A 288358-nucleotide genomic window follows, 5' to 3' on the forward strand; every position below is an offset into this window, starting at 1 on the left:
TGTGGTGTGTCTCCTGTGAAGCTGGAAATAGGTAGTAGTAGGAAGACACTGTGTTCAATAGTAAGGTCATGGGAACCTCACTGGAAGCTCTGCGCCAAAAAACAAACAGTGAGCCTTGATGTTTACTCTGAGTGAAGTGTTCCACAGGGTATTATTATGGCTGTGTTCTCTCTGCTTACTGAGCTCCTGATCCAGCTTAGAGGAGAATGTTCTCTCTGCGCTGCACCTATTATCAAAGTCAACGTTGTCAGCATTGTGGTCAAGAGTTGCTTGTCACAAACTGCAGGGACACAGTCAGGTTTAAGAGATGTGCTCTGAAACTTTGCTTTGAGTTTTGTGATTGGTTTCTTGTTCCTGGAGCAATGTATTGTCGCCCCCTTGTGTGTAAAATATGTTATTGCGATTAAAATATATAATTTTTTATATTTTTTTACCTTTATTTATTTTATTTATTTAACCTTTATTAACTAGGCAAGTCAGTTGAGAACACATTCTTATTTGCAATGATGGCCTACCACAAGGAAAAAGACCTCCTGCAGGGGCGGGGGCTGGGATAATTTTTTATATATATAGGATCATTTATATATATATATATACATAAATATAGGACAAAACACACATCACAACAAGAGAGACAACACAACACTACATAAAGAGAGACCTAAGACAACAACATAGCAAGGCAGCAACACAACATAACAACAACATGGTAGCAAAACAACATGGTACAAACATTATTGGGAACAGAGAACAGCACAAAGGGCAAGAAGATAGAGACAACAATACATCACAGAAAGCAGCCACAACTGTCAGTAAGAGTGTCCATGATTGAGTCTTTGAATGAAGAGATTGAGATAAAACTGTCCAGTTTGAGTGTTTGTTGCAGCTCGTTCCAGTCGCTAGCTGCATCGAACTGAAAACACGAGAGACCCAGGGATGTGTGTGCTTGGGGACCTTTAACAGAATGTGACTGGCAGAACGGGTGTTGTATGTGGAGGATGAGGGCTGCAGTAGATATCTCAGATGGGGGGAGTGAGGCATAAGAGGGTTTTATAAATAAGCATCAACCAGTGGGTCTTGCGACGGGTATACAGAGATGACCAGTTTACAGAGGAGTATAGAGTGCTTTGATGTGTCCTATAAGGAGCATTGGTGGCAAATCTGATGGCCGAATGGTAAAGAACATCCAAACGCTCGAGAGCACCCTTCCCTGACGATCTATAAATTATTTATCTGTAATCTAGCATGGGTGGGATGGTCATCTGAATCAGGGTTAGTTTGGCAGGTGGGGTGAAAGAGGAGTGATTACAATACAGGAAACCAAGTCTAGATTTAACTTTAGCCTGCAACTTTGATATATGCTGAGAGAAGGACAGTGTACTGTCTAGCCATACTCCCAAGTACTTGTTTGAGGTGACTACCTCAAGCTCTAAACCCTCAGAGGTAGTCATCACACCTGTGGGGAGAGGGGCATGCTTCTTACCAAAACACATGACCTTTGTTTTGGAGGTGTTCAGACCAAGGTTAAGGGAAGAGAAAGCTTGTTGGACACTAAGAATGCTTTGTTGTAGAGCATTTAACACAAAATCCGGGGAGGCAAGTTAGTTAAGAACAAATTCTTAGTGAACAGGGACAATGAGAAATGCTCTTTGATAAGCAACAAATCCTTAATCCTTGTGGCTACAGGATTTCAGATTTTTAAGGAAATATATGTATATGTGCCACAAATCAACATACCCGATTCATTTAGAATAGGGAGAACTGTGCAACTTAAAGAGAAAAGAGTCTCAACGTCAACAGTGAAGAGGCGACTCCGGGATGCTGGCCTTCTAGGCAGAGTTCCAAAGACAAAGACATATCTCAGACTGGCCAATAAAAATAAAAGATTAAGATGGGCAAAAGAACACAGACACTGGACAGAGGAACTCTGCCTAGAAGGCCAGCATCCTGGAGTTTCTTCACTGTTGACGTTCAGACGGGTGTTTTGCGGGTACTGTTTAATGAAGCTGCCAGTTGAGGACTTGTGAAGCGCCTGTTTGTCAAACTAGACACTCTAATGTACTTGTCCTCTTGCTCAGTTGTGCACCGGGGCCTCCCACTCTTCTTTCCATTCTGGGTAGAGCCAGTTTGTGCTGTTCTGTGAAGGGAGTAGTACACAGCGTTGTACGAGATCTTCAGTTTCTTGGCAATTTCTCGCATAGCCTTCATTTCTCAGAACAATAGAATAGAATAGACTGAGAAAGTTCTTTGTTTTTGGCCATTTTGAGCCTGTAATCAAACCCACAAATGCTGATACTCCAGATACTCAGCTAGTCTAAAGAGGGCCAGTTTTATTGCTTCTTTAATCAGAACAACAGTTTTCAGCTGTGCTAATATAATTTCAAAAGGGTTCTAATGATCAATTAGCCTTTTAAAATTATAAACTTGGATTAGCTAACACAACGTGCCATTGGAACACAGGAGTGATGGTTGCTGATAATGGGCCTCTGTACGCATATGTAGATATTCCATTAAAAAAATCAGCCGTTTCCAGCTACTGTCACGTTCTGACCATAGTTCTTTTGTGTTTTCTTTGTTTTAGTGTTGGTCAGGACGTGAGCTGAGTGGGCATTCTATGTTGTGTGTCTAGTTTTCCCGTTTCTATGTTTGGCCTGATATGGTTCTCAATCAGAGGCAGGTGTTAGTCATTGTCTCTGATTGGGAACCATATTTAGGTAGCCTGTTTTGTGTTGGGTTTTTGTGGGTGGTTGTCTTCTGTCTTCATGTGTCTGCACCAGACAGAACTGTTTCGGTTTTTTCACATTTGTTGTTTTGTATTTTGTAGTGTTCACGTTTATCGTCTTTATTAAACATGATGAAGACTAACCACGCTGCGCTTTGGTCCTCTCCTTCATCCACAGTAGAATGCCGTTACAGCCACAATAGTCATTTACGACATTAACAATGTCAACACTGTATTTCTGATCAATTTGATGTTATTTTAATGGACAGAAAATGTTATTTTCTTTCAAAAACAAGGACATTTCTAAGTTACCCAAACTTTTGAACGATAGTGTATATAGCAACATTACAGAACAGATGTTGGCTATAGATGACCATAACACATGTATAGGCTAGAAAAAGTGAGGAATGCAGCATGTTTTGGAGAAATAGCTTCATATGGACTGAACAGGAATTTATCAGATTATATGAGCTGAATACAGATTTACACCCATTGTATACCGTACCAAAGCTAGGTTTAAAGGACAATTCCACCCAAAGACTGTATTTTGGTATTTGTTTCATTTGTCTATTGTTGACATAGTCCTGAAATGTTTTGCTTGCCAGAAATCAAGTTATTAAACTTTAATATTAAAAATATTAAACTTTCAAAATACAGAAATCATACCTATTTGATGCATTTTGCATCATATGAAGCAAAACACAGCATCATATGATGGAAAATGCATCATGCAGGGATGATCTCTGTATTTTCAAAGTTACATATCTTTAAAACTTGATTGCTGACAAGCAAAACATTTTGTGACTATGTCAACAATGGACTAATAAAATAAATACCAAAATATCATTTTTGGGTGGAGTTTTCCTTTAAGGGACAATATGGACTGCAAACATTGAGGGTCAGGCTTCAGGTCTGGCAAGATGCCTGAAGACTTGCATCTGTTTAACACAAAATGTCTCTGCGGGGTAGAAAACCACGTCATCACAGTTTGCAGCTGAGTTTACTTGTGATTACACACACACACACTGCTGATCATAACTGCAGCTTGCAGTGGTAATGGGTTAGGGTTAGGGTTAGGGTTAGTCTCTGTGGCCTTCATGGGAAGGTCAGCCTCTTTCTACAAATCTTTAAATCAAGGCCCAGTCTTTTTATGGAATGTATCTAACACTTGCCTTATTTTAGTAGTTTTATTTACCCAGAGTGTAAGTTCAAGTCTTGAAGTCATTCAACTTCGGTATAAATTCAACTCTCTCAGCAACTTGGTGCATCTATTTTCAATAGGCATAAGCGACCTCCTCTCCCATGTGTCCTTTCCAATATCTGAAAGAAAATATCCGGTAGGTTTCCACCATACTGTTCAACTATTTGGAGTTGCCAGATCAGTGCAAATAAAGGAAAGGACTCTGGTAGAGTAAAGTATTGAGATGGTCGATGGATGCCTAGAGTCAGCAGAGGCTGGGGGGGGGGGGGGGGGGGGGGGCGCATAGGAGGCTCGTTGTAATGGCTGGAATAGAATAAATGGAATGGTTGCAAAGGCATCAAACACATAGAAACCACGTTTGATTCTGTTCCATTCATTCTATTCCAGTCATTACAGTGAGGCTGTCCTCCTATAGCTCCTCCCACCAACCTCATAACACATCAGCTTTCTCTGTAGGGGTCATAGGTGGAAATTTGTATTTATTAAGGATCCCCATTAGAGATCCTGGGTTCCAGCAACATTAAGGCAGTTATATACAATTTAAAATATTACATGACATTACATTTCACAACACTTTTCACAACACATTAAGTGTGTTCCCTCAGCCCATTACTCTGTGTCTTATCATGTGTATATGTAGATGTGTGTCTGTGCCTGTGTGTGTCTCTTCACAGTCCCCACTGTTCCATAAGGTGTATTTTGATCAGTTAAAAAAAAATCTGATCCTACTGCTTGCGTCAGTTACCTGATGTGGAATAGAGGTCCATGTACTGTATTCATGGCTCTGTGTAGTACTGTGTGCCTCCCATAGTCTGTTCTTGACTTGGAGATCGTGAAGAGACCTCTAGTGGCATGTCTTGTGGGGTATGCATGGCTGTCCAAGCTGTCTGCTAATAGTTTAAACAGACACCTCGGTGCATTCATCATGTCACCTCTTCTTACAAAACAAGTAGTGATGAAGTCAATCTCTCCTCCACTTTGAGCCATAAGAGATTTACATGCATATTATTAATGTTAGCTGTCCGTCTACATTAAAGGGCCAGCCGTGCTGCCCTGTTCTGAGCCAGTTGTAATTTTCAAGGTCCCTCTTTGTGGCACCTGACCACACGACTGAACAGTAGTCCAGGTGCGACAGAACCATGTTGATAGTGTTGTTAAAAAGACAGAGCAGCGCTTTATTATGGACAGACTTTTCCCCGTCTTAGCTACTGTTGTATCAACATGTTTTGACCATAACAGTTTACAATCCAGGGTTACTCCAAGCAGTTTAGTTACCTCAACTTGCTTACTTTCCACATTATTTATTACAAGATTTAGTGGAGGTTTAGGGTTTAGTGAATGATTTGTCCCAAATACAATGCTTTTAGATTTTTTTGTTATATTTAGGACTAATTTATTCCTTTCCAGCCATTCTGAAACTAACTGCAGCTCTTTGTTAAGTGTTGCAGTGATTTCACTCACTGTATTAGCTGGCTTGTATAATGTTGAGTCATCCGAATACATAGACACACTGGCTTTACTGAAAGCAAGTGGCATGTCATTAGTAAAGATTGAAAAAATTAAGGGGCCTAGACAGCTGCCCAGGGGAATTCCTGATTCTACCTGGATTATGTTGGAAAGGCTTCCATTAAAGAACACCCTCTGTGTTCTGTTAGACAGGTAACTATTTTTCCACAATATAGCAGGGGGTGTAAAGCCATAACACATACAGTTTTCCTAACACATAATGTTTTCCTAAATTTTAGTAAGGGTTGGTAACAGGCTTATTGGTCAGCTATTTGAGCTAGTAGGCTTAGATTGAAGTTATGACAAATAGGGGTGGCAAAATCATCGGCTATTATCCTCAGTAATTTTCCATTCAAGGTGTCAGACCCCGGTGGCTTGTCATTGTAGACAACAACAAAAAAATGTACCACTTCCACACTCACTTTACGGATTTCAAAATTACAATGCTTGTCTTTCATAATTTGATCAGTTATACTTGGATGTGTAGTGTTAGCGTTTGTTGCTGGCATGTCATGCCTAAATTTTCTAATCTTGCCAATGAAAAAATCATTCATGTCACGCCTGCATCCGCTTTCCCTCTCTAGGACTCGAGAGTGCCAGGCTGCCCTGGACTCACCTGGACTCCTTCACTTTGTTGATTGCCTTCACTATTTCTGTCTGTTCCTCCGTTGGTTCCCTGTGTCAGCATTAATGTCATTAGGTGTTCATGTCCAGATGCTGTCCTGTCCTGTTCCATGTCTGTTGCTAATTAAATGTTCACTCACTGTCCTTGCTTCTTGTCTACCAGCGTCGATCCTTACAATTAAAGTAATTGGCAATTTCAGTGGTGAATTAGCCATCTGATTCAATGAATGATGGAGTTGAGTTTGCCTTTTTGCCCAAAATGTCATTTAAAGTGCTCCAAAGCGTTTTACTATCATTCTTTATATAATTTATCTTTGTTTCATAGTATAGTTTCTTCTTGTTTTTATTCAGTTTAGTCACGTGATTTCCCAATATGCAATATGTTTGTCAATCAGTTGTGTAGCCTGACTTATTTGCCAGCCCTTTTGCCTCAACCGTACCATTTTTTAATTCCTCATCAATCGATGGGGATTTAACAGTTTTTACAGTTATTTTCTTAATGGGTGCATGCTTATTAGTAACTGTAATAAGCAATTTCACAAATGTGTCAAGTGCAGCATCTGGTTGTTCCTCAATACACATCACAGACCAGCAAATCTTTTTTGGGGGGGGCAGCTTGATGAAAGCTGGTCAATATTTAAATCACCCAGAACATATTCCTCTATGTTGATATCACATACATTTTCAAGCATTTCACACATGCTATCCAGATATTGACTGGTCTATAGCAGCTTCCCACAATAATGGGCTTTATGTGAGGCAGATTAACCTGTAGCCATAATACTTCAACAGTATTTAACATGAGATCTTCTCTAAGCTTTACATGAATGTGGTTCTTTATATAAACAGCAACATCTCCACCATTGGCATTTCTGTATTTTCTGTAGATGTTATAACCATGTAGGGCATCATGATACAGTAAGTCCCTTAGACTTAAAAATGGCAATGTGTGGGACACTCTGTGGGTGACAGGTACAGTAGAGGAACGGAGATATCCAAGATAACAATATCCTCTCAAGATTTGTGTTAACAGGTTTTGTCAGAGCAAATTTATTGAAGGCTGAATGGAAAAGCACCTGATTTAAATGAAAATTAGGGGTTCGCTCCCTTTCTCCTTCTAGTTTCAATTCTAATATTGCCATCCCATATCCACTCCCTAAACGACTGCTATCACCTCATTTTCAAATTAAAATACAAGAGGCTGCAGAGGAGAAACTAGGTTTTGAAAAACTAATTCTGAAATCAAATGAAGTGTACGTACCATGCATGTCATCAGTTTGCTTGGAAACATTGTTATTTAGATCGCTGTGGGAGCAGCCAATCTGATTTGAAAGAATCTCATCTGGGTAGTCACCAGTCAGATAGGAAGATTACTCAGCCATATCTGAGTGGAAGGCTGCTGATGAGCAGCAAGGTAATTTATTGTGTTGCTGTTCCTTCCATTAGGACAAAGAGACAGCTAATTAAAGTGAGATGTGTACAGTACGTCGCCCTGGCGATGGGAGAGGCCTATTTCTCTGATGGTGTTCTGGGCTCAGCTTTTTCTGCTTTTGCCTCACCAATCTCTGGATTTTTAATATGAGATGCCAAAGATGATTTTACTCATCACTTAGGTCAGGGGTGCTCATTTTGCACGCTCCTGTCCCCCGATCTCTGGAGCCTACCTGACGCCCTGCCTAGTACTGGGCCATCTCTGGAGCCTGCCTTACACCCTGTCTAGTACTGGGCCATCTCTGGAGCCTGCCTCACACCTTGCCTAGTACTGGGCCATCTCTGGAGCCTACCTGACACCCTGCCTAGTACTGAGCCATCTCTGGAGACTGCCTTACACCCTGTCTAGTACTGGGCCATCTCTGGAGCCTGCCTCACATCTTGCTTAGTACTGGGCCATCTCTGGAGCCTACCTGACACCCTGCCTAGTACTGGGCCATCTCTGGAGCCTGCCTTACACCCTGTCTAGTACTGGGCCATCTCTGGAGCCTGCCTTACACCCTGCCTAGTACTGGGCCATCTCTGGAGCCTGTCTTACACCCTGCCTAGTACTGGGCTATCTCTGGAGCCTGCCTCATAGGTTGTCTAGTACTGGGCCTTCTCTGGAGCCTACCTCAGACCTTGTCTAGTACTGGGCCATCTCTGGAGCCTGCCTTATACGTTGCCTCGTACTCAACAATCTCTGGAGCCTGCCTTACACCCTGTCTAGTACTGGGCCATCTCTGGAGCCTGCCTCACACCTTGCCTAGTACTGGACCATCTCTGGAGCCTACCTGACACCCTGATTAGTACTGAGCCATCTCTGGAGACTGCCTTACACCCTGTCTAGTACTGGGCCATCTCTGGAGCCTGCCTCACACCTTGCTTAGTACTGGGCCATCTCTGGAGCCTACCTGACACCCTGCCTAGTACTGGGCCATCTCTGGAGCCTGCCTTACACCCTGTCTAGTACTGGGCCATCTCTGGAGCCTGCCTTACACCCTGCCTAGTACTGGGCCATCTCTGGAGCCTGTCTTACACCCTGCCTAGTACTGGGCCATCTCTGGAGCCTACCTGACACCCTGCCTAGTACTGGGCCATCTCTGGAGCCTGCCTTACACCTTGCCTAGTACTGGGCCATCTCTGGAGCCTACCTGACACCCTGCTTAGTACTGAGCCATCTCTGGAGACTGCCTTACACCCTGTCTAGTACTGGGCCATCTCTGGAGCCTGCCTCACACCTTGCTTAGTACTGGGCCATCTCTGGAGCCTACCTGACACCCTGCCTAGTACTGGGCCATCTCTGGAGCCTGCCTTACACCCTGTCTAGTACTGGGCCATCTCTGGAGCCTGCCTTACACCCTGCCTAGTACTGGGCCATCTCTGGAGCCTGTCTTACACCCTGCCTAGTACTGGGCTATCTCTGGAGCCTGCCTCATAGGTTGTCTAGTACTGGGCCTTCTCTGGAGCCTACCTCAGACCTTGTCTAGTACTGGGCCATCTCTGGAGCCTGCCTTATACGTTGCCTCGTACTCAACAATCTCTGGAGTCTGTCTTACACCCTGTCTAGTACTGGGCCATCTCTGGAGCCTGCCTAACACCCTGTCTAGTACTGGGCCATCTCTGGACCCTGTCTTGCACCCTGCGTAGTACTGAGCCATCTCTGGAGCCTGCCTCATATGTTGCCTAGTACTGGGCCATCTCTGGAGCCTGCCTAACACCCTGTTTAGTACTGGGCCATCTCTGGAGCCTGCCTTACACCCTGTCTAGTACTGGGCCATCTCTGGAGCCTGCCTCACACCCTGTCTAGTACTGGGCCATCTCTGGAGCCTGTCTCACATCCTGCCAAGTACTGGGTCATCTCTGGAGCCTGCCTTACACCCTGTCTAGTACTGGGCCTTGTCTGGAGCCTGCCTCACACCTTGCCTAGTACTGAGCCATCTCTGGAGCCTGCCTTATACGTTGCCTCGAACTCAACCATCTCTGGAGCCTGTCTTACACCCTGTCTAGTACTGGGCCATCTCTGGAGCCTGTCTTACACCCTGTTTAGTACTGGGCCATCTCTGGAGCCTGCCTCACACCTTGCCTAGTACTGGGCCATCTATGGAGCCTACCTGACACCCTGCCTAGTACTGGGCCATCTCTGGAGCCTGCCTTACACCCTGTCTAGTACTGGGCCATCTCTGGAGCCTGCCTTACACCCTGTTTAGTACTGGGCTATCTCTGGAGCCTGTCTTACACCCTGTTTAGTACTGGGCCATCTCTGGAGCCTGTCTTACAACCTGCCTAGTACTGGGCTATCTTTGGAGCCTGCCTCATATGTTGTCTAGTACTGGGCCATCTCTGGAGCCTGCCTCACACTTTGCCTAGTACTTGACCATCTCTGGAGTCTGCCTAACACCCTGTCTAGTACTGGGCCATCACATGAGCCTGTCTTGCACCCTGCCTAGTACTGGGCCAACTCTGGAGCCAGCCTAACACCCTGTTTAGTACTGAGCCATCTCTGGAGCCTGACTTACACCCTGCCTAGTACTGGGCCATCTCTGGAACCTGCCTTACACCCTGTCTAGTACTGGGCCAATCTCTGGAGCCTGCCTCACACCCTGTCTAGTACTGGGCCATCTCTGGAGCCTGTCTCGCACCCTGCCAAGTACTGGGTCATCTCTGGAGCCTGCCTTACACCCTGCCTAGTACTGGGCCATCTCTGGAGCCTGCCTTACACCCTGTCTAGTACTGGGCCATCTCTGGAACCTGCCTCACACCCTGTCTAGTACTGGGCCATCTCTGGAGCCTGCCTCACACCCTGTCTAGTACTGGGCTATCTCTCGAGCCTGCCTCATATGTTGTCTAGTAGTGGGCCATCTCTGGAGCCTACCTGATATGTTGCCTCATACTCAACCATCTCTGGAGCCTGTCTTACACCCTGTCTAGTACTGGGCCATCGCTGGAGCCTGCCTTACACCCTGACTAGTACTGGGCCATCTCTGGAGCCTGCCTCACACCTTGCCTAGTACTGGGCCATCTATGGAGCCTACCTGACACCCTGCCTAGTACTGGGCCATCTCTGGAGCCTGCCTTACACCCTGTCTAGTACTGGGCCATCTCTGGAGCCTGCCTTACACCCTGTTTAGTACTGGGCTATCTCTGGAGCCTGTCTTACACCCTGTTTAGTACTGGGCCATCTCTGGAGCCTGTCTTACAACCTGCCTAGTACTGGGCTATCTTTGGAGCCTGCCTCATATGTTGTCTAGTACTGGGCCATCTCTGGAGCCTGCCTCACACTTTGCCTAGTACTTGACCATCTCTGGAGTCTGCCTAACACCCTGTCTAGTACTGGGCCATCACATGAGCCTGTCTTGCACCCTGCCTAGTACTGGGCCAACTCTGGAGCCAGCCTAACACCCTGTTTAGTACTGGGTCATCTCTGGAGCCTGCCTTACACCCTGCCTAGTACTGGGCCATCTCTGGAGCCTGCCTTACACCCTGTCTAGTACTGGGCCATCTCTGGAACCTGCCTCACACCCTGTCTAGTACTGGGCCATCTCTGGAGCCTGCCTCACACCCTGTCTAGTACTGGGCTATCTCTCGAGCCTGCCTCATATGTTGTCTAGTAGTGGGCCATCTCTGGAGCCTACCTTATATGTTGCCTCATACTCAACCATCTCTGGAGCCTGTCTTACACCCTGTCTAGTACTGGGCCATCGCTGGAGCCTGCCTTACACCCTGACTAGTACTGGGCCATCTCTGGAGCCTGCCTCACACCCTGTATAGTACTGGGCCATCTCTGGAGCCTGTCTTACCCCCTGCCTAGTACTGGGCCTTGTCTGGAGCCTGCCTCACACCTTGCCTAGTACTGGGCTATCTCTGGAGCCTGCCTCATACGTTGCCTCGTACTCAACCATCTCTGGAGCCTGTCTTACACCCTGTCTAGTACTGGGCCATCTCTGGAGCCTGTCTTACACCCTGTTTAGTACTGGGCCATCTCTGGAGCCTGCCTCACACCTTGCCTAGTACTGGGCCATCTATGGAGCCTACCTGACACCCTGCCTAGTACTGGGCCATCTCTGGAGCCTGCCTTACACCCTGTCTAGTACTGGGCCATCTCTGGAGCCTGCCTTACACCCTGTTTAGTACTGGGCTATCTCTGGAGCCTGTCTTACACCCTGTTTAGTACTGGGCCATCTCTGGAGCCTGTCTTACAACCTGCCTAGTACTGGGCTATCTTTGGAGCCTGCCTCATATGTTGTCTAGTACTGGGCCATCTCTGGAGCCTGCCTCACACTTTGCCTAGTACTTGACCATCTCTGGAGTCTGCCTAACACCCTGTCTAGTACTGGGCCATCACATGAGCCTGTCTTGCACCCTGCCTAGTACTGGGCCAACTCTGGAGCCAGCCTAACACCCTGTTTAGTACTGAGCCATCTCTGGAGCCTGACTTACACCCTGCCTAGTACTGGGCCATCTCTGGAGCCTGCCTTAAACCCTGTCTAGTACTGGGCCATCTCTGGAGCCTGCCTTACACCCTGCCTAGTACTGGGCCATCTCTGGAGCATGTCTTACACCCTGCCTAGTACTGGGCTATCTCTGGAGCCTACCTCATAGGTTGTCTAGTACTGGGCCTTCTCTGGAGCCTGCCTCAGACCTTGCCTAGTACTGGGCCATCTCTGGAGCCTGCCTTATACGTTGCCTCGTACTCAACAATCTCTGGAGTCTGTCGTACACCCTCTCTAGTACTGGGCCATCTCTGGAGCCTGCCTAACACCCTGTCTAGTACTGGGACATCTCTGGACCCTGTCTTGCACCCTGCGTAGTACTGAGCCATCTCTGGAGCCTGCCTCATATGTTGCCTAGTACTGGGCCATCTCTGGAGCCTGCCTAACACCCTGTCTAGTACTGGCCCATCTCTGGAGCCTGTCTCGCACCCTGCCTAGTACTTGGTCATCTCTGGAGCCTGCCTTACACCCTGTCTAGTACTGGGCCTTGTCTGGAGCCTGCCTCACACCTTGTCTAGTACTGGACCATATCTGGAGCCTGTCTTACACCCTGTCTAGTACTGGGCCATCTCTGGATCCTGCCTCACACCTTGCCTAGTACTGGGCCATCTCTGGATCCTACCTGACACCCTGCCAAGTACCTGGCCATCTCTGGAGCCTGCCGTACACCCTGTCTAGTACTGGGCTGTCTCTGGAGCCTGTCTTACACCCTGTTTAGTACTGGGCTATCTTTGGAGCCTGCCTCATATGTTGTCTAGTACTGGGCCATCTCTGGAGCCTGCCTTACACCCTGTCTAGTACTGGGCCATCTCTGGACCCTGTATTGCACCCTGCGTAGTACTGAGCCATCTCTGGAGCCTGCCTCATATGTTGCCTAGTACTGGGCCATATCTGGAGCCTGTCTAACACCCTGTTTAGTACTGGGCCATCTCTGGAGCCTGCCTCACACCCTGTCTAGTACTGGGCCATCTCTGGAGCCTGTCTCGCACCCTGCCAAGTACTGGGTCATCTCTGGAGCCTGTCTTACCCCCTGCCTAGTACTGGGCCTTGTCTGGAGCCTGCCTCACACCTTGCCTAGTACTGGGCTATCTCTGGAGCCTGCCTCATACGTTGCCTCGTACTCAACCATCTCTGGAGCCTGTCTTACACCCTGTCTAGTACTGGGCCATCTCTGGAGCCTGTCTTACACCCTGTTTAGTACTGGGCCATCTCTGGAGCCTGCCTCACACCTTGCCTAGTACTGGGCCATCTATGGAGCCTACCTGACACCCTGCCTAGTACTGGGCCATCTCTGGAGCCTGCCTTACACCCTGTCTAGTACTGGGCCATCTCTGGAGCCTGCCTTACACCCTGTTTAGTACTGGGCTATCTCTGGAGCCTGTCTTACACCCTGTTTAGTACTGGGCCATCTCTGGAGCCTGTCTTACAACCTGCCTAGTACTGGGCTATCTTTGGAGCCTGCCTCATATGTTGTCTAGTACTGGGCCATCTCTGGAGCCTGCCTCACACTTTGCCTAGTACTTGACCATCTCTGGAGTCTGCCTAACACCCTGTCTAGTACTGGGCCATCACATGAGCCTGTCTTGCACCCTGCCTAGTACTGGGCCAACTCTGGAGCCAGCCTAACACCCTGTTTAGTACTGAGCCATCTCTGGAGCCTGACTTACACCCTGCCTAGTACTGGGCCATCTCTGGAGCCTGCCTTAAACCCTGTCTAGTACTGGGCCATCTCTGGAGCCTGCCTTACACCCTGCCTAGTACTGGGCCATCTCTGGAGCATGTCTTACACCCTGCCTAGTACTGGGCTATCTCTGGAGCCTACCTCATAGGTTGTCTAGTACTGGGCCTTCTCTGGAGCCTGCCTCAGACCTTGCCTAGTACTGGGCCATCTCTGGAGCCTGCCTTATACGTTGCCTCGTACTCAACAATCTCTGGAGTCTGTCGTACACCCTCTCTAGTACTGGGCCATCTCTGGAGCCTGCCTAACACCCTGTCTAGTACTGGGACATCTCTGGACCCTGTCTTGCACCCTGCGTAGTACTGAGCCATCTCTGGAGCCTGCCTCATATGTTGCCTAGTACTGGGCCATCTCTGGAGCCTGCCTAACACCCTGTCTAGTACTGGCCCATCTCTGGAGCCTGTCTCGCACCCTGCCTAGTACTTGGTCATCTCTGGAGCCTGCCTTACACCCTGTCTAGTACTGGGCCTTGTCTGGAGCCTGCCTCACACCTTGTCTAGTACTGGACCATATCTGGAGCCTGTCTTACACCCTGTCTAGTACTGGGCCATCTCTGGATCCTGCCTCACACCTTGCCTAGTACTGGGCCATCTCTGGATCCTACCTGACACCCTGCCAAGTACCTGGCCATCTCTGGAGCCTGCCGTACACCCTGTCTAGTACTGGGCTGTCTCTGGAGCCTGTCTTACACCCTGTTTAGTACTGGGCTATCTTTGGAGCCTGCCTCATATGTTGTCTAGTACTGGGCCATCTCTGGAGCCTGCCTTACACCCTGTCTAGTACTGGGCCATCTCTGGACCCTGTATTGCACCCTGCGTAGTACTGAGCCATCTCTGGAGCCTGCCTCATATGTTGCCTAGTACTGGGCCATATCTGGAGCCTGTCTAACACCCTGTTTAGTACTGGGCCATCTCTGGAGCCTGCCTCACACCCTGTCTAGTACTGGGCCATCTCTGGAGCCTGTCTCGCACCCTGCCAAGTACTGGGTCATCTCTGGAGCCTGTCTTACACCCTGTCTAGTACTGGGCCTTGTCTGGAGCCTGCCTCACACCTTGCCTAGTACTGAGCCATCTCTGGAGCCTGCCTTATATGTTGCCTCGAACTCAACCATCTCTGGAGCCTGTCTTACACCCTGTCTAGTACTGGGCCATCTCTGGAGCCTGCCTTACACCCTGTATAGTACTGGGCCATCTCTGGAGCCTGTCTCGCACCCTGCCAAGTACTTGGTCATCTCTGGAGCCTGCCTTACACCCTGTCTAGTACTGGGCCTTGTCTGGAGCCTGCCTCACACCTTGTCTAGTACTGGACCATATCTGGAGCCTGTCTTACACCCTGTCTAGTACTGGGCCATCTCTGGAGCCTGCCTCACACCTTGCCTAGTACTGGGCCATCTCTGGATCCTACCTGACACCCTGCCAAGTACCTGGCCATCTCTGGAGCCTGCCTTACACCCTGTCTAGTACTGGGCCATCTCTGGAGCCTGCCTTACACCCTGTTTAGTACTGGGCTGTCTCTGGAGCCTGTCGTACACCCTGTTTAGTACTGGGCTATCTTTGGAGCCTGCCTCATATGTTGTCTAGTACTGGGCCATCTCTGGAGCCTGCCTCACACTTTGCCTAGTACTTGGCCATCTCTGGAGTCTGCCTAACACCCTGCCTAGTACTGGGCCATCTCTGGAGCCTGTCTCGCACCCTGCCAAGTACTGGGTCATCTCTGGAGCCTGTCTTACACCCTGTCTAGTACTGGGCCTTGTCTGGAGCCTGCCTCACACCTTGCCTAGTACTGAGCCATCTCTGGAGCCTGCCTTATATGTTGCCTCGAACTCAACCATCTCTGGAGCCTGTCTTACACCCTGTCTAGTACTGGGCCATCTCTGGAGCCTGTCTTACACCTGTCTAGTACTGGGCCATCTCTGGAGCCTGCCTCACACCTTGCCTAGTACTGGGCCATCTCTGGAGCCTACCTGACACCCTGCCTAGTACTGGGCCATCTCTGGAGCCTGCCTTACACCCTGTCTAGTACTGGGCCATCTCTGGAGCCTGCCTTACACCCTGTTTAGTACTGGGCTATCTCTGGAGCCTGTCTTACACCCTGCCTAGTACTGGGCTATCTTTGGAACCTGCCTCATATGTTGTCTAGTACTGGGCCATCTCTGGAGCCTGCCTCACACTTTGCCTAGTACTTGACCATCTCTGGAGTCTGCCTAACACCCTGTCTAGTACTGGGCCATCACAGGAGCCTGTCTTGCACCCTGCCTAGTACTGGGCCAACTCTGGAGCCTGCCTTACACCCTGTTTAGTACTGGGCTATCTCTGGAGCCTGTCTTACACCCTGCCTAGTACTGGGCTATCTTTGGAACCTGCCTCATATGTTGTCTAGTACTGGGCCATCTCTGGAGCCTGCCTTATATGTTGCCTCGAACTCAACCATCTCTGGAGCCTGTCTTACACCCTGTCTAGTACTGGGCCATCTCTGGAGCCTGTCTTACACCTGTCTAGTACTGGGCCATCTCTGGAGCCTGCCTCACACCTTGCCTAGTACTGGGCCATCTCTGGAGCCTACCTGACACCCTGCCTAGTACTGGGCCATCTCTGGAGCCTGCCTTACACCCTGTCTAGTACTGGGCCATCTCTGGAGCCTGCCTTACACCCTGTTTAGTACTGGGCTATCTCTGGAGCCTGTCTTACACCCTGCCTAGTACTGGGCTATCTTTGGAACCTGCCTCATATGTTGTCTAGTACTGGGCCATCTCTGGAGCCTGCCTCACACTTTGCCTAGTACTTGACCATCTCTGGAGTCTGCCTAACACCCTGTCTAGTACTGGGCCATCACAGGAGCCTGTCTTGCACCCTGCCTAGTACTGGGCCAACTCTGGAGCCAGCCTTACACCCTGTTTAGTACTGAGCCATCTCTGGAGCCTGTCTTACACCCTGCCTAGTACTGGGCCATCTCAGGAGCCTGCCTTACACCCTGTCTAGTACTGTGCCATCTCTGGAGCCTGCCTCACTCCCTGTCTAGTACTGGGCCATCTCTGGAGCCTGCCTCACACCCTGTCTAGTACTGGGCTATCTCTCGAGCCTGCCTCATATGTTGTCTAGTAGTGGGCCATCTCTGGAGCCTACCTTATATGTTGCCTCATACTCAACTATCTCTGGAGCCTGTCTTACACCCTGTCTAGTACTGGGCCATCGCTGGAGCCTGTCTTACACCCTGTCTAGTACTGGGCCATCTCTGGAGCCTGCCTCACACCCTGTCTAGTACTGGGCCATCTCTGGAGCCTGCCTCACACCCTGTCTAGTACTGGGCCATCTCTGGAGCCTGTCTTACCCCCTGCCTAGTACTGGGACATCTCTGGAGCCTGCCTCACACCTTGCCTAGTACTGGGCTATCTCTGGAGCCTGCCTCATACGTTGCCTCGTACTCAACCATCTCTGGAGCCTGTCTTACACCCTGCCTAGTACTGGGCTATCTCTGGAGACTGCCTTACACCCTGTCTAGTACTGGGCCATCTCTGGAGACTGCCTTACACCCTGTTTAGTACTTGGCCATCTCTGAAGCCTGTTATACACCCTGCCTAGTACTGGGCTATCTCTTGAGCCTGCCTCATATGTTGTCTAGTACTGGGCCATCTCAGGAGCCTGCCTCACACCTTGCCTAGTACTGGGCCATCTCTGGAGCCTGCCTTATACTTTCCATAGTATCTCAACCTTCACTGGAGCCTGCCTTACACCCTGCCTAGTACTGGGCTATCTCTGGAGACTGCCTTACACCCTGTCTAGTACTGGGCCATCTCTGGAGACTGCCTTACACCCTGTCTAGTACTGGGCCATCTCTGGAGCCTGCCTCACACCTTGCCTAGTACTGGGCCATCTCTCGAGCCTACCTGACACCCTGCCTAGTACTGGGCCATCTCTGGAGACTGTCTTACACCATGTCTAGTACTGGGACATCACAGGAGCCTGTCTTGCACCCTGCCTAGTACTGGGCCAACTCTGGAGCCAGCCTAACACCCTGTTTAGTACTGAGCCATCTCTGGAGCCTGTCTTACACCCTGCCTAGTACTGGGCCATCTCTGGAGCCTGCCTTACACCCTGTCTAGTACTGGGCCATCTCTGGAGCCTGCCTCACACCCTGTCTAGTACTGGGCCATCTCTGGAGCCTGCCTCACACCATGTCTAGTACTGGGCTATCTCTCGAGCCTGCCTCATATGTTGTCTAGTAGTGGGCCATCTCTGGAGCCTACCTTATATGTTGCCTCATACTCAACTATCTCTGGAGCCTGTCTTACACCCTGTCTAGTACTGGGCCATCTCTGGAGCCTGTCTTACACCGTGCCTAGTACTGGGCCATCTCTCGAGCCTACCTGACACCCTGCCTAGTACTGGGCCATCTCTGGAGACTGTCTTACACCATGTCTAGTACTGGGACATCACAGGAGCCTGTCTTGCACCCTGCCTAGTACTGGGCCAACTCTGGAGCCAGCCTAACACCCTGTTTAGTACTGAGCCATCTCTGGAGCCTGTCTTACACCCTGCCTAGTACTGGGCCATCTCTGGAGCCTGCCTTACACCCTGTCTAGTACTGGGCCATCTCTGGAGCCTGCCTCACACCCTGTCTAGTACTGGGCCATCTCTGGAGCCTGCCTCACACCATGTCTTGTACTGGGCTATCTCTCGAGCCTGCCTCATATGTTGTCTAGTAGTGGGCCATCTCTGGAGCCTACCTTATATGTTGCCTCATACTCAACTATCTCTGGAGCCTGTCTTACACCCTGTCTAGTACTGGGCCATCTCTGGAGCCTGTCTTACACCGTGCCTAGTACTGGGCCATCTCTGGAGCCTGCCTTACACCCTGTCTAGTACTGGGCCATCTCTGGAGCCTGCCTCAAACCCTGTCTAGTACTGGGCCATCTCTGGAGCCTGCCTCACACCCTGTCTAGTACTGGGCCATCTCTGGAGCCTGTCTTACCCCCTGCCTAGTACTGGGACATCTCTGGAGCCTGCCTCACACCTTGCCTAGTACTGGGCTATCTCTGGAGCCTGCCTCATACGTTGCCTCGTACTCAACCATCTCTGGAGCCTGTCTTACACCCTGTTTAGTACTGGGCCATCTCTGGAGCCTGTCTTACACCCTGTTTAGTACTGGGCCATCTCTGAAGCCTGTTATACACCCTGCCTAGTACTGGGCTATCTCTTGAGCCTGCCTCATATGTTGTCTAGTACTGGGCCATCTCAGGAACCTGCCTCACACCTTGCCTAGTACTGGGCCATCTCTGGAGCCTGCCTTATACTTTCCATAGTACTCAACCATCACTGGAGCCTGCCTTACACCCTGCCTAGTACTGGGCTATCTCTGGAGACTGCCTTACACCCTGTCTAGTACTGGGCCATCTCTGGAGACTGCCTTACACCCTGTCTAGTACTGGGCCATCTCTGGAGCCTGCCTCACACCTTGCCTAGTACTGGGCCATCTCTCGAGCCTACCTGACACCCTGCCTAGTACTGGGCCATCTCTGGAGACTGTCTTACACCATGTCTAGTACTGGGACATCACAGGAGCCTGTCTTGCACCCTGCCTAGTACTGGGCCAACTCTGGAGCCAGCCTAACACCCTGTTTAGTACTGAGCCATCTATGGAGCCTGTCTTACACCCTGCCTAGTACTGGGCCATCTCTGGAGCCTGCCTTACACCCTGTCTAGTACTGGGCCATCTCTGGAGCCTGCCTCACACCCTGTCTAGTACTGGGCCATCTCTGGAGCCTGCCTCACACCATGTCTAGTACTGGGCTATCTCTCGAGCCTGCCTCATATGTTGTCTAGTAGTGGGCCATCTCTGGAGCCTACCTTATATGTTGCCTCATACTCAACTATCTCTGGAGCCTGTCTTACACCCTGTCTAGTACTGGGCCATCTTTGGAGCCTGTCTTACACCGTGCCTAGTACTGGGCCATCTCTCGAGCCTACCTGACACCCTGCCTAGTACTGGGCCATCTCTGGAGACTGTCTTACACCATGTCTAGTACTGGGACATCACAGGAGCCTGTCTTGCACCCTGCCTAGTACTGGGCCAACTCTGGAGCCAGCCTAACACCCTGTTTAGTACTGAGCCATCTCTGGAGCCTGTCTTACACCCTGCCTAGTACTGGGCCATCTCTGGAGCCTGCCTTACACCCTGTCTAGTACTGGGCCATCTCTGGAGCCTGCCTCACACCCTGTCTAGTACTGGGCCATCTCTGGAGCCTACCTCACACCATGTCTAGTACTGGGCTATCTCTCGAGCCTGCCTCATATGTTGTCTAGTAATGGGCCATCTCTGGAGCCTACCTTATATGTTGCCTCATACTCAACTATCTCTGGAGCCTGTCTTACACCCTGTCTAGTACTGGGAGCCTGCCTCATAGGTTGTCTAGTACTGGGCCATCTCTGGAGCCTGCCTTATACTTTGCCTAGTACTCAACCATCACTGGAGCCTGCATTACAGCCTGCCTAGTACTGGGCTATCTCTGGAGACTGCCTTACACCCTGTCTAGTACTGGGCCATCTCTGGAGCCTGCCTCACACCTTGCCTAGTACTGGGCCATCTCTGGAGCCTACCTGACACCCTGCCTAGTACTGGGCCATCTCTGGAGCCTGCCTTAAACCCTGTCTAGTACTGGGCCATCTCTGGAGCCTGCCTTACACCCTGCCTAGTACTGGGCCATCTCTGGAGCCTGTCTTACACCCTGCCTAGTACTGGGCTATCTCTGGAGCCTGCCTCATAGGTTGTCTAGTACTGGGCCTTCTCTGGAGCCTGCCTCAGACCTTGCCTAGTACTGGGCCATCTCTGGAGCCTGCATAATACTTTCCATAGTACTCAACCATCACTGGAGCCTGCCTTACACCCTGCCTAGTACTGGGCTATCTCTGGAGACTGCCTTACACCCTGTCTAGTACTGGGCCATCTCTGGAGACTGCCTTACACCCTGTCTAGTACTGGGCCAACTCTGGAGCCAGCCTAACACCCTGTTTAGTACTGGGCCATCTCTCGAGCCTACCTGACACCCTGCCTAGTACTGGGCCATCTCTGGAGACTGTCTTACACCATGTCTAGTACTGGGCCATCTCTGGAGCCTGCCTCACACCCTGTCTAGTACTGGGCCATCTCTGGAGCCTGCCTCACACCATGTCTAGTACTGGGCTATCTCTCGAGCCTGCCTCATATGTTGTCTAGTAGTGGGCCATCTCTGGAGCCTACCTTATATGTTGCCTCATACTCAACTATCTCTGGAGCCTGTCTTACACCCTGTCTAGTACTGGGCCATCTCTGGAGCCTGTCTTACACCGTGCCTAGTACTGGGCCATCTCTCGAGCCTACCTGACACCCTGCCTAGTACTGGGCCATCTCTGGAGACTGTCTTACACCATGTCTAGTACTGGGACATCACAGGAGCCTGTCTTGCACCCTGCCTAGTACTGGGCCAACTCTGGAGCCAGCCTAACACCCTGTTTAGTACTGAGCCATCTCTGGAGCCTGTCTTACACCCTGCCTAGTACTGGGCCATCTCTGGAGCCTGCCTTACACCCTGTCTAGTACTGGGCCATCTCTGGAGCCTGCCTCACACCCTGTCTAGTACTGGGCCATCTCTGGAGCCTGCCTCACACCATGTCTAGTACTGGGCTATCTCTCGAGCCTGCCTCATATGTTGTCTAGTAATGGGCCATCTCTGGAGCCTACCTTATATGTTGCCTCATACTCAACTATCTCTGGAGCCTGTCTTACACCCTGTCTAGTACTGGGAGCCTGCCTCATAGGTTGTCTAGTACTGGGCCATCTCTGGAGCCTGCCTTATACTTTGCCTAGTACTCAACCATCACTGGAGCCTGCATTACACCCTGCCTAGTACTGGGCTATCTCTGGAGACTGCCTTACACCCTGTCTAGTACTGGGCCATCTCTGGAGCCTGCCTCACACCTTGCCTAGTACTGGGCCATCTCTGGAGCCTACCTGACACCCTGCCTAGTACTGGGCCATCTCTGGAGCCTGCCTTAAACCCTGTCTAGTACTGGGCCATCTCTGGAGCCTGCCTTACACCCTGCCTAGTACTGGGCCATCTCTGGAGCCTGTCTTACACCCTGCCTAGTACTGGGCTATCTCTGGAGCCTGCCTCATAGGTTGTCTAGTACTGGGCCTTCTCTGGAGCCTGCCTCAGACCTTGCCTAGTACTGGGCCATCTCTGGAGCCTGCCTTATACTTTCCATAGTACTCAACCATCACTGGAGCCTGCCTTACACCCTGCCTAGTACTGGGCTATCTCTGGAGACTGCCTTACACCCTGTCTAGTACTGGGCCATCTCTGGAGACTGCCTTACACCCTGTCTAGTACTGGGCCAACTCTGGAGCCAGCCTAACACCCTGTTTAGTACTGAGCCATCTCTGGAGCCTGTCTTACACCCTGCCTAGTACTGGGCCATCTCTGGAGCCTGCCTTACACCCTGTCTAGTACTGGGCCATCTCTGGAGCCTGCCTCACACCCTGTCTAGTACTGGGCCATCTCTGGAGCCTGCCTCACACCATGTCTAGTACTGGGCTATCTCTCGAGCCTGCCTCATATGTTGTCTAGTAGTGGGCCATCTCTGGAGCCTACCTTATATGTTGCCTCATACTCAACTATCTCTGGAGCCTGTCTTACACCCTGTCTAGTACTGGGCCATCTCTGGAGCCTGTCTTACACCGTGCCTAGTACTGGGCCATCTCTCGAGCCTACCTGACACCCTGCCTAGTACTGGGCCATCTCTGGAGACTGTCTTACACCATGTCTAGTACTGGGACATCACAGGAGCCTGTCTTGCACCCTGCCTAGTACTGGGCCAACTCTGGAGCCAGCCTAACACCCTGTATAGTACTGAGCCATCTCTGGAGCCTGTCTTACACCCTGCCTAGTACTGGGCCATCTCTGGAGCCTGCCTTACACCCTGTCTAGTACTGGGCCATCTCTGGAGCCTGCCTCACACCCTGTCTAGTACTGGGCCATCTCTGGAGCCTGCCTCACACCATGTCTAGTACTGGGCTATCTCTCGAGCCTGCCTCATATGTTGTCTAGTAATGGGCCATCTCTGGAGCCTACCTTATATGTTGCCTCATACTCAACTATCTCTGGAGCCTGTCTTACACCCTGTCTAGTACTGGGAGCCTGCCTCATAGGTTGTCTAGTACTGGGCCATCTCTGGAGCCTGCCTAACACCCTGTCTAGTACTGGGCCATCTCTGGACCCTGTCTTGCACCCTGCATAGTACTGAGCCATCTCTGGATTCTGCCTCATATGTTGCCTAGTACTGGGCCATCTCTGGAGCCTGCTTAACACCCTGTTTAGTACTGGGCCATCTCTGGAGCCTGTCTTACACCGTGCCTAGTACTGGGCCATCTCTGGAGCCTGCCTTACACCCTGTCTTGTACTGGGCCATCTCTGGAGCCTGCCTCACACCCTGTCTAGGACTGGGCCATCTCTGGAGCCTGTCTCGCACCCTGCCAAGTACTGGGCCATCTCTGGAGCCTGCCTAACACCCTGTTTAGTACTGGGCCATCTCTGGAGCCTGTCTTACACCGTGCCTAGTACTGGGCCATCTCTGGAGCCTTCCTCACACCTTGTCTAGTACTGGACCATCTCTGGAGCCTGTCTTACACCCTGTCTAGTACTGGGCCATCTCTGGAGCCTGCCTTACACCCTGTTTAGTACTGGGCTGTCTCTGGAGCCTGTCTTACACCCTGTTTAGTACTGGGCTATCTTTGGAGCCTGCCTCATATGTTGTCTAGTACTGGGCCATCTCTGGAGCCTGCCTCACACTTTGCCTAGTACTTGGCCATCTCTGGAGTCTGCCTAACACCCTGCCTAGTACTGGGCCATCTCTGGAGCCTGCCTCACACCCTGTCTAGTACTGGGCCATCTCTGGAGCCTGCCTCACACCCTGTCTAGTACTGGGCCATCTCTGGAGCCTGTCTTACCCCCTGCCTAGTACTGGGCCATCTCTGGAGCCTGCCTCACACCTTGCCTAATACTGGGCTATCTCTGGAGCCTTCCTCATACGTTGCCTCGTACTCAACCATCTCTGGAGCCTGTCTTACACCCTGTTTAGTACTGGGCCATCTCTGGAGCCTGTCTTACACCCTGTTTAGTACTGGGCCATCTCTGGAGCCTGTTATACACCCTGCCTAGTACTGGGCTATCTCTTGAGCCTGCCTCATATGTTGTCTAGTACTGGGCCATCTCTGGAGCCTGCCTTATATGTTGCCTCGAACTCAACCATCTCTGGAGCCTGTCTTACACCCTGTCTAGTACTGGGCCATCTCTGGAGCCTGTCTTACACCTGTCTAGTACTGGGCCATCTCTGGAGCCTGCCTCACACCTTGCATAGTACTGGGCCATCTCTGGAGCCTACCTGACACCCTGCCTAGTACTGGGCCATCTCTGGAGCCTGCCTTACACCCTGTCTAGTACTGGGCCATCTCCGGAGCCTGCTTTACACCCTGTTTAGTACTGGGCTATCTCTGGAGCCTGTCTTACACCCTGTTTAGTTTTGGGCCATCTCTGGAGCCTGTCTGACACCCTGCCTAATACTGGGCTATCTTTGGAAACTGCCTCATATGTTGTCTAGTACTGGGCCATCTCTGGAGCCTGCCTCACACTTTGCCTAGTACTTGACCATGTCTGGAGTCTGCCTAACACCCTGTCTAGTACTGGGCCATCACAGGAGCCTGTCTTGCACCCTGCCTAGTACTGGGCCAACTCTGGAGCCAGCCTAACACCCTGTTTAGTACTGAGCCATCTCTGGAGCCTGCCTTACACCCTGTCTAGTACTGGGCCATCTCTGGAGCCTGCCTCACACCCTGTCTAGTACTGGACCATCTCTGGAGCCTGCCTCACACCCTGTCTAGAACTGGGCTATCTCTCGAGCCTGCCTCATATGTTGTCTAGTAGTGGGCCATCTCTGGAGCCTACCTTATATGTTGCCTCATACTCAACTATCTCTGGAGCCTGTCTTACCCCCTGCCTAGTACTGGGCCATCTCTGGAGCCTGCCTCAGACCTTGCCTAGTACTGGGCCATCTCTGGAGCCTGCCTTATACGTTGCCTCGTACTCAACAATCTCTGGAGTCTGTCGTACACCCTGTCTAGTACTGGGCAATCTCTGGAGCCTGCCTAACACCCTGTCTAGTACTGGGCCATCTCTGGACCCTGTCTTGCACCCTGCATAGTACTGAGCCATCTCTGGAGCCTGCCTCATATGTTGCCTAGTACTGGGCCATCTCTGGAGCCTGCCTAACACCCTGTTTAGTACTGGGCCATCTCTGGAGCCTGTCTTACACCGTGCCTAGTACTGGGCCATCTCTGGAGCCTGCCTTACACCCTGTCTTGTACTGGGCCATCTCTGGAGCCTGCCTCACACGCTGTCTAGGACTGGGCCATCTCTGGAGCCTGTCTCGCACCCTGCCAAGTACTGGGCCATCTCTGGAGCCTGCCTAACACCCTGTTTAGTACTGGGCCATCTCTGGAGCCTGTCTTACACCGTGCCTAGTACTGGGCCATCTCTGGAGCCTTCCTCACACCTTGTCTAGTACTGGACCATCTCTGGAGCCTGTCTTACACCCTGTCTAGTACTGGGCCATCTCTGGAGCCTGCCTTACACCCTGTTTAGTACTGGGCTGTCTCTGGAGCCTGTCTTACACCCTGTTTAGTACTGGGCTATCTTTGGAGCCTGCCTCATATGTTGTCTAGTACTGGGCCATCTCTGGAGCCTGCCTCACACTTTGCCTAGTACTTGGCCATCTCTGGAGTCTGCCTAACACCCTGCCTAGTACTGGGCCATCTCTGGAGCCTGCCTTACACCCTGTTTAGTACTGGGCCATCTCTGGAGCCTGCCTCACACCCTGTCTAGTACTGGGCCATCTCTGGAGCCTGCCTCACACCCTGTCTAGTACTGGGCTATCTCTCGAGCCTGCCTCATATGTTGTCTAGTAGTGGGCCATCTCTGGAGCCTACCTTATATGTTGCCTCATACTCAACCATCTCTGGAGCCTGTCTTACACCCTGTCTAGTACTGGGCCATCGCTGGAGCCTGCCTTACACCCTGTCTAGTACTGGGCCATCTCTGGAGTCTACCTCACACCCTGTCTAGTACTGGGCCATCTCTGGAGCCTGCCTCACACCCTGTCTAGTACTGGGCCATCTCTGGAGCCTGCCTCACACCCTGTCTAGTACTGGGCTATCTCTCGAGCCTGCCTCATATGTTGTCTAGTAGTGGGCCATCTCTGGAGCCTACCTTATATGTTGCCTCGAACTCAACCATCTCTGGAGCCTGTCTTACACCCTGTCTAGTACTGGGCCATCTCTGGAGCCTGTCTTACACCTGTCTAGTACTGGGCCATCTCTGGAGCCTGCCTCACACCTTGCATAGTACTGGGCCATCTCTGGAGCCTACCTGACACCCTGCCTAGTACTGGGCCATCTCTGGAGCCTGCCTTACACCCTGTCTAGTACTGGGCCATCTCCGGAGCCTGCTTTACACCCTGTTTAGTACTGGGCTATCTCTGGAGCCTGTCTTACACCCTGTTTAGTTTTGGGCCATCTCTGGAGCCTGTCTGACACCCTGCCTAATACTGGGCTATCTTTGGAAACTGCCTCATATGTTGTCTAGTACTGGGCCATCTCTGGAGCCTGCCTCACACTTTGCCTAGTACTTGACCATGTCTGGAGTCTGCCTAACACCCTGTCTAGTACTGGGCCATCACAGGAGCCTGTCTTGCACCCTGCCTAGTACTGGGCCAACTCTGGAGCCAGCCTAACACCCTGTTTAGTACTGAGCCATCTCTGGAGCCTGCCTTACACCCTGTCTAGTACTGGGCCATCTCTGGAGCCTGCCTCACACCCTGTCTAGTACTGGACCATCTCTGGAGCCTGCCTCACACCCTGTCTAGAACTGGGCTATCTCTCGAGCCTGCCTCATATGTTGTCTAGTAGTGGGCCATCTCTGGAGCCTACCTTATATGTTGCCTCATACTCAACTATCTCTGGAGCCTGTCTTACCCCCTGCCTAGTACTGGGCCATCTCTGGAGCCTGCCTCAGACCTTGCCTAGTACTGGGCCATCTCTGGAGCCTGCCTTATACGTTGCCTCGTACTCAACAATCTCTGGAGTCTGTCGTACACCCTGTCTAGTACTGGGCAATCTCTGGAGCCTGCCTAACACCCTGTCTAGTACTGGGCCATCTCTGGACCCTGTCTTGCACCCTGCATAGTACTGAGCCATCTCTGGAGCCTGCCTCATATGTTGCCTAGTACTGGGCCATCTCTGGAGCCTGCCTAACACCCTGTTTAGTACTGGGCCATCTCTGGAGCCTGTCTTACACCGTGCCTAGTACTGGGCCATCTCTGGAGCCTGCCTTACACCCTGTCTTGTACTGGGCCATCTCTGGAGCCTGCCTCACACCCTGTCTAGGACTGGGCCATCTCTGGAGCCTGTCTCGCACCCTGCCAAGTACTGGGCCATCTCTGGAGCCTGCCTAACACCCTGTTTAGTACTGGGCCATCTCTGGAGCCTGTCTTACACCGTGCCTAGTACTGGGCCATCTCTGGAGCCTTCCTCACACCTTGTCTAGTACTGGACCATCTCTGGAGCCTGTCTTACACCCTGTCTAGTACTGGGCCATCTCTGGAGCCTGCCTTACACCCTGTTTAGTACTGGGCTGTCTCTGGAGCCTGTCTTACACCCTGTTTAGTACTGGGCTATCTTTGGAGCCTGCCTCATATGTTGTCTAGTACTGGGCCATCTCTGGAGCCTGCCTCACACTTTGCCTAGTACTTGGCCATCTCTGGAGTCTGCCTAACACCCTGCCTAGTACTGGGCCATCTCTGGAGCCTGCCTTACACCCTGTTTAGTACTGGGCCATCTCTGGAGCCTGCCTCACACCCTGTCTAGTACTGGGCCATCTCTGGAGCCTGCCTCACACCCTGTCTAGTACTGGGCTATCTCTCGAGCCTGCCTCATATGTTGTCTAGTAGTGGGCCATCTCTGGAGCCTACCTTATATGTTGCCTCATACTCAACCATCTCTGGAGCCTGTCTTACACCCTGTCTAGTACTGGGCCATCGCTGGAGCCTGCCTTACACCCTGTCTAGTACTGGGCCATCTCTGGAGTCTACCTCACACCCTGTCTAGTACTGGGCCATCTCTGGAGCCTGCCTCACACCCTGTCTAGTACTGGGCCATCTCTGGAGCCTGCCTCACACCCTGTCTAGTACTGGGCTATCTCTCGAGCCTGCCTCATATGTTGTCTAGTAGTGGGCCATCTCTGGAGCCTACCTTATATGTTGCCTCATACTCAACTATCTCTGGAGCCTGTCTTACCCCCTGCCTAGTACTGGGCCATCTCTGGAGCCTGCCTCACACCTTGCCTAGTACTGGGCTATCTCTGGAGCCTGCCTCATACGTTGCCTCGTACTCAACCATCTCTGGAGCCTGTCTTACACCCTGTTTAGTACTGGGCCATCTCTGGAGCCTGTCTTACACCCTGTCTAGTACTGGGCCATCTCTGGAGCCTGTCTTACACCTGTCTAGTACTGGGCCATCTCTGGAGCCTGCCTCACACCTTGCCTAGTACTGGGCCATCTTTGGAGCCTGCCTTACACCCTGTCTAGTACTGGGCCATCTCTGGAGCCTGCCTTACACCCTGTTTAGTACTGGGCCATCTCTGGAGCCTGTCTGACACCCTGCCTAGTACTGGGCTATCTTTGGAACCTGTCTCATATGTTGTCTAGTACTGGGCCATCTCTGGAGCCTGCCTCACACTTTGCCTAGTACTGGGCCATCTTTGGAGCCTGCCTTACACCCTGTCTAGTACTGGGCCATCTCTGGAGCCTGCCTTACACCCTGTTTAGTACTGGGCTATCTCTGGAGCCTGTCTTACACCCTGTTTAGTTTTGGGCCATCTCTGGAGCCTGTCTGACACCCTGCCTAGTACTGGGCTATCTTTGGAACCTGTCTCATATGTTGTCTAGTACTGGGCCATCTCTGGAGCCTGCCTCACACTTTGCCTAGTACTTGACCATCTCTGGAGTCTGCCTAACACCCTGCCTAGTACTGGGCCAACTCTGGAGTCTGCCTAACACCCTGCCTAGTACTGGGCCAACTCTGGAGCCAGCCTAACACCCTGTTTAGTACTGAGCCATCTCTGGAGCCTGCCTTACACCCTGTCTAGTACTGGGCCATCTCTGGAGCCTGCCTCACACCCTGTCTAGTACTGGACCATCTCTGGAGCCTGCCTCACAGCCTGTCTAGTACTGGGCTATCTCTCGAGCCTGCCTCATATGTTGTCTAGTAGTGGGCCATCTCTGGAGCCTACCTTATATGTTGCCTCATACTCAACTATCTCTGGAGCCTGTCTTACCCCCTGCCTAGTACTGGGCCATCTCTGGAGCCTGCCTCACACCTTGCCTAGTACTGGGCCATCTCTGGAGCCTGTTATACACCCTGCCTAGTACTGGGCTATCTCTTGAGCCTGCCTCATATGTTGTCTAGTACTGGGCCATCTCAGGAGCCTGCCTCACACCTTGCCTAGTACTGGGCCATCTCTGGAGCCTGCCTTATACTTTGCCTAGTACTCAACCATCACTGGAGCCTGCCTTACACCCTGCCTAGTACTGGGCTATCTCTGGAGACTGCCTTACAGCCTGTCTAGTACTGGGCCATCTCTGGAGCCTGCCTCACACCTTGCCTAGTACTGGGCCATCTCTGGAGCCTACCTGACACCCTGCCTAGTACTGGGCCATCTCTGGAGCCTGCCTTAAACCCTGTCTAGTACTGGGCCATCTCTGGAGCCTGCCTTACACCCTGCCTAGTACTGGGCCATCTCTGGAGCCTGTCTTACACCCTGCCTAGTACTGGGCTATCTCTGGAGCCTGCCTCATAGGTTGTCTAGTACTGGGCCTTCTCTGGAGCCTGCCTCAGACCTTGCCTAGTACTGGGCCATCTCTGGAGCCTGCCTTATACGTTGCCTCGTACTCAACAATCTCTGGAGTCTGTCGTACTCCCTGTCTAGTACTGGGCAATCTCTGGAGCCTGCCTAACACCCTGTCTAGTACTGGGCCATCTCTGGACCCTGTCTTGCACCCTGCATAGTACTGAGCCATCTCTGGAGCCTGCCTCATATGTTGCCTAGTACTGGGCCATCTCTGGAGCCTGCCTAACACCCTGTTTAGTACTGGGCCATCTCTGGAGCCTGTCTTACACCCTGCCTAGTACTGGGCCATCTCTGGAGCCTGCCTTACACCCTGTCTAGTACTGGGCCATCTCTGGAGCCTGCCTCACACCCTGTCTAGGACTGGGCCATCTCTGGAGCCTGTCTCGCACCCTGCCAAGTACTTGGTCATCTCTGGAGCCTGCCTTACACCCTGTCTAGTCCTGGGCCTTGTCTGGAGCCTTCCTCACACCTTGTCTAGTACTGGACCATCTCTGGAGCCTGCCTTACACCCTGTCTAGTACTGGGCCATCTCTGGAGCCTGCCTCACACTTTGCCTAGTACTTGGCCATCTCTGGAGTCTGCCTAACACCCTGCCTAGTACTGGGCCATCTCTGGAGCCTGCCTTACACCCTGTCTAGTACTGGGCCATCTCTGGAGCCTGCCTTATACGTTGCCTCGTACTTAACAATCTCTGGAGTCTGTCGTACTCCCTGTCTAGTACTGGGCAATCTCTGGAGCCTGCCTAACACCCTGTCTAGTACTGGGCCATCTCTGGACCCTGTCTTGCACCCTGCATAGTACTGAGCCATCTCTGGAGCCTGCCTCATATGTTGCCTAGTACTGGGCCATCTCTGGAGCCTGCCTAACACCCTGTTTAGTACTGGGCCATCTCTGGAGCCTGTCTTCCACCCTGCCTAGTACTGGGCCATCTCTGGAGCCTGCCTTACACCCTGCCTAGTACTGGGCCATCTCTGGAGCCTGCCTTACACCCTGTCTAGTACTGGGCCATCTCTGGAGCCTGCCTCACACCCTGTCTAGGACTGGGCCATCTCTGGAGCCTGTCTCGCACCCTGCCAAGTACTTGGTCATCTCTGGAGCCTGCCTTACACCCTGTCTAGTACTGGGCCTTGTCTGGAGCCTTCCTCACACCTTGTCTAGTACTGGACCATCTCTGGAGCCTGCCTTACACCCTGTCTAGTACTAGGCCATCTCTGGAGCCTGCCTTACACCCTGTTTAGTACTGGGCTGTCTCTGGAGCCTGTCTTACACCCTGTTTAGTACTGGGCTATCTTTGGAGCCTGCCTCATATGTTGTCTAGTACTGGGCCATCTCTGGAGCCTGCCTCACACTTTGCCTTGTACTTGGCCATCTCTGGAGTCTGCCTAACACCCTGCCTAGTACTGGGCCATCTCTGGAGCCTGCCTCACACCCTGTCTAGTACTGGGTTATCTCTCGAGCCTACCTCATATGTTGTCTAGTAGTGGGCCATCTCTGGAGCCTACCTTATATGTTGCCTCATACTCAACCATCTCTGGAGCCTGTCTTACACCCTGTCTAGTACTGGGCCATCGCTGGAGCCTGCCTTACACCCTGTCTAGTACTGGGCCATCTCTGGAGTCTGCCTCACACCCTGTCTAGTACTGGGCCATCTCTGGAGCCTGCCTCACACCCTGTCTAGTACTGGACCATCTCTGGAGCCTGCCTCACAGCCTGTCTAGTACTGGGCTATCTCTCGAGCCTGCCTCATATGTTGTCTAGTAGTGGGCCATCTCTGGAGCCTACCTTATATGTTGCCTCATACTCAACTATCTCTGGAGCCTGTCTTACCCCCTGCCTAGTACTGGGCCATCTCTGGAGCCTGCCTCACACCTTGCCTAGTACTGGGCCATCTCTGGAGCCTGTTATACACCCTGCCTAGTACTGGGCTATCTCTTGAGCCTGCCTCATATGTTGTCTAGTACTGGGCCATCTCTGGAGCCTGCCTTATACTTTGCCTAGTACTCAACCATCACTGGAGCCTGCCTTACACCCTGCCTAGTACTGGGCTATCTCTGGAGACTGCCTTACAGCCTGTCTAGTACTGGGCCATCTCTGGAGCCTGCCTCACACCTTGCCTAGTACTGGGCCATCTCTGGAGCCTACCTGACACCCTGCCTAGTACTGGGCCATCTCTGGAGCCTGCCTTAAACCCTGTCTAGTACTGGGCCATCTCTGGAGCCTGCCTTACACCCTGCCTAGTACTGGGCCATCTCTGGAGCCTGTCTTACACCCTGCCTAGTACTGGGCTATCTCTGGAGCCTGCCTCATAGGTTGTCTAGTACTGGGCCTTCTCTGGAGCCTGCCTCAGACCTTGCCTAGTACTGGGCCATCTCTGGAGCCTGCCTTATACGTTGCCTCGTACTCAACAATCTCTGGAGTCTGTCGTACTCCCTGTCTAGTACTGGGCAATCTCTGGAGCCTGCCTAACACCCTGTCTAGTACTGGGCCATCTCTGGACCCTGTCTTGCACCCTGCATAGTACTGAGCCATCTCTGGAGCCTGCCTCATATGTTGCCTAGTACTGGGCCATCTCTGGAGCCTGCCTAACACCCTGTTTAGTACTGGGCCATCTCTGGAGCCTGTCTTACACCCTGCCTAGTACTGGGCCATCTCTGGAGCCTGCCTTACACCCTGTCTAGTACTGGGCCATCTCTGGAGCCTGCCTCACACCCTGTCTAGGACTGGGCCATCTCTGGAGCCTGTCTCGCACCCTGCCAAGTACTTGGTCATCTCTGGAGCCTGCCTTACACCCTGTCTAGTCCTGGGCCTTGTCTGGAGCCTTCCTCACACCTTGTCTAGTACTGGACCATCTCTGGAGCCTGCCTTACACCCTGTCTAGTACTGGGCCATCTCTGGAGCCTGCCTCACACTTTGCCTAGTACTTGGCCATCTCTGGAGTCTGCCTAACACCCTGCCTAGTACTGGGCCATCTCTGGAGCCTGCCTTACACCCTGTCTAGTACTGGGCCATCTCTGGAGCCTGCCTTATACGTTGCCTCGTACTTAACAATCTCTGGAGTCTGTCGTACTCCCTGTCTAGTACTGGGCAATCTCTGGAGCCTGCCTAACACCCTGTCTAGTACTGGGCCATCTCTGGACCCTGTCTTGCACCCTGCATAGTACTGAGCCATCTCTGGAGCCTGCCTCATATGTTGCCTAGTACTGGGCCATCTCTGGAGCCTGCCTAACACCCTGTTTAGTACTGGGCCATCTCTGGAGCCTGTCTTACACCCTGCCTAGTACTGGGCCATCTCTGGAGCCTGCCTTACACCCTGTCTAGTACTGGGCCATCTCTGGAGCCTGCCTCACACCCTGTCTAGGACTGGGCCATCTCTGGAGCTTGTCTCGCACCCTGCCAAGTACTTGGTCATCTCTGGAGCCTGCCTTACACCCTGTCTAGTACTGGGCCTTGTCTGGAGCCTTCCTCACACCTTGTCTAGTACTGGACCATCTCTGGAGCCTGCCTTACACCCTGTCTAGTACTGGGCCATCTCTGGAGCCTGCCTTACACCCTGTTTAGTACTGGGCTGTCTCTGGAGCCTGTCTTACACCCTGTTTAGTACTGGGCTATCTTTGGAGCCTGCCTCATATGTTGTCTAGTACTGGGCCATCTCTGGAGCCTGCCTCACACTTTGCCTTGTACTTGGCCATCTCTGGAGTCTGCCTAACACCCTGCCTAGTACTGGGCCATCTCTGGAGCCTGCCTCACACCCTGTCTAGTACTGGGTTATCTCTCGAGCCTACCTCATATGTTGTCTAGTAGTGGGCCATCTCTGGAGCCTACCTTATATGTTGCCTCATACTCAACCATCTCTGGAGCCTGTCTTACACCCTGTCTAGTACTGGGCCATCGCTGGAGCCTGCCTTACACCCTGTCTAGTACTGGGCCATCTCTGGAGTCTGCCTCACACCCTGTCTAGTACTGGGCCATCTCTGGAGCCTGCCTCACACCCTGTCTAGTACTGGGCCAACTCTGGAGCCTGTCTTACACCCTGCCTAGTACTGGGCCTTGTCTGGAATATGCCTCACTCCTTGCCTAGTACTGGGCTATCTCTGGAGCCTGCCTCATACGTTGCCTCGTACTCAACCATCTCTGGAGCCTGTCTTACACCCTGTCTAGTACTGGGCTATCTCTGGGGCCTGCCTTACACCCTGTCTAGTACTGGGCTATCTCTGGGGCCTGCCTTACACCCTGTTTAGTACTGGGCCATTTCTGGAGCCTGTCTTACACCCTGTTTAGTACTGGGCCATCTCTGGAGTCTGCCTCACACCCTGTCTAGTACTGGGCCATCTCTGGAGCCTGCCTCACACCCTGTCTAGTACTGGACCATCTCTGGAGCCTGCCTCACAGCCTGTCTAGTACTGGGCTATCTCTCGAGCCTGCCTCATATGTTGTCTAGTAGTGGGCCATCTCTGGAGCCTACCTTATATGTTGCCTCATACTCAACTATCTCTGGAGCCTGTCTTACCCCCTGCCTAGTACTGGGCCATCTCTGGAGCCTGCCTCACACCTTGCCTAGTACTGGGCCATCTCTGGAGCCTGTTATACACCCTGCCTAGTACTGGGCTATCTCTTGAGCCTGCCTCATATGTTGTCTAGTACTGGGCCATCTCTGGAGCCTGTCTTACACCCTGCCTAGTACTGGGCCTTGTCTGGAATATGCCTCACTCCTTGCCTAGTACTGGGCTATCTCTGGAGCCTGCCTCATACGTTGCCTCGTACTCAACCATCTCTGGAGCCTGTCTTACACCCTGTCTAGTACTGGGCTATCTCTGGGGCCTGCCTTACACCCTGTCTAGTACTGGGCTATCTCTGGGGCCTGCCTTACACCCTGTTTAGTACTGGGCCATTTCTGGAGCCTGTCTTACACCCTGTTTAGTACTGGGCCATCTCTGGAGTCTGCCTCACACCCTGTCTAGTACTGGGCCATCTCTGGAGCCTGCCTCACACCCTGTCTAGTACTGGACCATCTCTGGAGCCTGCCTCACAGCCTGTCTAGTACTGGGCTATCTCTCGAGCCTGCCTCATATGTTGTCTAGTAGTGGGCCATCTCTGGAGCCTACCTTATATGTTACCTCATACTCAACTATCTCTGGAGCCTGTCTTACCCCCTGCCTAGTACTGGGCCATCTCTGGAGCCTGCCTCACACCTTGCCTAGTACTGGGCCATCTCTGGAGCCTGCCTTATACTTTGCCTAGTACTCAACCATCACTGGAGCCTGCCTTACACCCTGCCTAGTACTGGGCTATCTCTGGAGACTGCCTTACAGCCTGTCTAGTACTGGGCCATCTCTGGAGCCTGCCTCACACCTTGCCTAGTACTGGGCCATCTCTGGAGCCTACCTGACACCCTGCCTAGTACTGGGCCATCTCTGGAGCCTGCCTTAAACCCTGTCTAGTACTGGGCCATCTCTGGAGCCTGCCTTACACCCTGCCTAGTACTGGGCCATCTCTGGAGCCTGTCTTACACCCTGCCTAGTACTGGGCTATCTCTGGAGCCTGCCTCATAGGTTGTCTAGTACTGGGCCTTCTCTGGAGCCTGCCTCAGACCTTGCCTAGTACTGGGCCATCTCTGGAGCCTGCCTTATACGTTGCCTCGTACTCAACAATCTCTGGAGTCTGTCGTACTCCCTGTCTAGTACTGGGCAATCTCTGGAGCCTGCCTAACACCCTGTCTAGTACTGGGCCATCTCTGGACCCTGTCTTGCACCCTGCATAGTACTGAGCCATCTCTGGAGCCTGCCTCATATGTTGCCTAGTACTGGGCCATCTCTGGAGCCTGCCTAACACCCTGTTTAGTACTGGGCCATCTCTGGAGCCTGTCTTACACCCTGCCTAGTACTGGGCCATCTCTGGAGCCTGCCTTACACCCTGTCTAGTACTGGGCCATCTCTGGAGCCTGCCTCACACCCTGTCTAGGACTGGGCCATCTCTGGAGCCTGTCTCGCACCCTGCCAAGTACTTGGTCATCTCTGGAGCCTGCCTTACACCCTGTCTAGTCCTGGGCCTTGTCTGGAGCCTTCCTCACACCTTGTCTAGTACTGGACCATCTCTGGAGCCTGCCTTACACCCTGTCTAGTACTGGGCCATCTCTGGAGCCTGCCTCACACTTTGCCTAGTACTTGGCCATCTCTGGAGTCTGCCTAACACCCTGCCTAGTACTGGGCCATCTCTGGAGCCTGCCTTACACCCTGTCTAGTACTGGGCCATCTCTGGAGCCTGCCTTATTCGTTGCCTCGTACTTAACAATCTCTGGAGTCTGTCGTACTCCCTGTCTAATACTGGGCAATCTCTGGAGCCTGCCTAACACCCTGTCTAGTACTGGGCCATCTCTGGACCCTGTCTTGCACCCTGCATAGTACTGAGCCATCTCTGGAGCCTGCCTCATATGTTGCCTAGTACTGGGCCATCTCTGGAGCCTGCCTAACACCCTGTTTAGTACTGGGCCATCTCTGGAGCCTGTCTTACACCCTGCCTAGTACTGGGCCATCTCTGGAGCCTGCCTTACACCCTGTCTAGTACTGGGCCATCTCTGGAGCCTGCCTCACACCCTGTCTAGGACTGGGCCATCTCTGGAGCTTGTCTCGCACCCTGCCAAGTACTTGGTCATCTCTGGAGCCTGCCTTACACCCTGTCTAGTACTGGGCCTTGTCTGGAGCCTTCCTCACACCTTGTCTAGTACTGGACCATCTCTGGAGCCTGCCTTACACCCTGTCTAGTACTGGGCCATCTCTGGAGCCTGCCTTACACCCTGTTTAGTACTGGGCTGTCTCTGGAGCCTGTCTTACACCCTGTTTAGTACTGGGCTATCTTTGGAGCCTGCCTCATATGTTGTCTAGTACTGGGCCATCTCTGGAGCCTGCCTAACACCCTGCCTAGTACTGGGCCATCTCTGGAGCCTGCCTCACACCCTGTCTAGTACTGGGTTATCTCTCGAGCCTACCTCATATGTTGTCTAGTAGTGGGCCATCTCTGGAGCCTACCTTATATGTTGCCTCATACTCAACCATCTCTGGAGCCTGTCTTACACCCTGTCTAGTACTGGGCCATCGCTGGAGCCTGCCTTACACCCTGTCTAGTACTGGGCCATCTCTGGAGTCTGCCTCACACCCTGTCTAGTACTGGGCCATCTCTGGAGCCTGCCTCACACCCTGTCTAGTACTGGGCCATCTCTGGAGCCTGTCTTACACCCTGCCTAGTACTGGGCCTTGTCTGGAATATGCCTCACTCCTTGCCTAGTACTGGGCTATCTCTGGAGCCTGCCTCATACGTTGCCTCGTACTCAACCATCTCTGGAGCCTGTCTTACACCCTGTCTAGTACTGGGCTATCTCTGGGGCCTGCCTTACACCCTGTCTAGTACTGGGCTATCTCTGGGGCCTGCCTTACACCCTGTTTAGTACTGGGCCATTTCTGGAGCCTGTCTTACACCCTGTTTAGTACTGGGCCATCTCTGGAGTCTGCCTCACACCCTGTCTAGTACTGGGCTATCTCTCGAGCCTGCCTCATATGTTGTCTAGTAGTGGGCCATCTCTGGAGCCTACCTTATATGTTGCCTCATACTCAACTATCTCTGGAGCCTGTCTTACCCCCTGCCTAGTACTGGGCCATCTCTGGAGCCTGCCTCACACCTTGCCTAGTACTGGGCCATCTCTGGAGCCTGCCTTATACTTTGCCTAGTACTCAACCATCACTGGAGCCTGCCTTACACCCTGCCTAGTACTGGGCTATCTCTGGAGACTGCCTTACAGCCTGTCTAGTACTGGGCCATCTCTGGAGCCTGCCTCACACCTTGCCTAGTACTGGGCCATCTCTGGAGCCTGCCTTATACGTTGCCTCGTACTCAACAATCTCTGGAGTCTGTCGTACTCCCTGTCTAGTACTGGGCCATCTCTGGAGCCTGCCTCACACCTTGCCTAGTACTGGGCCATCTCTGGAGCCTGCCTTATACTTTGCCTAGTACTCAACCATCACTGGAGCCTGCCTTACACCCTGCCTAGTACTGGGCTATCTCTGGAGACTGCCTTACAGCCTGTCTAGTACTGGGCCATCTCTGGAGCCTGCCTCACACCTTGCCTAGTACTGGGCCATCTCTGGAGCCTACCTGACACCCTGCCTAGTACTGGGCCATCTCTGGAGCCTGCCTTAAACCCTGTCTAGTACTGGGCCATCTCTGGAGCCTGCCTTACACCCTGCCTAGTACTGGGCCATCTCTGGAGCCTGTCTTACACCCTGCCTAGTACTGGGCTATCTCTGGAGCCTGCCTCATAGGTTGTCTAGTACTGGGCCTTCTCTGGAGCCTGCCTCAGACCTTGCCTAGTACTGGGCCATCTCTGGAGCCTGCCTTATACGTTGCCTCGTACTCAACAATCTCTGGAGTCTGTCGTACTCCCTGTCTAGTACTGGGCAATCTCTGGAGCCTGCCTAACACCCTGTCTAGTACTGGGCCATCTCTGGACCCTGTCTTGCACCCTGCATAGTACTGAGCCATCTCTGGAGCCTGCCTCATATGTTGCCTAGTACTGGGCCATCTCTGGAGCCTGCCTAACACCCTGTTTAGTACTGGGCCATCTCTGGAGCCTGTCTTACACCCTGCCTAGTACTGGGCCATCTCTGGAGCCTGCCTTACACCCTGTCTAGTACTGGGCCATCTCTGGAGCCTGCCTCACACCCTGTCTAGGACTGGGCCATCTCTGGAGCCTGTCTCGCACCCTGCCAAGTACTTGGTCATCTCTGGAGCCTGCCTTACACCCTGTCTAGTCCTGGGCCTTGTCTGGAGCCTTCCTCACACCTTGTCTAGTACTGGACCATCTCTGGAGCCTGCCTTACACCCTGTCTAGTACTGGGCCATCTCTGGAGCCTGCCTCACACTTTGCCTAGTACTTGGCCATCTCTGGAGTCTGCCTAACACCCTGCCTAGTACTGGGCCATCTCTGGAGCCTGCCTTACACCCTGTCTAGTACTGGGCCATCTCTGGAGCCTGCCTTATACGTTGCCTCGTACTTAACAATCTCTGGAGTCTGTCGTACTCCCTGTCTAATACTGGGCAATCTCTGGAGCCTGCCTAACACCCTGTCTAGTACTGGGCCATCTCTGGACCCTGTCTTGCACCCTGCATAGTACTGAGCCATCTCTGGAGCCTGCCTCATATGTTGCCTAGTACTGGGCCATCTCTGGAGCCTGCCTAACACCCTGTTTAGTACTGGGCCATCTCTGGAGCCTGTCTTACACCCTGCCTAGTACTGGGCCATCTCTGGAGCCTGCCTTACACCCTGTCTAGTACTGGGCCATCTCTGGAGCCTGCCTTACACCCTGCCTAGTACTGGGCCATCTCTGGAGCCTGTCTTACACCCTGCCTAGTACTGGGCTATCTCTGGAGCCTGCCTCATAGGTTGTCTAGTACTGGGCCTTCTCTGGAGCCTGCCTCAGACCTTGCCTAGTACTGGGCCATCTCTGGAGCCTGCCTTATACGTTGCCTCGTACTCAACAATCTCTGGAGTCTGTCGTACTCCCTGTCTAGTACTGGGCAATCTCTGGAGCCTGCCTAACACCCTGTCTAGTACTGGGCCATCTCTGGACCCTGTCTTGCACCCTGCATAGTACTGAGCCATCTCTGGAGCCTGCCTCATATGTTGCCTAGTACTGGGCCATCTCTGGAGCCTGCCTAACACCCTGTTTAGTACTGGGCCATCTCTGGAGCCTGTCTTACACCCTGCCTAGTACTGGGCCATCTCTGGAGCCTGCCTTACACCCTGTCTAGTACTGGGCCATCTCTGGAGCCTGCCTCACACCCTGTCTAGGACTGGGCCATCTCTGGAGCCTGTCTCGCACCCTGCCAAGTACTTGGTCATCTCTGGAGCCTGCCTTACACCCTGTCTAGTCCTGGGCCTTGTCTGGAGCCTTCCTCACACCTTGTCTAGTACTGGACCATCTCTGGAGCCTGCCTTACACCCTGTCTAGTACTGGGCCATCTCTGGAGCCTGCCTCACACTTTGCCTAGTACTTGGCCATCTCTGGAGTCTGCCTAACACCCTGCCTAGTACTGGGCCATCTCTGGAGCCTGCCTTACACCCTGTCTAGTACTGGGCCATCTCTGGAGCCTGCCTTATACGTTGCCTCGTACTTAACAATCTCTGGAGTCTGTCGTACTCCCTGTCTAGTACTGGGCAATCTCTGGAGCCTGCCTAACACCCTGTCTAGTACTGGGCCATCTCTGGACCCTGTCTTGCACCCTGCATAGTACTGAGCCATCTCTGGAGCCTGCCTCATATGTTGCCTAGTACTGGGCCATCTCTGGAGCCTGCCTAACACCCTGTTTAGTACTGGGCCATCTCTGGAGCCTGTCTTCCACCCTGCCTAGTACTGGGCCATCTCTGGAGCCTGCCTTACACCCTGCCTAGTACTGGGCCATCTCTGGAGCCTGCCTTACACCCTGTCTAGTACTGGGCCATCTCTGGAGCCTGCCTCACACCCTGTCTAGGACTGGGCCATCTCTGGAGCCTGTCTCGCACCCTGCCAAGTACTTGGTCATCTCTGGAGCCTGCCTTACACCCTGTCTAGTACTGGGCCTTGTCTGGAGCCTTCCTCACACCTTGTCTAGTACTGGACCATCTCTGGAGCCTGCCTTACACCCTGTCTAGTACTAGGCCATCTCTGGAGCCTGCCTTACACCCTGTTTAGTACTGGGCTGTCTCTGGAGCCTGTCTTACACCCTGTTTAGTACTGGGCTATCTTTGGAGCCTGCCTCATATGTTGTCTAGTACTGGGCCATCTCTGGAGCCTGCCTCACACTTTGCCTTGTACTTGGCCATCTCTGGAGTCTGCCTAACACCCTGCCTAGTACTGGGCCATCTCTGGAGCCTGCCTCACACCCTGTCTAGTACTGGGTTATCTCTCGAGCCTACCTCATATGTTGTCTAGTAGTGGGCCATCTCTGGAGCCTACCTTATATGTTGCCTCATACTCAACCATCTCTGGAGCCTGTCTTACACCCTGTCTAGTACTGGGCCATCGCTGGAGCCTGCCTTACACCCTGTCTAGTTCTGGGCCATCTCTGGAGTCTGCCTCACACCCTGTCTAGTACTGGGCCATCTCTGGAGCCTGCCTCACACCCTGTCTAGTACTGGACCATCTCTGGAGCCTGCCTCACAGCCTGTCTAGTACTGGGCTATCTCTCGAGCCTGCCTCATATGTTGTCTAGTAGTGGGCCATCTCTGGAGCCTACCTTATATGTTGCCTCATACTCAACTATCTCTGGAGCCTGTCTTACCCCCTGCCTAGTACTGGGCCATCTCTGGAGCCTGCCTCACACCTTGCCTAGTACTGGGCCATCTCTGGAGCCTGTTATACACCCTGCCTAGTACTGGGCTATCTCTTGAGCCTGCCTCATATGTTGTCTAGTACTGGGCCATCTCTGGAGCCTGCCTTATACTTTGCCTAGTACTCAACCATCACTGGAGCCTGCCTTACACCCTGCCTAGTACTGGGCTATCTCTGGAGACTGCCTTACAGCCTGTCTAGTACTGGGCCATCTCTGGAGCCTGCCTCACACCTTGCCTAGTACTGGGCCATCTCTGGAGCCTACCTGACACCCTGCCTAGTACTGGGCCATCTCTGGAGCCTGCCTTAAACCCTGTCTAGTACTGGGCCATCTCTGGAGCCTGCCTTACACCCTGCCTAGTACTGGGCCATCTCTGGAGCCTGTCTTACACCCTGCCTAGTACTGGGCTATCTCTGGAGCCTGCCTCATAGGTTGTCTAGTACTGGGCCTTCTCTGGAGCCTGCCTCAGACCTTGCCTAGTACTGGGCCATCTCTGGAGCCTGCCTTATACGTTGCCTCGTACTCAACAATCTCTGGAGTCTGTCGTACTCCCTGTCTAGTACTGGGCAATCTCTGGAGCCTGCCTAACACCCTGTCTAGTACTGGGCCATCTCTGGACCCTGTCTTGCACCCTGCATAGTACTGAGCCATCTCTGGAGCCTGCCTCATATGTTGCCTAGTACTGGGCCATCTCTGGAGCCTGCCTAACACCCTGTTTAGTACTGGGCCATCTCTGGAGCCTGTCTTACACCCTGCCTAGTACTGGGCCATCTCTGGAGCCTGCCTTACACCCTGTCTAGTACTGGGCCATCTCTGGAGCCTGCCTCACACCCTGTCTAGGACTGGGCCATCTCTGGAGCCTGTCTCGCACCCTGCCAAGTACTTGGTCATCTCTGGAGCCTGCCTTACACCCTGTCTAGTCCTGGGCCTTGTCTGGAGCCTTCCTCACACCTTGTCTAGTACTGGACCATCTCTGGAGCCTGCCTTACACCCTGTCTAGTACTGGGCCATCTCTGGAGCCTGCCTCACACTTTGCCTAGTACTTGGCCATCTCTGGAGTCTGCCTAACACCCTGCCTAGTACTGGGCCATCTCTGGAGCCTGCCTTACACCCTGTCTAGTACTGGGCCATCTCTGGAGCCTGCCTTATACGTTGCCTCGTACTTAACAATCTCTGGAGTCTGTCGTACTCCCTGTCTAGTACTGGGCAATCTCTGGAGCCTGCCTAACACCCTGTCTAGTACTGGGCCATCTCTGGACCCTGTCTTGCACCCTGCATAGTACTGAGCCATCTCTGGAGCCTGCCTCATATGTTGCCTAGTACTGGGCCATCTCTGGAGCCTGCCTAACACCCTGTTTAGTACTGGGCCATCTCTGGAGCCTGTCTTACACCCTGCCTAGTACTGGGCCATCTCTGGAGCCTGCCTTACACCCTGTCTAGTACTGGGCCATCTCTGGAGCCTGCCTCACACCCTGTCTAGGACTGGGCCATCTCTGGAGCTTGTCTCGCACCCTGCCAAGTACTTGGTCATCTCTGGAGCCTGCCTTACACCCTGTCTAGTACTGGGCCTTGTCTGGAGCCTTCCTCACACCTTGTCTAGTACTGGACCATCTCTGGAGCCTGCCTTACACCCTGTCTAGTACTGGGCCATCTCTGGAGCCTGCCTTACACCCTGTTTAGTACTGGGCTGTCTCTGGAGCCTGTCTTACACCCTGTTTAGTACTGGGCTATCTTTGGAGCCTGCCTCATATGTTGTCTAGTACTGGGCCATCTCTGGAGCCTGCCTCACACTTTGCCTTGTACTTGGCCATCTCTGGAGTCTGCCTAACACCCTGCCTAGTACTGGGCCATCTCTGGAGCCTGCCTCACACCCTGTCTAGTACTGGGTTATCTCTCGAGCCTACCTCATATGTTGTCTAGTAGTGGGCCATCTCTGGAGCCTACCTTATATGTTGCCTCATACTCAACCATCTCTGGAGCCTGTCTTACACCCTGTCTAGTACTGGGCCATCGCTGGAGCCTGCCTTACACCCTGTCTAGTACTGGGCCATCTCTGGAGTCTGCCTCACACCCTGTCTAGTACTGGGCCATCTCTGGAGCCTGCCTCACACCCTGTCTAGTACTGGGCCATCTCTGGAGCCTGTCTTACACCCTGCCTAGTACTGGGCCTTGTCTGGAATATGCCTCACTCCTTGCCTAGTACTGGGCTATCTCTGGAGCCTGCCTCATACGTTGCCTCGTACTCAACCATCTCTGGAGCCTGTCTTACACCCTGTCTAGTACTGGGCTATCTCTGGGGCCTGCCTTACACCCTGTCTAGTACTGGGCTATCTCTGGGGCCTGCCTTACACCCTGTTTAGTACTGGGCCATTTCTGGAGCCTGTCTTACACCCTGTTTAGTACTGGGCCATCTCTGGAGTCTGCCTCACACCCTGTCTAGTACTGGGCCATCTCTGGAGCCTGCCTCACACCCTGTCTAGTACTGGACCATCTCTGGAGCCTGCCTCACAGCCTGTCTAGTACTGGGCTATCTCTCGAGCCTGCCTCATATGTTGTCTAGTAGTGGGCCATCTCTGGAGCCTACCTTATATGTTACCTCATACTCAACTATCTCTGGAGCCTGTCTTACCCCCTGCCTAGTACTGGGCCATCTCTGGAGCCTGCCTCACACCTTGCCTAGTACTGGGCCATCTCTGGAGCCTGCCTTATACTTTGCCTAGTACTCAACCATCACTGGAGCCTGCCTTACACCCTGCCTAGTACTGGGCTATCTCTGGAGACTGCCTTACAGCCTGTCTAGTACTGGGCCATCTCTGGAGCCTGCCTCACACCTTGCCTAGTACTGGGCCATCTCTGGAGCCTACCTGACACCCTGCCTAGTACTGGGCCATCTCTGGAGCCTGCCTTAAACCCTGTCTAGTACTGGGCCATCTCTGGAGCCTGCCTTACACCCTGCCTAGTACTGGGCCATCTCTGGAGCCTGTCTTACACCCTGCCTAGTACTGGGCTATCTCTGGAGCCTGCCTCATAGGTTGTCTAGTATTGGGCCTTCTCTGGAGCCTGCCTCAGACCTTGCCTAGTACTGGGCCATCTCTGGAGCCTGCCTTATACGTTGCCTCGTACTCAACAATCTCTGGAGTCTGTCGTACTCCCTGTCTAGTACTGGGCAATCTCTGGAGCCTGCCTAACACCCTGTCTAGTACTGGGCCATCTCTGGACCCTGTCTTGCACCCTGCATAGTACTGAGCCATCTCTGGAGCCTGCCTCATATGTTGCCTAGTACTGGGCCATCTCTGGAGCCTGCCTAACACCCTGTTTAGTACTGGGCCATCTCTGGAGCCTGTCTTACACCCTGCCTAGTACTGGGCCATCTCTGGAGCCTGCCTTACACCCTGTCTAGTACTGGGCCATCTCTGGAGCCTGCCTCACACCCTGTCTAGGACTGGGCCATCTCTGGAGCCTGTCTCGCACCCTGCCAAGTACTTGGTCATCTCTGGAGCCTGCCTTACACCCTGTCTAGTCCTGGGCCTTGTCTGGAGCCTTCCTCACACCTTGTCTAGTACTGGACCATCTCTGGAGCCTGCCTTACACCCTGTCTAGTACTGGGCCATCTCTGGAGCCTGCCTCACACTTTGCCTAGTACTTGGCCATCTCTGGAGTCTGCCTAACACCCTGCCTAGTACTGGGCCATCTCTGGAGCCTGCCTTACACCCTGTCTAGTACTGGGCCATCTCTGGAGCCTGCCTTATACGTTGCCTCGTACTTAACAATCTCTGGAGTCTGTCGTACTCCCTGTCTAATACTGGGCAATCTCTGGAGCCTGCCTAACACCCTGTCTAGTACTGGGCCATCTCTGGACCCTGTCTTGCACCCTGCATAGTACTGAGCCATCTCTGGAGCCTGCCTCATATGTTGCCTAGTACTGGGCCATCTCTGGAGCCTGCCTAACACCCTGTTTAGTACTGGGCCATCTCTGGAGCCTGTCTTACACCCTGCCTAGTACTGGGCCATCTCTGGAGCCTGCCTTACACCCTGTCTAGTACTGGGCCATCTCTGGAGCCTGCCTCACACCCTGTCTAGGACTGGGCCATCTCTGGAGCTTGTCTCGCACCCTGCCAAGTACTTGGTCATCTCTGGAGCCTGCCTTACACCCTGTCTAGTACTGGGCCTTGTCTGGAGCCTTCCTCACACCTTGTCTAGTACTGGGCTATCTCTGGAGACTGCCTTACAGCCTGTCTAGTACTGGGCCATCTCTGGAGCCTGCCTCACACCTTGCCTAGTACTGGGCCATCTCTGGAGCCTACCTGACACCCTGCCTAGTACTGGGCCATCTCTGGAGCCTGCCTTAAACCCTGTCTAGTACTGGGCCATCTCTGGAGCCTGCCTTACACCCTGCCTAGTACTGGGCCATCTCTGGAGCCTGTCTTACACCCTGCCTAGTACTGGGCTATCTCTGGAGCCTGCCTCATAGGTTGTCTAGTATTGGGCCTTCTCTGGAGCCTGCCTCAGACCTTGCCTAGTACTGGGCCATCTCTGGAGCCTGCCTTATACGTTGCCTCGTACTCAACAATCTCTGGAGTCTGTCGTACTCCCTGTCTAGTACTGGGCAATCTCTGGAGCCTGCCTAACACCCTGTCTAGTACTGGGCCATCTCTGGACCCTGTCTTGCACCCTGCATAGTACTGAGCCATCTCTGGAGCCTGCCTCATATGTTGCCTAGTACTGGGCCATCTCTGGAGCCTGCCTAACACCCTGTTTAGTACTGGGCCATCTCTGGAGCCTGTCTTACACCCTGCCTAGTACTGGGCCATCTCTGGAGCCTGCCTTACACCCTGTCTAGTACTGGGCCATCTCTGGAGCCTGCCTCACACCCTGTCTAGGACTGGGCCATCTCTGGAGCCTGTCTCGCACCCTGCCAAGTACTTGGTCATCTCTGGAGCCTGCCTTACACCCTGTCTAGTCCTGGGCCTTGTCTGGAGCCTTCCTCACACCTTGTCTAGTACTGGACCATCTCTGGAGCCTGCCTTACACCCTGTCTAGTACTGGGCCATCTCTGGAGCCTGCCTCACACTTTGCCTAGTACTTGGCCATCTCTGGAGTCTGCCTAACACCCTGCCTAGTACTGGGCCATCTCTGGAGCCTGCCTTACACCCTGTCTAGTACTGGGCCATCTCTGGAGCCTGCCTTATACGTTGCCTCGTACTTAACAATCTCTGGAGTCTGTCGTACTCCCTGTCTAATACTGGGCAATCTCTGGAGCCTGCCTAACACCCTGTCTAGTACTGGGCCATCTCTGGACCCTGTCTTGCACCCTGCATAGTACTGAGCCATCTCTGGAGCCTGCCTCATATGTTGCCTAGTACTGGGCCATCTCTGGAGCCTGCCTAACACCCTGTTTAGTACTGGGCCATCTCTGGAGCCTGTCTTACACCCTGCCTAGTACTGGGCCATCTCTGGAGCCTGCCTTACACCCTGTCTAGTACTGGGCCATCTCTGGAGCCTGCCTCACACCCTGTCTAGGACTGGGCCATCTCTGGAGCTTGTCTCGCACCCTGCCAAGTACTTGGTCATCTCTGGAGCCTGCCTTACACCCTGTCTAGTACTGGGCCTTGTCTGGAGCCTTCCTCACACCTTGTCTAGTACTGGGCTATCTCTGGAGACTGCCTTACAGCCTGTCTAGTACTGGGCCATCTCTGGAGCCTGCCTCACACCTTGCCTAGTACTGGGCCATCTCTGGAGCCTACCTGACACCCTGCCTAGTACTGGGCCATCTCTGGAGCCTGCCTTAAACCCTGTCTAGTACTGGGCCATCTCTGGAGCCTGCCTTACACCCTGCCTAGTACTGGGCCATCTCTGGAGCCTGTCTTACACCCTGCCTAGTACTGGGCTATCTCTGGAGCCTGCCTCATAGGTTGTCTAGTATTGGGCCTTCTCTGGAGCCTGCCTCAGACCTTGCCTAGTACTGGGCCATCTCTGGAGCCTGCCTTATACGTTGCCTCGTACTCAACAATCTCTGGAGTCTGTCGTACTCCCTGTCTAGTACTGGGCAATCTCTGGAGCCTGCCTAACACCCTGTCTAGTACTGGGCCATCTCTGGACCCTGTCTTGCACCCTGCATAGTACTGAGCCATCTCTGGAGCCTGCCTCATATGTTGCCTAGTACTGGGCCATCTCTGGAGCCTGCCTAACACCCTGTTTAGTACTGGGCCATCTCTGGAGCCTGTCTTACACCCTGCCTAGTACTGGGCCATCTCTGGAGCCTGCCTTACACCCTGTCTAGTACTGGGCCATCTCTGGAGCCTGCCTCACACCCTGTCTAGGACTGGGCCATCTCTGGAGCCTGTCTCGCACCCTGCCAAGTACTTGGTCATCTCTGGAGCCTGCCTTACACCCTGTCTAGTCCTGGGCCTTGTCTGGAGCCTTCCTCACACCTTGTCTAGTACTGGACCATCTCTGGAGCCTGCCTTACACCCTGTCTAGTACTGGGCCATCTCTGGAGCCTGCCTCACACTTTGCCTAGTACTTGGCCATCTCTGGAGTCTGCCTAACACCCTGCCTAGTACTGGGCCATCTCTGGAGCCTGCCTTATACGTTGCCTCGTACTTAACAATCTCTGGAGTCTGTCGTACTCCCTGTCTAGTACTGGGCAATCTCTGGAGCCTGCCTAACACCCTGTCTAGTACTGGGCCATCTCTGGACCCTGTCTTGCACCCTGCATAGTACTGAGCCATCTCTGGAGCCTGCCTCATATGTTGCCTAGTACTGGGCCATCTCTGGAGCCTGCCTAACACCCTGTTTAGTACTGGGCCATCTCTGGAGCCTGTCTTACACCCTGCCTAGTACTGGGCCATCTCTGGAGCCTGCCTTACACCCTGTCTAGTACTGGGCCATCTCTGGAGCCTGCATCACACCCTGTCTAGGACTGGGCCATCTCTGGAGCTTGTCTCGCACCCTGCCAAGTACTTGGTCATCTCTGGAGCCTGCCTTACACCCTGTCTAGTACTGGGCCTTGTCTGGAGCCTTCCTCACACCTTGTCTAGTACTGGACCATCTCTGGAGCCTGCCTTACACCCTGTCTAGTACTGGGCCATCTCTGGAGCCTGCCTTACACCCTGTTTAGTACTGGGCTGTCTCTGGAGCCTGTCTTACACCCTGTTTAGTACTGGGCTATCTTTGGAGCCTGCCTCATATGTTGTCTAGTACTGGGCCATCTCTGGAGCCTGCCTCACACTTTGCCTTGTACTTGGCCATCTCTGGAGTCTGCCTAACACCCTGCCTAGTACTGGGCCATCTCTGGAGCCTGCCTCACACCCTGTCTAGTACTGGGTTATCTCTCGAGCCTACCTCATATGTTGTCTAGTAGTGGGCCATCTCTGGAGCCTACCTTATATGTTGCCTCATACTCAACCATCTCTGGAGCCTGTCTTACACCCTGTCTAGTACTGGGCCATCGCTGGAGCCTGCCTTACACCCTGTCTAGTACTGGGCCATCTCTGGAGTCTGCCTCACACCCTGTCTAGTACTGGGCCATCTCTGGAGCCTGCCTCACACCCTGTCTAGTACTGGGCCATCTCTGGAGCCTGTCTTACACCCTGCCTAGTACTGGGCCTTGTCTGGAATATGCCTCACTCCTTGCCTAGTACTGGGCTATCTCTGGAGCCTGCCTCATACGTTGCCTCGTACTCAACCATCTCTGGAGCCTGTCTTACACCCTGTCTAGTACTGGGCTATCTCTGGGGCCTGCCTTACACCCTGTCTAGTACTGGGCTATCTCTGGGGCCTGCCTTACACCCTGTTTAGTACTGGGCCATTTCTGGAGCCTGTCTTACACCCTGTTTAGTACTGGGCCATCTCTGGAGTCTGCCTCACACCCTGTCTAGTACTGGGCCATCTCTGTAGCCTGCCTCACACCCTGTCTAGTACTGGACCATCTCTGGAGCCTGCCTCACAGCCTGTCTAGTACTGGGCTATCTCTCGAGCCTGCCTCATATGTTGTCTAGTAGTGGGCCATCTCTGGAGCCTACCTTATATGTTGCCTCATACTCAACTATCTCTGGAGCCTGTCTTACCCCCTGCCTAGTACTGGGCCATCTCTGGAGCCTGCCTCACACCTTGCCTAGTACTGGGCCATCTCTGGAGCCTGTTATACACCCTGCCTAGTACTGGGCTATCTCTTGAGCCTGCCTCATATGTTGTCTAGTACTGGGCCATCTCAGGAGCCTGCCTCACACCTTGCCTAGTACTGGGCCATCTCTGGAGCCTGCCTTATACTTTGCCTAGTACTCAACCATCACTGGAGCCTGCCTTACACCCTGCCTAGTACTGGGCTATCTCTGGAGACTGCCTTACAGCCTGTCTAGTACTGGGCCATCTCTGGAGCCTGCCTCACACCTTGCCTAGTACTGGGCCATCTCTGGAGCCTACCTGACACCCTGCCTAGTACTGGGCCATCTCTGGAGCCTGCCTTAAACCCTGTCTAGTACTGGGCCATCTCTGGAGCCTGCCTTACACCCTGCCTAGTACTGGGCCATCTCTGGAGCCTGTCTTACACCCTGCCTAGTACTGGGCTATCTCTGGAGCCTGCCTCATAGGTTGTCTAGTACTGGGCCTTCTCTGGAGCCTGCCTCAGACCTTGCCTAGTACTGGGCCATCTCTGGAGCCTGCCTTATACGTTGCCTCGTACTCAACAATCTCTGGAGTCTGTCGTACTCCCTGTCTAGTACTGGGCAATCTCTGGAGCCTGCCTAACACCCTGTCTAGTACTGGGCCATCTCTGGACCCTGTCTTGCACCCTGCATAGTACTGAGCCATCTCTGGAGCCTGCCTCATATGTTGCCTAGTACTGGGCCATCTCTGGAGCCTGCCTAACACCCTGTTTAGTACTGGGCCATCTCTGGAGCCTGTCTTACACCCTGCCTAGTACTGGGCCATCTCTGGAGCCTGCCTTACACCCTGTCTAGTACTGGGCCATCTCTGGAGCCTGCCTCACACCCTGTCTAGGACTGGGCCATCTCTGGAGCCTGTCTCGCACCCTGCCAAGTACTTGGTCATCTCTGGAGCCTGCCTTACACCCTGTCTAGTCCTGGGCCTTGTCTGGAGCCTTCCTCACACCTTGTCTAGTACTGGACCATCTCTGGAGCCTGCCTTACACCCTGTCTAGTACTGGGCCATCTCTGGAGCCTGCCTCACACTTTGCCTAGTACTTGGCCATCTCTGGAGTCTGCCTAACACCCTGCCTAGTACTGGGCCATCTCTGGAGCCTGCCTTACACCCTGTCTAGTACTGGGCCATCTCTGGAGCCTGCCTTATACGTTGCCTCGTACTTAACAATCTCTGGAGTCTGTCGTACTCCCTGTCTAGTACTGGGCAATCTCTGGAGCCTGCCTAACACCCTGTCTAGTACTGGGCCATCTCTGGACCCTGTCTTGCACCCTGCATAGTACTGAGCCATCTCTGGAGCCTGCCTCATATGTTGCCTAGTACTGGGCCATCTCTGGAGCCTGCCTAACACCCTGTTTAGTACTGGGCCATCTCTGGAGCCTGTCTTACACCCTGCCTAGTACTGGGCCATCTCTGGAGCCTGCCTTACACCCTGTCTAGTACTGGGCCATCTCTGGAGCCTGCCTCACACCCTGTCTAGGACTGGGCCATCTCTGGAGCTTGTCTCGCACCCTGCCAAGTACTTGGTCATCTCTGGAGCCTGCCTTACACCCTGTCTAGTACTGGGCCTTGTCTGGAGCCTTCCTCACACCTTGTCTAGTACTGGACCATCTCTGGAGCCTGCCTTACACCCTGTCTAGTACTGGGCCATCTCTGGAGCCTGCCTTACACCCTGTTTAGTACTGGGCTGTCTCTGGAGCCTGTCTTACACCCTGTTTAGTACTGGGCTATCTTTGGAGCCTGCCTCATATGTTGTCTAGTACTGGGCCATCTCTGGAGCCTGCCTCACACTTTGCCTTGTACTTGGCCATCTCTGGAGTCTGCTTAACACCCTGCCTAGTACTGGGCCATCTCTGGAGCCTGCCTCACACCCTGTCTAGTACTGGGTTATCTCTCGAGCCTACCTCATATGTTGTCTAGTAGTGGGCCATCTCTGGAGCCTACCTTATATGTTGCCTCATACTCAACCATCTCTGGAGCCTGTCTTACACCCTGTCTAGTACTGGGCCATCGCTGGAGCCTGCCTTACACCCTGTCTAGTACTGGGCCATCTCTGGAGTCTGCCTCACACCCTGTCTAGTACTGGGCCATCTCTGGAGCCTGCCTCACACCCTGTCTAGTACTGGACCATCTCTGGAGCCTGCCTCACAGCCTGTCTAGTACTGGGCTATCTCTCGAGCCTGCCTCATATGTTCTCTAGTAGTGGGCCATCTCTGGAGCCTGCCTTACACCCTGTCTAGTACTGGGCCATCTCTGGAGCCTGCCTCACACCCTGTCTAGGACTGGGCCATCTCTGGAGCTTGTCTCGCACCCTGCCAAGTACTTGGTCATCTCTGGAGCCTGCCTTACACCCTGTCTAGTACTGGGCCTTGTCTGGAGCCTTCCTCACACCTTGTCTAGTACTGGACCATCTCTGGAGCCTGCCTTACACCCTGTCTAGTACTGGGCCATCTCTGGAGCCTGCCTCATAGGTTGTCTAGTACTGGGCCTTCTCTGGAGCCTGCCTCAGACCTTGCCTAGTACTGGGCCATCTCTGGAGCCTGCCTTATACGTTGCCTCGTACTCAACAATCTCTGGAGTCTGTCGTACTCCCTGTCTAGTACTGGGCAATCTCTGGAGCCTGCCTAACACCCTGTCTAGTACTGGGCCATCTCTGGACCCTGTCTTGCACCCTGCATAGTACTGAGCCATCTCTGGAGCCTGCCTCATATGTTGCCTAGTACTGGGCCATCTCTGGAGCCTGCCTAACACCCTGTTTAGTACTGGGCCATCTCTGGAGCCTGTCTTACACCCTGCCTAGTACTGGGCCATCTCTGGAGCCTGCCTTACACCCTGTCTAGTACTGGGCCATCTCTGGAGCCTGCCTCACACCCTGTCTAGGACTGGGCCATCTCTGGAGCCTGTCTTGCACCCTGCCAAGTACTTGGTCATCTCTGGAGCCTGCCTTACACCCTGTCTAGTCCTGGGCCTTGTCTGGAGCCTTCCTCACACCTTGTCTAGTACTGGACCATCTCTGGAGCCTGCCTTACACCCTGTCTAGTACTGGGCCATCTCTGGAGCCTGCCTCACACTTTGCCTAGTACTTGGCCATCTCTGGAGTCTGCCTAACACCCTGCCTAGTACTGGGCCATCTCTGGAGCCTGCCTTACACCCTGTCTAGTACTGGGCCATCTCTGGAGCCTGCCTTATACGTTGCCTCGTACTTAACAATCTCTGGAGTCTGTCGTACTCCCTGTCTAGTACTGGGCAATCTCTGGAGCCTGCCTAACACCCTGTCTAGTACTGGGCCATCTCTGGACCCTGTCTTGCACCCTGCATAGTACTGAGCCATCTCTGGAGCCTGCCTCATATGTTGCCTAGTACTGGGCCATCTCTGGAGCCTGCCTAACACCCTGTTTAGTACTGGGCCATCTCTGGAGCCTGTCTTACACCCTGCCTAGTACTGGGCCATCTCTGGAGCCTGCCTTACACCCTGTCTAGTACTGGGCCATCTCTGGAGCCTGCCTCACACCCTGTCTAGGACTGGGCCATCTCTGGAGCTTGTCTCGCACCCTGCCAAGTACTTGGTCATCTCTGGAGCCTGCCTTACACCCTGTCTAGTACTGGGCCTTGTCTGGAGCCTTCCTCACACCTTGTCTAGTACTGGACCATCTCTGGAGCCTGCCTTACACCCTGTCTAGTACTGGGCCATCTCTGGAGCCTGCCTTACACCCTGTTTAGTACTGGGCTGTCTCTGGAGCCTGTCTTACACCCTGTTTAGTACTGGGCTATCTTTGGAGCCTGCCTCATATGTTGTCTAGTACTGGGCCATCTCTGGAGCCTGCCTCACACTTTGCCTTGTACTTGGCCATCTCTGGAGTCTGCTTAACACCCTGCCTAGTACTGGGCCATCTCTGGAGCCTGCCTCACACCCTGTCTAGTACTGGGTTATCTCTCGAGCCTACCTCATATGTTGTCTAGTAGTGGGCCATCTCTGGAGCCTACCTTATATGTTGCCTCATACTCAACCATCTCTGGAGCCTGTCTTACACCCTGTCTAGTACTGGGCCATCGCTGGAGCCTGCCTTACACCCTGTCTAGTACTGGGCCATCTCTGGAGTCTGCCTCACACCCTGTCTAGTACTGGGCCATCTCTGGAGCCTGCCTCACACCCTGTCTAGTACTGGACCATCTCTGGAGCCTGCCTCACAGCCTGTCTAGTACTGGGCTATCTCTCGAGCCTGCCTCATATGTTCTCTAGTAGTGGGCCATCTCTGGAGCCTGCCTTACACCCTGTCTAGTACTGGGCCATCTCTGGAGCCTGCCTCACACCCTGTCTAGGACTGGGCCATCTCTGGAGCTTGTCTCGCACCCTGCCAAGTACTTGGTCATCTCTGGAGCCTGCCTTACACCCTGTCTAGTACTGGGCCTTGTCTGGAGCCTTCCTCACACCTTGTCTAGTACTGGACCATCTCTGGAGCCTGCCTTACACCCTGTCTAGTACTGGGCCATCTCTGGAGCCTGCCTTACACCCTGTTTAGTACTGGGCTGTCTCTGGAGCCTGTCTTACACCCTGTTTAGTACTGGGCTATCTTTGGAGCCTGCCTCATATGTTGTCTAGTACTGGGCCATCTCTGGAGCCTGCCTCACACTTTGCCTTGTACTTGGCCATCTCTGGAGTCTGCCTAACACCCTGCCTAATACTGGGCCATCTCTGGAGCCTGCCTCACACCCTGTCTAGTACTGGGTTATCTCTCGAGCCTACCTCATATGTTGTCTAGTAGTGGGCCATCTCTGGAGCCTACCTTATATGTTGCCTCATACTCAACCATCTCTGGAGCCTGTCTTACACCCTGTCTAGTACTGGGCCATCGCTGGAGCCTGCCTTACACCCTGTCTAGTACTGGGCCATCTCTGGAGTCTGCCTCACACCCTGTCTAGTACTGGGCCATCTCTGGAGCCTGCCTCACACCCTGTCTAGTACTGGGCCATCTCTGGAGCCTGTCTTACACCCTGCCTAGTACTGGGCCTTGTCTGGAATATGCCTCACTCCTTGCCTAGTACTGGGCTATCTCTGGAGCCTGCCTCATACGTTGCCTCGTACTCAACCATCTCTGGAGCCTGTCTTACACCCTGTCTAGTACTGGGCTATCTCTGGGGCCTGCCTTACACCCTGTCTAGTACTGGGCTATCTCTGGGGCCTGCCTTACACCCTGTTTAGTACTGGGCCATTTCTGGAGCCTGTCTTACACCCTGTTTAGTACTGGGCCATCTCTGGAGCCTGTTTTACACCCTGCCTAGTACTGGGCTATCTCTTGAGCCTGCCTCATATGTTGTCTAGTACTGGGCCATCTCTGGAGCCTGCCTCACACCCTGTCTAGTATTGGGCTATCTCTCGAGCCTGCCTCATATGTTGTCTAGAAGTGGGCCATCTCTGGAGCCTACCTTATATGTTGCCTCATACTCAACCATCTCTGGAGCCTGTCTTACACCCTGTCTAGTACTGGGCCATTGCTGGAGCCTGCCTTACACCCTGTCTAGTACTGGGCCATCTCTGGAGCCTGCCTCACACCCTGTCTAGTACTGGGCCATCTCTGGAGCCTGCCTCACACCCTGTCTAGTACTGGGCCATCTCTGGAGTCTGTCTTACACCCTGCCTAGTACTTGGCCTTGTCTGGAGCCTGCCTCACACCTTGCCTAGTACTGGGCTATCTCTGGAGCATGCCTCATACGTTGCCTCGTACTCAACCATCTCTGGAGCCTGTCTGACACTCTGTCTAGTACTGGGCCATCACTGGAGCCTGCCTTACACCCTGCCTAGTACTGGGCCATCGCTGGAGTCTGCCTTACACCCTGCCTAGTACTGGGCCATCTCTGGAGCCTGCCTCATGTGTTGCCTAGTACTGGGCCATCGCTGGAGCCTGCCTTACACCCTGTCTAGTACTTGGCCATCTCTGGAGCCTGTCTTTCACCATGCCTGGTACTGGGCTATCTCTGGAGCCATTCTGGGCTTCCCTAACCCTGCCCGGACACAACACTGTGTGTGTGTGTGTGTGTGTGTGTGTGTGTGTGTGTGTGTGTGTGTGTGTGTGTGTGTGTGTGTGTGTGTGTGTGTGTGTGTGTGTGTGTGTGTGTGTGTGTGTGTGTGTGTTTGTGTGTGTGTGTGTGTGTGTGCGTGCGTGCGTGCGTGTTTGTGTGTGTATGTGTCTGTGTGTGAGTGAGTCTGTGCGTGCCTGCGTGCGTGTGTGTTTGTGTACTTAACTGTACGAGTATTTGGAGCAGGGTTGAGTATAGCCTAAACATGTTTGTGAATGGCTGTATGTACAGGAACTTTCCATTTACAGAACAACTTGACACATTCCGTAATGAACTCGCCTGTTTAAAAACTGATTACATGAGTATTTATATTGAAGACAATGGGTTTCCTTGTTTGACAAACCTACAGGCACCACCCGCTTAGTATGTGTGGCAGATATTACAGAAAATGTGGTATATTATATATGCAAATGGTAAGACGTCAAAGGGGTTTAGTTAATTAGCAAGAGATGTGTGCATGGCTTTCCCCACAGAGGCTTATTTTACTCTGGAGTGCATGTCTCTGCAGGGGGCCCCACTTTGATCTGTAGATCCCACGGTCTGAAGGAACACTGCTCCTACCAGCAGCACTGACAGACAGATGGGAGTGAGGAGGATACGGGGCACAGGAAGGGTGTTTGTTCTGATGTATCCTCCTGTACTGATTAATGTGCAGCAGCTTTGTAATGAGAGGATACTGTGTTACGCCACTGATGAATAAAATGTGATCCTTCTTCAAGGTAATCTTCCGCTTCTCAGATTTCCAAAACCGACCTCTCACATTGTCATTTTAGGAACTGTTGATGATACTGATGTGGACACATGGTCGTCATGCTCCAGACTGCGCTAACACTTCCTCCTGTTGACATGGTAGTCCAGACATGAGATGGAGGAGGGGACATTGGTGAGGACCTCCCTCTTTCTCTTCTTTTCTGTCTGTCTGTCTATCTCTGTCTGTCTGTCCCATTGTTTCCTTTCTCCCACATTGCAGATCATGTATATATGGAGAGGTGGGCGCTCATTAATTAATTATTACAGTACTGTGGGGCATAGAGCCAATTGCTTGAAATAAATGGTTGTTCATAAAATATTTATGGTCATAATGGGAGATGTGATGTGAGGACAAATAAATAAGTCGAGAATACATTAGACATGACAAGATGATGAGTGATATTCATCATCACTGGGGCCCTAATGACCCTTGGATGTTCGGCTAAATCATTGCCTTGCATTCAGATGGCATCTATGGAAAATGGGTGTACTACTAATATATTGCGTGCCCAACAGCTAAATGTGCCCATTAGCATAAGTCCCCCATACACACTGGTGAATATGTACCAAATGGTACCCTGGACGCTAGTCCAAGTGGCTGTGTGTTGTGTGTTCAGAATACTGTAGCACTTTCAGTAATGGCCACAGGGTGATATAGTGTGATTTATATGCAGGGCCATGAGTCAGACCAGTGGAGTATGGTGATGGGCCAATAGTGGGTTAAAGCCAAATGCCTAGAGATTACTATTGGCTATATACATACTAGGAGTAGCCTATAAGCTATGTTGAGGGTTCTGCAACGCTGTACTCATCCCCAATGTCATTCAAGCCTCTGTGGCTGAGTCTCCACATTCAGAGCACCTCCATTCACATCCTCTGTGATGGCTCACTCTCTCCCTGAGTAGTCATGGTGATCAAGGGGTGTCTCAATGCTAGGGCGTGCTGATGGATAGACACCCGTATTCAGCCATGGATTTCTCTTTTTGAAGAGGGTGGGAGGAGTGGAGGGCTGGGGGAGGACTGGAAGAGGGGCTCAGCTCACCCTTGAACCAAAAAAACAGAGAGAATAGAAAGAGGAGTGCTTTCAGAGATAGAGAGGGGTCAGTCTCATTTGCACAAAGTCCTCCCGCTTCACAAACACAGCTGACACAGGATATTTTTATCAGTGAGCCTCGCACTGTGCAAAATAATATATTCATTTGTAACTGGGACTGCGAGCCAAGGACAATAGCCTAGCAGGGCGCAACATAGATGTCTGTTTGGAGTATTAGAGGAAAGATCATTCTTTCTTATTTATTTGCTGGCCCAACAACCTCACCCAAAGGGGCTAACATGGCTCTCAGCTTGAAGCCCACTGAAGCACAAAATGTAAGGCAAAACAACAAGTTTCCCAAGGTTGCTGCATCCAGCTTGGGCTCTCTGTGGAGTTCAAGGCTGGACTCTTTCCTGCCTGTAGCTGCACAGTTTTCTAATGTACTTAGAAACTTTGATGTACATAGCATACTGTACACTTTTGTAATACTAAATCTAAATCTCTCTATACTGATCATCTACTCTAGATGAATAGTCGTCCAAATACCACTGAATCAATTTCCACTTATTAATAGTTAATTAGCTTGTTAATAAAACAGCATCATTATCCATAGTGTTAGTATATTTTAAAAAAAATATCTGAATCAGCAATCATGGTAGATGAGAGAAGAGCACCCATCAGGTCATTAAACCTGCAGGGTTAGACTGACTTTATGACATAACCTTCCACAGGATGTCTGCTACTTATCTAATTCATCTATTGTCAATATCTCAGCCGTTTTCAACCCAATCTAATAATTATCTTATAGATCTTCCCAGAAATATGAGGCAATAGCAGTATCTAAAATGGATTTTTGCAATAACAAACTTCAATCTCTCACCTATCAGTCACCATAAAACCTAAACGAGGAACGTAGATGACAAACGGGTAGTAGGATGTCAGAGTGAGGATGAGATTAGGTGGTAATAGAGTCAGACGTCAGTGCCACGATGACACAGCTGAAGTGTATGAATAAACCATATCATAAAGTGGTGTCATGGGCTCAAGTGTTGGCATGTCATCTCTGCTCAGGAAAAACACGTTTGTCTCTGGGAACTCATCCTAATCCAGCTTTTTTATGTTCACTGGATCACTGGAATGTGGTTTATATTAGGAGCTTGACTTGGGTCAGAAATACACTCAGAGATCAGTTTATAACAGTATGTGTTGTTATGAGTCGTGTCAAACTTTAGTCAATCAGACAATAGCTTCAGACTGTTCTTGGGGACAGACAATGTTCAGGAGGATTGTGACAAGGCTGATCATTTACCAACAATGTAAAACTCAAGGTTTCAAGGTTCTTCTGTGCTGTAAGGAAGGTCATCACATAGAAGTATAATTTAATGTTTTTGAGGCAGCATGATATTATCTTTGCAGCAAGGGAATATGCTTGCCTGATAAACTGACAGATAGATGAAATATTGCAGGCGTTACAATTGAATCGATTGTGAGTGGCTCAAAATTAATCTCCCTCTCTGATTTCCATGAGCAGTATAGAAATACAGAACTAGATAAGGGAGTTATTGATTGGATGGGTGAGAGGAGAGGAAGAGGGGGGAGTGCGAAAGGAGGAGAGGGAGAGGAGGGTTTCCATCTATAATCTGTGGTGCTGCGGATGCATCTAAATAACCTGCAGAAAATAATAAACAGAAGCATTAATCACCAGGGAGACCAGAAGACAGTGATGGATTCCTCCTCCAGCCCCATCTCATCCCTTCCTGAGGAGAGATGGGAAGTGACACTGGCACTTATGAGAAATATTTGCTGCTGCATCGAACACATACAAACAAATGCAGGTTAGTGTTTTTTGTCATGAATCTTGTTCTGGAGGCAGCTTTGCAGAGTGGTCACTAGCTGGCACAGCTACAAAGTAATAAAATCTGATTTTAAACTTAACCTTAACCCTAAACCACACTGCTAACACTAATGACTAACCCGAACCTTAAATGAAGACCAAAAAGCTATTTTCATGATTTGCTGTTTTTGTTTTTTGTGAATTTTTACAATATAGCCAATTTGGACTTTGCCGTTAGTGATTGCTCAGTTCTGCCTCCAGGACAAGACTAATGACAATAAATGTCAACCTGCTATACAAACAAGAAAATGAAAGCATTGGCTACATTACGATGGATACTGTATTTAGGGATGTGTATGGGAAATTGTGCTCTGTTTTACTCTGACAGTGTGTTTGTGCTTATTTGTGGAAGTGTGTGCATGTGTGTGTGTGTCTGCATTCATGTGTGTATGGTGTGTGGGCGTGGTGTTGGGTGGGTGTGCATGCGTTTGTACTTGAATGCATATTCCTCTCTTCAGGTTGTTGGTGCTGTTCCTCTAAACGGGCGTGGCCATGCCAGCGAGCCTATTAGAGGTGCCAGGCTAATAAATATAGTGTGTATGCCAAACTCTCCCTCTCCCTCTCCTCTCCTCTCCCGCCCTCCAGCATTAAGATTGATCCCTGGTTCCCTCCCCTTCCTTTCTCTCTCGCTTCTCCCTGGCCCTGCCTTTATGAGTCTGTGAATAGGTAAAGCGCAGAGGCTCCAACAGATGGCTAGATCTGCCCTGATTCACTCACACACACCACAGCCACATGAATGAGAGTCGAGCGAGAGAAAGAGAGAGAAAGAGACAGGGAGAAAATGAGGGTGAAATTGACAAGTATAAAGAGATATGAAGAAAGGAGTGGGAGAAAAAGAGAAGGGGATAGAGAAAGAGGGGGAGACCGACCGTGAGGACCACGAGGAGAAAGAGAGATGGAGAAACAGAGGGAGTTTCAGTGTGTTGGAGAAAAAGAGAGCTAGAGCATTTCAGGAGTGTGTGTGAGTGAATGTTAAAGAGTGCAAGATAATTATGTGATAGAGAGGGAAAGGGAGACAGAGACTCTGTGAAAAGGGGAGTGAGGAAAAAATGAATTGCAGATTGAGGGACCTTCTCTCCTTCTCCCTCCCTCTTTTATCTATCTCATCTGAAACCACGCCTCCCTCCTTTCACTTGTGTGTGCATCTATAACAGTAGGCTTTCAACGTCGGGCTATGTGGGGGTTAGACTCTCAGACTGCCAGCAGAGCGGACACTAGGGCACAGGACAGGAGTGTGTCCAGGACTGGTCAGAGCAGGTGTGTGTGTGAACCGACGGACGGAGCTTTGTGTGTATCCTACGTGTGTCGGCTCACTCGCTCCAACCAGGGACATCGCTGCTGAGGAACACAGCTGGGAGGTATAGTACTGTAGCTTTGCTCTACTTTACACTTCACTGCTCTTCTCTATTGGACTCGCCTCCATGAGATTTACTGTCACCACCACCATCATCATCATCATCTCCTCTGCTTATTGGAGGAGGACGGAATACTCACAAGCAGGTGGCATTGAACTCCTTCACAAAGTATCTGACTTTGCATTGGGCTGTTGTGGAATTTGAGCCAGGAGAGATTGACATGCATATTGTTATTGTTAGATCTCTGTGAACATTTAATGGCCAGCCTTGCTGCCCTGTTCTGGGCCAATTGCAATTTTCCTAAGCCCCTCTTTGTGGCACCTGACCACACAACGGGACAGTAGTCCAGGTGCAACAGAACTAGGGCCTGTTAAGAAAGCAGAACAACGCTTTATTATAAACAGACCTCTCCCCATCTTAGCTCCTGTTGTATCAATATGTTTTGGCCATGACAGTTTACAATTCAAGGGTCTCCTCAACTTGCTCAATTTCCACGTTATTAATTACATGATTTAGTTGAGGTTTAGGGTTTAGTGAAATATTTGTCCCAAATACGATGTTTTTAGTTTTAGAAATATGAGGACTAACTTGTTTCTTGCCACCCATTCTGAAACTGACTGCAGCTCTTTGTTAAGTGTTGCAGTGATTTCACTTGCTGTGGTAGCTGACGTGTGTAGTGTTGATCCATCAGCATGCATAGACACACAGGCTTTACTCAGAGCCAGCGGCTGGTCATTAGTAAAGATTTTTAAAAGTAATAAACCTAGACAGCTGCCCTGGGGAATGCTTGACTACCTGGATTATGTTGGAGAGGAGTCAATTTAATAACACCCTCTGTGGTCTGTTAGACAGGTAACTCTTGATCCACAATATAGCTGTGGATGTAAAGCCATAACACATACAGTACCAGTCAAAAGTTTGGACACACCTACTCATTCCAAGGGTTTTCTTTATTTTACTATTTTCTACATTGTAGAATAATAGTGAAGACATCAAAACTAGGAAATAACACATATGGAATCATGTAGAAACCAAAACAGTGTTAAACAAATCAAAATATGTTTTAAATTTGAGATTCTTCAAAGTAGCAACCCTTTGCTTTGATGACAGCTTTGCACACTCTTGGCATTCTCCCAACCAGCTTCATGAGGTAGTTACCTGGAATGCATTTCAATTAACAGGTGTGCCTTGTTAAAAGTTAATTTGTGGAATTTCTGTCCTTCTTAATGCGTTTGAGTTGTATTGTGACAAGGTAGGGGTGGTATACAGAAGATAGCCCTATTTGGTAAAAGACCAAGTCAATATTATTGCAAGAACAACTCAAATAAACAAAGAGAAACGACAGTCCATGATTACTTTAAGACATGAAGGTCAGTTAATACGGAAAATGTCAAGAACTTTGAAAGCTTCTTCAAGTGCAGTCGCTAAAACTATCAAGCGCCATTATGAAACTGGCTCTCTTGAGGACCACCACAGGAAAGGACCGCCACCCAGAGTTACCTCTGCTGCAGAGGATAAGTTCATTAGAGTTACCAGCCTCAGAAATTACAGCCCAAATAGATGCTTCACAGAGTTCAAGTAACAGAAATCTCAACATCAACTGTTCAGAGGAGACTGTGTGAATCAGGCCTCCATGGGCGAATTTCTGCAAAGAAACCACCACTAAAGGACACCAATAAGAAGAAGAGACTTGCTTAGGCCAAGAAACATGAGCAATGGACAAGTGGAAATCTGTCCTTTGGTCTGATGAGTCCAAATTTGAGATTTTGGGTTCCAACCACCGTGTCTTGGTGAGACGCAGAGTAGGTGAATGGATTTATGATTCCCACCGTGAAGCATGGACGAGGAGGTGTGATTGTGTGGGGGTGCTTTGCTGGTGACACTGTAGGTGATTTATTTAGAATTCACACTTAATCAGCATGGCTACCACAGCATTCTGCAGCGATACGCCATCCCATCTGGTTTGCGCCTTGTTGGACTATCATTTGTTTTTCAACAGAACAATGACCCAACACACCTCCAGGCTGTGTAAGGGCTATTTGACCAAGAAGGAGAGTGATGGAGTGCTGGATCAGATTAACTGTTCTCCACAATCACCCAACCTCAACCCAATTGAGATAGTTTGCGATGAGTTGGACTGCAGAGTGAAGGATAAGCAGCCAACAAGTGCTCAGCATATGTGGGAACTCTTTCAAGCTGGTTGAGAGAATGCCAAGAGTGTGCAAAGCTGTCATGAAGGAAAGGGTGGCTACTTTGAAGAATCTCAAATATGAAATATATTTTAATTTGATGAACACTTTTTTGGTTACTACATGATTCCATGTGTTATTTCATCGTTTTGATGTCTTCACTATTAAAACAATGTAGAAATAGGTAAAAAATAAAGAAAAACTTGAACTTGAATGAGGTGTTTCCAAACTTTTGACTGGTACTGTACGTTTTTCCAGCAGCAGATTATTATCGATAATGTCAAAAGCTGCACTTAAGTCTAACAAAACAGCTCTCACAATCTTTGTATTATACATTTCTCTCAGCCAGTCATCAGTCATTTGTGTAAGTGCTTTACACATTGAATGCCCTTCCCTATAAGCGTGCTGAAAATCTGTTGTTAATTTGTTTACAGTGAAATTGCATTGTATATTGTCAAACACATTTTTTTATCCAAAAGTTTACTAAGGGTTGGTAACAGGCTTATTGGTCGGCTGTTTGAGCCAGTAATGGGTGCTTTGCTATTCTTGGGAAGCGGAATTACTTTGCTTCCCTCCAGGCCTGAGGACACACACTTTCCTGTACACTTAGATTGAAGAGATGGCAAATAGGAGTGGCAATATCGTCCGCTATCATCCTCAGTCATTTTCCATCCAAATGTTCAGATTCAGGTGGCTGGTCATTGTTGATAGACACCAATAATTGTTTCACCTCTTCCACACTCACTTTACAGAATTCAAAATGACAACGTTTGTCTTTCATAATTTGGTCAGTTATGCATGGATTTGTTGGTTCAGAATTTGTTGTTGGCATGTCATGCTGTTGGCATGCCTAAGTTTGCTAATCTTGCAAATGAAAAAAATAATTAAAGTCGTTTTGTGATGCCATCTGATTCAATGAATGATGGAGCTGAGTTTTGCCTTTTGCCCAAAATGTAATTTAACGTGCTCCAAAGCTTTTTTTACCATCATTCTTTAAATAATGTATCTTTGTTTCACAGTACAGTTTCTTTTTTTTTGTTAAGTTGAGTAACATGATTTCTCAATTTGCAGAACATTTGACAATCGGCTGTGCAGCCAGACTTATTTGCCATTCATCTTGCCTCATCCCTCTCAACTGCACAATTTTTAAATTCCTCATCAATCCATGGGGATTTAACAGTTTTTACAGTCATTCTCTTAATAGTGCTTGCTTATTGGTAACTGGAATAAGCAATTTCATAAATGTGTCAAGTGCAGTGTCTGGTTGCTCCTCATTACACATCACAGACCAGCAAATATTATTTACATCTTCAACATAGGAATCATTGGCACAAACCCATCGTTTCTGGACCAGACAGGACTGGCAAAAAGTCCTCTTCACTGACGAGTCGCGGTTTTGTCTCACCAGGGGTGATGGTTGGATTCGAGTCTATCGTAGGAATGAGGAATTTAAGGAATGAGCGTTACAACCAGGCCTGTACTCTGGAGCAGGATCGATTTGGAGGTGGAGGGTCCGTCGTGGTCTGGGGCGGTGTGTCATAGCATCATCGGACTGAGCTTGTTGTCATTGCAGGCAATCTCAACTCTGTGTGTTACAGGGAAGATATCCTCGTCCCTCATGTGGTACCCTTCCTGCAGGATCATTCTGACATGACCCTCCAGCATGACAATGCCACCAGCTATACTTCTCATTCAGTGCGTGATTTCCTACAAGACAGGAATGTCAGTGTTCTGCCATGGCCAGCGAAGAGCCCGGATCTCAATCCCACTGAGCACGTCTGGGCCCTGTTGGATCGGAGGGTGAGGGCTAGGGCCATTCCCCCCCCAGAAATGTCTGTGAACTTGCAGGTGCCTTGGTGGAGGTGTGGGGTAACATCTCACAGCAAAAAATGTGGTGCAGTCCATGAGGAGGAGATGCATGGCAGTACTTAATGTAGCTGGTGGCCACACCAGATACTGACTGTTAATTTTTATTTTGACCCCCCCTTTGTTCAGGGAAATATTATTCAATTTCTGTTAGTCACATGTCTGTGGAACTTGTTCAGTTTATGTCTCAGTTGTTGAATCTTGTTATGTTCATACAAATATTTACACATGTTAAGTTAAATAAATGCAGTTGATAGTGAGAGGACGTTTATTTTTTGCTGAGTTTATATTAGGCCCAGTGTAACGAATCTTGTCTGAGGAAGAGTAAGAAGGATCGGACCAATATGCAGCGTGGTAAATGTCCGTCATAATTTATTGACTGAACGCACAAAACAAAATAATAAAGTGAAATGGAAGAAACAAAACAGTTCTGTAAGGTGACATACACTAAACAGAAAACAACCACCCACAAACAAGAGTGGGAAAACAGGCTACCTAAGTATGGTTCTCAATCAGAGACAACGATTGACAGCTGCCTCTGATTGGGAACCATACCAGGCCAAACACATAGAAATACCAAACATGGAACAAAAACATTGAATGCCCACCCCAACTCACGCCCTGACCAACCTAAAATAGAAACATACAAAAGGAACTAAGGTCAGGATGTGACAGTACCCTCCCCAAAAGGTTCGGACTCCGGCGGCAAAACCTAACCCCATAGGGGAGGGTGTGGGTGGGCATCTGTCCGCGGTGGCGGCTCTGGCGCGGGACGTGGACCCCACTCCACCATAGTCTTGGCCCACTTAATTGGCCGTTGGAGCCGACCTCGGACTCGGGACCCTTGCAGCGGGCTGCGAATAGATCGGAGATTCCGGCAACGCCGGACAGGCGGGAGGCTCCGGCGGCGCCGGCGTGAAGGGCGACTCCAGCAGCGCCGTAGTGAAGGGCGACTCCTGCAGCGCCGGGGTGAAGGGCGACTCCAGCAGCGCCGTAGTGAAGGGCGACTCCTGCAGCGCCGTAGTGAAGGGCGACTCCAGCAGCACCGTAGTGAAGGGCGACTCCTGCAGCGCCGTAGTGAAGGGCGACTCCTGCAGCGCCGTAGTGAAGGGCGACTCCAGCAGCACCGTAGTGAAGGGCGACTCCTGCAGCGCCGTAGTGAAGGGCGACTCCTGCGGCGCCGTAGTGAAGGGCGACTCCTGCAGCGCCGTAGTGAAGGGCGACTCCAGCAGCCCCGTAGTGAAGGGCGACTCCTGCAGCGCCATAGTGAAGGGCGACTCCAGCAGCGCCGTAGTGAAGGGCGACTCCTGCAGCGCCGTAGTGAAGGGCGACTCCTGCAGCGCCGTAGTGAAGGGCGACTCCAGCAGCCCCGTAGTGAAGGGCGACTCCTGCAGCGCCGTAGTGAAGGGCGACTCCAGCAGCGCCGTAGTGAAGGGCGACTCCAGCAGCCCCGTAGTGAAGGGCGACTCCGGCAGCGCCGTAGTGAAGGGCGACTCCTGCAGCGCCGTAGTGAAGGGCGACTCCAGCAGCGCCGTAGTGAAGGGCGACTCCTGCAGCGCCGTAGTGAAGGGCGACTCCTGCAGCGCCGTAGTGAAGGGCGACTCCAGCAGCCCCGTAGTGAAGGGCGACTCCTGCAGCGCCGTAGTGAAGGGCGACTCCAGCAGCGCCGTAGTGAAGGGCGACTCCTGCAGCGCCGTAGTGAAGGGCGACTCCTGCAGCGCCGTAGTGAAGGGCGACTCCTGCAGCGCCGGGGTGAAGGGCGACTCCGGCAGTGCCGAAGTGAAGGGCACCTCTGGCAGCTCGTGACTGACGGACGGCTCTGGCAGCTCCTGAATGACGGGCTGCTCTGGCAGCGCTGGACAGAAAGGAGACTCTGGCAGCGCTGGACAGGAGGGAGACTCTGGCAGCGCTGGACAGGAGGGAGACCCTGGAAGCGCTGGACAGGAGGGAGCACCTGGAGGGAGGAGACGGAGAGACAGCTTGGTGCGTGGGGTTGCCACAGGAGGCCTGGTGCGTGGAGGACGCACCGGATGGACCGGACCGTGGAGGCGCACTGGAGGTCTCAAGCATCGAGCCTGCACAACCTGTCCTGGCTGGATACTCCCCGTAGCCCGGCAGGTGCGGCTGGGTGGAACAGACCGCACTGGGCTGTGCTGGCAAGCCGGGGACACCGTGCGTAGGGCTGGTGCCATATACCCCGGGCCGAGGAGACGCACTGGAGACCAAATGTGCTGAGCCGGCCTCATTTCTCCTGGCTCGATGCCCAATCTAGCCCGGCCGATACGAGGCGCTGCGATGTAGCGCACCGGGCTATGCCTGCGCACTGGGGACACCGTGCGCCTCACGGCATAACACGGTGCCTGCCCTGTCCACCTGTCGCCACGGTAAGCACGGGGAGTTGGCTCAGGTCTCCTACCTGACTTAGCCACACTCCCCGTGTGCCCCTCCCCAAGAAAGTTTTGGGGCTGCCTCTCGTCCCTGTTGCGCTGCCGTGCTAACTCCTCATAATGCCGCCGCTCTGCTTTGGCTGCCTCCAGCTCTTCCCGGGGGCGGCGATATTCCCCAGCCTGTGCCCAGAGTCCCCTACCGTCCAAAATCTCCTCCCATGTCCAGGAGTTCAGAACCCTCTGCTCCTGGTTACCACGCTGCTTGGTCCGGTTGTGGTGGGTGGTTCTGTAACGAATCTCCTCTTCGTCTGAGGAAGAGTAAGAAGGATCGGACCAATATGCAGCGTGGTAAGTGTCTGTCATAATTTATTACAAACATACAAAAGGAACTAAGGTCAGGACGTGACACCCAGCCTTTGGAACTTTGGTTTTCCTAGATATGGCTACTGTATTATGATCACTACATCTGATGGATTTGTATACTGCTTTAGAGCAGATTTCTGCAGCATTAGTAAATATGTGATCAATACATGGTAGGTTGACTGATAACCTGAACCAGGTTGCAGGCCCTAGTTACAGTTTGAAGCTTTTTCTTGAGTGGGCAGCTTGATAAAAGCCAGTCAGTATTTAAGGTCACCCAGAAAATATACTTCTCTGTTGATATCACATATATTATTGCCCAAATACTTACAATTAGCATTCTGTAGCAGCTTCCCACAAGAATGTGCTTTAGGTGAGGCAGATAAAACTGTAGCCATATTACTTCAGCGTTTGACATGATATCCTCACTAAGCTTTACAGGAATATGACTCTGGAAATATATGTCAACAACACCATTGGTATTCCTGTCTCTTCTGAAGATGTTGAAACCATGTATTGCTAGCACTGTATCATCAAAGTTATGAATTATTTAAGTGAGTTTCAGAGATAATGAATATATATGAATGTTATCTGTTACTAGAATGTTATCGATTTCATGAACCTTATTTCTTAGACTACATATGTTAATGTGGTCTATTTTTAGAACTTTTCTGGTGTGCTTTATTGCTTTAATGGGAGGCTTATGAGAGGTAGACACGACAGTTATATTTACGTTTGAGCTGATGTGCATGGTGAGCTTCACACAGTGGATATCCTACTACGGAAAACCTCCTCAGTGCTAACAGCATTACTCCGATTCATAGGCGCATGATTAATGTATACAACAGCTGTAGGATTGACAGATGCATTCAGAGGAGTTAGAGGGACATGAATTAGGTTACTTACGTTATGACTGCCAATGCCCCTGGGATAATGTACATTTGCAGCAGCACTATGACAACTCAGCGACACGATGGTAGGGATTATCTGAGCAGGGCTTGGGTCACTGATAAATCATTGTCTCAGCACAGCCCATTAGGCATGTAGCTTTATAATAAGCATTATTACAGTAAGTCACTGTATCATGTTAGTGGGCGACTTGAGATGCCAATACTGTGCCTATTAACACAGGAGTTTGGTTCTTTTATAAATAGGGCACTGATTTTTACAGATTATTCCGAAAGTTTACGATTTCCCCCTAGGTTTATCAAGAAAGGAGTTAAGAGATTCTTCCATCTTGACTCCACTCATATGTGTTCTTGATGTGGTTTCTGTTCTTTTGGATTACCGTATTGGTTAGGTCCTCTCTCTGATATTTCACATTCTTTTGGTTTTCCTGTTGGTCTTCGCATTGTCATAATATATGAGAAAATACTGTATTATTTAATATTGTGTTTATATCAGGTGTATACATTGTTAAAGAACAGTGAAATGTGTTCTTTGTTGAATGTACATGCACAACAATTGTTCTTTCGAAAATAGATCCACTACAGAGAAGAAACAGCTCTCTTGTCATGTCCCAGGCAGTAGGCTGGACTAGTTTAGATGTTCACATCAGTGTTTTGTCTGTGTCTTTATGGGTCAAAAGGATCAGGCGGTAGTGAGTGCTCTCTGAGTGCTGAGATAGAGAGTAGAACTGAGGCTGAAATATTAATGACTGAGACTGGTTTGGCTGTCTGGATGGCTAGCTGCTGCTACTGACTGGAGGGATGGAGAGCTGTTTGTTAGAGGTGGCAGAGATCTGTAGTTAAGATATTCATTATTTACTGAGCATTCTGCTGCTGGAGGCTGGAGCCAGCCCCCAGCTCAACTGGCCTCTTTTCTCTGGTAGACGGTGGACTGGAGGAGGCTGCTCCTGTTTAGTCAACCTGTCAGCTAGCCCCTAGGCATTACGCTGGTTCATACATGCACACACACACACACACACACACACACACACACACACACACACACACACACACACACAAACACACATTATACCTTGTATGCTCTTTCTGTCTTTGTCCGCACACACACTCTCAGCTCTAGGCTTAACTTTGAGACCTGTTAAGAGGCTGTCTGCTGTGGCTCAGTGGGAATACATTAAAGGGTTGCATGTGTAGTCTAAGTTTAAGAGGGAATGTGCTTACATGTGCTTGTAGAGCGTTTGGTTCGAAGCTATGCAAACATGCATGAGTGTAGAATGTTATATACTGTAGATACTGCATGTAGAGACTGTAGTATTGACAGTTGTTGACTTGAGTACAGGACACGTCTGGTGTCTCCCAGATAGGGGGAAGACATATTGGCAGGCCATTACACACTAACTACAGAGCCAGCCCACAGGAGTGACAGGAGACAGATATCAGTGACAGTGATAACACTCAAGGTGACATGCTTCTAGTGTGGCTGTTCACTTCACCTCCACTCTTCATTTGGCTATTTGGGCCAATTATAGACAGAGCTGAAGGTTGAAAGAGGAGACAAAATGATGCTGAAAGACTGAGATGTAAAGAGCATGATTAACATTGGAGGATGATTTGGATGATGGTGACTGTCTCTATTCTTTTTTAGCAATGAGTGAGGCCTGTAACTAGCCCTGTATCTAGTGCTCCTGTTCCTCTGAGTTCCCTGTTCATCAGTATGTATGAGCTATTGTGTGCTAGGCCCTGTAATGATAAGATATCTGGAGATCACTGTTTTAATCTCAGCCTGCAGCTCTACTCTTTAATGATAGTGGCTGAGAGGGCCTCTTTAATTAGGGTTTGAAGTGTCACTTTTCTGATGAACTGATGTCCCGAGAGAAGACTGTTTCTATATGTGTGTATGTGTGCTGTTTGTGTGGAGGCTTGTGCAATGTGATTCCAATCTGCCATCTATGTGAGCAATGCTGCAGTGTCTGTGTCCTGCAGAGAAATTTAATTACAGCCAACCAGTCAGCCCCAGAGTGGAGACTTAAGAGTCCTGCATCACTGGAGATAAATGAACACTGGACATATCTAACACCATTGTTGTCAGTAAGATTCAACCTTCGATTTCAAATAGATCACTGGTTTTGTGTTGTCCTCTGATCAATTTTGTCTGTCATGGTGTTGAATTACTTTTCAAATAAACTTTGTAGTTTCACTCATATTTTCAAGAGCAGAAATCTTTAAGTACTCATACCCTTCAGTCTGAGATGCTTTGGTTGAGGTCACAAGCATCCTTATCATTATAACAATTATTATCATGACCATCGTCATTTTACCCTCTGCATCCCTGCCATCCCCTTTTCAACAAAAACAATTTCTGCATCGGTCACCATCCCCTTCTGAGGCATTTCCCATGTTCCCCATTAGGACAGCAGGAGCAAACAAACACACACACCCCCCCCCCCCCCCCCCCCCCCCTCCCTCCTTCTCTCCTCCCTCCTGGACAACAGGGAGGGACAACAATGGAAGACAGGTCTTAGATAACAGTGGTGCTAAGTTGCCCACCGGTGCTCTGATTAAATGACTACAGTAGTGGTGCAGTGGTGGAATGGGAACAGACATTAAAGGCACCATGGTGAGCAACAGGGAGAAGAGAAGGAAGCCAATCATGTGTGGACAGTGATTGATGTTTCTGACGAGGCAATGAGTTCCTCATGTTCTCTCATCTTTTAAAATTAATCAACTTTTCTTTTGCTGCTTGAAGATACTGTAACATACCATGTGAAGGTTTTCATAATTGACAGAGTCCTCATCTACAACTCCATGTTATTATGACTGCAGAAAGTGAGGTAAATGATTAATGTGTTCTCGTAAAGATTCTGTGGCTCATCATTTAGATAGACAGCTTTAGCTTCAACACTTCTACATATCTATTTGGAAGCATTCTTGTAGGAGTAACACGATTGCAACCCCTGGCTATGGATCTGTCTTGATCATTCTGACTCTCTTTTCTTCCGTTTCTGTGTTCATCTTTTCATCATTCAGTTCCATTTCTTCCAATTTCCCCCCCCCTTCTTTCCTCTCTTTGTCTTCCAGTGTTGAGAGGGCCCCTGCCCTAGCGCTAGCCTCTCCTCTCCTTCCCTGTTCCTTCCTCTCCACTCAATCCCTGGTCCCCAGAGATAGAACAGCCAGTGTGGTGCCTAATAAGGTTTATGGAATTACAGATCTCTGGAATTGGATTTTCTCACTCCAATAAAGCATGGGGATTAGCGGTTTAGTGCTTGGTACATTAGGGCCTCAGTGACCTGTAATTGAACTGCTTTGGTCAAGGGACAGAAAGATGAATCCACCACCCAGGATTTCTGGAAAACCAGGGAATTTGTTGAAAGTTCCCTGAATTTTGCAACCCTATTTACGCCTCAGCCCTCTTTGATCTGCTTAGTTAACACATAAGATACATAGATACAGTGCATTCGGACAGTATTTAGACCCATTTTCCACGTTGTTACATTACAGCCGCACAATTGGCCCAGCGTCGTTAGGGTTTGGCCGGGGTAGGCCGGCATTGTAAATAAGAATTTGTTCTTAACTGACTTTCCTAGTTAAATAAAGGTTCAATAAAAAATAAAAAAATGTAAAACGTAAAAAACTTTTTTTTTTTAAATGTCCCTCATCAATCTACACACAATACCTCATAATGACTGGGAGATTAGTCAGGTTTGAGGGAAAGATGAACAGAGTAAAGTACAGAGAGATCCTTCATGAAAACCTGCTCCAGAGCACTCAGGACCTTAGACTGGGGCGAATGTTCACCTTCCAACAGGACAACGACCCTAAGCACACAGCCAAGAGAACGCAGGTGTGGTTTTGGGACAAGTCTCTGAATGTCCTTGAGTGGCCTGCCAGAGCCTGGACTTGAACCCGATCGAACATCTTTGGAGAGACCTGAAAATAGCAGTGCAGCGACGCTCCCCATCCAACCTGACAGAGCTTGAGAGGATCTGCCGAGAAGAATACAGGTGTGCCAAGCTTGCACCATCAGACCGAAGAAGACACAAGGCTGTAATCGCTGCTAAAGGTGCTTCAACAAAGTATTGAGTAAAAGATCTGAATACTTATGTAAATGTGATATTTATTTAGCAAAACATTTAAAAAAACAGTTTTTGCATTGACATTATGGGGTATTGTGTGTAGATTGATGAGAATTATTATTTTTTTAAGTCCATTTTAGATTAAGGCTGTAGCATTGCAAAAATTTGGAAAAAGTGAAGGGGTCTGAATACTTTTTGAATGCACTGTATATACAAAAGCATGTGGACACCCCTTCAAATTAGTGGATTTGGCTATTTCAGCCACACCCGTTGCTGACAGGTGTATACAATCGAGCACACAACCATGCAATCTCCATAGACAAACATTGGCAGTAGAATGGCCTCACTAAAGAGCTCAGTGACATTCAAAGTGGCACCATCATAGGATGCCATCTTTCCAATTAGTCAGTTAATCAAATTTCTGCCATGCTAGAGCTGCCCCGCTGTCAACCGTAAGTGTTATTATGAAGTGGAAACGTCTAGGAGCAACAATGGCTCAGCCACGAAGTGGTAGGCCACACAAGCTCACAGAACGGGGCTGAAGTGCGTTGCGCGTAAAAACCACCTGTCATCGGTTGCAACACTCACTACCGAGTTCCAAACTGCCTCTGGAAGCAATGTCAGCACAATACCTGTTCGTCGGGAGCTTCATGAATTGGGTTTTCATGGCCGAGCAGCCGCACACAAGCTTAAGAGGGGTGTAAAGCTCACCGCCACTGGACTCTGGAGCAGTTGAAACACGTTCTTGCTACCTGCCCCAATACATAGTGCCAACTGTAAACTTTGGTGGTGGAGGAATAATGGTCTGGGGCTGTTTTTCATGGCTCGGGATAGGCCCCTTAGTTCCAGTGAAAGGAAATCTTAACACTACAGCATACAATGACATTCTAGATGATTCTGTGCTTCCAACTTTGTGGCAACAGTTTGGGGAAGGCTCTTTCCTGTTTCAGCATGACAATGCCCCTGTGCACAAAGCGAGGTCCATACAGAAATGGTTTGACAAGATTCGTGTGGAAGAACTTGACTGGGCTGCACAGACCTCTGGCCTCTTGGCCTCAACCTCATTGAACACCTTTGGGATGAATTGGAATGCCGACTGTGAGCCAGGCGTAATCTCCCAACATCAGTATCCAACCTCTATAAAGCTCTTGTGGCTGAATGGAAGCAAGTCCCCGCAGCAATGTTCCAAGTGGAAAGCCTTCCCAGAAGAGTGGAGGTTGTTATCGTAGCAAAGGGGGGACCAACTCCATATTAATGCCCATCATATTGGAATGAGATGTTCAATGAGCAGGTGTCCACATACTTTTGTGGATATAGTGTACCTCTGCCTTTGAGGCCACAGCATATAGTCAATGAGTCAGACGCACAAATTTGGGCCGTCGGGCTCACTTTGGGTGATGATGTCTCATTTTTCAGCCATGGCAGAAAGAGAGAAAAGACAGAGAAAGCTGCCATTGCTGCACTGCTATCACACATGCTTCAACTCTAGGGACAAAGACCTTCAGGAAAATCATTATGAGAAATCGTCACTCCAAGTGAGCCCGGCCATCCCCCCCGGCTCATGGATTAATAGGGTGGCATACAGAATCTTGAGAGCTTTATGTCCTTTTGTCCCTCAGATAGACAGACTGACACAGGTGCTCTGCCTGTCCTCCCTTTGATGCCCCAGTGTGGCTGGCAGACCTGGCAGGGACCGAGAGCAGCAGAGGTCGGGTCACGGGCATGCCCTGGCATTGAACTCCATGGGTGCTCTACAGTAGGTGGTATTCTTAGAATATCATACGCCCCCTAACACACGCACAGGAACTCACATACACTCCCAAAATGCTACCCTTGCTCAGTGGCTCAATAGCGTAAAGCGTTATCTACTTTAGGACAACAGTATTATTTTCCTTAGAATGTTTGTTGAGTCATAATTATTGAGAGCTGTTGGTCAGAGTTCAATATGGAAAGTTTGGTGCAGTGTTCAGTCTCCACTCTTATGGAGATAGAGGTTGTTTTGGCAGAATGGTTGAGTGGTTTTTAATTTGTAATTTTATTTAACCTTAATTTAACCAGGTACTATAGTTGAGATCAAGTTCTCATTTACAACTGCGACTTGGCCAAGGTAAAGCAAAGCAGTGCGACACAAACAACAACACAGAGTTACACATGGAATAAACAAACATACAGTCAATAATTCAATAGAAAAAATCTATATACAGTGTGCGCAAATGAGGTAAGATATAAATAGGCCATAGTGGCGAAATAATTACAATATAGCAATTAAACACTGGAGTGATTGATGTGCAATAAACTCATGTGCAAGTAGAGATTCTGTTTTTGTTATTATTATTTTACCTTTATTTAACTAGGCAAGTCAGTTAAGAACCAATTCTTATTTTCAACAACAGCCTAGGAACAGTGGGTTAACTGCCTGTTCAGGGGTAGAACAACAGATGTTGTCAGCTCGGGGATTTGAACTTGCAACCTTTTGGTTACTAGTCCAACGCTCTAACCACTAGGCTACACTGCCGCCCCAAAGGCTACCCTGCCGCCCCAAAGGTGCAAAGGAGCAAAATAAACAAAGTAATTACCGGATGGGGATGAGGTAGTTGGATGGGCTATTTACAGATGGGCTATGTACAGGTGCAGTGATCTGTGAGCTGCTCTGACAGCTGGTGCTTAAAGTAGAGTAAGTGAGATATGAGTCTCCAGCTTCAGTGATTTTTGCTGTTTGTTCCGGTCATTGGCAGCAGAGAACTGGAAGGAAAGGCGGCCAAAGGAGGAATTGGCTTTGGGGGTGACCAGTGAAATATATCTGCTGGAGCGCGTGCTATGGGTGGGTGCTGCTATGGTGACCAGTGAGCTGAGATAAGGTGGGGCTTTACCTAGCAAAGACTTATAGATGACCTGGAGCCAGTGGGTTTGGCGACGAATATGAAGCGAGGGCCAGCTAACGAGAGCAGGTCACAGCGGTGGGTAGTATATGGGGCTTTGGTGATAAAACGGATGGCACTGTGATAGACTGCATCCAATTTCCTGAGTAGAGTGTTGGAAGCTATTTCGCCGAAGTCAAGGATCGGTAGGATAGTCAGTTTTACGAGTGTATGTTTGGCAGCATGAGTGAAGGATGCTTTGTTGAAAATAGGAAGCTGATTCTAGATTTAATTTTGGATTGGAGATGCTTTATCTGAGTCTGGAAGGAGAGTTTACAGTCTAACCAGACACCTAGGTATTTGTAGTTGTCCACATAATCTAAGTCAAAACCGTCCAAAGTAGTGATGCTGGAAGGGCGGGCAGGTGTGGGCAGCGATTGGTTGAAGAGCATGAATTTAGTTGTACTTGCATTTAAGACCTGTTGGAGGCCACGGAAGGAGTGTTGTATGGCATTGAAGCTCATCTGGAGGTTAGACCCAGTGTCCAAAGAGGGGCCAGAAGTATACAGAATGGTGTCATCTGCGTAGAGGTGGATCAGAGAATCACCAGCAGCAAGAGCGACATCATTGATGTAAACAGAGAAAATTGTTGGCCCGAGAATTGAACCCTGTGGCACCCCCATAGAGACTGCCAGAGGTCCGGACAACAGGCCCTCCGATGTGACACACTGAACTCTGAGAATTAGTTGGTGAACCAAAATGCTTATTGAAATTCTCAATTGTTGTGGATTTATCTATATTGCTATATTGCTATACAATTATTGGTCCACATTATAGGTAGTGTCTTTCACTGATACAGGCAATAATTGGTTTCCTTGGCTCCCTACAAAAAGCTTTAGGGCCAACTGTTATATGGGTCGTAGTCAATAATGGCTGATCCCTGGCAGTAAATGTGTAAAAAAAACACATTTACATTTCATTGTATACATTTTTCGGGAAATACATTTTAGGGATGCTAAAATGATTTAAGTGTAAACTTAAGTGTAAACTTAAATGACTTAAACCAGAAATAAAGTACAAAGAAAAGATCATGGAACCATATATTTTTGTATAATATAATATTTGAGAACTAACAATCACCAAAATAAAAGCTAGACAGTCAGGGAAAATTGAAGATTCCAATTTTTTTTAATCAGTATTCATTTTATTTTAAAATTTTAGCAATATGTCACATTATCCATGGTAAAACGCATAGAATTGCAGGAAATAAGCTTTAAAACTGCTAAATGTGCTCTCAGTTCCACGGCAGAATATGTAGAATCGCAAGCAATTAGCTTTAAACCTGCAACATTTTCTCTCAGCTGCATAGCAAAATGTGTAGAATTGCACAGCTTTGACCTACTACAGTAACTATGTTGATATATTGTAATTTAAACAATGTGTATGCAGGTTGCTAAGAATTCAAACTTTCTCAAACAGCCTAATTCATACTATTCAGAGGAAAAATTGACTTTACAGTGTCTTGCTATTAAAGAAATACATAAAGTCAGCAAAAATCGCACCTTTTTCAGGACCCTGTCTTTCAAAGATAATTAGTCAAAATCCAAACAACTTCACAGATCTTCATTGTAAAGGGTTTAAACACTGTTTCCCATACTTGTTCAATGAACCATGAACATGCACCTGTAGAACTAACAGTTTACAGACGGTAGGCAATTAAGGTCACAGTTATGAAAACTTAGGACACTAAAGAGGCCTTTCTACTGACTCTGAAAAGCACCAAAAGAAAGATGCCCAGGGTCCCTGCTCACCTGTGTGAACATGCCTTAGGCATGCTGCAAGGAGGCATGAGGACTGTAGATGTGGCCAGGTAAATAAATTGCACTACTGTGAGACGCCTAAGACAGCGCTACAGGGAGACAGGACAAACAGCTGATCGTCTTCGCAGTGGCAGACCACGTGTAACAACACCTGCGGGACCGAGTTACACCAGGAATGCACAATCCCTCCATCAGCACTCAGACTGTCCGCAATAGGCTGAGAGAGGCTGGACTGAGGGATTGTAGGCCTGTTGAAAAGCAGGTCCTCACCAGACATCACCGGCAACAACGTTGCCTATGGGCCCAAACCCACCGTCGCTGGACCAGACAGGACTGGCAAAAACTGCTCTTCACTGATGAGCCGCAGTTTTGTCTCATCGGGGGTAATGGTTGGATTCACGCTTATCGTCGAAGGAATGAGCATTACACCGAGGCCTGTACTCTGGAGCGGGATCGATTTGGAGGTGGAGGGTCCGTCGTGGTCTGGGGCGGTGTGTCACAGCATTATCGGACTGAGCTTGTTGTCATTGCAGGCAGTCTCAACGCTGTGCGTTACAGGGAAGACATCCTCCTCCCTCATGTGGTACCCTTCCTGCAGGCTCATCCTGACATGACCCTCCAGCATGAAAATGCCATCAGCCATACTGCTCGATCTTTGCGTGATTTCCTGCAAAACAAGAATGTCAGTGTTCTCCCATTGCTAGTGAAGAGCCTGGATCTCAATCTCATTGAGCACGTCTGGGACCTGTTGGATCGGAGGGTGAGGGCTAGGGCCATTCCCCCCAGAAATGTCTGGGAACTTGCAGGTGCCTTGGTAGAGAGTGGGGTAACACATTATTCAATTTCTGTTAGTCACGTCTGTGGAACTTGTTCAGTTTATGTCTCAGTTGTTTAATCTTGTTATGTTCATGCAAATATTTCAACATGTTGCTGAAAATAAACGTAGTTTTCGGTGAGAGGACGTTTCTTTTTTTGCTGAGTTTATAGACAGTACCAGTCAAAACACACCTACTCATGTCACCTTCTGACCTTAGTTCTGTTATTATATCTTTGTTTTAGTATGGTCAGGGGGTGAGTTGGGCGGGCAGTCTATGTTTGTTTTTCTATGTTGTTTTTTTAGTTCGGCCTAGTATGGTTCTCAATAAGAGGCAGCTGTCAATTGTTGTCCCTGATTGAGAATCATACTTAGGTATCCAGGGTTTCACTTTTGGGTTGTGGGTGTTTGTTTTCCATGTGAGTGTTTGGTCCACACGGTACTGTTTTCGGTTTTGTATATTCACGTCATCGTTTGTTGTTTTTGTTCGAGTGTTCTATTGTCTTTATTAAAAAACATTATGGACACTTACCACGCTGCGCATTGGTCCTCCGATCCTTCTCGCTACTCCTCCTCAGAAGAGGAGGACGAGAACCCTTACAACTCATTCAAGGGTTTTTCTTTATTTCTACAATTTTCTACATTGTAGAGTAATAGTGAAAACATCAACACTATGAAATAACACATATGGAATCATGTACAAACCAAAACAGTGTTAAACAAATCAAAATATATTTTTGATTTTCGATTTCCTCAAAGTAGGCACCATTTGCATTGATTACCTGGAATGCTTTCCCAACAGTCTTGAAGGAGTTCCCACATACGCCGAGCACTTGTTTGCTGCTTTTCCTTCACTCTGCGGTCCAACTTATCCCAAACCCTCTCAATTGGGTTGAGGTCAGGTTGGTTGTGGAAGCCAGGTCATCTGATGACATAGTTTTGATATCTTCACTATTATTATACAATATAGAATATTCTAAATATAAAGAAAAATCCTGGAACGAGTAGGTGTGTCCAAACTTTTGACTGGTACTGTATACAGTGGGGCAAAAAAGTATTTAGTCTGCCACCAATTGTACAAGTTCTCCCACTTAAAAAGATGAGAGAGGCCTGTAATTTTCATCATAGGTACACTTCAACTATGACAGACAAAATGAGAAAAAAAATCCAGAAAATCATATTGTAGGATTTTTAATGAATTTATTTGCAAATTCGCTGAGGTCAACTTGGGTAAGGCAATGAAATGGGCTGCATTGGAGAACTGATCCATGACCACCAGGTTAGTGGTAAGCCCTTGGGATGGAAGTAACCCTGTGATAAATTTTATGGACAGGTGGGACCAGTGCCGGCTGGGGATGGGCAGAGGTTGGAGCAACCCAGCCGGTCGCTGTCGTGAGGACTAGCTTGGCCACAGGTGGATCGCACATCCTCAATCATGTTGGGCTACGAGAATGTCTGCCTCAGGAACTCCAGTGTCCGATTAACCCCTGGATGACCAGTTAATTTAGAGGAGTGTCCCCATTGTAGCACTCAAGAACGGGCTGAGCGCGGAACATAAAGTCTGTTAGTGGGACCCCCGCCGGAGTCAGGTTCTCAGGTCTGGGCTTGTCGTACCGTGGTCTCTATACTCCATAACACGGGAGGCACAATGCGAGGGGCTGGGGATGATGGGCTCAGATTCCCTCTCCTCATTAGAGTCATCATGTTGGCGGGACATGGCATCTGCTTTCTGATTATTGGATCCCGGGCGATAGACTAGAGTGAAGTTGAACCTGTTAAAAAACAGAGCCCACCTAGCCTGGTGAGCATTCAACCTCCTGGCTTCATGAATGGAGACCAAGTTTTTTTGGTCTGTCTAGATCACGAAAGGATGAGGTGCCCCCTCTAACCAGTGTCTCCACCCCTCAAGGGTCCACTTGACTGCCAAGAGCTCCCGGTTGCCTACATCGTAGTTGTGTTCCGCTGGCGAGAATCGTTTGCAAAGAAAGGCACTTGGGTGCATTCTCCTGTCCCCCTCGTTCCGCTCGTTCCGCTGTGAAAGGACCGCCCGTGCTCCAGTGTCCGAGGCATCCACCTCTACCATGAAGGGATGAGTAGGATCAGGATGAACGAGGATGGGTCCGGAGGTGAAACGTCCCTTGAGCTCCATGAATGCCCTGTCAGCCTCAGGGGTCCAGCCAAAATGGGGGTGGGACTTAGGGCCGTGAAATTTCCGTATAAAACGTCTGTAAAAATTGGACGCCGGCGGTAGAGATAATGTGGCCCAGGAAAGAGACTTGGGACACTCACACATCTCAATCTTCTCAATTAGGACTTGGCGGACGTGCAGGATGTGTTCAGGAAGGGTCTTGGAGAAGATCAGGATGTTGTTGAGGTAAACAAAGATGAACTGATTCAACATATCCCTAAGAGTGTCATTGACCAATGCTTGGAAGACTGCCGGTGAGTTCGATAATTCGAATGGCATGACTAAATACTCATGGTGGTCACTAGGGGTATAATAGGCAGTTTTCCATTCATCTCCCTCCTTGATTCTCACCAGATTGTAAGCGTTGCGGAGGTCCAGTTTGGTGAAGAATTGGGCCCCCTGGGCCTGCTCCAAGGCGTTGGACATCAGGGGTATGTAATTGTCCATGACTGCAGCTTCGGGGATCAGGAGGGAGTAAAGACAGCCCCGGGGAGGGGTGGAGCCGGGTAGGAGTTCTATGGTGCAGTCATATGGACGATGAGGAGGGCGGGGGGCTCTCTTACTGAAGGACTCCCGGAGGTTGAAGTATTGGGGAGGGAGAGCGGAGAAGTCTTGGACTTCAAAGGATGCAAAGGGGCGCGGCGATGCTCTAGGTGGGTATTTACTCTGGCAGTTCTTACCCCAGTTTAGTAGGTGTCCCGTGGACCAGGAGAGTAGTGGCTAATGTAGCACTAGCCAAGGGTACCCTAGGATAAGGGGGTTCTCGGGAGCCATGATCAAAATAAAATTAAGAGTCTCTGAGTGATTCACCCCAACCTGCAGTAGAATGGGCTTGGTCTGATATTCCACCTGGGCAGAGCCACTTCCTCTAAGAGTATGAATTTGGCTGTTTGAGAAGGTTTGAATCCTAAGCAACCTGCATACGCATTGTTTGAAGTACTGCTGTGTACTGGAAAACCTTGGTAGAGCATGAGTGGAGTAGGCGTTGTGGTGCTCATATGAATTTCCTTTCTTTTTTGGTGTCAGACCAATGCCTACTTCTCAATTAAAACATTGTTTTTTGTATTTAACAGAGTATGGCATCTTTTGGGGATGAGCCATAATGGAGTAACACATAACCACCCAAAAGAGCCAGAATGTAGTATGGACAGAGGCTACTGTATGTGGTCTACAGCATCCCAGATCAGGAATAGGCAGCATGAACAGAGTATAGCACATTCACTCCCTTTGACATCATAACCGGGAGACAAAGACACTTACTCTAACTAAAACTAATACTTTGATGGGTTATTAGTAGCCCTCTATATATGTTGTCTCTGATTCCAGATATTCTTTTGACTTTGTTTACTTCCAGACCTTGGTCTCTGAACACTGCAAGAGAACATTTGAGAAGCAAAGGTAAGACTTGTTATCCACTGTGGGGTTGACTTCTATGAGTATGTTTGTGCCTCTGTGCGTGTGTATGTTTTACATCTTTGACATGAACATAATAAGTTTGTCAGTGGGTGGAATGGAATCTTCATTGATCTGATGTTGTACTGGACTTTTGCCTAGCTGCCTACACATATCATGGAGCAGAAATAGCATCAGTTCTTATTAGTATGATATCACTATGGATGCTGTCAACCTCAGGGGAGGTATCAGCACAGCAAGCTACTGTCAACAACTCCAATGCCTTTTACCATAGGGAATAATCTATCGGTTCCAGACTGAGCTCACACATTCAAATCACTTTATTCAGTTAGATATTTTACCTCAAACACTTTTCACTGCTTTTTTCTTTTGTGTTATACCCAGTGATGATTTTAGCAGGAAGATCTTGGTGGGGCAAACACCTCAAAAAATGTGGGATGCATGCCAGCAAAGCCATTACACAACACAACACAACACTAAACAATACATTAATTGCACTGTAACGGTGACAAACGGTGCTCACATACTGTTAGGGCCTGCATAAAACTATCCCAACAGCAGTCCCGACACCTTACCACCTGGATATCAGTGGAGCCTTGTCCAACAGTGAAAGAGTTAATTTAGCCTCATTTACTGCCTTAAAAAAAATAGGTCTGACTCGTTTATTAAAGTAAATGTGGTTTCTCCTGACAATTGAGATGTACAAACTATGGCATAAGGGGACGACAAGCAGATAAGAGGCAATCCGTAATATCGATTAAGACATTAATGAGCGAGCTAGGACGGACGTAGTCAATATAACGATTTATTCAGCCCTTTTGAAATGTACAGCGACAGAGTTCAGAACATGGGCCGTTCTTACAGTGTTCTCCCTGTACATCAAGTCAGAACCATAGGATAAATAAAGTGGGCATATAAGCAGACAATGAAAGCTTTTGCAAAATTACATTATTACATTTCTCTAAAACAGGTTATAGGCTACATGTGCACCACCAAGTCAAAACAGTATGCAAAATAAATGAAGAGGGGAAAATAGACCAAATTATTAGGGTGAGGCACATGGGCTACTAACAGCTTACTACACAACATACACTTAGTATTACTTTCTTAGCTACAGTAGACATATCTCCCTGGCATATTACATATTATTTTTATTTTTTTCCTGAGGTCCCAGTTTTCTTGAACACATTGAAGTCATATTTCCCAGTTTCTAGTTTACAGTTGTTTTGAGCGGGGCACAAATAATTCTTCATTATGGCAGTACCCAAGGGGCTTCCATAAAGTTCTACCCTTAGACTTGGCGGTGGCATAGTGTCCCCATGAGTGACAGAACACTGAGCCAATCACGGCACAACCACCACAGAAAACACTGAGCTTGGCTGAAACACCTGCATTTTGGAGCTGCCTTACTCGAGAAAGCAAAAAAGAGACCATGTTTGTAAGCGGCTTATTAACTCAATGATTTTTTTGCAAACAACTGATATGTTTGCAATCAATAACACGCAAAACAGGTGAGCCCAAAAAATATATAATCTACTATTGTTATACCAGAGGCGACTGCATTGAATACTGTAGGATTGGGGTTGACTGTGTCGTCTCAGTAAGCAGTGATCGTTGGTTTTAACAACCACACAACCCCTCCAGTGGATTCATCTGTCTATCTGTCACTCACCCTGAATAAAGAGAGGATCAGGGGTGGCAGAGGGTGACAGCTCGCAGGATTGATGTCCTGGTTAAGAGTTAAAAATCAATGACTGAAACAGCAGAACCCTCTGTGGTTTGGGATTCCCTCAACGCAAGGATTTATACCACAAGCTGAGCTGTTATTTTCATGATGCTACCAATACTGATCACATACCTGATACATTCATACATAACATTGACTCTAGACCTAGGGGAGAGTTGGGTAAGTTGAGCATTTCTTTACAATCAGCATCACTCTGTCAAGGGAAATGTTGTTTGATTAAAAGTCAAATATGATAGTGGTCTGTTGTAGGCCAGCCTAATTGATTTTTAACACTAGGTGCACAAAGAATTGGCTGATAGCAGACCATACCAGGCTTTGTCAACATTGGGCCCAGTGCCCCCCACTCAGGAAGGCACCAGAGTAAAGCCACTGTGTGTGTGCCAATGTACAGGCCACACACAGAGACATCCTTCAGTGTACTAGCCTGCCAGCCTGTCAGTCGAGCATTATAGGGACAGACAGATAGACGAGAAGCAGCTCATCCCATCTCTTTGTGTTTGTATCTCTGAGCTCCCATCAGCTGGGTGGGAAGCATGAACCAGAAGAGTCTGTGGGAGGGGGGCTTGCAGGTGGTTGATTTGAATATGTGTTTGGGGGTAGGGTGTGTAGGCACTAGGCAGCTTCTTACCTTCTTACTGTATCTATGTACTGTATCTGTTGCATAACCATTCATCTTACATACACATTTCTTGAGGGACGCTGCTGAAAGTGTCTAACATCCGGATTCTCACGAAAGGATTTTCTCCAATCCACAACTCTCCTGATGCTTTGATAATTGCTTTAATAGGTTTTATTTGAATCATGAAGTGGCAACAAATAAACCTTTGCTGCTGTGCTCTCTAGTAGCTTTAGTTTAGGAGCTTTCCGTTTAACTAAAAGATTATACATTCTCTCTTTGCAGTAATATAGAGGTCATTAATTGAATAGTAAAACATAAAGCGTCCATATCTCTTCCTATAGAAAGGCAGTAGATGTCTGTGTCTGTGCCTACGTACACTATGGATTTATGGCCTATTTTCTGGTGGCCTGAATTGGTTCCTCCACTGCCCCTTTGGTTTCAGGGCTTATTCTTCTCCAAATGTTGGAGTCACACACTGCATGACATGCTGTTCACTATCAGAGGACGTCCATCCATGAAGTTCATTTGATTGATTTTTTTTGTTAAGATATCATTTATGTAAAAGAAAATTACAATACAAAACATACAGTGCCTTCAGAAAGTATTCACACCCCTTGACCTTTTCCACGTTTTGACAGCCTGAATTTAAAATGGAATGAATTGCATTTTTTTTGTCACTGGCCTACACACAATACCATACATATAATGTCAAAGTGGAATTATTTACAAATGAATTAAAAATGAAAAGCTGAAATGTCTTGAGTCAATACGCATTCAACCACTTTGCTATGGCAAGCCTAAATAAGTTCAGGAGTAAACATTTGTCACGTCACATAATTTGTTGCATGGACTCCATGTGCATTAATAGTGTTTAATATGATTTTTGAATGACCACCTCATCTCTTTACCTTACACATACAATAATCTGTAAGGTCCCTCATTCGAGCAGTGAATTTCAAACACGGATTCAACCACAAAGATCAGGGAGGTTTTCCAATGCCTCGCAAAGAAGGACACCTATTAGGGAGAGGGGTACAAATAAAAAAAATAGACTTTGAATATCCCTTTGAGCATGGTGTATCAATACACCCAGTCACTACAAAGATACAGGCGTCCTTCTAAACTCAGTTGCCGGAGAGGAAGGAAACCACTCAGATATTTCACCATAAGGCCAATGGTGACTTTAAAACAGTTTACAGAGTTTAATGGCTGTGATAGGAGAAAACTGAGGATGGATCAACAACATGTAGTTACTCCACAATTACTAACCTACAGTTATTGGCAGAGTGAAATGAAGGAAGCCTGTACAGAATAAACAATATTCCAAAATGTGCATCCTGTTTGCAACAAGGCACTAAAATAATACTGAAAAATAAATTGTCAAAGCAATTAACTTTTTGTCCTGAATTATGTTTGGGGCAAATCCAATACAACACATTACTGTGTACCACTCTCCACCTTTTCAAGCATAGCGGTGGCCGCATAATGTTATATGTATGCTTGTAATCGTTAAGGATTGGGGAGTTTTTAGGATTAAAAAAATTAACGGAATGAAGCTAAGCACAGACAAAATCTTAGAGGAATAGCTGATTTAGTCTGCTTTCCACCAGACACTGGGAGATGAATTCCCTTTCAAGCAGGACAATAACCTAAAACACAATTTACACTGGTGTTGCTTACCAAGAAGACAGTGAATGTTCCTGAGTGGCGAGTTACAGTTTTAACTTAACCCTTTTAATGAAGCAGAAAAATCAGGGTCACCTAGAATGTTTCTTGGTAGTCTTAAACAAATCTACTTTGAAACAAAAGTATACACAATAAATGTATTCAATTTTGAGTTTGCATCCTAATATTACACTTTATATACATCACTGAAGACTGAAACATGACAAAACCATTTGACATAGAAAAAAAGGATTTGAGGCATTTGAAAAATAACGTTAATTCAAATATGAATAACATTCCACCAATGAGGCGACTAGAGGGCGATTTGGTAATTTGACTGCAAGAAAGGGGCCTACTCTACTCTCTTGAAAATCTATGGCAAATGGTTATCTTGCAATGATCAACAAACAATTTGACAAAGTTTGAAGAATTTTGAAAATAATAATCAGCAAATGTTGCACAATCCAGGTGTGGAAAGCTCTTAGAGACTTACCCAGAAAGATTCACAGCTGTAAACACTGCCAAAGGTGCTTCTTCAAAGTATTGTCTCAGGGGTGTGAATTCTTATGTAAATTTGATATTTCTGTATCTAATTTTCAATTCATTTGTAAAAAAAATTCTAGAGACATATCACTTTGTCATTTTTGGGTATTGTGTGTAGATGGGTGAAAAAACATATACACTATATATACAAAAGTATGTGGACTCCCCTTCAAGTGACTGGTTTCGGCTATTTCAGCCACACCTGTTGCTGACAGGTGTATAAAATCGAGCACATAGCCATGCAATCTCCATAGACAAACTTTGGCAGTAGAATGGCCTTACTGAAGAGCTCAGTGACTCTCAACATGGCACCGTCATAGGATGCCACCTTTCCAACAAGTCAGTTCGTGAATTTTTGGCCGTACTAGAGCTTCCCTGGTCAACTGTAAGTACTGCTATTGTAAATTGGAAATGTCTAGGAGTCAGCAACGAAATGGTAGGTCACACAAGCTAATAGAACGAGGCTGCTGAATGATGAAGCGCATACCGCGTAACAATCATCTGTCCTCCATCTGGCAGTCCGACGGACAAAACTGGGTTTGGCGGATGCCTGGCTAGGCCCCTTAATTCCAGTGAAGGAAATCTTAACGCTACAGCATACAATGGCATTCTAGACGATTCTTTGCTTCCAACTTTGTGGCAACAGTTTGAGGTAGGCCATTTTCTGTTTCAGCATGACAATGACCCGTGCACAAAGCAAGGTCCATACAGAAATGGATTGTCGAGATCGGTGTGGAAGAACTTGACTGGCCTGCACAGAGACCTGACCTCAACCCTATCGAACACCTTTGGGAGGAATTGGAACACCGACTGCAAGCCAGGCTAAATCACCCAACATCAGTGCCCGACCTCACTAATGCTCTTGTGGCGGAATGGAAACATGTCCACATACTTTTGGTCATGTATTTTATGTATCAGGTCTGGTAATACTTTGGCCATTCTGTTGTTTATGAGCTTTGTTATTGTTTTATTGGTACAATTTATTAAACGTATGGGTCTGCAATCAGCTGGGGACTCTCCAGATTTCCCTGGTTATACTACAACTGAAATAACTGTTTGATACATAGAACTAAGAAGCACTGAATTGAGTGACATAATGTGTTGTCATTTGTGTAAATAGGGGAGCTACCAAAATATTAATTAAAATTCTATGGGAAAATCATCCACTCCTGGTGATTTTCTTCTCACAAATGTTTTAAGAGTGTCTAGTATTTATTTTTGAGTGATCTCTGTTTTTAGTGATTCTTCTTTTGTCTGCTGATAATTGCTTCATGAATCTAATTGACCTTTTGCTTAATGATACACAGTAAAAGGTGATAGGCCTCTATAATTCCACATGCTTGAATAGCTGGGTGTATATCCTGTACTGTGCCTGTTTAATCACCCATCTGAGGAGAGGGAATTAAGGAAATGGAGAGGGCCATTGGGTCTGGTGATAGCTTTATTAGGGGGATGGGGCTGCTCTCTACTGTTTGATACTGTGTTAATTAACAGACAAGGTTGGTGATCTTCATCAATGCTCGTTTAATTCCTTTTTAGTGGAATGAAGAGAGTGTGTTAAAATAAATGATACGAGGGGAATAGATTTCTAAAAGAATAAGACTTCATTAGAATCATTCTGTATGTATTAATTTATGGCACTATGTAACTGCATCCATTACTGCAGAATATTATTATCAGTCAGCATGTTCTTCCAGATCAGAATAATATAAGATTAATATTTGCATTGTGTCATACAATTTGTTTTGTGACAGGTAATCCTGTCTGTGTGTATCGTACTAGAACTGTGGAGTAGCTGGATGGGTTTGCTGCACCCCTCCCCCCCCCCCTCTCTCTCTCTCCAGTGGGCCCTAGGGTGGCAAGTGAATGTAGCAGGGTCAGGAGCATAGCCACAGGGTCCTGACAGCTGTGTGTGGTTGTGATATTGGTCTAATGCATGCCTAATTAGAAATGCTGGGGTCCCACCCCAGGACTCACCTTGACATTGGGGTAGGGATGGTGGTAGTGGTGGGGTTATGGGGTGTGGGTGGGGTTGGTGGTGATGAGAGAACATGAGAGGGGTGAAAGGTCACTCTGATTCATAGGATTCAGAACAAATGTTTTTCTGGATCATTATCTGGTCTCCCTTTCTCAAGTTGTCTTCCTTTATTAGCTTCTTGATTTTCTCTTTGTCGTGTTGACTGGTGGTTGATACATGTGCGTGTGTGACTGTGATGCACATGCATGTGCACTACACTAGGCTCCCCAATATAGATTTACAAGCCAAGCTCTGCAGGGAGAAACAAATGATAGCAATCAGAATGATCCAGAGGAGGTCAACTGATGCATGATCAATCTGAACCTTCATTAAAAGCCAACTAGGCATCTGCAACCCTATACAATATCAATACTGCAGCGCCACAGAGAGATGTATGGGCTGTTAGTGAGGGAGGCTGCTGGCAGCCTGACTGACTGTCGTTACACTGTGGCCAATCAGCCAGAAGATCAGTTAGACAGCAACACTTTCCATCGTGCCAAAACACAGGTCATTTCAGACTGATGGGGTGTCTGAGCTGCTGCTGTTAAAAGGGAGGGAGTGGAGATGGACCTGTACCGTTAGCAAGGGGGATCGTGTTTGTTCACTATGGGATCATATAGTATGAGTGAAGACAAAGGGTTGTGTTGAGTTTGTGTTGTTTCACACTGCTGTCTAATTGTGCATTATGGATTATTAAGCTACCATTACTAATGTATGACGTAGTCTAATAGCCAAACAGAGCATTACAAAAAACTCAGAGAAACATAGTTATTGAACCATTATTTTCATGGCTCCCTGGTGGGACGAAGGGGGCATTGAACGGGGCATTGAAGGAGGCATTGAAGGGAGCATTGAAGGGGGTGTTGAAGGGAGCATTGAAGGGAGCATTGAGGTCCCTCTCTTATTCCCCTCTTTATGTTTCCATCTCTCCTCCAGTCTTAACCCACTGTGTGGTTCTGAAAGAGTTTTGGGTAGCCAGATAATCTATCGACAAAGAAAGAAATGGGAGAATTAGGATGGAGAAAGGGAGTGAAGAAACAAATAAGTGGTATTTACCTTTCCATTCCCCAAGGGCAAGCTTAACAGCAGATAAGACTGTCCCCACTGCGCCCATGTTCCCATTACCAGGCCCTATATGAGACAGGCAGGCAGCGCTGGGCTGAGCACTGTGACAGCAGATAATCCTTGTCTCTGTGAGAGCTACAAGTTGCCCCCCTGGGAAGAACATGGGACCCCCAAAAGACTCACCAGAAGTTGGAAGCTAAAAAAAAGAATCCAGTCTCTTTGAGAATTCTGCCTAAACTTGTGTTGTTCTCTACTGTAGCCTATTGATTTATCTGTAACCATAATTTATTCTCCAGCAGCCAGTGGCTGTTTACTGAAAGGCGAAACCAATATTGTCTATAATCATCATTAAGTCAAGGCCATTAGGAGGGGTCTCTCCCTGCACTAATTTGATGACAGAAGATAAATGGGCAGTATTTCATAGAAAACAAATGACAACATAAACCTCTCCTGTGGCACACTTGTGATGATAGTTGATCTAATTTGACTAACCTGCTGATAAGAGACTGAAAATAAACAAACACTAAAGGTCCAATGCATCTGTTTTTATCTCGATATCAAATCATTTCTGGGTACCTACCAAGTACCTTACTTGTTTTCGTTTAAAATGGTCAAAAATAAACAAAAATAGCAGAGTAATTTCTCAAGGAAGAATTTTGATATGACTGTCTGGAAGTGGTCTGACTGGGGAGGGGAAAAATGAAAATGTGTTGTTATTGGCAGAGATGTTTGAAACTCTTTCTTATTGGTCTATTAACTAATTTACCGCATGGCGATGTCACCAGGCAGCCCAAAATTCCATCCCACCAAAACAGGCAGGATTTGAGGCAACTCTTACACTAAAAGGTCATTATCATAATTCACAATTTCACAGTATTATTCCAACCTCATTGTGTGAAAATACATATAAAACACAGGAAAATCATATTTTTGACTGCACTGGGCCTTTAAGAAGTGGGGTCCCATTACCATCACGTCTGTGGTTCTACCAGTGTGTAATGAACACGAGGGAAACAGAGCTGGTTTCAAGCGCAGAGCGCAGCATGTGTTTAATGAAAGGGACCATATGAGGAGGCAGGGTCCAGGCAGAAGGTCATACACTTCTGGCAACGGTAAAGGCAGGGAATAGGCAAAAGGCTTCGTTCGTTAGTGAGGCAAGCAGGCAAAAACAATCATACACGGGAGGAGAGAAGGACGGGAAAAAACAGAGCCCCGAAAAAGTGTGTCCCAAAACAAACAATATCTCACAGTAATGGGGTGCAAGGAACTGAACTAAATAGTGTGGGATGATGACATGCAGGTGATTAGAATTCCGGTGATTTGGATCTGGGGAGTTAACTGGAAAGTGGGCTGCATTCCGAGGATCTAAATGTTTGGGAGTGTGAGTTGGACGCAGCCGTTACACAGTGAGGCTTAGGTTCTATAACTAAATGGGAACTATCAGGTTCTCTGTAAGGTGGTTACTGATAGCCAAATGTCTAATCAGTTTAGTTTACATGTGACACACTGTAAGCGGGTTTCCTTCTGGTCAATAAGTGCCAATAAGATGGCCATGTCAACCTGCTCAGTCACTTTTTTCAGCCGTCTGCTAGAATAAACCCATCCAGGCTGAAACAGATAAGTGAAGCCCTCTTCAGCACAATCAAGGCTCTGTTTGTGTTTTCTCTAGCACCTCCATGTTCTTTTTGGGTTCTCTATGAGCGTACCGCAGGGAGCGCGGAGGGGGGCTAAGTGGCCGACCCCACCGGGTCACCTCACACAGTCCTGGCCTCTGTTGGGAAGTCCCCAAACCGCAGCGCTTACAGACTACCACACTCGCCCGCATACTGCCCTGTTGCCGATGGATACGGAGAGAAGGACTCCGCTGGTGACTGAATTCCATGCTTCTCGTATTCAAAAGAAAACCTCTGCAACAATTTCCAATATTGTTTTTTAAGATATAACTGAATTACACAAAAACAAGCAAATGACAGAGGTGTCTAATGCATGCAGTTTATTGAGGTTAGGGACAAGGCAGAGGTAAGACAGCAATGTCCCTTTACAGTTGTGTTGGAGTCGAGACAGGGGAAAAACTGCTTGAGCAGTTGGGATCTTCTCATGTTCACTTCAGAGAGCGCTGCTAGTTTCCTAGAGATCTCAGAGATAATGAGATGTTTCTCTATGCCTTTGTACTGTGGATCACAATCCAGCAGAGTGCTGTTTGAAGTCTGTTACGTTGTGTCTTGTCTGTATTGTACGTTTCTAGTCCACAGGGAGCCTGTCTGAGCTCTTTGTTATCATGACTGGGCCTTTTGTCTGTAGCGAGACCATCACATATCCTCCTCCCCATTTATCCAACAACCCAATCATCACACATCTCATCTCTCTCTCTGTCTCATCGAAGGAATTTTAAAGATGATGTATGATATGGATGAAGGGAGAGGGGAATGGTGTGTGTGTTTGTGTGGTACAATTTTCCTGTAACAGCCAGAACACATCACCAATTCCCAGTCCTCTTGAAAAAGAAAGAAAAACAGACCCGTAGCAGGATTAATGATGTGTTAGGTGCTAAATGTATACACATTCATATCTCACTGTCTGTGGATCTCACTGTACCAGACTGATATGGAGGGCTGTGGGAGAGTGTCCCTGTGTTGCATTCAGAGATTACTTGCATGAGGAAACACTGCCTGATGATTCTACTGAGACACATACACACGCACAACACACACACGCACAACACACACACACACACACACACACACACACACACACACACACACACACACACACACACACTGGGACTGTCCATCACAAACTATTTCATCAGCCGTCAATCACTCGTCTGTTTTTCCTCAGACCTGGTAGAGACTATTACTGCAACTGTTCCATTAAGTCTTTGTTTTAAAATGGGAAATTGTTTCTGAATCTGATTGTCAAGTTTTATAACAAATACATGGAGCTCATCACATCCTGTCACGTTCTGACCTTTTATTTCCTTGGTTTTGTATTTATTTAGTATGGTCAGGGCGTGAGTTGGGTGGGCAGTCTATGTTTGATTTTCTATGATTTGGGGATTTCTATGTTTCGGCCTAGTATGGTTCTCAATCAGAGGCAGGTGTCATTAGTTGTCTCTGATTTAGAATCATACTTAGGTAGCCTGGGTTGCACTGTTTGTTTGTGGGTGATTGTCTATGTTAGTGGCTTGTGTCAGCACAGGTCTAATTTGTAGCTTCACGGTCGTTATTTTGTTTATTGTTTTGTGTTCAGTACTTTCTTTATTAAATATTCACTTTTGCGTTTTGGTCCTCTGATCCTTCTCGCCTCTCCTCTTCAGATGAAGAATCTAAATTAAATCTTTGCTGCTTCCACCAGCGAGGAAGTGTCTCCTGTTTCTCTGGGATATTTACGTACTGTATATTAGTACTCATGCAGTAAAATCACTCCATTAAAAGGATGTGTGTTTTGGTACTTGTCAGGGTTATGTGATTTTTCTTGAATACAGAGGGGGTCTCTACATTGATTTATTAAGCAAGGATTATTCTGCCATTGTAATCCTTGGGCGGGCCGCCTAAGCATTTAAATATATACTTATTTTGTTTAAATACATTATTGGGATGGGAAAACGCTTTAAGTGTAAACTTCAATGAATAAAACCAGATATAAAGTATGTAGAAAAGATAATGGACCTATATATTTTTTTAATATAATCATTGAGAACTAACAATCACCAAAATAAAAGCTAGACATTCAGGGAGAATTGAAAATTCAAAAAAAACAATGAATTTAGCAGTATTAACTTTGTTATTATTGTAACGGCATTCCTAGAAGGATCGGAGGACCAATGCGTAGCGTGGTAAGTGTCCATAATGTTTTATTTTAAGATATAAACTGAACACTATGAAAATACAAAACAATAAACGTGAACATGAACGAAACCGTACCGTGTGGCGAAAAACAAACACCCCCCACTCAAAAGTAAAACCCAGGCTACCTAAGTATGATTCTCAATCAGAGACAACTAACGACACCTGCCTCTGAGAACCATACTAGGCTGAACTCAAAACCCCAACATAGAAAAACACACAGACTGCCCACCCCAACTCACGCCCTGACTATACTAAATAAAGACAAAACAAAGGAAATAAAGGTCAGAACGTGATAATTATGTTTGAGCAAAAGAACACAGCATTAGACACAGCCGACCGCACTCATTTCCACGCCCTCTGCCATGTCTCTTTTGATCAAGAAAAAACCTTGTTAAGTCAATGTTTTAGCAGTCATCAAATCAGTGTTCATTGACTGAGATGTCAATGATTTACAGGTCATTGGCATTATAATCCATTTGCAGCTGCCTCACCAGCATGTTTTTGTATTGCAGCTTTCTCTATTCTGTCTCAGCACCTGACTATTATGAACAATATGATGTCTGGATACCATGTCATGTACTATGTGTTAATGCATGGATGATGTCTGGATACCATGTCATGTACTATGTGTTAATGCATGGATGATGTCTGGATACCATGTCATGTACTATGTGTTAATGCATGGATGATGTCTGGATACCATGTCATGTACTATGTGTTAATGCATGGATGATGTCTGGATACCATGTCATGTACTATGTGTTAATGGATGGATGATGTCTGGATACCATGTAATGTACTATGTGTTAATGCATGGATGATGTCTGGATGCCATGTCATGTACTATGAGTTAATGGATGGATGATGTCTGGATACCATGTCATGTACTATGTGTTAATGCATGGATGATGTCTGGATGCCATGTCATGTACTATGTGTTAATGCATGGATGATGTCTGGATACCATGTCATGTACTATGTGTTAATGCATGGATGATGTCTGGATGCCATGTCATGTACTATGTGTTAATGCATGGATGATGTCTGGATGCCGTGTTAATGCATGGATGATGTCTGGATACCATGTCATGTACTATGTGTTAATGCATGGATGATGTCTGGATGCCATGTCATGTACTATGTGTTAATGCATGGATGATGTCTGGATACCATGTCATGTACTATGTGTTAATGGATGGATGATGTCTGGATACCATGTCATGTACTATGTGTTAATGCATGGATGATGTCTGGATACCATGTCATGTACTATGTGTTAATGCATGGATGATGTCTGGATGCCATGTCATGTACTATGTGTTAATGCATGGATGATGTCTGGATACCATGTCATGTACTATGTGTTACAGTTTTTTACAATCGCTAGGATCCATTTCTCAATACTTAGGTCACTTTTTCAAAACTCTCCACACAGTGAGCACAACTCTATGTGGGCTAAACTGTGGATCATTTTTCATTGCTTTGGCACAAAATGCATTCAATGACTACATCTTTAAAATTTCATGAATTATTTTCTCACTCAGACACAACCACCACCAATACTCTATGTACCTACAGGCAAATTTGCACATATTTACATATTATTTTCAAACTGTTAAACTTAAGTTCAAAACCTAACATAACACAACATTGAATAAGACAGCAATTTGCTACATTTCTACAGTAATACCGTAATTAAATATATTCCAAATCTAAAAAAATGAAATACTATCAAAACAATTAGACCATCCACAGCTGATTCCCATTGTAGCTGAACACCTACACAGGTGTTAGTCTTTCAATTTCATTACCATCTATACAAAAAAGGACATTTTAGGAATAATGCTTTACTGTAATGTAAACATGGACCCAGCCAGAGAAAGAGAAGTGGCTGACAGAGGAAGAAGAGTGGCTGGGAGAGGGAGAAGAGTACGTATGTGTGGTGGAAGAAGACTGAGAGGAAGATCAAGAGCTGTAGTCTCAGATGAGATTAGGGCCACTATAATTGATCATGTATTAAATCATGGTATATCAATGAGAGAGGCTGGTCTGAGAGTGCAGCCAAATCTGCAACGCTCAACAGTGGCATATATTGTGCGAAATTTCCAGCAAAACAACAAGTAAGATGTACATTCTGCAAGGGCATCTGACTGAACTGCACATTACAGAAGTAAATTGAGCAAAGCCTCCAAACCCACTTGTGTGTAATTGTTTTTGCATTTCTGCTTAGGACCCAACGGTTACCTCCCACAGGTGGGAGAGGTAGGATTTTCACTACTATGCAGGAAACTGCAATCGTTGTTTCTGATGACCATGTCAATGACATAAACCTCACAGAGATTCGGAACAGAGTGTTGGCAGACAACATTAAATTTGGAAATATTCACAATGTAAGCGTAACAACTATTTCTAGAGTCCTGAAACAACAACAAATCAGGATGAAGCAGTTGTACACTGTCCCCTTTGAGAGGAACTCAAGCAACTTAGAAACCAATATGTCCAGGTAAGATGCCTATAAAATACAGAACTGGTTTTGAACAAAACCAAACAGGGCAGAGGCACACAATGGCATGTTTTTAGGCATAATGTAAACTACCGTAATACCCTAACTCTTCTGTTGCCTTGTGGATTTATTTTAGAGAGTCGTGGAGATTGAAGCCAGGCAAACACCCCACATATTTAACTTTGCGGATGGGGCTGGTTTCAACTTGGCCAAAATACGGCGGCAAGGAAGGAATGTGATTTGGAAAAGAGCCACAGTGGATGTCCCGGGCCAGAGTGAGGCCAACATCACAATGTGTGCAGCAATATCCTCTGATGGATTGCTGTTGCACAAACCATACACACCGAACGTCTCATTTCATTCCTGGATGACCTCTATGGAAGGGTTGTGCCAGGTGAGGAAAGGGTTGCAGTCAGGTGAAATTGGCCAACGTTTGTAATTGTATGGGACAATGTGGAATTGCACCACTCCCGTGCAGTCACAGAGTGGTTTACAGCCCATCCCAGGATGGTGTCACTTTTCCCCCCACCTTACTCTCCTCTCCTCAACCCCATAGAATAATTATTTCCTCATGGAGGTGGAAGGTTTATGACCACCATCCACATGATCAAATGTCACTCCTGGATGCAATGAATGCTGGATGCCTGGACATATTTGCAGAAGATTGCCAGGGATGGACCTGGCAAGCCAAATTATTCTTTCCTATGTGTATTGCACAAGATGACATAAGATGCGATGTGCCAAATGCAGAAGACAGGGTTGACGGGCATTGCTACTGTATCTGTATCGGTAGATGGCGTACACACAAATTATTGTATTTTGGAATCAGTCAATGTCAAAAAATGACATAAAACATATTGAAGCATATTGCATCATCTGATTCATTCCTGTAATATAAACTGCAGTGAATTCTAAACTGTAGAGAGGTGTCATTCTTGTTTTGTAAAGATATTTGACAAAAGAAAACATTGTTAATGTTTCATGTTTTTTAGGTCATGTTAATGTTTTTTAGGTCATTGTTTCATGAGTGACAAAGTGTGCTTGTTGGGTGACAACCTTTGCTAGTGTTATGGAAGAATGAGTTGATTTGAGACATATGAAGTGTTTTGGTAGTTTTAGTGCATTTTTGATGTGAAATTAACTGCTGTGCCATGTTGAAAGTTGGTTAGGAGAACTGTGCGAAAAGTGACCTAAGTATTGAGAAATGGGTCCTAGCGATTGCAAAAAAAACTGTAATGCATAGATGTGTAAGTGGAGAATAGATTATGAAAAGTAATCGCTACAACTATGTAGTATTATTGTGAAAAGGGGGATTCCAGTTATATACAGTATTCACCATCCCAATCTCTACCCCTCCCCCAACACACACCAATCATCCTCCAAATATACTCTCTCCCCTCTAACATAGAGGCATGTCATTGCAGAATTTGCATCTGAATACCAACTTTTGTTGGTAAATTCAAGGGTCCTTGGAGAGCTGGCACATTCTGTCCAATGGGAACAAAGTCACACACTCTCAAAGCCTTGTCAGGCTCAAATATAACCAAAGGAATCTAGTTGATAGTGTTACCAACCACCTGCATTCATTTATTTAAATATATATATATATTTCACCTTTATTTAACCAGGTAGGCTAGTTGAGAACAAGTTCTCATTTACAACTGCGACCTGGCCAAGACAAAGCAAAGCAGTGCGACACAAACAACAACACAGAGTTACACATGGAATAAACAAACATACAGTCAATAATACAATAGAAAAGTCTACATACAGTGTGTGCAAATGAGGTAGGATATGGGAGGTAAGGCAATAAATTGGCCATAGTGGCAAAATAATTACAATATAGCAATTACACACTGTAGTGATAGATGTGCAGAAGATGAATGTGCAAGTAGAGATACTGGGATACTGCAAAGGAGCAAAATAAATACACAAAATAAATAACAGTATGGGGATGAGGTAGTTGGATGGGCTGGAATGTGTGTTTCACCTTCTTACTGTAGGTGTTTCGTTCGTTTGGTGTGATGTGGATGAGTGTAGAAATTGAGTGTCACGAATGTGAAATGGATAGTGAATTGTTCTGTTTAATTCGACTCTCTCTCCCTCTCTCTCTCTCTCTCTCTCTCTCTCTCTCAATTCAATTCTCTCTCTCTCAATTTAGTTCAATTCAAAGGGATTTATTGGCATGGTAAACACCTGTTTACATTGCCAAATCACGTGAAATAGATAATAAACAGAAGTAAAATAAATAATCAAAATGAACAGTAAACATTACACTCACAAACGTTTCAGAGGAATAGAGACATTTCCAATGTCATAGTATGGCTATAGTACAGTGTTCTAACAATGCACTGTTCTGGCCGGAGGGGGAGAGACTCGTCGAACAGACAGAACATCAGAACCTGGAGAAGATTATCTCTCTTTCTTTCCCTTTCTCTCTTTCTCACACTTTTGCTCTCTTTCCCTCTCTCTCCGTCTCTTTCACGCCCTTTCCCAGTTGGAACATTGGTTGAGCCAGACTCAGTCTGGTTTATGCTTCTGGGCTCTTCCATATTTCATTGGCATTATGAGTCAGGGAGCTGATTAAAATATGAGAAATGTACGGATGGAATCATTCATCCTTCTTTAATATGTAATACCAGTTTGGTTCTCTGCATTTTCTCATATTCTCAATTTTTTCGCCCACTCTTCCTGGGGCATTGCTTGCATGCATGAGATGGTGCTCAATGAACAACCAAACATATTTTATTCATGAGAAAACTGCATTAACTCCACTGCTAAATATTTTGGAGATTTATATTATGCATTGATGTTTTTGTTCTACTTGCTAAAATGTGTCTGTCTCTCTCTCCTCTGAGGAAAGCATTTGGCCCCTACACTCACCTATGTTTTACCACAACAGCCTATAGTGTGGCACAGCTCTGTTGTCATGACATTTATAATTAATTTGTATCCATGGAAGATACAGCCATCATTGACATTTAATCCAATGGTGAAGTAGAGCTTCAACATTCAAATTTCCAATGGTCACTTTACATGAGGAGGATTTCAGTGTGTAACAGATTCCTGTGCAGCACTTTTAACCAAGATACAGACCGCATTGATATACCTTTGGATAATGGTAATTGATCGTCAATCAGGCTTACAAAAATATGCTGTGTTCGCTCTCTTTCCCTCTTTGTCTCTCTAACTCTCTTTCTTTCTCTCTCTCTCTTTCTCTCTCACTCTCTCTCTTTCTCTCTCTTTCTCTCTCTTACTCCTCTCTCTCTCTCTCTTTCTCTCTCTCACTCTCTCTCTCACTGTTCTACTCAGATTCACATTTACTCATGTTGTGGTTTGTGCTTCTGTTTACAGTTTTTCTCAATTGCTAAAACACAATTTCTGAAACCTTGCTCCATTTCCTGAAAACATTAAACACAAAACCTCATCTTCAAGCACTATTTACATAACCTCTGACTCCTCTTGCAAAATGAAACATTCGCCTCAAAACAGTTATACCTGTGTTCAAAATCAAACACTGCTTTCAAATCATAAACAATGTGATCAAAATGATATACACTCTCAAGCAGTCAGTAAACAATACACAGAAAAATAGAAAACACATTGTTCAAAACATACAATTCTCAGGGAGGAGTACATTTTCAATCTAAAAAAATATTCACATTTTTCCGTCATTGTCTTTTGATGAACGAAAACATGTTCTATCATAGTAGCTCAAAATTGATCAGAAATCACTACACTGCTTTGCTCTTTGCAATTTTGTTTTTTGCTCTTCCTCCTCCTTGTACCCCTATTTTTACAGTACTGTACCCTGCATCTCACGAACTTGTCCTTTGTCTCTGTGATTCTGTAATTCTTGTTCGTTGTTGATATGAACCTGCAACCAGTCAAAATCTATTGAGCAGTCAGTACTGTTACAGTTTTTCTCAGTCGCTTTGGTGCATTTTTCACATCATCCCTAACATGTGCAAAATAATAAGTGCACTTCTCAGAACAATTTGTACAAACTGCAATATACAATAGATATGTTTCTAAAGCATTTCGCTACACTCGCATTAACATCTGCTAACCATGTGTATGTGACAAATAAAATTTGATTTAAAGCTAGTCAGTCACTAAAAATCATTAGTACATCTCTCAAAGTAAATATTCATGCCACTGATCATGTCAGTGTCATCAGAATGATAAGTCATTGAGTCATTGTTCACGAACAAGGTCGTCAAAATGTTTAGGCATGTTGTCAATGTAACTGTGTACTTTGACAGTATTACCTGATGTAAACTTAGGCTACAGTTTGGATGACATTTACTGTATTGAAAATGCACAAGGCTGCACTTCTATGGTATATATCAATTTCAATAGTACTATTTACATATTACTGTATGTGGGTTATTGATTGAAAGAGACTGGACAACCCAAGGGGCACAAAGGAAAAAAAACTAAATTAGAAAGAAACACAGGAAATCACCCCTAAGGCACAACTTTGCCCGCAGCACTGTTGTGCTGTCTCTACACATCCAGACGTTCCTGTCTGTCGGCCCACATATTCTCATCCACATCACACTGGATATATTCCCTTCCAATGCAACGTGGAAAGAATCTTTTGGAATGCCTTATCCATCCTCTGCAGGTGTCTACTGTGATGTCCTCACATGCTGCATCCATTGCAGCCAGCAGGGTCATCTGTGTGTGTGGCTGAAGATTGTACACCTTCCACCTCCATGCTGAAAATAACTCCTCAATTGGGTTAAGGAATGATGAATAAGGTGGGAGGAATTCTATGAGCATCCTCGGGTGGGTCACAAACCATTGCCTTATGATGTTTGATCGATGGAAACTCACATTATCACAAATGACCACATACTTTGGCAAATCCTCTCTAAACAGACCCCTCTCATCATCAGGGATGAGAGCCCTGTAGAGAGTCTCTAAAAAGTTGAGTAGATGCTGGGTGTTGTATGGCCCTATAAGGGGGATATGGGTTAGGACACCATGCTCCGAAATAGCAGCACACATGGTGATATTTCCTCCCCATTGGCCTGGCAAATCCACAGTAGCTCTGTGACCGATGATATTCCGACCCCGCCTTCTGCATTTGGTCAGGTTGAAGCCAGCCTCATCCACGTATACAAAGTTGTGAGAGGGTTCACTTGATTCCAACTCCATTATACGCTATATCCCAGAACACACAGTTGAATTTGTTTTGGTAAGGAAGAGTGACATAAAATGTACATATATTGCGTGTTCCTTCCACAGCAATGGAAATGTGTGCAGTTTATGCTTACTGTACTATGTATAAAATGTTGCTGTAAAGTAGTTACATAGATATATGTTTTACCTGTACATACTGGTACCGTAGCTCCTTAACTCTGTCCTCATTGCTTTGGAATGGTACACAGTACAGCTGTTTCATACTCATCTGGTTTCTATGCAGCACCCTGTCGATGGTTGAGATGCTAACCGTATGGATGTTTTCAAAGACATTGTTGTCTTCTATAATGGTCCTTTGTATTTCCCTGAGTCTCATGGCATTGTTTGCTCGGACCATGGTGCAAATAGCCTCCTCCTGTTGAGGTGTGAAAAGGTGTCCCCTGCCACCAGTTTGAGGTAATCTTGCAGTCCTATGTGGGGAAAAATGCAGTGATGCATCGCACTCTTTCACATAGACAAAAACTATGCGAACACACATTTTACTGTAACACATACAGGTGGGTGCATGTAAGGTGCAGTATGTATCTGTATAGAGTATATTTCTGTATGCTGTGAAATACAAGTGGACTACTGTCATATGAAGCATTGTAGGAAGTATGCAGTATACTGCTTATATACAGTAACAGTGCACTGTACATTGGTGGACATACCTGTTCTCTCTTCGAAACGTTTGAACGATCTCCCAATATTCGGCTGCACCCTTCGACCCGCCTCAGCCATTGTAAGGCCATGATTGACAACATGGTCTACAATAGTGGCCCTTATGTCATCAGATATGCACCTATGTCCTCTTCTGCCTCTTCCTCTGTTTTGCCTTACACCACGCATCCTTGCTCCTCTTCTTCCTCCTCTTGGCTGTTGACCCTGTTCGTTTCCTGGTCCATCCATTATTGGAAAATTGCAACTCTGTGTTGTGGTCTGTCTATATATGCTTGCCAATTGATTCTTCATGAGATGCACCTTTGAGCAATGTAGACAACTGGTTGATTGTTGGTTGAACTAACACTTTACATTCCTTCATGAGTGAGGGTCCATTTCACCTGCACGATTCATCAATTCACGTTTTTGTACAAAAGGTCTAATAGAAATGTGTAAAACTATGCTTGACAGTTTATGACAAAAAGTTCAGAAAATGTGCATGTAATGGCTTATGCAAGGAACTAATGCCTAGATGTTTTGAGTGGTAAGACTATTCAACAGAGAACCATCTACTATATTTTGATCAACATGACATGAGCAATTGATAATGTGGAAAAAAGCTGACGCTTGTACATTATCAATTGCAATTTGTTCAAAGGAATAAGAAATTGCTTTAATGATGTGCACAAGTGACTAGATGATTTTGGAATTTGTACAAGTAGTATCAAGAATTGCACTTTTGATCTAAGAAATGCACCAAAGCGACTGAGAAAAACTGTAATAAATGGAAAGCACAATGTTCAGGGCAACACAATTTCTCCATTGTACAGTATACAGCCTACAATGCACTGTACTACAGCATCCATTCTCAGACTTTCTCCTTCCCACCTTCAACAACCTGTTTGCTCTCTGCACTGGCTTATATTGGTTGAGTCACATCATTTCAAACAGGTTAAATCAATTTTGAGTGGTTGTGTTTAATCAATGACATGTGTTCTCTATTTGTATTTGATTGTTGTCACTTGTGTTTACCGGTATGGATGACATGTGCATTAGAGTGCAGAATGTGTTTTGAGAATGAGAATGTGTTTAGAGTTTTGCTGAAAAGTCTAAGTGAAATCTGTAAATTGTGTTTTACCATGTGAAGTGGTTTAAGGTATTGACAACAGACTGAATAATTAGCTAAATGAGTCCAGGCAACTGAGAACTTTGTTCAGTCAATGGGTTTTAGTGTTTTAGTAATTGAGAAAAACTGTAAATTGAAAACTTCTGCTATGATTCTGTCTCATTCAGCAGTATCAGCACTGTGGTAGGGCCTTTCATTTAGTGTAAAAGAACTGATCTGAGCAATATTCTGCCTTCAACATTCTGCCTTTTGTATCAGCATGGTTTAAATTTAAATAATCAGTATTTACACAAAAGCACTGTGTGAATATTCCTATGTATGCATTATGAAAAACCTACCATTACTCAACTCAATGCATTTACGCTAAAGGGAATGTTTTTGTTGACACACATTCAGTAGAAAAACAAACTGTATGGCTCTTGTTTATTTAGGAGTTGTTATTTCTGCTGTTTTTTGTGTAGCAGTGCTAACTGTTTTGAGTAATTGCCCATATACAGTACCAGTCCAAAGTTTGGACACACCTACTCATTAAAGGGTTTTTCTTTATTTTTACTATTTTCTAAATTACAGAATAATAGTGAAGACATCAAAACTACTTTGCACACTCTTGACATCCTCTCAACTACCTGGAATGCATTTCAATTAAGAGATGTGCTTGTGAAAAGTTCATTTGAGGAATTTCTTCCCTTCTTAATGCGTTTGAGCCAATCAGTTGTGTTGTGACAAGGTAGGGGTGGTATACAGTGGCTCCCGAGTGGCTCAGCGGTCTAAGGCACTGCATCTCAGTGTTTGAGGCGTCACTACAGACATCCTGGTTTGAATCCAGGCTGTATCACAACCGGACGTAGTTGGGAGTCCCATAGGATGGCGCACAATTGGCCCAGCATCATCTGTGTTTGGCCGGTGTAGGCTGTCATTGTAAATAAGAATTTGTTCTGAACTGACTTGCCTAGTTAAATAAAGGTTAAATACAGAATATAGCCCTATTTGGTAAAAGACTAAGTCCATATTATGGGAAGAACAGCTCAAATAAGTTAAGAGAAACTACAGTCCATCATTACTTTAAGACATGAAGGTCAGCCAATGAGGAAAAGGTCAAGAACTTTGAAAGTTTCTTCAAGTGCAGTCGCAAAAACAATCAAGCACTATGATGAAACTGGCTCTCATGAGGACCGTCACAGGAAAGGAAAACCCAGAGTTACCTCTGTTGCAGAGGATACGTTCATTAGAGTTAGCAGCCTCAGAAATTGCAGCCCAAAAAAATGCTTCACAGAGTTCAAGTAACAGACACATCTCAACATCAACTGTTCAGAAGAGACTATGTAAATCAGGCCTTCAAGGTCAAATTGCTACAAAGAACCACCACTAAAGGACACCAATAAGAAGATGACACTTGCCTGGGCCAAGAAACATGAGCAATGGACATTAGACCAGTGGAAATCTGTCCTTCAGTCTGATAAGTCTGATTTTGAAATGTTTGGTTCCAACCACCGTGTCTTTGTGAGACGCAGAGTAGGTAAACGGATGATCTCCGCATGTGTGGTTCCCACCATGAAGCATAGAGGAGGAGGTGTGATGGTGTGTGGGTGCTTTTCTGTTGACACTGTCAGTGATTTATTTTTAATTCAAGGCACACTTAACAAGCATGGCTACCACAGCATTCTGCAGCGATACGCCATCCAATCTGGTTTGCGCTTAGTGGTGCTATCATTTGTTTTTCAACAGGACAATGACCCAACACACCTCCAGGCTGTGTAAGGGCTATTTGACCAAGAAGGAGAGTGATGAAGTGCTGGATCAGATGACCTGGCCTCTGCAGTCACCCGACCTCAACCCAATTGAGATGGTTTGGGATGAGTTGGACCGCAGAGTGAAGGAAAAGCAGCCAACAAGTGTTCAGTACATGTGGGAATTCCTTCAAGACTGTTTAAAAAGCATTCCAGGTGAATGCCAAGAGTCTGCAAATCTGTCATCATGGCAAAGGGTGGCTACTTTGAAGAATCTCAAATATAACATCTCAAAACCCACTTTTTTTGGTTACTACATGATTCCATATTTGTTATTTCATAGTTTAGATGATATCACTATTATTATACAATGTAAAAAAACAAAATAAAGAAAAACCCTTGAATGAGTAGGTGTGTCAAAAATGTTTCTAGTACTGTATGTTAGATTTTTGTTTCCATGTATTTTTTGAGCATCACACCATGTGTTAGAATGAGAGAGACTGAGAGAGAGAGAGACTGAGAGAGAGAGACTGAGAGAGAGAGACTGAGAGAGGGAAGAGAGAGAGAGAGAGAGAAGAGAGAGAGAGAGAGAGAGAGAGAGAGAGATGGAGGAAAAGCGCAAACAAAAACATTTGTGAATTTGAATGCTCCTGAATGTGTCCATGTAACTGATAAAATGCATTAAATCCAATCTGACTTCCTATCAGGGAAACCCTGAGGTCTCAGGAGAATAACACTGGACAGTTTTCACGTTTTTTCCTCGTCTATATGATCACATTTACATGTTATCTATCGATGTATCAAGGCAGCGTGTAAAATTTTGTTGGACATTTCTTGCAAACCGTGCGAATATAGAGTTTGCATCCCTGACGTGAGAACCCAGTGTTGCTTTGATAATCTTTTTAACACATACTGAAGAGGAGCAAAGAGACCATTACAGTTTTTTTCAACTGCTTACACAAGTTTTCAAAACTGTCTCCTTTTTTTCAAAACTCTACACACAATTCCCAAAACTGCACACACAAAATGCAAAAGGCCTCACATCTCCTTCAAAATGTAACACTGCATTCAAAATGCCATGAACACGTCAGAATGAAGCATTTGCATCAAATGACAAACACTGCTTTCATAATAGTACATTTTTGGATATACCATGTAAACACTGTTGTTCTAAATCTAAAGCTCTTTGGTCTTTCATAGGCTTATATCTACATTTCAATACAATGTTCTACAGTGAAAGAAATCTGCTGAGAGGGGTAACAAGTTCACTGTAAACACCAATGCAATGTAGAAACAGAAAATATGTATTAGGCCAAACATTAGCATACAACAAAACCATAAACATATGTAAACCAAAAGTATATTCATTAGAATACAGTAAAGAACACACTTGTGTGTGTGGGGTCCAAGAATTGGTAGGGGGAAGACAGTCACCAGTGCTAAGCTACGCTTCATCTCTTCTCCGGCCTGGGTCTGGCCACAATACTTCGTCCACATCACAAGATATGTTTTCTCTTGCCAAACATCGAGGGAAGTATCTCCTAGCATGGCGTATCCAACCTTGGACAAAGGCAACCTCTATGTCCCCACATGCGTCCTCCATTGCCTGGATAAGCGGCATGCGGTCATAGGGTTGGAGATCATACACTTTCCAGCGCCAGGCTGAGAAGAATTCCTCTATGGGATTTAGAAAAGGTGAATATGGGGGTAGGAACAAAACTACAAATTGTGGATGGGTGGCAAAAAATGTAGTACAGCATGATAACCAACCTCATTCATTCAATGCAGTGCAGTAAATGGATGGCTTAGAGTTACAAATGTTTATGCAATACTATGCAGTCATACGTATTTTACAGTACATTACTGTAATGCTAAAATTGTCATTAGATAGTTGCATACCTGTTCTCATTTCTGAAGGTTCGAATTATGGACGCCACTGTAAATCGACTCAAGTTGGGCTGGACTCTCAGTCCAGCCTCTCTCATGGTCAAACCGTGGTTGATCACATGATCAGTGTTGCCCTAATCTCATCAGAGGTGGCTCTCCTTCCTTCTCTTCTTTGCCCTCGTCCTCTTCTTCCTCTTCCTCTCCATCCTACTCCTCTTGCTCTCTGTCCATTGTTGGCATCCATTGTTCAAAACAGGTCATCTGACCTTTGACCTATTTATAGGCCTATACTACAGTAAAGCAGTGATTGGTTAGTGATCAGTTAAGCTATTAGTGTTTGCACATGTGAGGAGTGTGTGTGTGACCTGGTGAATAAGTGTAGCATTTTGATTGGTTGTGTTTAGAAAAGCAAAGCAAGTCACTTCCTGTTAGATTTTTGTGTTTTAGGTAGAGAATTGTGTGTAGTGTTTTGAAAAAAGTGTTTTATGCAATTGACAACTGAGTCAAAGGCTGAGAAATAGCTTATGGTTTTGGATATTTGGTGTGTAGTTTAGCACTTTGAGTGAGAGGTTTCAAAAATCGTGTGACATGAAAAGATTTTGTGTGTAAGCAGTTGGGACAAAAATTGTAATGCTGCTGCTGCAGTATTTCATACAGCACAAACACTCACAATGGAAAGGAGTGAACCATATATTCCTTTATATATTGACTAAGTCCTGGCTGGCAGCAGTGTTGGCCAGGCATTTCTGGTGTTTGGCGACAGAGCTGTTTAATGAAGTTTTTGTATAGTGTTCCTTGTTGTTGTTTTAGTTTTCACCACATGCCAGCGATGCGAGGAAAAGGGAGGGGTGGAGAGGGGTACGGGAGGGGTAAAAAGAGGAAGAGAGAAGCAGAGGAGAATGTAAAACAGCAGAGACCCCCCAGGTCAGAACCTCATCCATTCTCCAGAGAGGGAACAAAGCCCTGAGAAAGAGAGGAGCAGGAATTAAAGCAGACAACACAGCTGTGTGTGTGTGTGTGTGTGTGTGTGTGTGTGTGTGTGTGTGTGTGTGTGTGTGTGTGTGTGTGTGTGTGTGTGTGTGTGTGTGTGTGCGTGTGCGTGTGCGTGTGCGTGTGCGTGTGTGTGTGCGCGCGTGTGTGTGCATGCTTGGGTGTAGTTATGCATGGGTGCAAATTATGTGTGTGGGTCCATACTTGCATGCTAAGAGGGTGTGGTGAATGCGCATAATATGTGTGTGTGAGAGCTTGAGTGTTAGTATGGAGAGGGGATAAGTGTGTTATGGAATCAGGAGGTACACCGCCTGAAGGACCTGCTTGGATACTGGTATATTTTGGCACTTAGAGGTCTGTGCTCCATGAGGATATCCCTGGGCATCAACATTATGATGAGGTAGGGGGATGGCAGAAACAGGTAGCCACTCCTCCTCTGGAATAGTAACATAACCAACTGACTTAGTTAGTTTAGTACTTTCTTGAGATTGATGGAAGTGGTGAAATAGTGTTATTAATAGCCCACATTCTAAGCCTTTGATTGATTTGAATTGTAAGTTATTTAGTTTTAAAGTGAAGTGTGTGTCCCCGTGATGCATGTGTGTGTGTGTATGTGTGCGACCGTTCATGTGTGTTAGTGAGTGCATGCATGCATGCGTGTCTGTGCTCTATTGTCCCCCTATTCAAAAGCATCCCTGTGAGGTTGATATTGTTGAGTGTGTTGCCACGCAGCAGAGGGAGGCTGGGGTTGTGTGTTGTTTTGTGTTCATACAGGTTCCATGCTGGGGGACATGCTCTCCCTGTAGACCCACACAACGCTGAGCAAACACAGGCCATTATAATAGATGGAAACCTGTCAACGCGCTCAGTCAGTTGGTTAATTGTTTTTGTGAAGAGGCCTTGTGATGCTCTTTTACATTTGACCAGTGAGCCTGGACTCATAGACAGTGTTATGGCGTTGCAGCAATGTCATAGTAAATGCTAATACTCAAAGCTGTGAGAAGAAACACCACAACACCTTTCTATTCAGCAAGGTCTTTGCTTCAAACTGTGAATTGAAAACAAGGTCATGTCAGTCTGTTAGGAACAATTTCAGCAAGAACATTTCACTTCTTTTAAATGTATTTGTGAACATTATTTCACATTTTGTTGTGTTACAGCCTGAATTCAGCGAATTCACCCGTCTGCACACAATACGACATATGGAAAACATGTTTGCATCCGATTTCCTTTGATCATCCTTGAGATGTCACTATATGATTGGAGTCCACCTGTGGCCAAATCAATTGTTTGGACATGATTTAGAAAGAAACACACCTGTCTATAGAAGGTCCCACAGCTGACTGTGCTTGTCAGAGCTGAAACTATACCATGAAGTCCAAGGAACTCTCTGTAGATCTCTGAGATATAATTGTGATTAGGCATATTATCTGGGGAAGGGTAGAAAACCATTTCTGGCGTTGAAAGTTTCCAAGAGCACAGTGGTCTCCATCATTGGGAAATTGAAAAGATATGGAACCACCTCAGACTCTGCCTAGAGCTGTCCGTCTGACCAAACTGAGCAACCAGACAAGAAGGGCCTTGGTCAGGGAGGTGAATAACCCGATGATCACTCTGACAGAACTACAGAGTTCCTTGGCTGAGATGGGAGAACCTGCCAGAAAGACAACAGTCTCTGTAACACCTCACCAATCTGTAATTTATGGGAGAGTGGCCAGAAGGAAGCCACTCCTGAGAAAAAGGCACATGGCAGTTTAACAGTACTGCTTTCGTCCCTCTCCTCTCCCCAACCTGGGGGTCAATGTAAATTGTCCAGTGACAATTTAATGGTTAATGGCTTGGGGGAAGAAGCTGTTGAGGAGCCTTTTGGTCCTAGACTTGGCGCTCCGGTACCGCTTGCTGTGCGGTAGCAGAGAAAACAGTCTATAACTTGGGTAACTGGAGTCTCTGACAATTGTATGGGCTTTCCTCTGACACTGCCTATTATATAGGTCCTGGATGGCAGGAAGCTTGGACCCAGTGATATACTGGGCCGTTCGGATTACCCTCTGTAGCACCTCACGGTCAGATGCCGAGCAGTTGCCATACCAGGCAGTGATGCAACTGGTCAGGATGCTCTCGATGGTGCAGCTGTAGAACATTTTGAGGATCTGGGGGCCCATGCAAAATCTTTTCAGTCTCCTGAGGGGGGAAGGTTTTGTCATGCCCTCTTCACAACTGTCTTGGTATGTTTGGACCATGATAGTTCGTTGGTAATGTAGACACCAAGGAATTTGACACTCTCGACCCGCTCCACTACAGCCCAGTCGATGTTAATGGGGGCGTGTTCGGCCCGCATTTTCATGTAGTCCACGATCAGCTCCTTTGTCTTGCTCACATTGAGTGAGAGGTTGTTGTCCTGGCACCCCACTGCCAATTCTCTGTCTTCCTCCATATAGGCCGTCTCATCGTTGATCAGGCCTACCCCTGTTTTGTCGTCAGCAAACTTAATGATGGTATTGGAGTTGTGTTTGGCTATGAAGTCGTGGATGAACATGGAATACAGGAGGGGACTAAGTACACACACCTGAGGGGCCCCAGTGTTAAGGATCAGCGTGGCAGACGTGTTGTTGCCTACTCTTACCACCTGGTGGCAGTCCGTCAGAAAGTCCAGGATCCAGTTGCAGAGGGAGGTGTTTAATCCCAGAGTCCTTAGCTTAGTGATGAGCTTCGTGGGCACTATGGTGTTGAAAGCTGAGCTGTAGTCGATGAACAGCATTCTCACATAGTTGTTCCTTTTGTCCAGGTGAGAATGGGCGGTGTGGAGTGCGATTGAGATTGCGTCATCTGTGGATCTGTGGCCTTTTAAAGCACTTCATGGCTACTCACATTTGATTTTATTTCACCTTTATTTAACCAGGTAGGCAAGTTGAGAACAAGTTCTCATTTACAATTGCGACCTGGCCATGGCTACTCACATGAGTGCCACGGGCCGGTCATCATTTAGGCAGGTTACCTTCGCTTCCTTGGGCACAGGGACTATAGTTGTCTGCTTGAAACAAGTAGGTATTACAGACTCGGTCAGGGAGAGGTTGAAAATATCAGTGGAGACACTTGACAGTTGGTCCGCGCATGCTTTGAGTCTACATCCTGGTAATCCATCTGGCCCAGCGGCTTTGTGAATGTTGGCCTGTTTGAAGGTTTTGTTCACATCGGCTACCGAGAACGTTATCACACAGTCATCCAGAACAGCTGGTGCTCTCATGCATACTTCAGTGTTGCTTGCCTCGAAGTGAGCATAAAATGCATTTTGCTCATCTGGTAGGCTTGTGGCACTGGGCAGCTCGCGTCTGTGTGTCCCTTTGTAGTCCGTAATAGTTTTCGAGCCCTGCCATATCCAATGCGTGTCAGAGCCGGTGTAGTAGGATTCAATCTTAATCTTGTATTGAGGCTTTTCTTGTTTGATGGTTCGTCTGAAGGCATAGCGGCATTTCTTACAAGAGTCCGGATTAGTCTCCCACTCCTTGAAAGTGGCAGCTCTAGCCTTTAGTTCGATGAGGATGTTGCCTGTAATCCATGGCTTCTGGTTGGGATATGTACGTCACTGTGGGGACAATGTCTTTTTAAAAAAACTTTTTTTTTTTTATAATATGTTTATTATTTTACAATAAAAAATCAAACAAAAAAGACAGCAATACTAACAATGACATTCATTGTACTGTTGAATGGGATGGCCAATTTAGAGGACAAAACAAAACTTAACTCACACATACACAAAATAAAACAAAATCGATGCACTTATTGATGAAGCCGATGACTGAGGTGGCGTATTCCTCAATACCATTGGATGAATCCCGGAACATATTGCAGTCTGTGCTAGCAAAACAGTCCTGTAGTGTAGCATCCGTGTCATCTGACCACTTCCGTATTGAGCGAGTCACTGGTACTTCCTGCTTTAGTTTTTGCTTGTAAGCAGGAATCAGGAGGATAGAATTATGGTCAGATTTGCCAAATGGAGGGCAGGGGAGAGCTTTGTATGCATCTCTGTGTGTGGAGTAAAGGTGGTCTAGGATTTTTTTTCCCCTGGTTGCACATGTGACATGCTGGTAAAAATGTTGTAAAACTGATTTAAGTTTGCCTGCATTAAAGTCCATGGCCACTAGGAGTGCCGCTTCTGGTGAGCATTTTCTTGTTTGCTTTTGGACTTATAGAGTTGGTTGAGAGCGATCTTAGTGCCGGCTTCGCTTTGTGGTGGTAAATAGATGGTTACGAATAATACAGATGAGAAAGAAGTCTCTTGGGAGATGGTGTTGTCGACAGTTTATCATAAGGTACTCTACCTCAGGCGAGCAATACCTCGAGCAATACTTCTTTAATACTAGACATCGCGCACCAGCTGTTATTGACAAAAAGACACCCCCCCCCCCCCCCCCCCCTCGTCTTACCAGAGGTAGCGTCTCTGTTCTGTAGGTGCATGGAAAATCCCACCAGCTCTATATTGTCCGTTTCTTTATTCAGCAACGTCTCGGTGAAACATAAGATGTTACAGATTTTATTGTCCCGTTGGTAGGATAATCTTAATAGTAGGTCATCAATTTTATTTTCTAAAGATTGCACGTTAGGAAGGGAAATGGAAGGCATTGAGAGTTTATTCGCTCGCCTCCGGATTCTCAGAAGGATCCCCGATCTGCGTCCCCTTTTCCGGTGTCTTTTCTTCATGCAAAATGTGTGGATCTGGGCCTGTTCCAGTGAAAGCAGGATATCCTTCTCGTCGGACTCGTTAAAGGAAAAAGTTTATTTCTGTCCGCGGTGAGTAATCGTTTTTCTGATGTCCAGAAGTTATTTTCGGTCATAAGAGACACAAATGTAAAAAATTGCACAATTACCTAGATGACCCACCCTAGTCACACCCCGATTGGTTGGGAGAATGTAAAACGTCAGCCATGTTCTTTGGCGCCATCTTTTACTTGTCCTGAAGCCACTCCTACGTTGTCTTGGCTGTGTGTGCAGGGTCGCTGTCCTGTTGGAAATTGAACCTTCGCTCCAGTCTGAGGTCCTGGGCGCTTTGGAGCAGGTTTTCATAAATTATCTTCCTTCATCTTTGCCTCGATCCTGACTAGTCTCCCAGTCCCTGTCGCTCAAAAACATTCCCACAGCATGATGCTGCCACCACCATGCATCCCCGTAGGGATGGTGCCAGGTTTCCTCCAGACGTGACACTTGACATTCAGGCCAAAGAGTTCAATCTTGGTTTCATCAGACCAGAGAATCTTATTTCTCATGGTCTGAGAGTCCTTTTGGCAAACTGCGGGCTGTCATGTGCCTTTTACTGAGGAGTGGCTTCCGCCTGGCCACTCTACCATAATGGCCTAATTAGTGGAGTGCTGCAGAGATGGCTGTACTTCTAAAAGGTTCTCCTATCTCCACAGAGGAACACTGGAGCTCTCGCAGAGTGACCATCGGGTTCTTGGTCACCTCCCTGACCAAGGCACTTCTCCCCCAATTGCTCAGTTTTGCCAGGTGGCCAGCTCTAGGAAGAGTCTTGGTGGTTCCAAATTTCTTCCGTTTAAGAATGATGGAGGCCACTGGGTTCTTGGGGACCTTCAATGTTGCAGAAATGTTTTGGTACCCTTCCCCAGATCTGTGCCTTGACACAATCCTGTCTCTGAATTCTACAGACAATTCCTTTGACCTCATGGCTTGTTTTTTTCTGTGACATGTCAACTGTGGGCCCTTATATAGACAAGTGTGTGCCTTTCCAAATCATGTCCAGTCGAATTTGCCACAGGAGGACTCCAATCAAGTTTTAGAAACATCTCAAGGATGACCACTGGAAACAGGATGCACCTGAGCTCAACTTCGAGTTTCCCGGCAAAAGGTCTGAATACTTACGTAAATAAGGTATTTCAGTTTTTTATTTGTAATACATTTTAGAATAAGGCTGTAACGTAAACATTTTTTGGAGAAAGTCAAGGGGTCTGAATACTTTCCAAATGCACTGTATCTCTCCACAAAACCCTCAACCCTTATGGAGTAGGGGAAACAACTAGTTCAAGTTTTCAGAGTGATTGATGCCACCGATTGAAATGTCACTAGCGCGCACACCTCTAACAGGCTAGCCATTTCCCACCCGTTACAACAGCACGCCTGGAGTTTGCAAAAAGGCACGTAAAAGACTCTGAGAGCAGAAGGCAAAAGATTCTTTGGTCTTATCATTTTTGGCCTGAATGCAAAGCGCTATGTCTGGAGAAAACCAGACACAGCTCTTCACCCATCTAACACTATCCCTACCGTGAAGCATGGAGGTGACAACATCATGCTATGGGGATGCTTTACAACAGCAGGGACTTGGAGACTGGTAAGGATAGAGGGAACAACGAATGGAGCCAAATACAGGCAATCCTTGATGAGAACATGTTTCAGAGTAAGAATGATCTTAGACTGGGGGCGAAGATTTGCGTTCCAACAGGACAATGACCTCAAGCACACAGAAATAGCAACATTGGAATGGCTTCAGAACAAGAATGTGAAAGTCATTGAGTGGCTCAGCTAAGAGCTCAGACTTGAATCCCATAGAAAGTCAATGGAAAAACTTGAAGATTGCTGTTCACCACCTCTCCTCATCTAACTTAATAGAGTTTGAGAAAATCTTCAAGGAGGAATGGGAAAAAATCCCGAAGTCCAGATGTACAAAGCCGAACTACAGACATATCTAGTACGACTCAAAGCTGTAGTCACAGTCAAAGGTGCTTCTACAAAGTATTGAGTTAGGGGTGTAAATACTTATGAAAATGAGATATTTCTGTAATTCATTTTCAAAACATTTGCAAACATTTCTAAACATGTTTTAATTTTGTCATTATGGGGTATTGTGTGTAGATAGGTGAGAGAGAGAAAAAATCGAATCCATTTTGAATTCAGGCTGTAACACAACATAATATGGAATAAGTAATGGGGTATGAATACTTTCTGAAAGCACTGTATATGTAATTAACAGTTTCCATGACAAACTCTATGGGGGTTTCATTTGTAATAAATCAGAGGTGTACTTATATTATCAAGTCAGCATGAAACAAGTATACATTTAGCAAATTACGCATGAAGCTATCATTTAGAGGAAATTGTACTAACAAAGTTAATAAATCAGATAATGAGAAAATACAACACCAAGTCTACGTTATCTGGAATCAATCTCATGAGCACTTTGTTATTTGACTGTTCAATACACACTTTTACATGTTTTCATTCTTATTTTCAATGACGGCCTAGGAACAGTGGGTTAACTGCCTTGTTCAGGGGCAGAACGACTGATTTTTTACCTTGTCAGCTCGGGGATTTAATCTTGCAACCTTTAGGTTACTTGTCCAACGCTCTAACCACTAGGCTACCTGCCGCCAAATAATCTCTGTCTCCTCATCCAGTCTTTAAACTCTTTCTTCTCCTTCACCTCTGCCCCGCTACATTCCCCCTGCTCTGTCTGGTTGGTGAGGGAGCGTTGGCCCCGGGCCCCTGGCTCAGGCCCAGGCCCATTAGCTCCAGACTGGCAGCCATGTGTTTATAAGCAGAGATTATTACACTGTGGCAATGACACCACTCTAATGCACCGCTCTAATGCACCGCTCTAACGAGGGGAGCCTGAACAGGTCATTGTATGGAAGAGCACCCAGTAATGCCTCTGCTTTTGTGTGTGAGAGAGAGAGAGTATAGTGCGTGAGAGTGTGTGTGAGAGAGATAGTTGAGAGATAAAGAGAGAGGGAGGGAGAGAGAGAGAGTGAGAGACCAAGAGATACTCCTGATGACTATACATCACAGAGTTTCTCACTTGTCAATATTACATGTTTTGTAATTGTCATAGCATAGCTAGCAGATTGTAGCAATTTGTATGTTACGTAATGTTTCGGTCTGGTCTCATCTCTGTGTCTGTCAGGTGGAGTGAGGGAGCTGCAGCAGCAGCAGAGTGCCCCGTGCTACAGTGAAAAAGAGGTGAAGAACACAGGGTAGAGCCATGGCAGGATGGGGACTCCTTCTCCTCCTCCTGTGGGTGGTCTCCTTGGCCCAGGGCTCGTCCTTGTTCTCTGGTCAGCGCCACCGCACCCGTCTGCAGAGGGACCGTCAAGCACGCAACAACGTCCGACCCAACATAATCATCATCCTCACCGATGACCAGGACATTGAACTGGGTAAGACACAGCAGGACGTGTGTGTGTGTGTGTGTGTGTGTGTGTGTGTGTGTGTGTGTGTGTGTGTGTGTGTGTGTGTGTGTGTGTGTGTGTGTGTGTGTGTGTGTGTGTGTGTGTGTGTGTGTATGTGTGTGTGCGCATGCATTCTCCATTTGCCCACTCAAAGTCAAGCACCCCATGGCCAACTCCATTATTGCCATGGAGTGAGTGGCCTATGGTATCCATTGTCTGAGTGCCAAACCCTGGCCATCTCCCTACCCGTTTTAGCCTTTAAACTGCATATTGGTCTGGAGTGCCAGTATAATGGCCTCGCTGACACCCCTTGTCCCACTCTGATTGGTGAGAAAACCTCCATTGAAAACCAGGAATTTATGTTTGAGCATCTGTTTCACTAAATAATCGGCATCAGCCTGAAAAGTCTTTAGTACACATGAATTAAAATGGGGGACACATCACAGAAAACATTTACTCTTATAACATTTCTGCTTCCACTAGTGGAGCCTCTAAGTCCAAAGGCTTGGTTATTTTGATTAAAAGGAATTTAACTTTAGTTATTGAAAAGACTAGCAAGGACACTTCAGGTGTCACGCCTTGACCATAGAGAGCCTGTTTTTCTCTATGTTGGTTAGGTCGGGGTGTGACTAGGGTGGGTCATCTAGGTAATTAATTATATATCTATGTTGGCCTGGTATGATTCACAATCAGAGGCAGCTGTTTATTATTGTCTCTGATTGGGGATCATATTGTCACGATCGTCGTAAGGAACGGACCAAAATGCAGCGTGGTATGTGTTCATGATGAAGTTTTTAATTAAATGTGTTCATGATGAAGTTTTTAATTAAAGAAAGCACTGAACACTGAATACGAACTATACTAAACAATAAACTAATAACGACCGTGAAGCTATAATGAGAACTGTGCTGACACAAGCAACTAACATAGACAATCACCCACAAACAAACAGTGAAACCCAGGCTACCTAACTAATGACACCTGCCTCTGATTGAGAACCATACTAGGCCGAAACATAGAAATCCCCAAATCATAGAAAAACAAACATAGACTGCCCACCCCAACTCACGCCCTGACCATACTAAATAACGACAAAACAAAGGAAATAAAGGTCAGAACGTGACACATATTTTTCCCTTTTGTGCTTTGTGGGATCTTGACTATGGATGGTAGCCTGGTAGCACTATTATTAGCGTCACGTTTCGTTTGAGATTATTGTTTTTCTGTGAGTTTCACTTTATTAATTAAAAAGATGTGGAACCCAGATCACGCTGTGCTTTGGTCCAGTTATTATAACGTTTGTGACAGAAGATCCCACCAACAACGGACCAAGCAGCGTGCCCGGGAGGTAATGGCATCCTGGTCGTTGGACAAGATTAGGGAGAGAACATCCTGGACTTGGGACGACATAGTGGCAGGAGCGAAGAGCCTTCCGTGGAAGCAGGCGGAAGCAGCAAAGGAGGGACAGCGCGACAAAGTCAGGGAGGAAGGCCACAGAAACTCCAATAAAAAATTTGGGGGGGGCACATGGAGCAGTCGGCGAAGCCGAGGAGTGAACCAGAGCCAGTCTGGGAGAAGAAGGAGAATTTGGAGGACAGAGAAATGGGAGAGTTGTTGAGTTGGTGGAGGATGCACGGATTTGGAATAAAGGAACGTGTTGTCAGCCACCTGAGTCAGCTCCCCGTCCTGAGAAGTGTGTTAAAGTTCCGGAACAATTGATGCCGGCTATACATACCAGGTCTCCAGTGCACCTTCACAACCCAGTACGTCCTGTGCCAGCTCCTCGCACTCGCTGTGGGAAGTGTGTTAAAGTTCCGGTACCATTGATGCCGGCTATACGCACCAGGTCTCCAGTGCACCAGGTCTCCAGTGCGCCTTCACATCCCAGTACGGCCTGTGCCTCCTCCCCGCACTCGCCCTGAGGTGCGTGTCATCAGCCCGGCACCACCTGTGCCGGCCCCATGCACCAAGCTTCCGGCTACTGTTCCCAGTCCAGAGCTTCCGGCGACGTTTCACAGTCCGGAGCTTCCTGCGATGGTCCACAGTCCGGAACCTCCAACGACGGTCCACAGTCCGGAACCGCCAACGACGGTCTACAGTCCGGAACCTCCTGAGACGGTCTGCAGTCCGGGGCCTCCAGCAACGGTCTGCGGTCCAGAGCCTCCAGCGACAGTCTGCGGTCCAGAGCCTCCAGCGACGGTCTGTGGTCCAAAAGCCTCCAGCGGGGATTCCCAGTCCAGAGCCTCCTGCGAGGTTTCACAGTCCGGAGCCTCCGGCGACGGTCTACGGTCCGGAGTCCCCGGGGACAATCTACGGCCCGGTTCCTCTGATGATGATCCACGGTCCGGAGCCTCCAGCGATGACCCAAGGTCTGGTTCCTCCGGCAACGATCCACTGTCTGGTTCCTCTGACGACGATCCACGGTCCGGAGCATCCAGCGACACGCCCCGCACCAGAGCCGCCCCCAATGGTAGATGCCCACCCGGACCCTCCCCTATTGGGTCAGGTTTTGCGGTCGGAGTCCGCACCTTTGGGGGGCGGTACTGTCACGCCCTGACCATAGAGAGCCTGTTATTCTCTATGTTGGTGAGGTCGGGGTGTGACTAGGGTGGGTCATGTAGGTAATTATAATTCTATGTTGGCCTGGTATGATTCCCAATCAGAGGCAGCTGTTTATCGTTGTCTCTGATTGGGGATCATATTCAGGCAGCCATTTCCCCTTTTGTACTTTGTGGGATCTTGACTATTTTATGGTAGCCTGTTAGCATTATTATTAGCTTCACGTTTCATTTGAGATTATTGTTTTGTTTTGCTGTGAGTTTCACTTTATTCATTAAAAAGATGTGGAACTCAGATCACGCTGCGCTTTGGTCCAGTTATTATAATGTAGCACGTCTATATATGGCAAGAGAGTAGCATTTGTGTCTATCTATAAACCCGCTGTTTTTGAGGACAGCTTTTCCCTTGGGCTTACCAAAGAATTGTTAGCACTTTCAGAGTATGAATTGGTTTTAGGGGCAGTGTGGCAGACCAGGAGGTTTGGTCAAGACGTTTACACAGACCAGACACGGACAGAGTAAGATTAGCTCGGTTTCAAGGGTGTTTATTAAATAATAAATCAAAAGGATAGGTCTCACCCATGAGACCCTCTCCGGGATACCGTCTTCTGGGCTCCATGTCTGTCGGGCACACAAACTCAACTCCCTCGTCTTCGCTCGGGCACTGTCTCCAACTACACGGAAGTCACCTTACTTCCCCCAGTCCTCCCTGTGTGCTGCCCTTCTGGCAGCGTTATGGGGCTTGTACAGCTGGTGAGCAATCATCCCTTGATTACTCACCAACTCCCCAATCAGACCCAATTAGTCCTGGGCAGAGAGCCCGTTGAGACCTGGCACGTCCAGCCTTGTGATGTATACTCCATCTGTCACCAGGCCTCGACAAGTCTCCCCCTGGTGGCTGACCTGCTGTACGCCACAGCAGATATGATTGCAGTTTTTGATCTCAAGCTTGATAGATTCACACAATCTTTTTCACATTCCCAACAACCAGCACAATTAGCATTGAATGCAATGACGGAAAATCGCAATATCTCTGATGTGTGGCGAGTTCCCCATGGGGGAACCAGAGGGTTAAATAGGGAACAATAATTATGGAATGAAAACCAGGTGTGTACAATGAAGACAAAACAAATGGAAAATGAAGGCACTGGCGACGTCGACCACCAAACTTCAGTTGAAGTCGTGACATGGACACACCGTGTGCTGTGCTGTCTCTAGATGCCAAGAAGACTTTTGACGGGCTTGAATGGTAGTACTTGTGGGCTGTCTTGGAGAAATCTGGTTTGGGAAGGAATTTTACCGATATGGTTTGTGTGTTATATTCTAACCCTGTTGCTATGGTGTCTAGTGATGTCATACACTCAGGTCCATTCCCTATTTTTTGGAGATGTAGACAAGGAGACGGCCTATCCCCAACGTTACTCAGAACCTTTAGCACAACGTCTAACGCAGAATGTAATTGCTTTTCCTATACTGATTAAATCTTCCTCTCATATCACATGCGGATAATATTTTCCTATATATGACAGATATTCAGAATTCAATCTCATCTTTATTATCCATATTTGAAGAATTCAAATTGCTGTCCATCCGGGTATAAGATAAATTGGACAAAATCAGCATTAATGTTGCTTAATGAAGCAGCCAAGAAAGTTTCCCTTCCCTCAACAATTCCTATAAAAACACAGTTAATTTATTTGGTTATTGGTATACAAACATCTATGCATGGTCTGGTGAAATATAATTATGATAACATTTACTAGGATGCTTCTTTACAAACTGGGGTCACTTCCATTATGATGTATGTGTTGCCATGTATTAGATTCCTGAGCATAACGATCCCACTCCCTCCACCCGTAGGCCATTGGGGAATGATTGATAAATGTATACATAAATACCTTTGGAATGGCAAACACAGAAAGATTAAGTTTGAGGTGTTAAAACAACAGAAGTGTTATGGTGGACTTACATTACCAAATTGTTTTATTTACCACCAGTATTTCCAGTTACGCCCACTTAGATCATGGTGTGATCAGTCTACATCAGTCTCTTGGAGAACTATTGAGGAAGAACGTGTTTCAGCTATTAGATTGCAGGATGTGTTATTTTCTGGAAAATCTAATAAGATATGCATGTTGTATTTTGGTCCTATTATTTCTAATACAATACAGAATTTTAGGAAGGTTGAGAAGTGTGTAGGTGGTAACTGGAAATGGCATCTCCATCCACCTCTATGGCATAACAAGGCTATTACTTCCGGCAATAAACATTTTGAGTCTAGAGCCTGGTCTGCAAAAGGGGTCAATAATCTAGGGGATATATTCAACGCAAAGGGTCTCCTTAGTTTTCAGGAACTCCGTCTTTGTTTTGATTTGCCAGGGTCGTCATTCTTTCTAAACTCAGCAAAAAAGACATTTTTCAGGACCCTGTCTTTCAAAGATAATTAGTAAAAATCCAAATAACTTCACAGATCTTCATTGTAAAGGGTTTAAACACTGTTTCCCATGCTTGTTCAATGAACCATAAACAATTAATAAACATGCACCTGTGGAACGGTCATTAAGACACTAACAGCTTACAGACGGTAGGCAATTAAGGTCACAGTTATGAAAATTTAGCACACTAAAGAGGCCTTTCTACTGACTCTGAAAAACACCAAAAGAAAGATGCTCAGGGTCCCTGTTCATCTGCGTGAACGTGCCTTAGGCATGCTGCAAGGATGCATGAGGACTGCAGATGTGGCCAGGGCAATAAATTGCAATTTCCGTACTGTGAGACACCTAAGACAGTGCTACAGGGAGACAGGACAGACAGCTGCCCAGGATCGGTACATCCGTACATCACACCTGCAGGACAGGTACAGGATGGCAACAACAACTGCCCGAGTTACACCAGGAACGCACAATCCCTCCATCAGTGTTCAGATTGTCCGCAATAGGCTGAGAGAGGCTGGACTGAGGGCTTGTAGGCCTGTTGGCCTGTGCCTTGGTGGAAGAGTGGGGTAACATCTCACAGCAATAAATCTGGTGCAGTCCATGAGGAGGAGATGCACTACAGTACTTAATGCAGCTGGTGGCCACACCAGATACTGACAGTTACTTTTGATTTTGACCCCCCCCCCCCCCCCCCTCTGTTCAGGGACATATTATTCCATTTCTGTTAGTCACATGTCTGTGGAACTTGTTCAGTTTATGTCTCAGTTGTTGAATCTTGTAATGTTCATACAAATATTTACACATATTAAGTTTGCTGAAAGTAAACGCAGTTGACAGTGAGAGGACGTTTCTTTTTTTGCTGAGTTTATATCTTAGACTGTGGTCAGCTCTTCCTGCCTATGGGGTCCTATATCTTAGACTGCGGTCAGCGCTTCGTGCCTATGGGGTTCTATATCTCAGACTGCGGTCAGCGATTCGTGCCTATGGGGTTCTATATCTTAGACTGCGGTCAGCATTTCCTGCCTATGGGTTTCTATATCTTAGACTGCGGTCAGCGTTTCCTGCCTATGGGGTTCTATATCTTAGACTGCGGTCAGCGTTTCCTGCCTATGGGGTTCTATATCTTAGACTGCGGTCAGCGCTTCGTACCTATGGGGTTCTATATCTCAGACTGCGGACATCGCTTTGTACCTATGGGGTTCTATATCTCAGACTGAGGTCTGAGCATTGTGAATATGGGGTCCTATGGGGTACAAGTTTGGGAAGGCACCTGGTGATAGAGTGGATTTTTACATTCCCTTCCAGAGGTTCTGTCTGCCATTTACTCTCATCTTCAACTAATAAAGCAGAAAGATCTATCAATGGTTAAAGCATGGGTAAATTATTTGGCTGTCGATGATGAGGCTATTGACTGGGAGAATGTCTGGGAGAATATATTTCATCAAAGTACTCATCAAAGAACCCAAACCATCAATTCTCATTTTAAACTTTGTCATAGATCATACTGGACACCACTTGTTAGATTTCATGCAAAACAGGCTCAAAGCCCATACTGTGACATATGTAACCTCAATACACTTGGCACATACAAACATATGATATGGGATTGTCCTGAAGTTTATGAGTTTTGGAGGAAAGTGTTGTCTATTCTCTCTGACATGGTTGATAAAACTGTACCCCTTGAACCAATTCTGCTGTTGCTTAACGATGATACAGGTATGCAGCTTAATAAGAACCAGCAAAAGTTTTGGCTGTCTGGGTTGACTGCTGTGAAAAACATGGTGTTCAGCGCTGGTTGCCACCACATTACCTTCATATAAGGAAATGGCTAGCATACTTTCAAAACGTAATTACGTTGGAATTTATCCACTGCCTGTATGAATAAAGACAGTCCTAGCACTTTGGAACATGGAAAGTAGCTGTTTCCGAAATCTCTAAACTGTTGGATATGATGTGGGTGTGTGATGTAAAATGCTTACTTGATAGTGTTTTTTTTTTGCAAATTACTTTGCTGTGTATATTCTAGTGTAGGGCGTGTTTAAAAAATAAATAATAATTATTATTTTTATTTTTATTTATTTGTATATATATATTTTTATATATTATGGGTTGTCCAAGGTTGAGGATAGGGTGGGGCTGCCAGAGGAATAGGTGGTGTGGGAAGGGGGGAAAGTGTAATATTGTATTTTATTTTTATGATTGTATTGCCCTTTGACCCAATAAAAACTGTTCACTCTCTCTCTCTCTTCCTCTCTCGCCTCCCTCACCCCCATCCATCCTTTTGCCTCTCTTCCCCTCAATCTCCTCTTCCCCCTCTCTTTCTCCTCCAGGCTCAATGCAGGCCATGAATAAGACACGGCGTATCATGGAGCAGGGAGGCACCCATTTCTCTAATGCCTTCTCCACCACTCCCATGTGCTGCCCGTCACGCTCCTCTATTCTGACAGGGAAGTACGTTCACAACCACCACACCTTCACTAACAACGAGAACTGTTCCTCACCCTCCTGGCAGGCCCACCATGAGCCTCACACCTTCGCTGTGCACCTTAACAACTCAGGGTACAGGACGGGTGAGTGTGAGCTGTGCACGCACACACACACATGTTATTGCATAGAGAATCACTTTGTACTTATCACCCCCCCCCCCCCCCCCCCCCCCCCCCTCCCCATGTCCTAGCGTTATTTGGGAAGTACCTGAATGAGTACAACGGCTCCTATGTGCCCCCTGGCTGGAGGGAGTGGGTAGCACTGGTGAAGAACTCTCGCTTCTACAACTACACTCTGTGCAGGAACAGCGTGCGGGAGAAGCATGGCAGCCAATATCCAAAGGTTTCATCCTGTTTCAGTTTTCAGTCACACATTGGAGTAACCTACTCAGATCATAATTTAATCATCCAATTTCATGATTATAATACTGTTATAAGACAGTATAGTAAACAGATTATTCTGAATTTAAATATTGTTATAAGGAAGCTGTTATAACAAGCTCCATTTCTCTATTCACATTCATCTTTCCCCTTCGGGGAGGAAGTAATATTACAGTCCTCATGGTCAGGTGATTCTTGCTTCCACAGGACTATCTCACAGACATCATCACCAATGACAGCATCAACTACTTCCGCTCGTCCAAGAGGATGTACCCCCACCGACCAGTGATGATGGTCCTGAGCCACGCTGCCCCCCATGGGCCGGAGGACTCAGCACCACAGTACAGCACTGCCTTCCAGAATGCCTCGCAGCACATGTAAGAGTATATTGTACACACACACACACACACATACACTCATTTGACAGAAGATGCAGTGTGGTAGTGCACTAAGTGGAGATTTGCCTCAGTAACGATCCTTTCAAATTGCATCATTTAGACTGGCATTGTTAAAAAGGTTCATGATAGATAGGCATCCATAGATTATGATAACACACTATGGGCTCCGGCCTTTGTCTGCTTGGCACAGTACCCCTGAAGATAAGCGCTTGGCCCTGAATGTTTCTCTTATGCTCTGGAGCTAATGTCACGTCTTCCATTGGCCCTGGGAGAGACATACAGTACCAGTCAAAGGTTTGGACACACCTACTCATTCAAGGGTTTTTCTTTATTTGTACGATTTTCTACATTGTAGAATAATAGTGAAGACATCAAAACTATGAAATAACATATATGGAATCATGCAGTAACAAAAAAAGTGTAAAAAAATCTAAATATATTTTATATTTTACAGTCTTCAAAGTAGCCGCCATTTGCCTTGACAGCTTTGTGCATTCTTGGCATTCTCTCAACCAGCTTCATGAATAATGCTTTTCCAACAGTCTTGAAGGAGTTCCCATATATGCTGAGCACTTGTTGGCTGCTTTTCCTTCACTCTGCGGTCCAACTCATCCCAAACCATCTCAATTGGGTTGAGGTTGGGTGATTGTGGAGGCCAGGTCATCTGATGCAGGGCTCCATCACTCTCCTTCTTAGTCAAATATCCCTTTCACAGCCTGGAGGTGTGTTGGGTCATTGTCCTGTTGAAAAACAAATGATAGTCCCACTAAGTGCAAACCAGATGGCGTGGCGTATTGCTGCAAAATGCTGTGGTAGCCGGTTGGTTCAAGTGTGCCTTGAATTCTAAAAATCACTGACAATGTCACCAGCAAAGCACCCTCACACCATCACACCTCCTCCTTCATGCTTTACTGTGGGAACCACACATGCGGAGATCATCCGTTCACCTACTCTGCGTCTCACAAAGACATGGTGGTTGGAACCATACATTTCTTAATCGGACTCATCAGACTGAAGGACAGATTTCCACCGGTCTAATGTCCATTGCTTGTGTTTCTTGGCCCAAGCAAGTCTCTTCTTATTATTGGTGTTGAGATGTGTCTGTTGCTTGAACTCTGTGAAGCATTTATTTGGACTGCAATTTCTGAGGCTGGTAACTCTAATGAACTTATCCTCTGCAGCAGAGGTAACTCTGGGTCTTCCTTTCCTGTGGTGGTCCTCAGGAAATCCAGTTTCATCATAGCGCTTGATGGTTTATGCAACTGCATTTGAAGAAACTTTCAAAGTTCTTGAAATTTTCCGTATTGACTGACTTTCATGTCTTAAAGTAATGATGGACTGTCGTTTCTCTTTGCTTATTTGAGCTGTTCTTGCAATAATATGGACTTGGTCTTCTAACAAATCGGGCTATTGTGAACAAATACAGCCGGTTGTGATACAGCCTGGATTCAAACCAGGATGTCTGTAGTGACGCCTCAAACACTGAGATGCAGTGCCTTAGACCGCTGAGCCACTCGGGAGCCACTGTATACCACCCCTACCTTGTCACAACACAAGTGATTAGCTCAAACACATTAAGAAGGAAAGAAATTCCACAAATGAACTTTTAACGAGGCCCACCTGTTAATTTAAATGCATACCTCATGAAGCTGGTTGAAAGAATGCCAAGAGTGTGCAAAGCTGTCACAAGGCAAAGGGTGGCTACTTTGAAGAATCTCAAATATAAAATATATTTTGATTTGTTTAACACTTTTTTGGTTACTACATGATTCCATATGTGTTACTTCATAGTTTTGATTTCTTCACTATTATTCTACAATGAAGAAAATAGTAAAAATAAAGAAAAACCCTTGAATGAGTAGGTGTGTCCAAACTTTTGCCTGATACTGTACATGGATGCAGTAATGCGCCTGTGTCTTTGGTTGAATGTTCTCTCCTGTAAGAGTGAATCACATAAGCATCATTAAAGTCTTGAACTAAGACTTTACACAGTGAATTCGTTCAGCCCAGGCTGTTTTCATGTCAACTTTTAATAGCTTTTTCTCATGAATTTACATACATTCTCACGATGTGAGCTTGTAGAGGATCTCACTTTCCCTTCAATATGGAGGGAGAGAAAATGGCTCCCCTCTTACTCCAGCCCTCCTGAAAAACCTTTTCCTCGTCCACATTGCAGACACTTATCTTCAAATCAAATCACATTTTATTGGTCACATACACATGTTTAGCAGATGTTATTGCGTCTGTAGCGAAGAATTTCACAACATATACCCAATACACACAAATCTCAGTAAAGGAATGTAATTAAGAATATATGAATATATGGATGAGCATAGACTAAGATACAGTAGAATATAATAGAATACAGTAAATACATATGAGATGAGTGATGCAAAATACGTAAACATTATTAAAGTGACTATTGTTCCATTTATTAAAGTGGCCAGTGATTTCAAGTCTATGTATATAGGCAGCAGCCTCTAATGTACTAGTGATGGCTATTTAACATTCTGATGGCCTTGAGATGGAAGCTGTTTTTCAGTCTCTCTGTCCCAGCTTTGATGCACCTGTACTGACCTCGCCTTCTGGATGATAGCGGGGTGAACAGGCAGTGGCTCGGTGGTTGTTATCCTTGATGATCTTTTTGGCCTTCCTGTGACATCGGGTGCTGTAGGTGTCCTGGAGGGCAGGTAGTTTTCCCCCAGTGATGCGTTGGGCAGACCACATCACCCTCTGAAGAGCCCTGCGGTTGCGGACAGTGCAGTTGCCATACCCTCTTGTTGTCAGGACCTTGTGCTCCAAGGACAAAAACGATTTGCCTTTTTCCAAGTCAAATCGATATGCTGTAAATGTTAAATATGCCCTGCCTCCAAAACGTCATTAGATATTTAGTAGTTTGTTTATTTTATAATCATTAAGGTTCCATCTGCCCCTGAGTGAATATTGATTAAACTGTCCTCTCCGTGTTAGTTGAAATTGATCAGTACGGCAGCTGGCTGGTTGCCTTTTCTGTGGTTTATATGCCTCCAATTCAGCATTACGCAATAAGTTCTGTGATCACTTTCAAAGGTGTGGTTGGAGCCATTTGCAAGCACTGGAAAAGGCTATTGTTGTTCATGCCAATCATAAAACAACATGAAACAAGTCATAGCTTGGTATAATGCAATACAATGCAATGCAATAGGATGTAATCCAACAATGATTAATTCACCCCAGAATGTAAAATATAGAAAGCCATGCAAAATAAACACTTACCATGAATAATATTATGCACTATTAAAATGTTCTCAACCATAATACTCTTCGGTGTTAATTCAAAAGATACATTACCTCTCTTTATAAACTGGGTGGTTCAAGTCCTGAGTGCTGACAGCCGTGGTATATCCGAACGTATACCTCGGGTATGACAAAACATTTATTTTCTAGTTACATTGGTAACCAGTTTAAAATAGCAATAAGGCACTTCAAGGGTTTGTGGTATATGGCCAATACACCAAGGCTAAGGGCTGAATTCAGGCACTCCACGTTGCGTTGTGCATAAGAACAGACCTTAACTGTGGTATTCTGGCTATATACCACGCCCCCTCGAGCCTTAATGCTTGAATATAAAATGTGAGCTCTATAATGTTCGCATAATGTCTGTCGTTAAAGCTGAAATCCGTAAAGTGGGAAATAGCACCACAGTTCGGCAGGTAGGTTAGCGGTTATGAGCGATGGGCCAGTAACTGAAAGGTTGCTGGTTCAAATCCCCTTGATTAAGACAGCCCCCTGCGCTTCTCTGATTCAGAGACGCTGGGTTAAATGTGGAAGACACATTTCGGCTCAATGCATTCAGGTGTGTAACTGACTAGGTATTCCCAGTGCTGCGTCCAGCAACATGGTAAAAAAGTTGCTGTACATATTTTGGTGTTCTATCACGAGTGCAATGATGTTTGAAGTAACGTCTTTGAAGTAACGTCTTTGTTGTTGTAATATCTCAACCAGATGTGGCAGTTTCCCTGACTAAAGATTTCAGTTTTAAGCTCCTCTGTGATTTATGGAGGCATAATGGTGATAATCTCACAGAAATAAGCATTCTTCTGTCTAAGGTGCTTGGTAACGAAAGGAAGTGCCATAACAGGAAAAGCAAAGACTCGTCAATTAAGATAAAATGTGTTGGTAACTAAGTATGTGCAGGCACAGTTTTCACCTGAAATGATTTCTCCCCTTTACTGGCTCTTTCTTCACACTCGTTTTTCCATCCGTCCCTTTCTTAGAACCCCAAGCTATAACTACGCTCCTAACCCAGACAAACATTGGATCCTGCGCTACACAGGCCCCATGAAACCTGTCCACATGCAGTTCACGAACATGCTGCAGCGCCGGAGGATGCAGACCCTGCTGTCTGTGGACGACAGTGTGGACAAGGTGGGTCAGACAGAAAGAGAGAAAGACAGTGTGGACAAGGAGGAACAGACTGGCTAAATCTACCCGACTACCTGTCTTACTGTGTCCTCGTCCTCAGGTGTACAACATGCTGGTGGAGACAGGTGAGTTGGACAACACCTATATTATCTACACATCAGACCACGGCTACCATATTGGTCAGTTCGGCCTGGTCAAAGGCAAGTCCATGCCATATGAGTTTGACATCCGGGTGCCCTTCTTCATACGAGGCCCCAACGTGGAGGCAGGAGCCATGTGAGTGCAACTTTGAAGACTTCTACAGTACCTTTTTATGAATGGAAACGGTTAGCGTTGGCTCTTATCTCACTGTTACTGCTACTGGATCTCTTTTGCAGCACTCATCTCTCTCCTCCACCTGTTCCTGTGTCCTTCTGCAGTAACCCTCATGTGGTGCTGAACATTGACCTGGCTCCCACACTGTTGGACATGGCCGGATTGGACGTTCCCTCTGACATGGACGGTAAATCCATCCTGAAACTCCTGGACACAGACAAACCTATCAACAGGTAGAGAAAGTCACACCTTTATTTGCACGTTTTGGACTCAACACAATGGATGCTTCAGGATCACTTGACCTTTCTTGCTCTTGTTGCAGGTTCCAGGTGAACAAGAAGGGGAAGATGTGGAGGGACTCCTTCCTGGTAGAGAGAGGGTCAGTATGTTTCATTCATAGTCTAGTCATGAATCAAGAGCAATTAAAGGGATAGTTCACCAACATTTCAGAATTACTTCATAATTGTCCACAGCCAAGTGATCAAAGTTTGATGTACTGTATGTTTGGTCAATGTTCTATTTCTCTCATCTGGTTCTATCCTGTTTACACAGGAAGCTGCTCCACAAGAGGTCTGATGGGAAGGACTTGGCCCAGGAGGAGAACTTCCTGCCAAAGTACCAGCGGGTCAAAGACCTGTGTCAGAGAGCACAGTACCAGAGCTCCTGTGAACAGCCAGGACAGGTAAAAGTTCTGTACAATACCCAAATACACAGGAACACACACATACACACACACACACGTATACATTAGCAGAAATGTAGCTAAATCTCTCCCCCCTTCTCCTCTCTCGGCATGTGAAGAAGTGGCAGTGTGTGGAGGACCCTTCTGGTAAGCTGAGTCTGTATAAGTGTAAGGGCATGGCAAGTCTCTATGCCTCACGTATGCAGGCTCTGATGGCCAGCAGCGGGTCCCAGCAGTGGGTTGGACGTGTCTCCGATGCTGGAGACAGCTGTGACTGTGGCCCCCTAGGCCCCAAACGTTCACCCCTGAAGAGGAAGAGACTGCTCACCAAGAAGAGTGAGTAGTCCTTTCAGTGGCTTATGTATTTACCATACCAATGCCTTCTAAATTGTGCTTGCAAATAATAGTAGGACAAGTCTTTGCTGCCACCCAGTGACAGATTATAAAAATGAACACTAATAATTACAACGAAACAGGATTCAATTTAAGTTTCAAGTGTCCATCATTTGAAAACAGTGAAAAATGCTTTGTAATTTAGCACCCTCTCTTGGGTCATTGACATTGCATTACCTTTGTAATAATAACATTGTAAATAATAACTATTCTAACCCCATCAGAGGTAAAGTCCGGTAAGAGTCTGACTAAGAACCGTTGGGCCCGGTCCGTTCCATTTGAGCTGCATGGAGACATGTATGCTGTGGACCTGGTTGAGGGCTACAGGCCTGTGGGCCTCAGGAACACCAGCTGGCCTGGGGAGAGGAGGAGAGGAGCAGGCCTGCTGGAGGACAACGATGAGGAGTTCAGTGGCATGGGAGTCACAGCAAGACCCCCAACCAACAAGAGCCTTACACCAACTGCCGCTCTTAAAGTCACCTACAGGTGTGCATGGGTGTGTGTGTGTGTGTGTGTGTGTGTGTGTGTGTGTGTGTGTGTGTGTGTGTGTGTGTGTGTGTGTGTGTTGAGTTTTAGTATTAGTGGGTTTTGAGTAGTAGTATTAAACGTAAGAGGGTGCTGTAAGACAGGGTGTTGAAAGAGAGGGGGTTGAAAGACAGGGTGCTGTAAGAGAGGGTTCTGTAAGGAAATGCTAACTGTGGTAAATGCAGTTGTCAGGTGAAGATGCGGATGGCTGGTGTGTGTTTACCCCACAGGTGCTCCATCCTGATGAATGACACAGTCAGGTGTGATGGAGGACTCTACAAATCCCTCCAGGCCTGGAAAGACCATAAGCTCCACATTGAGCATGAGGTACTGCTCTAGTTGATCCCCTATCTGGCCTATTCTGTAGCCTTTCCTGTCATTTCGGGGGTTAACCATATTGTATGTGTGTGTGTAGATTGAAACATTGCAGACGAAAATAAAGAATCTGCGTGAAGTCAAGGGTCACCTGAAGAAGGTTCGGCCTGAAGAGTGCCAGTGTAACACCCCCAGTTACTTATCCAAAAACAAAGGGATGTTCAGACTCAATGCAGGTCGCATTTATTCACTCAGGTAATTCATGTGAGAGAGTGGTGGTGTGTGTGTGTGTGTGTGTGTGTGTGTGTGTGTGTGTGTGTGTGTGTGTGTGTGTGTGTGTGTGTGTGTGTGTGTGTGTGTGTGTGTGTGTGTGTGTTTGTGTGTGTGTGTGTGTGTGTGTGTGTGTGTGTGTGTGTGTGTGTGTGTGTGTGTGTGTGTGTGTGTGTGTGTGTGTGTGTGTGTGTGTGTGTGTGTGAGAGAGAGAGTGTTTGTGTTTGTGTATGTGAGAGAGAGAAAGAATGCAAGAGAGAGAGAAACTTCCCCACAAACCAGTATCTGTCCTCTCGTGGTATGTCCTCAGCAAAATGCCCTCTAAGCAGAAGAAGCAGTGGCTGATGAAGGAGCAGAAACGCAGGAAGAAGCTCCGTAAACTGCTCAAGAGGCTCCGTAACAACGACACCTGCAGCATGCCTGGTCTCACCTGCTTCACCCACGACAACCAGCACTGGCAGACAGCCCCCTTCTGGACAAGTATGGAATGATAGAATACAGACTAAATCAAATGCAGAACAGTAAACAGTTGTTGTAAAAGTGGGATTCATGATTTTTTACCACTCTGCTACCACTCTGGCACTAAATTACATATTGAATGATTACTTGTAAGCTCCAAAAATAAGATAAAGTAGATACTGTATAGGTGAGTTAAAATTGGCCATGCATCTTGTTTGAATAGCCCCCTCTGTCTCTTTCCCTCCCCTGCCAGTGGGTCCATTCTGTGCTTGTACCAGTGCAAACAACAACACCTACTGGTGCCTGAGGACCATCAACGACACACACAACTTCATATTCTGCGAGTTCGCTACAGGCTTCATAGAGTACTTTGATCTGAACAATGACCCATACCAGGTATATTTCTCTCCCTATCTCTTTTAAATCTCACAATTGAGATATAGCCTATTGTGATTTTTTTTTTTACAGTGTCCTCTATTACTTTGTGTGTCTATAGTTGATAAATGGGGTTAGCACCTTGGACCGCACTGCCCTCAACCAGATGCACCAGCAGCTAATGGAACTGAGGAGCTGCAAAGGCCACAAACAATGCAACCCAGAGACAGGTGAGTAAGAAAGACACACACACATAGACACACACACACACATACACACACACACACAGACACACACAACTCTGTTACTTATGTTCTATAAAACATTCTCTATTTCAGGTAGTAAAGACAGAAACTCCTTCAGTGAATACAGGTACCCTCATTTTTCTGGCTTGATGTCTTTTTGTCCTTTGTTGTCTAATTGTTCACGTTTTTTCAAGGATGAATACGACTAACAATTAATCACTAAAGTTAAAGATATACTGTAGGTTATACATTTTTCTACATTGGGTAGATAATAGAATGGAACACTGATTTTGAAAACCTTTTTAGCACAAGATGAATTCTAAAAAACAAGCATGCTAGCAGCTTCTGTTCCTCATTTTGCAATGTCTTCGCTGTTTGTTTGTGTATGTGTGTGTTTCCCCCGCATGTGGACTGTATGTGTCCGTGCTGTGCATGCTTCAGGCCAGTTCAGCGTCGAAAGAAGCCAAAAGTGAAGAAGCCCTCCTCCAAATCGCTGTGAGTTTGTCATAACCCATCTGTTCCTCTCAGTTCAGCCCTCTTCATCCAGATTACCTTGCTTTGTCAGATGGCCTGGTAGCATGCTCTTCTCAGCCCTCTCGGTCCAGGCTTTTCATGTAACTAATACTTACCTGCATTTAAGTGCCATGCCCTCAAGGATAAGATAGATTCCCTTTTCAAAGTCAGTGGTATTGTGCTGATGAGGTTTTCTGGTCATTTCTTGTCAGTGTCACCTTCTTGTGTTTTCCTATTAGAGTTGCTAGGAAAATACCCATTGGAACTACTGTTATAAGCAATTGATTGATGAGAAACTCTGATCTATCTCCATCTCGGTGTTGTTTATACAGAGGGCAGATTTGGGAAGGATGGGTTGGTTAGCAACCTGTGTCGCACAATCCACCAACAGAGTGTGCCAACAGAGGACGACCAGAACTGGAGAACCTGAGGACCTTGTACAGACTTCATGGGAATGTAACCTGAAATAGCATTATTGTAGGAGTTTATGGAAGAGGATGCTGATCCAACATTAGCTACCACTGATACTCAGATCATCACCCAGAAGAGAAAATACTGAAACAGCCAAGAAAATGAAAACTATAACCTCTCCCGTCGTCTTTCTCTCTGTCTCACACACACACACACACACACACACACACACACACACACACACACACACACATTCACATCGGCACACACTCACACAGAAATGTCCTTACCGCTCCTATCTCCCCAGATCTCAGGACCACCAACCTGAGTTGGAGACTCATCAGTTGAGCGTGGATACACTCTGAACCTTTACTTTGACTTTCAACAACTGCGCTGAGTGAACAGTGAATGTGAGGTGTGTTTAATATTAGTTTCTCGTTAACGCCTTAACATTGGGTGCCGAGATTAGCTTAATGTCAACTCTGCTGCTACAACCTGACATGTATCATCCCTTATGGCCTTGTGCCATTAGTATATGGTATATGATGTCAGGCAATTACATCAAGTCAAGCTTTGCACACTCACAGCATGAAAAGTACTGTCAACAAAACATCAGTACCCTGGAAACTCTCCTCAAGGCCCACAACTCAAGACTCCTCACCTCCTTTTATTGGTGCTACGGCTACAGAATGATTCCCCCAGGACATGTACTCCATTCTTTTGTATTGTAACTAATATTAACGTTGATCAAATTTCATGCAAGGATTATTTACAGCCCCCAAGAATGAGGCAGGTGTGATGACGATAACACACCAGACTGTATGGGGATGAAGCTGGTTAGGATATGACACATCACATCATCATCTAGCTTATGCCCCCTAGTTCACTTCAAACTCAGGATGGGACTTCTCTAACCAATACCCCACCCTCCTAGACAATGGTACAAACAATTGGTATAAACATCTTCACACCAGCAGAACGCTTACATTTCATTAGTGGATGTCATTTTACTCCGTTGTATTGCTAATGCCACCAGCTAGGTCTGGTCAGGTTAGTTTGTTCAGCTTGCTATACATGGTGCAATGATAACATTGTGAAAATAAGGACTTGCTGTACAGTATGTATTTGAATGTATGTTGTGCAGTTAATTTTTTATAATACTGAAAAGGAGGCAGACTTCTCTTTTGTGTTCGATATGAGTTGACAAATATGACCTTTTAGATAAGAACTTAGCCTGATGAATTGTCCTAGTTCTGTATTTGTCCGTTTGTTCTCTCTGCACATCTTTCTGAATTTCTTCTCTGCTCTGTCAAAACCCACTTTTAGTTTGAAAAAAAATAAACGTATTTATGATGAAAAAGCACTTAGAAAATATTCACTGTGAAAAGAATTCCCTGTAAAATGACTCTGCTCGTCTGCTGTACACAACAGTAAACAACACAACAATGTAATGCAGCTTGACATGCATATTCATTATATTGCCTTTTTTTGCTTTCTTCGTTTCTTAGCAGTGACACTCCCACAGCAGAGAGTTGTAATAGTGAGTAACTGTGAATAAAGTGTTGATTGCCCTCATGCCTCTTTACTACTTTAACCTTGCTATGTATTTGTCAACTCTCTGTTGTTGACACACAGCTATAGAGTACCGCAGTATGAGTCATAATACCCATAAAACCTAGTGGTCAAATAGGGAAATGGGTCCAATCGTTTTTCCACCATTCATTTTTCCCATAGGGACTTTAGAAACACTTAAAATAAAGGCTGTGTTTTGTGTAGGGTTAGCCTGGTGTGACGTTTTTAGAACTGTGTAAATCTCTCTAGGACAATGTGACTTTTATCAATATATTTGCCTTTATTTACCCCCCCCCCCCCCCCCCCCCCCCCCACAACAAAAAAACTACAACTAAATGCTAATGTGGCTATCATAAAGAACTACAAATGCCATGATGATCTGGACAAGACTGACAAATTGAGGCAAAGGTAAGAATATCTGGATTGACTATCTAATATTAGCTAAATGTAGTAATGAATAAATTGGCAACGTTTCTTTAAATGAACAATTCTGTGAACTGTCTTGTGCAAGTTTTAAATTGACACAATACCTGCTAGCAAAGTTAGATATCTAGTCTGCTAGATATGATGGGCAGGAGCTTACAGGGATTTGTAGTTTTGCATGATGTCTAGTTTGATGCTAATTAGCATGTTTGAATCTGAGAGTAAATAGAGACAAATAGACTGACGAAATTCACCTTTTCCAAGAGAGATGTACATGGTTATCAAACCGTCACGATAGGATAAGCCTACATGAAACACAGCCCATAGTGTTTCTAAAATCCCCTATGGGAAAACTGAATGGTGGAAAAACGATTGGAATCATTTCACTATTTGACCGCTAGGATTTATGGGTATTATGACACCTCCAATCTGGGGCTCTATAGGCTTACTCAGGATGAGTAATGAGTTAGAGTTCTGTGCCATGAAACTCCACCAGCAGGTGTCTCTGTTTGCTTTCTTGTTGCTAATCCAGTTCACTTTTCTGACTGATAAAAATCAAATGAAAGGTTAATCATATTTGATGCGGAACTATGTAGAACCAAGAGCTTTTCCTATTATTATAATGCGAAGTCCTTAGGTAGGCCGACATTTTATATTTCTGAAGTCCCATGTTGAGGGTCTTTGGACTCAAGATCTCAAAACGTCAATACTAAAAAAGAGTACCTTACAGTGAAGAACTGACACGTGAGTCATAAATATAAAGCATCAACATTGGACTATAATTATTCACCTAAATAGCCATATATAATTGTGTCGCATGTCCAATCAGAGGAATGGCCATAGCAGGATGAACGAGAATTACCGGGATGCGGAGTTGGGGGATGACCCCATTATCGTGACTCACGTGCAGAGGCGGAGACACCATATGAATTACTACGGGACAACTGTCTCGTGTTCATACCGTCCAACAAGGTGGGAAAATTAACATGAATAAGTAAACAAGTTACATTATAAATTCAAGACCTGGGCAACGCAATGCTTACAATGTGAAAACAATGTCTGGGATAAGGTAAGATACATTCTACGGGAATTTAAGCCTACCAGACAAGATTTAGAACAGAAATAACTTTCACTCAACCCTCACCGCAGGATGTGTTAGGCGACTATTTTGAATTTGGAAGACAGACTAAGTGAAGTGTAAAATGTTTTCATTGAGTTTAAAGTTTGTGTAACAATGTTACTTTAGACTAGAATTCAATATTTGGTTACCAATAATCCAATATCCCTGTGAAGATGAGGAATGGTGGAGGAAAGTGATATTGCAACGCTATGGGCAGAACTTGTATTATAGTGTAGTAGGCTGTCTGCTGTCCTGTTTACACGTTAATAGTGAATGTTATTCATGTCAGAGATGGTTGGATAATCATTTAGAATTGTGACCAATAAGTTTCCCCCATGTCTAGCTGAGGAAGGCTCAACTCCTTTCTCTTATATCGAGGCAGTATAAGAGAACACCTCAACATATGAGAACAGAGTTGAGCGTTCCTTATCTACCCCATGTCATCTTCTTTCGTTGTCATATATAGACAATTAGCAGCCACATCTAATCTAGTTAAAAACGAATATTTTATAGCGCTATAATCACCTAACATCAAAGCATGATTGAACTTGTTCTCTATAAAGGCAGTATTTCCCATAGCTGCTGGATCCCTTTGGGGAATATCTAGTTTGCCTGTGTTTAATTGAATTGCCAGTTTCCTGTTTAATTCTTGAACTGATTTGCAAATTGGCTTTAGTGGCTCTTTGCTGTGGTTAACAGACCAATTTCTGTGGTTAACAGACCATGGCAGTAGACAAATGTCCCTATCCCATTTGTTGCACTGCTGTTTCACTGATGTAGGTTAGGATTGCTGGTGCAGTTAACTTGCCTTAGTTTATTCGCACCTTAATATTCTCCAACATATCTCTCTATGCCTTAAGACAGATGTGCAGCTGCTCATTAAAACATTTTAGTCTCTATCTACTGCTTTCAAGTTGTTTTGTGAAACAGATGGTTCAATGGAAATAAGTCTAATCCACAAGCACAAAGAAAGTCTTATGTGAATGTTCTTGATTTTTACTACCCAAAAACCTAATTATTAATGAACATACATTACATTGTATTTATGTATTTGAATGTATTATTGGTGTCCATGGTTTAAAGCAAGCATTTATGTGTTCATGTCTTGAGCTACCCCCTGCAGTGTCAACAGCCTTGCTGTCTGTTTTGAGTGGTTCAGTGGGAAATTCTAGAACAGGGGTACTCAAGTACTACACTGACAAAAATATAAACTCAACATGTAACAATTTCAAAGATGTTACTGAGTTACAGTTCATGTAAGGAAATCAGTCAATTGAAATAAGTTAATTAGGCCCTAATTTATGCATTTCACATTACTGATAATACAGACATACATCTGTTTGTCACAGATACCTTAAACAAAAACGTAGGGATCAGAAATGCATCAGAAAACCAGTATCTGGTGTGACCACTATTTGCCTCATGCAGTGTGTCACATCTCCTTCGTATAGAGTTGATCAGGCTGTTGATTGTGGAATGTTGACCCGGTCCTCTTCAATGGCTGTGCGAAGTTGCTGGATATTGGCGGGAACTGGAACACGCTGTCGATCCAGAGCATCCCAAACATTCTCAATGGATGACATGTCTGGTGCAGGCCATGAAAGAACTGTGACATTTTCAGCTTCCAGGAATTGTCTACAGATCCTTGTGACATGGGGCCGTGCATTATATGCTGAAACATGAGGTGATGGTGATGGATAAATGACACAACAACGGGCCTCAGGATCTCGTCACAGTATCTCTGTGCATCCAAATTGCCTTCGATAAAATGCAAGTGTGTTCATTGTCCATAGCTTATGCCTGCCCATACCATAACCCCACCGCCACCGTGGGGTACTCGTGTGGGTGAGCAAACTACTCGCCCACACGACGCCATACACACTGTCTGCCATCTGGTATAGTTGAAAGCGGGATTAATCCGTGAAGAGAACCCTTCTCCAGCATGCCAGTGGCCATCGAAAGTGAGCAATTAGTTACGACACCTGCAGTCAGGTCAAGACCCTGGTGAGGACGATGAGCATGCAGATGAGCTTCCTTGAGATGGTTTCTGACAGTTTGTGCAGAAATTCTTCGGTTGTGCAAAACCACAATTTCATCAGCTGTCCGGATGGCTGGTCTCAGACGACCCCTCAGGTGAAGAAGCTGGATTTGGAGTAGAGGTCGACCGATAATGATTTTTCAACGCCAATACCGATAGCAATTATTGGAGGACCAAAAAAAGCCGATACCGGTTAATCGGCCGATTTTTTTTTTTTACGATTTATTTGTAATAATGACAATAACAACAATACTGAATGAACACTTATTTTAACTTAATATAATACATAAATAAAAATAAATTTAGCGTCAAATAAATAATGAGACTTGTTCAATTTGGTTTAAATAATGCAAAAACAAAGTGTTGGAGAAGTAAAAGTGCAATATGTGCCATGTAAAAAAGCTAACGTTTGAGTTCCTTGCTCAGAACATGAGAAAAATATGAAAGTTAGTGGTTCCTTTTAACATGAGACTTCAAAATTCCAAGGTAAGAGGTTTTAGGTTGTAGTTAATATAGTATTTATAGGACTATTTCTCTCTATAGCATTTGTATTTCATATACCTTTGACTATTGGATGTTCTTATAGGCACTATAGTATTGCCAGTGTAACAGTATAGCTTCCGTCCCTCTCCTCACTCCTACCTGGGCTCAAACCAGGAACACATCGACAACAGCCACCCTCGAAGCAGCGTTACCCATGCAGAGCAAGGGGAACAACTACTCCAAGTCTCAGAGCGAGTGACGTTTGAAACGCTATTAGCGCGCACCCCGCTAACTAGCTAGCCATTTCACATCAGTTACACCAGCCTAATCTCGGGAGTTGATAGGCTTGAAGTCATAAACAGCGCTGTGCTTGCGAAGAGCTGCTGGCAAAACGCACGAAAGTGCTGTTTGAATGAATGCTTACAAACCTGCTGCTGCCTACCATCGCTCAGTCAGACTGCTCTATCAAATCATAGACTTAATTATAACATAACACACAGAAATACGAGCCTTTGGTCATTAATATGGTTGAATCCGGAAACTATCATTTCGAGAATAAAACGTTTATTATTTCAGTGAAATACGGAACCGTTCGGTATTTTATCTAACGGGTGGCATCCATAAGTCTAAATATTCCTGTTACATTGCACAACCTTCAATGTTATGTCATAATTACGTAAAATTCTGGCAAATTAGTTCGCAATGAGCCAGGCTGCCCAAACTGTTGCATATACCCTGAATCTGCATGCAATGAACGCAAGCGAAGTGACACAATTTCACCTGGTTAATATTGCCTGCAACCTGGATTTCTTTTAGCTAAATATGCAGGTTTAAAAATATATACTTCTGTGTATTGATTTTAAGAAAGGCATTGGTGTTTATGGTTAGGTACAGTCGTCCAACGATTGTGCTTTTTTCGCAAATGCTCTTTTGTTAAATCATCCCCCAGCGTTGCATCGATTATATGCAACGCAGGACACGCTAGATAAACTAGTAATATCATCAACCATGTGTAGTCATAACTAGTGATTATGATTGATTGATTGTTTTTGTATAAGATAAGTTTAATGCTAGCTAGCAACTTACCTTGGCTTCTTACTGCATTCGCGTAACAGGCAGGTTCCTCATGGAGTGCAATGTAATCAGGTAGTTAGAGCGTTGGACTAGTTAACTGTAAGGTTGCAAGATTGGATCCCCCGAGCTGAACAAGGCAGTTAACCCACCGTTCCTAGGCCGTCATTGAAAATAAGAATGTGTTCTTAACTGACTTGCCTAGTTAAATAAAGATTAAATAAAGGTATAAAAAATCAAATAAAAATACAAATCTGCAAAATCGGTGCCCAAAAATACCGATTTCCTATTGCTATGAAAACTTGAAATCGGCCCTAATTAAATCGGCCATTCCGATTAATTGGTCGACCTCTAATTTGGAGGTCCTAGGCTGGCGTGGTTACAGGTGGTCTGCGGTTTTGAGACCGGTTGGACATATTGGCAAATTTGATAAAATTATATTGGAGGTGGCAGGGTAGCCTAGTAGTTCAAACCCCTGAGCTGACAAAGTCGTTCTGCCCCTGAACAGGCAGTTAACTGACTATTCCTAGGCCTTCATTGAAAATAAGAATTTGTTCGTAACTGACTTGCCTAGTTAAATAAAGGTTTTTAAAAAAGTTATAAAATGGTCGTTCTGCCCCTGAACAGGCAGTTAACCCACTATTCCTAGGCCTTCATTGAAAATGAGATTTTTTTCTTAACTGACTTGCCTAGTTAGAGAAATTAACATTCAATTCTCTGGCAACAGCTCTGGTGGACATTCCTACAGTCAGCATGCCAATTGCACGCTCCCTCAACTTGGGACATCTGTGGCATTGTATATAGCCTAAAACCCCAAACAGCAAGCAATGCAGGTGTAGAAGCACAGTGGCTAGGAAAAACTCCCTAGAAAGGCCAAAACCTAGGAAGAAACCTAGAGAGGAACCAGGCTATGTGGGGTGGCCAGTCCTCTTCTGGCTGTGCCAGGTGGAGATTATAACAGAACATGGCCAAGATGTTCAAATGTTCATAAATGACCAGCATGGTCCAATAATAATAAGGCAGAGCAGTTGAAACTGGAGCAGCAGCACGGCCAGGTGGACTGGGGACAGCAAGGAGTCATCATGTCAGGTAGTCCTGAGGCATGGTCCTAGTGCTCAGGTCGAGAGAGAGAAAGAAAGAGAGAATTAGAGAGAGCACACTTAAATTCACACAGGACACCGAATAGGACAGGAGAAGTACTCCAGATATAACAAACTGACCCTTGCCCCCCGACACATAAACTACTGCAGCATAAATACTGGAGGCTGAGACAGGATGCATTGCCTTAGACCAATGCACCACCCGGGAGGCCTCACACTCAGGTTTTTAGGTAGTACAGTTTGAGTAACTGATTGAGTCGTCAATGGTAGGTGCTAACACACTAGTTGTTTCCTGTCGTTACACTCAGGTGTTGGAGGATGTCTTCATGTTTGATCGGAACAGCGCATTCCATTCCTCTCAGCCCTCTTTAATTGTGTTGTGACTAGAAATACAGTATGTTAATCCAATTCTACACCCTGGACCCCTAGAGAGGACATTATCCTTGCTGCCCCCCTGGTCCCTTGAGTTCCAGTGCAAATGTTAACAGCTTAACTAGCCTGTGTGTTAGTCTGATCCAGGACCTACAGTTGAAGTCGGAAGTTTACGTACACTTAGGTTGGAGTCATTAAAACTTGTTTTTCAAACACTCCACAAATGTCTTTTTAACAAACTATAGTTTTGGTAAGTCGGTTAGAACATCTACTTTGTGCATGACACAAGTCATTTTTCCAACCATTGTTTAAAGACAGATTATTTCACTGATAATTCACTGTATCACAATTCCATTGGGTCAGGAGTTTACATACACTAAGTTGACTGTGCCTTTAAACAGCTTGGAAAATTCCGGAAAATGATGACATGGCTTTAGAAGCTTCTGATAGGCTAATTGACATCATTTGAGTCAATTGGCGGTGTACCTGTGGATGTATTTCAAGGCCTACCTTCAAACTCATTGCCTCTTTGCTTGACATCATGGGAAAATCAAAAGAAATCAGACAAGACCTCAAAAAAGAATTCTAGACCTTACCTCCACAATTCTGGTTCATCCTTGGGATCAATTTCCAAACGCCTGAAGGTACCACGTTCATCTGTACAAATAATAGTATGCAAGTATAAACACCATTGGACCACGCAGCCATCATACTGCTCAGGAAGGAGACGCGTTCTGTCTCCTGGAGATGAACCTACTTTGGCGCGAAAAGTGCAAATCAATCCCAGAACAACAGCCAAGTACCTTGTGAAGATGTTGGAGGAAACAGGTACAAAGGTATCTATATCCATAGTAAAATAAGTTGACATAACTTGGAAGGCCTCTCAGCAAGGAAGAAGCCACTACTCCAAAACCACCATAAAAAAAGCCAGACTATGGTTTGCAACTGCACATGGGGACAAAGTTCGTACTTTTTGGAGAAATGTCCTCTGGTCTGATGAAACAAAAATAGAACTGTTTGGCCATAATGACCATCGTTATGTTTTTGAGGAAAAAGGCGGAGGGTTCCCGAAGAACACCATCCCAAGGGTGTCAGCATTATGTTGTGGGGGTGCTTTGCTGCAGGAGGGGCAAAGGGGGAGGAAAATTATTGAAGCAAGTCAGGAAGTTAAAGCTTGGTCACAAATGGGTCTTCTACAGCCTTCGCAAGTGCTACATCCTCCGAAACACAACCCTACCAAGCCGCCCTGCTTCTTAACACAGAAGCCACACCAATGTGTCGGAGGAAACACTGTGCACCTGGCAACCTGCGCCCGGCCTGCCACAGGAGTCACTGTGCGCGATGAAGCAAGGATATCCCTACCGGCCAAGCCCTCCCGGACGACGCTAGGCCAATTGTGCATCGCCCCACGGACCTCCCGGTCGTGGCCGGTTACAACAGAGCCTGGGCGCGAACCCAGGGTCTCTGGTGGCACAGCTGGCGCTGCAGTACAGCGCCCTTAGCCGCTGCGCCACCCGGGAGGCCTCCCAAGATAAACAATTTAAAGAAATGCTACCAAATACTAATTGAGTGTATGTAAGCTTCTGACCCACTGGGAATGTGAAGAAATAAAAGCTGAAATAAATCATTCTCTCTGCTATTATTCTGACATTTCACATTCTTAAAATAAAGTGGTGATCCTAACTGACCTACTCTGATTAAATGTCAGGAATTGCGAAAAACTGAGTTCAAATGTATTTGGCTAAGGTGTATGTAAACTTCCGACTTCAACTGCATGTATAAAAGTGGTATACCTGCAAGAAAGTTTTACTAGTATTAAATGTCAGGAATTGTGAAAAACTGAGTTGAAATGTATTTGGCTAAGGTGTATGTAAACTTCCGACTTCAACTGTATCTGCCGTCAGCAGCCCATGTCCTCAAGGGATATCACCCAGACAGATGCCTCTTTCCTCTGACCCACCCCCGTCTCACCCCGTAACTCGGCCCTGGTTGAGACACACGCTTGTCAGGTCAGCAGGGGATGGGGGGTAGAGGCTGAGGCACAACTCAAAATGTGGAAACATACAGAGACTGTCTCAACTATATAGTTAAACAGCCACACAACTAATGGAAAGGGAATTGCTGGACAAGCCTCCAAGCAGATGGCTACGGGTAACTCCTTATGGCCTTTTTTAACTTCACTCTTGGCAGAAACCCCTCTCGGACCTAAATGTTGGTTTATGTCTTCATTTGTTACATTTCACCTCATGAGCTGACGAGGGAAAGAAATAACTAACATTAATCGGTTACATCCGAATCGGTTCATTTTTCTCCATATTTGTTTGGACAAGTGACCCCATTGTTCTTGTTATTGACAGCTGGCGTACCAGACAGGCAGGGAGTCTATCCTGTATTTGGTAAACACACTGTCCTCTGTCCCTCAGTCCCACATGCTCCTTCTCGTTCAGAGGCCCTCTGATCTGATGAAGTGTTCATTTGTTAAGGGTGTAGAGGAGGATTGGACGTGGACGAGGCCTGCCCCCTATGACAGATGATTTATTGTGGTTTGACAATGCTGCTGCCTTGTGTCTCAGAAAAACAGTCACTGGGCCTGTCCTGCTGCTTCATCATGTCTCAGACAGACCGACAGACAGTCACTGGCCCTGTCCTGCTGAGCTGTGAGGGGCCGGAAGTTCCCAGCATTACTGCTTAACACTGCTGCATTAGTGGGAGGAAGAGCGGGATAGTGGGCAAAGACCAAGACAAAGCCTCCATACAGCCAGCATAGAGCACTGCTTTTTTCTTAGTTCTTTTGTAGGCGGGGCTCAAAGAAGGTTTCTGAAGCGGGGCTGCCAACATTAAAATGTTCCATCTAAACCAATAGGAAGGCTCTGTGTGTGAGACAAGATTATACAGAACAAGTTTGTTGCAGTGAGACCCTTGTATTGATGGGAAAGTGTGTCAAACAAAAAACAATGATATCAAAGTTAAACAAACCATAAAACTCTACGCACAACGACTACTTTAACAATTTCCAATGAACATTTTACAAAAACACATTTACCTGAAGAACAGTGCAGATGCAAAGTTTGGTAACAGAATTGACGGCACAAACAGCACACACCGTCATTCTGTTACCAAACGTTGATTCTGATTCTGCACTGTTCATCAAGTTAATCTGTTTTTCAATGGATATTGTTAAAAGTAGTCAATGTGCATAAATTTGCATGGTTTGTTTAACGTTGCAATCATTGGTTATTGTTTGACATATATTTTAAAGTGAAGAATCTGAGTCTCCGCATCATTCTTTTTCTGTGGAATTCCCTAATGTAAAACTTTGGAAATGACATTGAAAGCCAATCTATTTTCAAGGGCCACCTCTTAAATACCATCTTAATCCCAGGGCAGGAGAAGTGGAAAGTGGAAACTGTTCCTGGTTTTGGATTATCGCAGCTGTTGGAGGTCACCCCACATCTCCTAAACATGCCCCAAGCTCCACCCACTGGACTTCTGTGGAGGGCTCCGATTGGCTGGCGGCCATTGTGGGAATGGTAATAGAGAGTTCTAGTTGAATGAAGTCTGATTGCTGATCTGACAACAGAGCCCATTGTCCCTGGCCACCAGGCATTAGCAGAGGGTGCACTGCACACGCATTGTAATGCATATGATTGTGACTCATCACAGGATAGGCTTGCCAGCTCTGCTTTTTACTCTTTCATGGAGACCCTCTGGGTTTATGTAACACTAGAAACTTCTCACAAAGACAAACAATTTATGATATTCCCTGTAGATTTTTTGTTATGACTTAAGTCCTTAGTAATGAGTTTGTTTTGGTGCAGAGTAGGACTGACTCTATTTAGTAGACTGGTCGATTGTTTGGTCGATAGGCTGTTTTGTTCGACCACGATTTCTTTAGTCGAGCAGTAGCAAATAAAAAAAAACATGACACCTGTCTAATTCACGTCTGTCTTAGTAGACTGATCCATTGTGTAGGCCGCTGGGACAGCACAGCACATCAGTCTAAGACGTGCTACTGAAATTATATAAGGATATATCATGTAAGAACAATGATGCAACACAAATAAAACTTGTATTACTTTATAACAAATGAGCTTTCTCCGGCATTGGATAATGGTCGCTGTCTGCATTTCTGAAACACATCAGTGCGCTCTTGAATTGGCGCCTTTTCCTAGAACATGTTGCCATGTGCATAATAGCAAAGTTAACCAGCGTTTTGGTGTTGAGAACAATGTGGCGGAGGCAGCAGAGGAGTTAGGAGACAGGAAAACAGTCGTTGCCTTAATTGTCTAAGAAAAGTGAGGAGAAAGGCAACTTAATTAAGTGTATAATCAGTAGACGTACTGTTAAATGTGCCTGGCTTTATAAATCATCCAAATATATCTACAAAAATAAGACAGATCCTGCATCTGTTGCCTGTTTGGTTGTTTTGTTTAATAGCCTACTGATTCCGTGAGCACCAAGCCTCACGCAACAATTTTAGAAATTTGAGTGTTTTTAATTTTTGCTATGCTGTAATAATGGCTTTACAATTGTATTATTTATAATTTATTAAGTGTTTACACTATTCCAAATTGTCAGACATTTTTTATTTATAAAAATAACCCTCCTTTTTCCTTGATCTCCTTATTGTTATTATAACTATTATTATTATTATATCGTTATAATAATAATTAATGTCATTATCATTCGTAGGTTTAGTATACCAGCCTTGTATAACCACCTTGTATAACCACCTTGTATAACCACTGCTCTCTGAGCTGTAGGCCTCAGAGAGCATCCTGTTTAGTCTTAACACCGTAACTTACTGAGGCCTTTATTTCAATAGTTATATAGGCTACTTTATCAATCATTTATTTTTTCTTGTCATCACACACCATACGAGTCATTCATGATGTGAAATGCAATCAAGCATTTTAGTTTTAAAATAAAGCGACCATTGAATAATAAGCGTAAACAATAAATAGGACGAAACAGTTCAATTTCGGGAAATTGCATACACGGATGAATGCAGCAGGGAGGAGAGGGAGACAATGGGTGTTAGTCACACAGTCAATCGCTGTCTTTTTTTCATTTTTTTTTCACAATGCAGCAAGTTTGAGCCAGGCGGCACAATCAAATCATTTGTGGTCGGACTCCCTCTAGTCATTTTTGTCTTCATTATTTCATCAAACAGTTTGCTTAAAGCATCAGACAAGCTCAGTGCATATAGTTGATTTGATTAAAACACATAAGATGTGTTTATATATGGAAAATGCACTTTCAATTTCAACCATCGAATGGTCAAAAGAACAGACAACACTTGGTCGACCAAGAGTTTTTTTTCTTCACTTCTGAAGAGAACTGACAGCCATAGTATAGACGGCAAAAGACAAGTTGTGGAATGTCCACTTTGGGCTGGACCATTGAGTTGGAACAGACGGACCCCAGCTCCAATTATGACACACCTTATGGCTTCCAGACAGACAAACCAGACAGTCAGATTTGGAGGTGTGCAGTATCACTCACACGTGATACTACAGGGATTAAGGTCACTTAGTAGAAAACAGGTGTTATATTCCTCTCCAGTGAATGTGTGTGCATTTTATTCTGGGGCTACTCAGTCACCATGGCCCTTGTGGAGGTGACCCTGCAGAGTGGCAGCATGTACAGTCTCCTGGGCTCTCCCTGCTAGCCAGGCTTTATGTGGCACCAGAGATGAAGGCCTTGCTGGGGCTTAAAGTGCTTTACCTTTCTTCCCCTCCTCGGCATCCTGCCCTCCCTCCCCTCCCTCACTCCATGCCTGTCTCTTGTGCCTGATCTGATCTCTTAACACAAGGCCAGCTTTATTATGCCTGACATATCCTCCATGAAAAATGACCACAGCAACTGCTGTTGAGCCCCTTCAGGGAGGGGAAGGCGTTGACAATTAGTTGGAACAGATATGAGCAATAGTCCTGTCAGGCTGATGTAGGCTACTTCAGGTAGGGGAACAAAGAAAGACACCAGAACATTCATCAAACATCACTCTAAATGTAATTCATAACCAGTAGTCTACATGTGACTAACATATATACATTACATACATAATCTTTGTTTACTTAAGCTGTTAGCTCCCTTGCGTTCAATGCAGAGAAATTGATATGGTGTGTGTTCTGGGGGCCCCCTCTCTCTATCACACAGTGTACACTACAGGGGTCATGGTACAGTCTGAATTACACACTGCTAATGGAGCTACTGCAGAGCACACTCATTCCATGTCTTTACAGTGCATTACAATGTTTTACAATATTTGGATAAGCACGTTGCCTGGCAGCTATGTTGTATACACTTTGAACTTAATACATAATCAAACAGAAAGCGGCCTCTGCTAGATTATTGCTCCTATTATATTGAACTACATGCCACTGCCAGCATAGCTGGGCTGGATGGCTTAATATAACAGTGAGGTCTTTATATTGTCTGATTCTGGCCTCTGACACTTTTCCACTGGATCCCTGCAACCTGTTTTGTAAGGTGAGCAGAGATGATTTTAACTCAGAATTTCTGAGAATGTTATTTTTAAATAGCAGGTGTGTAAATACGCTCAGGAGGACTTATAAAGTTTGGCACTGGTGGCTGTTGCTGGCAGACGGTAAGCTAGGTTAGCTAATTGAAAGGCAGCCCCTGTTTGGAACATCAGCCTGGGCAGGTCCTCAGGAGAGTGTCTATGGGGTCATGTTGCACTTCCCAAGGCTTCCACTAGATGTCAACAGTCTTTAGAACGTTGTTTGAGGCTTCTACTGTGAAGGAGGGGGGGGAAGAGAGCTGATTGAGTCAGGGGTCTGGCAGAGTGGCATTTTTAATATTTTCTACATTGTAGAATAATAGTGAAGACATCAAAACTATAAAATAACACATATGGAATCATGTAGGAACCAAAACAGTGTTAAACAAATCAAAATATTTTTTTTACATTTTAGACTCTTCAAAGTAGCCACCCTTTGCCTTGTGACAGCTTTGCACACTCTTGGCATTCTCTCAACTAGCTTCACCTGGAATGCTCTTCCAACTGTTCCCACATATGCTCAGCACTTGTTGGCTGCTTTTCCTTCACTCTGCAGTCCCACTCATCCCAAACCATCTCAATTGGGTTGAGGTTGGGTGATTGTGGAGGCCAGGTCATCTGATTGATGCAGCACTCCATCACTCTTCTTCTTGGTCACATAGCCCATACACAGCCTGGAGGTGTGTTGGGTCATTGTCCTGTTGAAAACAAATGATAGTCCCACTAAGTGCAAACCAGATGGGATGGCGTATTGCTGCAGAATGCTGTGGTAGCCATGCTGGTTAGGTGTGCCCTGAATAATAAAAAAAAATCACTGACAGTGTCACCAGCAAAGCACCGCCACAACCGTTACATCTCCTACATGCTTCATGGTAGGAACCACACATGCGGAGATCATCCGTTCACCTACCCTGCGTCTCACAAAGACAAGTGGTTGGAACGGAAAATTAGAAATTTGGATTTATCAGACCAAAGGACAGATTTCCACCTGTCTAATGTCCATTGCTTGTGTTTCTTGGCCTAAGCAAGTCTCTTCTTATTGGCGTCCTTTTGTAGTGGTTTCTTTGCAGCAATTTGACCATGAAGGCCTGATTTCACACAGTCTCCTCTGAACAGTTGATGTTGAGATGTGTCTGTTACTTGAACTCTGTGAAACATTTTGGCTGCAATTTCTGAGGCTAGTAACTCTAATGAACTTATCCTCTGCAGCAAAGTTAACTCTGGGTCTCCCATTCCTGTGGCGGTCATCATGAGAGCTAGTTTCATCATAGCGCTTGATGGTTTTTGTGACTGCAGGCTTCAAACATAAAGATATAAAACTGTATTTTTTTGTGAAGAATCAACAACAAGTGAGACACAATCATGAAGTGGAACGACATTTATTGGATATTTCAAACTTTTTTAACAAATCAAAAACTGAAAAATTGGGCGTGCAAAATTATTCAGCCCCTTTACTTTCAGTGCAGCAAACTCTCTCCAGAAGTTCAGTGAGGATCTCTGAATGATCCAATGTTGACCTAAATGACTAATGATGATAAATACAATCCACCTGTGTGTAATCAAGTCTCCGTATAAATGCACCTGCACTGTGATAGTCTCAGAGGTCCGTTAAAAGCACAGAGCATCGTGAAGAACAAGGAACACACCAGGCATGTCCGAGATACTGTCGTGAAGAAATTTAAAGCCGGATTTGGATACAAAAAGATTTCCCAAGCTTTAAACATCCCAAGGAGCACTGTGCAAGCGATAATATTGAAATGGAAGGAGTATCAGACTGCAAATCTACCAAGACCTGGCCGTCCCTCTAAACTTTCAGCTCATACAAGGAGAAGACTGATCAGAGATGCAGCCAAGAGGCCCATGATCACTCTGGATGAACTGCAGAGATCTACAGCTGAGGTGGGAGACTCTGTCCATAGGGCAACAATCAGTCGTATATTGCACAAATCTGGCCTTTATGGAAGAGTGGCAAGAAGAAAGCCATTTCTTAAAGATATCCATAAAAAGTGTTGTTTAAAGTTTGCCACAAGCCACCTGGGAGACACACCAAACATGTGGAAGAAGGTGCTCTGGTCAGGTGAAACCAAAATTGAACTTTTTGGCAACAATGCAAAACGTTATGTTTGGCGTAAAAGCAACACAGCTCATCACCCTGAACACACTATCCCCACTGTCAAACATGGTGGTGGCAGCATCATGGTTTGGGCCTGCTTTTCTTCAGCAGGGACAGGGAAGATGGTTAAAATTGATGGGAAGCTGGATGGAGCCAAATACAGGACCATTCTGGAAGAAAACCTAATGGAGTCTGCAAAAGACCTGAGACTGGGACGGAGATTTGTCTTCCAACAAGACAATGAATCAAAACATAAAGCAAAATCTACAATGGAATGGTTAAAAAATAAACATATCCAGGTGTTAGAATGGCCAAGTCAAAGTCCAGACCTGAATCCAATCGAGAATCTGTGGAAAGAACTGAAAACTGCTGTTCACAAATGCTCTCCATCCAACCTCACTGAGCTCGAGCTGTTTTGCAAGGAGGAATGGGAAAAAATTTCAGTCTCTCCATGTGCAAAACTAATAGAGACATACCCCAAGTGACTTACAGCTGTAATCGCAGCAAAAGGTGGCGCCACAAAGTATTAACTTAAGGGGGCTGAATAATTTTGCACGGCCAATTTTTCAGTTTTTGATTTGTTAAAAAAGTTTGAAATATCCAATAAATGTCGTTCCACTTCATGATTGTGTCCCACTTGTTGTTGATTCTTCACAAAAAAATACATTTTTATATCTTTATGTTTGAAGCCTGAAATGTGGCAAAAGGTCGCAAAGTTCAAGGGGGCCGAATACTTTCGCAAGGCACTGTATATTCCAAGGGTTGGATTTGCACTTAACAATTTCATGTCAGCTCAAGGCATTTACAAAATCCAATATAATGATTAGCCTCATATACATTGTCTACTGGTATCGTTTTTAAATTGAGAACAACAATATGTAAACAATGTGTGAGTAAAGCTATTCTCTGATTCAGATGCACAATGTCAAGGGATGCATTGCAAATGCCCATAAGGCTAAATGCCATCATACTGTAGGCCAGTGGTTCCCAACTACGGTCCTCGCGTACCCTCAACAATACGGTTTATTGTAGCCTCGGACAAATACACCTGATTCAGCTTGTCAACTAGTCATCAGGTCCTCAGAGTTGAGTCAGGTATGTTTGTCCAGGGCCACAACAAAAATGTGTGCTGTTGGGGGTACTCAAGGACTGGAGTTGGGAACCACTGCTGTAAGCCTATGGCTGCATTGGTGTTGCATGCCATTATCAGCTGCAAAATGGGTTCACATGGCTGATATCCTGAAAAGAGTGTGACAATCAAATAAAACTAATTGGAGAGCTAATGACTGAACAGAAAGGTCATGTTCATATGAGAATACAACACAGAAACAGACAAATTAGAGACTGATTTCCTTTCCCTCTATATTTCAGGATTGTGATCTGTGATTAATCAACATCGACACTAGTTCATCTTGAATAACAGTTAAGCTAACAATTTTAAAACAAGTTTAAAACACTTCACTTCAAAGAATCAGGACTTTCATATAATTTTAAAATGTACAAGTAAGCTAACTCATACTGTATGTAAAGGTTAGACATTTTAGCAACAAGTAAGCTATTGTTACTCAAGCATAATTTCAGGTGTACAAAATAAAGTCAACACCAGAGGTGACCAACCTCGCTCCACTGATCCCTGATCTATGGGGGGAGCAGACTTATTTTCCAGTCCAGCAATAGCACACTTGATTATTAACTATTTAGGTTTGACACATTGAATCAGGTGTCTCAGTGCTGCGCTCAAACAGAAGCCTGCACTCCCAGCAGGGTTGGTCTGCTGTTGTTTATAATAGGTTTATGCATTGTGTGTGACTTTAAAACTTTTTTTTCCACAAGATGTCCTAACATGGGTACACATACACAATATATACAGAAGTGTGTGGACACCCCTTCAAATTAGTGGATTCGGCTGTTTCAGCCACACCCGTCGCAGGTGTATAACAGGTGTATAAAATTGAGCACAGCCAAGCAATCTCCATAGACAAACATTGGCAGTAGAATGGCCTTACTGAAGAGCTCAGTGACTTTCAACGTGGGACTGTCATAAGATGCCACCTTTCCAACAAGTCAGTTCGTCACATTTCTGCCCTGCTAGAGCTGCCCCTGTCTAATGTAAGTGCCATTATTGTGAAGTGGAAACATCTAGGAGCAACAACGACTTAGCCACGAAGTGGTAGGCCACACAATCTCACAGAACGGCGTAGCCGAGTGCCGAACTGTGTAGTGCTTAAAAATAATCTCCTCTGTTGCAACACTCACTACCGAGTTCCTAACTGTCTCTGGAAGCAGCGTCAGCACAAGAAATGTTCATCGGGAGCTTAATGAATTAGGTTTCCATGGCCAAGCAGCCTTATACAAGCCTAAGAACACCATGCTCAATGACAAAAGTCGGCTAGAATGGTGTAAAGCTCGCTGCCATTGGACTCTGGGGAGCAGTGGAAACGCTCTCACTGGAGTGATGAATCACGCTTCACCATATGGCAGTTCGACGGACGAATCTGTTTGGCAGATGCCAGGAGAAAAATACCTCCCCTAATGCATAGAGGCAACTGTAACGGTTGTAGGAGGAATAATGGTCTGAGGCTGTTTTTCATGATTTGGGCTTGGCCCCTAAAAGCTACAGTGTACAATGACATTTTAGACAATTCTTTGATTTCAACTTTGTGGCAGCATTTTGGGGAAGGACCTTTCCTGTTTCAGCTTGACAATGACCCCTGAGCGCAAAACGAGGTCCATACAGAAATGTTTGTCGATCGATGTGGAAGAAATTGACTGGCCTGCACAGAGCCCTGACCTCAATCCCATCAAACACCTTGGGATGAATTGGAACACCCACAGCAAGCCAGGCCTAATCGCCCAAAATCAGTGCACGACCTCACCAATGCTCTTGTGGCTGAATGGAATCAAGTCCCAGCAGCAATGTTCCAAGATCTAGCAGAAATCCTTCCCAGAAGAGTGGAGGCTGTTATAGCAGCAAAGGGGGGACCAACTCCATATTAATGCTTGTGATTTTGGAATAAGATGTTCGATGAGCAGGTAGGTGTCCACATACCATTGGTCATGTAGTGAACCTAGCCTCAAATGCATTTAGAATGACATCGATAAATACATCAAGATCGCTAGCTAACTAGCAAATATTACGTTTTTAAGCTGGTGATATTTAATTCACTTAGTTAACTTTACATACTGTATAGCCAGCTAACTAGCGGACGTTACGTTAGCAGCTCATTTGAGTTAGCCTGCACACTAAGTTTCTATAGCAAGCTAGCTAATAATACATTGACAATTGGAGGCATTCCAACAGACTGAATTTGGTCTTCCAACATGGGGCCTGGTACGTTTGCTAGGTGATTTGTGACGCAACTGCAAGCCCTCTGAGTTTACCAGTCAAATTGACAGGGTTAGAGGTTTCAAGCCTGTTCTAGTCATTCACTTTCCATGTGTGATGCTGCTGCATTGTGGGGAGTGTTGCCGAGGCTACAACACCTTGCTTGTTTCAGCAAGGAGCAACAACATTTCATAGGTTGTTGAAGAGTTCATGTTACCGAGTGGCGCAGCGGTTTAAGGCACTGCATCTCAGTGCTAGAGGTGTCACTACAGACCCTGGTTCGATTCCAGGCTGTATCACAACCGGCCATTATTGGGAGCCCCATAGAGTGGCGCATAATTGTCCCACCGTCGTCCGGGTTAGGGTTTGGAGGAGGAGGAATGGGCAAAAATGTCAGTCTCTCGATGTGCAAAACTGATAGAGACAACCCAAGCGACTTACAGCTGTAATCGCAGTAAAAGGTGGCGCTACAAAGTATTAACTTAAGGGGGCTGAATAATTTTGCACGCCCAATTCTTCAGTTTTTGATTTGTTAAAAAAGTTTGAAATATCCAATAAATGTCGTTCCACTTCATGATTGTGTCCCACTTGTTGTTGATTCTTCACAAAAAAATACAGTTTTATATCTTTGTTTGAAGCCTGAAATGTGGCAAAAGGTTGCAAAGTTCAAGGGGGCCGAATACTTTCGCAAGGCACTGTATTGTGAAGAAAACCGTTTCTTCACAATAGTTTCTCTCTGAAGGAATCAATTTAAGCTGGACTGGAATTTGAGTTAGATTAAAAGCCAAAACATAACAATGACAGTGTGTTGTGTGTTGCCAGTGTGTTGCCCTATTTTTAGACAATGCAATGTCCACTCCTATGTTTTGCACTTCTGGGAAAATTGCCATTTACACTTTGGGTTGTTTTAAAACAATGTAGGAGATACCATGAGCAGAATGCAGCTGTTCTGCCTTCTGGGAAAACGCCATTTAACATATTCAAGTTATTTTGGGACCAAACTGTCAATTGTGGGTGATAGATAAAGTTATTATTCAGAATGAGACCTCTGACACAGAGTCTGCGTGTGTATGTTGGTCTTTTGGTTTCGGTGCAGCGCTCTGCTCTGCCACTTGTTCTCTGTTTGGAGAGGTGTTTTTCTATTTGACTTATTTTTAGTCATCCTAGAGAATAACCATGTGGTACAGACGTCTCCTTGACCCAGATGGAGGACAAAGGGCCAGTGTACCTTCCATGGAGAAGAGGGAATGTGTTATCAGATCTAGAGAATATTAAGAGCAAAACAACAGCATTGTGAGAACATATATTTTACAATGTTCTCTGAAGCACTGTCTTACCTCTGGCATAGTGGATGTATTGTGTCTAGGCTTCACATACAATATTGTCCGTTCTGATTTTTGTGGGGTACTCTCAGGAGTATAACCATAGCAATCTCCCAATACATCATGCCTGCTTCAATTTAGAACACGTTATCCTGAAGAAAATCAGGTGTCACACGAGCATGTGTAATGTTTTAATTTTAGATTGTTATAAAACATTTAGAGTAGTGTTTAACTTTAAATAAATCGAACCCCGGGCCGTGGCGGTGACAGCGCCGAATACTCAAAACTAGATCACCAGGGAAGACTAAAATAAAAAATGTATATTCATAAATGAATTAATAATTTAAAAATTAATAAACTGCATAATAAATCAATGTGGCTGGTCAATTGTGTGAGTCAGGGCCTAAACCCATAGGGGTCCCAAGAGGCAAAAATAAAATACAAAAATATATAACGTTTCAAAATAATATTATAATATCCAACCACAGGAGCATCATTTAGCCACAGAGCATCAGTAGTAACATTTATTTATTTTTGTACTTTTATATTTTTTTCTCCCCAAATTCATGATATCCAATTGGTAGTTAGTCTTGTCCCATCGCTGCAACTGCCCTACGGACTCGGGAGAGGGGAAGATCGAGAGCCATGCATCCTCCGAAACACGACCCTGTCAAGCCGCACTCCTTCTTGACACACTGCTCACTTAACCCGGAAGCCAGCCGCACCAATGTGTCGGAGGAAACACTGTCCAGCTGGCGACCAGTCAGCTTACAGGCGCCCGGCCCTCCACAAGGAGTGTCGCTAGAGCGCAATGGGACAAGGAAATCCCGGCCGGCCAAACCCTCCCCTAACCCGGACGATACTGGGCCAATTGTGGGTGGGGTGTGTGGAATAGGACTATTGACTGCTTGGTAGGTCCAGGACGATACCAGTAAACATTGTAAACGTTGCCCCCTCACATCATGCCAATCCGTCATGATCCAAAGACTTATTTGGCAGGATCACAAGGAACAAATGTGGGCATGCGTTAGGTACTGTGGGGCCGTGTTGGGCACCCTGCGCCCCCTCGCTACCACAGGTACCCAAGCTGTCCCAAACTGGAGGGAAAGGGAAAGAGACCCTGTGTCTACCTTCTACCTCTCTCCTCACCAGTCCCAAGCCTGGTTCTCAGCCCAGTAGAAGGACACAGGCTCCTGCTGGCTGTGGTCCCTCGTGGATTCATTGGCACTCTTAAAGCTGCTCTGCATCAGATAACTAGATCATAACATCATCACACTCATCATCAAATATCAGAATGAGCTTGTAGAACTGTATCACTTTTCAGTTAAGTCAGGAACACATTTTGATTCAATCTGACAGGTTACCCCCTTAACGACACATTCTCCTGTACCCTGTCTGTGTGTATGTGGGCCAGTGTCTCCCAATCCCCACCCGAACCTCTGTGTTCTGCTGAGTTAGCTGCTAGTGTTCCTTACGCCATTCCCTGTGTGATGCTGCTGGAGCGGATGGTGCTTTCCAGGCCTGCTGGCTGTGGTCCTAGTGCTGTCCTGAGTGTGTCCACCTGTCGAATATTACAGACACACTCTTGCTGCTCCTCTGCCCACCAGATGGTTGACATCACTGCTGAACCAGCGTTCTATAGCACTGTCTCACATACAGATGGACACGTGTTGTGGTCGCTAACATTCATACTCTCCATATGGGTCATCTGAAGGTGTTTGCGTTGTAGTCCGTGTTTGACTGTGTAAGTTGTTTACAGATTGTTTGTTGGATGAGCAGCATGTAACAGGGATGGTCATTTCAGCAGGATTTCCAGACCGAACCAATTATTTGTGTTATTAATGGCTTCAAATCTGTTTCCCTCTTCCTCGTTGTTCTCAGTTCTAACAACACGATTTCTTGTGTCTGTTTTCAGTCCTGATTGGGTGGAGATCCTGGAGCCACGCTCTCGAGAGCACATGTACCTGAACCTGGCCACCAGCGAATGCGGATGGGACCCTCCTTTGGGCACCGCCATTCGTCAGGCCGATGGTAAACAGTGGTGGGAGCTGTTTGACCCCCAGAGCGGCCGCTTCTACTACTACAATTCCGTGGAACGGCGGACTATCTGGCACCGACCCCAGGGGGGTGACATAGTGCCCCTGTCTCAGCTACAGGCTATAAAGCACTGTTCTGAGGCCAAGCGGGCCGGGGAGAGCAGAGAGAGGCACCATGGGGCAGGGAGTACAGGGAGCCAGGGATGCCGCACCCCTCTTCCAGAGCACCTAGGGGCAGGGAGCCTCGGGAGTACAGGGAGCCAGGGATGCCGCACCCCTCTTCCAAAGCACCTAGGGGCAGGGAGTCTCAGGAGTACAGGGAGCCAGGGATGCTTCATCCCTCTTCCAGAGCACCTAGGGGCAGGGAGTCTCAGGAGTACAGGGAGCCAGGGATGCTTCATCCCTCTTCCAGAGCACCTAGGGGCAGGGAGCCTCGGGAGTACAGGGAGCCAGGGATGCCGCACCCCTCTTCCAGAGCACCTAGGGGAAGGGAGCCTTGGGAGTACAGGGAGCCAGGGATGCCGCACCCCTCTTCCAGAGCACCATGGGGCAGGGAGCCTGGGGCACCGCACTTCTCTCCCAGAGCAGGAGAACTCCGTCCCCAAAACCCCTGAAACCCACAGCGAGAGTGAGACCAAGGACATAGGACCAACTCAGGGAGGCAGCAGCTCTGACGGAACCGAGGAGTCACTGAAGTATGTCTGATGTCTCTGTTTTACTGTTGAATCAAATGACTGTTAATAGGGGGGATGTAGTTGTACTTAAACATTTGATTATATTTCAGTAAAGAGGACATGGTAATAACAAAAAATTGATTGTTATCCCACCATGTGGCATGTTGGCTTTGGGCATGAGACATTGTTGTATTATTTAGACTTTTGACCAGTGAGATCTCAGACTCCTTTATTTTCGTTCTCACTTATCTTGACATTCCACATGCCCCATATTTCCATAAATATCTCTGTGAACCACACCGCGGCCGTTTAAAGTAAATTGCTACCAAATGCGAAGACGAGTGCAGTCATAAAGTACATGACATGCCCTCTCCCCTCACATTGGTAGAAAGACCCCTAACAGTAAGAGCCATTCAAAGACCCCATCATGTGCTCAGCGCTGTGGCAACACACACTGTCCAAACCAGCATCTCCCCTTCAGAGGCAGATTCCAGACATGCCAGTTATTTATTTCCCCTTGCCCGCAGCCACTAGTGCTGTCTCAGTGCCCCTGTGCTGCTCACTTCCTCTCCGGCCCCATATACACTCATTTCATTTGACTAAAACAACCCAAGGCCCCCCCATCAAAGTCAAATGGGGGTCTCTGGTGGGGGAAGCCAAATCACACATGACTGAGGTCCTCTTTAATATCATTTTAGACAAGAGATGTGAAAGAGTGTTGTCTGTTTTTGGGTAATAACATGCAGAACCTCTACATTCCAGTTAGTTCTAAACAGGAGACCCTGCTGTTCCTAGAGGTGTTAGTGTCTTGTCAGTTGTCCGTCTGCTCTCTGCTTGGGTCCTGGGTCTATCCTCACTGGGGCCAGCAGGAGTCTCTCCTACCCTCTGACCTCCGACCCTGATTATGTAAGGTAGAAGGGAAACTAATTGCTCACCCCTCTCTGTTAGAGGACCTTGGTGGAGGTACAGTCTGCTTGTCTGCTGACCTTCCGTCCTTCAGAAGGGTTTGCTCCACAGGGAACTCCACCACTCTGCGGTCATACCTAATTACTAAACTTTTCTCAGAAGTCTCCATGTCTCCACAAAACAATGGGCAGCTGTGTGGGACTCTTATGGGCTGTGCATCCCAGTTAGCCATATGGTGGTTTTCACTGGTCTCTCTCTGGACTTTTAATTACATATCACCATGAAATGAGGAGAGAAGCTGGAATGTGACAACACTAAATGGATGAAAACAAACTGAGTTAGAGTTTCATGTTTGGGGTTGGAGAGGACAGGAACAATTCAGACCTGTGCTCTTCTCTTCTTCCCATCTGTCTGGCTGATTCGTCATGACTAGGCTCAGCTGTTCAGTAGTGTTGAAGGCTCTGAGACTGGTAGACACATGTGGCACGTAGGGGTCTTTTTGAAAGAAACAGACCAATTAGCCTTAGTTTGTTCAACGACTTGGGGGGAAGTATGGCATCTGTTTTTACAGGAGTGAAAATTAGGTTCCTCTATTTTGTGTATAATGTCTACTTCAGTTTGACCAAGTTCCCCGTTCTTTCTTTGCTGATATTGGCGGTATTTCAAAGAATCTTTTCAGAAAATCATATTTAACAGTCGTTGATAACGTTTGAGAAAGAAGTGTTCAGAGGAAACAGTTCCAAATCACAGTTGTTACAATCAAGGTTTCCTTTGTTTAGTTCTAAACAATACACCTCAGGAGTTGTTATACAGTAAACACTGAGTGTACAAAACATTAATAACACCTTCCTAATATTAACCTTCCCCACCCATTTATGCCCTCAGAACAGCCTCAATTCATCGGGGCATGGACTACAAGGTGTCAAGTGTTCCACAGGGATGCTGGCACATGTTGACACCAATGCTTCCCACAGTTGTGTCTAATTGACTGGATGTCCTTTGGGTGGTGGATCATTCTTGATACACACAGGAAACTGTTAAGTGTGAAAAACTTTGCAGCATTGCCGTTCTTGACAAAAACTGGTGCGCCTGGCACCTACTGCCATACCACGTTCAAAGGCGCTTAAATCTTTTGTCTTGCCCATTCACTCACTGAATGGCACACATACACAATACGTGTCTCAATTGTCTCAAGGCTTAAAATCCTTCTGTAACCTGTCTCCTCCCATTCATCTACACTGATTGAAGTGGATTTAACAAGTGACATCAATAAGGGACCATAGCTTTCACCTGGATTCACCTGCTCAGTGAAGAGCAGATGTTTTTAATGTTTTGTACACTCAGTGTACATCTGCCTGTTGAATTTCCAACAACATACCATCTGTCTTATCCTATGCACTGTTTAGTTGATTCTCTCTCTCTCTCTTTCAATTCATCGGGCTTTATTGGCATGAGAAACATATGGTTACATTGCCAAAGCAAGTGAACTAGATAATAAACAATAAAACATTAACAGTAAACATTACACTTGCAAAGGTTCCAAAAGAATCAAGACATTTCAAATGTTATATTATGTCTAGATACAATGTTGTAATGATGTGCAAATAGTCTCTCTCTCTCACACACTTTCTCTTTCTCATGTGACAGCAAGCAGACTGCTAAATCTGTTACTCATTGGCTAACTCTTGTCACATGACCTGAGTATTTCTGGTTATTCTGACCCTGTACGACTCATCGGGAAAATACCTGAAAGTCCCGGGGTAGACATGTCCATCACATGCAGAAGTGCTAGAGCAAGAGAATCTGATCTGTTTAAATGATGAAGGGTCAAAAAGGGTTCAGGAGCACCTTGCTTACAACATCTGTACTGGATTTCACAACTGATGACCTGTGTGTGTATCTGGGGGAGGGTTACATGTGGGGTAGAAGTTGGGATATCTTGCCGTGTTGCTTTTTCTGTATTTGGACCTCAAGGGTACTGATACATTGTCGTGGAATTGTCCCGCTTGTTGAAGGCACATACAGGTCATAGCACTTTATTGTCCTGTGGGCTGGCCTCGGGGTTAGAATGGGTCACCAAAGGAAGACATGCCCTCAGTTAAGCACAAGTGTTCCTCTCTGAGGAAGAAGTGAAGGTATGGTGAATAGTGAACCAAGGGACCAAATTAATAGTATGTGCCTTTTCATTAGCCTAGTGATATAGCCACACTCAAAAGGATTCAATCCAAGGCAGCCTGGCGAAGATCAAGCACACCTTTAACTTGTTGTTTCGGGTCAGTGTGCTATCGGCGTTGCACAACGAGATTCTCATGAAGGCACATTCTTTCTGTGCCAAGATGTAGCTCATTGGGTCCAGATTTCATTACGATAGGAAGCCCTAATACGTAGCGATAGGAAGCCCTAATACTACACAATTATCCCCTCGATCCCCCATTTCTCTGATACAAGTGTGAGTATTGTACTATAAATTGTGCCTTCCTGTAATGTCAAATTTAAAATGTTTATTCTATTCTACTGAGCCATTTACTTTATTTTCGTATTCTTATATTGTATTATCTATTATTGTTGTTGCATTGTCGAGAAGGAACTGGCAAGTAAGTATTTCGTTGAATGGGGTATACCATGTGTATCCTGTACATAAGACTAATAAAACTTTAAACTTTATTCTTTGCCATATTTTGACACAACACAAAAGCCCTGTGACACATCCCTATGAGACTGTATGGTGATGATGTGAGGGCAAGAAAAAGTTATGTTTGGGGGTTTTGAGAATTGGAAGATTAAAAAAATTCCCTGCTCGGCTCGTCAAATGAAAGCAAAAGTACATACAACCTGGTTATCATCACATTTCTCTGACTCATAGTAGAGACATCACCAGTAGATTGATTTAGGAAATCAGGAGGAGTCTGTGTTTTAAATAGTTGAGTCACACATTGACTGGATGTTTACAGGTCTGACACAAGCTCTGCCACTTTCGTCTGTGCGTGCTCTCTGAGTCTGGACTAACAGCAGCACTTTAAAGACTTTGGAAATAGCACGTGTACTCTTTTATCTCTGTGCTCCTGGCTTGGTAAGATCATTTCTTGGCTCTCGCCAGATGTCGACTAAAGTCAGACTCTTATGGTGTCGTTTTTTCCAGTTAAGAGGTAACACTTTGAACTTTAAGCATAACGATCTGGTTAAATGGGTCTGGGTGGCTGGCGCTCGTTGTGACAATATCCTTATTTCTTTCTCTTCCAGTTTCACTTTCTTCTTTGTGAAGTTGAAGTTTTATGGTGTCCTCAGAAAACTAGATTACAGACCAACTGTTTTATGTTTTTTTTTTAACTAGAGCAGCACGTCCAGCCTGCTTTAAGCATTCCCATGTTACTGGACCTAGATGTCTTCATATACAGAGTACTGTGCTATGCTGAGACGCCTTCCATTGCTCTGATGAAGGCCAGTGGCACCACATGTGCACCAGTCTCTGGCATGACAAGCATGCTATATCAGTTGACTTAAAGTATCCATTCACCTCAACCATGAGAATCAATGAGCAATATGAGCATGGTGTTTCTGTGGCTCACATGACACACCTCCAGATCAGTGTTAATTGAGAGGATGTGGTTTTATCACTGTAATCCGAGGAGTGTGTTCTGATGGTGTATCTGATTCCATATGTGTCTCTCTGACCCAATGCTGGGATGGTCTCTCCCTGTCACCATGTCCCACAGCCTGGATACTGGTGGGGGTCCCAGTGACTGTCCCCAGCCCTGCCCCAGGGCCCCTAGCTGGGTGGGGAGATTGCGTAGGGTGGAAGTGGGAGCTATGTGTAGCTGGTAGACATGATGTCTCAGAGCAGGGAGGTGCGTTCAGCTGTTTCACGACAGCTGGGTCTCTAACCTCAGAGGTGTCTCTGCAGGTCCCCTGTTTCTCATCTCACCCCTCTGCCACTCCTGCTTTTCTAAGTATTGATTGGGTTGTCTCTGTTACAGGTTGTCCTATCAGTTTTGCCAAGGCATATTCCACTTGTAGGTTTCCTATGGCATAAAGTTATGTATTGAACCATGTGTCGTGGGTAGAGGCTAGTAGTATCTGTGGATTGGCTGTGAAATTGACTTGTTTCCTTCCTCTATGCAGAGTGTGGTGATCTCATTGTCCAAAGCTCTGAGGTGTTTGTGTTTGTTCTCAGAGCCTGGCCTAGACAACCTCATTTCCTCTCCTGTCTGCCAGAGGATCATAATAATAACCCCTGTTTTCAGACCCCCCACTATTCCCTGTATGTTAGGGGTACTTTCCAATCCATATCCCTATCCCCCACAGTGACTGAGCTGATGAGTTTTCCAACCAAGGTTATTCCTGGAAGGAAAGAAAGAAAGAAAGAACATTTCTTGCTAATAGCTTAATATGTATATTCAGCTATAGCTTTTCCTACCACAATCACACTGAAGGAGTGGAGGTAGGAGCAGCGGACAGGGGCGTAAGACACCAGAGCTGTCGACAAATTAAAATTTGCTGACCGTTAAGTGGATTTGCTGCTCCTTAACCCAATCTAATTACCCAGTCAGGTAAAGGATTCTAACTTAATTTCATCTTTCGGTTTTCCTCAAGGTCTCGTATATTAGCCAGCGCCTTAAGTAATGTGTATATCTATGGACAACGGTGAATGGGTGATCTGAAGATGATCCCTGTGTAAAACCAGATGCATCTTGTAAAATGGGCTGTTCTTTTGTCTGAGTGCTGGTGCCGTGTCTTTACTATGGATTAAATTATATGACATGCTATTTTACAAAATCAATTCTCTGTAATTAATATTACCTGATTAAACTAATCATGTAAATGTAATTAACTAGGAAGTCGGGGCACCACGGAATAATGTTTATAGAGCCGTTGTCTTCCGAATAAACTCTTAAAGACCTGGTAATCTTTTATATCAATAGCAGACAATTATTAATTGTCGCCTTATTCAGTCTCATCTGAAAGTCGTAAAACTTGGTTATCTTCACAAACCCTGGCTAACCAGTTGAATCAGCAATACAAAATTTGGTTGAATTATTTATTTACTAAATACCTAAATAGTCACACAGAAGTACATATACACAGGATGGATCATACATTGATTACTAATTATGTCCTAAAAGAAAACGTCCCTAGAGGACGAAACCGATATGGCGGCTGGTTACACAAAGAAAGGGGGTTGGGTTTGAATGAAAGCGCGGGAAGACTGAGGAACAAAAGGATTGGGTCTCTATCAAACCTTTATGAAGCTATGATATCGTAAATACAGAATCTTATGCATTCTAAATAACCGCCCATTCGGAAAAGGAAAATGCAAGAAATATATTTACTCTGAGCTGCGCTTCGATAGGTTAGTCGAAGATGGAAGGCTGGGTTGCGTTGAAAGTACCCTGTCATTCTGAGGAGATTGTTCGTCCTTTCCTAGGCCACGCACATTTACAGCTGCTGCTGATAACTCGATGTCTCGGATGTATCATTTCTTTAGTGAATAAGAGTTCAAAGTTCACACCAATTTGCCATACTATAAGCTCATGCTGTATTCTGGCTGGTATAGGCAAAATTCATCTTTCCAGCATGGCGATCGTCACCCTCACATTGAAATTTGCTCTTTTAAACATATGGCCATCAGTCCTCACATCATCGGGAACACAATGTTAATTTCGATAGGTTGTAGTTGTTCAAGCATTTGCAACCAGAGCTCACGCTGAAGTTGGCTTAGTTCGCCGTGAATTGGGTCATTGGGGATCTTATAGAAATGTAGAAAAGGTGTTGGTTCATCATTTCCAACCAATGCCTATTCACATGAGCGTGGCCACTGATTGAGCATATTTGACTTATGAAAATAATTCTCTCATTTTAAAAACTAAAATTACATTTAATCTTTTCACAAATAGTTTAATATTTAAACATTTAAATTGCACAACAATTCCATGTGAATCTGATAGACTAGAATTTGTAGACTTTCCAAGATACAGTTAATGTCGTCCAATCATCAGTAATAATGTCTCAGACGACAACTGATCTGACATCATATTCTTTAAGTACAAACGGATACTTTCAACTGGTTGGATTACTGAAATATTGTTCTGTTCCCAACCTTTTGAAATGAACATACTCTCTTTATGTTAACAAAGGGCTTTCCAAGAGTCCATTCTGTAGAGTAGAGAGAGAAAATGGGGAATGGTATTTATGGGGGTTATAAACCACACCAACAGGGCAACGTCATGACACTGGTAATATTCATATTCCGTTTGATTGTGGAATATAATCCCTTTAGTTAACATTATGTGAAGAGAACCCAACAGCCACTGTGGTCGGTGTGATGGAACACAGGGCTACAACACAGGCTATTTATGATTCTGGTAAAGCACACATGTTGACAAAGTGTCAATGAACCAGTAAGCTCAGGACTGGCATATTTATCTTACTTAAGAGTGTCTGTCTGCTTAAGAAAATCTGTAGGTAGTCTTTAGATGGGCCACTGCTCCATAGAGGGGCGTTGCCATGACGATAGCAGAACCATGCATTGCCTAATGCAAGGATGTCAAACATACGGACCACATGGGTGGTTTGAGTGAAACATTTTTTTAAATAAAATAATCGAACAAACTCACTAATTTAAAATAACAAAAACTGAACGGAAACTGTGTAGGAATTCAAATGGACCTACATTTATACTTTATACAGTTACTTAACTGTCCGTCTCACTAAAGCTAGACAGTCAGGGAGTATAGCAAATTTAAAAAAGATGGATAGAGGACTATCTTGCCAATGTTTCCACTCATTCCCGATGGCACTCTCCCACAACTAATCTCCCTCTCATTCTCTCTCGTTCTCCATCTCTCAGTTCAATTAAAATGGCTTGGGAAACATATGTTTAGATTACCAAAGCAAGTGGAATCTCTCTTTCTCTGTCCTCCCACTTCACTCACATTTTCTTACCACTGTGCTTTCTAACGCTCTGTCTCTCTTTTAGAAGTGAGATCAGGCTAGTTGGGTGGTAAGTACAGTATAGTTGGATTAGGACTGCTACAGTGAGGAAAGCTTGTATATAGCGTTACTGTGGGCATTGGCATCAAGCCAGATATGATCATGATAATCTTCTACTGCACACTGGCTGTGCTAACAATCAACATTATGTGCCAATGCTGCAGGGCTGAAAAAACTAGCCTGGCCCGGTTTGTACCACCCTGGGTGTGGTGTGACAATGCTGCAGGGCTGAAAAAACTAGCCTGGCCCGGTTTGTACCACCCTGGGTGTGGTGTGACAATGACAAGTGAACAACAGACACAAAGCCAGATGAAATCCCCAGCTCTGCTCTCACCACTGGGAGCTAGACTTAGCATGTCTCCTATCCTATCATTATATTATGTGACTCTGGTTTAACCTCAAAACAACTTCCAAGCAGAGGATTGTGTTTATGTTTTTGTTACTGGTCATGTTAAACAGGACTGACATCATTTAGCGTGTGGATAGAATTAGAACTCGGGTAGATTTGTGCTCCAGAGTGGCGCAGAGGTCTAAGGGACTGTATCTCAGTGCTAGAGGCATCACTACAGACGCTGGTTCGTTTCCAGGCTGTATCGCAACCGGCCATGATTGCGAGTCCCATAGTGTGGTGCACAATTCCTCCAGTATCGTCCGGGGTTTGGCCGGGATAGGCCGTCATTGTAAATAAGAATTTGTTCTTAACTGACTTGCCTAGCTAAATGAAATAAATAAAATAGTATGGGAATGTAGTGTCATGGCAGTGATGCTGTCTTGATCTCAGCTCATTGTGTGGGGACCTAGACAATGTGCTTTCATATATTGATGCTCTACAGGCCAAGACAGGAAATAGACCCCCCCCTCTCTCTCTCTCTCTCTCTACAGGGACATCAGTCATAAACCAAACCACTCACAACTGGAGAATGAGACAAGTCATAAATAAGACAGATCCATTAAGTTAATTGACCACTTGTCTTGAGTAGTAACCTGATGATATGTGGGTGTATGCATAATGTGCTTAGCATGTGATCATTGTGCTACGTTATATGTGGTCTTTGGCAATTTGCATAAATTCCTTCTTTCCCCTGCAATGGTTACTGTAATGTAGCCCAATCTGTGCCATATTAAACTCTATTAAACTGGTGGTTTTATACATTGGGGCAAAAAAAGTATGTAGTCAGCCACCAATTGTGCAAGTTCTCCCACTTAAAAAGATGAGAGAGGCCTGCAATTTTCATCATAGGTACACTTCAACTATGACAGACAAAATGAGAAAAAAAATCCAGAAAATCACATTGTAGGATTTTTTATGAATTTATTTGAAAATTATGGTGGAAAATAAGTATTTGGTCACCTACAAACAAGCAAGATTTCTGGCTCTCACAGACCTGTAACTTCTTCTTTAAGAGGTTCCTCTGTCCTCCCCTCGTTACCTGTATTAGTGGCACCTGTTTGAACTTGTTATCAGTATAAAAGAGATCTGTGCACAACCTCAAACAGTCACACTCCAAACTCCACTATGGCCAAGACCAAAGAGCTGTCAAAGGACACCAGAAACAAAATTGTAGACCTGCACCAGGCTGGGAAGACTGAATCTGCAATAGGTAAGCAGCTTGGTTTGAAGAAATCAACTGTGGGAGCAATTATTAGGAAATGGAAGACATACAAGACCACTGATAATCTCCCTCGATCTGGGGCTCCACGCAAGATCTCACCCCGTGGGGTCAAAATGATCACAAGAACGGTGAGCAAAAATCCCAGAACCACACGGGGGGACCTAGTGAATGACCTGCAGAGAGCTGGGACCAAAGTAACAAAGCCTACCATCAGTAACACACTACGCCGCCAGGGACTCAAATCCTGCAGTGCCAGGTGTGTCCCCCTGCTTAAGCCAGTACATGTCCAGGCCCGTCTGAAGTTTGCTAGAGAGCATTTGGATGATCCAGAAAAAGATTGGGAGAATGTCATATGGTCAGATGAAACCAAAATATAACTTTTTGGTAAAAACTCAACTCGTCGTGTTTGGAGGACAAAGAATGCTGAGTTGCATCCAAAGAACACCATACCTACTGTGAAGCATGGGGGTGGAAACATCATGCTTTGGGGCTGTTTTTCTGCAAAGGGACCAGGACGACTGATCCATGTAAAGGAAAGAATGAATGGGGCCATGTATCATGACATTTTGAGTGAAAACCTCCTTCCATCAGCAAGGGCATTGAGGATGAAACGTGGCTGGGTCTTTCAGCATGACAATGATCCCAAACACACCGCCCGGGCAACGAAGGAGTGGCTTCATAAGAAGCATTTCAAGGTCCTGGAGTGGCCTAGCCAGTTTCCAGATCTCAACCCCATAGAAAATCTTTGGAGGGAGTTGAAAGTCCGTGTTGCCCAGCAACATCCCCAACACATCACTGCTCTAGAGGAGATCTGCATGGAGGAATGGGCCAAAATACCAGGAACAGTGTGAAAACCTTGTGAAGACTTACAGAAAACGTTTGACCTCTGTCATTGCCAACAAAGGGTATTTAACAAAGTATTGAGAAACTTTTGTTATTGACCAAATACTTATTTTCCAGCATAATTTGCAAATACATTTATTAAAAATCCTACAATGTGATTTTTTTTTTTTGTCTGTCATAGTTGAAGTGTACCTATGATGAAAATGACAGGCCTCTCTCATCTTTTTAAGTGGGAGAACTTGCACAATTGGTGGCTGACTAAATACTTTTTTGCCCCACTGTATAAATAACAGTCATTTTACATGTTTGTTTTTTTGCATTGGCAAATTATGTAATTTTGCAATAGAAAGGTTTGTATCAATATCAGACCAAAATTCAAGATCGTAAGTAGAGGTAACATCACTCACATCACCAACCCAGACCATGACAGAAGGTCCCCCATTTCAAAGAGCTCAGACAGCCGCAGCAGCACATTTACAGCTGTCTCCCACCTCAGGCTGTCACACTCTGCAGTGAGAACTAACGCAGCCCAGACACTGGCCGCTTTGAAATGGCTTCCATGGGGAGGCAGGTAGCCTAGTGGTTAGAGCATCGGCCAGTATCCGAAAGGTTGCAAGATCGAATCCCTGAGCTGACAAAGTAAAAATCTGTCGTTCTGCCCCTGAATGAGGCAGTTAACCCACTGTTCCTAGGCCTTCATTGAAAATAAGAATTTGTTCTTAACTGACTTGTCTAAGTTAAATAAAACATTTTAAAATCCTCTCTGCAGCGTGTTACTAGTCTCTGCTCCTCTGGGACAGGACTGTATGTGCAATGCTATGCTGGGAGGTGGCTCAGGCCTAACTGTTTATGGGCTGTGGAAGCTATATCTGATCAACTGTTTGAAGAGACTGTTTACATTCAAATCACTGAAATGGCGCGACTCCGACAGAGAGGAAGACAGAGAGAATGCAATGCAGTGGCTGGGAGGTAAGAAGGGTGTAAATACGTTTTGCGCTTGGCTTGGGAAGCTCTAGCCCCAGGGGAATTGTTTCTGTATTGTTACAAACTACAGACGGTAGCTAGGGGGTAGGTGTGGGGACAGAGACCACTCCGCCTCTTTTTTTCCCTCCTCTCTGTCCTCTTCCTACACCCCTGCTCAGCTCCCCAGTGACTCCTGTCCTGAGCCTTAGGAGGAAGTGTGTGACGCAGTGGGTCAGTCTGTTAGGTATCTGGCTGCAGAAGGACAGAGGCATTCAGGTTTAATATTGTTTAGTGTGTTATTGACTATAAAGTAGAGGGGGAGGGCAGAAGGGCTTTTCTAATCCTCGGTCTGTGCTGCTAATATTGTAACGCATGCTTAACCTTTTGATTCTTAAAGTAATCAGATAGATGGTAGGAGTTGTTTCAGTCACATTTGGTCAGGTGGATAGAAATGTGTAGGGCTGTGGCGGTCACACAAAATGTTGTATTCGTTGAATGTCAAGCAAATAACTGCTGGTCTCGCGGTAATTGACTGTTAATTAACATAAACACATTTAGTATCTCCTGGCTTCCACATACACTACCGGTCAAAAGTTTTAGAACACCTACTCTGGGAGGCTGGCCTTCTAGGCAGAGTTGCAAAGAAAAAGCTATATCTCAGACTGCCCAATAAAAATAAAAGATTAAGATGGGAAAAAGAACACAAACACTGGACAGAGGAACTCTGCCTAGAAGGCCAGCATCCCGGAGTCGCCTCTTCACTGTTGACATTGAGACTGGTGTTTTGCATGTACTATTTAATGAAGCTGCCAGTTGAGGACTTGTGAGGCGTCTGTTTCTCAAACTAGACATTCTAATATACTTGTCCTCTTGCTCAGTAGTGCACCTGGGCCTCCCACTCCTCTTTCTATTCTGGTTAGAGCCATTTTGCACTGTTCTGTGAAGGGAGTAGTACACAGCAGGGAACGAGATCTTCAGTTTCTTGGCAATTTCTCACATGGAATAGTCTTCATTTCTCAGAACAAGAATCGACTGACGAGTTTCAGAAGAAAGTTTTTTGTTTCTGGCCATTTTGAGCCTGTGATCGAACCCACAAATGCTGATTCTCCAGATACTTAACTAGTCTAAAGAAGGCCAGCTTTCTTGCTTCTTTAATCAGGACAACAGTTTTCAGCTGTGCTAACATAATTGCAAAAGGGTTTTGTAATGATCAATTAGCCTTTTAAAATGATAAACTTGAATTAGCTAACACAACGTGCCATTGGAACACAGGAGTGATGGTTGCTGATAATGGACCTCTGTACGCCTATGTAGATATTCCATAAAAAATCTGCCTTTTCCAGCTACAACATTGTTATTGTTGTAAATTACTTACAACAATAACAATGTCTACACTGTATTTCTGATCAATTTGATGTTGTTTTAATGGACAAAACATTTCCTTTTCTTTCAAAAACAAGGACATTTTTAAGTGACCCCAAACTTTTGAGCGGTAGTGTATGAGTGTACGATATCTCTTTAAATCTAAACCCAGATCTCATCCTTTACCTCATTATCTCTCTTTTCCAGGGAGCTCTCTCAGAGATGGCAGCCTTCCCCAGTGTCTAAGGCAGCCATATTGATCAACGTGAACAGTGTCAGTCGGATCCAGCCTGGAGGCCCATCTAGCCCGGCCCTGCAACTCCGTCACCATAACACACACACCAAGCCCAGTGGCCACCAGACCTTCACCCTCCTCCCCGTCAGCAGCAAGCCCCCGTGGGCCCACTCCTGCTTTGCCCAGGGCTACAAGACCGCTCCCTCTGGCAAGATGGCCACCGATGCCCACCACCTAAGGAAGATGGGCAATGGAAGTTTCTATCTGGTGTCCTCTGACCCTCCCCAAACCCCAGGCAATCTCAGGTCCCAGCTCAGCACCCCCAGGTCAGTGTCACCCCAGTATGCCTCCACACTTCCCCTCTACGATGACGAGGGATCACAGTGTCCCATCTATGATGAGCCTCCTGCGGACATGGAGGTGGAGGGGGCTAACCTCCATAATGGGCCTGATGGTTTGTCCCGCCTCACCCCCACACACAGCCTGCAGAAGCTCAGGCTCCTCCAGCACCCTGGCTCCTCTCACTCAATCTCTAGGCACAAGAGGAACCCCTCTGACTACAGTCCTGCTGGCCTGGAGGGCATCAGGCACATGGTCAATGTGGACCCCAAACAGGCCCTTCTGTCCAACTCCGCTGGTCTCAAACGCACCCCCACCCCACGGCCGGACCCTCTCTTGGCCCAGCCCGAGAGGGAGTCAGGGACCCCAGTGATGCCAGGTATCCTGGAGAAGAAGCAGACATGGCGGGCCCTGGAGGCCAGTGTGTTGAGGGCAATGGAGGCTCGCCACAACAGGCAGAGCAGCAAGGACTTCCAGACACCTCCAGGGCCCCAGACCACCATCACCTACCAGGACTCTGGCTACTCCACTGGGCCCTCACCCAGCCTGAGGAGGAAGAGCCGGCGGAGGGTGGGGGCCGGGGGGAGACCAGGCTCAGTGGGCAGCAGCGGGGACCTGTGTGCCCTCAACGAGAGGCTGATGTTGGAGATGAGGGAGGTGGTGAGCCGCTCCAACACCATGAGGGAGATGAAGGATGGAGGCCTGGGGGCGCGAGAAGACGTCCACTCCTCCAGCCGTTTGCTGAGCAGGGTAGGTAATCATAGCATCCCGGCCCTGGCGCCGCTGGAGATGACAGGAAGGCAGAAGAGGACCTATGAGAAGGTGGACAGCCTGAAGAAGAGCATCACCAGCCAAGCCAGCCTCTCCTCACCAGACACCCCCGGACCCCCCTTACAGGTACACATACGCTCCGGTGTTTGTCTTTGTCTCGTCTCTGTCACCCGTCTCTGACTGTCTGTGAGAGATTAGATCTGATAAATTGAATAGTTCTGGTTTGTCTACTTGGTTAAAACCCTGACTGGTCCTTATTGTTGTGCGGCCTGTTTATGTAGAACGGTTTGTTTTGTTTGGATTCTGTTTTGTTTTGTCTGGAGGTAGTAAAATTGCTGGTGCCTTTCCAGGACTACTTTCATTGCTAGACTAGTGAGAGCGTCTCAATTCCAAGTTAAAGTTGTGCACACCACAGTAAGGACAGATTAGCTCATTAGACCTATCATATAACTAGATGAATGTGATTCATTTAATTTTGACTCGGCAGTGTAATATAATACACACACACACTGTCAGGGGGTTGACTTATTAGGCTAGTACAGGTGCACATGATTTGAGTTAGGGGAGCATTTTCCTTCTCATGAACAATTTACATAAGCAACAGTTTAGAGCCATAGCAGATCTTTAGTGTTATGAGCACCGCCAAATATAATCCCAAACGCCCTCTCAACAACGCACCCCTCTCCATATCATGTGAGTTTCAGTATTCCAATGAAACTACAGATCCAAAAAGGTAATGAAGTTTGAATAAAAAAAATATTGTATAAAACAAGACCTGTAAAAATAACTATTAGACTGGACAATGGTAGGAGTGTCAGGCTCAGAGGCCGCACTGGTCCATTACATGGTTCCCCCTGGTCAGGAATGAGGGCCACTGTGTCCCATATGGCACAGGGTTAGAGAGCTGGGTAGGGGTGGGGCTCAGGGACTGGTGCCATGGGGGGTTGGTACTGAAGCAATCACATTTAAACAAATATTGGAAATGGGCCCCTAAGCCTGTTCTTGAATAGTCCACAGACCTGCTGTTATATCATGATACACACAGATATGCACGTACAGAATGCTCACACACACACTTCTGGTTGTTGACTATACCCCTGTATAGCTTTGCCTATATTGTTCTATCCTTTCCACTGTAGAGAAGCAGAGGATTTACAAATTTTTCAAAACCCAGTGAACCCAAGGGTTTAAAGCCAGCACGGAAATGTGATCGGTTTTAACTGTGTAATCTGTATATACAACCCTGAATGTTTCATATACAAATCTGATTTTAAGGACTTTGGACATTATTAGCCTCCTTAAATAGAAATGCAGAGTTGAATTTCTACCGTGTCATGGGGCATCTTAAAACAATCTGTATAAAAGAGAGGGGGAATTATAGAAGATATAGTTCATACTGTCAATGTTCCTTTGCCTTGTTCCATTTGATCTTAAACAGTGACCCATGCCACTCATTTAAGACCATGAAGTCCATATGACCATAAAGAAGTACTGCCAAACCCAAATCTGGAGATCTACACTATTTAATCAGGAACCCTAAATGTAAATTCCAGGCTCTTCGGCACATTCCAACCCCATATTACATCATGGTCACATTGAAGAAATATGTTTAACATTGTATGTTCAGATAGTAAATTCCTGATTTGATTTGGCCTGAGTTTCTTTTTGTTCCTGGGTGTTTCTCTGAGGCTGACCAGAGCTGGAATGCTGGTTTGGTTTTCACTGTGAAGGGGCTGTGACTGTGGATAGGGCTCCTTATAGGCAAGAAATCCCACATGCGATCAGATGGTGGATTTGCACATGTAGTGTTGAATGAGAGGTGGGTCGGGGCAGAACAAAGGTAGGGGCTCCTCACCTGCTCCTGACGAAAAAGGCCAATGTGGATATTGGGGCATTTATGGGTGATTAATGTGCCTATCCTGCACAATTCCCCCTGGAGCCCTCAAAACTGCAGAGCAGAGGAAAGGCAGCTCATCCACATTGAGAAGACTGCAGCTGTGGACATACAGTACATCAATACATACATACATACATACATACATACATGCATACATACAGTACATACTGCTGCACTGACACTTTCTCTCTCCCTCTCTCTTCCCTCACCCCTCTCTCTCTCCTCTGTCTTTCCTCTCTCCTTCTCCTGAAGGTGGGGACCCTGGAACTGAAGGCTCAGTTGGACAGCAGGAAGAAAGGTACGGTAGATGGACAAACAGGCTCACTGGGCCCCCACCACCAACTCTCCATCTCCCATGACAACAGAGAGGGAGGAGGAATAGGAGGCTCATACCACCAGCTCTCTTACGCCACACTGCGCCAGCCCCCGACCACAGACACCTCAGGCATGGCGGACTGGGCCAGCAAGCACCTGAACATGCACACCCAGGGCCTGTTCCGCCGCCGTGTCTCCATCGCCAACATGCTCTCCTGGAACCGCGGCTCCATCAAGAAGCCCATGCTGGTGACCAGCGACCGCGCTGTGAGGAAGGAGGCCTGTGAGATGTTCAAGCTGGTCCAGGCCTACATGGGAGACAGACCCTCCCGCCTAGACCGCCGCCACACTTCCCTGCTCATCATCACTAAGTGCTGGGGCACGCAGGGCCTGAGGGACGAGCTGTATGTGCAGCTGGTGAGGCAGACCACGGGCAACACCAGCCCAAGGAGCCTGGCTGCAGGCTGGGAGCTGATGGCTGTCAGCCTGGCCTTCTTTGCCCCCTCGCCCAAGTTCCGCTGCTACCTAGAGGGATACATCCAGAGGCACTCGGATCCGAGCAGCGACAATAAACAGGGTGGGTCGTATTTCCCTGATTCCTCCGTCACTCTGTCTATGGGTGTCATTATCAGCATGACAGGTCTAGTTTGAGGGGTGTGATGGTTTGAATTGATTTTTACCTCTTCTCTTTTGTTTGCTCTTTGTGGATGTTATTAGATTTTCTGAATGGCCCTTTAACCTCTGCCTTCTGGTTTCCAGTGACTCAGTTCATACTAGAGCAGCAAGACATGAAACTGAAGAAGAACTCAAAGTCCAGAAAGAAACGGAAACAGAATACAGATGAAGAAGGTAGGTCTGAGATCACTAAGATTCATGTTTAGTATGGGGGGCGTTTTTCATAGGTTGCCAAGGAGGAAGTCTGTTGGGGAGTGCTGAAGTGAGAGACAAATCATTTGTAACTTGTCAAGATTGTCTGTTATTTCCTTATGGGTTACAAACCATTACAAACCAAACATGGTTCATATCTATCTCACTGCAGATTAAGAATTTGGAGCGAAATAGAAATGTGTCATGATATGTGAAGAATTTGGAGTGAAATGGAAATTCATACTATGTCACTTGACTACCATGCTGATATTTAGAGTTTCCCTGGTAGATTATGAATAGTTATGACTAGTTTTCACAAAATACAACAGGAGGTGATAAAAGAGCAGATTGACGACATGGGAGCCATGTTAATGGTTCACTCTGGCAGTCCCTCATTACGTGTCCATCGATGATTTAAGGAAAGCCTAGCCACTACACATTACCCCATTAGGGCAACTCACAATACCAGCCTTGATAGTGTCATCAGCGAGGACCTATACTCATCTCGTGGCATTGATCACACTAGTGAACTCACACACATTGTACAGCAATGACTGTACCACCAACCTATACACTGGACAACGTCAGTGACTCATAAGCCATGAGGAATGGTTACCCTTCGTGGGTGTGACTCATTGAGAGGTTTTCAGATATTGGCTGGAATAATGACTTGAGGGAGAGGGCTATTACATTACTCACGATGTGGGCCCACCAGCCAACCACAGGGGAAAGCCTCCTCACAAACAGCACAATGAGAGCTGCTGTCTGTTTGATGGATAGACGGGCTGAAATGAAGGGTGGTGTTGTGACCACGGCACGGAGCAGCTGTGAACAGAGGGGTGGGAGGGAGTCACATGTGGGAACTGGAGGCCTCTTGTCTGGGCCTGGCCTAGCCTAGGCTTCTCTTGGGCCAGGGCTGGGCTTATCTTGGGCCAAGGCTGGGCTTCTCTTGGGCCAAGGCTGGGCTTCTCTTGGGCCAAGGCTGGGCTTCTCTTGGGCCAAGGCTGGGCTGAGGCCGGCCTTGCTTACTTGGATTGAAACACTTAGCTATGAATTGAGACTTAACTGAGGTAGCAACACTGACTAAACAGACCGCTTGGAGAATCTCAGAGATACTTTCTGAACCCATGTGTTGGCAGGTGTCAACACATTCTATGCCTTGTGCTCTTAATCCTCTAATAAGTAGTGATTTCTCACGGGTTCAGTTTGCTTTGTTGTTGCCATCCGTTGCTCATTCCTCAGTTTTACAGTGGCCCTGTCTTCCTTCTCTCTTTACAGGTCTACCTATCAGCTCGTACGCAAAGTTCTGCTATCGCAAACTACAGAAAGTGGCCGTAACTGGAGGCAAAAAGGTGATTAGAGATATGAGCAGGGAAAGGGGGTGGGGAATGTGAACAGGTGGGGAAGCCTTGGGCAATAGTCCAAAAATGCCCGAATGCAGTCAAAACATAACCCCGCCAAGAATTTCCCTCTCTTTTTTAATACCCACAGTGGACTGAACCAATACAGATGTTGATAGAGAGATAAGTCATGCTAAATACATAAACATGGACATTAGTCAGAAACATATTATCATGGATAGATCCTTATTGGGACAGTCACAGACTTCAACATAAAGAAAATACATAGTTATAGTCTATTCCAGATATCATCTTTAATGTCGACAGTCATAGACATAATCATAGACATAGTCGTACATGTACAGTACAAAATGTCCTAGTAGTCACGATCTGTGAACCTCCCCTGCAGGGTCTTCGTAAGCCTACTCTGGAGGAGATTGACCACAGCAGACGGGCCATCGTGACCCCCTCCCTGTTTGGCAGCTCCCTGGACGAGGTGATGGAGCGCCAGAGTGAACTCTTCCCAGACAGGAAGCTACCCTGGGTACAGGTGCAGCTCTCCCAATACGTCCTGGCACTGGGAGGGGCCCAGACCGAGGGCATCTTCAGGTGAGACTGACGGACAGGTCAGCCAATCACCTCTTTGGACTTGGTGTAGTCACCAGGGTTAGGGTGAATTACATTTCAATTCCAGTCATTTCAGAAAGTAAACTAAATTCAAATTCCACATTTTCCTAATTGAAAAGCATTGAAGAGAATTGGAATTTCAGTGTACTTCCTGAATTATCTGGAAATGGAACGGACTCCAACCCTGGTATTCACCAATGAGGTGTGGGGTAGTGTTGTGTGTTTAGCAAGGTAGCAGTCATAAGAGGAGATCTAGACAAAGCCAGTATGTAGACAAATGTATGCGTCAGCCTTGGGGGGTGGTCTCCTGAAGCAGTACAGTTTAAAGCCAATGTTCCCTGTGCAGCCTACTGTACAGAGACAAAAAAACAGAGCAAACATTGTCTACCACTGCTCAAGAGCCCCTGGAGACCAGCAATGTTTAATGTGTAGTTAGTCTTTGTTTGGTCTTTCTGTAGCTGATTCAATTCCATACGATTTTAAGGCTCGGACACATCGGTAGCGTTTGCTGGCCAAGAGTACTTCGCACCTGCTTAATTGAATGTCCGCATATCTGAATGGACATTAAGATTTGATTACTTGTTTATTTTTTGGTTACAATGAAAAACTTTGTCTAAATGAAATATGATCTAAAGTGATATGCCATGACATTTGAAATGTAATAAAACATTTTTGAATGTAGTTTTTATAGCATGCGTTGAGCTACTGCTGCGCATCGGTATGCTATTTTCCCCACTTCAAATAGCAATTACAGGCGCTCTCCTAACATAGTTTCCACAATACCTAACACAGTATCTGGCCAGGTCGCAGTTGTAAATGAGAACTTGTTCTCAACTGGCCTACCTGGTTAAATAAATAAAGTGAAATATTGAAATTAAATAAACACAGATCAATGCAAAATACTCACCAGAAAACCTTGTAGTAACAGAATCAGTTCTCTCATGGCGAAAATCAGACCTCTCTTTCACTGTTGCTGTCAGCCAAACTACTGGCGAAAAGCAGCATGTCCACTGTTTACCTCTGCCGTATGTATTTGCTTCATACATTTTGATTTATTTATTTTTTCAAAAAAACGACTATCTGGATATCCAAAACAACGTAATGATATTATTTGAATAGTAAAATCATTTCAAATGCCCATCCATAGAACAGAGTACCAGCCGTAATTTGCAAACCAATTCTACGTGTAAAATGATGTCAACCAGCCACTCAACATTACATTTTTAATTGTGGGGTTATAGTTCCTCCTAGTGGCCTTGCAGTGCAACTGTACTGAAAAATACTGATTATTGAATACTGCTTTTTCTGTAGGGTGCCAGGAGATATCGATGAAGTCAACGCACTTAAGCTTCAGGTTGACCAATGGAGGATCCCAGAAAACCGCTCAGACCCCAACGTACCTGGTGAGGTAGTCTGTACCTCTGTTATCTGTGTGTGTGCATGCTCGTGTGCACTAGTGTTAACACTGTCCCTCTCTCTTCCAGCCTCCCTTATGAAGCTTTGGTATCGTGAGTTGGAGGAGCCTCTCATCCCCATGGCCTTCTACAAGCAGTGTGTCAGTAACTATGATGACCCTGTGGCGGCTGTCAATGTTGTCCAGTGCCTGCCTGAGCTCAACAGACTGGTGCTGTGCTACTTCATCCACTTCCTGCAGGTAGTAATCACACAACACTGAACACTACAGCTAATGCACTGTACCTGTCCAGGACAACACTAGACAGTCATCCTGTCATACAACTATTATCATATTCAACCTTGGAGACATGGTCATTGGTCATGCAGTTGAAATGGAACAAATTACTACAAACTTGTCCTTAGTCATTCATTGTCTGTATCATTAATACAGAATATGGTCAATCTCAGTTTCAAGATTCTGTACATACTCTCCCTCTGTCCCTCACAACTTCTCCCTGTCCTCCACTAATTATCCCCAGGTGTTTGCTCAGCCTGCCAATGTGTCTGTTACTAAGATGGATGTCAATAACCTTGCCATGGTGATGGCCCCAAACTGCCTCCGCTGCCAGTCTGATGATCCACTAATCATCTTTGAGAACACACGCAAGGAGATGTCCTTCCTGCGCATGCTCATCGTTCACCTGGACACCACTTTCATTGAGGGTGTTGTATAGACTGACTCCTGCCTTCCCTGACATCACATGCCCCATGGTCACAGAGAGATTCACTCTGCTTTTCTGTATGATGCCTGCCCCACTCCATTGACTGGTCTGAAAGCACGAAGCAGCAACACATGCAGTGGAAAATCATAGTATATGTTACGAATTTGTTGTGCTTAATATCCTGGAGTGCATCTTTAATACTGTCACTTGACATTGGACCCGCCCTCTGTTCTACTGGCTGGCTGCAGAACAATACATACTGTATGTGCTGACTGCAGAGGAGATATTGTGCTCTTTGATGGAAACCCCACAATGATGACACTCAAAAAGACTACAAATGACTTCACATCGTAGGTAGCGGTTTTTATCCAGTTCGTTTTGATGATTTTTTAACTGCATGTAAAATCTAAATGTCCTTATGACTGAATGTGAAGTGCTATTGTTCCACTGGATATGTGGGCTGTGCATAAGGAGTTTCATATTGTTTGTATAGGACTTTGTCGCCAGGAAACGGGGCAACTGACAAACAGACCCGGGGTCCCTGCCTTATTTATATCTACATAGAAATCATGTTGATATTTGGCCTCTTTTGTCGGGCTGCGTGTGTGTTTTTGGGTGCGTGTGTGTGTGATGAGGGGGAAAATATATTTACAATGTCTCATTGGAAATGAGCTTGCCTGTGATGTTTTAGTAGTTGTATTAACAAGAGCCTGCATTAGTCTCAATGCTATGTTGATGCTTTTATCTGAAGCGGCAGAGTACCACCACAGCTATTTTAATATACTGTACAGTCAGAGCCTGGCACGTGTCAAAGTACAAACTGTAAGAAATAAGACCATGTGTTTTGGAGCTTATGTAAAATGCCCTTTTATAGTGGTCTGTGGAGAGAGTGTTCTGCACTAAAAACCTTCTGGTGTTAAACTGCTGAGGAAGGAGGTTGTAAATGTATACTGTCTGGTACATGTATGTGTTGTACTGTACTGTGTGTATGGGAGATCTATTCAAGGCGATAAACCAATATCTCGTTGAAAAGAGGCATAAACAAATGTATAAAGTACTACTGTCACATTTTCTTTGTGGTCTATAGATCTTTTGGCTCAGGTGTTCTGTTACAACAGTTTTAGTGATAACTGCTCTCTGCTTCCCGGTCTACCTGAAAGTCAGATTTTTACGTGCTCCAAAACTATAGATGGGGCAGATAAGACTGTCCCTGAAGGCTTTGCTCATGTAAATAATGCTTGTACATAGTCAAATCTATGGGTGTATTTTTTTTAATGATCCAGGGTAAAGGTGAATATTTCTGTTGCGATAGAGAAAAAAAACAGGTGTTTTTGTTGGTTTTTTAATTACTGTTCATTTCCTTGCTGTAAACTTGCCTTTGACAATAGTACTGATTCAACCACTCGTGTGTGCGTTTATTAACCTCTGTTACTCTATGGAAGGATTGTTAATGAAAAATAAAGGTTTGTTTATTTGTAGAACGGTTATCATTGATTTACTTGATTAAGTGTATAACAAAGTTCTCTATTATTGGTAGAGGGTATTGCCCCATGGTACTCCCTACATTCATGTCTGGTCCAAATGTCTTGTATGTCTTTGTTCTGTTTGAGTATTGTCATGATCATGGTCCTCCGTTCTTTATGGTTGTCATGTCATTGTCCTAGAAATTTATTATTATTTTTTTTACATAATGTAGAGCAGAAGTTGCAGAAAATGAAATTAACAATATGATTGGGATAAAAACCATGTCTCTAAATAAAGAACATTTTGCCTGGAATAAAAAAGAGCACTATTCAAGAAATAATAGCATGATAAATGTGCTAAGATAAGATGTCAAATAGCCTAGCCTACTATTGATGTCAATTTGCCATTGGAAGTACATGCAGTGTAAGCCGACTGTAAAAATAAAACATTAAATAATTGGCTTGTGGTACAAGTCAGAGCCACATACAGTTGTGGCCAAATACATTGGCACCCTTGCACTTCTTAAATAATTCCCGATTTCTTATAAGTTGAGATTTATAAAAACATTTGGTCGATTGTTATTGGATTTTCAACATTACAGAACCAATGTTCTGTGCAATTATAATTAGGAAAATAATTAAATGGCATGGACAAAATTATGGGCACCCTGGAGCTAGTACTTGGTTGCACAACCTTAGACCAAGATAACTGCACACAAACTTCTTGTAGACATCAATGATCTTGCTGCACATTTCAACAATTTGGCCCACTTGTCAGCAGCAACCTGCTCTTGTTCTTGGATATTTGAGAGGTGCCCTCCACCAACTGCTGTTTCAGATCTCACCATAGGATTTGGGTGTGACTCAGATCTGGGCCCGGTTAACCAAAAGCATCTTAAGGCTAAGTTCAATGGTTCTAACGATGAACTTAGCCTTAATGTGCTTTTGGGAAACCAGCCCTGGACTCTTCGCTGACCACTCCAGAACAGTCCAGCATCTCATTCCTCAGTGCTTTTTTATGTGTGTTTGGGGTCGTTGTCCAGATGGAAGACTGACAACCTTCAATGCAGACACTGGGTTGAACATTGGATTTAAAAACACCTGATCATCTGCTGATTTCATGATGCCTTGCACACATCCAAGGCCCCCAGTACCAGAGGCAGCAAATAAACCCCACAGCATTAATTAAACCTCCCCCATCTTTGATTGTAGCGAGGGTTTTATTTTTATTGAATGCTTAATTTGGTCGTCAGTAAACACAGCGCTGATCTGTGTTGTCCAAAATCACAAATTTTATTTAATTGGTCCACAGAACATTTTCCCCAGAATTTAGGCTTGTTTAGGTGGGTTTTTGGGAAGTTCAATCAGGCTTTTTTGTGTCTCCTTCAGTAGTGGGGTCTTCCTATGTTTACCGATGACAAAATGAATTGTTCAAAGAAAATACCATCCTCCCAACAATCAATAATGGGGGAGGTTGGATAATGCTGTGGGGCTGCTTTGCTGCCTCTGGTACAGGGTGGCCTTGAATGTGTGCAAGACATCATGAAATCAGCAGATTATCAAGGTGTTTTGGAGTGCAATGTTCAACCCAGTGTCCACAAATTGTGTATCTGTTGAAAGTTGTGGGTCTTCCCCAAACACACATAAAGAAAACACCCAGGAATGGTTCTAGAAGAAACACTGGACTACTCTGGAGTGGCCAGTGAAGAGTCCAGATCTGAACCACATCCATGACCTATGGTGAGACCGGAAAACAGCAGTTGGAGGGAACCCCTAAAACGTTGAAGAATTAGAACAGTTTGCTGCTGAAGGATGAGCTGAATTACCAGTAGAAAGGTCAAACTAAAATTAGCATTTGTTGGCCAAAACTTGTGCAACCAAGTACTAACACAAGTACTAACACAGTTCACAAAAATGTCATTGGTTCTGCAATGTTGAAAATCCCATAAGGTGTGGAGAACAAATGTGTTTTCAATTTCAATTTATTTTAGAAGGAATAGAGAATTATTTAAGAAAAATGCAAGGGTGCCAATATATTGGGCCGCAACTGTATACAGTATAAACACTACATGGCCAAAAGTATGTGGACACTTGCTCATTGAACATCTCATTCCAAAATCATGGCCTTTAAAACGGGCCTTCCCCAAACTGTTGACACAAAGTTGGAAGCACAGAATTGTCGACAATGTCATTGTATGCTGTAGCGTTAGTGATTTCCCTTCACTGGAACTAAGGGGCCTAGCCCGAACCATGAAAAACAGCCACCGACCATTATTCCTCTTCGATCAAACTTTACAACTGGCACTATGCATTGGGGGAGGGAGCGTTCTCCTGGCATCCGCCAAACTCAGATTCGTCCGTCGGACTACCAGATAGTGAAGCGTGATTCATAACTCCAGAGAACGCGTTTCCACTGCTCCAGAGTCCAATGGCGGCGAGCTTCAGTCGACGCTCCAGCCGACACTTGGCATTATACATGGTGATCTTAGGCTTGGGTGGGGCTGCTCGGCCATGGAAACCCATTTCATGAAGCTCCCAATTAACAGTTATTGTGCTTACATCGATTCCAGAGGCAATCAAGGAAAGACGCTAGGCGCTTCAGCACTCAACGGTCCCGTTCTGTGAGCTTGTGTGGCCTACCACTTTGCGGCTGAGCTGTTGTTGCTCCCAGATGTTTCCACTTCACAACAACAGCATTTACAGTTGACTGGGCAGCTCTAGCAGGGCAGACATTTGACAACCTACTTGTTGGAACGGTGGCATCCTATGACGGTGCCACGTTGAAAGTCACTGAGCGCTTCAGTACAGGCCATTCTACTGTCAATGTTTGTCTATGGAGATTGCATGGCTGTGTGCTCGATTTTATACACCTGTCAGCAACGAGTGTGGCTGAAATAACTGAATCCACTCATTTGAATGGGTGTCCACATACTTTTTACCATGTCGTGTATATATGTAGAGTTGGGCAATGCGGTTTCTGCATTATGATGCATTTACATGACACTTGAATATGGCAGCCATGTTAGCTCCCTATTAACATCCCATGGGGAATATTGAATCAATAGTTTTAAACTGAATGTCTAGAATTAGAACAACATTCAAAATTATAGAAGTTGGCCTATTATTTATGTATATATGGCTCTGGCACAAGTAGCCTCTGCCATGCACCCCTGTGATGCGAGAACAGAAGGTCCTTTTAATAATGGCACATGCGTAGTTGCGTGCCATTCGCCGGTAGTGCGACTCGAGTGCATCGGGAAGAAAATTTTACTGCGTGCACTGGAATCAGACGTGGAGGCACCACACGAAAATATTTTATCGCTCATTGCACATCATCATCGGAAAGAATACTCAGAAATCAAGGTAACATTTGATGCAACATTTTAGTCTTAGCGACATAATAGCCAAAGGTTTTATGCATCAATAACACAAAAGATTGTGAATGCTGCTTGTGCTTCCTGAGTTCTAAACAAATAACTTTAAAATACTTGTAATGTAGACGTATTTTGCCTTATGGATATCTTATACTGTTTGGAGTAAGGTTGACTTGTAATTGTTTTTCTGGAGGGTTCGGCAGCTTCAAGGAAGTAAAAAATGCTATATTTCCATGCAGTATTTAGTACCGTAAGAAAAGTGTGGCCTACAGAGGCCCCGCGATTCCCTTAAGAATGACAATCTGAATGGCCTGTAAGATTTCTAAAGCCCGCCCCTATCAGACACTTTAACCAATTAGCTTTGTTGAAATTACTGACGAACTACAGTGTAATATAATGAACACTCCCACTCCTTACAGAATATCTGACAATAAGCTTTCAGAAACTATAGTCAACAAAGCGAGTTTTGCAGTCGTGAATTGTGTAAAATCCTACTCATTTTATTTGAGGCTCACTTTTGAGTGGATGCTAGGTGATTGCTTAAACGCAGAACGCGCAGACGGCTTTCCCCCCCAAAAATTGGGATAAAAAACATGGCATAGCAGGACAGGATTAGGCTATATTTCGATATTTTTTGTGTCAGGCTTCTGTTCTCAGGCTACATAGTACATTTAAAGCCAAGGACTATTAGTAGGCCTTTAGTTGAGGGTCCAAATTGAAGGTTATTTTCACCCTTTATCAGGCGTAGTATATTAAACAACAGATTTATTGCGCGCCATTTGCTTCATTTGATTGTGGTTGCTTCTGTGCGTCTTGAGCGACACCGTCAGTCCAACAAATAATAATGCCCTATTCATTCACAAGTGTTTTTTCGGAATAGGTGTGTTTATTGAACCTACCTACGGTAGGTTCGTGTTATTCAACTGGCCTATCTGCATAACTAGCTTAATCTAATTTCAGAGACCATTGCTATTGTCTCAATACGTGGAATGTTCGCCTGACCAGAACACGTGGTTTGCCAAGTAGCGTGAAGATATCCGGCTACTAGCTAGGTTGCATTGATATGGAATATGCTCAAAGTCTCTCCCCGAAGGTGAGTTTTGCGGTGAGTTTGGCCTCCCCAAAGTAGGCTAATGTATTGCATAGATGTGTTTAGAATGGTGTGTTTCCCAGTGATTTGAAGGTGATTGATTGTGTTTGACTGGGATAGAGAGGATACGATGTATCCAGGGCCCGAGACAACAATGTAACGCTAAGCAATGGACCAGACAATGGATGGACCGTTTGAGTAGCAATGCATATTTTATTTGAGCAAATTTCACAATCAAAATGAAAATTTTAGTAAATTACCAAAATTATGATGAATCGTTATACTTTGATCACCCCGATTGAACAAAAAAATAGGGATACAGAATAGACTGTCGGAATTTCATAGCGTGCTGCCCACGTCTTCGAAAGCTCTCTGGCTCTTGACCTCATTTATTAGGCTACTGGCTGCAGAAAGATGCTCAATACGTGGATTAGACAGTATTCATGTACAAATCGATGGTCTTTCATAAGGGTTGCTTGCAAAAGCTTCAAAGAGGAAGGTTCGTGTGCTGATTTGCCCTGGAGGACCGGTTTCTATTCACCTCAATTTAGGTAGCATCCTTTGTGAAGCAAGCAGGTGGCCATAGGTTGAGATCTGAGGTAGGCAGGAGGCATATAGGGGTTTCTTTGCTAAGTGTTTTTGGATAAACATTAGAGTATGATAAATGATGGATCATATATATTTGATATCGTAAAGGGTTCATAAAACCCTTTAGGAATATGCTTCAGAAATCATGCAAACTGAATATCAAGCTATATGAAGGGTGTCAATGGTTATGCCATCTTTGGAAGAGCACCAGATGTAAGGGCATTTTACATCACACTTTATGTAGTATGACTTTGCTAATAGAGTTTGTAGTGCTTATGATAATGACTACTTTATGCATGCTCTAATGCCTGAACGTTTTTCTTTCTCACTGAGTTCCGTAGACTACAATGTCCACTTATCTTTGGATGAAACAAACCAAGATATATATTTTATAATATCATTGTTGAGAACTAGAAGTCACCAAAATATAATCTAGACAGTCAAGTGTTTTTGGCACGGCAGGATTACTGATATTACTGAAAGGATTACTGATAATGTTCGATCACAAGAACACAAATAGCCATGGCAAAAAGTATAGAATTGCAGGAAATTGGAAAACGGCACATTTTTCTCTCTGCTGACAACTCTGGACTGATTTAAGCCGCGCCCACAACCCCCATGCCTGGTGGAATCCCCTTGTGTTGTCCTGAGTGGCTCAGTCGGTAGAGCATGGTGCTTATAATGCCAAGGGTCCTGGGTTTGACTACCGCTGTTAGCCACGTATGTATGTGTGTGTGTGTGTGTTTTTGCTTCACTTTGGAGAAAAGCGTCTGACGAATGGCATATTATTGTTTGTGTATTTATGTAATAATTCCCTTCTCTCTCAGCCATATAGTCAAGCGTCATCCAATTTTCTCTCCTCTCTTGATGGCAGTCCCCTCAAAATGACTAAGGCCCTTAGAACCGTTGTTTGCTTTCATGTTCCACTAATGTGATTCGTTATGTAACAAGTAGACTCTGATCAAAAGAAATTAAGAAAACTGACAAAATTCTCCACTGATTATGGTATCAGTCCTATCTAAGCCAGTTCGCTCTAAGCCAGCCCCTAGCAACTCTGGTTATTTTTTGTGTGACCTTGTGTAGGAACCGCACCATTGGCAATTTAGGTACTGGAATTATGAGTTTTCTGGTGTTTAACCAGGTAGAACTTTGCCTGTCAGCAGGAGGTGGATGTGGACACAATGAGCAAGACACCCCCTAACAGAAGAGGAATAACCTTTGAGGTGGGAGCAACGCTGGAGGCCAGAGACGCCCTCAAAAACTGGTGAGTCATGCTTCAGTTCCTCTCTCACTCTTTGTCAGTAAATTGTCTTTCTCTACCTGCAATCTCTCTTTGTTGCTTTCCTCAGCTCCTTTTCAGTCTCTTTCTCTCACTGTCTGCTATTCTCTGTTATCATAGCCTTTCTTATTACCTGTACACCAATGATCTCTTGTCTTCAGTTGAGTTCCTTTGGTCCCATCTCAATCACCCCTCTCGTATACACCCTGCTCCTAGGTATCCGGCCAACATAGAGAAGATTGACTATGATGACGAGAAGGTCCTGATCCACTACCGTCAGTGGAGCCACCGCTATGATGAGTGGTTTGACTGGACCAGCCCCTACCTGAGACCTGTAGAGAGGATCCAGCTGAGACGACAGGGACTGCTGGACGACTGTCCTATCCCTGTAAGAGATGTACTCTATTTACTTACTTATTCTCCCTATTATATCCCTACTGGTTGCTCAACTTAGCTGGACCTGGCCTTCTGTTTGCTCTGCCTACTTCTATTTGATTTCATTTGTTCAGGCTGATACTGGATCCATGTTTGACAGTGACACTTCATTTCATCTGTCTGTCCAGGGATTTCATGTGAATGACAAGGTCCTCGCCAGTTGGTCTGATTGCCGCTTCTACCCTGCCAAGGTCTTGGCAGTGAATAAAGATGGTGAGTGGTTTGGAAGTACTCGTATGCATATTGAAGAGATTTATGGATTCTGTTCAGCATTAACCTGATCCATCTGACCTCCATTTGCCCTCAGCATCTTACACCGTGAAGTTTTATGATGGCGTCGTCCAGACGGTAAAGGGGATCCACGTGAAACCTTTTGTAAGAGAGGTAAGCTCTTTGTTTCCTTCTCTCATCAGGGACTGTCAATAGTAGTTTTTACCTGTTCAAAGGGCATACACTACCAGTCAAAAGTTTGGAACATCTACTCATTCAAGGGTTTTTCTTTCTTTTTAGTATTTTCTACATTGTAGAATAATAGTGAAGACATCTAAACTATGAAATAACACATGGAATCGTGTAGTAACCAAAGTGTTAATTAAACAAATGAAAATATATTTTAGATTCTTCAAAGTAGCTACTAGAGGTCGACCGATTTTTGGAGGACCAAAAAAAGCCGATACCAATTAATCGGCCGATTTAAAAAATAAAATAAATAAATAAATACAAAAAATAATAAAAAAATAAATAAATAAAATAATAATAACATTTTTTTTTTTTTAAATAAAATAAAAAAAATATATATTTTTTTTCATTTTTTTTTTACAATTATTTATTTATTTGTAATAATGACAATTACAAAGATACTGAATGAACACTTTTAACTTAATATAATACATCAATAAAAATCAATTTAGCCTCAAATAAATAATGAAACATGTTCAATTTGGTTTAAATAATGCAAAAACAAAGTGTTGGAGAAGTAAAAGTGCAATATGTGCCACGTAAAAAAGCTACCGTTTGAGTTCCTTGCTCAGAATATTAGAACATATGAAAGCTGGTGGTTCCTTTTAGCATGAGACTTCAATATTCCAAGGTAAGAGGTTTTAGGTTGTTGTTAAAATAGTATTTATAGGACTATTTCTCTCTATACCATTTGTATTTCATATACCTTTGACTATTGGATGTTCTTATAGGCACTTTAGTTTTGCCAGTGTAAAAGTATAGCTTCCGTCCCTCTCCTCTCCCCTACCTGGGCTCGAACCAGGAACACATCCACAACAGCCACACTCGAAGCATCGCTGCCCATCGCTCCACAAAAGCCGCTGCCCTTGCAGAGCAAGGGGAATAACTACTCCCAAGTCTCAGAGCGAGTGACGTTTGAAACACTATTAGCGCGCACCCCGCTAACTAGCTATCCATTTCACATCGGTTACACCAGCCATTAGGCTGATAGGCTTAGTCATAAACAGCGCTGTGCTTGCGAAGAGCTGCTGGCAAAACACACGAAAGTGCTGTTTGAATGAATACTTACGAGCCTGCTGCGGCCTACCATCGCTCAGTCAGACTGCTCTATCAAATATCAAATCAGACTTAATTATAACATAATAACACACAGAAATACGAGCCTTTCATTAATATGGTCGAATCCGGAAACTATCATTTCGAAAACAAAACGTTTATTATTTCAGTGAAATACGGAATCATTCGGTATTTTATCTAACAGGTGGCATCCCTAAGTTTAAATAGTCTTGTTACATTGTACAACCTTCAATGTTCTGTCATAATTATGTAAAATTCTGACAAATTAGTTCGCAATGAGCCAGGCGGCCCAAACTGTTGCATATACCCTGACTCTGCATGCAATGAATGCAAGAGAAGTGACAATTTCACCTGGTTAATATTGCCTGCTAACCTGGATTTCTTTTAGCTAAATATGCAGGTTTAAAAATATATACTTCTGTGTATTGATTTTAAGAAAGGCATTGGTGTTTATGGTTAGGTACAGTCGTGCAACGATTGTGCTTTTTTCGCTAATGCGCTTTTGTTAAATCATACCCCATCGTTGCATCGATTATATATATTATAGCAGGACATGCTATATAAACTAGTAATATCATCAACCATGTGTTGTTAACTAGTGATTATGATTGTTTTTTATAAGATAAGGTTAATGCTAGCTAGCAACTTATCTTGGCTTCTACTGCATTTGCGTAACAGGCGGTCTCCTCGTGGAGTGCAATGAGAGGCAGGTGGTTAGAGCGTTGGACTAGTTAACCATACGGTTGCAAGATTGAATCCCAGAGCTGACAAGGTGAAAATCTGTCGTTCTGCCCCTGAACAAGGCAGTTAACCCACCGTTCCTAGGCCGTCATTGAAAATAAGAATGTGTTCTTAACCGACTTGTCTAGTTAAATAAAGGTGTAAAAAAAAAAAATATATCCATCCAAAAATACAGATTTCAGATTTTTATGAAAACTTGAAATCGGCCATTCCGGTCGACCTCTAGGAGCTACACTTTTTCTTTAATGACAGCTTTGTGTTCTCTCAAACAGTAGTCACCTGGAATGCTTTTCCAATAGTCTTGAAGGAGTTCCCACATGCTGAGCACTTGTTGGCTGCTTGTCCTTCACTGTGGTCCAACTCATCACAAACCATCTCAATTGGGTTGAGGTCATCTGATGCAGCACTCCATCACTCTCCTTCTTAGTCAAATAGCCCTTTCACAGCCTGGATGAGTTTTGGGTCATTGCCCTGTTGAAAAACAAATGATAGTCTCATTAAGCACAGTTAATTGCTGATTTCTGAGGCTGGTAACTCTAATGAACCTGTCTTCTGCAGCAGAGGTAACTCTGCGTCTTTCTTTCCTGTGGTGGTCCTCATAAGCGCTAGTTTCATCATAGCGCTTGATGGTTTTTGCAACTGCAGTTGAAGAAACCTTCAAAGTTCTTGACATTTTCCACATTGACTGACCATGTCTTCAAGTAATGATGGACTGTTGTTTCTCTTTGCATATTTGAGCTGTTCTTGCCATAATATGAACTTGGTCTTTTACCACATACATCTTCTGTATACCAACTCTACCTTGTCACAACACAACTGATTGGCTCAAATGCATTAAGAAGGAAAGAAATTCCACAAATTAACTTTTAACTTCTTATGGCTGCAGAGGCAGTATTGAGTAGCTTGGATGAAAGGTGCCCAGAGTAAACGGCCTGCTGCTCAGTCCCAGTTGCTAATATATGCATATTATTTGTAGTATTGGATAGAAAACACTCTGAAGTTTCTAAAGCTGTTTGAATGATGTCTGTGAGTATAACATAACTCATATGGCAGGCATAAACCTGAGCAGAAATCCAAACCGGAAGTGGGAAATTTGAGGTTGGTCGATTTTCAACCCAGCCCCTATTGAATACACCGTGGGATATTGGTTGTGTTGCACTTCCTAAGGCTTCCAATAGTTGTCAACCGTCTTTAGAAACTTGTTTGAGGATTCTACTGTGAAGTGGGACCGAATGAGAGAGGAATGAGTCAGGTCTGCCATGAGCTGACCATGCGCGTTCACATGAGAGGGATCTCTGTTCCATCGCACTTCTGAAGATAATGGAATTCTCCGGTTGGAACATTATTTACGTTTTATGTTAACATCCTAAAGATTGATTCCATACATTGTTTGACATGTTTCTACGGACAGGAACATAACTTTTTGACATTTCGTTTGCAACTAGGGAACGCGCTTCATGACTTTGCATTTGTTTACCAAACATGCTATCAAAAGTAGCTCTTTGGACATAAATGATGTACATTATCGAACTAAATCAAACATTTAATGTGGAACTGTGATTCCTGGGAGTGCATTCTGATGATCATCAAAGGTAAGGGAATATTTTTAATGCTATTTATGAATAATGTTGACTACCTAATATGGCGGATATCTTTTTGGCTGCTTTGTTGTCTGAAAGCCAATGTATACTGAGATTTTTTTTACATATAAATATGCACTTTATCGAACAAAACATATATGTATTGTGTAACATGAAGTCCTATGAGTGTCATCTGATGACGATCATCAAAGGTTAGTGATTCATTTTATGTCTTTGTGCTTTTTGTGACTCCTCTCTTTGGCTGGAAAAATGGCTGAATTTTTCTGTGACTTGGTGGTGACCTAACATCGTTTGTGGTGCTTTCGCTGTAAAGCCTATTTGAAGTCGGACACTTTGGTGGGATTAACAACAAGATTACCTTGTATGTTTGAGGAATTTTAATTGAGATTTCTGTTTGAATTTGGCTCTCTGCACTTTCACTGGCTGTTGTCCATCCCGGTAACGGGATTGCAGCCCTAAGAAGTTTTAACAAGGCACACCTGTTAATTGAAATGCATTCTAGGTGAGTACCTCATGAAACTGGTTGAGAGAATGCCAAGAGTTTGAAGCTGTCATCAATTTAAAGGGTGGCTACTAAATATAAAATGTATTTTGATTTGTTTAACACTTTTTTAAAAAAAAATTTTTTTAGTTCCTGCATGATTCCATGTGTTCTTTCATAGTTTTGATGTCTTCACTATTATTCTGCAATGTGGAAAAATAAATAACCCTTGAACAACTTTTGACTGGTGCTGTATATCTGTTGATATTGTGTTGACTTGCCATGCAGAGGATCATGTTTCTGTGGGTTGTACTTTACCTAATTTTCCAAAATGTTTTCATCCCCCCTCTTTGTGGAAATAGAGAGGAGGAGGAAAGGCTCGGTCCACTGAGAAGAATGGCGTGAAGAAGCCCCAGAATGGCAGAGACCGGAGGCCTCAGGAATACGGCCCAAAAAATAAAATAACAAGATGCAGTACCTCTGACCAGGAGGGGGACAGTGACACAGAGGATGGTGACAATAATGATGAAGATGAATGGCATGAGAGGGAGGTGGAGGAGAAGACAAAGAGGAAGGATAGTGAGGGGGATGTCACCAAAGAGACACCATCCATAGTTAAGCAGCAGGAGGAGGATACAGAGCAACATGCAGGACAGAACAACCTCGGGGATCACGTGGCAGCCACTGTGGGCCCGACTGAAGTAAAAATGGAAGAAGACGGAGGACAGAGTGAGGAGAAGCCTACTCATTTAAATGAAGGGATAAAGAAAGAAGAGGTGGAAATGAAAACTGAGTACACAGTCCTGAGCTCACCTAATGAAACTAAGCCATCCACTGAGTCACCCAATCAGATGTCAACACAGACTGGGCCAGTGTCTGTCCCATTACCCTCAGCTATGTCCACCATTGACCGAGTGGAGCAGATGTCAGAAAGCCAACCGGATAGCGCCAAACCTGCACCATTGGCCCTCCCAGTGAAACGTAAGACCACATAACTCTTCAGAAAATCACGATCCAAAAGGCTTCCTTATTTTTCCAATTAACGTTGCTGTCAGTGCACTGTACTTTTATTTAGAGGTTCTGTCCATTTTAGAGGTTTCTTTTCTCACAAGTCGTCAAAATAATATAAAAGGTTTGAAAATATATTTATGAGAATTGAATTGTTTTAATGTGTGTTGAATGTTGTCAGTCAGTGACAGTTTGTTGTCAGTCAGTTTATATTGTCTCTGTGTCTTTATTTCCAGCGATAAGGAAGCAGGGTTTCCACAACCCCAACCGATTTAGCAGAGAGCCATGTGAGTTCTCGCCCAGCACTCTGTTACATCAGTTTACATGAGTATCTCTCCACTCCTTTGTTTGTCCATCCTCTTACATGTCTCCATTGTGTTTTCAGTGTACAGAGTGATCAAAAACCAGCCTCCCCCAGTCCTGTCCATCAACTTGGACCACAACCCATTTAAATGCAGCGCTGTAGGCTGCACCAAGTCGTTCCGCAAGGCCAAACTGCTTCACTACCACATGAAATACTACCATGGAGAGGAGCAGCAGCTAGAGGACGATCTAAGCCCCACCAGGAGCGCCCAGACACGGGCCTCAGAGAAGCACCCCTCCCCTACCTCTCTGGAAAGTCCTAAGAGGAGACGCACCATCTCCGCCTCAATGCGTAAGTATCAAAAAAGGGACTTAGCTACATGATAGATTCACCCAAAGAGGAAATCAGTTTTATCCATAATATTAATATTGTGTTTCCATGCCCGACAGACTCCAATGTGCACAGTCCTACTAGAACTCCCCCATCTCCACGTAGTGAGGCCAAGACAATGAACAGACGCACATCAGCTCCACCTGCTGTCAACACCCAGCGCCAGCAGCAGAGGGCTCTACTGAGGGAGAAGAGCAAAGAGAACCAACTGGACAGAAATGGACAGAGACCAGTGGAGACGGAGACTACTGAGAGCAGTGGTATGGACATATGTCTGTGTAAGATGTGGAACGACAACGAGAAGGCTTCTGAAAAATCCTCTCAACTATATATTTTTTTGTTTGTCCGCTGTTAATAGTCCCAATTTAACTTTTTTTTTTTACATTTAAAGTTCTCATGATATTGACTTTCAATAAGCAAAGTATCACTTGCCGCCACATGATGAGAAAGATGTGTGATATGATGCAAAATCGTGATGTGGCAAGTGTGACAGTTTGCTTCTTAAATCTTAAACATTTTGGGACTCTTATCAACAGTGGACTAATTAAAGAAAATACTCAAAGATAGTTTGAGTGGATTTCTTTCCTTTAAATAGGACATTAGCTATGAGCAAATGTGTAGTTATCTTTGCTGATTTCTGATCGAAGATCCACTTTCTCTTAACATGACACAACAGGATTATTGTGAAATGGTGCATGCTCCAGTGTTTGTAATGGCGGAACACGCCTTCAGTGTCTAGAGCACTCCTAACTCTTGGTTCCCCCGTGTCACTCCAGCAGTGGTGAAAGAACGAGATCGGCTGAAGGATAAGAAACAGAGGGAGTTCCTTCGTATTAATCTGAAGAAGAAGAAGAAGAAAAAGAAGGTCAAGTGTGGTAAGGAGACCCTAGTCGTCTTACTGTTCTGCATGGGGCTCCTGTCCTATAGCTTTAGCGCATGCTGCATGAGCACCGCTTCATTCAGGCCATGGGAAGACCCCTGATATATTACCTTCACACCTCTTGGTAGGTGTTTTATTTATTTAAAAAATATATATATATCCTTATTTTATCAGGTAAGTTGACTGAACACATTCTCATTTATAGCAATGACTTGGAGAATAGTTATAGGGGAATGAATGAGCCAATTGGAAGCTAGGTATGGTATGACTGCCAGATTGGGAATTTAGCCAGGACACCGGGGTTAACACCCCTACTTTTAATAAGAGGCATGGGATCTTTAGTGACCATCGAAAGATGGCACTCTACACAGGGGAAAGTCCCCAATCATTGCCCTGGGGCATTGGTATATGTTTTTTTTAGACTAGAGAAAGAGTGCCTCCTACTGGCCCTCCAACACCATTTCCAGCAGAATCTGGTCTCCCATCCAGGGAGCGACCAGGATAACCCTGCTTCGCTTCAGAGGCAAACCAGCAGTGTGGTAGGGGTTGGAGTAGCACTACAACTGCTGTGTCCTCACTACTGACCTATGTCACTTCATCAGTCAAATAGCCACTGATCATTTTGTTTGAATCAGCCGTCTTGTGCTTTTACCCCTTTTCCTCTGACTGATGATTTGCACATCTTTTGCTCATGTTTGGTTCATATAATAACACAGGCCTTTATTCTGGTTTTATTAACCATCTGACTCATCTGTTTGAACTCTACTGCTAGGCACAAGCTACTGTGATGCCACTTTTGTAACCAAGTTTGAACCACTATTGGTCTATTGACCTAGTTTAAATTCACTCTGGATCTGTGGATGACACTTGTTATAACACACATACAGTATTAAGAGGATGGTTTATTCACTGTGTACATTCACACACAATTAGACTTTATTTGGACTGTTTTGGCCAGTTCAGCTCTCAGAAACACTCATGTAAAGGGGTTTTGTGGACACAAGTTTACTGTTTTTTTGTCTTTGTTGTAATGACATTCTCACACCCATAATAGTATCTTTAGCTGGAAACACACAGTTTGGTTTCATATATTGTCTGTTTGACCCCCCCCCCCAAAAAAAAGATTAGCTGTTGTTTGTCCTCATCAGCATTTCCAAAGTTGACATATTTTGTTCTGCGTCTGCTTCCCCCTCCCCTTTATTAACAGAGTACACAGGTAGTGAGGAGAATATTGACATCTCAATATTCGCTCTTCAGTCCAAATTGAATTTGCCACTCAAATTCCCCCTCTCACACAATCACAAGCCTGAGTCCTACCACTTCAGGCCCGGATACAACCAGTCAGAGCAGATGCACGTGGATGGTGGGTATTATTGTGTGTCTGAGTGTGTGTGCGTCACTCTCTAACCCTTTGCCATTATTCTTTGCCTGGTTTCAGTCCATAAGTCATTTGTTCAAACCGTCTACCTGTGTATCTTTTCCATTCCGTATCAAACTGATCTTGCTAATAGTTTTCCACACTTTCAAACAAAGTAGACCTGTTGTCACAGTTGAGGACTGATTCTATAGTTTATTGATTGAATCTGGGGCCTTTGCTGCTATGGCTTGCTTTATTCTCATCACTTTGTTATATGTTTGACTCACAGTGCTATGCATAAGGGATATACTGTATGTTATAGAGGTCGACCGATTATGATTTTTCAACGCCGATACCAATTATTGGAGGACCAAAAAAAGCTGATACCAATTAATCGGACTATTAAAATATATATATATGTGTGTGTGTGTATGTATGTATGTATGTATATGTATGTATAAAAATCTAATATTTTATTTGTAATGATGACAATTACAACAATACTGAATGAACACTTATTTTAACTTAATATAACACATCAATAAAATCAATTTAGCCTCAAATAAAATGAAACATGTTCAATTTGGTTTAAATAATGCAAAAACTAAATGTTGAAGACGAAAGTAAAAGTGCAATGTGCCATGTAAGAAAGCTAACATTTAAGTTCCTTGCTCAGAACATAAGAACATATGAAAGCTATTGGTTCCTTTTAAGGATTCTTCAATATTCCCAGGTAAGAAGTTTTAGGTTGTAGTTATTATAGGAATTATAGGACAATTTCGCTCTATACGATTTGTATTTCATATACCTTTTGACTATGGGATGTTCTTATAGGCACTTTAGTATTGCCAGTGTAACAGTATAGCTTCCGTCCCTCTCCTCGCTCCTCCCTGGGCTCGAACCAGGAACACAAACAGCCACCCTAGAAGCATCGTTACCCATGCAGAGCAAGGGGAACAACCACTCCAAATCTCAGAGCGAGTGACATTTGGAACGCTATTAGCGCGCACCCCGCTTACTAGCTAGCCATTTCACATCGGTTACACAGCCTAATCTCGGGAGTTGATAGACTTGAAGTCATAAACAGCACAATGCTTGAAGCTCAGCGAGGAGCTGCTGGCAAAACGCACAAAAGTGCTGTTTGAATGAATGCTTACGAGCCTGCTGCTGCCTACCACCGCTCAGTCAGACTGCTCTATCAAATCATAGACTTAGTTATAACATAATAACACACAGAAATACAGTGGTAGGTCATTATGGTTGAACCCGGAAACTATCATCTCAAAAACAAGACGTTTATTCTTTCAGTGAAATACGGAACCGTTCCATATTTTACCTAAGGGGTGGCATCCATTAGTTTAAATATTCCTGTTACATTGCACAACCTTCAATGTTATGTCATAATTACGTAAAATTCTGGCAAATTAGGCGGCCCAAACTGTTGCATATACACTGAAGTGACACAATTTCACCTGGTTAATATTGCCTGCTAACCTGGATTTCTTTTAGCAAAATATGCAAGTTTAAAAATATATATTTCTGTGTATTGATTTTAAGAAAGGCATTGGGGTTTATCAGTCGTGCAACGATTGCTTTTTTCGCAAATGCGCTTTTGTTAAATCATCCCCCGTTTGGCGAAGTTGGCTGTCATTGTTAGGAAGAAATAGTCTTCACAGAGCCAGGTTAGCAGGCAATATAAACTAAATATGCAGGTTTAAAAATATATACTTGTGTTTTAAGTAAGGCATTGATGTTTATGGTTAGGTACACATTGGAGCAAGATGGTCTTTTTTCACGAATACGCACCGCATCGATTATATGCAACGCAGGACACGCTAGATAATTACACATGGTTGATGATATTACTAGTTTAACTAGTGATTATGATTGATTTTTATAAGATAAGTTTAATGCTAGCTAGCAACTTATCTTGGCTTCTTACTGCATTCGCGTAACAGACAGTCTCCTCGTGGAGTGCAATGTAATCAGGTAGTTAGAGCGTTGGACTAGTTAACTGTAAGGTTGCAAGATTGAATCCCCGAGCTGACAAGGTAAAGATCTGTCGTTCTGCCCCTGAACAAAGCAGTTAACCCACTGTTCCTAGGCCTTCATTGTAAATAAGAATGTGTTCTTAACTGACTTGCCTAGTTAAGTAAAGATTAAATAAAGGTGTCCAAGAAAAACGATTTCCGATTCATGAGAACTTGATATCGGCCCTAATTAATCGGCCATTCCAATTAATCAGTCGACCTCTAGTATGTTACAATGCTGTAGATAAAATGAGCTATAGTTTCCTCCTATATTTCTACCACAGAGAACCCCCTCTGCTTGTGTTGCAATAATCTCTTGATCAAACATATCAGTTACATCCAAATGACATTATCTCCTGAGGACTCACATTGGCAAATATACTGAAACCAGCTCATGGAGGAAATCCCGACGTTACAATGCTACTAATGGAGACTAGGGTCACTGACCAGGGTTGTCTTTATTAGTTAACCCTTTCCATCCCTTGATTTCTCCTTTAGATGAGGATAGCATCAGTGATTGGTCCACTGACAGTTGTGAGTGGAGTGATGACGAGCTGGGGGCGGAGCTGGACAATGCAACAACTCCCCTAAGTCTGGGCTCTGTTGCCTTGGAGACAGGCAGTCAGGAGGTTGTGCGTTGCGTCTGTGAGGCAGAAGAGGAAAACGACTTCATGATACAGGTGAGCTGCTTGGGGCTTTACCTGACTCTAGCCCTGATCTGCCTCCAATACACATAATTGAGTCTGAAATAAATAGTTGGTGGCAATCCACTAGTCTCTCAATCATTTAAATCAATCACATTTGTCAAACCGCACCAAACTCAAGGTCGAGCCCAACTCAGTTTCTCTAAAAGCAAGCTCAGGCCAACAGTTAGCAGCAGGGAGGAAAACTCAGTTTGATAGTGTTGCTCCCTGGCCTTGTCTCTCCAGTGTGAGGAGTGTCTATGCTGGCAGCATGGCACCTGCATGGGCCTCCTGGAGGAGAACGTCCCGGACAAATACGCCTGCTACGTCTGCAGAGACCCACCAGGTGAGAGCCAGCAACACACAACTTGGCTTAATAGAAACTCCATCTCAGGTTTCTCTATGGGGTTACTTGGGGAAGGGAAAGGAGAGGTTAACACAAGACAAGCCAGTACATTTAACTGTGGTTTTTGGGGCTGTGTCTTATTGTAATAAGAATTTCCAGGTGAACGTGCTTCTTCACCTGCATTGCTTGCTGCATTGCTTGCTGTTTGGGGTTTTAGGCTGGGTTTCTGTACAGCACTTTGAGATATCAGCTGATGTACGAAGGGCTATATAAAATAAATTTGATTGATTGAATTTGAACATAAAGGAGAGCAGTCCTTGGTAAGTTCAATCAAAAATCAATCCGGTTTATTACAAATTGCAACAGGGAGACAGACACCTTCAGCCCAGAAGCAGAGACAATGTCTAACTAGCCTTCTGGATAGAGGACCTTTTTACTCTAATCAGGTGGCACCAAGTATTTTCCAAACACCAGCTCGAGAGGTTTGTAGGAAGTCGAACAAAAGACAATGACTGCCAGCTGCTACAGAATCATTGTTTTATGTCATCAATAGAATAATAATCAGTGTCCTCTGTCGTATCTTCAGTAGCTCTGACGTCAATCACTATCAACAGATATGAGGACATTTTGTAATGTTCAGTATCAATTCTAGTGACCACCATCCTACACACGAGTGTCACAAATAGAACACTAGAAATCGTGTGTGTTACAGAAAGGGGAAAATATATAAATATGCTAAACATTGTTAATCACTCTAATATGAACTTTTCACCTTACATTTTCCCATCACACTTATGATATCACGTGACCTCTGTTCCAGGTCAGAGGCAAAGCCTGCGCTACCGGTATGACCGTGATTGGCTGAGCAGTGGTCACATGTATGGTCTGTCCTTCCTGGATGAGAACTACTCCCACCAGAATGCCAAGAAGATTGCCGCAACACACCAGCTACTAGGAGACGTACAGCGTGTGGTGGAGGTGCTCAATGGCCTCCAGCTCAAAATGAGCGTCCTACAGTAAGTAGTGTTGAATGGAAAAACTCATATGAATCAATATCTATCCTTACAAAATGTTTGGAGTCTGATTGCCCTTGTGTTCCCCTGTAGGACCCAGACCCACCCAGACCTGCAGTTGTGGTGCCAGCCCTGGAAGAGAGCAGAGAGGCCCTGGAGGAGAGGTGGGACGGGCACCGACGCAGCACCCTCTCCTGCGCTAACAGACGAGGGTTCCGAGAAGGACCACAAGAGTCTCGCCCGTGGTGGCGCAGAAGCTCTGATGTCAGCCGCCATGGAGAAGCTTAGCCGAGCCTCCTCTTCCTCCTCCTCGTCTTCCTCCTCGCCCTATCAGTCGTTCCAGGACTCGTACATAATGAGTGAGCATTGCTACCAGAAGCCGCGGGCATACTACCCTGCAGTGGAGCAGAGGCTGGTGGTGGAGACCACACGGAGGGGATCTGAGCTGGAGGACAGCCTAAGAAGCACTGAGGACCTGCTGGAGAGAGAGCAGCGCTATGGAGGCATGCTGGAGACAGCCAGGCCCAAAGCCCCCACACATCTGAACACTCACACCAAGGTCAGTTCTGTTTCAGCCTTCAGACATTCTTCTTCAACATCTCTACCCGTCTGTCTATATTGTACCATCTATCCATCCATACATCCCGCATACACTATAGAGTGGTAGATACTCTAAAAAGTCAACGACTGAATCCTCTTTCCCATATGTCCAGGGTTCAGATGTTGGTCGGTGGGGCCAGGCCGAGGTGAAGCGAGAGGAGGGTGTTGGCTGCGGTGGGGGAGGGGACGTGGACGGCAGTGGCCAGCAGCACCAGTGGCAGATCAACCTGCTGGATCACATAGATGCTGTCCAGGACGAGGTCACACACAGGATGGACTTCATCGAGAGGGAGCTGGATGGTGAGATGACAACAGCCCCTCTGTTTTCTGTTTATTAGCAAGGAAAGCATTTTAATGCCACAATTATCGTATATGTAGAGTGAATAAGAGTTTCATGAAAAACAAGTCAAATAAAGACAGGAGTTTTCTTTCTTGTCCATCACAATTGTAGCTACAATCAATTAACCTATTTCTTATTGCCACATGGGTGCAGTGAAATGTTGTTTTACAGGGTAAGCCATAGTAAGGCACCCCTGGAACAAATTTGGGTTAGGTGCCTTGCTTAAGGGCAGGCACATCGACAGATTTTTCACCTTGTCAGCTCGGGTATTCAAATCCGCAACCTTTCGATTACTGGCCCAATGCTCTTAACTGCTAGGCTACCTGCTGCCCTAATAATCAAATCAAATTGTATTAGTCACATGCGCCTAATACAACAGGTACAACAAACCTTGTAGTGAAATGCTTACTTACGAGGCTCTAACCGACAGTGCAGTTTCAAAAAATACAGATGAGAAAAGTAACAAGTAGTTAAAGAGGAGCAGTAAAAAAAGAACAATATATACTGGGGTGTGCTGGTACAGAATCCATGTGCAGGGGGCACTGGTTAGTTGAGGTAGTCGGAGATACTCATAATAATTATCTCTCCGCTATGTATTGTGAACTAAACATCAGTGATTGACAATGTTCCATCTCTCCTCTTCAGTGTTGGAGAGCTGGCTGGACTACACAGGAGAGCTGGAGCCCCCAGAGCCCCTGGCCCGGCTGCCTCAGCTCAAACACCGCATGAAGCTGCTGCTTACAGAGCTGGCCAAGGTGCAGCAGATCGCTCTGTGCTGCTCCACATGAGGGCACAAGTGAGCAGTGTGACATCCATGTTCACAGCACTCGGAGAGACAATGAGGGGATTTGATTAATGCCCCGGGCCGGCCCTGTGTGAACCATGTCAGCATTGTTTGCATTAGTTTTGGAACTGGGCTGCCTCCCGGACGTGAGCCAGGTGGCCCGTTTTGGCCGTCCACAAAGTCTGCTCCAAACTAAAGTGACGTAGGTTAAGCATGTGGAGTAATGAGTAGGGTTCTGTTTTCACATGCAAAAGTGATTGCTTTTGAGAAGGCTTTATCTGTCTTCCCAATGAAAACACATTATTCTTTTCCATAAAATATGTTTCGGAATGATGCACCGCTGGGCACACACTGGTTGATTCAATGTTTCCATGTCATTTCAATGAAATGACGTTGAACCAATGTGGAATAGATGTTGATTTGGCATCTGTGCCCAGTGGGAGGCTGCCTTGTTGACAACATGACCGAGTGGCGCAGATCACTGTTCAATTTGAGAAGGGCGCTCCTCCCTCACGGCTTTTACCCGTCACAGGCCATAGCCCGGTGCACTTAATTGAACTCCCTCATTGCAGTTGAGAGCAGCACTAACTGGTCTATCTATGGCATTTGGGGGTTGGACTGAGGAGAATTTACCAGATAATGTAATGCAAATGCACTTATTTTCATTATGCTGTAGACTGGTGGGCGCATCTCACGGCATGGGGTTGAATGCTTGAGGATGTCAGTTGGTCTTCCTCTTTAAGGCCTCATGTCTGTACAGGGAAAACTCCACAGAATGGAAGTGTACTGTATCATAGTCAAAGATACAGATGGTAATGGATGGAGTAAATATAAGAGAACCAACAGGGACAGTTTATGGTAGTATGGGTTTGTTGGTGCAAACCTGCATCATGCCTTGGTCTGAGGTTCAGTTTGAAGCTTGCTGTCAGGTACTTACCAAATTGTTGCGCTGCAATGTGTATTCAAAGACTGATAGGCACACTTTTAATCTTCATAATGTCAACTTTCAGTAACTGACTGAACTCTTTCCTTGGAGCCATGTTCAGCAAACTTTTTTTCCTTTCTGTAAAGTACTTAGTATTTGATTATCTCCCATTGCATAATTGTTAAGCTTATGTTTGTTGAACATGTGGACTGTTTTACGGAGCATAGCCGTAATATTAGGGCTGGGACGATACCAGTATTTCAATACTCATTTAGTGCCGTGGCAAGGAAACATAACACTGTGGATTTAACTTAGGAAAACAGCCATAATGTTAGAAACAAACATCATTCTGTTGTCATCGAGTCACATTTTATTTATATTTCAAGCTATAGCACACTATTTTACATTAAGCAGGTTTTTAAAGGATAAACAAGTTTAGTCAGTTTTGTTTTCATTTTTGCCATGGGAAATGTTTTGCGATACCGGTATTGTCACAGGCCTACTTCATAAGATTTTAAATAGGGAGTGAAAATACAAACTATATATTCTTATATAATGGCACTGTAGGTAGATAAGTACTGTCTTTCTGATTTTACGCAGTGAATTATATTGCTACAGCTTATACAGTTAGTGTCTGTATTATAGACACTGGAGGGACAGTGTCACACATTTTGACAAGTGACATTTGTGGATTGAAAGTATATATATATTAGTTGAAATGTTTGTTTTCTTTCCATTCTCATTGTTTTCTTGTGGATATCCTCTATCCTATTCACTCTTGTCTCGATGTCTTTGGTTGAATTCCTGCCCGACTACATTGCAGCTGTATGCCAGATCTTTGAAAGCATGTATAGATAGGTATTTAACATTTTTAGTTAGCCACATCAAATGATCTCGCAATCAGGTGCCTGATTCCACAGTCGATGACTTATCACAATACCATTGGTTGATGCAATGCAACACCTGCCCATCTAGTTGGGTAGGAACTCGACCTTCAACTTTGCTTCACTGTAGCCTTTGACCTTTGGCTTGCTGCAAATAATTGTGGAGATGTCTGCTATGACCTCAGCATTATGTGCTCTGTTCTCAGTGAAAGACTTGACGGACCTATACATTTCTCTTGTATTCTTTCACCTGTACTGTTTATTTGCAATATTTTGTGTAAATGCATCTGAATGTTATTTTCTTGGGTTGAATTTGTATTGATTAGTTATTTTTAAACAGTCCTCCAAAAATAACCTTGCCCTACTCGTGTCAGCCAGGTTAAGAACCAAACGAGATGTTGAAAGAAGTGCAACAGATGCTGGTACATAAATAAACTACTATCCCTCCCATTGATATGAATACTGTTGATCTGTCTGAGGATTAAGAAGCACATGGTTTTGAACATATCAATTGTGCTCTCTTGCCCACACATTTTACTACACAATTCAGCCCCCCCCCCCCCCCCCAATATATAATAATAATTAATGTGGTTGTCTCCATGGCATGAGCACTTTCAGTAAACAGTCCTACTGAGCCCTACATTTAAACAGCTGGTCTGGAAATACAACAAGAAAACAAGCTGGCGATTTAGATCAAAATAAGTTTGTAACATGTTGCAGCAGCACATCCTGTTTGTATGCTTATACAATCAGTTGAGGATTGAAAATAGAAACTCCATGTGAATTCTAAGCGCATAATCTCCGAGAAATGGGTCAACACATTGATGGGAATGATGGGCCCCCATCTAAAAGAAAATAAGAAAAAAATTGTGTACTGTATGTACACAGTATCTGGACATCTTCTCAGTTAACCTCTTGGGGGCGTTCGAATTTAATTTGTACTGCCGCCTCGTATTGGCTGCTTCGTTCGTTTCTCTTGTCCTCCCTAATGTCTAGGACGCAATGTGTAGTTCCGCCTTGAAAGAGTGACATCGAAATAGTAATACTAGTTGGAATAGGGAAGGAATTAGGCAAAGAGAAGGTGCGGTTTTAAACACCGGTATTTAAACATAAATCTATCCTGGAGGATTTGACGCGGATCGAACGGATACGTCTTCAACCCAAACGGTAAGTGTCGATCGAGACAACATTTTCTAATAGGCTGTTGTGCCAAATGCAGATGTGGCCATTGGTGTCGATAACCCACCAGCTCGCGGTTTAATTTTGATATGATATTCCATATCCATTTTCCAGGCAGTTCTATTGTAGGCCTAGGTCATTTCTATGAGTAGTCTAAATCAAACATCACAATTGTATCAATCCGCGATTCCCATTTTTAGGATATTTCCTGTTGAATGAGTAACTTATTTTTCATGAGTCACAGGTTTGTTACTTAATACCGTATCATTGGCCCATATCTACAATGACTCAAATTCAACATCGAACGGTTAGGAAGGTTACTACTGTATGTTGCTGAATATTTATGTTACTGTTTCACCATCCTCGATCTACAACTTGGTGCCTGTTCGACCCTCGTGTCTGGAACCTTTCATTATAATATCCACGTTACAAAGCATGCATAGTTTACGGAATTATATGGTTGCTTGCTTCGTGCTCAATAATACATTAATGTATGTTAGTGCTGAATGAAACAGACATGACTTGGCAAGTCCATGCTGTAGTTGGCAACTGGTGGCGTGGAGATATTACTTATCATTCTTCTGGCACTACATGACATTGTCAGCAGTCACCTGGTGAAGGTCACTCTGGTGTAGGTCATTGGATTCAGGTGTGACCTCAACGCAGGTGTTTGAATTTAGTTTTGGGGAGGGAGTCCTCCCATATTGAATGATTTCAACAATGCCATATCATTACCAAAGCAGGGCAGAGTTTACACAACAAACAGTGACATAGTTTCCAGTTGTCATTCACAACAGTGCTCCCATTTAAATACCACTACATGCTTTTTGTGAGTTTATTATGGTCTTACGGGGCTTTAGTATGTGACTGAAAGATTGACCAAAAGTATACTTTGGACAGTGTTATCATAATAGTATTATATTCAATTGGGAGGGAACTGCAGTCCATCATGGTTAATTATCACTGTAAAAAGTCATGCCTAACTGGTTGGAGTGTTTACAAGTTGTTGATTAGCCATTGTCCATGCTGAGAAGTTGTTTAGAAGGAGACCAATGTATTGGACATTTCTCCTACATATACTACACCTGAGACCATGTTGTACAGGTAAACACCACAGGTATACACACACACAAAGGAGATTCCTGACTACCCCATTCCCATAACTGAGGAGTTTGGTGATGGAGAGACGTGAGACTTTTAACGGAGTTAGAAAGATGAATGTCAGGGAATACTGGCCACAGGGGAGATGAAATATTTAATTAAGCTGTGCTGGCTGTCAGCCAGTCAGATTGAAACTAACAATCACCTCAGCTTGTCTGTCTGTCTGTCTGTCATGGCTAGAGGGAAAAACAAAGCCCTGTAAACCATGGCAACGAGAGGAGTCATGTGTTTTCACACCTCCAGGAACACATCCATGTCTTACTCTCAGGCTGTTAACATTTCTGATAGTGAGTTTTCTAGTAGTGAAGCCCCTGGCCTAGAGTATCAGACAACTTCACTGATTGTAGTTGTTTTCTCACTCTCTGGTCAGTATAGTTATGTGCTACTGTGTCTATATACCCTTATCTAAATGTGTTGTGTTTGTTTGACACATGCACAAATTCACCTAATTCCCCCTAAAGCAGTGATGTGTCTCTAGTTTCTGTAGACGAACAGTGTGCATGTAATTCAAGCTTTGCAAGTCCCAGCAGTCTGTAGCGGTACCTGCTTTGCGCAGCAGGTTATCTGCTAAGTGGAACTATCAGAGGAAAGAGCTGATGCACAGGATCCTGTCCTGTGGCAGTGCCTATATATCTCCTTTTCACAACCTGGGGCTATGCTATACTTATATGGTCAGTCTTGTTACATTGTAATAACACTAAGTACATAGGCCTACCTAGTCTATATCTCCTAACACACAATACCAAGGTGATTGGTGTGTATAGTCTGTGCTGGACATTGTAAACCTCTCAAAGCCCCTGTACAGTCTCCTCGTGGTCATATGAAGCTCCTGTGGTATCCTTTCCTCACATTTGTCGGTAATGCTAATCTCTTGGATCAGACCTTTGGGAGCTGTCTCTCTCTGTTCTTTATCAGCATCAGCAGCAGCAGCAGGTGGTGAGGGAGGGAGGGAAGGAGAGAGAGAGAGAAAAGGGAATGAGCGCAGGTGGCCGGCTTGTTGATCCAGGAAGATGGAGTGATTCCAAGCTGGACCTCTGGATACCCTGTGCTGTCCTTCACTGCTGCCTGGGTACACACACACACCTCTGGATACCCTGTGCTGTCCTTTAATGCTGCCTGGGACACACACACACCTCTGGATACCCTGTGCTGTCCTTCACTGCTGCCTGAGACACACACACACCTCTGGGTACCCTGTGCTGTCCTTCACTGCTGCCTGGGACACACACACACACACACCTCTGGATACCCTGTGCTGTCCTTCACTGCTGCCTGAGACACACACACACCTCTGGATACCCTGTGCTGTCCTTCACTGCTGCCTGGGACACACACACATCTCTGCTGCAGTAAAAAGAAACATCGGCTCTGGAGACAGAAATGTAGTCTAGTAACATGACCACAGAGACTTACTCAGTCGACATCCGGCTATCTCTACACAGTTGGATATTCTCAACAAGCTTTAAGTTGCTGTGAGAGTGTCCAGTGACTGAACTTAAAAACTCTGATCGATTCAGGTTTTAATGTCACATGCACAAGTACAGTGAAATGCCTTTCTTGCAAACTCAAAGGCCTATGGACTGGACAGTAATTAATGGATGTTTACTATTCGTTCTTTGTCTTCTGTTAATGGAAAGACTGCAGTTCTGCTGTGTTTACCTTTGGTTATAGATTTCTGATGTTTCTAATGTTCTGTAGCTAAAGCACCTCTTGTGAGGGCTTTGCTGGTCTGTGCTCTGTTCCACAAAACATTTCACAGACAGGTCAATGCTTGTGGTCAGGCTCCTCCCATGCATTAGTAACCACCACAGGAGGTTGGTGGCACCTTAATTGGGGAGGACGGGCTCGTGGTAATAGATGGAGCGGAATGGTTTTAAATACATCAAACACATGGTTTCCAGGTGTTTGATGCCATTTCATTCGCTCCATTCCAGCCATTATTATGAGCTGTCCTCCCCTCAGCAGCCTCCTGTGATAACCACTACACACTCAGCCTTCAGAGGAGGGAGTCAAACGATGGAATGTCTCAGATAAGGTAAAGAGTTTAAGGATTTTATCAGGTCCAGAAAATGAAATACCCTACCAGTTGTAATTGCAGCGAAGCAAATTGACAATATGACGCCCCAGTAAATTGAATCCCTCCAAGGGCTGTGTTTCTGTGAGTGTAGTTAAATGGAGAGCGAGAGGAACATGACAAACCAACATCAAACACTCATTTACTGAGTGAATAGCACTCAGGGAGATTGGGCCTGTGTTTAATCGTGCGGCTCCCTGGTGAGTCGTGACCCTGCTGTTTGTGGAGTGTTTGTAGTGTACAGAAGAGATATGTGTGTATAGTGTACAGGATAGATCGGTGTGTGTAGTGTACAGGATATATCTGTTTTTGTAGTGTACAAAAGAGATATGTGTGTATAGTGTTCAGGATAGATCGGTGTGTGTAGTGTACAGGATATATCTGTGCTTGTAGTGTACAGGATAGATCGGTGTGTGTAGTGTACAGGATATATCTGTGTTTGTAGTGTACAAAAGAGATATGTGTGTATAGTGTTCAGGATAGATCGGTGTGTGTAGTGTACAGGATATATCTGTGCTTGAAGTGTACAGAAGATATATGTGTGTATAGTGTACAGGATATATCTGTGTTTGTAGTGTATAGGATAGATCTGTGTGTGTAGTGTACAGGATATATCTGTGTGTGTAGTGTACAGGATATATCTGTGTTTGTAGTGTACAGGATATATCTGTGTGTGTGTAGTGTACAGGATGTATCTGTGTTTGTAGTGCACAGGATATATATGTGTGTGTAGTGTACAGGATAGATCTGTCACGCCCTGACCATAGAGAGCCTTTTATTCTCAATGTTGGTTTGGTTCAGGGTGTGACTAGGGTGGGTTTTCTAGGTTATTGTATGTCTATGTTTGCCTAGTTTGGTTCCCAATCAGAGGCAGCTGTTTATCGTTGTCTCTGATTGGGGATCATATTTAGGCAGCCATTTTCCCCACTGTGTTTTGTGGGATATTGTTTGTGTGTAGTGGCCTGTGAGCACTCCATGACTTCACATTTAGTTTTTGCTCTTTATTGTTTTTGTGAGTTTCATTTCAATTAAACATGTGGAACTCTACGTACGCTGCGCCTTCAGCTCTCCGCACTTGCTTGAGGAGAGTGTCATCGTTCCGGTACAATGTGTGCCGGTTCTACACACCATGTCCCCAGTGCGCCTCCACGTCCCGGTACGTCCTGTGGCAGCTTATCGCACTTGCCGTGCGAAGGTAGTCATCTGTCCAGGACACGTTGTGTCAGCTTTACGCTCCAGACCTCCAGTGCGCCTCCTGGGCCCTTTAAGTCCTTTGCCGGTTCTACGCACCGTGTCTCCAGTGTGCCGCCACAGCCCGGTACGTCCTGTGCCAGCTCCCCGCACTTGCCGTGCAAAAGGTGTTATCGAACCAGTACCATTGATGCCGGCTATACGAACCAGGTCTCCAGTACATCTCCACAGCCCGGTACGTCCTGTGCCTGCTCCTCGCACTTTCCCTGAAGTGCGTGTCCCCAGTCCAGTACGTCCTGCTCCTTCTCCCCGCACTCGCCCTGAAGTGCATGTCACCAGTCCGGTGGTGAGGGCGGGAGAGCTAGAGAAAAGGGAGAGAGTGAGCGCAGGTGGCCAGCTCGTTGATCCAGGAAGATGGAGTGATTCCAAGCGGGACCTCTGGATACCCTGTGCTGTCCTTCACTCGCCCTGAGGTGCGTGTCACCAGCCCGGTACCACCAGTGCCGGCCCCACGCGCACCAGGCTTCCTGCAACGATCCCCAGTCCAGAGCTTGCAGCGACAGTTCCCAGTCCGGAGCTTCCGGTGACAGTTCCCAGTCCGGAGCTTCCGGCGACGTTTCACAGTCCAGAACCTCCAACGACGGTCCACGGTCCGGAATCTCCAACGACGGTCCACGGTCCGGAATCTCCAACGACGGTCAACGGTCTGGAACCTCCAGCTCCATGGCCGGAGCCTTCCCCTGCGCCGATGCCCAGTGTGAGCACGGCGTCCAGTTCAGCTCCAAGGCCACAGTGTTCTTCTGCGTTGGTGCCCAGTCCAGGCACAGCGTCCTGTCCCGCTCCATGGCAGGAGCCTTCCTCTGCGCCGATGCCCAGTCCAGGCACAGCGTCCAGTCCTGTTCCATGGGAGGGGCCTTCCTCTGCACCGATGTCCAGGCACGGTGTCCAGTCCCGCTCCATGGCAGGACCCTTCCTCTGAGCCAATGCCCAGTCCGAGCACGGCGTCCAGTCCAGCTCCATGGCAGGAGTCCTTCTCTGCGCCGATGCCCAGTCCAGGCACGGCGTTCTACCCGGCTCCATATCCGCGAGCGGAATGGATAATTTGCCCCGCACCGGACGTTAGATGCCCACCCGGATCCTCCCCTATTGAGTCAGGTTCCACACTTTTGGGGGGGGGGGGGGGGGGGGGGGGGGTACTGTCACGCCCTGACCATAGAGAGCCTTTTATTCTCTATGTTGGTTTGGTCAGGGTGTGACCAGGGTGGGTTATCTAGGTTATTGTATGTCTATGTTTGCCTGGTATGGTTCCCAATCAGAGGCAGCTGTTTATCGTTGTCTCTGATTGGGGATCATATTTAGGCAGCCATTTCCCCCATTATGTTTTGTGGGATATTGTTTGTGTGTAGTGGCCTGTGAGCACTCCATGACTTCACATTTCGTTTTGCTCTTTGTTTTTGTGAGTTTCAATTAAACATGTGGATCTCTATGTACGCTGCGCCTTCGTCCGACATTCATTACAACGATCGTGACAAGATCCATGTTTGTAGTTTACAGGATACAGTGGGGCAAAAAAGTATTTAGTCAGCCACCAATTGTGCAAGTTCTCCCTCTTAAAATGATGAGAGAGACCTGTAATTTTCATCATTGGTACACTTGTAATTTTCATCATAGGTACACTTCAACTATGACAGACAAAATTATAATTTTTTTCTCCAGAAAATCACATTGTAGGATTTTTAATGAATTTATTTGCAAATTATGATGGACAATAAGTATTTGGTCACCTACAAACAAGCAAGATTTCTGGCTCTCACAGACCTGTAACTTCTACTTTTTTGCCCCACTGTATATCTGTGTTTGTAGTGTACAGGATAGATCTGTGTTTGTAGTGTACATGATAGATCCATGTTTGTTGTGTACAGGATATACAGTGGGGAGAACAAGTATTTGATACACTGCTGATTTTGCAGGTTTTCCCTACTTGTGGCTAGGCCACTCCAGGACCTTGAGATGCTTCTTACGGAGCCACTCCTTAGTTGCCCTGGCTGTGTGTTTCGGGTCGTTGTCATGCTGGAAGACCCAGCCACGACCCATCTTCAATGCTCTTACTGAGGGAAGGAGGTTGTTGGCCAAGATCTCGCGATACATGGCCCCATCCATCCTCACTTCAATACGGTGCAGTCGTCCTGTCCCCTTTGCAGAAAAGCATCCCCAAAGAATGATGTTTCCACCTCCATGCTTCACGGTTGGGATGGTGTTCTTGGGGTTGTACTCATCCTTCTTCTTCCTCCAAACAAGGCGAGTGGAGTTCAGACCAAAAAGCTTTATTTTTGTCTCATCAGACCACATGACCTTCTCCCATTCCTCCTCTGGATCATCCAGATGGTCATTGGCAAACTTCAGACGGGCCTGGACATGCGCTGGCTTGAGCAGGGGGACCTTGCGTGCGCTGCAGGATTTTAAACCATGACGGCATAGTGTGTAACTAATGGTTTTCTTTGAGACTGTGGTCCCAGCTCTCTTAATTTCATTGACCAGGTCCTGCCGTGTAGTTCTGGGCTGATCCCTCACCTTCCTCCTGATCATTGATGCCCCACGAGGTGAGATCTTGCATGGTGCCCCAGACCGAGGGTGATTGACCGTCATCTTGAACTTCTTCCATTTTCTAATAATTGCGCCAACAGTTGTTGCCTTCTCACCATGCTGCTTGCTGCAGGTAATGAGTGGAGAACAGGAGGGCTTCTTAAAGAAAAACTAATAGGTTTGTGAGATGGATTTCTTACTGGTTGATCAAATACTTATGTCATGCAATAAAATGCAAATTAATACTTAAAATCATACAATGTGATTTTCTGGATTTTTGTTTTAGATTCCGTCTCTCACAGTTGAAGTGTACCTATGATAATAATTACAGACCTCTATATGCTTTGTAAGTAGGAAAACCTGCAAAATCGGCAGTGTATCAAATACTTGTTCTCCCCACTGTATCTGTGTTTGTAGTGTACAGGATAGATATGTGTGTGTGTAATGTACAGGATAGATCCATGTTTGTAGTGTACAGGATATATCTCTGTGTGTAGTGTACAGGATAGATCTGTGTTTGTAGTGTACAGGATATATCTGTTTGTAGTGTACAGGATATATCTGTGTGTGTAGTGTACAGGATATATCTCTGTGTGTAGTGTACAGGATAGATCTGTGTTTGTAGTGTACAGGATATATCTGTGCTGCAGAATGCAGGAATCTGAATCAGAGCTTGCATTCTTATCTCACTGTATTTTTGTAGTTCCTGTACTTTGTCTTTATTTATCAATACGTTATCCCTATCCATCTAGCCTATCTGAATGGTCAGCTTTCGGGCTCTGATTCCATAATACTAAGGGCAGTTTTTACACTGTTGAGCCCTACTGTGGTTGCTAAGCTGTTTGGGTTGGTCTGATGAGCGGTTTTATGTAAATGTTCATGAAAAGGTCATCATGCCTTCACCAGCAGTGCTGCGTAGAGGGGTCGACAGCCCCCTGTGGTTGTCAAGGACACAGCCATCCTCCCTGGCGACCGGGAGAGGAGAGATGGTGCCAGTGGTTTTCTGAGAGGGTCCACCTCTGTCTCTCTCTGGAAGATTAGGTTGTCCTGATCTGTCTCAGTGACAGCCAGCCATGGCTGTGTGTGATGGCTCTATCAGGAGAAAGCCTTGCTTGGTTAGACCAACAGGTCCATACAGTTCTACAGACTGACCTAGAACCAACCTACCTACCTGCCATCCACATAGATACTTTCAGAAACCGGTGGTAAATAAAGAAAACTACCTAGGTTTTTAATCAAATAATCTAACAGAGAGAATTTGTGTGTGGCAGTGTCTTGGTTATCTCTTTGTGTGAACCTTGCTGTTGTCACACTAACATGTACCGATGGCCTTGGGGTTCTGTCATCCATCTCTGGGCCAGTGTTATGTCCTGTAGTGTAGACACATTAGAGCCTTGTATACCTGTTATCTGGAGTTAGGCTCACTGTCACTGTGACTCAACTCTGGTGTGAACCCCTGACTCAGCTGCTCTTTCTCTCTCTACAGTACCTCTCTCTCTACCCCTCTTTTTACCTCTATCTCTCTTTACCCCGTCCTCTGCCCTGCCTATCCACTCCACCTCTCCACTCCTATCTGCACGAGTAAGCAGTGCTAGGAATCCCCTACAGACAGTCCCCACCAGCTCCCGGGCAGGGAGCAAGCAGAGCTGAGTGGAGTGGAGCCAACAGGCAGAGGCAGGCAGGTACTCTATTAGCAGCACTGAGAACCATCAGCCTATTTTTAGCAGGAGTAGCGCTGGTTGCAACCAGGCCCATCTTATAGCTTGCAGTAGATTTTTTGGGAGTCATCCATCTATTGTCATTCCGCTCAGTAGTATGTTTTTTTGAGTTGCTCCTATGCCTTTTGTGAGGGCCGTGTTGGGTCGTAGCGATAATGCATACAAGTTGCTAATGTCAGAATAGGAGGGCAGAGTGTCCATTCTCTAATTAATCTTACTTTGGAATGTTAGACACCTCACCATTTTTTAGCTGGTAGAAAACAGACTATTTTGAATAGGTAGAAGTTAACCAGTGTTCTTTTTCAATCTGTGGACATAACATAATGTGGTGTGAACATACACGTATTGCATTCTTCACTGCTAGTGTTGAGTCAGTGTTTCAGTGCAGTCTTCATGCTGTATAATCAACCCCTCCTTGATGTATCATTGCTTTTTGTGTCCTCAAAGAGAGGGAGAGCAATAGACACAAGCGCTTCGAACAGTCAAATCACATCGCCCAAAAAGTGCATGGAGTGTAGTGCTCAGAACACCACATGACTTATACATGAACCCCAAAATAGAGCTTGCTGAGTCGGAGAGGCTGAGGATGTAGGCTACACACTGGAAACATGGGAAACTTACTCAAACAATCAGCTCTCATAGACCATCATGTCACGATGATGCCTTATTTATGGTTTATACATATGCTTCCCTGTTGGACTTAATGTTTAAATTGAGTTATCCCGTTTGTTAGTTTTAGTGGCACCACTTTGTGGACAAAATACACTGCAGGTTTTTTGCTTTATTTATAGTAAATCTAGCATCCAGTTTTTCTCCGAATTTTGGAGAAATAATGATTTGAGTCATAATACGTTCTGGGAATCAATGTACTTCTTGGAGCAGGACACAATTCCTTTGAGGCTGTGTGTGTGTGTGTGTGTGTTTTTGTTTGTTTTGGACTAAACAAACAAAAAGCCCAAACTGTCATTCTGTTACCAAACGTTGCATCTGCACTGTTCTTCAAGTAAATGTGTTTTATTATAATTTTCAGTGGAAATTGTTAAAAATAGTACTTATGCATAACTTTGCAATCATTGGTTTGAGTCTCAGTGTCACTCTGTTACTGTGGAATTGCCCTGATGCCTACAGATATGAGGTCTTAAATCAATATGGGAAATGCCTTTTTTAATCTCACAAGACCATTGGCAGATAAAGTGCCCCCTGCAGGGAATAATGCAATGCTTTAAAAGCCCTCTGAGAGTAATGAGAGTAGTAGTAGATGTGCTGAAAGAGAGAGACTTGACAGCATGTTACACTGGTGTGTGTGTGTGTGTGTGTGTGCGTGCACTTGAATGTGTGTGGTTATGTGTTTGTTTGTTTGTGGATGTGACAGTCCTGAGTTTAGAGGGGCTTCCCCTCTCAGATCAGTGACTGCTGTGTGCCAGTAAGGGCTCTGATAATGATCTGAGCCTCTCTCTCACACACACTCACACACAGAGACACACTCACACACTCACACACACACACAGAGACACACACACACTCACACAGAGCAGGGTTTCCTCTGACACAAAACTGGGTGATGTACTATGAAAAGAGAGACTGTAACAAAGAGAATTGGCAAAGAACACACATGTCTTTCCACAAGGCCGTGGGATGAGCCCCACCTTCTTGGCGGCAGGTAGCCTAGTGATTACCGGATCGAAAGGTTGCTGGATCGAATCCCAAGCTATCAGTCTGTCATTCTGCCCCTGAGCAAGGCAGTTGTTTTATTTTACCTTTATTTAACTAGGCAAGTCAGTTAAGAACAAATTATTATTTACAATGACATCGTAGGAACAGTGGGTTTAACTGCCTTGTTCTGCCTTGTTCAGGGGCAGAACAACAGATTTTTACCTTGTCAGCTCAGGGATTTGATCTTGCAACCTTTCAGTTACTAGTCCAACGCTCTAACCACTAGGCTACCTACCGCTCCAACAGTTAACCCACTGTTCCCCGGGCACTGATGACGTAGATGTCCATTAAGGCAGCCTTCTGATTCAGTAGGGTTGGGATAAATGCAGGAGACACATTTCAGTTGTACATTTATTTTCCTCTTTTTTTTCAACAGATACGGTGGGGCAAAAAAGTATTTAGTCAGCCACCAATTGTGCAAGTTCTCCCACTTAAAAAGATGAGAGAGGCCTGTCATTTTCATCATAGGTACACTTCAACTATGACAGACAAAATGAGAAAAAAAAATCCAGAAAATCACATTGTAGGATTTTTAATTAATTTATTTGCAAATTATGGTGGAAAATAAGTACCACCTGTATATAGCTTCGCTATTGTTATTTTACTGCTGCTCTTTAATTATTTGCGACTTTTTTATTTCTTTATTTAAAAAAAAATTATTCTTAAAACCGCATTGTTGGTTAAGGGCTTGTAAGTAAGCATTTCACTGTAGGGTCTTCACCTGTTGTATTCAGCGCATGTGACAAATACAATTTGATTAGATTTGATTTGAAATGAGAGGCAGAGAGATAAGAAAGATAGACGGATACTGATATTGAGTAAGAAGGAGGAGACTCCACAAGGTCATGTCCCTCCGCCCCTTTACGATCTCCCTATCAAAGCCCTAATCTAGTACCAGATAGGGAGAGAGAGAGAGGGGGGGGGGGGGGGGGGGTGGCTCTTAACATTCATCAACTGTCTGTATAGAACCAGGGAATTATTGCCAGTCTTTTGAGTAATGCTTATAGGAGGGCCAGGAAATGAAATCTGTGTGTGAGATTGTGGTTGTGTTTTTCAATATGATTATGAGTTAATTATATTAATGGATTATGTATTTGGATTAATGGATTTGGCTGCTAATCCTTCAACGATCCAGGGAAGTCCATTTAAATGGTCACCTCAATAATTCCCTGCGGTCACCTGAATGAACACATGGTTATGCTACTACACACACTGCTTGTGAATAAGAATTGTGAATTCTAAATGTGTGAATGATGTGTGTGTTGATTCTAGATTGAATACTTTGGCAAAGGTGTGTGTGTGTGTGTGTGTGTGTGTGTGTGTGTGCTCTTCAGTTGAAGTCTATGGTTTTTGAACCGACCCTGTGTTGGGAGGTTGCGTGTGCACTATGACAAAGGAGAGATTTAGTTTGCTTGTATCAATAGGCCTCAGTGCAGTAACAAGAGAGAGTTGGGCCCCAGGAGAACAGACTGGGAAATGAGTAGAGTAATTAAGGCTGGAGCACTAGGAGCTTGCAGCCTCTCAAGCCTGGGTGCTCCTGCTTCACAGGAATCTCCTGGGGTGATGGTAGGGAGGGAGGGAGAGAGAGAATCTTCTCCCAGTTCTATTGCTCTGTCTGTCCGACTTGTCTCTCCCCCTCTGGCCAGAACAGAGCAGAGGGATTAGATCAGAACGGAACAGAGTGGAGGAATTGGATCAGAACAGAGCAGAGGGATTGGATCAGAACAGAGCAGAGGGATTGGATCAGAACAGAGCAGAGGGATTGGATCAGAACAGAGCAGAGGGATTGGATCAGAACGTAAGACTAACACTATAGCTGTGTTGTTAATCCCCTGACAGGAAGTGAAAGGGAAAAATGTCAAATGGAGAGATTTTCCCTCTAATTCTCTTACCAAACGAATGGCCTGGGTTAGAGTGCTAAAAATAATCTGGAACTGAGCCCGACACAGTCACAGAATTATACTCTGGGGCGGATTATACACAGACTAAGCGCTGTAAACCGTGTGTCTGAGGGGGTGTGGGCAGCGATGTGGAGCAGCCAGGGCAGACGTTTCTATTCAGATGTTCCACAGACCAGTTAGTTGTTCCTTTCAGATGGTTGCCATAACAGCACCATTGAGTCACATAAAGGAAAGCAGGCCTGGGATCTGTTCTCACTGGTTGGCTGGGAGGGAGGCGGGAGCTTCTAAGGAATTTGTCTTGCCCTGTTTTCCTTGTGTTTTTCTGTATGCCTGACTACTTACCCCAAAGCATCTCCCCCACACAGAGGTTCTTCTGTTCTTTAATTGGGACTGTGTCATCAAAGTTATTTGACCCAAAGATAAAAGGGACAGCCACACAACACAGACAGTCCCTCTATTTCAGTTTGTTGTCAGGGCCCTGCTCTCACAGCAGATCCATCAGCCTGTCATAGGTGACATTAAGGTAAGTAAAATCAGTGTCACCATGACAACATACAGGTAGGTTAACTCAAGCCACCATGGTGACATTTGGTAGGTCAAATCAGGGTCACCATGCCAACGTCTATAGGTTACCCCAGGGCTAGGGTATCCATGGCGACGTCTTGGTAGGTAGAAATAAGGTCACCATAGCAACATTTGCCATTTAAGGAGGGCTACCTCAGGGTCAGCATCACGACTCTTAGGAAACTGTAATCCATAAAAGGAGCCTCTCCCAGAGTGCACTGCTCTCCAAGGTGAGATGGAGATAGATGGATGGAGAGGGGGGTGAGGCAGGAGGATGAGGCAGGGGGAGGAGTGTGAATGTGTCCTCTCAATCCATCATTCAGCACCGGCTGCTGACAAGGCGGCTACAGGACTCCCTTGTGTGTGTGTGTATCAGTACTACGCTAAAGCTAATAACACCTCTCCAGCCCAGGTCAGGGGGCCCAGTGTAGTTTCACACACAGGATGGAAGACTGGGAACAGAAGAATACACATTCAGACATTTTAAAATAGGACTATTTTGTCTGTTTAATTCTGTGGTGACTTTCGTGACTCGTGGTTTTCCTCAGACATGATCTTCGGGGATGTTTTTCCTAGTGCTCGGTTCTCAGTCACTGTGGTGCAGTGTAGCGTGATGTAAGAGGCACTACAGGAGCAACCTGCTGAGCGCTAAATTGACCAGGGGAACTGTGTGTGTGCGTGTGCATGTGTGTTTATAAGTGTGTGTATTGGTCTTTATAAACAAGACAGTTAAGAGACATACTGTATTTAGAATATCCATAATGCACCACCAGTCAGACGTTCCAGACAATTAGGTCACATGTATGCACCTCATTGTACTGTGTCAGCTGTTTCCAGAATTTCCCCTTCCCCCATACTATATATTCATCCACGCACATAGCATGTTCTGAGCATCGTCTGATGTCAGATGTATTTAACCAAATGTGACCATCTCTAATGGATTCACAGTCAAATATGTTCCCCCACAGCAAAGCAAACACATTCCCTGTCTATCCATCTGGCCTCTGGGCCAGAGTTTCCCAAACTCGGTCCTGGGTTCCCCCCTTGGTGCACGTTTCGTTTTTAACACTACACAGCTAATTCAAATAGCTAACTCATCATTAAGCTTTGATTATTTTAAACAGCTGTGTAGTGCTACGGGCAGGACTGAGTCTGGGAAACCCTGGCCTAGGCTTTCTCCTTCAACTCTCATTGTCTGGATAATGTGTATCTGAATGACTGGATCGGAAGAAGTTATCATTGGTAAAACCAGATAATGCAGCGTCTCTCCCCAGACCTGCACTGCCCCAATCTGTTTCTCCCATTACAACCTCTATATGTTCCCTTTGTCTCTTTGTCTCTCATTTGTCCCAAGGCGCTCCTGTCTTAGAATAAACATCACTGGCTTTGTCTCTATGGCAACCACAGCACACACCGTACAATGGAATGTGAGTCTGTTGGAGACCTGGTGTTATTATAGTTGGAACAGGGTCGGGCCATAGGAAATGTACAATACAATCATACACTACAATATAGTACAATGAAATACAATTCAGTACAGTACTGTACAATACAATACAATACAGGACAATACAATTCAACTTCATATCGTAGGATAGCTTTTAGGAACTGTCTGTCTGTCATTTGGGTATAAGTCTACCCTGACCATTCCCGATTGCAGTTGGCCTTTGCTACCGGCCCACTTTCTGCGTCAGTCAGAGGAAGTGTTGGAATGATACAGCCAATACGCTGAATCTGCTCAAGCATGCAGGATATTTGTTTTTCTTTTTTCTCGCTCCTTGTCTAAATATTTTTTTGTTCGTTTGACCCGTATTTGTCAGCAGCATTGCTGGGCATATTTTCATCATACTGACTACTTCTGACGATTGATGTGCAGGCATAGGTTATGGTTTTGATGGTATGTCCAGTCTGTTCCAGGAAGGTAGTAATGTCTTGCCACAGGGCTATATTATATTTCACTCATCAGATGGAGGCTATGCACACGGGTGAGACACCATAGCAGGTCTGAGAGCAACCTAATGGTTCCTGACTCAAACTGGGATGATGTCATCTGTGGAGTGGATCTGTTCTGGTTGGTTGAGTTCCAGGCTATTCAAGCACATCACCAGCCTACTCTGAAGGTTATATGTTCAGCTCAAGGTTGTTAGAGAGAGGTGGGCCCTGACACAGGAAGTGATTATAGTACTGGAACTCCCATTGGCTGTTGTCAGTCCAATAGCCATGCCCTTTTCTATTGTAGACCAGCCTTCACTGTATTTGTACTGTTACTTTTTAGAGCGATTTTCAATGAATTGTCGAGCTTGTTAATATATGAGTATTAACTTACTAATAAATGCAAGTGAGAGACAATTACAATATGATAAGTTTTATTTTATTATACATGTTGTTAGAAGCATTGACCTAGGCCTGTCTCTTTAGATTCTATCCCCTGTTATCCCCTCAGTCACATGTCTCTCTCGGTGTAATTATTTTCCTTGAAGGGAAAACAAATGAGGAGGGATTTGTGTGGTGTCCCTGCCTGCCTGCCCCCCTGCCTGCCCCCCTGCCTTACTGCTGCCTGGTCCTTAGGTGTACGCTATGTAAGGCTGGGATGACCTTTCACAGAGCAAACAGAGAGGGAGAATGCCCTTCAATCCTTCAACCCTTCAGCTTCATCCTCATCACATGCGTGTCACGGCGATACAGCTCAGGTCTGTGTATGAGGGTCTCAGGGGAGGAATGACAGGGCCAGGTGGGCCAGGGCCACAGCACGACACATTGCCTACTTCTCTCATCCAATACAAATAGATCAATCAGCCTGATGTGTTGTTACTAACCACTCCCATATTAACTAATAGCGTGAAGCTGACATGAATCGGAACAACTTATTGACGCAGCAGGGGTCTCTCAGATCACTGGTATGTTCTGTGTGTGTGTGTGTGTGTGTGTGTGAATACGCAAATAATAGTCTTTGTATGATAGTATGTGCTATAATTGTGTAGCTCTCATTTCTGAAAGTATGTTATGTGTGGCTTACATAGGATCATTTATTGTCTTCTTCTCTCTCTCTGTCTTCCTCTCAGTTTTGAGTAGAGTGACCAGACAGGAAGATGGATGAGCTACAGGATGTGCAGCTGACTGAGATCAAGCCCTTGCTGACCAATAAGGTGAGAGTATGAGATGACCACCTGCGAGGGAGAGTCACACATACACATGCCTATACACTGAGTATACCAAACATTAGGAATACCTTCCTAATATTGAGTTGCGTTCGACGGGGCATGGACTCTACTAGGTGTCAAGAGCGTTCTACAGGGATGCTGGCCCATGTTGACTCCAATGCTTCCCACAATTGTGTCAAGTTGGCTGGATGTCCTTTGGGTGGTGGGCCATTCTTAATACACATGGGAAACTGTTGAGCGTGAAAAATCCAGCAGTGTTGCAGTTCTTGACACTAACCGGTACGCCTGGCACCTACTACCATACACTGTTCAAAGGCACTTAAATATTTTGTCTTGCCCAGTCACCCTCTGAATGGAACACACACACAATCCATGTCTCAATTGTCGCAAGGCTTAAAAATCCTTCTTTAACTTGTCTCCTTCCCTTTATCTACACTGATGTAAGTGGATTTAACAAGTGACATCAATAAGGGATCATAGCTTTCACCTGGATTCACCTGGTCAGTCTATGTCATGGAAAGAACAGGTTTTCTTAATGTTTTGTAGACTCATGTTTTGAGACTTATTCAATCTTATCCATCGTGAACAGTGCTTTCCTCCCCAATCCAGAACTCTGTTCATCAAAGTGAATTATTTAGAATCCCTGCTTCACTGTAGTGAGGGAAGAGAAAAGAGTCGAGAAAATAGAGGAATAAGAGTCAATAGAAGAAAAATCAAGGGATGGAGTTAGGCTTAAGAGAGAGATGCAGAGAGATGGAGAGAGAGAGAGAGAGTAGGCAGATGAAGCTTGAAAGCAAGAGGGAGGGGAGGAAAAAGGGGAATATCAAAGGGGAACCTTGCAGAAACGCATATTTTTTTTGCTTGAAAGATTCAGATGAGAGAGAGAAAAATTAGCAGATCAAAGCTTTCTTCCCACCATTCCTTATGGACCTCCAGCATCGAGGAGAGGATGAACTCCCAGCCTGCCTTGGGTTGGGGCAAGTAGAAGGAAGTCAGCCCATCTGTGTAAATTGACCCGTTTTATATTCAGAGGGTACTATTCTGTTCCAGACAGTTCCAGGGCGATATTACAGGCAGTTACAGAAGGTTTTCACCAAAAACAAATTTGGCAGGAGAAGTTCAGCCCCCATTCATTTTCAACAAAGTCACGTGGATAAATGTGCAGGGTATTGTGGGAAGGTGAGCGGAAAGAACCATGCTAGTGGAGTGGTAGAAAAAGTTAAGCTATGCTCTACTTTATGCAAATGTAAATCAAAGTGAAGCCTTGGAGCGAAGCGTTGTCAAGAGGAGGCACGGCCTCTGGTCAAAACCCACTGTTAGGCTTTCCCTGCATCACAGGACATGAGTTGATGTATAGGCTGAGGCAGAGGGTATTGTGTCATACATCATGGGCTGAACAGGCCATTCATCACCTGACAGTGGTGCTGGTGAAGTGGGCTGGCTGTGGACAGACAAGTGGATGGAAGGCAGCACCATGAGCTCCTCTGAATGAATGGGTTTATGGCTGACCTCTCACTCCACCTAGTGGCCAGGCCATCTCATTAAGAATCCAACAGACAGGAGCCTGCAGGATAGATGTGAGGACAGACAGTAATGAGTTGACAGGAGAGGCATACAGGTGATAAATAGGATAGCATATTGAGAGTATGTCAATTAAGCAGTGGTGTTTTCTATCCTGAACAAAAATATAAATGCAACATTCAACAATATCAAAGATTTTATTGTGTTACAGTTCATATAAGGAAATCAGTAAATTGATATCAATTCTTTAGGATCTAATCTATGGATTTCACATGACTGGGAATACAGATATGTATCTGTTGGTGCATGGACCATAAAACCAGTCAGCATCTCCTTCGCATAAAGTTGATGGCTGTTGATTGTGGCCTGTGGAATGTTGTCCTTCTCTTCAATGGCTGTGCGAAGTTGCTGGATATTGCCGGGAACTGGAACACGCTGTCGTACATGTCGATACAGAGCATCCCAAACATGCTCAATTGGTGACATGTCTGGTGAGTATGCAGGCCATAGAAGAACTGTGACATTTTCATCTTCCAGGAATTGTGTACAGATCCTTGCGATAGGGGGCTGTAAATTATCATGCTGAAACATGAGGTGATGGCTGTGGATGAATGGCACGACAACGAGCCTCAGGATCTCGTCACGGTATCTCTGTGCATTTAAATTGCCATTGCTAAAATGCAATTGTGTTCTTTGTCCGTAGCTTATGCCTGCCCATACCATAACCACACTGCCTCCATGGGGCACTCTGTTCACAACATTGACATCAGCAAACCGCTCCCCCACATGACACCATACACTTGGTCTGCTGTTGCGAGGCTGGTTGGACATATTGCCAAATTCTCAAAAATTATTTTTGAGGTGTCTTATGGTAGAGAAATGAAAATTCAATACTCTGGCAACAGAGTTCCTGCAGTCAGCATGCCAAACGCAAGCTCCCTCAAAACTTGACAAATCTGTGACATTGTGTTGCGTGGCCAAACTGCACATTTTAGAGTGGCCTTTTATTGTCTCAGCACAAGGTGTACCTGTGTAATGATTATGCTGTTTAATCAGCTTCTTGATATGTCATATCTGTCAAGTGGATGGATTATCTTGGCAAAGGATAAATGCTCACTAACAGTGATGTAGAGAAATTTGTGCACAACATTTGAGAGAAATACACTTTTTGTGCATATGGAAAGTTTCTGGGATATTTTATTTCACCTCATGAAACATGGGACTAACACTTTAAAAGTTGGGTTTATAGTTTTGTTCAGTATAAAATACTGCAGGTGAAAGAATTTCTACCATCCAACACCTCAATAACATATACCATTCTTTTCTCTTTTCTCTCAGAATTCACGTAACTTCCAGGACTTTGACTGCCAGGTGAGTGTCTCCAGTTCTAAATGAAGGGTGTTGATTTGTACTGATCATTTTCAGTGATGTGAAAATGAAGGGCCCAGACACTTGAGCTCTTCATTAAGGCCATTCTACTGCCACTGTTTGTTTGTGGAGATTGCATGGCCGTGTGCTTGATTTTTATACACATTTCAGCAATGGGTGTGGCTGAAATCACCAAATCCACTAATTCGAAGGTGTGTCTACATTATTTTTTATTTGAGAACAAATTCTTATTTTCAATGACGGTCTAGGAAGAGTAGGTTAACTGCCTTGTTCAGGGGCAGAACAACAGATTTTTACCTTGTCAGCTCTGGGATTCGATCTAGCAACCTTTCACTTACTCGCCCGATGCTCTAACCACTAGGCTACCTGCCACCCCTACATACTTTTCCACATGCAGAGAGAACTATACAGGGTTATTATTAGTCTACATGCATAGGCTACAGTCAGAAATGGATCTTCATTATTTTTGTATCTGCTGACAGTGGACAGTGGTCTTTGCACAGTGCAAGGTACATGCTTATGAAGGTTGCACTTCAACAGTAAGGTGGATGCTGCCTTTCCCAGGGACTGTAAACAGTTAACTAATGCTGGCTTTCCCAGCCTCCATGCAGTCATGCCTGTTCTCTGCATCACGTCCTGGGCTAAATATAGCTACTGCAGGTAGGATGGTAAACATACTCAGTAGAGCAGGGCTGGTGCTCTTTTCCTCCATGTGGGCCTGTCTGCGCACCCACCCCCCCTTCATGCATACACTCAGACACATGTATAGGCATTGTCAGACACACAAACACACACTTTCAGACATATTCCTTTTACCACATCCATCGGGACATTGTACCAGCAGAGTTTGCATCTAGCCAGTAAATCCACCAGGATTTGTATGATTATTACAGAGCTCCCATTAGTCATTCTACTGCAGCACTGCTGTGACGTCATCACCCAGAGACGGTGTGTGTGGATGTGGATGGGAAGGGACGACAGGGCCCGATGGTGTGGCATAGGGTATCAGTCTTCATTCTCCACCTGGATGATGCAGTCCCAACCTGAGGATGTTTCTCTTACATCACACTGAGGTAGCCACAATTGATTCATTTTTTTACATTTATTTAGGACAAAACACATCGCGACAAGTGAGACACCACAACACTACATAAAGAGAGACGTAAGACAAAAACATAGCATAGTAGATGTGTGTCACCCTCCCTCCCTTCACACATTCTTATATGTTTACACTCTTGGCAGGAATTCTGAACAAAATGATGGAGCTAGACATGGCTATTCAAAATGTGATGCTAATAAATGAGTGCAGAATCAGGAGACGTGCTCTGGGAGCTGCAGTGGCACTGAGGGGGGAGTAACGGGGTGCTCAGCTCTGTTCAACATAACAGTTCAGTCCTCCTTAGATCTAGCAGAGACAATGGTGTGATCCATTTCAGATATATTGTTCTATGTACAGTGAGCTCCAAAAGTATTGGGACAATGACATTTTTTGCTGTTGTTTTGGATCTGTACTCCAGCTCTTTGGATTTGAAATGATACAATGGCTGTGAGGTTAAAGTGCAGACCGCTTTAATTTTCATCCATATCGAGTGAACCGTTTAGAAATCACTTTTTGTACATAGTGAGAAAGTTACAGACGCATAAATATCCTACCCCCCAAAAATGCTAACCTGCCCTGTTGAGAGGTTATCCGTAATCATGGTAGCATCCACATGAATGTAGAAGTGTTTAGAAACATATTCTATTTTTAATAAATAGTAAAAGTGACTCCAAAATTACGCAACGCATTATTTACCGTTAATTTCTATATGGTACAAAATCTGAAACACAACCAAAACAAACAGCAAAGCTTAACGTAATCATTGTGTGCTGGGAATATGGGACCAAATACTACACTTTTAACCACTTTAATACACAGAAGTGAATTTGTCCCAACACTTTTTGTTCCCCTAAAATGGGTGGACTATGAACAAAAAGTGTTTTATTTCCAAACAGTTCACCTGATATGAATGAAAATACCCTCAAATTAAAGCTGACAGTCTGCACTTTATGCTCATAGTCATTGTATCAGGTTAAATTAAATTCAAAATGCTGGAACACAGAGCCAAAAAAACAGCCCAATCCTTTTGGAACTCACTTTATAAGCTAAAAAACCTGACAACCTCTTAGGCTTGATCTTAGCCTCCTCCAGGAATGCACTCTCCTCTCTCTTCCTCTTCAGTGGGTGGAGCAAATGGCTTCATATGAAATCAAACTGGGATTGCAAGTCATTGGCCCTCTGTGTTCTGCTGACCTCGTTTAGCCCAGGGGAGGGCGCTCTAAGCCTGACTGATGGTGCAGAGCAGAGGCGCTAGACTTTTGTGTCTGAGATGTGCCTGTACAATGCAGAAGGCTAATGTGGTTAATATATTGGTTAATGTAGCTCTGAAGGAGAAGTGGGGAAAACAGTGCAATGAGAAGTACATCAGTGTCTTTTTTAAGCTGCTATCCCTGTCCTCCACTTTCTCCTCTGTCCGTCCCTCCTTGGATGGGGTGGTTGTTGCTGAGACAACAGTGTCTGTATGACTCACAGGGATGGAGAGGTGACAGCTTGGCTATGACACTGTCACTGGCCTGCCTTTGGCAGAGAGACATAGAAACAGTCTCTATGATTGCGTTCTGAGGTGACACTGGAATTAAAACAAAACAGACTCTAATCAGAAATGTATACCTGAAATAAAATGGTGGTGATTTATCAGTGTGTGTGGAGATCACTTGTGAATAGATTATTGATAATCCAGGTGGGGGGGATTTTTTACCAGAGATGCATGCATCATCATTAGACCAGTCAACATGTGCTTGTACATTGTAAATGTGTCTGTCACGTCCTGACCTTAGTTCCTTTTTTATGTCTCTGTTTTAGTTTGGTCAGGGCGTGAGTTGGGGTGGGCATTCTATGTTGTGTATTCTATGTTTTGTATTTCTGTGTTTGGCCTGGTATGGTTCCCAATCAGAGGCAGCTGTCGATCGTTGTCTCTGATTGAGAACCATACTTAGGCAGCCTGTTTTCCCACTATGATTTGTGGGTAGTTGTTTTCCACGCTGCGCATTGGTCCGATCTTTCCTACTCCTCCTCAGAAGAGGAGGAAAACCGTTACAGAACTACCCACCACCAAAGGACCAAGCAGTGTGGTAACCCAGAGCAGAGGGTTCTGGACTCCTGGACTTGGGAGGAGATACTGGAAGGCAAGGGACCCCGGGCACAGGCTGGGGAATATCGCCGCCCCAAGGAAGATCTGGAGGCAGCGTGAGCTGAGCGGCGGCGATATGAGGTAAAGCAGAGCAACAGGCACGAGAGGGGGGTGGCACACGGGGAGATTGACGGAGTCAGGCGATAGACCTGAGCCAACTCCCCGTGCTTACCGGAAGAAGCGCAGTACTGGTCAGGCACCGTGTTATGCGGTCAAGCTCACGGTTTCGCCAGTACGCGCTCATAGCCCGGTGCTCTATAGACCAGCCCCCCGCAAGTGCCATGCGAGAGTGGGCATCCAGACAGGGCGTGTTGTGATAGCTCAGCGTGTTTGGTCTCCGGTATGCCGTTTTGGGCCCAGGGTATCCTGCGCCGGCGCTGCGTGCTGTGTCTCCGTGCCGGGCGAATGTGGGCATTGAGCCTAAGGGAGAGGTGCGAGTGGTATGCACCATATCTCCAGTGCTCACCCACAGCCCGGTTCAACCTGTGCCTGCACTCTGGAGGGTCCGTGCTAAAGGGGTCATCCAGCCTGGAGGAGTGGTGCCAAGGCTGCGCACCAGAGCTACAGTGCTCCCCCACAGCCCGGTCCATCCGGTGCCTCCTCCACGCACCAGGCCTCCTGTAGGTCTCCCCAGCCTGGTGGGTCCTGTGGCAGCCCCACACAACAGGCTGTCTCTCCGTCTCCTCCCTCCAGGTTCTCCCGTCTGTCCCGAGCTGCCAGAGCCGCTCGTCTGTCCCGAGCTGCCAGAGCCGCCCGTCTGTCCGGAGCTGCCAGAGCCGCCCGTCTGTCCGGAGCTGCCAGAGCCGCCCGTCTGTCCGGAGCTGCCAGAGCCGCCCGTCTGTCCGGAGCTGCCATAGCCGCCCGTCTGTCCGGAGCTGCCATAGCCGCCCGTCTGTCAGGAGCTGCCATAGCCGCCCGTCTGTCAGGAGCTGCCAGAGCCGCCCGTCACTCCGGCGCTGCCGGAGTCGCCCTTCACTCCGGCACAGCCGGAGTCTCCCGCCTGTCCGGCGCTGCCGGAGACTCCCGTCTATTCGGGGCCCGCTGCAAGGGTCCCCAGTCCAAGTTCGGCGGCGTGGGTCGCCGCTCCAAAGGCGCCACTTAAGTGGGCCAAGACTATGGTGGAGTGGGGTCCACGTCCCGCGCCAGAGCCGCCCCCGCGGACAGATGCCCACCCGGACCCTCCCCTATGGGTTTAGGTTTTGCGGCCGGAGTCCGCACCTTTGGGGGGGGGGGGGTCTATAGTTTTTGACCTCAAATGAGTCGTGTTGTTTTTTTGAGGAGGGGAGCGACTCGGGCCATTTGGAAGTCATTGGGGACGCAGCCATTGGTCAGGGAAGAGTTGATGAGGGAAGTGAGGAATTGGAGTCGAGCAGGCAGGTTGTTGGGCGGCCAGACCTCACTAGACACAGAATTTATTCTGGAAAGAGAGGGGAAAAAGAAGTCAAGGCGTAGGGTACGTCTGTGTGAGTGGGACCAGTGGACTCAATAGGCTGATTGAATGAGGAGCGGATGTCGTTTCAAATGATAGTCCCACTAAGCGCAAACCAGATGAGATGGCGTATCGCTGCAGAATTCTGTGGTATCCATGCTGGTTAAGTGTGCCTTGAATTCCGAATAAATAACTGACAATGTAACCAGCAAAGCACTCCCACACATCACACCTCCTCCTCCATGCTTCATGGTGAGAACCACACATGCAGGGATCATCCGTTTACATACTCTGCGTCTCACAAACACAAGGCGGTTAGAACTATAAATCTCAAATTTGGACTCCTCAGACCAAAGGACAGATTTCCACCGTTCTAATGTCCATTGCTCATGTTTCTTGGCCCAATCAAGTCTCTTCTTCTGATTGGTGTCCTTTAGTAGTTGTTTCATTGCAGCAATTCGACCACGAAGGCCTGATTCACGCTGTCTCTGAACAGTTGATGTTGAGATGTGTCTGTTACTTGAACTCTGTGAAGCATTTATTTGGGCTGCAATTTCTGAGGCTGGTAACTGTAATGAACTTATCCTCTGCAACAGAGGTAACTCTGAGTCTTCCATTCCTGTGGTGGTCCTCATGAGAGCCAGTTTCATCGTAGCGTTTGATGGTTTTTGTGACTGCACTTGAAGAAACGTTCAATGTTCTTGAAATGTTCCGTATTGACTGACCTTCATGTCTTAAAGTAATGATGGACTGTGGTTTCTCTTTGCTTATTTGAGCTGTTCTTGCCATAATATGGACTTGGTCTTGGAAAGAGAGGGGGACGTGGACCCCACTCCACCATTTGCTATCTTCTGTATGCCACCCCTACCTTGTCACAACACAACTGATTGGCTCAAATGAAGGAAAGTAATTCCACAAATTAACTTTTAACAACACCTGTTAAGTGAAATGCATTCCAGGTGACTACCTCATGAAGCTGGTTGAGAGAATGCCAAGCGTGTGCAAAGGGTGGCTATTATGAAGAATCAAAATTCCAAGATGGCGTCGCAGTCGGATATGTGTTTTGTCTTGTCCTGTCCCGTGTAGATATAGTTTTCCTCAGTTTTTTTTTAATAGATTTAAATCTCACTTTCCATCTACGGGCTGAATATAGTCTCCTGCAACCCGCCTCACCCAATGTGGTACGGATCTGCTATTTTTATACTTTAGAACCGGAACCCCCATCAGCAGCTAGCCAGCTAACTAGCTACTAGCTAGTAGTCAGTTAGCTACTGCTAGTGGTCTTCACCCCTAACTCGGACACCAGCCAGCCTCAGCTCCGTCAATACCTGCCAGTCTGCACAGCGCGATATCAACCCAGAGCATATCGGACAGCTTTTTCTCTACCACATCTTCGGATTCCTATTGCAAGCTCTGAACCTTTACACCGGATCATTGCAGCTGGCTAGCAATCCGAGTGGCTACTCCCATCTCCCGGCTAGTCGAAGAGGTCCACCAGTAAATTATTGGGCTACAATACCTCTTTTGCTAATTTCCCTGGACCCTTTACTGCCAACACGGAGCCCCGCCAGTCCATCACGACTGGTCTGCCAACGTAATCGTCCGAGGTGGTTTCAACAGGCTCTTCCATTGCGACATCGCCGAAGGCCCATCTGCTAGCCCCAGCCCGCTAGCTGTCTAAATCGCCTTGTCTCCAGCTCGCCTAGCGTAGTTGCGACTACTGAATCGGCTCCCTGACTCACCTATCGCTACTCTCTGAACCCTATGATCACTCGGCTACACATGCCTCTCCCTAATGTCAATAGGCCTTGTCTATTGCTGTTTTGGTTAGTGATTATTGTCTAATTTCACTGTAGAGCCCAAAGCCCTGACCAATATGCCTTAGATAGCCCTTTTGTCCCACCCTCCACACATGTGGTGACCTCACCTGGCTTAACTGGTGCCTCTAGAGACAAAACCTCTCTCATCACTCAATGCTTAGGTTTACCTCCATTGTACTCACACCCTACCATACCATTCCTTGTCTGTACATTATGACTTGAATCTATTCTTCCACACCCAGAAATATGCTCCTTTTACTCTCTGTTCCGAACACACTAGATGACCAGTTCTTATAGCCTTTAGCCGTACCCTTATCCTACTCCTCCTCTGTTCCTCTGGTGATGTAGAGGTTAACCCAAGCCCTGCAGCCCCCAGCACCACTCCCATTCCCCATGCACTCTCATTTGTTGACTTCTGTAACCGTAAAATACTTGGTTTCATGCAAGTTAACATCAGAAGCCTCCTCCCCAAATTTGTTTTATTCACTTCTTTAGCACACTCTGCCAACCCTGATGTCCTAGCCGTGTCTGAATCCTGGTTTAGGAAGGCCACCAAAATCCTGAAATGTCCATCCCCAACTACAACATTTTCCGACAAAGGGGGCGGAGTTGCAATCTACTGCAGAGATAGCCTGTAGAGTTCTGTCATACTATCCAGCTCTGTGCCCAAACAGTTCGAGCTTCTAATTTGAAAAATCCACCTTTCCAGAAACAAGTCTCTCACCGTTGACGCTTGTTATAGACCCCCTTCAGCCCCCAGCTGTGCCCTGGACACCATATGTGAATTGATTGCCCCCCATCTATCTTCAGAGTTCGTACTGTTAGGTGACCTAAACTGGGATATGCTAACACCCCGTCCGTCCTACAATCTAAACTAGATGCCCTCAATCTCACACAAATTATCAAGGAACCTACCAGGTACAACCCTAAATTCGTAACCATGGGCACCCTCTTAGATATCATCCTGACCAACTTGCCCTCTAAATACACCTCTGCTATCTTCAACCAGGATCTGAGCGATCACTGCCTCATACCCTGCGTCCGTAATGGGTCTGCGGTCAAACGACCATACTCATCATCTTCAAACGTTCCCTAAAATACTTCAGCAAGCAGGCCTTTCTTATCGACCTGGCCCGGGTATCCGGGAAGGATATTGACCTCATCCTGTCAGTAGAGGATGCCTGGTTGCTCTTTAAAACTGCTTTCCTCACTATCTTAAATGAGCATGCCCCATTCAAAACATGTAGAACTAAGAACAGATATAGCCCTTGGTTCACCCCAGACTTGACTGACCTTGACCAACACAAATACATACTGTGGCGTTCTGCATTAGCATCGAATAGCCCCTGCAATATGCAACTTTTCAGGGAAGTCAGGAACCAATATCCACAGTCAGTTAGGAAAGCTAAGTCTAGCTTTTTCAAACAGATATTTGCATCCTGTAACACTAATTCCAAAAAGTTTTGGGACACTGTAAAGTCCATGGAGAATAAGAGCACCTCCTCCCAGCTGCCCACTGCACTGAGGCTAGGTAACACTGTCACCACCGATAAATCTACGATAATTGAGAATTTCAATAAGCATTTGTCTACGGCTGGCCATGCTTTCCACCTGGCTACCCCGGCCAACAGTTCTGCACCCCCTGCAGCAACTTGCCCAAGCCCCACTCCTCCCTCCGCTTCTCCGTCACCCAAATCCAGACAGCTGATGTTCTGAAAGACCTGCAAGTTCTGGATCCCTAAAAATCAGCCGGGCTAGACAATCTGGACCCTCTCTTTCTAAAATTATCAGACGAAATTGTTGCAACCCCTATTGTTCAACCCCTCTTTCGCATTGTCTGAGAAAGCTGTCACAGTCATCCCCCTCTTCAAAGGGGGAGACACTCTAGACCCAAACTGTTATATACCTATATCACTACCCTGCCTTTCTAAAATCTTTGAAAGTCAATTTAACAAACAGATCACCGACCATTTCGAATCCCACCGTACCTTCTCCACTATGCAATCTGGTTTCCGAGCTGGTCAGGGGTGCACCTCAGCCGCACTCAAGGTCCTAAACGATATCATAACCGCCATCGATAAAAGACAGTACTGTGCAGCCGTCTTCAACAACCTGGCCAAGGCTTTCGACTCTGTCAATCACCACATTCTTATCAAGCAGACTCAATAGCCTTGGTTTCTCAAATGACTGCCTTGCCTGGTTCACCAACTACTTCTTAGATAGAGTTCAGTGTGTCAAATCGGAGGGCCTGTTGTCCCGACCTCTGGCAGTGTCTATGGGGGTACCACAGGGTTCAATTCTCAGACAGATTATTTTCTCTGTATACATCAATGATGTCGCTATTGCTGCTGGTGATTCTCTGATCCACCTCTACGCAGACGACACCATTCTGTATACATCTGGGCCTTCTTTGGACACTGTGTTAACAAACCTCCAAACAGGCTTCAATGCCATACAACACTCCTTCCGTGGCCTCCAATTGCTTTTAAATGCTAGTAAAACTAAATACATGCTCTTCAACCAATTGCTGCCCACACCCGCCCGCCCGACTAGCATCACTACACTGGACAGTTCTGACCTAGAATATGTGGACAACTACAAATACCTAGGTGTCTGGTTAGACTATCTCTCCTTCCAAACACACATTAAGCATCTCCAATCCAATCTGTGGGGTCTGTTTGTGAACAGAGCCCCAGGACCAGCTTGCTTGGGGGACTCTTCTCCAGGTTCATCTCTCTGTAGGTGATGGCTTTGTCATTAAAGGTTTGGGAATCACTTCCTTTTAGGTGGTTGTAGAATTTAACGGCTCTTTTCTGGATTTTGATAATCTTTTGGGTATCGGCCTAATTCTGCTCTGCATGCATTATTTGGTGTTCTACTTTGTACGCGAAGGATAGTTTTGCAGAATTCTTCATGCATGTATGTTGAATTTTATGTTCCTTTTGATGGCATAGAATGCCCTTCTTGCCTTGTCTCTCAGATCGTTCACAGCTTTGTGGAAGTTACCTGTGGCGCTGATGTTTAGGCCTAGGTATGTATAGTTTATTTTGTGCTCTAGGGCAACGGTGTCTAGATGGAATTTGTATATGTGGTCCGGGTGACTGGACCCTTTTTAGAACACCATTATTTTGGTCTTACTGAGATTTACTGTCAGGGCCCAGGTCTGGCAGAATCTGTGCAGAATATCTAGGTGCTGCTGTAGGCCCTCCTTGGTTGGTGACAGAAGCACCAGATCATCAGCAAACAGTAGACATTTGACTTCAGATTCTTGTAGGGTGAGGCTGGGTGCTGCAGACATTTCTAGTGCCCGCGCCAATTAGTTTATATATATGTTGAAGAGGGTGGGGCTTAAGCTGCATCCCTGTCTCACCCCACGGCCCATATCTCCCTCTCTAACTTTAAGCATCATCTGTCAGAGCAGCTCACCGGTACCTGTACACAGCCAATCTGTAAATAGCACACCCAACTACCTCATCCCCATATTGTTATTTATCTTCTTGCTCTTTTGCACCCCAGTATCTCTACTTGCACATCATCATCTGCACATCTATCGCTGCAGTGTTAATGCTAAATTGTAATTATTTCACCTCTAAGGCCTATTTATTGCCTTACCTGCCTAATCTTCTACATTTGCGCACACTGTACATAGATTTTTCTTTTGTGTTATTGACTGTACGTTTGTTTATGTGTTTCTCTGTGCTGTTGTTTTTGTCGCACTGCTTTGCTTGATCTTGGCCAGGTCGCAGTTGTAAATGAGAACTTGATCTCAACTATCCTACCTGGTTAAATTAAGGTGAAATAAAAATAAAATAAAAAAAGGTTATCAGGTTCGATAGAGAAGGAGAGACGTTTACAGGGAAAGATCTGTGTATCGCTGTATGCACCACTCTCTCACATATACTGACTCCAGTGAATGCATGCATACACGCACACTCACTCACAGACGTGATTTAGAGCAACATGGATTGTTATTACAGTGTAATATAGACATCTGTCAATCTCTTTTGGATACAAATTTCTCTTTTGCAGCCCGTCATGGTGATGGTTCTTTGGATGACCATGGGGTCACAGCTGGTTCATTGCGAAGTCGTTATTGAGAGAAATCATTACTGAATGTCTTCTTACTGGAAAATCTGATGTTACAAAATCATATTGGTGCATTAGAAGACTGAGATCCTATTGATATTCAATGCAGACCTTCTTCCCTCAGAGCCCAAAATACCTTCAGCAATTTGATGTTTCACTGCCACTGCCATTTGAGTTTTCACTCTGCAACAAGAAGATATTATTTTATCTTCATATGATTAGCCTGGTTGCTCATTGATGACAGGTATAGTGTTTAATCCAATTCTAGCCCACAAATTGAATCAGGATCAGACATTGATTTCACTGCTGCTGCTGAGCTGATGCAGAATTCACTGGAAGGAAGCGGTCAATCGTCAAAGTCAGCATCCCTTCTACAAAACCACTCTCTCTCTCTGTGACGTCAGAGTGCTGTTTGTCTCCTGGGTTGCCTGCATGCCTCCACTTAATACCCCCTCCTCTCTCCTTTCTCTCTCTCTCTTTCTCTCTCTCTCTCGCTCTCTTTCTCTCTCTCTCGCTCTCTCTCCATCAATCCATCCATCCATCCCCCATCCCTCTCCCCTGTTCTCCTCTAGCTCGCCCCCGTTCTGCCCACCTGACCTGCTGAAATCCAATTAGAATAACTGGTACACAGCCCTGGAAGCACGGATGCGCTGTGCTTACCAATCGCAAATTGCAGTCTCACTCACTCTGTCTCTCCTTCTATCTCCCGTCCTCTCGCTCTGCATCTTTTCCATCCCTCCCACTCTCATAAAAAAATATTCACCCTTTCTGTCACTATCTCCTTTCCCTCTTGCTGGTCTAGCTGGTGCAGTTAGTCTCTCTAACTCCCCATTACACTCTTGCGCTCACTCTCTCTCTCGCTCTCTCTCTTTCTCTGTCTCTCCCTCTCTTGCTCTCTCACTCTCCCTCCTGCGCTGCCTCCCTCCCTCTCTCCCGCCCTCATTGTGGAGATCTTTAAAGCTCCCAGCAGCACACAGTCCTCTCCTGCCTGGGAAACATGTCAGCCATTCTGGACCTGGACCAGATCGCATGCTCTGGGAATGCAGTGGTGAGTGCGTCTGACTGACACACCTCGCTGGGTTTAGTTTCACGGGGCTGGGTCAGGGTCTGGGTAGAGAGACCCTGGCTCTATGGGAGGGGCTGGTCTCCCTGGCTGGTTGGCAGAATACCTGCCTGCCTAACTGCCTCTTCAGACAGCCAGCTAAGCAGCTGAGCCGTTTCAGTGTGCAGAGAGGTGTTTGTGCGGGTGGACACTGTATTTGTGTGTTTTAGTGCACTTACTGTCGAGACTGTTCGTAATTTGTGTGCGGGGGAGTGCATGTTTGTGTGTGAGTGAGTACGTGTATTTGTGCATGTGTGTGTTTTCAACATAGATGGCATGAATATGTTATTGTGCGTTGTAGGTGCATGTCAATATAATGGCATGAAATATGAATGTGCGTTAGCGTTCAGGAGTCTGTTCATACAGGAGAATATGGGTATGTGTCTGTCTGTCTGTGTGTGCTCGTCTCTGCACATACTGCATTTTTTTGTGTCTGTGTTTGCCAGATCGTGAAGAAAAAATAGCTATTTTCTTTGTACAGATCAGTGGTGACAGAGACCAGCTAAACAGGCCTTGCAATCCCTGTGTATGTATCCGTATGAACTGCAACAGTCTGACAGTGAAAAGGAATTGATCTTTCACCCACATAGCAACAACAGATGTGCAGTCAGAAAGATATCCCACAAGTGCCTTTCCAGGCTAAATGCTGTTTTCAACCCCCTGACATAGACAGGCTCTCTCTGGTCTTGAATTTCCAAAATAAAGGAAACACCAACTTAAAGGGTGTCTTAATAGGGTGTTGGCCCACCATGAGCCAGAACAGGTTCAATGCGCCTTGGCATAGAAGTGTCTGGGGCTCTATTGGAGGGATGCGACACCCTTCTTCCATGAGAAATGCCATCATTTGGTGTTTTATTGATGGTGGTGGAAAACGCTGTCTCAGGCGCCGCTCCAGAATCTCCCATAAGTGTTCAATTGAGTTGAGATCTGGTGACTGAGACACACAGACACACACCCTTGGCAGGAATAGGTGAGGCATGACACATTACTCTGCCTTTTCACTTTCCCTCACCTTTTCCTTCTCTCTCTCCTCACCCTCTCTCTCCTCACCCTCTCTCTCCTCACCATCTCTCTCCTCTCCCCTCCTCTTCCGTCTCCCTCTCCTCATTATTTCCCTCTTTTCCTTCTCTGTGTGACTGTGTTTCCATCTTTGGCAAATTCCTCTGGGTGTCACTGCAGACACCTCTCAGCTTAGCCCTCAGCTTAGTCTGGTATAGATCATTATTAGCCATCTCTGACCATACACAAACCTAAACTCCACATTAGCATTCTCCTCCACATTCTATGAAGTTTGTCTAAACCCCCATTGCAGAAGCCTAGTTCCACTGTTGTTAATTAAGGGTAAAGGGTCGCAGCAGCCATTGCAGTGCTCACTACTCTTCCCCCTCCCTGTCCAGGCCAGCAGCCCCACCCCAGGTCTGTTTGCGTCTGAGGCACAACTGCGGTGTGTGTGTGTGTGTGTGTGTGTGTGTGTGTAAAGGGATAGAGGTCAAGGGAAGAAGCAAAACAGAGTGTGAGCATGTCTTACTCCTAGAAAGATCAATACTACCCAATGAGAAGGATCTGAGGTACACTACATGACCAAAGGTATGTGGACACCTGCTTGTCGAACATCTCATTCCAAAATCATGGGCATTAATATGGAGTTGGTCCCCCCTTTGCTGCTATAACATCCACTCTTCTGGGAAGGCTTTCCACTAGATGTTGGAAAATTGCTGCAGGGACTTGCTTCCATTCAGCCACAAGAGCATTAGTGAGGTCAGACACTGATGTTGGGGGATCAGGCCTGGCTCGCAGTCAGCGTTCCAATTCATCCCAAAGTTGTTCGATTAGGTTGAGGTCAGGGCTCTGTGCAGGCCAGTCAAGTTCTTTCACACCAATCTCGAAAACCACTTCTGTTTGGACCTCTCTTTGTGCACGAGGGCATTGTCATGCTGAAACAGGAAAGGGCCTTCCCCAAACTGTTGCCACAAAGTTGGAAGTGCAGAATCGTCCAGAATGTCATTGTATGCTGTATCCTTAAGACTTCCCTTCACTGGAACTAAGGGGCCTATCCCGAACCATGAAAAACAGCATTATTCCTCCTCCACCAAATGTTACAGTTGGCACTATGCATTGGGGCAGGTCATGTTCTCCTGGCGTTCACCAAACCCAAAATTTGTCTGTCGGACTGCCAGGTGGTGAAGCGTAATTCATCACTCCAGAGAACGCGTTTCCAATACTCCAGAGTCCAATGGTGGCAAGCTTTAAACCACTCCAGTCGACGCTTGGCATTGCACATGGTGTGCAGCTGCTCAACCCATTTCATGAAGCTCCCGACAAACAGTTCTTGTGCTGACATTGTTTCCAGAGGCAGTTTGGTACTCGGTAGTGAGTGTTGTAAGCGAGGACAGAATATTTTTACGTGTTTCAGGACTCGGTGGTCCCGTTCTGTGAGCTTGTGTGGCCTACTACTTCACAGCTGAGCCATTGTTACTCCTCGAAGTTTTCACTTCACAATAACAGCACAGTTGACCGGGGCAGCTCTAGCAGGGCAGAAATATGATGAACTGACTTGTTGAAAAGGTGGCATCCTATGTTGGAGCCACGTTGAAAGTCACTGAGATCTTCAGTAAGGCCATTCTACTGCCAATGTTTGTCTATGGAGATTGCATAGCTGTGTGCTCGATCTTATACACATGTCAGCAACGGGTGTGGCAGAAATAGCCAATCCACTAATTTGAAGGGGTGTCCACATACTTTTGAATATATAGTGTAGATGACTGGTTCTGAGGTAGATGACTGGATCTGAGGTAGATGACTGGATCTGAGGTAGATGACTGGATCTGAGGTAGATGACTGGATCTGAGGTAGATGACTGGATCTGAGGTATTTGGCTGGATCTGAGGTAGATGGCTGGATCTGAGGTAGATGGCTGGATCTGAGGTAGATGACTGGATCTGAGGTAGATGACGTGTTTAACTTAACTTCTGGGGACCAGAAGTCCCCACAAGAATAGTAAACTAACAAAAATGTTACCAACTGGGGACATTTTGTTAGTACCCACAAGGTCAAATGCTATTACTAGTTGGAATTAGGGTTAGAATTATGTTTAGGGTTAGGATCTAGAGTTAGGTTCACGTTTAGCGTTAAGGTTAGGTTTTTGGGTTAGGGTAAGGGGTAGAGTTAGGTTTAGGTTTAGGGTTAGGGGTTAGAGAAAATAGCATTTTGAATGGGACTGAATTGTATGTCCCCACAAGGTTAGTTTTCCAATACTGTGTGTGTGTGTGTGTGTGTGTGTGTGTGTGTGTCTGTGTGCACGTGTTGTTGAAATTTTTTAAGTTTCTCTTATTTTTTATAGTATGTTCATATGTACAACAGATAATAGTAAAGGCGTTAACCTGTTGCATGTGTCTTCATGTTTCTGTTCTGCTGTTTGTGTCTACACTCAGTGGGTGTCTGGTTGATTATTACTGCATGTACTTGTCTCTGTCATTTCATTGAAGTCTTAATCTGACAATAACCTCATATTAGTGCATTTTAAAGCATAGAAAATGGCTGGTATGTCTGATTGAGATCTCAGACAGAGATACTGCTGCCTTGTCCTTGACAGGAAGGTTTAACCTTCACCATCTCCAGAGGAACTTTGATAGCCACCATTCTCATTTCTAAAATGGTGCCTGCTGCAGTATTCCCAGCCCTGATTCTGAGCAGAGGAAGCTCCCCCCCCCCCCCCCCCCCCCCCTCTCTCTTTCTTTATTATTGATGACCACTGGGCCCTGAGACTAGGCCCAGCACTCCCTCACGCTGTTAAACACACACCCACACTCAGATACGCAGTCCCAAGTCATGCCGACCTTGCGCCGCGTTGTGGTGTGTGACGTCAGCAGATACTTCTGTCACGAGTCTAGAAAGGTCCAGGATAGGTCTGTAGAACGTTTGGAGGCGCGCCAGGGAATGATGCTGTTATTTTCTTGGTGTGTTACATCCCTTCCTGTTTCAAGTCATGATATCGATGAAGCTCAATTTGCCCCACTCACCAAGACTCATTTACACTGACAACTTAATGCACAGACTTGGAATCATAATGTTATGGATGGCTGTAGTCTCTGTACTCTCTTATAAAGACATTACCGCACAGAGAGAGGCATGGAGAGAAGTGAAGGCAGCTTCAGTGTCTGAATTTTAATAGCGGAGGGTTACTCCTCCCTGCAGTGGCAGCTTTCAAAGAAGGCGATGATTCTAGATTTTTGCGCAGTCATACCTCGGGAGCAGTGCATTTTAAAATCTCCAAGGGAACCAGCTGATCCTCTGCCCGGTGCTAACTCTCAGCTCTTCCTTGTCCCATCTGAGAGGGCTCTGGAAAGGAGACAGAAAACTCTATAGTCTGTACACACTCAATCATAAGTACTCACACATGATTGGATTTTCAATTTGTTTGACATTTATTGTCTTTCTCATATCTGATTAATGATGTAGTAAGCTATTATTAGAATATGATCCATAAATCTCTGTCCACATCCCACCCACTCCAGAGCCCCCAACACAGACCCAGAGGCTCTTTGTGTAGATTGAAAAAGATTGGATATGGAAAAACAATGTTTAAAATATCCTAGACCTCAAGGGCCTATTGGGTCTGTCTGGCCACCAGGATGTCTCCCTCCCTACTTCCATACTGTTTACATCTGTCTGCCTACACCCTGACCTATCTGTTCTCCTTTCTGATTGGCTGCAGGAGCATGATATCGAGACTACCCATGGTGTGCTCCATGTGACCATGAGGGGCGTTCCCAAGGGCAACCGGCCAGTCATCCTCACCTACCATGACATCGGCCTCAACCGTGAGTGTGCACGATTAACCCGTATAGCATTATCTAAGACATTATCTAAGATGCAGTGTGGTTCTAAACATGTAACATAACTTCTATGAGTAATGCTTTAGGTTTATGCCATGGATCTGTGTTTGATGTATGATATGTACAGATTTGTGCCATTCTTGTGTATCTTGTTTCTAGATGTATTTTATTCTTTATCTCTTATGAATGGGTTTGCATTGCTATCTTTTTGTTCCCCTCTCTGTACAGATAAGTCATGCTTCAACACGCTGTTTAACTTTGAGGACATGCTGGAGATCACGCAGCACTTTGCTGTGGTCCATGTGGATGCCCCTGGACAGCAGGAGGCGGCACCACCCTTCCCCACAGGGTACCAGTACCCTACTATGGACGAACTGTCTGAGATGCTGCCCTCGGTTATGACTCAGCTCAAGTGAGTGACATGGACATTGACCAGTTGACTCATTAGGTGGTGATGGATAGACTGTAATGCCAGTAAGTTGGTGTTGCTGATGGTGTGATCTATTTCCTGGTGTCCACAGGGTGAACAGTGTGATTGGGATTGGCGTGGGAGCAGGAGCCTACATCCTATCCCGGTTTGCAGTAAGTCTACATAACACTGACAGCAGCTCTCTCATCTGTCCATTTTAATTTTCTAAATCTCCTGTCTCTCTCATTCTGGTCTATTATAGAGGTTGTTTGTCAGTCTGTACATCAGTGCTTCACATCAGACCCATGCAGCAGCATTTCACCAGTCCTCTTGTTTATTATAAACCTTGCCATTCTGAGGGAGGTGAATCACCTGGTTTTACTCTCGATCTCTCACTGTCCCTCTCGTGTTCTTCCTCTTTCTGCACTCAATGCCTGTTTTTTTTTTTTAGCTCTGCTGAATTCTCTCTCTACAAGAGAGCAGAAAGAGCACGTAGAGAAGGAGTAGAAAAATAGCACTGAAAGATGGAGGAGGAGGGGGGTGTTGGGGTGGAATTAGTCTGGAGGATTTAGGAATCACAGAGTTGGATGTTCCTCTGGGGGTCTGCTCTCATTCAGAATTAATGAGGAAAATTAGATTTTCAAATTCCATCAGTTGGAATGAATTGGAAACAAGTTAGATTGGTAACAACTGTTGCTGCATTTGATTTAAAAACAGGACAAGCTTTCAGAGAAGTTGATGATTCTAGATTTTTGCGCAGTCATACCTCGGGAGCAGTGCATTTTAAAATCTCCAAGGGAACCAGCTGATCCTCTGCCCGGCGCTAACTCTCAGCTCCTCCTTGTCCCGTCTGAGAGGGCTCTGGAAAGGATACAGGAAGCTCTGTAGTCTGTACACACTCAGTCATAAGTACTCACACATGATTGGATTTTCAATTTGTTTGGCATTTATTGTCTTTCACATATCTGATTAATGATGTAGTAAGCTATTATTAGAATATGATCCATAAATCTCTGTCCACATCCCACCCACTCCAGAGCCCCCAACACAGACCCAGAGGCTCTTTGTGTAGATTGAAAAAGATTGGATATGGAAAAACAATATATATTTTTTTAATGTTCTAGACCTCAAGGGCCTAGAAGTCCATTTATAAGGGTCACATAGTTGGATGTTCTTCTGGACGTCTGCTCTCATTCTGAATTAATTAGACTTTCAAATTCTAGAAACGTAGTTTCAGGTAACCAGCATCTCAGCAGCCTCTGTTGATACATCTGGCCTGTCTTGAAAATGACAAAAGCTTGTAGCATTCTGAATGCAGTTATAATGCCAATCACTACATCTCCCTAAGATGTTCATCATCATCATTCCTTCCTTATTATACCATTTATGAAGACTGGTATGCTCCTATACTACTTCAGCTCATGTTGGGGACTGACATGTTGTTCCTCTCGCCTGCAGCTGAACAACCCTACTCTGGTAGAGGGCCTGGTTCTGATCAACGTGGATCCGTGTGCCGAGGGATGGATCGACTGGGCTGCCTCCAAGGTCAGTAGTTCTCTAACCAATCACCCATCTTTGAATGCAAAGCCATAGATCCTTGTGATCTCGCAGAAGACTGCCACTTTAGCTATGCGTTATTTCTAGACCTTGTCCTGTTTTTTTCTCAACAGCTCTCTGGGTGGACCAGTAACATTGTGGACACGGTGATGGCTCATCACTTCAGCACTGTAAGTATGATGGGTTGGCATCTGCCCATCTTTGACTAGGAGTTCCATTCACCTTTGATAATCTGGTTTGAAAGTGAACATTTGTATAGTTTTAAAAGTGATATAAGACGACATCATGATACCATCCACACACATTCTGACGCCTTGTGTGTCCCTCCAGGATGAGCTGACAGACAACCAGGAGCTGGTCCAGACCTACCGCCTTCACATCGCCCAGGACATCAATCAGGACAACCTGGCCCTCTTCTGTGCCTCCTACAACGGGTACGCTGGGCAGGAGTGGAGAGGGAGCAGGGATTCACTCCTGCCCACCATAGTCGTTGGCTCTACTACTGGCTGGACGAATGTGGCTTTAACCTTGTCTTTTTTTTTCCTTTTACAATAACAGTCGTCGGGATCTGGAAATCGAGAGGCCAGTCATTGGTCTTAATGAGGACACAGTGAACACACTGACGTGAGTTTCAACTGGTTTTACTGTATTTTCGGCAGAATGCACAGGCGTCATGCCGATAGGGGGCACAGGGGCGCAGATTTGTCCTGTTTAAAATAATTATTATAATAATACAATGAATAAATAAATACTACTAGCCACCTAGCAGCCTCCGATGTTTGGGGTGAATGGCACTACTGGCTGTATGCATTTGTATGCTCAAGCAGAACCTCCTCTTCCCCTCCAGGTGCCCTTCTCTGTTGGTGGTTGGAGACACATCTCCTGCAGTGGAGGCAGTGGTGAGTTAGTTAGGGTGGTTGTTGTTTAGCTTGTGATTATAGATCATGCACTTATACATCCTTGTGCATATATAGTAGGATGATGGAACTAAATGTTGGATATCAGTTCCTTTATGTAATGAACTATGTTAATTTACTCTCTTTAAACTTGTTTCAGGTGGAGTGCAATTCCAGGTTAAATCCAACCAAGACTACACTGTTTAAGGTTAAGCGAAGCATGTTATATTCTGTGTGTGTTATTCATTTTCCTCCTGAATAATCTATATTAAATGCTAAGCTATTGCATCATGTGTAGCGACTCAGAAGTTCTCTCTTTCTCCCTCTTCTCTCTGTAGATGGCTGATTGTGGAGGCTTACCTCAGGTTGTGCAGGTGAGGTTTGATGATCTGAAAGTTATTATATGCTAATATAGGTTTTAAATCATTGTCATAAAAATATATGTTTTTGATAACTAACTTACTGTAATCTCCTCCACAGCCAGGGAAACTGGCAGAGGCCTTCAAGTACTTTGTTCAGGGTATGGGTTATAGTAAGTATATAACTCTCTTACTTTTCTTTGTAAATGTGTGATCTCAATAACCACTCCTTTCTAGCATACAAAACTATATATATATATATACACTGCTCAAAAAAATAAAGAAAACACTAAAATAACACATCCTAGATCTGAATGAATGAAATATTCTTATTAAATTCTGATTCTGATTAAATACTTTTTTCTTTACATAGTTGACGACATGTAGCGACAACGAATTCACACAAAAATTATCAATGGAAATCAAATTTATCAACCCATGGAGGTCTGGAATTGGAGTCACACTCAAAATTAAAGTGTAAAACCACACTATAGGCTGATCCAACTTTGATGTAATGTCCTTAAAACAAGTCAAAATGAGGCTCAGTAGTGTGTGTGGCCTCCACGTGCCTGTATGACCTCCCTACAACGCCTGGGCATGCTCCTGATGAGGTGACGGATGGTCTCCTGAGTGATCTCCTCCCAGACCTGGACTAAAGCGAGACATGATGTTCCAGATGTGCTGAATTGGATTCAGGTCTGGGGAACGGGCGGGCCAGTCCATAGCATCAATGCCTTCTTCTTGCAGGAACTGCTGACACACTCCAGCCACATGAGGTCTAGCATTGTCTTGCATTAGGAGGAACCCAGGGCCAACCGCACCAGCATATGGTCTCACAAGAGGTCTGAGGATCTCATCTCGGTACCTAATGGCAGTCAGGCTACCTCTGGCGAGCACATGGAGGGCTGTGCGGCCCCCCAAAGAAATGCCACGCCAAACCGGTCATACTGGAGGATGTTGCAGGCAGCAGAACGTTCTCCACGGCGTCTCCAGACTCTGTCACGTCTGTCACATGTGCTCAATGTGAACCTGCTTTCATCTGTGAAGAGCACAGGGCGCCAGTGGCAAATTTACCAATCTTGGTGTTCTCTGGCAAATGCCAAACGTCCTGCACAGTGTTGGGCTGTAAGCACAACCCCCACCTGTGGACGTCGGGCCCTCATACCACCCTCATGGAGTCTGTTTCTGACCGTTTGAGCAGACACATGCACATTTGTGGCCTGCTTGAGGTCATTTTGCAGGGCTCTGGCAGTGCTTCTCCTGCTCCTTATTGCACAAAGGCGGAGGTAGCGGTCCTGCTGCTGGGTTGTTGCCCTCCTACGGCCTCCTCCACGTCTCCTGATGTACTGGCCTGTCTCCTGGTAGCGCCTCCATGCTCTGGACACTACGCTGAAAGACACAGCAAACTGTCTTGCCACAGCTCGCATTGATGTGCCATCCTGGATGAGCTGCACTACCTGAGCCACTTGTGTGGGTTGTAGACTCCGTCTCATGCTACCACTAGAGTGAAAGCACCGCCAGCATTCAAAAGTGACCAAAACATCAGCCAGGAAGCATAGGAACTGAGAAGTGGTCTGTGGTCACCACCTGCAGAACCACTCCTTTATTGGGGGTGTCTTGCTAATTGCCTATAATTTCCACCTGTTGTCTATTCCATTTGCACAACAGCATGTGAAATGTATTGTCAATCAGTGTTGCTTCCTAAGTGGACAGTTTGATTTCACAGAAGTGTGATTGACTTGGAGTTACATTGTGTTGTTTAAGTGTTCCCTTTATTTTTTTGAGCAGTGTATAAAAAGTCTCTCTCTCTCTATATATATATATATATATAGTATTTAGCCAGCCACCAATTGTGCAAGTTCTCCCACTTAAAAAGATGAGAGAGGCCTGTAATTTTCCTCATAGGTACACTTCAACTATGACAGACAAAATGAGAAAAAAATCCTGAAAATCACATTGTAGGATTTGTAATGAATTTATTTGCAAATTATGGTGGAAAATAAGTATTTGGTCAATAACAAAAGTTTATCTCAATACTTTGTTATATACCCTTTGTTGGCAATGACAGAGGTCAAACGTTTTCTGTAAGTCTTCACAAGGTTTTCACACACTGTTGCTGGTATTTTGGCCCATTCCTCCATGCAGAACTCCTCTAGAGCAGTGATGTTTTGGGGCTGTTGCTGGGCAACACGGACTTTCAACTCCCTCCAAAGATTTTCTATGGGGTTACAATCTGGAGACTGGCTAGGCCACTCCAGGACCTTGAAATGATTCTTACAAAGCCACTCCTTCGTTGCCCGGGCGGTGTGTTTGGGATCATTGTCATGCTGAAAAACCCAGCCACGTTTCATCTTCAATGCCCTTGCTGATGGAAGGAGGTTTTCACTCAAAATCTCACGATACATGGCCCCATTCATTCTTTCCTTTACACGGATCAGTCGTCCTGGTCCCTTTGCAGAAAAACAGCCCCAAAGCATGATGTTTCCACCCCCATGCTTCACAGTAGGTTTGGTGTTCTTTGGATGCAACTCAGCATTCTTTGTCCTCCAAACACGACGAGTTGAGTTCTTACCAAAAAGTTATATTTTGGTTTCATCTGACCATATGACATTCTCCCAATCTTCTTCTGGATCATCCAAATGCTCTCTAGCAATCTTCAGACGAGCCTGGACATGTACTGGCTTAAGCAGGGGGACACGTCTGGCACTGCAGGATTTGAATCCCTGGCGGCGTAGTGTGTTACTGATGGTAGGCTTTGTTACTTTGGTCCCAGCTCTCTGCAGGTCATTCACTAGGTCACTAGGTGTGGTTCTGGGATTTTTGCTCACTGTTCTTGTGATCATTTTGACCCTACGAGGTGAGATCTTGCGTGGATCAAGGGAGATTATCAGTGGTCTTGTATGTCTTCCATTTCCTAATAATTGCTCCCACAGTTGATTTCCTCAAACCAAGCTGCTTACCTATTGCAGATTCAGTCTTCCCAGCCTGGTGCAGGTCTACAATTTTGTTTCTGGTGTCCTTTGACAGCTCTTTGGTCTTGGCCATAGTGGAGTTTGGAGTGTGATTGTTTGAGGTTGTGGACAGGTGTCTTTTATACTGATAACAAGTTCAAACAGGTGCCACTAATACAGGTAACGAGTGGAGGACAGAGGAGCCTCTTAAAGAAGAAGTTACAGGTCTGTGAGAGACAGAAATCTTGCTTGTTTGTCAGTGACCAAATACTTATTTTCCACCATAATTTGCAAATACATTCATTAAAAATCCTACAATGTGATTTTCTCATTTTGTCTGTCATAGTTGAAGTGTACCTATGATGAAAATTACAGGCCTCTCTCATCTTTTTAAGTGGGAGAACTTGCACAATTGGTGGCTGACTAAATACTTTTTTGCCCCACTGTATATACTTTTTACATAGATATATTTATTGACTCTGGCCACTTTACTCTCTGGAACTTTACTCTTATTGATTACCACTAACAAGCTGTTGTACGTATTTGTGGTTAAGATCTGTGTTCTCTATGTATTTCCTGTTGATGTGAGAAAACTAACAACTATTGCTCAATTAAGTATTATTTTCATCACGGTTTCCCCATGAGCTTTTGCTAGACCCCCTCCTGGGTTTGGAGTGTAGCCAGTAGTTTCTGAAAAGACCCTCTGTTTGTCACACTGGTCACGGAGAGGAGGCCACCCCTCACGCCTCACAGCTGCCAATTCCTCTTTCATCTTTGCAGTGTTGTATAGCCTCAGTTGTCAGGAGGTGAGAAATTTGTGATTGTAGCATGAATGACTTGCACCAAAGACATACTGAACAGGAATTGACTTTCCTGTTGAATTCTGCGTGGGAGAGACTCTCTCGACCTGCCTCGTGTACTTTTCTTTTCTACCCAAACTGTTTAAGATGCATCTCCTCCTGTGACACAAAGCAAAGTGCAGACTTAAACAGGCTCTATGTACTCTATAAATCTCAAATTACCTTAAAATTGACGGCACCTGAACATGCCTTACAATCAGCAATTTCCCCTTATAGAATGCTAGCACAAATTATGGTTTAGTCAGGAATAGCCATGGACCAAAAGAGAAAAGCTGATGTGAAAAATAAATGGTCTGACCTTAAACTGCAAGGGGAAAAACAATTAGCCATACATAACCAGCAGGAATATCACTTAGGTCAAGTCCAGACTTTTTAAAATTTGTAACATTTTTATTTCACCTTTATTTAACCAGGTAGGCAAGCTGAGAACAAGTTCTCATTTACAACTGCGACCTGGCCAAGATAAAGCAAAGCAGTGTGACAAAAACAACAACACAGAGTTACACATGGAATAAACAAGCGTACAGTCAATAACACAATAGAAAAAGTCTATATACAGTGTGTGCAAATGCGTGAGGAGGTAAGGCAATAAATAGGCCAAAGTAGCGAAGAAATTACAATTTAGCAAATTAACACTGGAGTGATAGATGTGCAAATGATGATGTGCAAGTAGAAATACTGGTGTGCAAAAGAGCAAAAAAGTTCAAAACAATATGGGGATGAAGTAGGTAGATTGGATGGGCTGTTTACAGATGGTCCGTGTACAGCTGCAGCGATTGGTAAGCTGCTCAGATAGCTCATGCTTAAAGTTAGTGAGGGAGATATGTCTCCAACTTCAGCGATTTTTGCAATTCGTTCCAGTCACTGGCAGCAGAGAACTGGAAGGAAAGGCGGCGAAAGTAGGTGTTGGCTTTGGGGATGACCAGTGAGATATACCTGCTGGAGCGCGTGCTACGGGTGGGTGTTGTTATGGTGACCAGTGAGCTGAGATAATGCGGCGCTTTATCTAGCAGAGACTTATAGATGACCTGGAGCCAGTGGGTCTGGCGACGAATATGTAGCGAGGGCTAGTTGACGAGAGCATACAGGTCGCAGTGGTGGGTGGTATATGGGGCTTTGGGGACAAAAATGGATGGCACTGTGATAGACTGCTATTCAGTTTGCTGAGTAGAGTGTTGGAGGCAATTTTGTAAAATCGCAGAAGTTGAGGATCAATAGGATAGTCCGTTTTACGAGGGTATGTTTGGCAGTGTGAGTGAAAGAGTATTTTTTGCGAAATAGGAAGCCGATTCTAGATTTAATTTTGGATTGGAGATGTTTAATATGAGAAGGAGAGTTTACAGTCTATCCAGATTTGTAGTTGTCCACATATTCTAAGTCAGAACCGTCCAGAGTAGTGATGCTAGTTAGGCGGGCGGGTGTGGGCAGCGATCGGTAGAAAAGCATTTAGTTTTACTAGCGTCTAGGAGCAGTTGGAGGCCACTGAAGGAGAGTTGTATGGCATTGAAGCTTGTTTGGAGGTTTGTTAACACAGTGTCCAAAGAAGGGCCAGATGTATACAGAATGGTGTCGTCTACATAGTGGTGGATCAGGGAATCACCCGCAGCAAAAGCGACATCATTGATATATACAGAGAAAAGAGCCCAAGAATTGAACCCTGTGGTACCCCCATAGAGACTGCCATAGGTCAGGACAACAGGCCCTCCGATTTGACACACTAAACTTTATCTGAGAAGTAGTTGGTGAACCAGTCAAGGCAGTCATTTGAGAAACCAAGGCCATTGAGTCTGCCGATAAGAATGCGGTGATTGACAGAGTCGAAAGCCTTGGCCAGGTCGATGAAGACGGCTGCACAGTACTGTCTTTTATCGATGGTGGTTATGATATCGTTTAGTATCTTGAGCGTGGCTGTGGTGTACCTGTGACCAGCTCGGTAACCGGATAACACAGTGGAGAAGGTACGGTGGAATTCTAAATGGTCAGTGATCTGTTTGTTAACTTGGCTTTCAAAGACTTTAGAAAGGCAGGGCAGGATGGATATAGGTCTGTAACAGTTTGGGTCTAGGGGTTAGGGAATGCAACAATGGCAACGGATAATTTTAGAAAGAGAGGGTCCAGATTGTCTTGCCCAACTGATTTGTTCGGGTCCAGGTTTTGCAGCTCTTTCAGAACATCTGCTATCTAGAATTGGATGAAGGAGAAGCTGGGGAGGCTTGGGCAAGTAGCTGTGGGGGGTGCGGAGCTGTTAGCCGGGGTTGGGGTAGCCAGGGGGAACGCATGGCCAGCCGTAGAGAAATGCTTCTTGAAATTCTCGATTATCGTGGATTTATTGGTGGTGACAGTGTTTCCTAGCCTCAGTGCAGTGGGCAGCTGGCAGAAGCTGCTCTTATTCTCCATGCTTTACAGTGTCCCAGAACTTTTTGGAATTAGTGCTACAGGATGCAAAGCTAGCCTTAGCTTTCCTAACTGACTACGTATATTGGTTCCTGACGTCACTGAAAAGTTGCATATCACAGGGCATATTCGATGCTTATACAGAATGCCACACTATGTTTTTGTGCTGGTCAAGGGCAGTCAAGTCTGGGGTGAACCAAGGGCTATATCTGTTCTTAGTTCTACATTTTTTTAATGGGCATGCTTATTTAAGATGGTGAGGAAAGCACTTTTAAAGAGCAACCAGGCATCCTCTACTGACAGGATGAGGTCAATATCCTTCCAGGATACCCGGACCAGGTCGATTAGAAAGGCCTGCTTGCTGAAGTATTTTAGGGAGCGTTTGACAGTGATGAGGCAGTGATCGCTGAGATCCTGATTGAAATCAGCAGAGGTGTATTTGGAGGGCAAGTTGGTCAGGATAATATCTATGAGGGTGCCATGTTTACGGATTTAGGGTTGTACCTGGTGGGTTCCTTGATAATGTGTGTGAGATTAAGGGCATCTAGCTTAGATTGTAGGACTGCCGGGGTGTTAACCTTTCTGATCTCCCCATCCCGGATCCGGGTTCGTGAATACAGACTCAAGCTCATTACCATAACGCAACGTTAACTATTCATGAAAATCGCAAATGAAATGAAATAAATATGCTAGCTCTCAAGCTTAGCCTTTTGTTAACAACACTGTCATCTCAGATTTTCAAAATATGCTTCTCAACCATTGCAAAACAAGCATTTGTGTAACAGTATTGATGGCTAACGTAGCATTTAGCATTAGCATTCAGCTGGCAACATTTACACAAAAAAACAGAAAAGCATTCAAAAAAATCATTTACCTTTGAAGAACTTCAGATGTTTTCAATGAGGAGACTCTCAGATAGCAAATGTTCAGTTTTTCCTGAAAGATTATTTGTTTAGGACAAATCGCTCCGTTTTCTGCGTCACGTTTAGCTATGAAAAAACCCCTGTATCCAGGATTGTGTAAATCTATCAGCAAGCTCATTAGCATAACACAACGTTAACTATTTATGAAAATCGCAAATGAAATGAAATAAATATGCCATCTCTCAAGCTTAGCCTTTTGTAAACAACACTGTCATCTCAGATTTTCAAAATATGCTTCTCAACCATAGGAAAACAATCATTTGTGTAAAAGTAGCTAGCTAGAGTTAGCATTTCGCGTTAGCATTTAGCGTTAGCATTAGCGTTAGCATCCAGCACGCAACATTAACAAAAACATAAAAGCCTTCAAATAAAATCATTTACCTTTGAAGAACTTCTGATGTTTTCAATGAGGATACTCTCAGTTAGATAGCAGATGCTCAGTTTTTCCAAAAAGATTCCTTGTGTATTAGAAATAGCTCCGTTTTATACATCACATTTGGCTACCAAAAAAAATCCATAAATTCAGTCCTCAAAACGCAAACTTTTTTCCAAATTAACTCCATAATATCGACTGAAAACATGGCAAACGTTGTTTAGAATCAATCCTCAAGGTGTTTTTCACATATCTCTTCATTGATACATCGTTCTTGGAAAAATGCTTTCTCTCCTGAATCCCAGGAGAAAATGCCCGCACCTGAAGATTACGCACAAATTTAGACAAAGGACACCGGGCGGACCTCTGGAAAAAGAGGTATCTGAGCCATGTTGAGTGAGACTAGGGGCTCCGCAGTGAACTAAAACAATGATAACTATCCTAAACAACAGTATACAAGGCATATTGACAGAGAGAGATATAAGGCGAGGCGTAAAGCAATCACGTGTTGATTGGGAGAGCTAGCTAAGACAACAACGGGTAAACATCAGCAGCTTATCTCTACTTTGCGTAGAAATAAGATAATTTCCATGTCAAAGTGAGGTTTTATAAATAACTACTTACACGTGGTTTTCTGCGTAAGTCATACTTAAGATCAAAATTGATCGTAAGTCTGTTTTATAAATGAGGCCCCAGCACAGTATTTCTATGGTAGTAGGCTCTTCTATTTCCTCCCCCAGCCTTCCTCAGTGGGAGCACAGAATCACTCCCTGCAGAGGAAATGTCACAGCCAGATTAGAGATGATTAAAGCCTCTTCTCATTTAGAGAAGGATTCCGAATAGAAATAACAACTCAGCATGACATCAAACACCTTTCTGTGGTTACAGTTTCTCACAGTCGTGTCTCACAATAGTTATCAAGACGACCTATTTACATAAACAGCATCTTGTCTCATTCATACTGTTATCTTTCATCATCATCTTAGTATGAGTAATTCTGCTTTGTCCCTTTGGGCTATCTCTGTCTCTCCCCTACCTACCCCAGATAGAATCAGACCCAGGAAGAACACATCTTTTCTTTCCTTTGTCTCTGTGGTATACAGCAGTTGTCTTTCCCTTAAAAAAATACTTATATTCATTACCTGCTCTTTCATGAACCTTACTCCCTTTCAATATGTTCTCCTTTCTTCTTCTTTCAATCCTTTCCTCCCTCCATCAATGCTAACAGTTCCCTACGTTCTTCTCAGTCACCTGAGCAACGAATCAGGTACCAGGTTTTAAAGCAGTAGCAGTCTCCATTCAGCCTAACACACATTAGATGAATGTCAAGGTATGCTCAGAAAGACATGACATATTGGTATTTTCAGTCGTCTGTATTGTTCAATTAAGTGGAGAACTGTCTGCATACGTTGACATTTTGTCAGGTGGTTATGTTGCTCCTGTAAGCATCGATCTGCTTCTGACTGCCCTCGGTTTGATATGTTTTGCTTCATTTTGCCTTCATTTCTATGTTTTTTTCTGTGCTTTATGCTCGTATTGCATTGCCTTAATTGCAAGACATTCTTGTCAGCGTCTTTGGCTTGCATACTGTATTTAAGCTTTTTCTTTATTTTATCGGTGCCTTTATTTCCTCAGATTTGTCTGCATGGTGAATATCTTCAGTGTTTGTATGATTTATTAATGTAATTCCCAAACAGAGGGAACACGTCATAATGCTTCTTGCATTTGCATGAAGTGCTCTACATTGTGACTGGCATGTTAACACTCCTGTGTTGTGTCGTAGTGCCCACGGCTGGAATGACTCGTCTGGCCCGATCCCGCACCACCTCCTCTACCAGCATCACCTCCATGGACAGCAGCCGCAGCCGCAACATCAACAACCTGCTGGAGGGAGCCAACACCACCGGGGGTCTGGACAACCAGCCTGGGCCCCAGACCATGGAGGTCTCCTGCTAAACCTCCCTATCTCTTCCTCACTCCACACTGGGTAGCAGCCCTCAGTGGTGCCCCTATCCTCCTCCAGTAACTTATGTCTCCCTGTCTCTCTCTCCAACCCTGCTCCTAAATTACTCAATCCCAGGGGGTTATGTGATGAATTGTGTGATTAATATGAGAATATATATACAAATGCATATTAAATATTATACTGTATACACGTCAAACTTCCATTCACAAGCGGAGGGGACAAAATAAAGAATGAGTCAGATATACATACACTGTATACGCAAAGGGTCTAGAGATGGTACAATCCCCCACCTTTCATTTGATAGGTGTGCATGTCTCCTTGTGCAAAGTGAATCTGGAGACTTACTCTTCCAGATTCAATTACCTTATGTCCCTCTTATTTTGTTTTTCCCATTATTGCCTTTCTCGTATTTTATTTATTTGGTTCACCATGTGTCTGTGTGTAGAGGATTGGTTCCTGCGTCACAGGAGGGGTTGAAGAGTCCCATCTCTCACATCCACTGTAGCCCAAACACACACTCCCTCCTCAGTCCTTCTCTATTCCTCTTATCTAGAACACAATTACACTAAATACCTACATTCATTGCACATATTTAGACCACTTTTTTAATTGATATTTTTTACGTTGTGAACTGTGAACACACGCCTCCTTTGATTGTGTGGCAAAGTGTAGATGTGTGATATACTGTACTGTACCTTGCTGCATTGCTCTGTTCTGCCGAGTCACTCCATTCACACTGTAGAATGATCACTCAAGCTGGGTACAAAACATAATATTCATGATTTTCAATACATTTCTCTGCATTGTGTTCTTTTCCCAGGTGTATGTGACAAAAAAAACACATTAACAAATATATAGTGGCCCAATTCACAGAATGAATGCAGAGGATTATGGTTGGACTAGGACATATACTTGCTTTTTAGGAGGAATATGGAAAAGCATAAATAAAGGCAATAGGAAAGAACTGTGGGCCAATGTGATTGTGTAGATTAAAAGTTCCTTTCATCTGTGTGTTTTAAAAATGCTTTTTCTTCGTAATTGATGTCATCTTTTTCTGTTTTACACTTTTGTAGTTTTTTTAGTCTGTTGACTCATCTCTTGAGTAGACATAGACAATGAATAACAACTTCAGCCTGTTATGATGTGGAAATGTGTTCAGTCTTCACTGAGGGTCAGTGGTGCTTCCCACTGTCTGCTGATTCAACTCATTTATACTACTGTGCTACTAAATAAAGCTAGAAGATGAAAAATAGTTCATTTTCTTTGTTTATATCTTGTGTTTCCACGATAACACTCAATCTAATAGTAGCAAAGGGTTAAGAAAAATAATCAGCATTTCAGATTAAAACAGGTGACATACTTCTGTTTTGTCTTGAATTAATCAAATTAACTACCATCTAACAACTCCAGGAATCGCTTGCTGTCCAGGCTTTTGTACCTCCGTGCTATCCGAGACTTGTACAGTAGGCGTGCCTTACATCCTGAGTTCACCTCTCTTGCACTCTCACTTTTAATGGATGATGTGATGGAAGCTATCATATTCTGAATGATACCAGAAAAGACAGTAGAAAGTTCCATATGTTTAGAAAGTAACGCATCATAACATGCAACTACCTCTGCAAGCTCCATGGAGTTGCCCATGTTAATGGAACTTTCCCTCTCTTTGTTGTCCTCTAAAAGCTCATTCTTGCATAACCAAAAATGCAGTGGTGTCGATAAACCGCTTGAGAAAATCCCTGTCTCTTCTTACTTTCTCGTTGTGTTGTGTAGTTTGAATGCGCAGATCTTGGTCCATTACATGATCGATTGTCATACTCAAGTAAAAGTAAAGCTACCTTCATAGAAAATGACTCAAGTAAAAGGGAAAGTCAACCAGTAAATACTACTTGAGTAAAAGTATAAAAGTATTTGGTTTTAAATATACTTAAGTATCAAAAGTAAATGTACTTGCTAAGCTTTACTACAGTGTCAAAGGTAAAAGTACTAATGATTTCAAATTCCTTATATATGCACCTCAGCCACGCTCAAGGTCCTAAACGATATCATAACCGCCATCGATAAGAGACATTACTGTGCAGCCGTATTCATCGACCTGGCCAAGGCTTTCGACTCTGTCAATCAACACATTCTTATTGGCAGACTCGACAGCCTTGGTTTCTCAAATGATTGCCTCGCCTGGTTTACCAACTACTTCTCTGATAGAGTTCAGTGTGTCAAATCGGAGGGCCTGTTGTCCGTACCTCTGGCAGTCTATATGGGGTGCAACAGGGTTCAATCCTCCGGCCGACTCTCTTCTCTGTATACATCAAGGATGTTGCTCTTGCTGCTGGGGATTCTCTGGTACACCTCTATGCAGACGACACCATTCTGTATACTTCTGGCCCCTATTTGGACACTGTGTTAGCTAACCTCCAGACGAGCTTCAATGCCATACAACTCTCCTTCCGTGGCCTCCAACTGCTCTTAAACGCAAGTAAAACTAAATGCATGCTATTCAATTGATCACTGCCCGCACCTGCTCGCCCATCCAGCATTACTACTCTGGACGGCTCTGACTTAGAATACGTGGACAACTACAAATACCTAGGTGTCTGGTTAGACTGTAAACTCTCCTTCCAGACTCACATTAAGCATCTCCAATCCAAAATTAAATGTAGAATTGGCTAGAAAGCATCCTTCACTCATGCTGCCAAACATACCCTCGTAAAACTGACCATCCTACCGATCCTCGACTTCAGTGATGTCATCTATAAAATAGCCTCCAACACTCTACTCAACAAACTGGATGCAGTCTATCACAGTGCTGTCCGTTTTGTCACCAAAGTCCCATACACTACCCACCATTGCGACATGTCATCATTGGTTGGCCCTCGCTTCATACTCGTCGCCAAACCGACTGGCTACAGGTTATCTATAAGTCTTTGCTAGATAAAGCCCCGCCTTATCTCAGCTCACTGGTCACCATAGCAGCACCCACTCGTAGCACGCGCTCCAGCAGGTATATCTCACTGGTCAGCCCCAAAGCCAATCCCTCCTTTGTTCGTCTTTCCTTCCAGTTCTCTGCTGCCAATGACTGGAACGAACTGCAAAAATCTCTGAAGCTGGAGACTCGTATCTCCCTCACTAGCTTTAAGCACCAGCTGTCAGAGCAGCTCACAGATCACTGCACCTGTACATAGCCCATCTGTAAACAGCCCATCTATCTACCTACCTCATCCCCATACAGTATTTATTTATTTATCTTGCTCCTTTGCACCCCAGTATCTCTACTTGCACAGTCATCTTCTGCACATCTACCATTCCAGTGTTTAATTGCTATATTGTAATTACTTCGCCACCATAGCCTATGTATTGCCTTAACTCCCTTATCTTACCTCATTTGCACTCACTGTATATAGACTTTTTATTTCTTCTTTTGTTCTACTGTATTATTGACTATGTTTTGTTTATTCCATGTGTAACTCTGTGTTGTTGTATGTGTCGAATTGTTATGCTTTATCTTGGCCAGGTCGCAGTTGCAAATGAGAACTTGTTCTCAACTAGCCTACCTGGTTAAATAAAGGTGAAATAAATAAAATAAAAATACAAAATATTAGGCAAACCAGACAGCACCATGTTCTTTTTTTTCTCTTTTTTTACAGATAGTCAGGGGCACTCCAACACTCAGACATAATTCACAAATGAAGCATTTGTGTTGAGTGAGTCCGCCAGATTAGAGGCAGTAGGGATGACCAGGGATGTTCGGTTGATAAGTGCATGAATTGCACCATTTTCCTGTCCTGCTAAGCAGTCAAAATGTTACGACTACTTTTGGGTGTCAGGGAAAATGTATGGAGTAAAAAGTAGATTATTTTCTTTAGAAATGTAGTGAAGTAAAAGTAAAAGTTGTCAGAAATATAAATAGTAAATTAAAGTACAGATACCCAAAGGAAACGACTTATGTAGTACATTAAAGTATTTTACTGAACTACTTTACACCACTGCTAACTGGACACAGAAATAAAGTTCTGAAACCAAGAAAACAATTCATAATATACCTCCCCGTCTCCTGTAATTAGATTTTTAAAATTTGAGTTGAATAATATCCCCAAAATTCTCAACTATCACTCTTTACTCTCTTCTTCTACTTTGATATAATGGTGTTTGTGACACTTTTCTCTCTCAGTCTCTATTCAACAATGCCACCAAGCCTCTCAACCCCCATAATGCTCTGTGGCACAACCCCAATACAACACACTAGGTTAATTCTCTGATCCTAATTCTATGATTGGATGGACAATATGTCAGTTATTACTGAAAAATCTTTGACCGCGTCCTCCAGAAGTGGTCATAATTACCATGTATGTCTATGGAAGGGGGTGAGGCCTATGAGTTTCCTAGGTTTTGTATTGAAATCAATGTAGCCAGAGGAGAACGGAAGCTAGCTGTCCTCCAGCTACACCATGGTGCTACCCCCGACCGTGCTGTTGAAGTTACTGTAGACCTTTATTGCAAAACAGTGTGTTTTAATGAATTATTTGGTGACATTAATATATTTAGTATAGTTTAATGTTTCACTATTTTAATTTTTATGAAATTTCACTGAGGAGGATGGTCCTCCCCTTCCTCCTCTGAGGAGCCTCACTGCACCATTAACAATAACAGGGGAGGTGTGCATGTTTTGGGGGCATGATCTTTGACCCTCCGTAACTTTCTCACTCATCATTATTCACGATTCATTCAGGATTATCCATAATCATGGTAGCATCCTCATTAATGTAGAAGTGTTCAGAAACATATTATATTCTTATTTACAGTAAAGTGACTCCCAAATGACACAAAGCATTATTTACTACTCATTTCTATTGGGCACAAAATAATCTGAAACACAACCAAAACGAACTGCAAATGCATGCAACAAGTTTGTAGAATCACACACTTGATGTTGTCATTCCGTGCTAGCAAAACTGGGATCAAATACTAAACTTTTGACTAATTTACTTTTTAGGAATCTTTAGGGGTGTCAATCATTATTAAATCAATATGACTTGTTGAACAAAATCTCTTTCTCTGAGCAATTGCATTAGATTAAAATAATAGAATTTCCGAAAGATGTTGAGCATACGATATATCTCAGTATTAGAATTATATATTTTATATAGTAATTATTGCTCATCTTTAGCAAGGGTGTCACTAATTTCGGGCCCCACTGTATATATCCTACCCATTACAGTATAGAACAATAACATATTTACAGTGCTGTGGAAAAAACACTGATCAAATGCATCATAACATTACAGGATGTAACATTCCTCTACTTCATTTGAATCTGCAACTTGTTTTCAGAGAAGCGTATACATATTACTGTAAATCTGACACACTCAGTCCTCCCAGCTGGTTATGGTATTTTCAGTAGGCGTATACGTTCTTGTGGTGTATTCATGACTCAAAGCTCTGATGCTGATTGCTGATAGATTACATTAGCCTAGAAAAGTAGTATGTCATTTCAGCAGAATTTTTATCTCATGTTTTTGTGCATACTATACACTTCTGCAGAAATGCGATTTTAAGGATATGAAAAATTATGTCAACCCGTCAATACACACTGTTTTGTGTCAGGATGTCAGGAACTTTGGCATCACAGAAAGCTACTAGAGACATAAAAACCTGTCCTCATCGAGTGGGCCTCTGTCTTGAGTCCTCATCTATCTACCCCCTCAGCCACAGTTGTATAGATAGAGTACTCTCCCAAGAAACGGAGCAGAGGGAGAGACACCTTCTCTTTCTCACGGATTGTGATAGGACAGGGTGTTGATGCCACACTCTCACGCTCACATACACATACACATACATTTGAATGTACAGTGTTCAGGCAGACACTGAAGACAGGACACATAACACTCATGATCTTAGTTGCAGCACTGGTTTTTGCTGAGTGTATATCAGCTACACAGAGGAGGATATAGACAGCTGTGTGTGGTGACCCACCATAATTACCCAACAGTTAAACACCAATTCAATAAGGTGAGTAAGTTTCAGTTTTTACTTTAGAACTCATTAACATACAGTACCATGGAAGCACGTTTTATTGCATTTACACTAATGAAAAGTTATTCCACTGGTAGTTATACTTCTATAAGGCCTGTGTATTGTAAAGTGTACCTGAACCCTTTATTTTGTCACAGTCAGTGTTTAGATCATAAGGACTACGTACAAGGCTCGTCATAATAATTTTTGAATGGAAACTTGTCAGATTATTGAGGAAATTATGGTTTCTTGTTGTGGTTAATTCTGTCCCTGTGTCATCTTGTTTGTGTAACCCGAATGACAAAAGAAGATAGATGACAGTACACTCCTCTCTCTCTCAGCCTAAGGAGCCATCCAGACATACAGCTAGAGAAGCAGCTGGTCATGGGGACTTGCCCAATCAAAGTATGGTCCAATATGCCAACTCTGAAGAATCCAACTGAACCTGCAATGTCAGGTAAGACTAAACACCAGCTTTTTCCATAGGTCATTTGAATTATTGATTTGTTAACTCAATTTGAAAGAATCCTCCAGCCAGCCTGAATGCTGATTGCAACTATTAAAAAACATTCTTCTTTTTTTAGACGATAACAGGCCCATGGTGGTATCCCTCTATGACATCCCCTCCCAAGGTCCCTTGGAATCCAGCATCCATATAGGGGAGAGGCTCACGGTGTTATTAGAGTAAGTGTCATACCTGCATGGAGCTGTACATGTAGTGTATGTGGTAATTTGGTTGAAAACACTGATCTCTTTAATTGCAGCGATGGGGATTTTTGGGTGGTGCGATCCACAACGACAGGCAATGAGAGTTATATCCCCAGCAACTACACTGCCAAAGTAATTAACAGGTAAGATAACTACTACTTGTTCTCACTTTTTATTTCTGACTGTCACAGCTGTTTACGATGAGTGGATGTCATGAGAGAGTGGGTATTGGAATTCATCAATAGGAAAGAGAGAGAGGTGGGGACTCCACTTAAGGGTGGGAGATTGTGTATACACTAAAGGGGAAAGGGGATACCTAGTCAGACGTACAACTGAACGCCTTCAACTGAAATGTGTCTTCCACATTTAACCCAACCCCTCTGAATCAGAGAGGTGCGGGGGGCTGTCTTAATCGACATCCACGTCTTCGGAGCCCAGGGAACAGTGGGTCAACTGTCTTGATCAGGGGCAGAACAACAGATTATTATCTTGTCAACTCAGGGATTCGATCCAGCAACCTTCCTGCTACGCCACCATGTCTGTGTCAATAATCAGTTAATCCGACTATTCTCTCATCATTAATTTATTTAATTTGAGTAGTTATCGAATGTTGGTAGGTCATATTTCTCTATTTTTATGTTACTCCTTAATCGCTATGATAAATAGTTTTTCTTGAATGTATTTTTAACAGAGCTCAGATTTACTTTGAAGTGCAAAGTGTAGCAATACAGGTGCGTAGCAGGAAGATTGGAATCCTGTGAACCAAGAAGTTGTGAGTTCCAATCCCAGATTAGGTCATGCTGATTGCCAATTACTGTATAAATGAACATACAGAATGTAATCATGTACTGTGTGTGACTAGTTTCACAGCCTTTTCCTTTGTAAAATGCCAAAAACAATAATTTCGAGTTGATGGAACATTTGAGACAAATTGAGCAAACACATAATTTAAAGTTGACTGAATGTTTTCCTACGTTTCCTCATGTTGGAGCAAAATTTGGGAAAACTAAAAATGTTAAATTCAGGTAACACTTTAACTGAAAAGTTGAGTAAACAAAAAAAATACTTAAGAATATTTAGTTGAAACAACTAGATTTTTTTTTACAGTGCAGCAGAACACTTTTTGGTTCCATGTAGAATTGTTTGGGGTTTCATGTAGAAGCCACTGTGGAAAGGGTTCTACATGGAATCGAAAAGTGTACTACCTGGAACCAAAATAGTTATTCCTGGTCCTAGAACCAAAAAGGGTTCTTCAAAGGGTGGGGACAGCCGAGTAACCTTTTTTTCTAACAGCGTAGGTGAACTGTGACTTTCTAGTGTATGTAGGCAGAGTTATTTTGTTCTCTCGCTCTCAATGACATCATCATCCCCCCTCAGTGGGGTATGATTGCAGCTGTAGTTTCAGTTGAGTTTCCTAACAGTGTGGAGAAGTGTGAAAATGTAATGTACACTCTAAAAACAAATGGTTCTATATTTTGCCAAATAAGGGTTATTTGTCTTGTAACCATAACGGATCCCTTTTTGCCGCTATACAGTGGGGCAAAAAAGTATTTAGTCAGCCACCAATTGTGCAGGTTCTCCCACTTAAAAAGATGAGAGAGGCCTGTAATGTTCATCATAGGTACACTTTAACTATGACAGACAAAATGAGAAAAAGAAATCCAGAAAATCACATTGTAGGATTTTTTATGAATTTATTTGCAAATTATGGTGGAAAATAAGTATTTGGTCAATAACAAAAGTTTATCTCAATACTTTGTTATATACCCTTTGTTGGCAATGAGGTCAAACGTTTTCTGTAAGTCTTCACAAGGTTTTCACACACTGTTGCTGGTATTTTGGCCCATTCCTCCATGCAGATCTCCTCTAGAGCAGTGATGTTTTGGGGCTGTTGCTGGGCAACACGGACTTTCAACTCCCTCCAAAGATTTTCTATGGGGTTGCGATCTGGAGACTGGCTAGGCCACTCCAGGACCTTGAAATGATTCTTACGAAGCCACTCCTTCGTTGCCCGGGCGGTGTGTTTGGGATCATTGTCATGCTGAAAAACCCAGCCACGTTTCATCTTCAATGCCCTTGCTGATGGAAGGAGGTTTTCACTCAAAATCTCACGATACATGGCCCCATTCATTCTTTCCTTTACACGGATCAGTCGTCCTGGTCCCTTTGCAGAAAAACAGCCCCAAAGCATGATGTTTCCACCCCCATGCTTCACAGTAGGTTTGGTGTTCTTTGGATGCAACTCAGCATTCTTTGTCCTCCAAACACGACGAGTTGAGTTCTTACCAAAAAGTTATATTTTGGTTTCATCTGACCATATGACATTCTCCCAATCTTCTTCTGGATCATCCAAATGCTCTCTAGCAATCTTCAGACGAGCCTGGACATGTACTGGCTTAAGCAGGGGGACACGTCTGGCACTGCAGGATTTGAATCCCTGGCGGCGTAGTGTGTTACTGATGGTAGGCTTTGTTACTTTGGTCCCAGCTCTCTGCAGGTCATTCACTAGGTCCCCCGTGTGGTTCTGGGATTTTTGCTCACCGTTCTTGTGATCATTTTGACCCCACGGGGTGAGATCTTGCGTGGAGCCCCAGATCGAGGGAGATTATCAGTGGTCTTGTATGTCTTCCATTTCCTAATAATTGCTCCCACAGTTGATTTCTTCAAACCAAGCTGCTTACCTATTGCAGATTCAGTCTTCCCAGCCTGGTGCAGGTCTACAATTTTGTTTCTGGTGTCCTTTGACAGCTCTTTGGTCTTGGCCATAGTGGAGTTTGGAGTGTGATTGTTTGAGGTTGTGGACAGGTGTCTTTTATACTGATAACAAGTTCAAACAGGTGCCACTAATACAGGTAACGAGTGGAGGACAGAGGAGCCTCTTAAAGAAGAAGTTAAAGGTCTGTGAGAGACAGAAATCTTGCTTGTTTGTCAGTGACCAAATACTTATTTTCCACCATAATTTGCAAATACATTCATTAAAAATCCTACAATGTGATTTTCTCATTTTGTCTGTCATAGTTGAAGTGTACCTATGATGAAAATTACAGGCCTCTCTCATCTTTTTAAGTGGGAGAACTTGCACAATTGGTGGCTGACTAAATACTTTTTTGCCCCACTGTATATCTATATATAGCATTTTTTAAAGGTTATATAAAGAACCATGCTCATAAGGTTCTAAATTGGACCTGTATGGTGCTATAAATGACAATTTTCTCTGGTTCTATATAGCACCAAAATAAGGTTTCCATTATGGTTACAATCCCTTTTGGGGCTATATAGAACCCTTTCTAATGGTTATTTTTAGAACCTTTATGGAGAATGGTTCTGTAAAGAACCTTTCTCAATCTCAAAGTTTCTTTGTAGATCATTTTGAAGAACCATACAGGGTTCAAGTGTAGACATTACTGTGAAATGCTTACTTACAAGCCCTTACCCAACAGTGCAGTTCAAGAGCTAAGAAAATGTTTACCAAATAAACTAAAGTAAAAAAATAATCAAAAGTAACACAGTAAAATAACAATAGCAAGCGGTACCGAGTCAATGTGCAGGGGTACAGGTTAGTCAAGGTCATTTGTACATAGGGGTAGGGGTGAAGTGACTATGCATAGATAATAAACAGCGAGGAGCAGCAGTGTACAAAACAAATGGGGAGGGGGTCAATGTAAATAGCCCGGTGGCCATTTGATGAATTGTATTCTACCGTTCTCAATTCACACAAGGCCATATGTAAGTCTTTCACAAGACACCGTCACTGGCCATAGTCATGTATAACGTGTAATGGCATAACACAACAGATTAGATCAACTGGAATGACAAACACACGGTTGTACAAAGAGAGCTGTGAGCAAACCACTTATTCTAATGAGCTCCCGCCCCTTCATTTTATTTATCACTAAAAGATTTTAAAAAATTACTTTTGTGAACCACAAAGAACCATTGAATGGCTCACAGGGTTCATTATGGTTCCACATAGCACCATCACCCTTCCCAAGAACCCTATTTTCTTAGTGTGTAGGCCTACAACCGTAGGAAATTACTACTGTCGTTTCCTAGTAGTGGGAGTTTCATTGTATATTCTTCTTCTTCTGATAGTCAATATTTTAACTTTCTCATCCCGCTCTAATCAGGTGGCAGTATCATGGCATCAGCAGGTTGAATGCAGAGGAGCTGCTGCTGCTGTCACACAATCACACAGGGGCTTTCCTGATCCGAGAGAGTCAGACAAACACAGGTTAGGTGATGTTCATGGCTTTACGCTCATTTCGTTAAATTCATTTAAGTGAATGCTATGTAAAGTTTTTAAAAATGTTCCCATGAGTTATCTAAAAAAAAAAGTTGATGTAAGGACAATAACTATTGTGTGCACTTTTTCTTGACTGTAGCGTGACAAGAGTCCGGTGTTATTTTTACTCACAGAAACCTACTCCCTCTCAGTCCTTGTGAAGAAGGACTCATATCTGGCCACAGTGAAACACTACCGCATCTGTCGCCTCCAAAACGGCTGGTTCTACATCTCCCCCAGCCTCACCTTCTACTCCCTGGGCCAATTAGTGGAACACTACTCTGGTGGGTACAAGCCCATCAACAGGCTCAAATGCATTATTATTAAATATGTAGCACAGTTCATACTTTAGTATGCAAATAGGGCGGACTGTATGGTACTACTGTAGCGATCTGTTCACTAGGGTTGCAAGGGGAGGTTATATTACTGGAAACCTTCGAAGTGTAACAGTACACTAACAACATGTTTTTAATCAGATGACATCTAGTGGCCTTTTGGGGTACTTCAGATCATCACAGGTGTCTTAATTATCTCTGGCTCTCTGCGGCCTCATCACATGTAATATATAGTATATAAAATAATACATGAAGATGATTTTTGAAAAAAAAATATATATATATTGACAAAGCTGTAAAACATTATCCTAAATATAAACCATCAACAGTGAATGCCATTGGTGTTTAACATGGGGGTTTACACATGAAAAATACACTAACAGTCAAAGTTTGGACACACTTACTCAATAACTTTTTACTATTTTCTACATTGTAGAATAATAGTGAAGACATCAAAACTATGAAATAACACATATGGAATCATGCAGTAACCAAACAAGTGTTAAACAAATCAAATATATTTTATATTTGAGATTCTTCGTAGTAGCCACCCTTTGCCTTGACGACAGCTTGCACACTCTTGTCAATCATAAGGAATTTTTTGGCTACAGAATGTTTTAAACATTTGGAAACGTGTCTATCCACAGAGTCAGCAGATGGGTTGTGCTGTTTACTGAGGGAGCCTTGCATCATCCAAGGCTCAAACAAAAGTACCCTGACCACCAGACCGTATCCCAAAGCTATCAGGAGGCCCACACTCAACTGGAATGACGTAGACAGGTGGGGCACATTCCTAAATCTTCCATCTATCATATTTTGTGTCCAAAGTGACCTACACACTATTTATTTCACTGTTTTTCAATATGAAATGAAATGTGATGATTTGTCTATGCAATCAATTGCACTGTATACACATTGTAAGATGATGCATTCTGATGGTAGTTAAAAGTAAATCACATGCCATATGCCTCTGTCTTTCTAGTTCAATGATCTTCAATAAGGCCAGAGTGGATTCAGAGGACTCTCTAGTGAGCGAAGGTCTGAGGGAGGCCGTCAGCTCATACCTCTATATGACAGAGGCCAGCTGCCAGAACTGTGGCAAACACTGGGATACATGAGGAAAGGGAGGACTATGAGAGTAAAATAGCCAGACATTATGCTGTCTGGTCTGCTGTTGTGTAGGTGTAATGGTACTAAGCCAGAAAGGATGAGCCTACCATTTACAACCACAATGAAAAAAATGAAAACTACAAGCACAATCAATGTTTTGATGGTAGAATGTGTGTTAGGGTTCAGGTAGCCACAGGGAAGCCATGTTATGTGGCACTTCTCAAGTCTTCTAATGCTGTAGCTGTGCATGTGCTCAAGAGCACATTTCAGAGGCTGGAACCGAAAGGTATTATCTGTACTGTCTTTGGTATTATGATGTGATGAGCACTTCCTTTCAGCTCTAGGAAGGTTCCATTCTGCTTGTCCACACAGAAATGCCCATGCATTGGTCTATTTTATTTTTTTTACCAAAGAAGGAAGATCACTGAACGACAAGAACGTTTTAATTGTACTAAATGTTGAATCGATTGTTAGTTTGGTCTGCAATCTGTTACTCTGCAATCCATTTGTATATGAATGAAATGCCATGTCTGAACTAACTTGAAACGAACTCTGACTTTTTAGCGCATTTGGCTCGTGGCAGCATGGTTCTGCATGCTCTGGTTGTGAGAATTAGGAATAAATACATTAAGTTGTATATGACAGTTTTGTTTCTTGTCATTGCCAACCTTTTCATACAAAAAAGAGCATCAAAACAAGACAACAGATGCTGTAGTTATCTGGGCCACACGGAGAAAGCGTCCCATGTCAAAACTATTTTCAAATCCTACCACTAGATGCCGCTACTTTTGAATATGTGTATCAAGACTTAGCGGTCGTCACAAGCTTATATAGCCACAAAGTCATAAACACCGCCCATTTCTACAATTGATCTTCTTAAAAACTAACCGCTAATTTATGCCTAGCCCTAACCTTGAATTAACACAAACAAATTGTAGCCAATTTTGACCTTGTGACTGTGGAATCTGATGAGATCTAGCTAGCTAAATCTTCCTGCTTGGAACAGTTCAGGGATAACAAATAATGCCGACGCTTCTGGGGTTGGAGTCCCCTTGGACTGGAGGAAAACGAAGTGTTCGTAATGGAAATATTATTGCAAAGATCAGACATAGTCAGATCGTTGGCCGGGGTTTCAGCCGAGGGACACAGGTAAGACACAACTAGTGCCATGTCTTGACAATGAAACGATCTGAAAAGGGGGAGCAAGACTCAATCAAGCCTGGGACCTGCATTTGCAACCCTGCAGAGAGCTAGTAGTACAGTAACTAGCTAGCTACAGTACAGGCACACACAGGATGCCTGGATGAAGTAGCTGTTTGCCTGTCTTGCTGGTTAGGTGGCTAACATTAGATGGCTGTGTTCCAAAATAATGTGTTCATTTATGACAAAGTTGGAATATACACCGTGAACTAGTTACACAGTGCCAGCTGAGAACCTCCATGTAGCCTGCACTAGCTAGCTAACTCCTTTGTTGATCCAGGATGCCCGTTTTAGCTAACTATTAGCTAGCTTAACGTCTTTGGTTCGTTCGCATTTATACATGCAATTGGCATCTCTAGCTAGCTATATTACCCAATGTTATATTAGCTGGCTAACGTCAACATGGGTTTCTTCAACTGAAAGTGTGCACTACTAGCTAATGCCCTTAAGTTTGGTTAACGAAACAGTTAGTTAGCAAGTTTGGTTATGGGTTTCAACCGCAGATTGGGAGTAAACCATTACATTGTATTCAGACAGGCTGTTTCTTCCATCTATCTAACTAGGGCTAATAATAATGTGGGTTTATACTGGATGAACAGCACGGGTGATTACGTGACGATACCAGCCACGCCCATTTGTGGACTGTGACTGGGCACGTATAACAGCACTTACAGTTGACTGGGACAGCTCTAACAGGGCAGAAATTTGACGAATTGACTTGTTGGAAAGGTGGCATCTTATGATGGTGACACGTTGAAAGTCACTGAACTCTTCAGTAAGGCCATTCTACTGCCAAAGTTTATGGAGATTGCATGGCTGTGTGCCCGATTTTAGTAACTGGTGTGGCTGAAATTGCCAAAATAGCAAAAATTTGAAGGGGTGTCCACATACGTTTGTGTATATATATAGTGTACATATTCTTCTTATCTAGGTGGGTGAGTGCAATTGAGATTGCGTCGTCTATGGATCTGTTGGGTCAGTATGCACATTTTAGTAGGTATAGGGTGTGATGGACTTGATATCTGCCGTAACCAGCCTTTCAAAGCACTTCATCATTGCAGATGTGAGTGCTACAGGGTGGTAGTCATTGTTGCATGAAGCCTTAGAGTTCTTGGGTCAGTTTAAGATTACAGATTGGACAGGGAGAGGTTGAAAATGCCGGCCAGCTGTTCTGCGCATGCTCTGAGAACACACCCTAGAATACCGTCCGCCCCTACTGCCTTGCGAGTGTCACCGAGTCCTCAGTGGACCCAGTCCTCAGTGGGGGCCCTCACGCACGGTGTTATTGTCGACACGTACATGAAATGCATTGAGTTCATCTGGTAGAGGCATTTTTGGGCAGATCACCGCTGGGTCTTCATTTGTAATCCCTGCCACATGCTGTGGGCATTGGAGCATGTGTAATATGATTCCACCTTATTCCTATATTGTCCTTTTGCTCGTTTGATGAATCTGCTGATGTCGTAGCATGACATCTTGTTCCTGTCCTCAGCCCTAGCATCTGGGTTGTCTGTGATAGAACTGTGCGGTAGCCCTGTCCTTTCTCTTAGTGCCAACCTCTGTGTTAATCCAGGGTTTTTGATTGGGGAAGCAGCAAACCTTTACTTTGGGGGCAACGTCGCTCTGATGCATTGCCTAATGAAGCCAGTGACGGAGGAGGTTAGCTCGTTGACTTGATTGACTGAGTCTCTGCACATATTCCAATCAGCGCTAGCAAAGCAGTCCTGAAGCATAATTTCTGATTCTGATGACCATTTCTCATGGTTACTTCCTGTTTGACCTTCAGCTTGTGTACAGGAAGCAGGAGAACAGAGTCATGATCTGATTTGCCGAATTCTGTGGTGGTGATTTTTAAATCTCCTTGAATTGTATATTTGACATGAAAAGCACTTAGCTCTAGAATTCTCCTTTCAGACACCCAGCCCATTGAATTCCATTGTGGTGAAAACTGACCTATTCAACTCACTGACAACTTGCCCCAAAGGCCTATGTGTTGCTCCACTGATTCCAATAAAAAGTCTGAAATGGAAGTTTGAGCCTCATTCGTAATAATTGAGCTATGAGAACTGAAAGTTATGTATTGTGTTCCATTTGTGATGGATTTCAGTTGGGCATGATTTGAAATAACTTCAGACTTAACCGGTGCCAAGAGACAGCATCTGCAACTGGAATTAGGAGAGGATGTGTTTATTTGGCACCAACATCGAAGACCTAGACTTATTTAATCTGATTTGAGGTTGTGTGGGTGTGCAGAGGGTAGGGTAAAATGATCAACTGTCAGTGTTCTTTTGACACCGTAACATACTGGATACATTTTCTAAGCTGTCCATGTATATTTCCTGTATTGACCATTAATTCATTGTTCCAGCTCCCAGAGGCTCTTCTCCAGGAGAGGGATAAGCAGGCCAAATGGCACAGTATCCCCAAGCTGCTGCAGGAGCTCCATGAAAGCAGCCATCCCAACAGTGACCTCTCCTACACACACAGTGTACTAAAGGTACCCACATAGTATACACACCACTACATCAGTAAAGCTCCTAGGCTTTAACCTTGCTGATTTTGGGCCATTTACTCTAAGATTAAGACTAGGCCTAATTATCAGTTCTTCATAACAGGAACTATCATCCCTACTTTCCATGGAGGCGATGTCTTTTGTCACAGAAGACAGGAAGAGTGCTCAGGAATCAACCTTTCCCATCACATACACCTTTGACCTCTTTGGTGGAGTCGATGTAAGTTAACATGCGGTTTATTATGCGCTTGTTACTCCTATGTTCTGTGTTGTGGTGGAAACATGTCAGTTACCTGTTTGTATGTCTTGAATCAACCATGTTACCTCATCCTGCAGTGTCTTTGTGTATCAGTGCCTTCTGAGATATTATCAGGTGGGATATGAAGTTTGTTCATTGCTGCTTCTTTTTCCTCCAATAAAAGCTGCTTGTAGAGATCTTGATGAGGCCTACACTCACTATGCAAAAGAAGAAACCTAAAAGTAAGTAGAAAAAGTCAGGTGTGATATGTTTAGGTCTGATATAACCTCAAAGGCTGCGCTTTTCACATAGGGGAACATTGATATTCATGAGTGTGTAAAAAAAGGTATACCCAAATGCACTTCAGCCCAGCTTAAATGGGGGATCAGGTCTCAACTGAGGGACTTGAAAATCCCCAAAACATTTTTACCCCAGGATACTTCAACTGGTGACTATCCGGGAGAATAAAGTACATTCATTATGTTTTGTCCCTGCAGTGAATGATGACTTGGTCAATGACTGCCTTAGTGTTCTTTACAACTGCTGCATATGTGTAAGTATACTTGCCGCAGAACATCACTTCGTTAAAAAAAGGAATAATGTCTGCCCTTTTAATATAATCATTCATTAATCATTAAATCTCTCCCCTAATTTTCTCAGAAGGAAGGGGTAACAAAGAGCCTTGCAGCCAGAGACTACTTTGTCCTGTTTCTCTTTACCTTGATGACGAATAAGAAGACTTTTCTACAGACTGCCACTTTAATCGAGGATATTCTCGGAGTTAAGAAGGTCAGAGGAACTTCACATCAAAATCTTTTACAATATTGCTCACCTCGAGAGAGTTTGTGGGTTTGCGCTGGGTGGAGATTTTATATCCCATGGTCATCTTATTGCCAATGGTGACCCATATGTTGGTCCTCTTTCTGCCACAGGCGATGATCCAGTTGGAAGGGATTGCTAACCTGTCTGGTCTGGTCCAGAGCTTTGACCAGCAGCAGCTGGCTAACTTCTGCCGCATCCTCTCTGTCACAGTCTCAGAACCCGACTTGGGGAATGATGAAAAACACACCCTGCTGGCCAAGAATGCCCAGCAGAAACAAGACTCTAGCCTCTCATGTGCAGAGGACAACCAAGGTAGGACAGGGATACAGAAACTTTTTCTTTAGATCAATTACCCTATCATTGGGTCTTGTTGAAGGATTTGTTTCATTAATCTGTTGATTTGTAGTATTTATTTGATTTGATGCCCTTAATCTGTCCAAAAGTTTTCTCAGCCCTTAACCTAAAACTGTAGTAGAGTACATGATCTTTGAATGAGCCCACTCTGCTGCCTCCTTGTTCCCAGTGACCCTCCTAAACATCCCGGGCTTCATCGAGCGCCTGTGTAAGCTGGCCACCAGAAAGGTGTCTGAGGCCACGGGGGCGTCTAACTTCCTGCAGGAGGTGGAGGACTGGTATACGTGGCTTGACAACGCCTTGGTGCTGGACGCCCTCATGCAGATGGCCATGGAGCAGGCTGAGCACACCAGCACAGGTCAGCAGCCTCTCCCCTGCTCTGTACCACTGCCTTAAACGTCAGTTATCATTGAAAAGGTCTAACCATTCTCTTTATGAAATGCTTATTTATAGTACTATACAGAGAGTGGAGTGTGGCGCGTGTAGCTTGTTGTTGGCCAATCATAAGTAATCAAAGCGGCAATAGGCTACAGTCATAGAGGCGCCGTGTGTGGCAAAAGTTAGGAGATATCTAGTCAAGATAGGCTACATCGACCAAGAGCCAACAGGTAGGCTGCTACTTAATATTCTAAATGGAGTTGTTGTGATTTGTAACTGTCAGATCAGAAAGTGCATGCACTGCATCCTCAATTAGCCTTTAGCTAGCTTAACTAGCTTCTCCCAGTTTGATGCAGTTAAGACCGGTACTACATGATCATATTGGATGATAAATAACCTAGCTATGGCAACTATCTACTCTAGCGCGTATCAGCTTGGTTGCTGTCGCTCCCTCCCTGCTCCCCGTGCTCCCCATGGTACGCCCCCCCCCTGCCTGGCAGATCGGCATCTCTCTCTCACTCCTCACGCTTTATCATCTCCGGGTAATAAAGTAGGTTAAAAAATGACTTTCCTGCTGCTTACCACACTCTGTTCGGAACGGGTCTGGATCCGACAAGGTCTATATGGAACAGGTCTAGTTGTCCTCTGGTCTGTTTGGAATGGGTCTCTATATTAAAAAATATATATTTATGCATAATCGGGTCTCAGTGGGAAATCCACGGATCCATTTCGTGAAGACCTTTCTGCCACCTACCCTTGTACCTCTGTCGATCTATGAACATCTCATTACATCTTTGTCATCCTATTATGCCTCCTCCACAGAGTCGTCAGACGAGAGTTCGTTGGCCACCAGTACTCTCATGCACCGCTTGCCCCAGTCCATGAAGATTGTCCATGAGATCATGTACAAGGTGGAGGTGCTGTACGTGCTCTGTGTGCTGCTTATGGGTAGTCATAGGAACCAGGTGAGGGGCTAGGGGCCAAAACAGATAACTCACCCAATGCAGGGCTCTCGTAGGAGTAGCCACTCCTGTCTGTTTGCATTTATTTGACCATTTATGTTTCTTCTTCAGGTACACAAGATGCTAGCAGAGTTCCGTCTGATCCCAGGTCTCAACAACTTGTTTGACAAGCTAATCTGGAGGAAGTACACCTTATCCAATCATGTGGTGCATGGCCAGAATGAGAACTGTGATTGCAGTCCTGTAAGCAGTGCACTCCTCTCAAACTCCGCTATCACTGTACATTTTTGGGGGATCCTTGCTCTGGGTTCATATTACCATTGCAGTGTTATAAACATTGTAATGTTAATCACTCTGATTCTGTCCTTCCCTTAGGAAATATCCTTCAAGATCCAGTTTCTGAGGCTTCTCCAGAGCTTCAGCGACCACCATGAGTGAGTAACTTTCAAACCGTCTGACTGAAAGTTCCCTGCTAGCTTCACTTGAATTTAACACACAACATTTCATTTATTTCAGGAACAAGTACCTGCTTCTAAACAGTCAGGAGCTGAACGAGCTGAGTGCCATCTCTCTGAAGGCCAACATTCCAGAGGTGGAGGCGTTAGTCAATACAGACAGGTATGCATCATCTGGTTCCATCATCTATTCCCATCATTAACTCCACCCTCAATACTTCACACTACAGTGCAAAAGAGGCATTATGTTCTCTGAACTCAAATTAAATACTATATTGTGTGTCACACAAATGCCCTCTTCCTGTCTCCTTGTGCTCCTGCAGGAGTCTAGTGTGTGATGGGAAGAAAGGTCTCCTCACTCGTCTCCTCACTGTCATGAAGAAGGAGCCTCCAGACTCCTCCTTCAGGTTCTGGCAGGCCAGGGCAGTGGAGAGTTTCCTCCGTGGAGCCACCTCCTATGCAGACCAGATGTTTCTGCTGAAGAGGGGGCTTCTAGAAAACATGCTGTTCTGCATCATAGACAGTGGCTGTAAGTCCAAAGATGTCCTGCAGAGCTACTTCGACCTCCTGGGGGAACTCATGAAGTTCAACATCGACGCCTTCAAGAGGTTCAACATATACGTCAGCACAGATAACAAGGTGAAGGTGAAACACTTAGTAAATAGCAACCCCCCCCACAATGTGAGAGGACCCTGTCAGTCCTCATTGTCCCCAGAGTTGTGTGTGTTCTATAATGCTGGGTGTCCCATCCCTCTGTTTGGCTCGGCTGCAGTTCCAGACCTTCATGAGCCAGATCAACAGTTCCCTGATAGACTCCAACATGCTGGTGCGCTGCATCATTCTCTCCCTGGACCGCTTCGAGACCCAGACAGAGGACAGAAAAGGTAAACACCCACTCATTCCCATAGCAAGTGAATAGACCAATGAGAGCGGGTCAGATGTATGATCTCAAGCTGCCAATGTTTGAATAAATTGAAGCCTTGACTGCATTATAAAGGTGTTGTTTATGATGTAATTGTTGCTGACTGTGGTCCTGCAGTGGTGGAGGTGCTGTCTGAATGCTGTCTGCTGTCCTACTTGGCCAAGGTGGAGAACAGACTGTCTTTCCTCTTCAGGCTGGTCAACATCATCAACGTGCAGACTCTCACACAGGTCTTTCCTCCCTCTTTCTCTCTAACACCAAAAAACACACAGACACACACACACACACACACACACACACACACACACATCAGCCCACGAGAAAGAAGAATAACGTTTCCCAGTATGTTTGCTAGGATTGGACAACCTTGAGCCCTTGATCATGACTCTGTTACATTACATTACACATAAGTCAAAGGACGAAGGCGTCTTCTGTACGGGGGAGTTTTGTTAAAACCCCGTTGCTCAATCTGAATATTAACACGTCACGGTACAGTTTTGGAAGTTTAAAGACCTTATCTTTCATATCAGTGAGATTATTATTATTTTGAACAAAAGGTACACCTTTGTTAGTGTTCCCACACGGCCATATCTCCATGTTACATCGCTTGTTTACGAAAAACAGACAAGACGCGACCACCTATGCTCATTAGCTACAGTTGAAGTCGAAGTTTACATACACTTAGGTTGGAGTCATTAAAACTTGTTTTTCAACCACTCCACACATTTCTTGTAATTAACAAACTATAGTTTTGGCAAGTCGGTTAGGACATCTACTTTGTGCATGACATCAAGTAAGTTTTCCAACAAGATTATTTCACTTATAATTCACTGTATCACAATTCCAGTGGGTCAGAAGTTTACATACACTAAGTTGAGTGTGCCTTTAAACAGCTTGGAAAATTCAAGAAAATGATGTCATGGCTTTAGAAGCTTCTGATAAGCTAATTGACATCATTTGAGTCAATTGGAGTTGTACCTGTGGATGTATTTCAAGGCCTACCTTCAAACTCCGTGCCTCTTTGCTTGACAACATGGGAAAATCAAAAGAAATCGGCCAAAACTTCAGAATTTAGACCTCCACAAGTCTGGTTCATCCTTGGGAGCAATTTCCAAATGCTTGAAGGTACCACGTTCATCTGTACAGACGATAGTACGCAAGTATAAACACCATGGGACCACGCAGCCGTCATACCGCTTAGGAAGGAGACGCGTTCTGTCTCCTATAGATGAGCGTACTTTGGTGCGAAAAGTGCAAATCAATCCCAGAACAACAGCAAAGGACCTTGTGAAGATGCTGGAGAAAACAGGTACAAAAGTGTCTATATCCACAGTAAAACGAGTCCTATATCGACATGACCTGTTAGGCCGCTCAGCAAGGAAGAAGTCACTGCTCCAAAACCGCCATAAAAAAGCCAGACTACGGTTTGCAACTGCACATGGGGACAAATATCGTACTTTTTGGAGAAATGTCCTCTAGTCTGAAGAAACAAAAATAGAACTGTTTGGCCAAAGTTGTGGCAAAATGGCTTAAGGAGAACAATGTCAAGGTATTGGAGTGGCCATCACAAGGCCCTGACCTCAATCCTATAGAAAATTTGTGGACAGAACTGAAAAGGCGTGTGCGAGCAAGTAGACCTACAAACTTGACTCAGTTACACTAGCTCTGTCAGGAGGAATGGGCCAAAATTCACCCAATTTATTGTGGGAAGCTTTAAAGGCACTGCTACCAAATACTATTTGAGTGTACACTTCTGACCCACTGGGAATGTGATGAAAGAGATAAAAGCTGAAATAAATCATTCTCTCTACTATTATTCTGACATTTTCACATTCTTAAAATAAAGTGGTGATCCTAACTGACCTAAGACAGGGAATTTTTACTAGTATTACATTTCAGGAATTGTGAAAAACAGTTTGAATGTATTTGGCTAAGGTGTATGTGAACTTCCGACTTCAACTGTATCTAGCATACACTTACACACGGGTGTTTCGGCTCAACTCAGGAAGTGTAGCGGAAGTGTAGTTTGGTCAGATGGAGGCACTCGTGGCTGTATGGTTCTGTAACTGCTACAGTGTAGTTTGGTCAGATGGAGGCTCCGTAGCTGTATGGTTCTGTAACTGCTACAGTGTAGTTTGGTCAGATGGAGGCTCCGTAGCTGTATGGATCTGTATTTGAAGTATTCTTTCTCTCTGACGAAAGATGAGGACCATATGTTTCAAAAAGCCATATTGTAAGCAATGATTATTATTGACGTTTTTAAAAGTTAAAACAGTGTCGGGGTTGTAGTTCACATGAGGTAGTCGTGGGCAAAGCTAATAGCAGAAAACTGTAGGGAGAAGGCAGACTGCTGCCTAGAGTTTTCGAGAGCAAGACCACCTTGTACCGCTCTTTTAAGATTAATGTAACCCCAGTTTCTGAGGGTTTGAGGCTGTTGTTCTCCCACATGTGGTGCTCACCTGTCCCCCTCTGCCCTGCCCAGGAGAATGTGAGCTGTCTGAACACCAGCCTAGTGGTCCTGATGCTGGCCAGGAGGAGGGGCAAGCTGCCCTTCTATCTCAAAGCCCTGAGAGGGAAGGAGCATGCAGAGAAGTACCCCGGCTGCCTGCTCAACAACTTCCACAACCTGCTGCGCTTCTGGCAGCGTCACTACCTCAACAGGGATAAGGACAGCACTTGTCTGGAGAACGTGAGTGTACTCTTCTTGGCCTGATCCGTCCCAAACAGGGAAAAACCGTCAAACTCACCAATAGTATATTTTACATTCAGAATATCTTTCCTACAAATGTTATTAGCCCACCTGATCAAGCCTGCTTTCTCTGCTATACTATCTATTTGCAGCCTGTAGACTGGCCGGCCTGTCATTAACTAGCCCCATACATTTATACTATGTTTTCATTAGGCAGTCCACCACCTTTTTGTTTATTAAAAACAAATACGTTTTCAAATGAGAAACCATTTCTGGTGTTGTGCAAACAATGTTCAACTTGACATCTTTTAATGCTTCGAAGTAGCCCTTTCCTGTCACACACCGTCATCCCGAAAATGGCAGATGTTTTCATTGCTCCGTGCCAAAATTGGAATGCAGTGGCTGTACAGTAACATAGTATACATGACATCAGGGCTCAGGCTCTTCGCTTCTGAGTGCTGTATGGGTTTTGACTGACAGCCATTATAAATTTGAGCACCGTGCACGACAAGATACCCCTATTCCTTCCGCTAATTAGGCTACTTTTGTACATTTGTTGTTGTCTGAATGAGGGAAATGCTGTAAATCGAATGGAGTTGATGTGTTCTGAAAGATGAGATGTTGAGGATTATAATAAACATCGCTTTGATGTCAAAGTCATACAAGCAAACCACACCCATATATCAAAACCACACCCATATGTCAAAACCACAGCCATATGTCAAAACCACACCCATATGTCAAAACCACAGCCATATGTCAAAACCACACCCATATGTCAAAACCACAGCCATATGTCAAAACATGTCATTTACAGTATCAATGTTTATAGTCGCTACATTTGATCCACAGTTATAAGGATGACATGGCTTCATGCCCTGGGTTGTACTGAACAGAATGAACATATTTTCATCGTATTGTTAAGAAAATTAGCCACCGAACACACACTTGAATACACTCATGACTCCATTCTATGCGCACCAAAATTACAATCGGTTTGTCTGAAGTGTCTTTTGAAAGCCTAACACTGTAAGATCGTATTTTATAACTTCACTATCCATGTTGGCAATAGAAAAAGCTTTCAAATGAATGGAACATTTTTAGATTGCACAAACAACAATAATTGTGTGATGGTGGGGACACAGGAGCTGTGTTCCAAACAGAAATGTATAAGTGTGCTTGCTTCAGTTCCTCAATTGCAAAGCTCGGAGAGCTCAAAAAAAGCACCAAAAAGTTGAAGGCTCTTTCCTTGATAAAAGTGCATTGAAATTGCTTAGGAACTGTGCCCAGTTTGGAGAGGTGTGTGGCCACTTGGAGACACCAGTTAGACCTCTCACTCAAACCCTTGTCATTGGTTTTTCTTATCATGCACCGACTCAAAAAATGTCAATGAATTCTCATATGTTACTGAATGTATCTATAGTATTTTCAGATCTCGTTATTGACAAATGCTGAGAAAAGTACAGTAAATGTAAAATGCACATAAAACCAACAGTTGCTACCATGGTCATGCATATGCTTTTTATAGTTATTTTGTTAGAAACATTTAAATTTGGCTCTAGCCATATAGGACAATTTCCACAAGTGTAAGGGGTTAGAGGAGCATGTGGGGAAGTGAGTTGATCTGATCTGTCTTTGCCCGGAGACTGGGGGTCTTCTTAGTAGGCGTTCTAGATGTTTGCGGGCAGAGAAGTTTCACGTCAGGATTTTTAATATTTTTTTTACCATGAATGTATATCCCCTTCTCCTCCTTGGGGAAATTGTCTTTCACCAGTCTAACCCTCGGTTTTGTTCTCTCCCTCAGAGCTCCTGCATCCCCTTCAGCTACTGGAATGAGACCGTGTCAGTGCTGCTGCGCTCAGACAGGACTTCTCTGTGTGCCATAGCCAGCTACATAGATGAGCCCTTCATGGACATGGACCTGCTAGAGTGTTAACCCTAGGAGAGTTTGGGCTGGGCTTGTCGGGGGTTGCTGTGGTATGGACACCTATCATGGTTGATGACCCCGCCAAAGAGCATAGCCAGATCAAGGGTCATCCAGCGACCTGGAAGTGCTATGTGACTGCGGCAGGACACCAACTCGCTGCTATGCTGTCTGTAACTTGGCCAGGGGGCCATTACTGAAGATAATAAGGATGATTCTACAATGCTGGACATCTTCTCTCTATGCTCCTGTTCTCTTTGTAGGAGAAGAAGAGAAGACTGCACCTGTCCCAGACCCCACAGTAAAGAAATATACATTTATTGGACCTTGAAATACTCCTTTGTTGGTGGTTTGCTTTAGGTGAAATCAAATGAAGCTTTTTTTATATATTACATAAATATATGGAAAAATCTATTTGTACGATGCAACAAAATAGATATATACAGTACCAGTCAGAAGTTTGGACACACCTACTCATTCAAGGGTTTTTCTTTACTTAATAGTGAAGACATCAAAACTATGAAATAACACATATGGAATCATGTAGTAACCAAAAAAGTGTTAATTAAACAAATACAAATATATTTTAGATTCTTCAAAGTAGCCACCCGTTGCCTTGACAGCTTTGCACAATCTTGGTATTCAACCAGATTCACCTGGAATGCTTTTCCAACAGTATTGAAGTAGTTCCCACATATGCTGAGCACTTGTTGGCTGCTTTTCCTTCACTCTACAGTCCAACTCATCCCAAACCATCAAAAGTGGTTTGAGGTTGGGTGATTGTGAAGGCCAGGTCATCTGATGCAGCACTCCATCACTCTCTTTCTTGGTCAAATAGCCCTTACACAGCCTGGAGGTGTGTTGGGTCATTGTTCTGTTGAAAAACAAATGATAGTCCCACTAAGCCCAAACCTGATGTGATGGCATATTGCTACAGAATGCTGTGGTAGCCATGCTGGTTAAGTGTGCCTTGAATTCAAAATAAATCACTGACCGTGTCACCAGCAAAGCACCATCACACCACCTCCTCCATGCTTCATGGTGAGAACCACACATGCGGAGATCATCCGTTCACCTACTCTGCGTCACAAAGACACAGCGGTTGGAACCAAAAATTTATAATTTGGACAGATTTCTACCGTTCTAAGGTCAATGTCAGCATTTGTTAATTGAAATGCATTCCAGGTGACTCCATGAAGCTGGTTGAGAGAATGCCAAGAATGTGCAAAGCTGTCATCAAGGCAAAGGGTGGCTACTTTGCAGAATCTCACATATAAAGTATTTTGATATAACTCTTTTTTGGGGGGGATACTACATGATTCCATGTGTGTTTTTCATAGTTTTGATGTCTGTCTTCACTATTATTCTACAATGTAGAAAATAGTAAAAATAAAAACCCTTGGACACACCTACTCATACACACAGTACAAGTCAATAGTTCGAATGTGTGTATAGTGTTGGTTTCATGAGCCGAAATAAAAGATCCCAGCAATTTTCCATATGCACAAAAAGCTTATTTCTCAAATTTTGTGCACAAATTTGTTTACATCCCTGTTAGTGAGCATTTCTCCTTTGCCAAGATAATCCATCCACCTGACAGATGTGGCATATCAAGAAGCTGATTTAAACAGCATGATCATTTCACAGGTGCACCTTGTGCTGGGGACAATAAAAGGCCACTTAAATGTGGAGTTTTGTCACACAACACAATGCCACAGAAGGCTGCTCATCATGATTGGATGCAGAGGTGGCATCAGTCTTGTCCAGTGGTCTTTGAATTAACAGCATCTTCACTGATCTGTATGGATGTTGGTCTGTCTCTTTTAGGATGAATCTAGTTGACCAGTGCTTGTGGCTTTACTCAGCCCGTCCAGGTAGCTTGTGGATCTGTTGATGGTTCATAGTCTGTGGGGCCATGTGGTGGGTGAGATGGGGCTTTGGACGGAAGTACCACTCCCAAGATGCCACCAACCCATTCATGACTTCACCTTTTTGTTTTTCAGACACTATTTTTGTTTGTGTCTTGTTAAGAGAATTGCTTTTAGTTATAAATAAATTGTAGATAAAAAAAATGCACTATTGGAATTGTGTGCATTCTTTATTGTATTTTAACACTTTTGATCAAATACATTACATTTTGTACCGTACTTTGTATCCATCAAGTGAAGGGTGGTTTTATAGAATAATAAACTATGCAGGTTCTCGTGTTCAAACCCACTCTCTCTGTCCCAGACACTTCTCACAACGGTTCCGTTTGACATTTTAGTCATTTATCAGACACTCTTATCCAGAGAGACTTATAGGAACAATTAGTGTTAAGTGCCTTGCTCAAGGACACATCTACAGATTTTTCACCTGGTTGGCTCGAATCAGCGACCGTTCGGATACTGGCCCAACGATATTAACCGCTATGCAACCTGCTGCCCTAAGGTTTATTAAATCCTCTTAGCATGAATGGCCTTCAACCAAACAGCCACTCTGTGCTGCATCACTTGATTGTTGCTCCCCCAGTGGACCACTTAACTCTTGACTTCTCTTCTCTCACCACGGGCCTAGACAGACAATCTTCATTCGTCTTTGTGTGATGATTCTGTGCTTGGTTTCACCTGTGCTTGGTTTCACCTTTGATTGGCTATAGGGGGTGTGGTCATGTTGCTATGGCTAGAATGTGCTGACGTTGTCGTGGAAATGGATTCTGAGCTCAGTAAGCATTTTGCTTCTCTCCAACAAAAGAATGTCGCACTGCATTGCTTTATCTTGGCCAGGTCGCAGTTGTAAATGAGAACTTGTTCTCAACTAGCTTACCTGGTTAAATAAAGGTGAAATAGTTGATTTATTTTAAATGAGAATCCAAGAAAATTATTAATGATTGAGCTATGGCATTTTTCAACCCAGCACCATATTTATTTATTTTATCTTTATTTAACTAGGCAAGTCAGTTAAGAACAAATTCTTATTTTCAATGACGGCCTGGGAACAGTGGGTTCAGGGGCAGAACGACAGATTTGTACCTTGTCAGCTCGGGGGTTTGAACTTGCAACCGGTTCCGGTTACTAGTCCAACGCTCTAACCACTAGGCTACCCTGCCGGATTGAACCACTTTGTCACTCAGTGTGTGTCAAAGTGGAACTAATCCTGTTCAAATGTTTTTCTTAAACCTTTTCGTATGTTCACTTGAATGAATGTATAAAAGCAATCCATTCATAATGTGGTTTTGCAGATTTGCTTCACGCTAAGAAAGCAGGCTTCATACTCTACATCCAATACATGTTGAGAAACAGTTGGTCTTTTTTGATATTTTGATTAAATAGCTAATTGGTGCTTAATTATTTGAATTTGATTGTACTACCCTTCTTACAGTAGGTACATTTTATGTAAATCTTTGTTTTTTGCCATATATTGCACGTTAGTTTCCTTTGACTGTGTGTGGTATAACAGTGACTGGGTTAAAAAGCATGATTGTGTGTGTACCTAGAGAAATTTGTTCAGCAAACCTTTATCATTTAGACTTCAACATGTTTCTGAAACATGATCAAATCATTTTTGTACATGGAGCTTTTGCTTTGACATTGGATATGGGGGTGGTGATCAAATGAACACTTGTTTGTAATTCATCAATATCACACTGGAGCCATCTGTACCTAGGAAGTGTTAGGTGTGCATTGGACTTACCTTATACATACGACTCTCAATCCTGACGCAAAGTCCACCATGTTCCCCCTAAGATTCCATTTTCCACTCTTTTTGTTCATCTAATGTTGATGTTGACTTCATTTATTTAAGTCTTGTTTGTGAATTTAATATAAGGATAAGCATAATAAATTCTCAACTTTCTCTCGAATGTGTGTGGTGTATTTTGTTCAGTGGTCTTATTGATGGGACACAATAACAAATGTCATCTTGCCTCAGAACGTCAGGCTGTAAAAACAATGATATTTCCTGAAGATTCCACAAGTTGAATCGCTATTGTCGACACCCAGCAGATAAACTCCTGCACACGGCCGACATTCCTTATGGTGTGTTCCGTCCTTTACGCAACGCATCCCTCCACACAACACTGACTGCAGACAGTAATGAGACAGATTGTACTATAAATGCTTTCAGAAGTCTTTATTGGTCTATATTGCAGTCACACCACAACTGTTGCAGCTGGTTGGCTGTGATATCTTTGGTTGGGGAATTATCCTCTGGATTACTCTAAACTGAAATCCACAAGTTAAATATGCTTCAGTTATATGCCCTAAATATTCCAGAGGAGACCAACTTCAGCTGACTGGTTGAGTGTAGTGAATTTTTTGTTACAAATCCAAATATAATATTTTTTCCCTCAATTGTTAGCCACATGTTATGTGATAAATCACACCTTTACCGGTATCTTCCATAAAATGTACTACTGACCTTGGGCCCTTGGTCCCGAGTGCGAACTCTGAGTTTATTGACCTAAGTTCATTGACCGTCGTCTCGGCCATTTCAGCCCTCTTCTGCGTCGTCCAGCTCATGCTGGATCTTACTGAACTTGGTCAGGTTGAAGTTAGCTTGTTCCTCCTGAGGGAAGTGGACAAAGTGAGAGATCAGAGAGAGGAGGTAACTAGATCATACCACTGTAGGTCATTTGGAAACAGACCCCCATTCCATACAGTAACACAACAGTAAACTGGAAGTGGTATGGGGACTTACCGCTTCCTCAGCCTGCCTCTTGTAGCTCTTCACCTTGGCTTGCAGCTTGTCTATGAGCTGCTGCAGACTAGCCAGGTTCTTCCTGTCCTCTGTCTGCAGAGACAAACAAACAGCAGGGGGCAGCATGAAGCACTACACCATTACATCATCACTACATCATAGAAAAATAATATAATCAGCAATATGATCCATCATTAAGATGATCACTTGAACCTAATGAAGTGCAAAATCATAACATTGGGGAACTGCATGACAGATCTCTTCCTACATTTTCCCCATGGCTAATGAAGGTGCTGTGTTTCAGTACCTGGTAGGTGAGTTATTTGATCTTCCTCTCATACTTGCAGACACCCTTCTGGAACTCTTGGCTCTTCTTCTGCTCAGACTCTAGCTCATTCTCCAGCTCTGTCAATAGTACACTGTCACACCACTGATCTACACTTACTGTTCAGTAATGGTGAAGAGGTGAATATCTCTAACCAAGTAAATTGCTGTGTCCTCTTCGGTTCGTACAGATTCTTGCAAAAGTATTCATCCCCCTTGGCATTTTCTCTATTTTGTTGCATTACAACATGGAGTTGAAATACACTGCTCAAAAAATAAAAGGAACACTTAAACAACACAATGTAACTCCAAGTCAATCACACTTCTGTGAAATCAAACTGTCCACTTAGGAAGCAACACTGATTGACAATAAATGTCACATGCTGTTGTGCAAATGGAATAGACAACAGGTGGAAATTATAGGCAATTAGCAAGACACCCCCAATAAAGGAGTGGTTCTGCAGGTAGTGACCACAGACCACTTCTCAGTTCCTATGCTTCCTGGCTGATGTTTTGGTCACTTTTGAATGCTGGCGGTGCTTTCACTCTAGTGGTAGCATGAGACGAAGTCTACAACCCACACAAGTGGCTGAGGTAGTGCAGCTCATCCAGGATGGCACATCAATGCGAGCTGTGGCAAGAAGGTTTGCTGTGTCTGTCAGCGTAGTGTCCAGAGCATGGAGGCGCTACCAGGAGACAGGCCAGTACATCAGGAGACGTGGAGGAGGCCGTAGGAGGGCAACAACCCAGCAGCAGGACCGCTACCTCCGCCTTTGTGCAAGGAGGAGCAGGAGGAGCACTGCCAGAGAACTGCAAAATGACCTCCAGCAGGCCACAAATGTGCATGTGTCTGCTCAAACGGTCAGAAACAGACTCCATGAGGGTGGTATGAGGGCCCGACGTCCACAGGTGGGGGTTGTGCTTACAGCCCAACACCGTGAAGGACGTTTGGCATTTGCCAGAGAACACCAAGATTGGCAAATTTGCCACTGGCAAATGTCCCCTCCTGTACTCCCTGTTCATGTGCTCTTCACAGATGAAAGCAGGTTCACACTGAGCACATGTGACAGATGTGACAGAGTCTGGAGACGCCGTGGAGAACGTTCTGCTGCCTGCAACATCCTCCAGCATGACCGGTTTGGCGGTGGGTCAGTCATGGTGTGAGGTGGCATTTCTTTGTGGCATTCTCCATGTGCTCACCAGAGGTAGCCTGACTGCCATTAGGTACCGAGATAAGATCCTCAGACCCCTTGTGAGACCATATGCTGGTGCGGTTGGCCCTGGGTTCCTCCTAATGCAAGACAATGCTAGACCTTATGTGGCTGGAGTGTGTCAGCAGTTCCTGCAAGAGGAAGGCATTGATGCTATGGACTGGCCCGCCCGTTCCCCAGACCTGAATCCAATTGAGCACATCTGGGAAATCATGTCTCGCTCCATCCACCAACAGATGGATGCACCACAGACTGTCCAGGAGTTGGCGGATGCTTTAGTCCAGGTCTGGGAGGAGATCCCTCAGTAGACCAGCCGCCACCTCATCAGGAGCATGCCCAGGCGTTGTAGGTAGGTCATACAGGCACGTGGAGGTCACACACACTACTGAGCCTCATTGTGACTTGTTTTAAGGACATTACATCAAAGTTGGATCAGCCTGTAGTGTGGTTTTCCTCTTTAATTTTGAGTGACTCCAAATCCAGACCTCCATGGGTTGATACATTTCATTTCCATTGATAATTTTTGTGTGATTTTGTTGTCAGCACATTCAACTATATAAAGAAATAAGTATTTAATAAGAATATTTCCTTCATTCAGATCTAGGATGTGTTATTTTAGTGTTCCCTTAATTTTTTTGAGCAGTGTACATTTTGGGGGGATTTCATGTAATGGACATACACCAAATAGTCCAAATTGGTGAAGTGAAATGAAGAAAAGTACTTGTTAAATAAGATCTTGTGCAACCAATTACCTTCAGAAGTCACATAATTAGTGAAATAAATTCCACCTGGATGCAATCTAAGTGTCACATGATCTCAGTATATACAGTGCCTTGCGAAAGTATTCGGCCCCTTTGAACTTTGCGACCTTTTGCCACATTTCAGGCTTCAAACATAAAGATATAAAACTGTATTTTTTTGTGAAGAATCAACAACAAGTGGGACACAATCATGAAGTGGAACGACATTTATTGGATATTTCAAACTTTTTAACAAATCAAAAACTGAAAAATTGGGCGTGCAAAATTATTCAGCCCCTTTACTTTCAGTGCAGCAAACTCTCTCCAGAAGTTCAGTGAGGATCTCTGAATGATCCAATGTTGACCTAAATGACTAATGATGATAAATAAAATCCACCTGTGTGTAATCAAGTCTCCGTATAAATGCACCTGCACTGTGATAGTCTCAGAGGTCCGTTAAAAGCGTAGAGAGCATCGTGAAGAACAAGGAACACACCAGGCAGGTCCGAGATACTGTTGTGAAGAAGTTTAAAGACGGATTTGGATACAAAAAGTATTCCCAAGCTTTAAACATCCCAAGGAGCACTGTGCAAGCGATAATATTGAAATGGAAGTAGTATCAGACCACTGCAAATCTACCAAGACCTGGCCGTCCCTCTAAACTTTCAGCTCATACAAGGAGAAGACTGATCAGAGATGCAGCCAAGAGGCCCATGATCACTCTGGATGAACTGCAGAGATCTACAGCTGAGGTGGGAGACTCTGTCCATAGGACAACAATCAGTCGTATATTGCACAAATCTGGCCTTTATGGAAGAGTGGCAAGAAGAAAGCCATTTCTTAAAGATATCCATAAAAAGTGTTGTTTAAAGTTTGCCACAAGCCACCTGGGAGACACACCAAACATGTGGAAGAAGGTGCTCTGGTCAGATGAAACCAAAATTGAACTTTTTGGCAACAATGCAAAACGTTATGTTTGGCGTAAAAGCAACACAGCTGTACACATCATCCCCACTGTCAAACATGGTGGTGGAAGCATCATGGTTTGGGCCTGCTTTTCTTCAGCAGGGACAGAGAAGATGGTTAAAATTGATGGGAAGATGGATGGAGCCAAATACAGGACCATTCTGGAAGAAAACCTGATGGAGTCTGCAAAAGACCTGAGACTGGGACGGAGATTTGTCTTCCAACAAGACAATGATCCAAAACATAAAGCAAAATCTACAATGGAATGGTTCAAAAATAAACATATCCAGGTGTTAGAATGGCCAAGTCAAAGTCCAGACCTGAATCCAATCGAGAATCTGTGGAAAGAACTGAAAACTGCTGTTCACAAATGCTCTCCATCCAACCTCACTGAGCTCGAGCTGTTTTGCAAGGAGGAATGGGAAAAATTTTCAGTCTCTCGATGTGCAAAACTGATAGAGACATACCCCAAGCGACTTACAGCTGTAATCGCAGCAAAAGGTGGCGCTACAAAGTATTAACTTAAGGGGGCTGAATAATTTTGCACGCCCAATTTTTCAGTTTTTGATTTGTTAAAAAAGTTTGAAATATCCAATAAATGTCGTTCCACTTCATGATTGTGTCCCACTTGTTGTTGATTCTTCACAAAAAAATACAGTTTTATATCTTTATGTTTGAAGCCTGAAATGTGGCAAAAGGTCGCAAAGTTCAAGGGGGCCGAATACTTTCGCAAGGCACTGTATTTACACACACACCTGTTCTGAAAGTCCCCAGAATCTGCAACACCACTAGGCAAGGGGCACCACCAAGCAAGTGGCACTATGAAGACCAAGGAGCTCTCCAAACAGGTCAGGGACAAAGTTGTGGAGAAGGACAGATCAGGGTTGTGTTCCAAAAAAATATCAGAAACTTTGAACATTCCATAGAGCACCATTAAATCCATTATTAAAAAAATGGAAAGAATATGGCACCACAACAAACCTGTCAAGAGAGGGCTGCCCACCAAAAACTCACGGACCAGGCAAGGATGGCATTAATCAGAGAGGCAACAAAGAGACAAAAGATAACCCTGAAGGAGCTGCAGAGCTCCATAGCGAAGATTGGAGTATCTGTCCATAGGACCACTTTAAGCCTTACACCCCACAGAGCTGGTCTTTACGGAAGAGTGGCCAGAAAAAAAACAAGCAAACATGTTTGATGTTCGCAAAAAGGCATGTGGGAGACTCCCCAAACATATGGAAGAAGGTACTCTGGTCAGATGTGCTTTTTGGCCATCAAGGAAAATGCTGTCCGGAGCAAACCCAACACCTCCATCACCCCGAGAACATCATCCCCACAGTGAAGCACGACCGCTTTCAAGGAGTGGGACACTAATCCGGAGGCTTATAAGAAATCCCATAATGCCCTCAGACGAACCATCAAACAAGTAAAGCGTCAATACAGGATTAAAATTGAATCCTACTCCACCGGCTCTGACGCTTATCGGATGTGGCAGGGCTTGAAATCTTTTAAGAACTATAAAGGGAAACCCAGACGTGAGCTACCCAGTGACGCAAGCCTACCAGACGAGCTAAATGCCTTTTATGCTCGCTTTGAGGCAAGCAACACAGAAGCATGCATGAGAGTACCAGCTGTTCTGGATTACTGGGTGATAACACTCTTTAAACAGGTCAACATTCACTAAGCCGCGGGGCCAGATGGATTACCGTGACGTGTACTCAAAGCATGCTCGGACCAACTGGCAAATGTCTTCACTGACATTTTCAACCTCTCACTGACTGAGTCTGTAATACCTACATGTTTCAAGCAGATCACCATAGTGTCTGTGCCCAAGGAAGCGAAGATAACCTGCCTAAATGATTACCACCCCGTAGCACTCACGTCGGTAGCCATTAAGTGCTTTGTAAGGCTGGTCATGGCTCACATCAACAGCATCATCCCGGGTACCCTAGACCCACTCCAATTCGCATACTGCCACAACACATCCACAGATGACGCAATCTCAATTGCATTCCACATTGCCCTTTCCCACCTGGACAAAAGGAACACCTATGTGAGCATGCTGTTCATTGACTATAGCTCCCACGAAGCGCATCACTAAGCTAAGGACCCTGCAACTAAACACCTCCCTCTGCAACTGGATCCTGGACTTCGACCGGCCGCCCTCAAGTGGTAAGGGTAGGCAACAACACGTCTGCCACGCTGATCCTCAACACTGGGGGCCCTCAGGGGTGTGTGTACTTAGTCCCCTTCTGTACTCCCTGTTCACCCATGACTGTGTGGCCAAACATGACTACAACACTATCATTAAGTTTGCTGACGATAACAGTGGTAGGTCTGATCACCGACAACGATGAGACAGCCTATAGGGAGGAGGTCAGAGAACTGGCAGTGTGGTGCCAGGACAACAACCTCTCCGTCAATGTGATCAAGACAAAGGAGCTGATCGTTGACTAAATGAAAAGGTGGGCCGAACAGGTCCCCATTAACATCAATGGGGCTGTAGTGGAGCGGGTCGAGAGTTTCAAGTTCCTTGGTGTCCACATCACCAATGAACTATCATTGTCCAAACACACCAAGACAGTTGTGAAGAGGCCACGACAAAACCTTTCCCCCTCAGGAACTAAAACGATTTGTCATGGGTCCTGAGATCCTCAAAAGGTTCTACAACTGCAACATTGAGAGCATCCTGCCTGGTTGCATCACTGCCTGGTACGGCAATTGCTCGGCCTATGACCACAAGGCACTACAAAGGGTAGTGCGTAAGGCCCAGTACATCACTGGGGTTAAGCTGCCTGCCATCCAGGACCTCTACACCAGGCGGTGTCAGAGGAAGGCCCTAAAAATTGTCAAAGACCCCAGTCACCCCAGTCATAGACTGTTCTCTCTACTACCGCATGGTAAGCAGTACTGGAGTGCCAAGTTTTGGACAAAAAGGTTTCTCAACAGTTTTTACCTCCGAGCCATCCTCCTGAACAGGTAATCAAATGGCTACCCGGACTATTTGTCTTCAGTCAATTAGTATTTAAACCCTTTGTTATGGCAAGCCTAAGTAAGTTCAGGAGTACAAATTTGCTCAACAAGTCAGTTAGTAAGTTGCATGGACTCACTCTGTGTGCAATAATATTGTGAATGACTACCTCATCTCTGTACCCCACACATACAATTATCTGTAAGGTTCCTCCGTTGAACAGTGAATTTCAAACACAGATTCAACCACAAAGACCTGGGAGGTTTTCCAACAAATTCACTTTTTGTCCTGAATACAAAGCGTTATATTTGGGGCAAATTCAACACAACACATCACTGAGTACAACTCCAAGTGTGCAAAGCTCTTAGAGGCTTACTGAGAAAGACTCACAGCTGTAATCGCTGCAAAATGAGATTGTAACATGGATTGACTCAGGGGTGTGAATACTTACAGTACCAGACAAAAGTTTGGACACACCTATTCATTCAAGGTTTTTCTTTATTGTTACTATTTCCTACATTGTAGAATAATAGTGAAGACATCACAACTATGAAATAACACATATGGAATCATATAATAAGCAAAAAAGTGTTAAACAAATTGTGAGATTCTTCAAAGTAACCACCCGTTGCCTTGACAGCTTTGCACACGCTTTACATTCTCTCAACCAGCTTCATGAGGTAGTCACCTGGAATGCACTTCAATCAATTTTACAATTTTAACAAGGTGTGCCAATTTGTGGAATTTATTTCCTTCTCAATGCATTTGAGCCAATCAGTTGTGTTGTGACAAGGTAGACTTGGAATACGGAAGATTACCCTATTTGGTAAAAGACCAAGTCCATATTATGGCAAGAGCAGCTCAAATAAGCAAGATAAACAACAGTCCACCATTACTTTAACACATGAAGGTCAGTCAAGATGGAACATTTCAAGAACTTACTTGAACATTTTCTTCAAGTACAGTAGCAAAAACCATCAAAATAAAATCAAACTTTATTTGTCACATGCGCCAAATATACCATGAAATGCTAACTTATAAGCCCTTAACCAACAGAGCAGTTCAAGAAGAGTTAAGAAAATATTTACCAAATAAATGAAAGTCTAAAATAAATAAAAAATTATAAAAAGTAACACAATAACGAGGCTATATACAGGGGATACCAGTACCGAGTCAGTGTGCAGGGGGTACAGGTTAGTTGAGGTCATTTGTACATGTAGGTAGGGGTGAAGTGACTATGCATAGATAATAAACAGCGAGTAGCAGCAGTGTATAAAACAAATGGAGGGGGTGGGGGTCAATGTAATAGTCCGGTGGCCATTTGATTAATTGTTCAGCAGTCTTACGGCTTTGGGGTAGAAGCTGTTAAGGAGCCTTTTTGTCCTAGACTTGGCACTCCAGTACCACTTGCCGTGCAGGTAGCAGAGAAAACAGTCTATGACTTGGGTGACTGGAGTGTTTGACAATTTTATAGGCTTTCCTCTGGCACAGCCTATTATATAGGTCCTGGATGGCAGGAAACTTGTCCCCAGTGATTTATTGGGCCGTACGCACTACCCTCTGTAGCGCCTTAGT

The 288358-nt window shown here is 45.2% G+C and overlaps 6 protein-coding genes and 1 long non-coding RNA gene across 38 annotated transcripts; 6 read left to right on the forward strand and 1 right to left on the reverse strand.

The window, feature by feature from the left end:
- Positions 1-59768: 59768 nt before the first annotated feature.
- Positions 59769-133739, forward strand: LOC110493251 (extracellular sulfatase Sulf-2). 4 transcript variants are annotated; one of them, XM_036950617.1, is made up of 21 exons: positions 59771-60370; positions 81185-81228; positions 114737-114989; positions 122325-122564; positions 122672-122823; positions 123069-123238; positions 127516-127666; positions 127764-127939; positions 128083-128211; positions 128301-128357; positions 128531-128660; positions 128780-128996; positions 129278-129539; positions 129809-129905; positions 129994-130148; positions 130474-130643; positions 130876-131018; positions 131119-131227; positions 131336-131369; positions 131684-131737; positions 132088-133739. In XM_036950617.1, the coding sequence occupies exons 3-21, from the start codon at positions 114815-114817 to the stop codon at positions 132116-132118; spliced, it is 2652 nt and encodes an 883-aa protein (XP_036806512.1). In that variant the 5' UTR covers positions 59771-60370; positions 81185-81228; positions 114737-114814; the 3' UTR covers positions 132119-133739. The 4 variants fall into 4 exon arrangements, with proteins under 4 accessions (XP_036806515.1, XP_036806512.1, XP_036806513.1 ...); XM_036950619.1 differs by lacking the exon at positions 59771-60370 and adding an exon at positions 79939-80261; XM_036950620.1 differs by lacking the exon at positions 131684-131737 and having other exon boundaries at positions 59769-60370.
- Positions 133740-135005: 1266 nt separating this feature from the next.
- Positions 135006-178998, forward strand: LOC110493252 (rho GTPase-activating protein 39). 2 transcript variants are annotated; one of them, XM_036950621.1, is made up of 10 exons: positions 135006-135133; positions 155544-156359; positions 169220-170483; positions 172507-173146; positions 173329-173418; positions 174715-174788; positions 175186-175385; positions 176715-176806; positions 176888-177057; positions 177338-178998. In XM_036950621.1, the coding sequence occupies exons 1-10, from the start codon at positions 135009-135011 to the stop codon at positions 177530-177532; spliced, it is 3666 nt and encodes a 1221-aa protein (XP_036806516.1). In that variant the 5' UTR covers positions 135006-135008; the 3' UTR covers positions 177533-178998. The 2 variants fall into 2 exon arrangements, with proteins under 2 accessions (XP_036806516.1, XP_036806518.1); XM_036950623.1 differs by having other exon boundaries at positions 135076-135230.
- A 3196-nt stretch (positions 178999-182194) lies between these two features.
- On the forward strand, positions 182195-202112 carry LOC110494551 (PHD finger protein 20). Of its 23 annotated transcripts, none has more exons than XM_036950624.1 (18): positions 182195-182346; positions 183318-183462; positions 185196-185299; positions 185531-185711; positions 185878-185962; positions 186057-186133; positions 190471-191089; positions 191353-191403; positions 191502-191771; positions 191870-192088; positions 192587-192685; positions 193898-194053; positions 196576-196757; positions 197007-197106; positions 197927-198122; positions 198213-198678; positions 198833-199019; positions 199705-202112. In XM_036950624.1, exons 2-18 carry the CDS (start codon positions 183421-183423, stop codon positions 199845-199847), a joined length of 3177 nt encoding a protein of 1058 aa, XP_036806519.1. In that variant the 5' UTR covers positions 182195-182346; positions 183318-183420; the 3' UTR covers positions 199848-202112. The 23 variants fall into 23 exon arrangements, with proteins under 23 accessions (XP_036806519.1, XP_036806520.1, XP_036806522.1 ...); XM_036950625.1 differs by having other exon boundaries at positions 192590-192685; XM_036950627.1 differs by having other exon boundaries at positions 191870-192070.
- Positions 202113-202596: 484 nt separating this feature from the next.
- LOC110494552 (protein NDRG3) lies at positions 202597-252252 on the forward strand. Of its 4 annotated transcripts, none has more exons than XM_021569719.2 (16): positions 202597-202819; positions 218799-218882; positions 221757-221789; positions 238189-238294; positions 238538-238721; positions 238831-238891; positions 240177-240263; positions 240389-240445; positions 240606-240709; positions 240834-240899; positions 241123-241174; positions 241332-241379; positions 241510-241545; positions 241652-241703; positions 250260-250298; positions 250815-252252. In XM_021569719.2, exons 2-16 carry the CDS (start codon positions 218826-218828, stop codon positions 250985-250987), a joined length of 1155 nt encoding a protein of 384 aa, XP_021425394.2. In that variant the 5' UTR covers positions 202597-202819; positions 218799-218825; the 3' UTR covers positions 250988-252252. The 4 variants fall into 4 exon arrangements, with proteins under 4 accessions (XP_021425394.2, XP_021425396.2, XP_036806533.1 ...); XM_036950638.1 differs by lacking the exon at positions 202597-202819 and adding an exon at positions 205995-206027; XM_021569721.2 differs by lacking the exon at positions 250260-250298.
- Positions 252253-257358: 5106 nt separating this feature from the next.
- Positions 257359-264016, forward strand: LOC110493253 (src-like-adapter 2). Its single transcript, XM_021567515.2, has 7 exons — positions 257359-257455; positions 257598-257687; positions 257768-257854; positions 261839-261942; positions 262128-262277; positions 262976-263108; positions 263311-264016. Exons 1-7 carry the CDS (start codon positions 257388-257390, stop codon positions 263444-263446), a joined length of 768 nt encoding a protein of 255 aa, XP_021423190.2. The 5' UTR covers positions 257359-257387; the 3' UTR covers positions 263447-264016.
- Positions 264017-264250: 234 nt separating this feature from the next.
- Positions 264251-276451, forward strand: LOC110494553 (short transient receptor potential channel 4-associated protein). Of its 2 annotated transcripts, none has more exons than XM_021569723.2 (17): positions 264251-264587; positions 267007-267135; positions 267254-267370; positions 267573-267630; positions 267886-267941; positions 268049-268177; positions 268321-268522; positions 268734-268922; positions 269765-269907; positions 270016-270147; positions 270280-270338; positions 270421-270522; positions 270683-270998; positions 271132-271243; positions 271399-271511; positions 273764-273970; positions 275775-276451. In XM_021569723.2, the coding sequence occupies exons 1-17, from the start codon at positions 264462-264464 to the stop codon at positions 275904-275906; spliced, it is 2322 nt and encodes a 773-aa protein (XP_021425398.2). In that variant the 5' UTR covers positions 264251-264461; the 3' UTR covers positions 275907-276451. The 2 variants fall into 2 exon arrangements, with proteins under 2 accessions (XP_021425398.2, XP_021425399.2); XM_021569724.2 differs by having other exon boundaries at positions 268052-268177.
- Positions 276452-279995: 3544 nt separating this feature from the next.
- On the reverse strand, positions 279996-281187 carry LOC110495192. Of its 2 annotated transcripts, XR_002469399.2 has the most exons (4): positions 280879-281187; positions 280572-280664; positions 280293-280439; positions 279996-280096 (listed from the first exon to the last, which is right to left on the reverse strand). It is a non-coding gene; the product is annotated as an uncharacterized LOC110495192 (long non-coding RNA). The 2 variants fall into 2 exon arrangements; XR_002469398.2 differs by having other exon boundaries at positions 280572-281187.
- Between the last annotated feature and the right edge of the window lie 7171 nt (positions 281188-288358).

Source organism: Oncorhynchus mykiss, chromosome 17 (assembly GCF_013265735.2).
Source record: "Oncorhynchus mykiss isolate Arlee chromosome 17, USDA_OmykA_1.1, whole genome shotgun sequence".
Taxonomy (NCBI): Eukaryota; Metazoa; Chordata; class Actinopteri; order Salmoniformes; family Salmonidae; genus Oncorhynchus; species Oncorhynchus mykiss.

What these genes read in the sequence shown, in the direction of transcription:
- LOC110494552 (XM_021569719.2), top strand. Translation starts at nt 218,826, where the DNA reads ATGGATGAGCTACAGGATGTGCAGCTGACTGAGATCAAGCCCTTGCTG. An exon ending in TTCTGTGCCTCCTACAACGG is followed by an intron (nt 240,710 to 240,833) that starts GTACGCTGGGCA and finishes TTACAATAACAG; the next exon opens with TCGTCGGGATCTGGAAATCG. An exon ending in CCAAGACTACACTGTTTAAG is followed by an intron (nt 241,380 to 241,509) that starts GTTAAGCGAAGC and finishes TTCTCTCTGTAG; the next exon opens with ATGGCTGATTGTGGAGGCTT.
- LOC110493253 (XM_021567515.2), top strand. Translation starts at nt 257,388, where the DNA reads ATGGGGACTTGCCCAATCAAAGTATGGTCCAATATGCCAACTCTGAAG. An exon ending in AATCCAACTGAACCTGCAAT is followed by an intron (nt 257,456 to 257,597) that starts GTCAGGTAAGAC and finishes AGACGATAACAG; the next exon opens with GCCCATGGTGGTATCCCTCT. An exon ending in ATTAGTGGAACACTACTCTG is followed by an intron (nt 262,278 to 262,975) that starts GTGGGTACAAGC and finishes GTCTATCCACAG; the next exon opens with AGTCAGCAGATGGGTTGTGC.
- LOC110494553 (XM_021569723.2), top strand. Translation starts at nt 264,462, where the DNA reads ATGCCGACGCTTCTGGGGTTGGAGTCCCCTTGGACTGGAGGAAAACGA. An exon ending in GGCTGAGCACACCAGCACAG is followed by an intron (nt 268,923 to 269,764) that starts GTCAGCAGCCTC and finishes CCTCCTCCACAG; the next exon opens with AGTCGTCAGACGAGAGTTCG. An exon ending in ACGTGCAGACTCTCACACAG is followed by an intron (nt 271,512 to 273,763) that starts GTCTTTCCTCCC and finishes TGCCCTGCCCAG; the next exon opens with GAGAATGTGAGCTGTCTGAA.
- LOC110493252 (XM_036950621.1), top strand. Translation starts at nt 135,009, where the DNA reads ATGAACGAGAATTACCGGGATGCGGAGTTGGGGGATGACCCCATTATC. An exon ending in GGAACCGAGGAGTCACTGAA is followed by an intron (nt 156,360 to 169,219) that starts GTATGTCTGATG and finishes TCTCTTTTCCAG; the next exon opens with GGAGCTCTCTCAGAGATGGC. An exon ending in CCGTAACTGGAGGCAAAAAG is followed by an intron (nt 174,789 to 175,185) that starts GTGATTAGAGAT and finishes CCTCCCCTGCAG; the next exon opens with GGTCTTCGTAAGCCTACTCT.
- LOC110494551 (XM_036950624.1), top strand. Translation starts at nt 183,421, where the DNA reads ATGGAATATGCTCAAAGTCTCTCCCCGAAGGTGAGTTTTGCG. An exon ending in CCGATTTAGCAGAGAGCCAT is followed by an intron (nt 191,404 to 191,501) that starts GTGAGTTCTCGC and finishes TTGTGTTTTCAG; the next exon opens with TGTACAGAGTGATCAAAAAC. An exon ending in CACCATCTCCGCCTCAATGC is followed by an intron (nt 191,772 to 191,869) that starts GTAAGTATCAAA and finishes CATGCCCGACAG; the next exon opens with ACTCCAATGTGCACAGTCCT.
- LOC110493251 (XM_036950617.1), top strand. Translation starts at nt 114,815, where the DNA reads ATGGCAGGATGGGGACTCCTTCTCCTCCTCCTGTGGGTGGTCTCCTTG. An exon ending in ACAGACAAACCTATCAACAG is followed by an intron (nt 128,212 to 128,300) that starts GTAGAGAAAGTC and finishes CTCTTGTTGCAG; the next exon opens with GTTCCAGGTGAACAAGAAGG. An exon ending in AACTCCTTCAGTGAATACAG is followed by an intron (nt 131,370 to 131,683) that starts GTACCCTCATTT and finishes TGCATGCTTCAG; the next exon opens with GCCAGTTCAGCGTCGAAAGA.